At 36.2% G+C, this 288,358-nt stretch overlaps 1 protein-coding gene across 3 annotated transcripts; it reads left to right on the plus strand.

Annotated features, from left to right (window-relative positions):
• The first annotated feature begins 18,713 nt into the window (after positions 1 to 18,713).
• On the plus strand, positions 18,714 to 189,769 carry Cdh7 (cadherin 7). 3 transcript variants are annotated; one of them, XM_029480694.2, is made up of 12 exons: positions 18,714 to 18,777; positions 30,258 to 30,661; positions 94,404 to 94,698; positions 98,449 to 98,568; positions 106,952 to 107,119; positions 111,705 to 111,892; positions 133,120 to 133,373; positions 146,132 to 146,268; positions 147,090 to 147,211; positions 147,884 to 148,001; positions 156,630 to 156,881; positions 182,525 to 189,769. In XM_029480694.2, exons 2-12 carry the CDS (start codon positions 30,452 to 30,454, stop codon positions 183,016 to 183,018), a joined length of 2,358 nt encoding a protein of 785 aa, XP_029336554.1. In that variant the 5' UTR covers positions 18,714 to 18,777; positions 30,258 to 30,451; the 3' UTR covers positions 183,019 to 189,769. The 3 variants fall into 3 exon arrangements, with proteins under 3 accessions (XP_029336554.1, XP_021011233.1, XP_085696292.1); XM_021155574.3 differs by lacking the exon at positions 18,714 to 18,777 and adding an exon at positions 19,008 to 19,292; XM_085840166.1 differs by lacking the exon at positions 18,714 to 18,777 and adding an exon at positions 19,323 to 20,129.
• The last annotated feature ends 98,589 nt before the right edge of the window (positions 189,770 to 288,358 follow it).

The following is a 288,358-nucleotide window of genomic DNA, read 5'->3' on the forward strand; positions in this document are numbered from 1 at the left end:
GGTAATTCGTGTGCTGAGCTGACAGGTAAGTTAACTCAGTGTCCTGATTAAAAGGACTAAAAGATTAAATTCATGTTTTAGATCCATCCTTGCTTGTCATTTTTCCAGTTTAGACTAGCTTCTAGCCTTTTAACTTTATGGCAATAGTACATCAGAGACTGTATATTCAGACTTAGTAAAATTAGTCATTTAATAGAGTCATAATGATTTTTCACTCTTCTTCAGTGTGACCAGCCATTCTAACTCAATCTTAGACTGGTCTAATATTCAGTTCAATTATTAAAGATTCCTGTATTCTAAATTACCTAGCAAAGTTAATTCAGAGCATATCCCCCAAAGTCACCAAAGGCTCATCTTGCCTTCACCTTATTTGTCCTAAACTTTTTGCAAACTGACATTAAAGGTCAGTCTGCAGCAGAACGCCGCTGGCACCCAGTTACTTCTAATTTGAGACTAGCTTTAGCTTTACAATTTGCATCTAAATAAAGTACCTTGACTTCTCCAAACAGAAAATTTACATTGCTACACTCTCATTGTTTAGAATTCTTCCTTCTCTCAAGCAGGTCAATCTACATTCTCCTGTTCTCTGCCCCGCCCCTACGAGCAAACAGGTGGTTCTGCTAATCTCCCTTCCAGGGACATCCCAGCATGTGGCTTTTCAGTCTAAGATAAGATCTAGATTTACCAGGAGAGCTAGGGAAGTAGAAATTTCATATATATTTACAAAGATTAGTTCTTATTTTGATAGATATAGGCTTAGTCCCTTAGCTGGCCTCTGGCTTTTCACCCTTGCTGTTACTGCAAGGTGTCCTTAGTTCCTCAGGCTACTGGGAATAACAGAGATGAAGAGGAAAGACTTTCAGCTCCTATTTTAACCAAAATTAATGGTGTTAATACTGACATAATTCTTGTCTAGGCCTTGCTAAATCTGAGGTTGACAAGTCTCATATAGAGACCTCGCAATAACTCAGAATTGCGCTACTGATTCATAATCATATGAATACGGTATGGGTACCGCTTGGCGCAGGAAATTACTGCGGAGGGAAGGTCCAGTTTGACCGTTTCTGAGTTCCCTGTGCGACACACCTGATTTGAAGGAGGTTGGTATCCGACTCCAGCTAAAAACCAAAAATACTTAAGGCTCTGCCTCCCCTCCCCAAAAGATACCAAGAGCCACAGATGTGAGTCGTTACAATGCTCACGGGGAGGAATCAGGCCAATGTCCACCCAAGTCAAGGTTAAAGGCCCACTCATCTACGGATGAGAAAATCATTTGATCACCTCTGTTAAGCATTGCCTATTTAAACTTAATTAATAGGGGGGAGAGAGATTGGAGACCTTGCTGTTGTAAGAGCAGGCCCTTCACTGCCTCCCACCCAAATAATAAAAAAAAGCCAATTGGCCTTGTACTAAAGAGCTGGTCTTAACCCCTTCTTACTGTTCCCCTGCCTTTTACCCAAAATTGCAGAAGATTATCAGTTCAGTGTTATTCTAAAATTGTTTAGTTAAACTCAGCCAGGGTTCCAACGCCCTACTTAAAAGGCAAACAGGTAGCTACCTATTCAGCACTAATTAGCATTATAAAGTCAGAGCCTACAGCCCAGTGCTGCTATTCAGTCAGTGCTTTTAAGACAGTCTCAGCCAGATACAGTTTACCATTAGAAAAGTTAGGGAACCCCACGGAAACAAGTTTTTTCTTTAGCCCTAGGAACTCAGGCAGAACTATTGAACATAGATAATTTTTCTGCCACAGGCCACCCCCTTTTTTATTTTTGTTTTGTTATCTAATGGGGGGAAATGTGGCCTCCCTTCCCCCCAGCCTGGAACCTGCCTGCTCAAGGGTGGAGCTACCGGCTCATTCGTCCTGCCACGCCCACTGCTGGAACCTGCCCTTGCTGCCTGGAGTCACACACGTGTTCGTCCTGCTACTGGACCCTGAGTTACTTGGCGGGAAATTGGGTTCCCTCCCCCTTCCTTTATAAACTGAGTGTCTGGAAATATTAAACTGAGTCTTGATCAGAATGTTGTCTTGACTCCATTGTTTCTTCCGCCCCGTCTAGATTCCTCTCTTTGCAGGGAACTGCCATTCTCAGTGAACCGTTCGTGTTGTGGACCGCGGGCGGGCCGCAACAGAAACTGACAGAAAAAAAAAGGTATTTTACTGATTAGTAATTAGTGAATTTAAAGAACTGTAGTTACATTTCGCATCTCCTTGCTTTTATCCTTAGTAGCTCCAGCTCCAACTCAGCTGATGAGCAGTGCAAAGAAACTGCTAATCCATCCTTCGTGCCACATTGCAGGTGTCTTTTCATACTATGTCTATAGCTTTTCTTTTTATTAAAAGGATTGATCAATGTTTATTCTCCCCCTCAATTTTTCTTTGATTTGTATAGGAGAAAATTTTGCTTATTTTCCAAGAAATTATTCAGGAATAATACCACTGACTTAAACCATCACTTAAACCCAAATAAAATAATAATATAGCATGCGTGCGTGTGTGTGTGTGTGTGTGTGTGTGTGTACGTGCGTGCTTGAGTGCATGTTAGAGAGAGAGAGAAAGAGAGAGACAGAGACAGAGACACAGAAAGAAAGGTACAAAGAGAGAGAGAGAGTTCTCCTTTAAGTTTTCCTCTCAGAAAAGAAGGAAAAGAAATCAACCACATAAACAGGTTTTAGTTGACAGTGTATATTTTCATGGACCTGCAGGTGGATATACACATACATAAAAAATTCATTCTACAGTTTGAAAATACATGCAGTATATCTAAATATATATTTAAATATATAAAGACAATGATTGATTTGCATAACTTTCCAATGTTTATATTTAGTAAACACAATAAATATATGCAATAGTATTTGTTTTTATACATGGCTCTTTAAAATGTAAATAATGAGCCCTGGCATCCACATCATTTAGTAGCTTGGTATGGGTTTAAGAATTAGTTGACTTTTATTTAAAAATGTAAGTTGTTATAAATCTACTTTTATTTCAAAATTAAATAATAATGCCTGGAACCAGTAAACATATCCCTTTTAGATCAAATGCATATTTGTTTTCTGACATTTAGTGTGATCATGATTTGATTTGTGGTTATCAAATTTTCATGTTTTTTTACTAGAAAACATATACCAAATCGTTTTGTTAAAATTTGAATAGAGAAATATAAAATCAAATATATATTATTATATATATAATATAATATAATATAATATATATAATATGTGTGTGTGTGTGTATGAATGAACATACAGACATACATGAAATAACTTTTAAGGAAATACATCTTATAACCATTCATTGATTAATATATAGAGCATTTTTTGGTACAGAGACTCGAGTTAAGATCAGGTTTTTTGTTGTTGTTTTTATAATGTGCTGATTTATGATTTGACTAGATTTCAAAAAACATTCATTGTTATATTTCTTTGAAATCAATAAATATGCCACACCAAAGACTCTGACAATGTGGCAAAGGTCATTTTAAAAGTGTTCTATAATAATGTACTTCTGCCTTAGTGGATGGAGTAAAAAAAAATTCCAGGTATGGAGTAATGATGCAGGCTTAAAATGCAGTAAATAATTCCATTCATTTCAACAATGCATAAAGCCAGGCCTGTTGGGTTAGACTTGTAAATCTAGCATTCTGTAGTTGTGGCAGAAAGAGAGCATGTAAAAGGACTTCTTTGGCTACAATGGGTACAAGCCATCCTGACAACTTTGTTTCTTAAACTAAAAGCTACAGCTGGGCTGGGGCATATTTGATAGGATGCAGTAGCTTCAACCCCAAGTGCCAAGGAAGAAATAACTGAACAAATCTGACCATTACAGACAACTGCCTGGGTCTGGAAGGAAAAGATTAAACGGCTTACAATGATTTCATGAAAACAAACTCTTAATCTTTGAAGTACCTTTACTTATATGTCATATTACCAATATCAAGAATTTGAAACTCACTTGGCTACATGGGCTGTACCTATAAATGAATGAGAGACCTGGCTTGAATGAGCTTGTGACTAGTGCATAAGGCAAGTATAGACCATCTTGAAATTCAGATTGTACAGTAAGAAAACAAAGCTAAGCAGAATTAGGTTTGAACTGAGTTTAACATTATGCAGAGTCTTCAAAGAACAACCATTCAAAAACCTTTTCAAAAAATGAGACAAAGAACAAAACAGCAACAACAGTAACCAGTGGGTGGCCTGTGGTACCTGAGGGTTGGATCTAAGGAAGGGGCTTGTTAAGTTAGCAGAAATTGGTTATTCAAATGCAAAGGCATACATATACCTTTGCCTTGCTCCATTTGGTACTCGTTTGAATCTGAAACTTCAGTTCGGATAATTTGCATGGTTAATTAATGGACTGTTTGGGAGAAATTAGTAAAGGTATAAAACTTAGTTGTCTTACTCTATAAGGAAATAATTAAATATTTAAGAGTATCTAATAAAGTTCAAACATATAATTTATAATAGTGTTTTAATCAACTACAAAGGCTTTAACTGTTTAAATTCTGGAGGAAAGTGCTTTTATATTTCCTACTGAAAGGAATATCAAGGTGGATATTCAATTATAAATCAATCTGGGGTGCTATAAAATGTCCCATGACTTATTCTTTCTTTTATTTCATAGTCTTCCAAAATATAAGCATTTTACTCTGGCTAAAATGACTAAGTTGATTTTCAATCTTCTGAGAACTGAAGATTTATATTAATGTTTAACCACAATTTTACGAAGTGACCAGAGAGTTATTTTATATAATAATTTATGAAAACATTATTTTTATAATTATAAATCTGTTCTAGGTCAAGCTAAAATAAATACAAAATTTAAAATGAGAGTAGCTACAATCAAATATTTATTCCAATTCTTTTAATAGTTAGAAAATATGAACTAATTTATTTGTATTTGGAATTTAAAGCATCAAGTAATTATTTCTGGGTATGTGGGTCTGTAGGAATACTGTTTTAATATAGACAGGATAGACCAGCCAGGCTTTCAGGACTGAGAATGAATTCTGATTTGCATACTTAAGGATTGTCCTGAGATTATGAGCCAATGCTTCCTCATTTCTGCATTTAAATTCTATCACTGATAAAATAAGAGAATATGATTATGTGTCTTCAAAGATGTCTTATATAGGTCATTTCATGCATAAGGTATTAAATCCAATTACTATTTGTGTCTGTGTGTCCCTTGTAATTTGGATGTTTAATGAAGCTAATTAACTCTTTTGAGCCCCACCCCCCACTTTAGGATCTACTACCACCCTTCAAAGGCAATAGATACATCATTATATATCACATATGTTCAAAGTAAAATGTGAAAATACCTAAAAAATATGGCATTAGTGCTTATTCATATTCAGCATTTACCCCATCACAAACATAATTTATGAAGTAACATTCTTTGTTTTGTGCATGAAATCTACTTTGTTTATGTTGTTTCCAATATATGGTATTCTGTATCCTTCATTGTGAGGCTTTCTCACTTAATTTTGGGTTCAGGGTAAGCACTTTGTCAGATGAATAGGGTATAGGCAGAGGTGTATTTTATGTTCCTTTGTGTCATTAAGATATAAAAGGAGAAAATGAAAACAATGCACAGAGATAATAGTTATTCCTTTAGGATTCATATTTGTGCATGAAGTAGTTCAAGTACACAAAAACACTACTGCTCTCTTCCACAAGTACCTTTAGAGACAGTGGTGTTTCAACCCTTTTCTTTGAGGAAAGTGTCTCATTACATATATAGTTTCCTATTTTGCCCTCCTGGATTCCTTTTGAGTAGGTGGTTAACCCTGAAGTCTCACACATGAGGGAGTTGTACTCTTGGCACTGTGCAGTTGCTGTGAGTAGGGCCATTCCTGCATGTGCATTTTATGTGTGTTCATAGAGCACTAAATAGAGTGGAATAGCACACAGAACCCATAGGAGGGACAAGCAGAGGGCAGTGAAGTTAGTGCTACTGAGAAGCCCAAAGACTATGCTGAGAGTGAGGAACTGTGTCCCTCACACAAATACAAGTAGAAAGAGCGAATGCATCCTTGGGGTGGCCCCTTTCTGTTTAACAATGTAAAAGAATGAATGATAATCTCCTGTAATCTAATTTAACTTTTATTAGTCCGTTATTTTTCTCCTTGTTTTCCAAATACTTCTCTGATCTCCCCATCTACTTTATCTCCATTATACTCATTTGTTAATGCCAACCTGAAGTATCAGGTATTTGCATGGTATTAGAACTCTCCAAATAGCATGCATATGCTTCTTCTTTGAATCCTACCTATACTTCACTACTTGCTAGTCACTTATATGCACATCTTTATTGCATTTAGGCAACTTTTCAAGTGTGAAAACTTCCCTGGGGCCTTGACCTTACTTTCCTTGTGGATCCTGCAATTTGTACTGTTAAGCCTGCTATACAAAGAACATTCAATAATTATTTTTGAACTTAGTTGTTCTAACATTGAAATCTACTTTTCCCAAAAATTTTATCATTTATCACAAAGCTATAGATACACTAATATTCAGTGGAAATTTCCATTGTTGCTTTGCTCTAAAGGTTTTAAAAGAATTCAAGAGACAGGTGGGTGTGGTGTAGGCAGAGATGTGCAGTGCATGGCTAGCTATATTATTTCTGACAATTTTGATTTGAGATACATTTTTAAAAAGTAATTTTTGTCCCAACTATACTGAATCCAGAGGTACAGTGGTGCATCACTAGTATTATGTGCTATACAATAAATAAATGTTCTCTTTTCTGTTGGTATTGGTACAGAATCAAAATCAAATGTTTATCTTTTTGAAATTGTTCCTTAGAAAGAAAGCATTGAGAAACTTGACATGTTACAGTGGAAAATTAAATTTGTACTTTTAAATGTTGACCACTGACACTCAATATCTCAGGTGTTCTCAAGTCTAGAAAGGACATGCTGACTGTATTGAGGAGATTGGAGAATCGTTTGCAGAACAAGAAGATAAGTGTATATTTTACCTCTGCTTTTCACTTTAGCTCCACTTCATTTCTGTGGGGTTTGCCTGCTAAACTCTCTGAGGGGTACATTCTTTCAAACACAGAGCTGAGGCAGCACATTTAGCATGTTCAGATCCTCAGAGAACAACCCATGGAGTTCTCTGGGATCCTTAACCCATCAATGTAGTAGAGTCAGTTTAAGCATTCTAACTAAGTACAGCCAATGTTATAAATAGGATACTAACAACAGTATATTGTGTAATTTGATTCAAGCAATCTTTAAACATATTTGCTGACTATAAACAAATGATATTCATATAACTCTGAAGTCTTAATGATAATCTGTCCCAAGATGGTTTTCCATTTCTGCCATATCATAGATATTTCCCCAACCTTCAAACAAATACAGGATTATTGCTTCTAATGGATTCCTTGTATTAAAATGCGAACATTTCCTGCTAAAAATCCTTCACAATGCGATGCTCCTATCTACCTAGAGAATCACAAATATTTTTATCTTCCTTTTCCAGACTTCTCATCATATGACCCTTTCTTGTCTTCTCATATTTGAGGCTGTGTGTCATCCTCACCATGTGCTACATGCTATTCAAAGATGTTTGTATCTGTTATTTTATAATGGACTTCAAGATCACTGTGTTACTATTCCCCAGCCTTGGAGATCATAAAATGGCAGTTCTGATTACGTTTACCAAATAGCTGAATAATAACTGTGGTAGAATCTCTTATCAAAATTGTTGCTTTTTCAATAAAATAAAATATGCCTTACTTGGCAAAATAAATATAAAATACTATGAGAAAATGATAAATTTGAAATTATATTTTATAGGCATTTATATTTATACTGAAAAAGATGGTAATCAAAAGCTCAGCCTATTGAGATCTTGTCTCAATGAACATATTTTGATTTTCTGCCCTGACTATTTCTTTTCTACTTATTGCTCTCAAGAATGTTTTGACCTGAGTTCTCAATATTATGCTTTTGCGATTCATAGCTATCTGAATTATATTTTGTATTTTATTGATTTTGTTTTTTATTCTGTTTAGGCATGCATTCATGTGTGTGTATATTTGTGTGCATGTGTGTTTATGTATATATTGCATATTTGTATGTATGTGAGTGTGAGTGTGTGTCACCTGAGGAGTATGTGGGTCAGAATAATAAGTAGGAATCAACTCTCACCTGCCACCATGTGAGTCCCAGGGATCTATCTCAGTGTGTTAGGCTTGGTGGGAGGGTATTTACCTATATTTAGCCATTTAGCAGGCCCAAACATTTGGATTTAAGGAAATATCAGGACAAAATAGGTGAGAGTTTGATGTGACTGGCAGTCTCATGAGAAACTTCCTACATGTATAAACTCTACTTCAGAGCATGAGTTAGTTTCTACACTAAAAGAAGCCATAATAGATTTATTTAATTTCTTTCCATTCATAAGTTTGTATAACTTAATCAAACTGAAAAGACAGCTTTTTTAAGTAATGCAGAAGTAGAAATTTATTGTTTATCAAATGACCTTACATACAATAAAAAAGAAATAAAACCTTTGATTGAGCAGGTCTCATTCTCTCTCTCCCTTCTCTTTCTCTATATCTGTATAAATATGTGTGTGTGTGTGTGTGTGTGTGTGTGTGTGTGTGTGTAGCAAGTTTGGCTACATATATTAATAACAATTTTATTTGAGTTACTCAGAAAACTACGTTTCTTAATAGGCAAGGAGCCATGAGCAAAGGAGAGAAGAAATAAGCCAATAAAGTATGCTTTTGTCTAACAACTACACCTTAAAAAATGAGAGCTCCTCTTTTACTGTTGGCCTTAATGTTTGTCTTCTTCCTCAGAACAGAGTATAAATCTATCTTTCAAGAAGGAGAAGGCCGGAACACAGCTTCTGCTCCAATCCAATTGGAAAAGCACCGGGGCAGCTGGGGCGCAGGGTCTGCTGACACTCACCAGCTACCCACAACACCCACCACAGGATCTTAAGACTTCTGGTGAGTGGAGCACAGCTTCTGCTCCAATCCAATTGCGCGGGACCTGAGACTGCATTAGTTAGGGAAGCAGAAACCGGCCTGAGTAGGACCACAGGCCTCATCCGGCCGGATCAGCGCCGGGGTAGCGGGAGCGCAGGGTTGCCTGACACCCTCCAGCTACCCACGACCCCCACCGCAGGATTTTGGGACTGCTGGTGAGTGGAACACAGCCTCTGTTCCAGTCCAATCACACGGGACCTGAGACTGCTCTGGTTGGGGAGAGAGAAATCCGGCCTACATAGGGCCACAACCCTCTTCCGGTCAGAAAAGCACCTGGGCAGCTAGGGCGCAGGGTCGGCTGACACTCACCAGCTACCCACAACACCCACCACAGGATCTTAAGACTTCTGGAGAGTGGAACACAGCTTCTGCTCCAATCCAATTGCACGCGGGACCAGAGACTGCATTAGTAAGGGAAGCAGAAAAACGGCCTGTGTAGGACCACAGGCCTCTTCCGGCTGGACCAGCACCGGGGTACCTTCAGCTACCCACGACCCCCTCCGCAGGATTTAGAGACTGCTGGTGAGTGGAACACAGCTTCTGCTCCAATCTTTAAACAGTGACAACGATAACAACTAACCCCAGAGATTACCAGATGGCGAAAGGTAAACATAATAATCTTACTAACAGAAACCAAGACCACTCACCATCATCAAAACCCAGCACCCCCACTTCGCCCAGTCCAGGGCACCCCAACACACCGGAAAAGCTAGACACAGATTTAAAAGCATATCTCCTGATGATGATAGAGAACTTCAAGAAGGACTTTAATAACACACTTAAAGAAATGCAGGAGAACACTGCTAAACAGGCAGAAGACAATAAAGAGAAAGCACAAAAATCCCTTAAAGCCGGGCGTGGTGGCGCACGCCTTTAATCCCAGCACTTGGGAGGCAGAGGCAGGCGGATTTCTGAGTTCGAGGCCAGCCTGGTCTACAGAGTGAGTTCCAGGACAGCCAGGGCTATACAGAGAAACCCTGTCTCGAAAAAACCAAAAAAAAAAAAAAAAAAAAAAAAAAAAAAAAAAAATCCCTTAAAGAATTGCAGGAGAACACTGCTAAAGAGTTACAAATCCTTAAAGAAAAACACGATAACATAATCAAACAGGTAGAAGTCCTTACAGAAAAACAGGAAAACACATCCAAACAGATGATGGAAATGAACAAAACCATACTAGACCTAAAAAGGGAAGTAGACACAATAAAGAAAACCCAAAATGAGGCAACACTGGAGATAGAAACCCTAGGAAAGAAATCTGGAACCATAGATACGAGCATCAGCAACAGAATACAAGAGATGGAAGAGAGAATCTCAGGTGCAGAAGATTCCATAGAGAACATCGGCACAACAATCAAGGAAAATGTAAAATGCAAAAAGATCCTAACTCAAAACATCGAAGAAATACAGGACGCAATGAGAAGACCAAACCTAAGGATAATAGGAGTGGATGAGAATGAAGATTTTCAACTCAAAGGACCAGCAAACATCTTCAACAAAATTATAGAAGAAAACTTCCCAAATCTAAAGAAAGAGATGCCCATGAACATACAAGAAGCCTACAGAACTCCAAATAGACTGGACCAGAAAAGAAATACCTCCCGACACATAATAATCAGAGCAACAAATGCTCTAAATAAAGATAGAATACTAAAAGCAGTAAGAGAAAAAGGCCAAGTAACATATAAAGGCAAGCCTATAATAATTACACCAGATTTTTCACCAGAGACTATGAAAGCCAGAAGATCCTGGACGGATGTTATACAGACACTAAAAGAACACAAATTCCAGCCCAGGCTACTATACCCAGCCAAACTCTCAATTAACATAGATGGAGAAACCAAAGTATTCCACGACAAAACCAAATTCACACATTATCTCTCCACGAATCCAGCCCTTCAAAGGATAATAACAGAAAAAAACCAATACAAGGACAGGAACCACGCCCTAGAAACAACAAGAAGGTAATCCCTCAATAAACCTAAAAGAAGACAGCCACAAGAACAAAATGCCAACTTTAACAACAAAAATAACAGGAAACAACAATTACTTTTCCTTAATATCTCTTAATATCAATGGACTCAACTCCCCGATAAAAAGACATAGACTAACAAACTGGCTACACAAACAAGACCCAACATTTTGCTGCTTACAGGAAACTCATCTCAGAGAAAAGGATAGACACTACCTCAGAATGAAAGGCTGGAAAACAATTTTCCAAGCAAATGGCATGAAGAAACAAGCTGGAGTAGCCATTCTAATATCTGATAAGATTGACTTCCAACCCAAAGTCATTAAAAAAGACAGGGAGGGACACTTCATACTCATCAAAGGTAAAATCCTCCAAGAGGAACTATCAATCCTGAATATCTATGCTCCAAATACAAAGGCAGCCACATTCATTAAAGAAACTTTAGTAAAGCTCAAAGCACACATTGCACCTCATACAATAATAGTGGGAGACTTCAACACACCACTTTCACCAATGGACAGATCATGGAAACAGAAACAAAACAGGGACACAGGGAAACTAAGAGAAATTATGAATCAAATGGATCTGGCAGATATCTACAGAACATTCTATCCTAAAACAAAAGGATATACCTTCTTCTCAGCACCTCATGGTACCTTCTCCAAAATTGACCACATAATTGGTCACAAAGCAGGCCTCAACAGATATAAAAATATTGAAATTGTCCCATGCATCCTATCAGATCACCATGGCCTAAGGCTGATCTTCAATAACAAAATAAATAATAGTAAGCCAACCTTCACGTGGAAACTGAACAACACTCTTCTCAATGATACCTTGGTCAAGGAAGGAATAAAGAAAGAAATTAAGGACTTTTTAGAGTTCAATGAAAATGAAGCCACAACATACCCAAACTTATGGGACGCAATGAAAGCATTTCTAAGAGGAAAACTCATAGCTCTGAGTGCCTACAAAAGGAAACTAGAGAGAGCACACATTAGCAGCTTGACAACACACCTAAAAGCACTAGAACAAAAGGAAGCAAATTCACCCAAGAGGAGTAGACGGCAGGAAATAATCAAACTCAGGGGTGAAATCAACCAAGTGGAAACAAGAAAAACTATTCAAAGAATCAACCAATCAAGGAGCTGGTTCTTTGAGAAAATCAACAAGATAGATAAACCCTTAGCCAGACTCACTAGAGGGCACAGGGAAAGCATCCTAATTAACAAAATCAGAAATGAAAAAGGAGACAAAACAACAGATCCTGAAGACATCCAAAACACCATCAGATCCTTCTACCAAAGGCTATACTCAACAAAACTGGAGAACCTGGATGAAAGGGAGAAGTTCCTAGACAGATACCAGGTACCAAAGTTGAATCAAGATCAGGTAATGATCTAAACAGCCCTATGTCCCCCAAAGAAATAGAAGCAGTCATTAATAGTCTCCCAACTAAAAAAAGCCCAGGACCAGATGGGTTTAGTGCAGAGTTCTATCAGACCTTCAAAGAAGATCTAATCCCAGTTCTTCACAAACTATTCCACAAAATAGAAACAGAAGGTACTCTACCCAACTCATTCTATGAAGCCACAATTACTCTGATACCTAAACCACAAAAAGACCCAACAAAGATAGAAAACTTCAGACCAATATCCCTTATGAATATTGATGCAAAAATCCTCAATAAAGTTCTTGCTAACCGAATCCAAGAACACATCAAAACAATCATCCATCCTGACCAAGTAGGTTTCATCCCAGGGATGCAGGGATGGTTCAATATATGGAAATCCATCAACGTAATCCAGTATATAAACAAACTCAAAGACAAAAACCACATGGTCATCTCGTTAGATGCGGAAAAAGCATTTGACAAGATCCAACACCCATTCATGATAAAAGTCTTGGAAAGATCAGGAATTCAAGGCCCATACCTAAACATGATAAAAGCAATCTACAGCAAACCAGTAGCCAACATCAAAGTAAATGGTGAGAAGCTTGAAGCAATCCCTCTAAAATCAGGGACTAGACAAGGCTGTCCACTCTCTCCCTACCTATTCAACATTGTACTTGAAGTCCTAGCCAGAGCAATTCGACAACAAAAGGAGATCAAAGGGATACAAATTGGAAAAGATGAAGTCAAAATATCACTTTTTGCAGATGATATGATAGTATATATAAGTGACCCTAAAAATTCCACCAGAGAACTCCTAAGCCTGATAAACAGCCCCGGTGAAGTAGCTGGATATAAAATTAACTCAAACAAATCAATGGCCTTTCTCTACACAAAGAATAAACAGGCTGAGAAAGAAATTAGGGAAACAACACCCTTCTCAATAGTCACAAATAATATAAAATATCTTGGCGTGACTCTAACTAAGGAAGTGAAAGATCTGTATAATAAAAACTTCAAGTCTCTGAAGAAAGAAATTATAGAAGATCTCAGAAGATGGAAAGATCTCCCATGCTCATGGATTGGCAGGATCAACATTGTAAAAATGGCTATCTTGCCAAAAGCAATCTACAGATTCAATGCAATCCCCATCAAAATTCCAAATCCATTCTTCAACGAATTAGAAAGTGCAATCTGCAAATTCATCTGGAATAACAAAAAACCTAGGATAGCAAAAACTCTTCTCAAGGATAAAAGAACCTCTGGTGGAATCACCATGCCGGACCTAAAGCTCTACTACAGAACAATTGTGATAAAAACTGCATGGTACTGGTATAGTGACAGACAAATAGACCAATGGAATAGAATTGAAGACCCAGAAATGAACCCACACACCTATGGTCACTTGATCTTCGACAAGGGAGCTAAAAACATCCAGTGGAAGAAAGACAGCATTTTCAACAAATGGTGCTGGCACAACTGGTTGTTAACATGTAGAAGAATGCGAATCGATCCATTCCTATCTCCTTGTACTAAGGTCAAGTCTAAGTGGATCAAGGAACTTCACATAAAACCAGAGACACTGAAAGTTATAGAGGAGAAAGTGGGGAAAAGCCTTGAAGATATGGGCACAGGGGAAAAATTCCTGAATAGAACAGTAATGGCTTGTGCTGTAAGATCTAGAATTGACAAGTGGGACCTCATGAAACTACAAAGCTTCTGCAAGGCTAAAGACACCATCAATAAGACAAAAAAACCACCAACAGATTGGGAAAGGATCTTCACCTATCCTAAATCAGATAAGGGACTAATATCCAATATATATAAAGAACTCAAGAAGGTGGACTCCAGAAAGTCAAATAACCCCATTAAAAAATGGGGCTCAGAACTGAACAAAGAATTCTCACCTGAGGAATACCGAATGGCAGAGAAGCACCTGAAAAAATGTTCAACATCCTTAATCATCAGGGAAATGCAAATCAAAACAACCCTGAGATTCCACCTCACACCAGTCAGAATGGCTAAGATCAAAAATTCAGGTGACAGCAGATGCTGGCGAGGATGTGGAGAAAGAGGAACACTCCTCCATTGTTGGTGGGATTGCAAGCTTGTACAACCACTCTGGAAATCAGTCTGGCGGTTCCTCAGAAAATTGGACATAGTACTACCGGAGGATCCAGCAATACCTCTCCTGGGCATATATCCAGAAGATGTCCCAACCGGTAAAAAGGACACATGCTCCACTATGTTCATAGCAGCCCTATTTATAATAGCCAGAAGCTGGAAAGAACCCAGATGTCCCTCAACAGAGGAATGGATACAGAAATTATGGTACATTTACACAATGGAGTACTACTCAGCTATTAAAAAGAATGAATTTATGAAATTCCTAGCCAAATGGATGGACCTGGAGGGCATCATCTTGAGTGAAGTAACACAATCATAAAAGAACTCACACAATATGTATTCATTGATAAGTGGATATTAGCCCAAAACTTAGGATACCCAAGATATAAGATACAATTTGATAAACGCATGAAACTCAAGAAGAATGAAGACCAAAGTGTGGACACTGTGCACCTTCTTAGAATTTGGAACAAAACACCCAGGGAAGGAGTTACAGAGACAAAGTTCGTAGCTGTGATGAAAGGATGGACCATTTAGAGACTGCTGTATCCAGGGATCTGTCCCATAATCAGCTTCTAAACGCTGACACCATTGCATACACTAGCAAGATATTGCTGAAAGGACCCAAATATAGCTGTCTCTTGTGAGACGATGCCGGGGCCTAGCAAACACAGGAGTGGATGTTCACAGTCAGCTATTGGATGTATCACAGGGCTCCCAATGGAGAAGCTAGAGAAAGTACCCAAGGAGCTAAAGGGATCTGCAACCCTATTGTTGGAACAACATGATGTACTAACCAGAACCCTGGAGCTCTTGTCTCTAGCTGCATATGTATCGAAAGATGGCCTAGTCGGCCATCAATGGAAAGAGAGGCCCATTGGACTTGCAAACTTTATATGCCCCAATCTAGGGGAATGCCAGGGCCAAAAGAATGGGAATGGGTGGGTAGGGAAGTGGGGGGCGCTATGGGGGACTTTTGGGATAGTATTGGAAATGTAATTGAGGAAAATATGTAATAAAAATATAAAAAAAAAAAAGATACAGCTATATCATCCTTGGGTACATATCCAAAGGTCATTTATCTCAACACAAGGACACTTCCTGGACCATGTTCATTGATGCTCTAAAAAAAAAAAAGAAGGAGAAGGCCCTCTGAGACCTAGAACATAACAGTTATTACAGGGGCCATGTCTGCAGTATGTTATGGTCCTATGTATATCCACCCCTTTCATTCTGCTTTCTTCCCTCTTGTTTTCTCTGAACAAATCATTTTTCCTCAGATCTTCTCCAACCCTATCATTTGTTTCATCCTTCTTCAGCTTAAATTGTATTTGCTCAGAGATGGCCTGGCATTTAAACTTGTCGACCTGATTTAGAAATATCAAGGACATTGAAGTATACTTCTGAGTCTATTTTTGAGGGTGTTTTCAGAGATAGTTATGATCACCAGGCCTCTGTCATAATTCACTTTGCATTTTGTTGATGTGTTAAAGTTTTCAACAAAATTGGGAGGCAATGAGCAGGTTTAAAATGGGAAGCTGGCTGGAGAAAATGAGTAACTTAGAACAGAGAACATGAAATGTGCCTTTTCAACCATGAGCTCCATTTTCTTCCACCATGCAGTCAGGTATTTTGTCACCACAGAAAAACCATTTGACTATTACAGGGACCATTCTTTACCTCATCAGATGGAAGTTCATTTCAGCTTCTGCTTTATCATTCCCATCTCCGTTCTTTCCTCTCTAGACTGAACCTTTGGGTCCAAATGAACTTATACCTTCCTCTGGAATAGGAAGCTGGGAGCTGGGTGAACAGCTTCTGGAGAACACAACAGCCAAGACCTATACTCTGGTTGACCTAACACATTATAACCCTTTCACTATTGTTATAAAGGTTTGGTTTCACAGTTCTTTCTTTCTTTCTTTCTTTCTTTCTTTCTTTCTTTCTTTCTTTCTTTCTTTCTTTCTTTCTTTCTTTCTTTCTTCCTTCCTTCCTTCCTTCCTTCCTTCCTTCCTTCCTTCCTTTCTTTCTTTCTTTCTTTCTTTCTTTCTTTTGTTTCTTCTTCTTCTTCTTCTTCTTCTTCTTCTTCTTCTTCTTCTTCTTCTTCTTCTTCTTCTTCTTCTTCTTCTTCTTCTTCATCTTCTTCTTCCTCCTCCTCCACCTTTTTCCTGTAAGGAATCCATATAAAATGAAAATATCTGGTTTAGGATGACAACCCAAATTTACAATCAATCTTTATGTAGAAGATCAAGGAAGGGGGGAAAAGGTGGAAAGCCAAAAGTCTCACTAAAATAATGTATTTAATTTTTTATAAACATTTTCATATGTAATGTTCTTTGCTTTAAAAAGAGGATCTGGAGCTCACTGTTAGCCTTGCTTATATGGAAAGTTTGAATTTTGAAGCTAGACTCGACCTAGATCTTTTCTCCCTGAAAAGTAAATAGAAAAGATAGTACTGTGACTGACTGCAACGATTGCCAATCAGTGTCACCTTTCCCATTTGGATGACCCAGGAAGGCAGAGAGCAATGCACAATTAGTTTAGTGTGCTCAGAATTAAATGCCTGAACAAATACAGACATTTCCTTGTTTGTTACAAAACATTTGTTACAAGGTCCAAGCAGCCTTTATATTTTCTTCAGTGAATCCTGGTCTGGTCTTCCTTCCCCCCCCCAGCGCCCCCCCCCCCGTTTTTGTTTTTTGTTTTTTGTTGTAGTTTTCAGTCCATAAGGGCTATAAGAAGAGTTATTGTCCTGGAATGCAGTTCATTATGCAAAGTAAGTATATGCAAGTTTGGGCGGGGGTGGGGGAAGGGTGGGGGGAGGGTTGATGGGGGTTGGGGGAGAAAGGATTCAGCATTGCAGATTACATGCTAGGAGCAAGGAAAACTCAGGATTTGAGCTTTTCAAAGAGCCACAACCCTATGCCAGTGTGTTTAAGGTCTAAATATCTGGACAATGAAGTATTCCTGGGCCCAGAGAAGCATAGTCTTGAGGAAATCAACAAAAAAACAAAGAAAAAACAAGGATATTTTCCAAAGCCTTTTTAGTTTTGGTAATGTACTAGAAAACAAAAAGGTAACAGATTTACCTGGAGTTCAAAGATACTGGATTGGTAGCATAAAATTTAAGATTTTACCTTATGTATTTATTGTTTATATTTATTTTAAGACAAGGTGTTTCTGTGTAGACCAGCTAACTTTGATTTCAAGATCCTCCTGCCTTAGTCATTTGAGTGCAGTCCATTTTAAATACTGGGCAGAGGGGGAGGGAGGTGGAAGTTAAAAGTTCAGAACAGATTAAATTGGGCGAAGGGCAAGAAGGATCCACTGAATCGACTGAATGAGAAATCAAGGATCAGAGTCTGAGGGTGAGTCTGTTCTCTGATTGTGGAGTGCGTTGAGTGGGCAGAAGGAGGGTGTGAAAAATGAAAAGCAAAGAAATGCACACTGATCTGTTCACCTTTCATCTCCCTGAGTAAACACCAAGTCACCAGGTTCAATCAAGCACCCCACAGAGGCAAAAAACCGAGTACCATACAGATGGCTGCGTGTATTGTGAATAAAAACCCAGCTACTCTCTCTTTCCCCTCTTGCTGACCTCCAGAAACTCCTAGATTCCATCGTGCGTGGAAATCACACCCATCAGAAGTTTTGCGTTGAAGAGTACAGCAAGGGAGTACATGTGCTGCAAGTAAAGAAAGAAAAAGTAGGGCAGTCCGAGGAGAATGAAAGGGCAAAACTATCAAGCAATAAAATTGTAAGTTCTGGTTAGTTTTATGACTTCCTTGGTGCCTCAAGAGCTTAATTGGTAAAGGTTTCTTAGACAGGCTGACGGGAGAGGGGAAGGCTTGAAAATAATTCCTTAAAACTCCCCTACTTTCTTGCTTTAAGATGCAAATACTTTGGTGGTGGGAGGAATGAGGGGGAGGCTTGAGCCCCTCCCACTTTCAACCTTCTTTATTTCTCTGCAAAGGAATCCATCTGCACTGATCAGTCATCCAGGAGCTGGAGGAGGATGCGCGCGCTCGCATGTGTGTGTGTGTGTGCGTGCGTGTGTGTGTGTGTGTGTGTGTGTGTAGGTGTGTGTGTGTGTGTGTGTGTAGGTGTGTGTGTGTGTGTGTGTGTGTGTGTGTGTGTGTGTGTTTGCGCGCGCGTGTGTGTACGCGCGAGCGCGCATGCCGGCTAAGCGGCTCCCTCTTGGTAATCTTAGCCAGCAGCGCTTTCCGTTTCTCCAGGAGGTCCTGAAGTCTCTGTAGCCTCTCAGACAAGGTGCTGTCAGTGGTAACCCGCGGCGATCTGCATCTCCCTCTAAAGCGCACTCCCAAGTCGGCCCCCGCGCGCCCTCTCGAAGTCACCCGCGCTCGCCCTCCCGCCCTCTCCGGGGACGCGCGCTCTGGTTGGCTCCGGACTTGGTACCCTAGACTGTTGTGCAGAGGATTAGCGTGTGTGGGGGATGGGGGTGGAGGGTGGGGGTGGGAAGGGAGGAGTAATGATGGCCCTTTTCGTCTCTGTCAAGAGCGGGACCCTAGCATTCAATGACCCCCAGGGTCCTTGTGCCCTGCGGAGTGCGTTGTGATTGGAAGATGAGTAGGCTGCTGCGGGGCTGAGCAGGTGCCGGTCCGCTGCTTCTGTGTCTGCCCGGCTCTCATAGCTGGGAGCACAGCGTCCCTGAGCGCCCGTGGAACCCCCACCCCCTCCACCCCCTTGCCAAGTGCGCATTCTTTTAAATGCAAACGCCATGGTTTCAGGTGCCTGATGCTGCTGGCAGGGTAGAGAGGCCCCAGGTGAGTGTACGTGTGCCTCGTTTGGGGCTGGGGAGGTTGCCCTCGCAGAAGCGCGCCCTCGCTGCGCACCGCAGGGAGCCGGACAGATAAGTGAGCAAAGAGCGGGAGTAGGGGGGAGGGTATCCGTGCGGAGTTTCCAGTGGCGTTCCCAAGTTACTGCGTGTTGTGTTGAGACGTGCTTCTGCCTGGCAGGACAGGCGTGAGGACTGAGTTTTCCTGAGCTCGGCCAGGAAAGCAGTGTTGACAGACACCAGGTGCAACGCGAGGGAAGTAGTCAGGGTGAGAGTGAATCCCAATCCCAGCCCACTCCAGATGCAGAGGTAAACACTCGCCGTCTCCACCGCTGTCCTCTAAGAGGTACCCAGCGGATCTTTCCATGGACCTTGGACTGATGCTGGCATAACTCGGAGCAGATTGTGCCACCGCTTTCTGCAGAGATCTGAGGCTGGAAGGAGGTGTGTGCCTTGTGTAAGCAGGAGCAGGATTCCTTTGAACCATCTGCCCTAGACCTCTTTGGCCTTATGTGAATGTGGAACTCTAGTATGGTTGCTCTTTTTCCACCCCTAGTAATTAGTATTCCGTTGGTCAGGTGCATCTTCAGGGTTTGCCTCCACTTCGCCTCTTTGTACCTTTGGTGTGAGCTGGGAAAAGGGTACCCTGCTTCTCTGGAATTCATTCTGGACTTGGACATCTTCGTGGGTTCACTTGGCACAAGGCTAGTTGCTGGTATTCAGCCTTCCAGCCTCCCATGTGGATTAATACAAAAGGACCTTAGCTTTGAATGGCTTCACGGTTTAGATCATTAACCCTTCGGATTTCTTAGATGTCATAGTTCAGGTAAGTAAAGATTACCAAAATGAATTAACCCTGAACTGGGGAAATCATAAGCTGTTAGGGGAAAAAATTACAGATTTAGAATCTCTAGACTGTGAAAATTTGCATAATAATCCATTAATATTTGTAAACCACCTTTTACTTTGCAAGAGATATATTTAGGTCATGTTTTAAATTCAATATTTATAAAAATAAGACTTACCGTCCACAATATCAGTGCCCAGCAGGTGTTTTTTTTACAGAGGTGGATTAACACAACTTTAATCTCTCTTTACAGATAGTAAAATTTATTGTCATCATATTGAAATTGCAAATTGACAATATTTGCTGTTAAAGGTAGATTGCCAGTGCAAAAAACAAAACAAAAATGTATTTTTAGAGTTCTGTTGTAGTAGGAACCATTATTAAAGGGAAGTTTGTGCAGATGCACGGTCAGCAAAATCTAAGTAGTTTTGAGTCTTTATGAAGTGTTGTTACGGGGAAGGAAGAGCTAAGAGTAATTCCAACTGCACCTTCCAGACCCACTCAAACAGTTCGGTTTCTAAAGAACTGGTCAGACATCATGTTGAGCCAAATGCTTGTTATTCTATGTGAAAGAGAAATGCATTCAAATGATTTTCTTTATTTTTACGGGCTATTTTGAAAAGCATGGAGTAACTGCAAAAGTATATATAGGTTGCTGGCCAGCAACTTCATGGTAATCTTCCTTGTGTACTCCTGTTTAATTGTCAGTGGCTAAGTGGAAGCTGTGAAGCAGCATCCAGTTTTAATAGTTTTATCTGAGTAAGCTTGCTGAGATTTTGTGTGTGGAAAGAGAAATAAAGCAAGAGGCACAGCCTATCACCCTCCTAGAAGCTATTCTAGTTTGTAGTGTTACTAACAGGGCATTGTGCACTCTCAGTGTGAGGTATTTCTGTAATTAAAGACTGCGATAGGTCATTAGAATTGCATTAACTATCAGTTGACAGATGCACAACTCTTCCTAAGTCTACTTTTATTGATTTAGTGTCATAGAGTTGTTCTCTTTCTTATGAAAGGCTACTACAAGGCATCTATATTAGTGAAACTTACCGGTGAATTGACTCTTGGTTTTTAGCATCCAATAGGGAGAGAGGGTGGAGAACATATTTGTTGGCTACTGTTCAGTCTTCTTTGGTTTGAAAAATAAAACCACTGTCTCTTTTCAGGCATCATTTTCTTGCCAGCATTGCTATTATTCAGTATTTTGATTTCTAAGTGGTATCAGGGGTCTAAACTTCTCAGACTGTATATAGATATCAAAGAAAAGAAAAAGAAAATGAATACATCTATGTGTCAAGTTAAATACTTTTTCAAATCTTTCAGAAAGGTGCTATATACTAAATCCTTAACTTGTTTTCTTTTGTACATATTATTGTTGAGGGATTCCAACCATCCTGAATTTTATAAGGATTTATATTTATTGCTTCAACAGCTTGCATTACATCACAGTGCTCTTTCTTGGAAGGAAAAGGAAATGTTTTTTACTTCATTAGAAGGCTTCAAAACCATATCTTAAATCGAGAATTTTAGAAACTTCTAGAATAGCCAGCATGCACGAGTTAATTCCAAAGGGACAGAAATGCAAGTGTTTCTGCAGTGAATAAAAGAGTCTGACTTTCCTTGCTATGGTGGTAAAGGGGAGCTGAGGACAAACCATGTGACAGAGTCCTGTGTGACCATCTCCCTAGCCTCTAACAAGCAGAGGAGATCTAACTCTGACCAACAGTACAACAGTGCCTCCTCTGGGAATTTGCTGGTTCTGCAGAGAAGCCCCCTTGATCACTGCCCACTTCCCCACCTTGTCTTGCAAGACTCCCTACTGACAGAATATCCAGGGTCACTTAATATGCAGATGTCTACCCATACATTCATTTCTTATTACAGAAAAGATTTTTCATTCTTGAAATTTTTATTTCAAGTTATTTTTGTAAAGTATTTATTGGAACATAAAGCCTTTCATGGAAGTTGTGTAAATCACACCTGGCAGAAAGGTGTAATACAAGGGCAAATTAAAAACTAAAACTAGAAAAACAAGATTTTTTTTTTATAATAATAAAATGTAAAGAGGTATCCCTGAAAGTACAATACATCCATTTAGTTATTACATAAATAATTCAGGAGGGCTGTGGTTTGTTACTTTGTTTACTTTTTAATTTGTACAGGCTTCAATATAAACCATGTGATTTTCCCCTTTTTATTTCTTTCTCCCAAGAGAGAAGTTGTTTCTATTTCAGTGCAATTATCTATATAATCCACTTAGGGAAGTTTTTTTCCTCATGGTTGATAGCCAGATGCACACTAAAGGCCATGTGATTAGTTTCTAGGGCCCCTGACTCTATACTGAAGCTTGCTACTATTAGGAGATTGTGGTCCATGGTTTTAATGTTGTGTAGCCTAGGGAGTTAATGGATTTCATCATGGTCTCATTATGTGAGAAATCTCAAATAACAGAAATTCCCAAGGCTCACTAATTGAAATGAAATTATATAATACAAATATACATAGGAATACAAATACATATATATGTATGAGTGACATCAATATTACATATGATTAGTATTAAATTGACAGAATGTCATGTTAAATAACATACAAATTCAGCCTAATGCATAACAGTAGTGTTTTACCATGCTAGAGACTGTAGATGGTAAGATTATATCTAGAATGATAATAATAGCACACATCTTTAAATATTAGGCTTTATATAACAACCCATAAGGTAAAACTGGCATGCTAGTTATTTTCATGAACAAAATCTTCCTATTTATTAATTTTGTATTCTGAAATATTGTTCTAAATTGATGCCCTATTTCTAAAATTTCCAGTGGAAGGTTTTTCAGGTTTGTTTTCAGTAGAAATGGTTGACTTCTTAGTGTTCTATCGTACTTTTGATAATCAAGGAATTTCAGTAGTGAAAAGGCAATCTTATTTTTGGATACTGCTCACTGTCTATTTTTTTTAAATATAGTCAAAGTTTCTAGAAAAAAGTTTCCTTAACCCTTTACTTTCATTCTCAACTTCACGTTTTTCTGAGAAGCTATCAAAATGTTTTCTTACGTTAAAAATTCCAAGTTAAGGTTAAAAGGAACTTTGAATATTATATAATTCTTGCTTATGGAAAAGATTGGAAATTCTGAGAATTATACATAAAAAAGATTTATTAACTTAACCAAATAATTCTTAGCAAACATTAAAAAATACTTCCTGAATTGGTTTGTCCCAAATACCAAAAGAATAGATCTTTGTGACCTTCAACATTTAATAAGAATTCTGTAGAATTCATTTTTGTGGCTTATGCTACTCATCTGTGGCTTTACCAATATTTTCCAATATCAAGAACATTAAGTTTGTGAGTTCTTCATGGTTTTCTCTAGCATGAACTCTCAGGAAATCCAGAGTGTTTTATTCTTAGTGTCGAAGTGACATTCTCTTAGACTGTTTCATGGATATTGCCCTTACTAGCTTGGCATCTAAAGACACAACTGGAATTGAAATGTGACTGATTCTATGACAGTCTTCTTGTCTCAGTCATCTTTCAAATGCAGAATTCTGACACTTGATCATCCACGCACTGAAAAATATTAGAATGTATATTGTTATTTTTAAATGTATTAAATGTTTTTCCATTATGAATTTTTTAAAAAGCAATAATGAGGATGTAATATCCCTTATGCAAAGCCAACTATATATTCCTCAATGCAAATTCTTCCTTGAGCTTAAACTACACCACTTTCTTCTAAGGATTATCTGGAAAAGAACTCTGCCTTCCTCCCAGACTTAGCCAAAGAATCAGCAGTGAAAGATTGCTCTAAGGCTTTGTGATTTTGCACAGTGGCTTCTAACTACTTCTCTTGTTGCATTTCTGCTTTTTAGCAAGTGTGTTGGTTTTCTTTCATAAGAATTGATTTAGAATGTGCTGCTTGTTAAAGTGTACTGAAGCTTTACAGTAATCTCAAACATGACAATTTCTTCCCAGTATATCAACAACACAATGACTCTTCACTTGATATTATTGTTACAACCATAATTTTGTATACTGTCATGTATTAATGATAAGACAACGAAACACTCAAAAGATTAGTAGTTAGATTCTGGGGTGTTTATCAGGCAACTTGTATGCATCATGGTTCTCATGGTCCACTCTCATTGCATTAACATCCTTCAATATCACGTCCTACTACTACTTTTCTTTAAAAAAAAAAAAAAAAGAAAAAGAAAAAAGGAACTATTATGCATTATACTGATTTTTACTGTACCACACTCTCTTTCTTTAAATCTATACTAACTTGTAATTAAGTTGTGAGCTGGTATGAGATCCAGTAAATATATCTTAAAGCATCTTCAGAACTATGGTTGATGCAGACTCCAAAGATCAGCCGTTCTTCCTTGCCTATGGTTTAGTGAAACTATGACACTGAATTGCAATAAAATGCTGCTTACTTATAGTAAACTTCAATAAATATATACTAATAACTATTTAATCTAATCATGTAATTTTTTTCATATTATTGACAGGCATACATCACATCTACTCCTGTAGAACATTTAGCACAATGTGCTGTTCTAAAAATATAATACTGCTTATCTATATTTCCAGTTAGATGATCTTTTAGTTGCTGCTTGTATTTATTTTTCTGCCAATGTCTCTGTATATAAGCTAGGATAACCTTGAAGGATCCTGCCTCAGCCTCCCAGGTACTGGGATCACAATGAGCATCAAAAACTATTAAAGTTCTCTGTTATTGTGCAGGATCCAAATAGGAACTACTGTACACTGCCTATCATGTTCATAGTGTGATAAATTTAATTCGGATGGTGCAGACTACAGGCAATTTGCACTTTTGACGATTGGTAATTGATATGCTGAAGCATAAATACTTTTACAACTTTTGAGGTTAAGGAGAGATCTGAAATCATTGCTTCTAAATATAAATAAAACATTTGGTTAAGAACATGAAAAGCACTTGTTTATTTTTTAAAAGTGATTTTACATAAATTTCAAGAAAGAAACAAAGTTACGAAAAGCTATAACAATGAACTCATCTTGATAAAATAGAATTATCTAATAAATTAAATTTCTAATAAATAAACTCCTCTTTAATCATTCTTTGCAACCAATGTGAAACTAATGATTGAAACCAAAGAGTTGCTGCTGAGGTTGCTTTAGTTCAGACAACTGATGCTGACTGACTGATGCTCACCATTTTCCTTTTTCTCTTTACTTCATTACATTTTATACTTCATTTCCAAGGCTCTGATGACCCTGATTGCTTAGTAAATACATTATCCTTATCATAGTACTACTCATAGACATATTTCATATAAAAAACTTCAGAAAAAGTAAAAATTATTATAAATAAAATATACATCTTTACTGTAAACTATTGTAGCAAACAAAGATATTTTAAAAATCTTTCAATACTTTTTTTTTCCTCAGATTCACAGCTACTCATGTCTTATTTCATGTCCCTTTGTAAACATTTTCCTCCTGAGCTCCTGCTTACTTCTCTTCTTAGATGTAAGAAGTTAATTTATTTCCTATTACAATGCTCCAAATCTGAAATTATCCCAAACATGACCACAGTCTGTAGAAATTACAACCATCTTAAAACAAAAAGGTTGTGTATACTTTTACTGAGCTATCAGTGGAAAAGAATTCAGTTGTTCAAATTTCCAAAGAGTTGACATATTCAGTTAGTTATCCTACAAGGGCAGGAAGTTCAGCTTAGAACATGGCCACTTCAGCCTTTGCTTATCTCTGACATATGCACATTTGCTGACATGTGTTTGTGAAACTCAGATATGAGAGTAGGCCATAGGGAAAATGACGAATTATAAAGAAGCTAAGGCTAAATGTAGCATTCTTGGTTTGAGACACAGATTTATGGGATGATATTGGGCTTATTATGAAATGCTGACATATATAATTTGTTCTCTGCTTTAAATCAGTCACATGCATAAATTGTTCTGTGTCACTATTATATATTTTCCATGAATACAGAAAAAACTGGAGAAGTTACACAATGCATGATGAAATTTCAAGTTCTTGCTATTTATTTTCAATATCGATATGCAGAAATAACTGAGGGGTTGCTGTCATTATATATATATATATATATATATATATATATATATATAGAGAGAGAGAGAGAGAGAGAGAGAGACAGAGAGAGAGACAGAGAGAGACAGAGACAGAGAGAGAGACAGAGAGAGAGACAGAGAGAGAGACAGAGAGAGACAGAGAGAGAGGGAGATATATATATATATATATATATATATATATATATATATATAGTAATAAAAGTTAAGTCACATCTTTTTCTTCTCCTCCTCCTCCTTTTTTATGACAAACCACCTCAGGTCACAATTGTGGAACTGCTTTAAAGTCATCTTTTCCTTGAGAATTACATTTGTTTACACAGAAAGCAAGGTTTTAGAGAAGGTTGGCTATGAAAGGATAAAAGCAAGTTGCATACCCAGCTTCACTCTTACTGTGTAGGGTGTATGTTTTCAGCAGAGTCAGCTACCACCAAAAATATTGGTTAACATACCATGAATACACCAAGTTCAGATCACAATTATGTGGATAAAATTTTCTCATTTTCAAGTAATATTTGAAAAGGAATTACAGATCCAATTATTTGCATCACACAACAGAATTCCATTAGTCAATCTTGTACAAAAAGCCAATTGAAGTATCCTGGTGTAAAATTGCAGGAAACAAAGAAAAATGAAGATAATTGGGTTAAGAGTCTTAACAAATAATTCAAATGATACAAAAAAGATGATTAGAATTTATTACAAGATAAGATTCATTAATATGTTAGAGATGCCAAATAATTCACAAATTCTCTTTTTATGTGGCTAATATTCCATACTAGATATGAAATATGTTAGAATGCAGACATTCTCTAAAGACTTTCCTGGATTCCTAGCATGATCTCGGCTCCACACCCACAAAGTGCATGCACCTATGCATGAAGGTTAGCTCTTAAGCCAGCTACTGTTAAACCCTCTCTTTAAGTAAGAGAGCCCACAATTCTTAGGTATATTTCCCTTTGTTGATATTTTCTCAAGAGTCATAATGTGTTCAGCAATTTCCCTCTTCTCTATGTTTTAGTTGCTTTGATCAATCTACAATGTTTTTATATAGACAAGAAAGAATCTTCAAGAGGCAATAAGAGTAAATTGAACAGGGCTTGTTACAGAGCTCACTGTACTTCACAAGCAGGCTAAGAGCTTCCTTTGCAATCTGATTTCTTTTTAAACTTCTCAAATTCTTCATCTTTAATTATTAGCAATAGGAGTTTCATCACAGGCTTACAATAAACCTGGCAGTACAATTCTTATGAAATTCTTAAGAGCCTAAAAGAATTTGGAAAAATATCCCAGGCTATCTTATGATATTTGTTTCAGCCTTTTCATTTTGTACATAGAAAGAGTAAAATCCAAAAGGGATCCAAAGTTGTATAACAACACTACAACGATCTTGTCCCCATTAGTATTATGGCCTCCGTCCCCATCATCAGGTGATAGCCTCATACCATTAAGAGATACGAACGGAAATAACCTTCAATTTCAAACCAGTATTTGGTTTACCAGAGGTGTCTCTTGAAAATAGTTACAATTTTCCCCCAGAGAGTACTGTAGAGCCTAATATCCATGTGACAGTTTTCGATTTATGAATATACAGTTCCTGGGTATTGAATCTGCCTACTTAGAATGTTTTCTTTTAGGGTAAAAGAGATCCCAATAGTTTTACTATTTCTAACCTTGGAATAAAAAAAATGATATCAGTTCACTAACCATATTTAATTTCCAGATAATGTTTCAAACACACACACACACACACACACACACACACACACACACAATAACTGTAATGGCTATATTGAATCACCTTTATACATGCCAATATCCATTCTTAGCTTCTTATAACTTGAAGTGTTAACCTTGCCAGGGAGGACAGTATTGCTACTGTAATTGTCACTGTGATAGGCTAAGGGCTTTGACTCTCTATTTAGGAGATTTCTTAGTTTCCTGTAACTGTTCTTATTCAAGTTAATGGAGTTTAGAATCACAATCTCACTTATGCATATTTATTTAAATGGAAACATGCATATGCTTTGCCAGTATTTATTTGGACTAACCCCCCTCCCATTCTTTTAATATAAAAATAATTTGCTGTTTATTTCCTTTAAAAATTGAATATATTTTCACACTAAAACAATGTCGCAAAGTTGCTCATGTATGACATAATCTATGTAATCCAGTTCTAGTTTTATCTATCTTTTATATTTCTTTAAAGAAAGCAGAGCAGAGAAACTAGAACTCTTCCTTGTTATATTTTTATCTGATTACTTTGTCCAAAACATCCCTCCTGGTTCCCAGAAATGCAGTTAGATGCTTGGTGCAGGAAAGGCAGGCCTTGCTTTATTTTTGCTTAGCCACTTTTTCTGCACCCATGAGTTTGCTAGACTCTCAGGTCTAATCCACTATTTTCGAACACACATTGGATCACAGAGTAGTTTTAATCTACTCAGCTGCAGATTAGCCTTCCTATCTGCGGTTTAGTACCTTAATTCACCTGCCTCTCTGTCCTGTTCTGATCTTCATTTCACTTTGCCATTGGTCACTGTATTTGGTTATCTTTAATTCACAGAAGGCTATAGGTACTAAAGTTTATTAGATTTATCTCATTCTCATGGGTAGTGGCGTACATTATTTAATAAATAGTGAATCACTCTGAAATTCAGTCTGGAATATCCAAACTTTATAGAGATGTGTTTTAAAGGTATATGATAATTTTCACAGGACTAAAGGCTACTTGGATTTGTTTCTTCTTTCACTAAGTGAACTGATTTACATTCTCAAGAAATTTAGATAGTTCTATGTTCATACTTCTTCATTGTATGCTATTTTTCTGAAAATATTAACTGTTTAAAGTATTATCTGTTGATTAGTAGGTTTTTTTTAACAGAGTACATTGTTACAAAATGAAAAATAAAATAACTTGTAAGGATAATTCTGTTTCTGCTTTAATATTAAGAAAACTTTTGACTTTATCTTATTGATATTTTTTCTACTCTACACACACAGAGAGGAGAGAGAGAGAGAGATTCATCCTATTAATGATTACTTATAGAACATAAAATTAATTCACAAATTACAACTTAGTGATTTAAGTGAGAATCTTGTCATAAATTCGTATCCCTCTGTGCTTTGGGGCTGTATAAGGAGACTGTTATAACTGATCTTCTATCCCTTGCATAATCAGAATGCTGTACCTGCAGTAAAGAGAGACCCGAATAAGGACTTTTCCCGTGCTCTCCCTGAAGCATCACCTAGTTGCAAGCTGAAAAATCAATGAGATTCTCAAATAAAGTATTCTTTGCCTATCTATTGAGCATTATTAGTCTGCTTTTTAACTACATATGGAGTAAGGCCCTACTATGTAGAAGTTCTATTGCAAAGCATTTAATAAAGATTTATGGAATAGATTTTTGGTATATTGCACCAACCTCCATGCTACAGTGCAAATGACAGTAAATTTGAATAATAGGAAATGGAAATCACTGAGCTTTACAGATAATCACAATCATACCTGAACACATCAAAGTAACTGTTGGTCTGTGTGCCTCAGTATCAATCAATCAGTTTGCTGTGAATCACCTCATACTTTATTTCCCTTCACAGTTTCACTGGAGCGATTTAAAATAGCACATATCCATCTGCTAACCACCCTGGTTTGAAATGTTTGGTTTTCACATCCTAATACTAATGAATACAGCTAACTTAAGATTTATAAAAAGACTAACTTTAAAATAATGTTTTACAATGATGTTATACATTAATGTAGAAGAAATCATCTGATGCAATGTTCCTAGAAGAAGATCAAAATTGTACTGTGGAAGGAAGATAATTCTTTGAATGGCTGTAATTATGTAATTTATAAATGTGGCCACTATTATTATAATTTCATATATGTCAATATTAATATTTTAATGCTTTCCCAAATACTCTCCCTGGAAATTTGGTATTTTTAGTAACTAAAATCTTTGCAAGATTACATGGTCTGATTTCTGACATGAACTCTCGTCTCTGTTCTAGGAACCTATTACGCCATTCCTTGGCAACGGCTACTCAGCACTGGTGACCTCTTCCAGTCCAACACTCTACAAATTATTATCTCTGGACTCCCAGCTGACACACTGCCGGAGGCAAGAGCTACGAAGCCAACTAGAACTGTGCCTTTTCTTTTGTCAAGGTTTTTTTCTTACACAGGAAAACGGAAGAAAAAAAAGATGAAGCTGGGCAAAGTGGAGTTGTGCCATTTTCTACAGCTTATAGCTCTCTTCCTTTGCTTCTCTGGAATGAGTCAAGCTGAGCTGCCAAGGTCCAGATCCAAGCCATACTTCCAGTCAGGAAGGTCCCGGACCAAGCGCAGCTGGGTTTGGAATCAGTTCTTCGTGCTGGAAGAATACATGGGTTCAGATCCCCTCTATGTAGGGAAGGTAGGGCATTTGGCCTTTTAAAGTTACAAATGGGTACTGTAAATGTCTGTAGTTCACGGAGAGCTGCTAACTTTTCCTTTGATGACAGAAGAACAAAATTTTCCTCTCTGAAAGGATTTATAGTGCTTCTGTCATTAACTACTGTGTTAGGTGGAACAGTGAAGGCATAAGTTAAGGAGTGCTGTTCATTTTAAAAGGATCTTAGTGGCCTGGTAATCACTATTGAAACATGCTGCTAAGTCCTTTTACCACAATTAGAACAAGATGAGGCATTATGAATGAAGTGATATGGTTATTCTACCAGTTGATATTGAATGATTTTGTCTGTGTATAATAATTGGACATGATGTGTTTCATTATAAAAATTTCATGCATGTATATTACGAATTTTGACTATATTTAAAGCCACACGTAATACCCTCAGGAAATCCCCTCCTCCTTTTTCCCACGGATACACTAATCTGCCATTTGATCTCTTAAATTTGGGTTACTTTGGTTTGTTTATTCTTTTAATGTTTCAGTAAGTTTCATCTGCGTTTCTTATAAGAAACTGTATGAGATGTGGTAGAGCTACTTAGAGGAATATTCTGAACTTGCCAGTGTCTGTGCCGTGGATGACAACATCTGCTCCTCTAGCAGCAAACTTTAGAGTTGACTCCCTAGTGGCTAGTTTCGTGATACTGTGTAAACATATCCAAATTATGTATACTTCATTATGCTTAACATTACAAATTGCAACATGAAACTTTTAGACCTCATGGCTTCAGTTATAAGCAGTCTAAATCCAGTTCCTTTTTTTAAATACAACTTGTTTTATTCTTTCTTTTGTTTTGTTTTAGATTTTTTTGTTTCATTTTTTTCTTTTTTTCTTTTGAAAATACCCTTTTGTAAAATAGGAGTATGAATAAAATTCAATTGGAGATGCTATTAGGCAAATGATGATCAGCTCATGGTGTATGTATCTAGTGGTATGGGGCAGGCGACAGAGGGTTTTTTTGTTTTTTTTTTCTTGTGTAATACTTGCATAGAAAATGTTGCCTTGATGCCTCACTAAAATAAAGGCTAGGTCAAGAGAAAAGGACTGATGCTCACTGTCCTCTGACCTTATTCCCAGGACATAGTCTTTTCAAAGTGCTGTGATGTCCCAAATTCCTTAGTTTAGTACTGAACAACTGGAAAAAGAGCAGTAAGTAAATTATACAGCAGTTTGTTTTCCTTTTCTTTCTCCAGTTTAAAGTGTCAAGTCCTCATAAAATATAGCAGAGTTTCTGGAAACATTTGCATAGAAACCAGGATTATATTTTATTTCAAAGATAAAAAAAAGGAAATTGAATATTTTATATTGTTGGTTTTCCACATGAATAGGTAAAAAAAATTGAAAAATTTTTATAGATAGCAAACATTATTCAAGGTAATATTTTAGTATTTATTATTAGTTTCTTGTAATATTTAGGATACAAAGTGATCCTGTGTGGGCAAAGAAAAATATAAACTAGTTAATATGTTCAACAACCAGGGACCTGCATTTTCCTAAAGTAAAGTAACACATGTAAATATTAAGAAATATAACATATATATTATTTATTTTACATTCATTATTTTACCTTCATTATTTTACATTCATACAACTACTAAAATCGTTTATATGTTTTGTGCCAAAGTCTCACTCATTTCATCTTAATATATTTCTTTGTAGAAAAATAATGGAGGTAAAGTCACTTGCCACAAAGCACTAATGTGAATTTGATCCCCAAGACTAACATAGTAGAAAAAGGAACTAAACACTGAAAGTTGTCTTTAACTACTGCCCATGCATGCATCATAGAATGAGCCCCAAATTAATGAATATACATTAAAGGTTTATTAAATATGAATATATTAATTACAATTCAAAGTTTTGACTAAGAATGTAATTTTGTTATTTAACATATGAATTAAGCTTTCTTTAGTCTTTCCTTGATCATGAAACTCAAGGAATTCACAAACAGTATGCATTGCACATAAGTATATTTTGTGATCATGTGCACAGTGTTTCAGAAAAAGTAAAAAGGTTTCTATTAACTTGATAAAAATTGAGTTTGTTATGAACAAGTTGCAATTTTGAAATTCAACAAAATCATGAAATATTAAAAATATTACTCTTAATTTTCTGTCTCAAAATCACTCAGGAAAGAAGTAACTCTAAACATTAATTTAAAATTACAAAGATGTATGCCTTAAGTTACTTACTCTAAAATATATATTAGGTTGCTGAGCAATATTATGTTCACTTCCTAAGGCAAATAGTATAATTTCTAGACATTGCTGGGCATGTCTTTAACCCCAGTTTGGAAGTAGAATGGGAGAATCTTAAGTTCAAGAATTGAAGGGCTACTTCTTACCCTGTATCACAGAAAATGTATATGTGTGGTTTGTGTGTGTGTGTGTGTGTGTGTGTGTGTGTGTATTGCAGAGTCAGAAGTGAAGACACATATTAATGGACATTTAAGTAAGTCTGTATTTTTCTTGCATGATATATATCAGAAGGTGCCCATGGAAGTGTCCCAATGAAGATAGAAAATGAGTTCAAGAAATGTGCCCCTGACCACAATACGAGAAGTAAATTTAAAATCTAATAGCTTGATCCCTTGATTGAGTGAGTGATTTATGTTCTAGGGCAAAAATAAATTGGGCCTCGTAGAAGTCATTTCTTTTTTTTTTTTGTACAGAAGCAATACAGAACATCGATGCCATATATTCTGTACAGATGAGCAAAAATTTGAACCTTTCTGGGGTTTAGTGATCTGATATAGCAAAACAAAAACAAAAACAAACAAACAAACAAATAACTTTAACCTCATTATACTCCCTAGGTTCTATAAAAATTAATTTATCTCTTTTTGTTTGCTTAGTTAAAGTATGTAACGACAATGGTCAGATGTTCTTGTAGGACAGAGAACTAAATATTGCAGAGATTTGGAGGATAAGTAGGCTGGTGATTATAAAGGAAGACAAAGGAACCTAACAAATACTTTTCAAAGACATAGGTCAATCTCTTTATCATGGTAGAGAGTTACACACTTTATCAACAAGGAATATAAACATTATCTAGGTTTGTAGATATTTTAGAAGAAATTTAGGTGACTTTGATAAACAGCTTGGCTTTAATAGGTCACATAATCTAGGTACAGAGTATATCAGATTGACAAGTTTTGCTGCTCATTCTCCCAGTAAATGTGGGTTGTGTTATTTGAGGTAAATTGCCTGGTGTCCTTAAATTTTTGTTTCCATGCTTCTAAAATAGAAATACTGACATCTACTGTTTACTTTTACTACTTAGCAAATGATATAAAATATTAGGCGAGCTACTCAGTCGTCTCAGAGGTTAACCACATACTTTTCCTGCATTCAAGTAGGGCCATTTAAAAATTTCTGGAGCCATGGCACTACATTCATGTATACAAACCTCCACAAATACATACACATACATGTAAGTTAAATTATTTTTAAATAACTTTATTTTAATCTGGGTACTCAATGTAATAACTTGATATTTTGACGTTATCACATAATATATAATAATAGTTACTGATACTTTGTGTCAAATGTTTTATTAGTGATTACCTACATGATCATAGCTACAATTTATATACTGAAAGCATTTGTACTCATTTTGAATGTTCAGAATAATGATCTGCTTAAACTGAGCTTAGGAATGGAAAAATAGTTTCTATAATTTCTTTCAGAATTTCAAATTCTATGGCTATGATAATACCATAGGACTCCAAAAATTAACTTAAGAACTGTATGGAAAATAAGTTTGTCATTAAGATTCCCCGATTTGCTTAGACTGACTGAACAGCAAAGCATAAGGATGCTTATGTTTATGGCTCTGCAGCTCTGGAATGGGAATTTGAATTCAGATCCTAGTGGGCAAGGCAAGCACTTTACTCTGCAGTTCCCAGAACTGGACTGGATTCAGATAAAATAAAATTACCTTAATAGATACCTTTCTCTGCTTTTTATGATGGAAATTGATAAATTAGTGATTCTAAATGCACATATAATTAAAGAAAAAGTATTTTTTAGTGACTGAGTTCTGTTTAGTGTATGATTTCTTATTAGAAGAAATGAAGTGAGGGCTTTGTTATTGTTGTCGTTGTTGTCATTGTTGTTCTTGCTGGGCTGCATATCAGAGTGGATTGCATGATTACATTGCTGTAGGTTTACAGCTCAGTCTTTTCCTCACCTTGGTATTTCTCATTTAATGTGCCCTAACCGTCTGACAAAATAAAAGTTGTCTACAAAAGCACCAAGACTCTGTTCCAGGTATTAAGTGGTTTTCATCTTTCCTAAGTGTAATGGGCTGCCAGCCGATGGCTGCGCCTGAGGCCATTACTTTCCTAGAAATATGTGCTTCCTGCATCTCCCACAGTCTTCTTCCCTCATTGTTAACATCACTCTAGCCTTTTATGCTACTCCCTTCCCTCCATACTCATTTGGGGAGAATTTATACCTATTACCCAATAGAAATTAAATATGTAGAAGTGTTCCTGACTCACATTCCTTTTAATTGAAAGTGTTGGTGAAAATTCCCTGCACACTTCCTTCATTACACACCAGCACATCCTTTGCCTAAAGCTTCTGTACTTCCCAGCACTGTGGCTGTGTTCATTGCTGCAGAAATATTTTCATGAAAATAAATTACATTAATGGGATGAATTCCAAATTATATTCCTTTGGGATTTTGTTAGACACACAAAAGGAGGATAACAAATTCAAAGCAAAGTATTAATTACTTGGGTAAAGCATATCTTTATAATTGAATATATATTACATTGATTCTAGCCTACAAGGTATAAATCAAAAAGAGAACTGTCATTTAAACTTGTATGTTCCCTATAGTCAGATTGAAACGTAAGAGGAAAAACTGCTCTTTTGCTGTTATTTTTGTTGATTTTGTTGCTATTGTAGGAATAAATAGAATAAATTATAAATAGAATATAATTATAAATTATAAAATTATATAACCATTTAGTTGGTTAGAAGGGTATTTTCTTAAATTCTTAACTTTCGGCTAGGAGCCTGGAATTCTTGGTGGTTTTAAAAGAATTTGGACATGGATCAGCTCTTTGGGATGCAAATGAGTTTATGTTTGTAATAAATACTTCCAAGCAGTTAGTTTTTCCTTGTAATAATCAATTATCATAAGGAACTAAGTGAATTTTTCCATATAGAATCAATAATTGAAATTTTGTTTGGTATATTTTTTCACAATATGGAAAATAGAATATATTATAATGTGATGATAAAATGGAGAAACTTGCAATTATTCAAGTGCATTTTCCCATCTTCCCTGTTTTATGAATTATAAATGAAAATGACCATCCTAAAAGGTTTTATTGGAGTGCTATAAAATTAAAATTTGGAGGACTTGGGGAACGTTCAATGGTGGATTGGGTTGCAGACAACCCCATAGATATGGATGCAAATTTCCTGTTCAATCTATGCTGCTCAAAATGAAGTAATGAACGTTCTTAGTTTCATGTCTGTTTGTGCTTACTGACAAAACAACAAAATTGACAAGAAGCAGCAAAAAAAAAAAATAATAAATGAAGAATATAATATGGTCTTCTTTTGCTGTTTATAATCCTGTTTTTATATTGAAACTTTAAGAATAGGAGATAAGATCAAGATGTTAACTAAAAATGACTAGGTCCCTATATAAAGTCAACTGTCATTGTCTTCATGTGTTCTCTTTGATTGCCCTACTGACATGGAGCCATTGAGCTCACTGCATTTAAGACAATTACAGTATTAAATAATAATAAAGCAGACACAAGTTTTTTTAATTAAGCATATAGAGAAATGACTAGTAATAACAACTTTTGTCTCAAACATTTTCACAAATAACCATGTTATTTTAAGCCTTAATTTTATTGCCTGAAACACGATTTTCACAAACATGTTTAACATTGTATCCTACTGAATCTCTTTCAGGAGTTGGTAAGCATAACATTTGTTCTTTTTTCCTCCTCTTTCTATTCTTTCTTCCTCAAATAAGTATGACAGGTCTACTTTGAAGAGTTACTGTGCTCCTGTGCTTGGCTGAGCAGCTTAGACTAAAGATTTTTTAAGAGAATGTACCAGGGAATTTATAAGAAAAACTGGTGACTGAAAGACAACACAGAAAAGTGAAATTTAAGGTTAAACTTTAGCTGTGGAGAAGGGCAAAACCAGAAGTGCTAACTCAGGGATCTGTGAACAAAATATTGCATGAGCATCCATACCTTGTAGATTGTTGTATATTTTATATAGATTCTTCAAACCAAGGCAAAATGGGATAAACAACTTATCTCCCTTGGAAATAGAGCAAAGTACTCTAAAACTCTACTGAGAATCTTTATTAAGCAAGATGATAAAGCTGTGGTTTTCTTGTTATTTTGAGCATGTCATTGCAACAATTAGATTTTATTTATTTATCTGCCAGATGAAGATACATATTATAACCATTTTGAATATACTTTAAGCATAAAAATAAATTGCGTTAATTGAGTTTCTCCAAAAGTTAGTATCCTAAGTGAGTATTATAAATACGCGAAGTAGACACATTTACTAGTTGTGTCTAGTTGTGTTCAAAATTTGTCTTAATAAAATGTTTTCTTGGTGAGGATCAATGAAGTATCAATCTTTTTTTCTTTTGCCCTATGCCCTAAATCTTTTTCAACTAGGGTTAATTTGTAGCTTAATGGCATTTTGAGTTTTATTTATTTTTAGTTTTGTAGTGGTAGTGGTAGCGGTAGCGGTAGTGGTAGCGGCAGCGGCAGCAGCAGCAGCAGCAGCTGCACACAGAAACCAAAGGTATATTTCTACATTGTCTTCATTTCAGTTTTTAAGAAAGGTTTTATCTATCCATGAACCTGTGACTCTCAGGCTTAGTCTTGCTGACTAATGAGCTTCTGGGATCCTCTTGTTTCTCCCTGCCTCTTTTGTGCTGGAATTAGATGTTTGAGACACCATAAATGGATTTTCTATGGGTCTTTTGGACTCAAACTCAGGCCATTGTGGTTCTATAGCTAACATTTTACAGGCTGAGTCATCTTCATAGCTCTTCTTTTAATTCATATATACATGTATATTTTTTAAACATTTTTATATAATATATTGTGATCACAGGTTTTCCTCTTTCTCCTAGATCCTCCCCACATCCCATCCCACTGAACTCCATTCTTTTGTACCCTCCATCTTCAGAAAATAAGCAAGCAAAGAAAATAAACAAATCAGAAAAAAAATTGAAAAAGCACAAGAAATCCACACTTATAAACATACATAATGGGCTGTGAGAAAGAACGAGAAGAAGGTGAATAGAGGGAAGAGAGAAAGAGAGATCCAAAACCCAGAAAAGTACAAAATTCTAAAGCACTGTATACTTTATACTGTATACAAGCAAGAGATTAAAGAATTTTTAAAAGCCCCAAATAAGATATAAATCAACCAAAATTACCATAGAGCCATATATTTCATTTTGGTGTTAGCTCTCCATTTTGGGGGCATGGAGCCTACCCATGGGCCTGTGGCTAATATACCTGGGAAGAATCTATTAGAGAAAAGTAATTTTTCGTTTGCAAGCCAATGTCAAGGAATAGCTTCTTGGTTAGGAATGGATGCTCATGTCCACTTTACTGCCTTAGTAGTGCTAGAAAAATTACTAGCTTGAACATTGTTGTATTCATTACCAATGATGTGTGAGAATATCTCACAATGCAGATCACTATCTTGTCTCTTTATACTGAATAAAAGAGTGGGTATATAATTGTCAATTTTACCAATTATCAAATCAGGAGGTTTACATGGCTAGCTGACTCATTGACTTGACTTCTTGGTTAAAGTAGTATATAATTGTTTCCTTTATTGGAAAACAATATAAAAGCATATCTATTAAAATTTCAAACTCTTAAAAATGTTTTAAAAATTTATAAACCAATGTAACTCTCTTATATCATATACAGATAGAATAAACACTGCAGTTGTAATAAAAACACAAATGTTATTTATTGCAATTTTGTTGCCCATTATTAGGGTACACAGTTTGTTCATCTGAATTGTGGGACAAATGTAGATTCACAATACTGTTAACAAAGTCACTAATTTTGTAGTAATAATTTTATATCAGGAACAGAATTTATGATATCTGGGTTGAAATAAAGTCTGAGAAATCATATTCTTTTTATTATTATTTCTTTATTTTTCTTTATTTCTTTTTACACTCTAGATTTTATTTCCCTCCTGGTCCATCCTCTGACTGTTCTACATCCCATACCTTCTTCCTGCCCTCCTGTCTCCATGAAGATATCCCCACCATCCACCCCACCAGACCTCTAAATTCCCTGAGGCCTCCAGTCTCTTGAGGATTAGGTGCATCTTGTCTTACAGCGGTCCTCCGCTGTATATGTGTTGGGGGCCTCATATCAGATGGTGTATGCTGCCAGGTTGGTGATCCAGTATGTGAGAGATCTCGGGGGTCCAGGTTAATTGAGACTGCTGATAGCCCTACAGGATCCTCCTCCTCCTCCTCCTCAGCTTCTTCCAGCATTTCCCTAATTCAACCACAGGTGTCAGCAGCTTCTGTCTATTAATTGGGTGCAAATATCTGCATCTGACTCTTTCAGCTGCTTGTTGACTCTTTCAGCTGCTTGTTGAGTCTTTCACAAGGCAGTCATACTAGGTCCCTTCTTATGAGCCCTCCATAGCCTCAGTAATAGTGTTAGGCCTTGGGGCCTCCCCTTGAGCTGTATCCCACTTTGGGGCTGTAGCTGGACCTTCTTGTCCTCAGTCTCTTCTCCATTTCCATCCCTGCTGTTCTCTCAGACAGCAACAATTATGGGTCAGAGTTTTGTATTCTTATAGTCTCAAACATCACAAACATCTTAGAATTATCTAAAGTTAAAACATCTCTCTCAACATTATTACATAAAGAATATAAAGAACTTTGTCATAGTAAGCTTAATTTACAAATATGTACCCATTATAATTGTACATAAAGCATTGTTTCAGACAATTAAGACAAGTAAACATTGACAAATCTCATATCTTATATTTTAATATAAAATATGTAAAATATGTATACAATTATATCAATGTTAAAAACACAAAAATTGACAATTTATTCAGTTGACTCTTTTCAGAACTATGACTGAGTTTATCGTCAATAATAAGCATACCTTCTTAATGTCTTCAGTTATGTTACATTATGTGGGAAAATAATTATGTGAGAAAATTGAAATAGGTAATAAATACACATGAATTAAAGCAAGAAGTAGAAATTACAGCTATGTTTGAGAATTAGAAGGATTACCTCATGCTTCTAAGAAATAATGTCCTTATTTTTAATTTTCAATCAATTCAAATTAACAGTCATATTTATAAATTTCAACATCATATCAGTTTCCTTAACTGGCCATAACAAAATATTAGAGCACACCATTTGAACAATAGTGATAAGTGTTTTGTGTAATCTATATAGTTCTGGAGGTTGGAAGGAAGGGCAATATACCAGCACAGACCCTGGCTGGAAAGTGCTTGTTTCCTCACCTGTAGACAGTCATCTTTTCTCTGTATCTCAGAAGGCAAAATAGAGAACTGCAGATTTTTATGAGCCTCCGCATGCTACAGGATAGTGTGTCAGTTTTATGAATGCATTCAGTCTTTACTTCTTCCTCCAACAACTCTAATGGATTATGAATATCATTTTTGCTATATATAATATGTTTATATACAATATAGTCCTTTGGTAGTACTTTAGTAAGCATAAGAATTTTTTAAATAAGTCACAAATCAAATTTTCTAAATCTAATTCATGTAAAATGGAGTTGTTATAATATTTGACAATGTTCCATTAATTTGACCCTTTATACTTACAAGTCCAACATGAACCAGATCAAGCATTGGTCATAATATATAGCTTTTATATTATAAACAATTTATCTTACAACTATTTACAAAGCAGGTAAATTACATTAGTAATCATAATAATCTAGAGAAGGCTTAGACTATATTGAGAATATTTGTAAGTTAAATGAAAATATGGAGGACATAAGCATCTATGGACTTTGGAATCTATGGAGAAATCTGTGAAATTCTATTAAAATATTATTTCATTAAAATACAATTATTTTACATACCATGGGGCCAGCAACATAGTTTGTCTTTGGCTGTGGTAAACTGGAATTTCTCAGAGCACTTTTGAAATGTATTGTAAAATTGTTTCATGGGGTGGTTTAAATTCATCAGATTTGTTTCAGTGAGAACAGGTGTCTAGCCAAGAGCTAGAGACACATCTTTCTGACCTGTTGCCAAACAGACAAAATGCAGAATCAAAATTTCTGTGTGATGAAACAGTGTGGTGAGGCAAGCTACATTTCTAGTTCAACTGGATTTCTTGTCTTCCCAAAAATGAATGCTGAAGAGTAATTTTTCAAGATGTGGCTGTTTTACTGGAATTGTAATTAAAGCAACGTAATTAACATCATCTCAGCAAGTTTTGTATACAAACACTACAATTATCTGATAAGAATGCCTCCCTTCAAATGTTTGCTTATGTCCTTAGTTAAAATGCTGACATGTTTTTAAGGTACTTAGCCAAAACCACAGAAACAAAATTTGGCCAACACATACATAATGCTCAACAGATGTGTGTGTCTGAAAGATTCGTGATGATCATTGGCTGAATTAGTCAAACCGTGCTCAAATTAGATTTTTCTGATTTGTGACTCATTTAAGTGTCCACATTAAAGCCAAATATGTAGGGAAAGATTACAAATTCTGCAGTTGGTTCTCTAGAATGAAGTATAAATAACATGAAAACTGCCATTTTCTTTCCCATAACATATTCAAGAATCTCAGTTCTGAGTTGCGCAACTTTCTTATTCCTCGCATAGTTTATATAATTTTTGGAACTGAATCATAATGGAGCTGCTTCATCTTGCTTATTCAAGAAAAATAGAGCTCCAGACACTGAGATTCAATTTACATATATACCAGAACACGAATCCTACGAAGAGCTACAATTCTTATTAATCAAATAGGAATTTTAAACACATGATAAATGACTGCATTATGACATTGGCTAGTGTAGGATCGCTTTCAACGTGAAACCATATGTAGAGTCTCTGAGGAAATATTTATATGAAAGTAATAAAAATGTTTGCATAGACAAACTTTAAAGTGTGCTTGTTCTAAGGATAAATGTTGGTATATGTGTTAAGGTTTGTTGATAGTAAACCTTAAGGTTTATTACCAAGGATAATTTGCATTACGCTTGACCATTGTAACACCCGAGAGTAGATACTAACCTGTGATGGAAGAGCTATGATCAGTAAATTTGGTAGATGAGTTTATGGTATAATGATGTGAGACAAGACTATTGTCTCACTGATGAGATCATTTGTGGTAAACATGAGTAAATATACATAATAGAAATTGTAAGCCAGAAAGGGCTACAGGATTTTGTAAGAGAAGTGTTCACTATTCCTCAAACAAAAATAATATTTTACAATGTATCAGATCAAAATTTGTGTGAGAAGAATTCATATCATATACATATAGTGTATATTAATATATATTAACATATACACTAATTTCAGAGTTATGTGATCTGTGGGTGTTAATTTGTTCTGCCACTTCCAAGTGCGATTTCAAGTGAATACCCTGGTTCCCTTTTTTTGTCATTTATAAAATAAATACAGTAATGCTCACCTCATTATTATTATTCATTATATCATTACTATTATTCCCATTAAGTTAAACAATGAACAAGCCAAAACAGAAACAGTTTTTCTAAAAATTACCAAGGTTCTTAAAGAAAGAGATTGTGTGTTTCACTTCTCTATGTTTCATTCATCCTCTTCAACTAGACTGCATTGCACCAGGAACACACAAAACCCTGAAATTCTATGTATATTGCTGGGAGGGAAGACTTAGCTTTATACAAACTATAGTTTCAATTTAAAAATTGAATTAAAATGTTGAAAGGCAATGATTTGATACTAATCCAATTTAAGTATTTGTGAAAATTAATTCTTGTTCTCAAGCATTTTATATGTGATTTAATTTTGAGAACTGTCTTCAAACATAGTTGTGATTGTTTCTTGATCCCTGAAACTAAGTTCCATATTCTTTTATATTCTGTACGCAGTTCAAATCTGTGTATCAAGATTTTTTACTAGGGTTGAAATTTGATGTGAATTTTCTCTCTCTCTCTCTCTCTCTCTCTCTCTCTCTCTCAAATTGGATATTTTCTTTATTTACATTTCAAATGTTATCCCCTTTCCTGGTTTCTTCCCCTCCTAGGAAACATTCTATCACATCCTCCATTCCCCTGTTTCTATGAGGGTGTTGCTCCACCCATCCACTCACTCCCACCTCCCTGCCCTCAATTTCCCTACACTGGGGCATCTATCAAGCCATCATAGGACCAAGGACCTCTCCTCCCATTGATGAATGACAAGGCAATCCTCTGCTACATATCCAGCTGGAGCCATTTGCAATCCTTCTTGATGGCATAGTCCTTGGGCATTCTGAGGGATCTGGCTTGTTGATATTTTTGTTCTTCCTATGGGGTTGCAAATCCTTCAACTCCTTCAGTTCTTTCTCTAACACACCCATGGGGAACACCATGCTCACTCCAATGTTTGGTTGAGAATATCTACCACAGTTAGGGCCTCCCAGGAAACAGCCATATCAGGCTCCTTTCAGCATGCACTTCATGACATCCACAATAGTGTCTGGGTTTCATAACTATATATGGGATGGATCCCCAGGTGGGACAGTCTCTGTGTGGCCTTTCCTTCAGTCTCTGCTCAGCACTTTATCTCCAAATTTACTCCTGTAAGTATTTTGTCCTCCTTCTAAGAAGGACCGAAGGACCCACACTTTAGTCTTCCTTGTTATTGAGCTTCATATGGTCAGTAAATGGTATCCTGGTTATTTTGTGCTGTTGTACTAATATCCACTTATCAGTGAATGCATACTATGTGTGTTCTTTTGTGATTGGGTTACCTCATTTGGGATATTTTCCAGTTCTATCCATTTGCCTAAGAATTTCATGAAGTCATCATTTTTAATAACTGTGTAGTACACCATTGGGTAACTGTACCACATTTTCTGTATCCATTCTTCTGTTGAGGGACATCTGGGTTCTTTCCAGCTACTGGCTATTATAAATAGGCTGCTATGAATATAATGGAGCATGTGCTGTTATTATATGTTGGAGCATCTTCTGGGTATATGCACAGGAGTGATATAGCTGGTTCCACAGGTAGTACTATGTCCCATTTTCTGAGGAACCATCAAACAGATTTCCAGAGTGGTTGTACCAGCTTGCAATCTCACCAGCAATGGAGGAGTGTTTCTCTTTCCCCACATCCTCACCAGCATCTGCTGTCAACTGAGTTTTTGATTTTATCCATTCTGACTGGTGTGAGGTTGAATCTCAAGGTTGTTTTGCTTTGCATTTCCCTGATGTCTAACGATGTTGAACATTTCTTTAGGTGCTTCTCAGTCATTCAATATTCCTCAGTTGAAAATTCTTTGTTTACCTCTGCACCTCATTTTAAAATAGGGTTATTTGGTTCTCTGTAGTCTAACTTCTTGAGTTCAGTGTATATATTGGATATTAGCCCTCTATCAGATGTAGGACTGGTAAAGCTCTTTCCCCAATCTGTTGGTTGCCTTTTTGTCCTATTGACAGTGTCTTTTGCCTTACAGAAGCTTTGCAATTTTATGAGGTCCCATTTGTCGATTCTTAATCTTACAGCACAAGCCATTGGTGTTCTAGTCAAGAAAATTTCCCCTGTGTCCATGTGTTTGAGGTTCTTGAGCTATGATTATCTTAGTTATTTTACACTTAATTTTACTATAACAATCCTTTCATATGAACAATAACACAAATAATAACTAATTATGGTATTTGTTTACGGAAAACACATCCAAGGAATGTTCTAGTATGAATCTATACAAAAGTCACATTCTACCTATGAAAGCTAAACTGAATCTCTTCAAAATCTTTCCTTATAAATATCATTCATTTTCATAGTACTTTAGTGTCTCCTCAGCCATTATTGTCTCTGAAAACTCCACATAGGATTCTGCTGGCTTAACTCCACAATTCTGTCAGGTCTTTCAGCCTTCTTTGTCTCTTTAAAATAACCTTTCTTATTAGAACACAGGCTCTCTGCTCCAGGCAGATAAATGACCTCTTATGTTGGAAATATGTTGCATAATATCAGAGTTAGGACTGCTTTTCCAGTGTTGGAGAATATGATGCAAGTAGAAAGATGACCTCATGTTTGGGATTGCAGTATTTAAAGAACTCCTCTGACCCTGATGGTTTTATGGCCTACAGATTCAAATACCAGTTCAGTTAAAGTTTCAGTTCAATTGTAATATGTGTATCCCAGGATATGTGAGATCGGAACTTTATTCATGGCAATATCATGTAAGCATGGATGATCAACTTATTTTACATAATTTCTAAGAGAGTCCTACCTCTGTTATAAAAATATTTGTATATCCAACAGAATGAAGTAAAGTGAGAATAGGGAACAAAGGAAATATCTTGATGAATCTGTAGTGGTATGAATAGTTTCTTCCTTATTCATCCTTCTGCCTCACCGAGGAACACAGAAAAGTTACTCCAGACCAGAGTGGCAGAGAACAGAACGTGTGAACTAAAGAACTTTGAGCTTTAGAGAAACTGAGAGCTCTGTTTATTTATTGTTTTCCAAATGGAATTGGACAATCTACATATTGTATAACCACCATTGAATATGTTAACTAACTAATAGGTTATACATAGCAACAAGTTCATAGATTAATCCAGAACATTGAGAAATATAGCTTACTTTAGTTCTTCATAAAAGAAAAATATGATTGACATATATTTTATTTCATTTTTTCTTTTTATTTCTCTTCCTTCATCTCTCCTCCCCAACCTGATCCCACCTTTTCTTACCCCTACCTGCCCTAAATCCACCTGAAGAATCTATTCTATTTTCCATTCTTAGGGTGATCCATGCTTCCTCCATAGCCCTTATTTTTACCTAACTTCTGTCAGTCTGTGGTTTGTAAATTGATTACCATTTACTTAATAGCTAAAATCCACTCATAAGTGAATACATACCATATTTGTCTTTCTGGATCTGGATTGTCTCATTCAAGATGAATTTTTCCTACTTACATCCATTTGCCTGCAAATTTCATAATGACATTTTTTTAATTACAGAGTAATACTACATCATATAGAGTTACCACATTTTCTTTTCTTTTTTTCTTTTTTGTTTCTTTCCTTTCTTTCTTTTTCTTTTTTTTCTCTTTGAGACAGGGTTTCTCTGTGTTTCCCTTGCTGTCCTGGAACTCACTCAATAGACCAGGCTGGCCTTGAACTCAGAAATCTGCCTGCCTCTGCCTCCTGAGTGCTGGGATTAAAGGCATGAACCACCAACGCCTGGCACCACATTTTCTTTATCCATTTCAGTTGAGGAACAGCTAGTGCACATATAGCCAAAGGACTCAGCATCCTAGTTGCTTGAGTATGTTCATTGTGCCTTTATGCCGAATAGCCAGGAACTAGAACAACCTAGATCAACATATATTAAATATTGTAACCACTTGATATTTTAAAATACATTTATCTATTATCCTGGACTCAAGAATTGTCTGTTCTGAGTTTACAATAAGTGAGTGAGAATCCTGTGATTCATTTCTTAGTGAGTACAGGAGTTGTGAAATAGTCATTTCAGAGTGCACTCAGGTTCAGAAGCAATGAGATCTGAGAACAAATGTACCCATGCTCCGTTTCAATCAGCTACTTCTATGTCAAAGGGGTTTTATAGTAGATAGCATGTAATGCACTTCTTGTGTATATTAATTAATGTGCTATATGCAAAACTCTTCATGTTTGGTATGTCTATAATATGTGTTGTTATGAATCATAATGTGAAACAATGTTTTGCTCCACATTTGCTGCTTTCTATACTTGAGTCGATTAAAGTATTTACTTTTTAAAGTATATTTTAAGCATGATTCAAATATGAAGGTAAAACAAGGATGGGTGTGTGCAAACCTCACCAGAATGGCACATTTCCTAACCATAGACAAGATATCTAAATTATTTTTTTCTCTTCTGTCCTCTTTCACACTGAGATAGTAATGCCATATCCCCCTCCTCAATACAAATCAAACTAAATCAAATCAAATCAAACTTTGATTTAATGTCCTCTGTAAGAAGAAGCTCACTGTACAAATTACTAAGTGTTAAATGAAAGGCATAAATGTGTAAACAGTGTAAACTGTGTACACTATTAAAATGTTAGGATAAGAATGGTGTTTCTGGCACCAATATTTTTAGAAAATAATCATGAATGATACTTGGACATGATGTTTTGATAATTATGACAAGTATTATATACATAATAACTTAAGACAAGTCTTTCATTTAAAAAATTTACTTCTAGTGTTAAGCCAGATTCTAAATTACTTATAACAGTTTTGAAACAATAAATGTATAATATGACTAACATTATACTTACTGAACAGACTTTATTTTGGAAAAATATATATACATGCACTAACAGGGCAAAATGATGCCAGGAACCTGAAGGAGAGTTAAAAGGGAAATATGGGGATGTTTGGATGGAGAAAAAGGAAAAATATTTTTTAATTCCATATAATTAAAAAAAATTTTAAAGTTTTGGATATCATATACTCACATACGTAAGAAAGTTTCCCCTTCAAATAATATTATGCTTGGAAGAAAATTAACTCTTGGAAAGTTTTCTAGGAGGCACGGGATTCAACAACCTTTGAGATGTTAGTATGGTGCTTTTTCGAACCAGATAAAGGGACGGGCTGGAGAATCTTTTTGTTCTTAAAACCATGCCTTAGGTCAGAGATTTAATTATTATGATATTTATATCAGACATATTGGTAGGGATTATAGATACCATACCTCATTAAATTCTGAATTCTGAAACTGATTTTTACTACATTAGAAGCCAGTTGGGTAATGGGTAGCATTAAACATTTCCACTGCAAGTACTAAGAATTAATTTTATTGCACCATATTTCTGGACCCATGATATTATTAAACTTTAGGAATAATGAAGTTTTAAACATCTCTGTTTAAGTAATTACATAAATAAGATTTTTTCCTGTATGGTTTAAAAAAGCTAAATGATGAATAGAATCTGCTGTTCCATTGTGGTGTCCTTACCAACATAAAGAAATAGTGCAAAATGTAAGAGGGAATGCTGCAGGGGCACCGAGAAAGACAGTAGTTTAGGTAGGTGGCTATTTCACCATATAATTAATCAAACACAGGGAAAAATGAAACATATTATTTTCTCTTGTTTCATAATTCATGTAACATGAAAATTGTGAAGCTGAAATAAATCATCCAGAGAACATGTTTGTTACAGAAGGGGCAGGGGCTGCTGGAGACACCCACACAGGAAAGTTCTGGTTCGCTTTTCAGTTGCTGTGATAAACATCATGACCAAAACAACATGGACAAGAACGGGTTCATTTCATCCTGTGGGTTATGCTGCATCACTGAGGAGAGCTAAGGCAGGAACCCGAGGAAGAACTTTGAGAACAGGAGCTGTTAAGGAATGATACTGAATGACTTGTTCCCCCTTACCTGCTCAGCTTACCTTTGTTATATAGCCCAAGACAATCTACTGATATCACCTCCCACAGAATCAGTTACTTTTTAAGGAAATGCCTCAAAACATGCCCAAGGATACATCTGATCCATAAAATTCTCATGTTGTTCCTGCTTCCATGTGACTCTGGGTTTGTGCCAACTTGACAGGGGAACTGACGACAAGGATGAAGACAAAAATGATGCTACAATGGTTTTCATTCAGAGACAGTATACAGTTGACTATCTGTAAGCTGTAAAATACATGAGTGTTAGGGCATTGCTAAAACCAATGAATATTAACCCATAAAAAAACCTCCCAGTATACTTAGTATACTTTTACAATTGATTAGCCAATATAAAGAAGGCAATAATACAGTTCTGTAATAAGAGTATCCATGGAAGTGGATAAAATGATGGATTATCCACTCAAATAGAAGCATGTGAGTAGAGAATGAACCTCCCAGGACTGCAGTCTGTTCACATGGTTACTTGGATTGATGTTCTTTCTCCATTACTCACTGTCACTCATAAACTAAAATTGTCTTGTAAGAATGAAAGCCCCTCCTATATGTCCTACATGAATTTACCTAGCTAAGCATGACTTAAGAACCATCTGCAGTTTGTAATAACTGAAGGCATCAGCTTCGTCAGCCTTGAATCAGTATCTGTTTAGAAAAACTACCTTTTGGATTTACTTGTTTCAGCCTTCATCATACCTCATCCAGAGAAGCCATCAGCCATCGAATCATTACAAAATAGTTAAACCAGAGCAACTTAGAGGTGAAAAACTAACAATGTTTATTTCCATTTTATATCACCAAGGTAAAGCAAAGCAGGAACACAAACAGGGTTTTGAAGTAGAATGTAGGAAAAATGGCTGTTTGCTGGTTTACTCACAAGTTCATGTTAGCTATTCTTTTTCTTTATTTTCCTCTATTCTTAATATTGTTTCTTTTCATTTATTTATTTTACTCTACATCCTGATCACAGTTGCCCCTCCTTCCTCCCCTCCAAGTCCAACCCTCAGAAACCCCTCCCACATTATTACCTCACCTTCTCAGAGAAATGGAATCCTCCAACATCAATTCCAATCCAACCAGGCACATCATATCCTAAGCATATCCTCTCCACTGGAGGCAAGATAAGATTAGGAAAGGATATCTTCACCAACCCTACATCAGACAGAGTATAAATATTCAAAACTTATAAAGAACTCAATGGACTTTAGGCAATAAAAAAATCAAATAATGCAATTAAAAATGGGGAACATAACTAAAGATAATTCTCAACAGAGACTGAGAAGCACTTAAAGAAATGTTCAACATCATTAGTCATTAGAGTAATGCAAATAAAAATGACTTGGAGATGCCATCTTACATCTGTCAAAATGACTATGATCAAAAACTCAAATACAGCACATACTGGTTAAGTTGTGGAGCAAAAGAGAACAACCATCCATTTCTGGTGGGAATGCAAAGTTGTTTAGCCAGTTTGGAGGTCAGTTTGGCTGTTTCTTAAAATATTGAGAATTGCTCTACCTCAAGACCCAGCTATATCACATCTCTAACTTTTTTTTTTTGATATTTTCTTTATTACATTTCAAATGTTATCCCCTTTATTGGTCCCTCACCACCCCCCATCCCCAGAAACCCTTTATACAATTTCCCCCTCCCTCTGCTTCTATGAAGGTGCTTTCCCCACCCATCCACAATCTCCTGCCTCCCCATGCTTGAATTCACCTAGAGTGAGGTATCTAGCCTTTTTTCCCACTGGATGGTTTGTCAAATATCAAGTGACCATATATGTGTGGATTCATTTAAAATATGTTAATGCATGTGTGTCTGTGTTGGGGATATGGACATATATGTGCAATTTCCCATAAAGACTTTATTTATTTATTTATTTATTTTTAATATTTTTATTACATATTTTCCTCAATTACGTTTCCAATGCTATCCCAAAAGTCCCCCATAGCGCCCCCCCACTTCCCTATCCACCCATTCCCATTCTTTTGGCCCTGGCATTCCCCTATATTGGGGCATATAAAGTTTGCAAGTCCAATGGGCCTCCCTTTCCATTGATGGCTGACTAGGCCATCTTTCGATACATATGCAGCTAGAGACAAGAGCTCCGGGGTTCTAGTTAGTACATCATGTTGTTCCAACAATAGGGTTGCAGATCCCTTTAGCTCCTTGGGTACTTACTCTAGCTTCTCCATTGGGAGCCCTGTGATACATCCAATAGCTGACTGTGAACATCCACTCCTGTGTTTGCTAGGCCCCAGCATCGTCTCACAAGAGACAGCTATATTTGGGTCCTTTCAGCAAAATCTTGCTAGTGTATGCAATGGTGTCAGCGTTTAGAAGTTGATTATGGGATGGATCCCTGGGTACGGCAGTCTCTAAATGGTCCATCCTTTCATCACCGCTACGAACTTTGTCTCTGTAACTCCTTCCCTGGGTGTTTTGTTCCCAATTCTGAGAAGGTGCACAGTGTCCACACTTTGGTCTTCATTCTTCTTGAGTTTCATGCGTTTAGCAAATTGTATCTTAAATCTTGGGTATCCTAAGTTTTGGGCTAATATCCACTTATCAGTGAATACATATTGTGTGAGTTCTTTTGTGATTGTGTTACTTCACTCAAGATGATGCCCTCCAGGTCCATCCATTTGGCTAGGAATTTCATAAATTCATTCTTTTTAATAGCTGAGTAGTACTCCATTGTGTAAATGTACCATAATTTCTGTATCCATTCCTCTGTTGAGGGACATCTGGGTTCTTTCCAGCTTCTGGCTATTATAAATAGGGCTGCTATGAACATAGTGGAACATGTGTCCTTTTTACCGGTTGGGACATCTTCTGGATATATGCCCAGGAGAGGTATTGCTGGATCCTCCAGTAGTACTATGTCCAGTTTTCTGAGGAACCGCCAGACTGATTTCCAGAGTGGTTGTACAAGCTTGCAATCCCACCAACAATGGAGGAGTGTTCCTCTTTCTCCACATCCTCGCCAGCAACTGCTGTCACCTGAATTTTTGATCTTAGCCATTCTGACTGGTGTGAGGTGGAATCTCAGGGTTGTTTTGATTTGCATTTCCCTGATGATTAAGGATGTTGAACATTTTTTCAGGTGTTTCTCTGCCATTCGGTATTCCTCAGGCGAGAATTCTTTGTTCAGTTCTGAGCCCCATTTTTTAATGGGGTTATTTGACTTTCTGGAGTCCACCTTCTTGAGTTCTTTATATATATTGGATATTAGTCCCTTATCTGATTTAGGATAGGTGAAGATCCTTTCCCAATCTGTTGGTGGTTTTTTTGTCTTATTGATGGTGTCTTTAGCCTTGCAGAAGCTTTGTAGTTTCATGAGGTCCCACTTGTCAATTCTCGATCTTACAGCACAAGCCATTACTGTTCTATTCAGGAATTTTTCCCCTGTGCCCATATCTTCAAGGCTTTTCCCCACTTTCTCCTCTATAAGTTTCAGTGTCTCTGGTTTTATGTGAAGTTCCTTGATCCACTTAGACTTGACCTTAGTACAAGGAGATAGGAATGGATCGATTCGCATTCTTCTACATGTTAACAACCAGTTGTGCCAGCACCATTTGTTGAAAATGCTGTCTTTCTTCCACTGGATGTTTTTAGCTCCCTTGTCGAAGATCAAGTGACCGTAGGTGTGTGGGTTCATTTCTGGGTCTTCAATTCTATTTTATTGGTCTATTTGTCTGTCACTATACCAGTACCATGCAGTTTTTATCACAATTGCTCTGTAGTAGAGCTTTAGGTCCGGCATGGTGATTCCACCAGAGGTTCTTTTATCCTTGAGAAGAGTTTTTGCTATCCTAGGTTTTATGTTATTCCAGATGAATTTGCAGATTGCACTTTCTAATTCGTTGAAGAATTGAGTTGGAATTTTGATGGGGATTGCATTGAATCTGTAGATTGCTTTTGGCAAGATAGCCATTTTTACAATGTTGATCCTGCCAATCCATGAGCATGGGAGATCTTTCCATCTTCTGAGATCTTCTATAATTTCTTTCTTCAGAGACTTGAAGTTTTTATTATACAGATCTTTCACTTCCTTAGTTAGAGTCACGCCAAGATATTTTATATTATTTGTGACTATTGAGAAGGGTGTTGTTTCCCTAATTTCTTTCTCAGCCTGTTTATTCTTTGTGTAGAGAAAGGCCATTGATTTGTTTGAGTTAATTTTATATCCAGCTACTTCACCGAAGCTGTTTATCAGGCTTAGGAGTTCTCTGGTGGAATTTTTAGGGTCACTTATATATACTATCATATCATCTGCAAAAAGTGATATTTTGACTTCATCTTTTCCAATTTGTATCCCTTTGATCTCCTTTTGTTGTCGAATTGCTCTGGCTAGGACTTCACGTACAATGTTGAATAGGTATGGAGAAAGTGGACAGCCTTGTCTAGTCCCTGATTTTAGAGGGATTGCTTCAAGCTTCTCACCATTTACTTTGATGTTGGCTACTGGTTTGCTGTAGATTGCTTTTATCATGTTTAGGTATGGGCCTTGAATTCCTGATCTTTCCAAGACTTTTATCATGAATGGGTGTTGGATCTTGTCAAATGCTTTTTCCGCATCTAACGAGATGACCATGTGGTTTTTGTCTTTGAGTTTGTTTATATACTGGATTACATTGATGGATTTCCGTATATTGAACCATCCTGCATCCCTGGGATGAAACCTACTTGGTCAGGATGGATGATTGTTTTGATGTGTTCTTGGATTCGGTTAGCAAGAACTTTATTGAGGATTTTTGCATCAATATTCATAAGGGATATTGGTCTGAAGTTTTCTATCTTTGTTGGGTCTTTTTGTGGTTTAGGTATCAGAGTAATTGTGGCTTCATAGAATGAGTTGGGTAGAGTACCTTCTGTTTCTATTTTGTGGAATAGTTTGTGAAGAACTGGGATTAGATCTTCTTTGAAGGTCTGATAGAACTCTGCACTAAACCCATCTGGTCCTGGGCTTTTTTTGGTTGGGAGACTATTAATGACTGCTTCTATTTCTTTGGGGGATATAGGGCTGTTTAGATCATTAACCTGATCTTGATTCAACTTTGGTACCTGGTATCTGTCTAGGAACTTCTCCATTTCATCCAGGTTCTCCAGTTTTGTTGAGTATAGCCTTTGGTAGAAGGATCTGATGGTGTTTTGGATGTCTTCAGGATCTGTTGTTATGTCTCCTTTTTCATTTCTGATTTTGTTAATTAGGATGCTTTCCCTGTGCCCTCTAGTGAGTCTGGCTAAGGGTTTATCTATCTTGTTGATTTTCTCAAAGAACCAGCTCCTTGATTGGTTGATTCTTTGAATAGTTTTTCTTGTTTCCACTTGGTTGATTTCACCCCTGAGTTTGATTATTTCCTGCCGTCTACTCCTCTTGGGTGAATTTGCTTCCTTTTGTTCTAGTGCTTTTAGGTGTGTTGTCAATCTGCTAATGTGTGCTCTTTCTAGTTTCCTTTTGGAGGCACTCATAGCTATGAGTTTTCCTCTTAGAAATGCTTTCATTGCGTCCCATAAGTTTGGGTATGTTGTGGCTTCATTTTCATTGAACTCTAAAAAGTCCTTAATTTCTTTCTTTATTCCTTCCTTGACCAAGGTATCATTGAGAAGAGTGTTGTTCAGTTTCCACGTGAAGGTTGGCTTTCTATTATTTATTTTGTTATTGAAGATCAGCCTTAGTCCATGGTGATCTGATAGGATGCATGGGACAATTTCAATGTTTTTGTATCTGTTGAGTCCTGTTTTGTGCCCAATTACGTGGTCAATTTTGGAGAAGGTACCATGAGGTGCTGAGAAGAAGGTGTATCCTTTTGTTTTAGGGTAAAATGTTCTGTAGATATCTGCCAGATCCATTTGATCCATAACTTCTGTTAGTTTCACTGTGTCCCTGTTTAGTTTCTGTTTCCATGATCTGTCCATTGGTGAAAGTGGTGTGTTGAAGTCTCCCACTATTATTGTATGAGGTGCAATGTGTGCTTTGAGATTTACTAAAGTTTCTTTAATGAATGAGGCTGCCTTTGTATTTGGATCATAGATATTCAGGATTGATAGTTCCTCTTGGAGGATTTTACCTTTGATGAGTATGAAGTGCCCCTCCCTGTCTTTTTTGATGACTTTGGGTTGGAAGTCAATCTTATCTGATATTAGAATGGCTACTCCAGCTTGTTTCTTCAGACCATTTGCTTGGAAAATTGTTTTCCAGCCTTTCATTCTGAGGTAGTGTCTATCTTTTTCTCTGAGATGAGTTTCTTGTAAGCAGCAAAATGTTGGGTCTTGTTTGTGTAGCCAGTTTTTTAGTCTATGTCTTTTTATCGGGGAGTTGAGTCCATTGATATTAAGAGATATTAAGGAAAAGTAATTGTTGTTTCCTGTTATTTTTGTTGTTAAAGTTGGCATTCTGTTCTTGTGGCTGTCTTCTTTTAGGTTTGTTGAGGGATTACCTTCTTGTTGTTTCTAGGGCGTGGTTCCTGTCCTTGTATTGGTTTTTTTCTGTTATTATCCTTTGAAGGGCTGGATTCGTGGAGAGATAATGTGTGAATTTGGCTTTGTCGTGGAATACTTTGGTTTCTCCATCTATGTTAATTGAGAGTTTGGCTGGGTATAGTAGCTTGGGCTGGAATTTGTGTTCTTTTAGTGTCTGTATAACATCTGTCCAGGATCTTCTAGCTTTCATAGTCTCTGGTGAAAAATCTGGTGTAATTCTGATAGGCTTGCCTTTATATGTTACTTGGCCTTTTTCTCTTACTGCTTTTAGTATTCTATCTTTATTTAGTGCATTTGTTGTTCTGATTATTATGTGTCGGGAGGTATTTCTTTTCTGGTCCAGCCTATTTGGAGTTCTGTAGGCTTCTTGTATGTTCATGGGCATCTCTTTCTTTAGATTTGGGAAGTTTTCTTCTATAATTTTGTTGAAGATGTTTGCTGGTCCTTTGAGTTGAAAATCTTCATTCTCATCCACTCCTATTATCCGTAGGTTTGGTCTTCTCATTGTGTCCTGTATTTCCTGGATGTTTTGAGTTAGGATCTTTTTGCATTTTCCATTTTCCTTGATTGTTGTGCCCATGTTCTCTATGGAATCTTCTGCACCTGAGATTCTCTCTTCCATCTCTTGTATTCTGTTGCTGATGCTTGCATCTATGGTTCCAGATTTCTTTCCTAGGGTTTCTATCACCAGTGTTGCCTCATTTTGGGTTTTCTTTATTGTGTCTACTTCCCTTTTTAGGTCTAGTATGGTTTTGTTCATTTCCATCATCTGATTGGATGTGTTTTCCTGTTTCTCTTTAAGGACTTCTACCAGTTTGGTTGTGTTTTCCTGTTTTTCTTTAAGGACTTGTAACTCTTTAGCCATGTTCTCCTGTAGTTCTTTAAAGTCCTTCTTGATGTCCTCTACCATCATCATGAGATATGCTTTTAAATCCAGGTCTAGTTTTTCAGGTGTGTTGGGGTGCCCTGGACTGGCGAAGTGGGAGTGCTGGGTCCTGATGATGGTGAGTGGTCTTGGTTTCTGTTAGTAAGATTCTTACGTTTACCTCTCGCCATCTGGTAATCTCTGGAGTTGTTATAGTTGTCTCTGTTCAGAGGTTGTTCTTCTGGGGATTCTGAGTATCCTCTGTCAGCAGACCTGTACAGACTAAGTTCGGCGGAGTCCCGGAGCCAAGATGGCGCTCCCTGCAGGGCAGGTCACTGTTCTCCGGCTGGGAGGGTGTCGGATGTCTGCGGCCCCAAAAGGGTGCTGCCTCAGCGGTTCTGTGGCTCCCGCCTGTCCCAGAAGCTGTCTGCCTCTGTGGTCCTCACTCTGACCTGTACAGACTAAGTTCGGCGGAGTCCCGGAGCCAAGATGGCGCTCCCTGCAGGGCAGGTCACTGTCCTCCGACTGGGAGGGTGCCGGATGTCTGCAGCCCCAAAAGGGTGCTGCCTCAGCGGCTCTGTGGCTCCCGCCTGTCTCAGAAGCTGTCTGCCTCTGTGGTCCTCACTCTAACCTGTAGACTAAGTTCGGCGGAGTCCCGGAGCCAAGATGGCGCTCTCTGCAGGGCAGGTCTCTGTCCTCCGGCTGGGAGGGTGCCGGAAGTCTGCGGCCCCAAAAGGGTGCTGCCTCAGCGGCTTTGTGGCTCCTGCCTGTCCCAGAAGCCGTCTGCCCCCGTGGTCCCCACTCTGACCTGTAGAGACTAAGCTCGGCGGAGTCCCGGAGCCAAGATGGCGCTCCCTGCAGGGCAGGTCACTGTCCTCCGACTGGGAGGGTGCCGGATGTCTGCGGCCCCAAAAGGGTGCTGCCTCAGCGGCTCTGTGGCTCCCGCCTGTCCCAGAAGCTGTCTGCCTCTGTGGTCCTCACTCTAACCTGTAGACTAAGTTCGGCGGAGTCCCGGAGCCAAGATGGCGCTCCCTGCAGGGCAGGTCACTGTCCTCCGACTGGGAGGGTGCCGGATGTCTGCGGCCCCTAAAGGGTGCTGCCTCAGCAGCTCTGTGGCTCCCGCCTGTCCCAGAAGCCGTCTGCCCCCGTGGTCCCCACTCTGACCTGTAGAGACTAAGCTCGGCGGAGTCCCGGAGCCAAGATGGCGCTCCCTGCAGGGCAGGTCACTGTCCTCCAACTGGGAGGGTGCCGGATGTCTGCGGCCCCAAAAGGGTGCTGCCTCAGAGGCTCTGTGGCTCCCGCCTGTCCCAGAAGCTGTCTGCCTCTGTGGTCCTCACTCTAACCTGTAGACTAAGTTCGGCGGAGTCCCGGAGCCAAGATGGCACTCTCTGCAGGGCAGGTCTCTCCATAAAGACTTTAAGAGGATGTTTGATCCCCTAGATCTGGATATTCAGGTATCTGAGAACCCCCTGATATGGGTGCTAAGACTCGAACTTGGCTTTTCTGTAAGCAATATTTGCTTTCTAAACAGCTGAGTCACATCCCTCATCATGCTTAGGTTTTTATGCAGCCTAGTTACAATTTCTTGAGAATGGTGCTATGTATAGTAGGGTGGCACTTCTATATGCATTTACAACAAGGCAATCTGCCACAGATATACTCACAAACAAAACCTATTTGGGCAGTATCTCGCTTGAGACTACCTTCATGGGTAAATTTCAGCAGAGTAAACTTGATTGTTAAAACTAAGACACATGTCACCTATCATTTTCTTTCTTTTTTAAATATCAGAATTGATGTAAATCTTAGAATAACTCCCTGATTAGATTTTATGGTATAGGAGACTCAATATATAGAAAGGCCTAATACATTTGTGTGTGTTGTGATATCATTTAGAAAGTAAAATTGTCATTTATCAAGTAAAACATGATGAAAAAACAAAGAAAATCACAAAATTAAGTTAAAGCTTAAATTTACATATGGAATAGCCAAGGCATAATATTAAAATAAACAAAAATATGAAAAATTTGTAAAGTTTTGTAATGTAACTATGTGTTTCCTGAGATTTTTTATACTTATCTGTAGTATCTTACTGCATATCTGTAAATATTGTACTTTAGAGAAAATAACATGTAAATCAGCATTTAAATCTTTTGAAGAGGTGGTGTCATAAGGAGGGAGGTAATACAGAGCTATTTATGCAATCAAAACTTGCTTTTTTACAACTATATATTTTTGAGATAATGAGGAATGTGCCAGAAAGCATGTGTGGAGGTCAGAGGAAATCTTGCATTAATTGATTTTCTGTTTCCAACTGTGGGTCCCAGGAATCGAACTCAAAAATTTCATGTTTGGCAGTAAAGCCTCTTTCCAGCTGAGAAACAAGGCTCCAATTTAATCATTTTATTGTGTGATAAATCAACTACTGAAGATTTCAGCACCTTGGCTAGTTCAAGCTGCAAATCCAAAAGTAAGCCCAAGTAGGCACAGAGATGTGCTTCAAAACAGCATAAAAGCTCAAATTCAACACTAACTTTATACTTTTTCTGAATATTCATAAATGACCATAGATCATTTTATTGTACTACATAAATTAATTATTAAACAAAAAACACAAAGATAGTGATGATAAAGTGCTTATATTTGACAAAGTAAGAATAAAACCCATGAGGACCACCAACACTCATTCTGTTTTTAGGAAATTAGTTCTCTTGAATAAAGCCATGAGTGACCAAACATAGTGAAGCAAATGAGGATTAAAATATCTGGAAAGCAATTGTAGCTGTGAATGAAAATTCTGAAAACATATGGTCCTCTTTTAGAATACAAAGCAGTTTTCACTCATCATTTGTGCAAAAATGTTATAGAACAATGACAAAGTGATACAGGTTTTCATGGCAACTCTTTTACTTTTAAAAGGTGAGAAAAGTATGTAATGTATAGTCATGTTTAGTTATGATTAGCTGGTCTACTCAGCAGCTTATATTGAGAATCTCTGAGCAACACAGAGGCTGCCTATGGAAAATGCAGCAAAAAATCTATATGGAAACCATGAGTCTCACCACAGGCTGAAGAAAGACTTTGAGAAATGGCCAATGTGAAGTTTTTACAAGTTCCTCATATCACTCTCCTTTATTCTAGCATTTATGATGGGGATCCTATCTATTGACTAGACAGAAAGTTGAAAATGTTAGCAGTTAGAAGGAAGTTAAATTTGGAATATTTTGTGACTTATAGAAACTAGAATTTTATAACTGGCTTTTGGAATTGTCTTAATAAATCAAAAGTAGATTATACTTTGAAATAATAACTAACATAGCAGTGTGTTTCACCTTTGACAAGATTGAACACATGTGACATCTATAGTAATTTCTCTATGAAATTAATTTTGAAATGAGTGAGTTGATGTTAAAATTAATTTATATTTTCAACTTTGCTAGATTACCAAATACTAATGATATTCCTGTGTGTGTGTGTGTGTGTGTGTGTGTGTGTGTGTGTGTGTGTGATTTTGAAGATGTTTTCAAGAAGGATTAACTCAGTTAAAAGCTTGCCCTGAATGTGGGTGTCAGTATCTCATGGGTTGAGTCAGAGAGTGAATAAAAAGCACAGTATTGGCATTTCCCCTTTTCATGTTCCTGACCAGAGTCATGCTTCAAGTGGTTTCTGCCACTGTGCCTCTCAGCCACTACAGATAGAATGTCTCAGAACATTAAAATCTAATAAACCTTCCCCATGAGCTTGACTTTGTAAGTATTTGTTGCAGCTCAGACAAATGTCAATAAAATAATTGTGAATTATATAACCATTCATGACATAGGATAATGCCATATAAAATATAATTCCAAAAATTACTCAGATAAAGGAAACAAATATAATACTATTTCTTTTGGAATACTGGTGGATATTATTGCATTCTATATACCTTTCCTTTTAGTAAAAAGTGTCTCTTAAGAAAATAGTTCAATGAAATTGTGTTCCTGTCAGTGTGAATACTATTTCCTTAAAAAAATAAATTTCTGTACACAAATATTACTTAAAAGTAGATAACATATAAACAGTGTCTCCTCATCCAAAATTCAAGAAAATTCTTCTTAATGTAGGAAAAAATAGCCTTAAGGTTCCTTGGGGAGGAAAAGTGACCAAATCAATGAAAACAAGAACAAACATAATGAGCTAATAATGTTTCATTTCCTTCATAATACTAGTATATGATCCATATGATAATTCTGCAGGGAATACTATCTATTAATAACTGTTCTATATATTATACCATTAAAAATAAAACTTACTTTTCTGACAGAACATTTCTTTTTTCATTAACTAATTTACTCACTTCATATCCAAATTGCTGTCCCTCACTCTCTCTAGTACCTCCCCTCCCACAGTTCCTGCCTTATGCCTCCTCCCCTTCTCCTCAGAGAAGGGGTAACCAAGTACTTACAGTTATAAGATTGTCATGTTATTTTATAATAACATACAGCAAAATCATTGACAGAAATTATCTTTTCCAAACAGGATATGCAATTTCTAGTCATATGAAAAGTGAAAGATTATTTTGAGCAATATATCTACCTAATACACTAAACTTCTAAAATGTTGTAGATTACAATCGATTCGATGCCTTTGCACCCAAGGGTTCTTGACATAGTCATTCAGAATCTTTGTTTACACAATTCTCCATGAGCTCTATACTGAAGCACAATAGTAGTTTTGCTGAGTTAATGATATTCATTAATATAACTGTTGGCAATTTATATTTTGAATAGAGCATTTATTACATATCATAACTCATGTTTCTAACATGAATGTACTTGGATATATTGTGGAGATCAATAGGAAAATACATTTCCATATAGTCTATTTAATATGTGCTATCAGACTCATTTCTAAACCTTAAAGTGATAACCAGGTACAAATGTGGGATTTTGGAAGCCTGAGGTTGACATTAAATAAAAATATGTAGATTCTATGGCTTCACAAATATAAAATGTATTTGCTTTTTTATTTATTAGGTATTTTCTTCATTTACATTTCCAATGCTATCCCAAAAGTCCCCAATACCCCTGGCCACTCCTCTACCCATCCTCTCCCACTTCTTGGCCCTGGCGTTCCCCTGTACTGAGGCATATAAAGTTTGCAAGACCAAGGGGCCTCTTTCCAAAGATGGCTGACTAGGCCATCTTATGATACATATGCAGCTAGAGACACGTGCTCCGGGGTAACTGGTTAGTTCATATTGTTGTTCCACCTATAGGGTTGCAGAGCCCTTTAGCTCCTTGGGTACTTTCTCTATCTCCTCCATTGGGGGCCCTGTGATCCATCCAATAGCTGACTGTGAGCATCCACTTCTGTGTTTGCCAGGCCCCGGCATAGTCTCACAAGAGACAGCTATATCATGGTCCTTTCAGCAAAATCTTGCTAATGTATGCAATGGTGTCAGCGTTTAGAGGCTAATTATGGGATGGATCCCTGGGTATGGCATTCTCTAGATGGCCCAACCTTTAGTCTAGCTCCAAACTTTGTCTCTGTAACTCCTTCCATGGGTGTTTTGTTCCCAATTCTAAAATGGGGCAAAGTGTCCACACTTTGGTCTTCGTTCTTCTTGAGTTTCATGTGTTTTGCACATTGTTTCTTGAGTATTGTAAGTTTCTGGGCTAATATCCACTTCTCAGTGTGTACATATCATGTGAGTTCTTTTGTGATTGTGTTACCTCACTCAGGATGATGCCCTCCAGGTCCATCCATTTGCCTAGGAATTTCATAAATTCATTCTTTTTAATAGCTGAGTAGTACTCCATTGTGTAAATGTACCACATTTTCTGTGTCCATTCCTCTGTTGAGGGACATCTGGATACTTTCCAGCTTCTGGCTATTATAAATAATGCTGCTATGAACATAGTGGGGCATGTGTCCTTCTTACCAGTTGGAACATCTTCTAGATATATGCCCAGGAGAGGTATTGTGGGGTCCTCTGGTAGTACTATATCCAATTTTCTGAGGAACTGCCAGACTGATTTCCAGAGTTGTACAAGCTTGCAATTCCACCAACAATGGAGGAATGTTCCTCTTTCTCCACATCCTTGCCAGCATCTGCTGTCACGTGAATTTTTGATCTTGGCCATTCTGACTGGTGTGTGGTGGAATCTCAGGCTCGTTTTGATTTGCATTTTCTTGATGATTAAGGATGCTGAACATTTTTTCAGTTGCTTTTCAGCCATTTGTTATTCCTCAGATGAGAATTCTTTGTTTAGCTCTGAGCCCCATTTTTTAATGGGATTATTTGATTTTTTGCAGTCCACCTTATTGAATTCTTTATATTGTCTAGAATTATAAATATATTGTCTTTTTTGTTTCTGCTGGGTCTTAGAAAGAAGTCATGAATCTATGAGGCTCTAGAGATCTACCTACATTATCTCCAAGATAAATATACTGTGTCTAGAAAACCATAAATCTATGCTGGATGTATTTATTTGAATACATTAATGTAATGTCTGTGATTTGATTGCATTCTTGTTCAAAATGATGTTGTAAAAGGATTACTAAAAGGTTGGTAATTCTCTGAGTCATAATTGAAAACTCTTTTTTTCTAACACAAAATTGTAACACTTTTATATATTTAAAAGTAAACAAATTAAAGATCATTATTATGAGCCACATATATTGATGCAGCAGGGTAGATGTTATATATGAAGGTCTTGCAGTCTTTTTTTAAAAATATAAATCAATATTCATTTTTAAAATTTGAACACAGTTTATATGAGTAGAATGACTTTTTATGATAACATTTTGATGGGGGTAATTATTACTTGTTTTCAATTAGTCTCTTGCTATTACTCTTGCTGCCTCAGGTGTTGCAGAAAGTAGAAGAGAAGACTGGGGCATGAGTTCTATTGAATTTAACACAATATTATTGAACATTTCTTATTGTACAAGACATGACTGAAGATTTTTTACTAGCATGAGGATAAAGAGTAATTACAAAGTGCAAGTTCTCCAATGGAAGGGTCAGAGAAAGGACTAAAGGAGCTGAAGGGGTTTGCAACCCCATAGGAAGAACAACAAGAGCAACCAACCAGAGCTCCCAGGGTCTAAACTACCAACTAAGAAGTACACATGGAGGCACCCATGGTTCCAGCAGTGTATGTAACAGAGAACATCAATGGGAGAAGAGGCCCTTGGTCCTGTGAAGGCTCAATGCCCCAGTGTAGGGGAAAGTGAGGGCAGGGAGGCAGAAGTGGGTGGGTGGGGGTACACCCTCATATAAGCAGTAGGAGGGTTAATGGAATAGGGGGTTTCTGTGGAGGAAATCAGGAAAGGAGATATCATTTGAAGTGTAAATAAGTAAAATATCTAATAGAAAAAGAGAAAAAAGAAAGAAAGAAAGAAAGAAAGAAAGAAAGAAAGAAAGAAAGAAAGAAAAAGAAAGAAAGAAAAAGGAAGGAAGGAAGGATGGAAGAAAGCAAGGAAGAAAGGAAGGAAGGAAGGAAGGAAGGAAGGAAGGGAGGGAGGGAGGAGGGAGGGAGGGAGGGAGGGAGGGAGGGAGGGAGGGAGGGAGGAAGGAAGGAAGGAAGGAAGGAAGGAAGGAAGGAAGGAAGGAAGGAAGGAAGGAAAGGAAGGAAGGAAAAAAAGGAAGGGAGGGAGGGAGGAAGGAAGGGTCTAGATCTCCAAAGGTTTAGATGGGGTAGTCAGAAAAGACACAGAATATGAAGGGAAGCAGAGCTTCTTCATGCAGAGTTCCCTGCATGAAGGGAGGGTTGAAAATTCAGATACATCAATGGAGCCATGGCAGTGAATGAAGGAAGAGTTGTAATTATTTAATGAATTTGTACTTTTTTGAGTGAGGGAAGATTCATTCTTAAATATTACATCCTCAATAACTAGCAAATGACCTAATTATTTTTAATATAGATATCATGGACATGAAGCTAGCTTCTAAGCAGAGATAGACTAATTGTGCTATACATTTACTAGATGTACTAGTAATATATTTTCTGGGAAGATTGGTGAAATGTAAGACAGAACAGGGAGCTAGTTGCTGTGAAAAATAGAAGAGCACAATTGCCTATCTTTCAGCAGATGTCACCTTAATAAAAGAAAGCTATAAAACCTTTTTTAATATATTAGAGGAGTAAAAAACATTTATCCATAAAGACTACTAATTCTTTCAATGTATTTATTGCCCTTTGACTTTCAATAGAACATTCTCTGAAAACCAGCATGTGCAATCATAAATTTAACTATGTTCACTGTGTGAATAATTTATTAAGATTTAACTGGTCACAGGGCTCATTATGTATTAACATGAGCTTCCCTTAAAGTCCCGAGTAGATATAGCAACATACTGTATTCTCAAATATTTTTGAACCTAGTTAATGTTCTTAGTTAATTTCCACCTAGACTTTGAATCAAATTCTATATTATCTTCTGAAATAGCCAATGACATTTAAAACAGATAAAAACCAGAAATGTCCTTGTAACCCCATTTCTAAGATAATTTAGGCTTAACAATCTAATCTGCTCATCCTGAATCACAAGCAAAGCACTGAAATATGAAAAAGAAAGAAGATAGATGAAGAAAGCAGAAAAGAGACAAAGGAGAATGAAATGGCATAGGAAAGAAGGAAACTATTTTGTCATATAATATGTACTATTTTATGGCAAGATTTTATCTTGAAGTGTACATGTGTATGTTCATGGATGATCACTTCCCAGGACCATCTGTTAACTTGCTCAATTATCATGAGATGTTGGCTCTCCAGTGGCTTACAGCCTTTGGATGTCATCAACTTTCTAACCAGACAGCCATTTTGATGATGCCATTTGCCAGATACCTGCTCAAGTAAGAAAAGTTAAAGGGTGACAAAAGGGGGGTTAGATGAATCAGTATTAGTAAGAAAGTGGAGCAGTCATGAGGAGCTTCACAATTAGCTTCAGTTGAGGATTCAGGAGGAATCTTGAAGTCTTTGCAGTCTCTTACTCATAGATAGGTTCACAATAAGTACATTTCACAAGTATGTCCAATCTACAAATGATGGGCCACATGCAGCAAAGGAAAATGACTATGAATGTGGCCTAACACAAATTGTAACATACTCTAAGGTCATGAGATTTCAAAATGTAATTTTCTTTTTAATTCAATTTTTTTAAGTTGGACCTTCCTTGATAACAGTATTGGCTTCCATTGTCTGTAGTTTTGAGATTCTTGGAAGTTAATGTTAACTCCTGAATATTAAATTTCATGTTTCTAGCTCCAAAATAAAAAATACCAAAATAAGATATTACTTCATCATATTGAATGAAATCATTTGGAGGGTATCATTAGAAATACTCTCTTATTTCTATCTATAAGCTTAGCTAGAACGCCATTGATTCCACTTACTTGGAGGTAAAGAAATTGATATTTAGTACCTTTGATCTAGAATTTTGTTTTTAAGATATTAACTTGGTAATAAAGGGTATGAAAATATACTATGCAATACACTGTGTTTGGTTTTTTCACTCTCTAAATCTTCATTTTCCTTATTTTATAACTGAAATAATATTTCCATTTTATAGTCTTTTGGGTCTTTCTCAAACACATTGGTAAGTATTATGAAATATAAGGCATTGGATTAGCTTTAAATAACCCAATAGTATGTGACACATATATTGCCAGTCACTGCTCATATAATAATATAAATTATTTATATATCACCTAAAAACAATTTATTATGAAATTTATTTTAAAACTATGAAAAATAGAGGTTTCATTAATAACTTTTGTGAAATAACATTGAACTAATTTAATACAAAATACTGCTAATATTCTTATAAACATTTTTTCTATACAGGATTTTTTTTAAAAGACACCAACTAGATCCTTAAGAATGGCACTCTTCCATTTCATACTGCTTATCATTTTTTTAATTATCCAAGTGTTTATATACAAATGTATATGCAAATGTGGGTTTAAATAGTTCAAATATAATCAGTCATACCTATGAATGTACTCATATTCACAAAGTAGTGAGTACCTGGATCTGCAAGTTGTTCTTTCTTTGAGTATAATGAAAATAGACCTTTTGTAGTGAGCTGAGTTTTATAGTCAGGTCTACTTAACAGTTCCACACTGGAATCTCACAATGAGTCTTTGAAGTTGGTCTTGCATTAGGATTAGGTGTTGTTTATATAGTTGAGAAGGTATAAAACTGAAAGTAATTTAAATATTTTAGCAAGAATCAGCGAAAACAAACCTTAGAGCAGCCACTTTGATTGTAAAACATGTTATTTGTGGTGGCAATAGATACTTATTAATTTGCCAAACATTTCATTGTCACTGTGAGAATGAGTTCAGGGGTGTTTATGTTAGCAGGTTATTTGGAAAGTTAGATTCCATTGTTTAGATGTGAGGACACTATGATAAAGAATTCATTAGAGCTACAGTACATCATACAATATTTGTAATAATTTAATGATCACTCTGTCATTACAAACGCCACTAGGACTGTAATAATGATAGTACAAGACCGAATGACTTGAAAATGACACGACTGTGTTTGCCGTAGAGGTTATATTTGTTTTCTGTTCTTTCTAATCCTTTGTCCTTTTCTCTTGCAACATTGTTTTAAATTTCTGACATTGGCTTTATTTAAATTGCATTGACTAAGTACATTTTCTCACTCTAGTATGCTTATTTGTCCATAGTGTTTTCAGATATTAAGTTTTGAAGACAACATTTTCTACCTATTTGGTAATAGCCTGCTAGATATTTCTCCTTAAGGGCTCCTGGGATTCTGTGATTTTGAAATCTTCTTAAGGCTTTGTCATTGTACCCCACTGGAGCCCCAGAAATCCTCTTGCGGGGAGTGCTTTTTCAAAGAGGCAAACAGGAAAAATCCATTAGGGAATTTTGAGGATAAGAAAAGGGATGGGGAGAGCTTTATGCTTTGCACACTGTATAAGAGGGAATTGTGAATACACTAAAGCAAAATACATCAACTGTGTCCTGAGGCCATCCACCTCAAATCAAGCCAGTCATCGGATAAGCACATACTCTTTAGCTCCATTTCAGGTAGATCTGGCATATACTTTAAATTTTCACCATACATTAAAACAACCAAAGCAGACAATGCGGAAGGAAGGATATGTGTATGAGCTCTCTAAGGCAGGTTTTGTAAGGATAACTAACTCTGTGCCTAGGATGTTTTATCTCTTTTCCCCATGGATTCAGTATGGTGTTTTGAGACTTATCTCTATTTTCCCCAGCACTAGGCAGGCCATGTTCTCCTCATTCTCTGCAGTTTTGCCTTTATCCAATGTTGTCTCATCTGTGCAGCCTGGTTCTCTTCCTTATGCATTAAACTGAAACTCTTGCTTAAAAGCCATAAAACTTCCCATTAAAATACACATTTTTCAATATTTAAGGAATCATTCTTTTTAAATTTTATTTGTAATTCATTTTTTACACTCCATAATCCATTCTCCACCCCTGCCCATTCTCCCTCTGACTACTCCACATCCCACACCTCTTCCCCACCCCACCCCATCTCCATGTGAATGCTCCCAACCCCCATACCACCTGACCTCTAAACTCCCTCAGGCTTCCAGTCTCTTGAGGGTTAGGGGCTTCATCTCTGAATGAACACTGTCCAGAAGTCCTCTACTATATGTAATTAGGGGCCTCATATCAGCTGGTGTGTGCTGTCTGTTTGGTTGATCCAATGAATCATTTTTAAATATAAGTGAGTTATAGTTGTTCTCTAAGCAAGTTGTTATCTGATGTTTTTGTCCATAGCTCTTCTACTACTGGTGCCTTGCCTTGAAGGTTTTGGTTCATTGCACCAGCTTCCTCTCTAAGGCTGTCAGTATTAGAGAGCACATTAACATTTTGCTTTCTCAACTCACATTCCCTCTCCTTGCCCTCCATGTTCCTTCTCCTTTTCTTCACTTATTCCTAAAACTTTGGACACTATCCCTTCTAAGTTCAGCATTTTGTTTAGGGTGTTAGAGTCCTGCTCTCCTTCCTGAAAATCTTGAGATATTTTCTCTAAAGAGTAATAAATATGAATAATTTCAGGGAACATATCTAAAGCTCTTTTGATAGTAAGTGGAATTTCATTAAAAGTAGATAATATGTTATCAAATTTCAGTCTGTAGATAAGTTTCAGAGATTAGGTAAGATATTTTGCCAAGGGTGGTAACATTAAATGTTTTAAGACATGTCACTCAGCATAATTACATTGGAAACAATTTTGTAAAAAAAATAAAAATAAGATAATCTTTTGTGAAAAAATGTAAGCAGTAGCAACACTCAACAAAATGTTAGCATTAATCAAAACTGTTACTTTGAGAAACGTGTAATGATCACTGCTTCATGCTATTTGCCCTATCTTGAGTTTTACTTTAGGTAAATGTAAAGCATGGATAATTGCAGTATGGAATCTGACTGACTTATTTACAAGAAAACCTAGGCATTGTAATATAAGTTTCTGAAGGCAAGGCATAGGGGAAACTATAGAAAAACCGAAAAAAAAATCCAGTTAGGAAGTGAGATACAGGAATCAAAAAGTACAGCATAATGCATTAATTTACACACATTTTACTTTCCATAAAAGTAGTAATTATTATAACAATTGTTGTGGTAAAATGTTTTTTTATGGTATATTTCCCCTTTAACTTTAGTTGCAAGCTATCTTGCATATTAATGTCAGAGAAATCACAGAGCTAACATACTACCAATCTAAACTTTGGTATGCAAATTTAAGAAAATGTGTGAAGGCTATAAATAGTCTGTTTTAGAAGGAGGCATAGGAAATCATGTAGAAATATATGGCACAGGCATTACATTATGAGAGACCAGGTAAAGAATGTTAAATTCTCTAATTTTTTTCTGCCTCATATATAAAATGAGAATACAATGCCTAGCCTACAGTAGTACTTTGTCAGAAAAAATAAATACCTCCTTTCCAGAGTTTTTACACAAGATTACCCTCCTCTATTAATTTGAATGAAATATACATGAAACCACATATAAGCAGACCGGATGAAGGCTGAATTTATGAGGAAAGTTTGAAGTCATAGCAATAATAGAAGAATTGCTTTTGCAGAAGGGATGCGTTTCCAAATGAGATTTGGTCAATTGTTCAGGACATTTTTCCATTATAAATTGGTTATATTTTCTGAAGAAAAATAGAGGAAGCATAGATCTGTGGTAAATGAAGATAGGAAAGAGTAAAGGGAGGGGCCACTGCTGTATAGGTATATTGAAAACAAAACCAACAAAACATACAAACCACAGCAGGATCAAAACAAAGACAACCCCACTTTTTGAGTAAGGAAGCCCAGTGTCCACTAGTTCAGTGTTTACTGGTAGTTTATATTTGGCAAATGCACATATAAGTCATGGAGATATAGTTTCTCTCTCATTATTTTGAATCATCTGCAATTATATATAAAACTCATTTCAAACTTGCTTTTTTCCATAGTAGAAGATATTTTAATAAATGGAAACAGCATTTACAATAATAATGTAAACATCTGTCCCAAATCATCACCTCTAGAGACAATCCTGTGTAATAGTGTTTCTCAATAGTAGGTCAGTGCCAAGACTAGTTATCCCCACACTGCTACAAGAATTCTGGATAGCTTAAGTTGGCATAGTTTGAAAGTGATGTCGGTTATAATATCTGCATTTGAATACTTGATCCCCAGTTGGTGATACTGTTTGAGGTGGCTAAGGATATTTGGCCTTGTTGGAGGAGGTAGTTGCCCCTTGAGAGTTTAAAGATACATTCCAGTTTGAGAATGTGATCTCTGCTTTAATCTTGTGGATTTAAAATGTGTGCCTTCAGCGTCCTGCTTCAGGCATTATACCTCTGCTTTGACATCATGAACTTTTATTCCTCTGAAACTATAACCCTAATAAATCCTTCTTTTACTAGTTGCTTTTGTCATAGTGTTTTCTTGCTGCAATAGGGAAATAACTAAGACAACAGCTGAAGCTTGTAGCCATAATGTGACTGGATGAAGTGCAGAGAAAATATATATATTGTACATCTGAGAAGATGAAAGTGTAAATGGATTTTCTTAGACATTTAAGGGATCCTTAATGGAATTGTGTATTAGATCTTATATAAATTATAAGTTCTCCTCATAATGCACCATTGTTAATACATGTTCTTGCTCCAAGAGTTGTCTTTGTAGGTCACATATTGTATGGTCATGCCCTTTAAAGGTATTTTATGTGTGTTCTTGACATAGACTTTTAAATCAAAAGCTATTTCTTCTGTGGAATTATCTTGAACAAATTGCAATCTGGTATACATAAGCACACATTAGTCATCAATCCAAGTGATCAGAAATTAAGGCCTTTACCCTCTTTATTTTTTTCCATCTAACTGCTAAATAAGCATTGTAGGGTGAAATTTTACAAAAGTGTAGGATGAAATCTTACATAAATATATCTATGACAATTTTTTAAAGATAGAAGATTTAGAGTATGTTCTTGAAAATCCCAATTTTACTGGTGGAAGAGCTATATAGTCCTACATTTTTAACTAAGCAAAAATGGTGCACCTAAAAGTTATTCCTGGTCTTTTCAGTGTCTGTAATCAACAGTGCTCATGGGGTGGTAATTACATACTCACTGACTACACACATGACCTGAGATTATGTCTTAGGCTTTTCTAATTTTAGGTAACATTAGGACACTAGGTATTCGGCCACATATCACTTTTTATATTGTTGTATAATACAATTATAAATTGATTTAAGCTATTCTGTATCTTTGGAGTGATTGTTGCCATGTTCCTGAAATGTTTGATTTAGTCCTCTTGAATCCAATTCTATTAAATTGTGATTAATATAATCAAGTTCTTATGGGTGATACACATGGGGAAAGAAAGAACAAATTATCCTGTAGTGAAATATATATGGCTGGGAAAAACCATCACATAGCATACAGCATTTTTTAAAATCAAACATTCTATAAGTTGGAAAGCTAAATAAAATTTTGTGAAGCTCAGCATTAATCCCCCAACAGCATTATTGATCCTCACTCATCCAGTTCTCCTCTCCTCGAATTTACACTGAGATACAGCTTGCATCCTATACCCACCCTCTGCTTCTAACTGTTACTAGAGGTATTCTCCTGCTGATATCAGAATAGCCTAACTATGGAAAGACAGAAAAGCAATAACTCTTCAAGGAAACTCAGATAACTTCATAAAGATCTTTCAACATGCCTTATCCTAATTACCGACTTTATCTTCTGGTGATTTCTAAGTGTCTGATTCTATTCTGTTTTCCTTCTCTTTGTTTCTATTTCTTTAGTAAGTTTATCACAATGGCTTGTGAAAAAGTTTATCCTTAGGGCATTAAACGGATAATCAAAGTGGTAGAGATTCAGGCAATGAAGATCACTATAACTGCAGACATGAGAAGGGAGCAGAACATTCAGAAAAGATTTCGTCATCATTTTGCTTTGTCTGATGTTGCTTATAGGATAAACCATCTTTCATGCCTTTTGCACCCAAGATGGACTATAATCATATTAATCCTCATACTCACTATATTTTGAATGAGACAATTACCACTCTCACAGAAGACTCTGTTCTTAGTACTTGGCTTATTTTTCATTTAGGAAGTTTTAGAGCTTATTAAAGCTACTCCAGAGATTATTTTTGAAGCATTCTTTAATTCTTTTTACAGTATTAGCACATTATAACCAAAATTCTGTATACATATTTATTTTTTTTTTGACATCTAGGGACCTATTTCTTCTCTGTCTTACTTTGTTTGTTTGTTTGTTTGTTTTGTTTTTTTTTCGAGACAGGGTTTCTCTGTGTAGCCTTGACTGTCCTGGAACTCACTCTGTAGACCAGGCTGGCCTCGAACTCAGAGATCCGCCTGCCTCTGCCTCCCAAGTGCTGGGATTAAAGGTGTGTGCCACCATTCCCGGCTTAGATCATTAATACAATAGAAAATTATTTTTCTCAGACAACCTTTTATTTCTTTCTTTCTTTTAGATGTGTGGTTCATATCTTGGGTATAGAATACCTTGATTCAGACAAATAAGAAAGTCTTGTCCATGGACAAACATTCTGGTTGTGTTATTGTTTAGTGGCTTCACCTTGGAACTTTGTTACTGATGAAGAAATTAGAGAGGCTGTCAAACCTATGTAACTTTGCTTTATTTATTTATTGAATAAAAACACCAAAATGAGATCTCATCACTGATATTTGATAAAAAAAAATTGTGAGCATGTGTAAAGCAGGAGCGTCCAATGAGACCTACCATGGGGTACAGTTTCTATCAACTTGGCTATTCTGCAGCACCTACTTCCTCTATTTCTACTTTGATCTACACTTTCCTTATAAATTTGAGCCACTGGAGTTCAACAGTTGTTGTCAGAAAGACAAATGACATATGTGAGGACCTGTGTACAGAATAGGTGATTTTTGTCAGTCACTGAAAGAATCAGTGTACAGACTAGCTTGGCAGGCTCAGCAGAAGATAGACTTTGAAACAGGGAGCTACTTGTGGATGGAATGCATGCTTGGAATAAGTTTATGTGAATGGAAAAGACTAGAGTGGGATTTAGCATTGGAAGTAGTTGAACAATCTGACCAGGATTGGATTATTTTATGGTGGCTGATTGCTGTAAATAGTTGTGGAAGAGTGAAGACTTTTCAAAATCATTTACTAAACTCTAATTAATAAGCTTGATTACTGAACATGTCCAATGACTGCATTTCTCTTGAACTTTCTCCATTTCTTTCTATCTTCTATATTTGAATTCAATGTTATTCATAACAAAGAAGTCATAGTTGTCTTTTTAAAACTACTGACAATATTAGTTCATGTTGCACACAGGTTAATCCTCCCATTTAAAGGGAAATAATTCAAATATTTTTCTGTTTACATTATGAAAGTGCTTCCATCATATTCTAAAACTATATTTCAATTCTATCATCTATTAATGTTTCAATTATTCATCCTTAAGGGAAGACAGCACAATTCAGAACTTTTCAGGAAATGTAATTCAGGACCATTATGGCAATGTGTGTGAGTGTTTTTTCAAAAATGCAAGGTGATCATCTGATGGTTGACCTCTTTTTGCCCTCTTTCTTTGTCATGCTAAATGCTCTAGAAGAAGTTAGGGCATTTATAATAGTAACGCCAGATTGTTATTGACTTGAAACATTAAAAAGATTTTTCAAGTAGAATCCTGCTCACTGGCCCATATATGCTATGATCTGTGAGGAAGGGCCAATTTTAATATAGATGATAGAATTTGTTGCTCTCCTTTTTGTTTCTTAATAACACAGAATACATGGATTCTTAATAATACAGATGACTTCATAATAACTTGAAAGATGCTATAAGATGAATTACTTACATTAAAAATCAATGTCTTTGTTTTGTTTTTCTTATTTTTGTGTAATAGACTTTATGACACATAGTACTATAACAGTTACTAAGATAATTCTCTCCATTTCTTCCTTACCTTAGGTAGGAATCTCTTAGGTTGAGAGATCCAGGCTTCAGACAATTCATGTTTAACTCAATTTCTAAACTACACCAAGTTTAAAAGCAAAAAAGAAAAGCTTTCCCTGAGATAAAACAGGTCAGATCTCTCAAAATTTTGCTTTAATTGTTTCTGGCTTATTCTTGGAGCTGGTAATTCACTGATCAAGGTGCTGTCTTCCCAGGGAACTCAGAACCAGATAATGTCAAGTTTGTGTTTGTGTTACATGAGGGTGATTTTTCTGCTCCAGTTTTCATCAGGAAAAAATAGACTCTGGGAAGATTTATCTAGTTATGTAAATGTTTTAGATTTGGATAGGAAACAGTAAGAGATACAGTAAGATTTTGAAGTTTTCATTGGGGAATTAATGCGACTGTGTGAGGCAGGATACTTTCTGAGTTGCCATCTTCTTTCCTCATGAAAAAGCTATAGATATGACTACAGCTCCGTGTAAACACACTATAGGCCCCGATGTACATATTAGTCTAACAAAAGCAGGATCATTTTCTCTAAGGAACAAAGAAAAATTTATTGTTTCTTTGTAGAATATTTATAAACATGGAAAGGTAGATTTGCTTTGAAGTACTACGTCAACAGGCATGTACTCTGTGTTCTCAAGAAACAAAAAGACATTTTATTTTATCTGTTTTTCAATTTTGAAGTCTGAGTGATCATTTATAACATGTATCTACAATTTAAAGAAGCTGAAAATTAAGGATCATGAATATAAAACAATAAAGGTCAAACTGGATTCAAGAACCAAACCTGTGGTGCCTTGAAGTAGCACCATTCCCTTAAGTAAATGAACAAAGATCTGTTGGAACATAGATCACAAGTGGATTACTGAGAGCTCATTCAGATTGTCTATACATGATGAGTAACTTTACATTTTTATTTATTTATTTATTTTTTGTTGAAAAATGAAGTGAGGATATCTTGTCAGTTTTGTCATTGCCCATGTGCTTCCTAAATCATGTTGCCGCTCTGTGGTTCACTATGCGTAGTAATTAATAACTCAAGTTTTTATACCACACATGTTAATCAAAGATGCTTCAAAAGTAAATTGTGTTCTGTTATCCTCGACCACATGATAATTATAAATTAGGAGTACTTCAGTCAGAAAGAAATGACTCACACACTTGTTTCCTTTTTCAATATTTCTTCAACAGCTCAATAATTACAAGGTGTCTTCTGACAAATGGAAAACATTTATTAAAAGTCATAATGAGAAAAGAAAAAAATGGATGTAATAAGTACATCTCAGCCACTTCCTTTCTGTCAACTACTGTTTAAATCTATCTAGAAGATGCTAACATTTTAAAAATGTAATAAAAGTACCTATCTTGAATGCCTTGGAACAATCAGAAATGCACTATTTTAAATACTAAAGCTAGTAATCTATAAGCATAAATCAATGAATTAACATTATTTTTATGTGGGATTGTTAATATTTAATGTAAATCACTCAAGACTGTAGAAGTATATATACTTTCTTTGTGATGAAGGCTTCACTGTAGCTCCCATGTTAATCTGCATCATCTATAATTTTCTGAGTGTTGCCCTTTGAGGTGTTTGCAATCACCTTCAGATGAACAGAGTTTCTTTAGTCCCAACATTACTATTCCATTTTCTTATGCACAAACTCAATAGACTTATAAGATTTTATTTAGTAGTTTTTCTTTTTTTTTTTTTTTTTTTTTTTTCTTATTGGGCAACTTCCAAGAAAAAAAAAAAAAACACTCATGTAGTTTTATAGTATTTGCTGCTACTCTTGTAGCAGCATGGAGAGATGAGTCTATAATTTCATGTATCAAAATTGTCATCAAATATACCAATTCCTCCATAGTTTTACTATGTTTAGATTTGTATTTTAAATTATATAAAATATAGTATGAATATATTAAGAGGCACCATCCTAATGGTAAACTAATTTACCTTTATATTCATGATATTTGAAATAGTATTTATTTTTATTTTTGTTTTTATTTATTTTTTATTAGATATTTTCTTTATTTACATTTCAAATGTTATCCCGTTTCCTGGTTTCCGCTCTGAAAACCCTCTATCCCCTCCCCTCTTCCCCTGCTCCCCAACCCATCCACTCTCCTGCTTCCTGGCCCTAGCATTACCCTACACTGGAGCATAGAGCCTTCACAGGCCCAAGGGCTTCTCCTCCCATTGGTGACTGACTAGGCCATCCTCTGCTACTTATGCAGCTGGAGCCATGAGTCCCACTATGTGTATTTTTTGGTTGGTGGTTTAGTCCCTGGAAGCTCTGGGGGTATGGGTTAGTTATAACTGCTCAGTGAAAAACAGTTATATGCCTCTTATTTTTAACATAATATTTTTATTGATTGTGCATAATACAATCAAATACCACCCAATTCCAAGTATTTATTAGTCCCCCTCAACATTGTAAGCCCCTCAAAAAAAATAGAGAAAAAGAAAGAGAACAAACCAAACCGAATAAAAACAAACAAACAAACACAAATCCTAAATTATGTTTCTCATATACTCAGTGAGCATAATAAAATTCACAGTGGCCAGACCCTTAAATAAAACCACATCCTTCCCAGCTCAACCACAGACATTTCTCGGATGTTAAAATCTAGGCTAACAACTAAATATACAAGTTCATACCTGTTTATCTCAGCTTTTCACAGGCTGAGGTGAAGAATTATCAATAAAGACATGCTTCTTAAAGTAAAATCACAAGTGCTCAGATTAAAAGATTATGAAAGAATGCAAAGATGACCAATATATTAACATCGCTTCAATTTCAGTTTTCTTTGAGAAGTGTTTATCATTTACAATTGATATTTTAACGAAACCAATTAACATGGACTTGTAATGTTTATCAGGCTTGTCACATTATAAAAATAGTGTTAGATCAGGTTCATAATTCTTTTTTTTTAATTTTTAATATTTTTTATTACATATTTTCCTCAATTACATTTCCAATGCTATCCCAAAAGTCCCCCATAGCGCCCCCCACTTCCCTACCCACCCATTCCCATTCTTTTGGCCCTGGCATTCCCCTATATTGGGGCATATAAAGTTTGCAAGTCCAATGGGCCTTTCTTTCTAGTGATGGCCGAATAGGCCATCTTTCCATACATATGCAGCTAAAGACAAGAGCTCCAGGGTACTGGTTAGTTCATCATGTTGTTCCAACTATAGGGTTGCAGATCCCTTTAGCTCCTTGGGTACTTTCTCTAGCTTCTCGATTGGGAGCCCTGTGATACATCCAATAGCTGACTGTGAGCATCCACTCCTGTGTTTGCTAGGCCCCTGCATAGTCTCACAAGAGACAGCTATCTTTGGGTCCTTTCAGCAAAATCTTGCTAGTGTATGCAATGGTGTCAGCATTTAGAAGCTGATTATGGGATGGATCCCTGGATACGGCAGTCTCTAGATGGTCCATCCTTTCATCACAGCTTCAAGCTTTGTCTCTGTAACTCCTTCCATGGGTGTTTTGTTCCCAATTCTAAGAAGGGGCACAGTGTCCACATTTTGGTCTTCATTCTTCTTGAGTTTCATGCGTTTAGCAAATTGTATCTTATATCTTGGATATCCTAAGTTTTGGGCTAATATCCACTTATCAGTGAATACATATTGTGTGAGTTCCTTTGTGATTGTGTTACCTCACTCAAGATGATACCCTCCAGGTCCATCCATTTGGCTAGGAATTTCATAAATTCATTCTTTTTAATAGCTGAGTAGTACTCCATTGTGTAGATGTACCATAATTTCTGTATCCATTCCTCTGTTGAGGGACATCTGGGTTCTTTCCAGCTTCTGGCTATTATAAATAGGGCTGCTATGAACATAGTGGAGCATGTGTCCTTCTTACCGGTTGGAACATCTTCTGGATATATGCCCAGGAGAGGTATTGCTGGATCCTCCAGTAGTACTATGTCCAATTTTCTGAGGCACCGCCAGACTGATTTCCAGAGTGGTTGTACAAGCTTGCAATCCCACCAACAATGGAGGAGTGTTCCTCTTTCTCCACATCCTCACCAGCATCTGCTGTCACCTGAATTTTTGATCTTAGCCATTCTGACTGGTGTGAGGTGGAATCTCAGGGTTGTTTTGATTTGCATTTCCCTGATGATTAAGGATGTTGAACATTTTTTCAGGTGCTTCTCTGCCATTTGGTATTCTTCAGGTGAGAATTCTTTGTTCAGTTCTGAGCCCCTTTTTTTAATGGGGTTATTTGACTTTCTGGAGTCCACCTTCTTGAGTTCCTTATATATATTGGATATTAGACCCTTATCTGATTTAGGATAGGTAAAGATCCTTTCCCAATCTATTGGTTATTTTTTTGTCTTATTGATGGTGTCTTTTGCCTTGCAGAAGCTTTGCAGTTTCATGAGGTCCCACTTGTCAATTCTCGATCTTACAGCACAAGCCATTGCTGTTCTATTCAAGAATTTTTCCCATGTGCCCATATCTTCAAGGCTTTTCCCCACTTTCTCCTCTATAAGTTTCAGTGTCTCTGGTTTTATGTGAAGTTCCTTGATCCACTTAGACTTGACCTTAGTACAAGGAGATAGGAATGGATCGATTCGCATTCTTCTACATGTTAACAACCAGTTGTGCCAGCACCATTTGTTGAAAATGCTGTCTTTCTTCCACTGGATGGTTTTAGCTCCCTTGTCGAAGATCATGTGACCGTAGGTGTGTGGGTTCATATCTGGGTCTTCAATTCTATTCCATTGGTCTATTTGTCTGTCACTATACCAGTACCACGCCGTTTTTATCACAATTGCTCTGTAGTAAAGCTTTAGGTCCGGCATGGTGATTCCACCAGAGGTTCTTTTATCCTTGAGAAGAGTTTTTGCTATCCTAGGTTTTATGTTATTCCAGATGAATTTGCAGATTGCACTTTCTAATTCGTTGAAGAATTGAGTTGGAATTTTGATGGGGATTGCATTGAATCTGTAGATTGCTTTTGGCAAGATAGCCATTTTTAAAATGTTGATCCTGCCAATCCATGAGCATGGGAGATCTTTCCATCTTCTGAGATCTTCTAGAATTTCTTACTTCAGAGACTTGAAGTTTTTATTATACAGATCTTTCACTTCTTTAGTTAGAGTCACGCCAAGATATCTTATATTATTTGTGACTATTGAGAAGGGTGTTGTTTCCCTAATTTCTTTCTCAGCCTGTTTATTCTTTGTGTAGAGAAAGGCCATTGATTTGTTTGAGTTAATTTTATATCCAGCTACTTCACCGAAGCTGTTTATCAGGTTTAGGAGTTCTCTGGTAGAATTTTTAGGGTCACTTATATATACTATCATATCATCTGCAAAAAGTGATATTTTGACTTCATCTTTTCCAATTTGTATCCCTTTGATCTCCTTTTGTTGTCGAATTGCTCTGGCTAGGACTTCAAGTACAATGTTGAATAGGAATGGAGAAAGTGGACAGCCTTGTCTAGTCCCTGATTTTAGAGGGATTGCTTCAAGCTTCTCACCATTTACTTTGATGTTGGCTACTGGTTTGCTGTAGATGGCTTTTATCATGTTTAGGTATGGGCCTTGAATTCCTGATCTTTCCAAGACTTTTATCATGAATGGGTGTTGGATCTTGTCAAATGCTTTTTCCCCATCTAACGAGATGACCATGTGGTTTTTGTCTTTGAGTTTGTTTATATACAGGATTACGTTGATGGATTTCCGTATATTGAACCATCCCTGCATCCCTGGGATGAAACCTACTTGGTCAGGATGGATGATTGTTTTGATGTGTTCTTGGATTCGATTAGCAAGAACTTTATTGCGGATTTTTGCATCAATATTCATAAGGGATATTGGTCTGAAGTTTTCTATCTTTGTTGGGTCTCTTTGTGGTTTAGGTATCAGAGTAATTGTGGCTTCATAGAATGAGTTGGGTAGAGTACCTTCTGTTTCTATTTTGTGGAATAGTTTGTGAAGAACTGGGATTAGATCTTCTTTGAAGGTCTGATAGAACTCTGCACTAAACCCATCTGGTCCTGGGCTTTTTTTGGTTGGGAGACTATTAATGACTGCTTCTATTTCTTTGGGGGATATAGGGCTGTTTAGATCATTAACCTGATCTTGTTTCAACTTTGGTACCTGGTATCTGTCTAGGAACTTCTCCATTTCATCCAGGTTCTCCAGTTTTGTTGAGTATAGCCTTTGGTAGAAGGATCTGATGGTGTTTTGGATGTCTTCAGGATCTGTTGTTATGTCTCCTTTTTCATTTCTGATTTTGTTATTTAGAATGCTTTCCCTGTGCCCTCTAGTGAGTCTGGCTAAGGGTTTATCTATCTTGTTGATTTTCTCAAAGAACCAGCTCCTTGATTGGTTGATTCTTTGAATAGTTCTTCTTGTTTCCACTTGATTGATTTTGCCCCTGAGTTTGATTATTTCCTGCTGTCTATTCCTTTTGGGTGAATTTGCTTCCTTTTGTTCTAGTGCTTTTAGGTGTGTTGTCAAGCTGCTAATGTGTGCTCTTTCTAGTTTCTTTTTGGAGGCACTCAGAGCTATGAGTTTTCCTCGTAGAAATGCTTTCATTGTGTCCCATAAGTTTGGATATGTTGTGGCTTCATTTTCATTGAACTCTAAAAAGTCCTTAATTTCTTTTTTATTCCTTCCTTGACCAAGGTATCATTGAGAAGAGTGTTGTTCAGTTTCCACGTGAAGGTTGGCTTTCTATTATTTATTTTGTTATTGAAGATCAGCCTTAGTCCATGTTGATCTGATAGGATGCATGGGACAATTTCAATATTTTTTTATCTGTTGAGGCCTGTTTTGTGACCAATTACGTGGTCAATTTTGGAGAAGGTACCATGAGGTGCTGAGAAGAAGGTGTATCCTTTTGTTTTAGGGTAAAATGTTCTGTAGATATCTGCCAGATCCATTTGATCCATAACTTCTGTTAGTTTCACTGTGTCCCTGTTTAGTTTCTGTTTCCATGATCTGTCCATTGGTGAAAGTGGTGTGTTGAAGTCTCCCACTATTATTGTATGAGGTGCAATGTGTGCTTTGAGATTTACTAAAGTTTCTTTAATGAATGAGGCTGCCTTTGTATTTGGAGCATAGATATTCAGGATTGATAGTTCCTCTTGGAGGATTTTACCTTTGATGAGTATGAAGTGCCCCTCCCTGTCTTTTTTGATGACTTTGGGTTGGAAGTCAATCTTATCTGATATTAGAATGGCTACTCCAGCTTGTTTCTTCAGAACATTTGCTTGGAAAATTGTTTTCCAGCCTTTCATTCTGAGGTAGTGTCTATCTTTTTCTCTGAGATGAGTTTCTTGTAAGCAGCAAAATGTTGGGTCTTGTTTGTGTAGCCAGTTTGTTAGTCTATGTCTTTTTATCGGGGAGTTGAGTCCATTGATATTAAGAGATATTAAGGAAAAGTAATTGTTGTTTCCTGTTATTTTTGTTGTTAAAGTTGGCATTCTGTTCTTGTGGCTGTCTTCTTTTAGGTTTGTTGAGGGATTACCTTCTTGTTGTTTCTAGGGCGTGGTTCCCGTCTTTGTATTGGTTTTTTCCTGTTATTATCCTTTGAAGGGCTGGATTCGTGGAGAGATAATGTGTGAATTTGGTTTTGTTGTGGAATACTTTGTTTTCTCCATCTATGTTAATTGAGAGTTTGGCTGGGTATAGTAGCCTGGGCTGGAATTTTTGTTCTTTTAGTGTCTGTATAACATCTGTCCAGGATCTTCTGGCTTTCATAGTCTCTGGTGAAATATCTGGTGTAATTCTGATAGGCTTGCCTTTATATGTTACTTGGCCTTTTTCTCTTACTGCTTTTAGTATTCTATCTTTATTTAGTGCATTTGTTGTTCTGATTATTATGTGTCGGGAGGTATTTCTTTTCTGGTCCAGCCTATTTGGAGTTCTGTAGGCTTCTTGTATGTTCATGGGCATCTCTTTCTTTAGATTTGGGAAATTTTCTTCTATAATTTTGTTGAAGATGTTTACTGGTCCTTTGAGTTGAAAATCTTCATTCTCATCCACTCCTATTATCCTTAGGTTTGGTCTTCTCATTGTGTCCTGTATTTCCTGGATGTTTTGAGTTAGGATCTTTTTGCATTTTCCATTTTCCTTGATTGTTGTGCCGATGTTCTCTATGGAATCTTCTGCACCCGAGATTCTCTCTTCCATCTCTTGTATTCTGTTGCTGATGCTGGCATCTATGGTCCCAGATTTCTTTCCTAGGGTTTCTATCTCCAGAGTTGCCTCATTTTGGGTTTTCTTTATTGTTTCTACTTCCCTTTTTAGGTCTAGTATGGTTTTGTTCATTTCCATCATCTGATTGGATGTGTTTTCCTGTTTCTCTTTAAGGACTTCTACCAGTTTGGTTGTGTTTTCCTGTTTTTCTTTAAGGACTTGTAACTCTTTAGCCATGTTCTCCTGTAGTTCTTTAAAGTCCTTCTTGATGTCCTCTATCATCATCATGAGATATGCTTTTAAATCCAGGTCTAGCTTTTCAGGTGTGTTGGGGTGCCCTGGACTGGGCGAAGTGGGAGTGCTGGGTCCTGATGATGGTGAGTGGTCTTGGTTTCTGTTAGTAAGATTCTTACGTTTACCTCTCGCCATCTGGTAATCTCTGGAGTTGTTATAGTTGTCTCTGTTCAGAGGTTGTTCTTCTGGTGATTCTGAGTATCGTCTGTCAGCAGACCTGGGAGACAGGCTCTCTCTTCTGAGTTTCAGTGGTTAGAGCACTCCCTGCTGACAAGCTTTCCTCTTAAAGGGAAGGTGTACAGATATCTGGCATTTAGACCTCCTCCTGGCTGAAGAAGAAGGCAGAAAACAGGACCTTTCCCAGATGCTGTGTTGCTTTGGCAGGTCACAGAAGCTGTCAGCTTCTGTGGTGCACACTCTCAGCTGTGCAGACTACGTTCCTAAGTTCAGAGGAGTCCTGGATCCAAGATGTGCTCCCTGCTCCTGAGGCAGATGGCTCCTGTGCAGGGCAGAATACAGTCTTCCAGCTGGGAGGGTGCCGGATGTCTGCAGCCCCAAAAGGGTGCTGCCTCAGCGGCTCTGTGGCTCCCGCCTGTCTCAGAAGCTGTCTGCCTCTGTGGTCCTCACTCTCACCTCTGTAGACTAAGTTCGGTGGAGTCCTGGAGCCAAGATGGCACTCCCTGCAGGGCAGATCACTGTCCTCCGGCTGGGAGGGTGCTGGATGTCTGTGGCCCCAAAAGGGTGCTGCCTCAGCGGCTCTGTGGCTCCCGCCTGTCCCAGAAGCTGTCTGCCTCTGTGGTCCTCACTCTCACCTCTGCAGACTAAGTTAGGCGGAGCCCCGGAGCCAAACCAGGTTCGTAATTCTACCTTACAAAATAAATGGCAAATCAAAAATGGATTAATTACATAAAGAATATATTATCCAAAGACATACAAAATATTAAAAATTTTTTTGAACTCCATTTCATTTGTTTGCATTTCCTATTGTCATTAAGCCTTAATATAACAAGGAATTAAACATACTGACATTTTGAAAAATAGATTATGAAGTTATTAAATTTTGTGTTAACATGTTATTAAAAATACAGTCAGGAGGTCATAGTGCACGTCTTTAGTCCCAGTACTTGGGAGGCAGAAGTAGGCGGTTTTCTGAGTTCGAGGCCAGCCTGGTCTACCAAAGTGTGTTCCAGGGAAATCAAGGTTATACAGAGAAACCCTGTGTAAAAAAAAAAAAAAAAAAAAAAAAAGAAAAGAAAAGAAAAGAAAAGAAAGAAAGAAAGAAAGAAATAGAGTATTTTGAAAAAAGAACTTAGTTAATATAAAAATTTTACAGTAGCAGAATTATGGAGCTTAAGTAAAAATGGGCCATCAAGCAACAAACTAGTCATGAGTTAGTTACAGTGAATTGAAGGTCATGCTCTAAATTGATGGGCAATGCTAGTTCATGCAACAGATGCTGTTTCAAAAAACTTTTGTGAAAGAATGCACCTTTGTAAAGTGAGTGAAAGGTAAGGCTAGGAGATAGTGAAGAAAGAAACTGAGCTCCCTGTCAGGGAAATGTGGAAACACATTGGTGTTGAGAAATAACCATATTTAATGAACATTTTTTCTGTTTTCTTCATTGAATAATTTCTTTATTTTCATTTCAAATGTTAAGTCCTTTTCCAGTTTCCCAACCAGAATCCCCCATCCTACCTGTCTCCCATAGCTTCTATGAGGTGTTCCCCCACTACCATTTCCAGATCCCCACCCTAGCATTCCCATACACTGTGACATCAAGCCTTCAGAGGACTAAAGGCCTCTCCTCACATTGATGCCTGACAAGACCATCCTCTGATACTTATTATGCAGCTGGAGCCATGGGTCCCTCCATTTGTATTCTTTAGTTGGTTGTTTCGTCCCTTGGAGATCAGGGGATCTAGTTGGTTGATATTGTTGTTCTTCCTTTGGGGTTGTAAACCCCTTCAGCTCCTTCAGTCATTTCTGTAACACATCCAATGGGGACCCATGCTATGAGATTGGAGAATGTATATGGGATGGATTCTCAGATGGGGCAGTCTCTGGATGGCCTTTCCTTCAGTCTCTGCTTCACAATTTGTGTGTGTATTTCTTCCCATGAGTATTTTGTTCCCCCTTTGTACTGGCTGGTTTTGTGTGTCAACTTGACACAGCTGGAGTTATCACAGAGAAAGGAGTTTCAGTTGAGGAAATGCCTCCATGAGATCCAACTGTTTAAGGCATTTTCTCAATTCGTGATCAAGAGGGAAAGGCCCCTTGTGGGTGGGACCATCTCTGGGCTGGTAGTCTTGGTTCTATAAGAGAGCAGACTGAGCAAGCCAGGGGAAACAAGCCAGGAAAGAACATCCCTCCATGGCCTCTGCATCAGCTCCTGCTTTCTGACCTGCTTGAGTTCCAGTCCTGACTTCTTTCAGTGATGAACAGCAATGTGGAAATATAAGCTGAATAAACCCTTTCCTCCCCAACTGCTTCTTGGTCATGATGTTTGTGCAGGAATAGAAACCCTGATTAAGACACCCTTCTAAGAAGGACTGAAGCATCCACAATTTGGCCTTCCTTACTCTTGAGCTTCAAGTTCTCTGTGAATTGTATCTTGAACACTCATAGCTTTTAGACTAATGTCCATTTATCAATGATGATTTATTAAGATGGCCACATTTACTATATTAATCCTGCCAATCCATTAGCATTGGAGATATTTCTGTCTTCTTATATCTTCTTCAATTTCTTTCTTCAGAGACTTGAAGTTCTTCTCATACAGATCTTTTACTTGCTTAGGTAGAGTCACACTAATGTATTTTTTATTATTTTTGACTATTAGTAAGGGTGTTATTTTCATAATTTCTTTCTCAGCCTGATTATCCTTTGAGTAGAGCAAAGCTATTCATTTTTTCGAGTTAATTTTATATCCAACCACTTTGATGAAGTTGCTTATCAGGTTTAGGAGTTCGCTGGTCAAATTTTGGGGGTCATTTAAGTATACTATCATATCATCTGCAAATAGTGATATTTTGACTTCTACCTTTCCAACTTGTATTATTTGACCTCCTTCTATTGTCTAATTGCTCTGGCAAGGACTTCAAGTACTATATTGAATAGATAGGGAGAGAGTAGGTAGCCTTGTCTAGTGCCTGAATTTAATGGATTGCTTCAAATATATCTCCATTTAGTTTGATATTGGCTAATGGTTTGTTCTATATTGCTTTTACTCTGTTTAGGTATGGGCTTTGAATTCCTGCTCTTTCCAAGTCTTTTACCATGAAGGGTGTTGAATCTTGTCAAATGCTTTTTCAGCATCTAGTGAGGTAATCATGTCTTTTCTTTTCTTTGAATTTGTTTACATAGTTTATTACATTGATGGATTTCTTTATATTAAACCATCCCTGCATCCCTGGGATGAAGCTTACTTGATTGTGGTGAAAGATCATTTTGGTTTGTTTTTAGATTCCGTTTGCAAGAATTTTATTGAGTACCCTTGTGTCGATATTCATGAGGGATACTGGTCTTAAGTTCTCTTTTTGTGTTGGGTCTTTGTGTGATTTAGGTATAAGCATAATTGTGGCTTCATAGAAAGAATTTTGTAGTGTTACTTCTTTGCTATTTTGTGGAATAGTTTAAAGAGTATTGAAATTAGGTCTTCTTTTCAGGTCTGATAGAATTCTGCACTAAAACTATCTGGTGCTAGGCTTTTTTGATTGGGAGACTTTTAATGAGTGCTGCTTTTTTAAAAGAGATTATGAGACTGCTTACATGGTTTATCTGATTCTGATTTAACTTTGTTACCTGGTAATGTTGTGTTAGATGGGGCATGTCCCATGTCTGCTTTGGGCTAGGGTTGCTCAAGAGATGGAACACGGGAAGTTTTGACTGTGCTTACCCCAAGCAGGTGCTGGCCGTATGGTATTGGGCTATGTGAAGTTGCTGTGCACTGCCTCAGGGATGGGGGAGCTCAGTCTGAAGTCTGCGGGACTGTTGGAGGCAGATTGGTGTCCCTGGACCTGTGCAGAAGCTGGGGCATCTGGTTCTCAGGCTCCTGCGCAACCCAGTTGCCACTGGATGCTGCAGAGTATCTGAGAACAGAGTTGGGGCCTGATGGCTCGATTTAGCCCAGGTTCAAAGGGGAGAAGTGGTGAGGGCTCCAGCTGGGCCCCTCAGGGAGAAGAGTCCTTGGCTTATTTTGCAGGTGGATTAGCTTGGTGGACAGCTATAGCTGTAAGGGCTGAGAGGCCTCTTGCAGGAGACTAGATGGCTAATTCTTTAGTTGAAGACCTGCTCCATTGCTCCCCATGGCAGATCTCAAAGAAAAGAAGTGGTCCATGATTTTAAGGCACTTATTGTCATGGCTGAGGAGAGTGGAGATGAGTAAAACCATACCCCACTTTCTCAGGGATGGCCTGAGGCAAAATACCTTTTGCAAGGTAGAGTGTCTGGGAAGGGGAGCTAAGCTTCCAGACCTTTAAGTACTTCATTATAATGGACAACTATTTTGAGGCTATGTGACCTTAGGTGTTGCCCTTATGTGACTGATGTCAGAACTGTGGCCTCCTGTCAGGAGCCTGGTGTCCAGGAACATGGAAAAACACCTACCTTCCTTGTAGGATTATCTCCTGCAGGATCACTGGGGTTTCCAACCTAGTTCAACCAGAAACCAGACTGCCTTTCATGGTCTTACATGTATCTGTCTAGAAAATTGTCCATTTCATCCAGAATTTCCAGTTTTGTTGAGTATAGGTTTTTGTCCTAGCATGTGATGATATTTTGAATTTCCTCATTTTCTGTTATATCTCCCTTTTTATTTCTGATTTTGTTAATTTGGATACTGTCCTGTGCCTTATCTTTAGACTGGATAAGGGTTTATTTATGTTATTCATTTTCTCAAAGACCCAGCTTCTGGTTTTGTTGATTCTTTGTGTAGTTCTTTTTATTTCTATTTGGTTGATTTCAGCCCTGAGTTTGATTATTTCCTGCCATCTAATCCTCTTGGGTGTATTTGCTTCTTTTTGTTCTAGAGCTTTCAGGTGAGCTGTCCAGCTGCTAGTATATGCTCTCTCCAGTTTCTTTTTTGGAGGCACTCAGGGAATATGAGTTTTCCTCTTAGCACTGCTTTCATTGTGTCTCATAACTTTTGGTATGTTGTGTCTTAATTTTCATTAAACTCTAAAAAGTCTTTAATTTCTTTCTTTATTTCTTCCTTGACCACGTTATCATTGAGTAGAATGTTGTTCAGCTTCCATGTGTACGTGGACGTGTTGTTATTTTGTTGCTATTGAAGACCAGCCTTAGTTTGTAATGATCTGATAGGATGCATGGAATTATTTCAGCCTTTCATCTGTTGAGACCTGTTTTGTAACCAATTATGTGGTCAGTTTTGGAAAAAGTACCATGAGGTGCTTAGAAGAAGGTATATTCTTTTGTTTTAGGATGAAATGTTCTATACATATCAATAAATCCACTGGGTTCATAACTTCTGTTAGTTTCCCTGTGTCTCTGTTTAGTTTCTGCATCTGTGATCTGTCCATTGGTGACAGTGTGGTGTTGAAGTCTCACGCTATTACTGTATGAGATGCATTATGTGCTTTGAGCCTTAGTAAAGTTTCTCTTATGAATGTGGGTTCCCTTCCATTTGGAGCACAGATTTTCAGAATTGAGAGTTCATCTTGGTAGATTTTGCTTTTGATGAGTATAAAGTGTATTAGATATTAGAATGGCTGCTCCAGCTTGTTTTGGGGGGATCATTAGAAAATTATTTTCTAGTCTTTTACTCTGAGGTCATGTTTGTCTTTGTCACTCAGGTGGGTTTCCTGTGTGCAGCAAAATGTTGAGTTCTGTTTAGGTGTCCAGTATGTTAGTCTATGTCTTTTTTATTGGGGAATTGAGTCCATTGATGTTACGAGAGTAAGGAAAAGTGATTATTGCTTTCTGTTATTTTTGTTCTTATAGGTAGAATTATGTTTATGTGGCCATCTTCTTTTGGGTTTTTTTTGAAAGATTTATTTCTTTTTTTTTTTCCTAAGGTGTTGTTTCCCTCCTTGTGTTGGAGTTTTTCAGTTAATATCCTTTGTAGGGCTGGCTTTGTGGAAAGATATTGTGTAAATTTCTTTTCCACATGGAATATCTTTGTTTCTTCATGTAAGGTTCTTGAGAGATGTGCTGGTTATAGTAGTCTGGGCTGGCATATGTGTTCTCTTTAGAGTCTGTATGACATCTGTCCAGGATATTCTAGTTTTTATAGTCTCTAGTGAGAAGTCTCCTGTCATTCTTTTAGGCATGTCTTTATATGTTACTTGATCTTTTCCCCTTACTGCTTTTAATAGTCTTTTTTGTTTTTGTTTTTGTTTTTGTTTTTGTTTTTGTTTTGTTTTGTGTATTTGATGTTTTGACTATTATGTGATGGGGGGAATTCTTTTCTGGTCCAGTCTATTTGGAGTTCTGTAGACTTCTTGTATCATGGGCATCTCTTTCTTTAGATTAGGGACCTTTTCTTTTATACATTTGTTGAAGATATTTACTGGACCTTTGATATGGGAATCTTCATTTGCTTCTATACCTGTTATCCTTGGGTTTGTTCTTCTCATGGTATCCTGAATTTCCTGGATGTTTCAGTTTATGAACTTTTTGCATTTTGCATTTTCTTTGCCTGTTGTGTCAATGTTTTCTATGGTATCTTCTGCCCCTGAGATTCTTCTATCTCTTGTATTCTGTTGATGATGCTTGCATCTATGAGCCCTGATCCCTTTCGTAGGTTTCTTATCTTCAGGGTTGCCTCCATTTGTATTTCTTTATTGTTACTATTTCCACTATTAGATCCTGGATGGTTTTATTCAATTCCTTCACCTGTTTGATTGTGTTTTCCTGTAAATCTGTAAGGGATTTGTTTTGTTTCTTCTTTAATGGCTTCTACTTGTTTGCCTGTGTTCTCCTGAATTTCTCTTTGGAGTTAATTATATCCTTCTTAAAGTCCTCTAACATCATCATGAGAAAAGGTTTTTAATCTGAATCTTGCTTTTCCTGGTGTGATGGGGTATCCAGGACTTGCTGTGGTGGGAGAACTGGGTTCTGATGATTCCAAGTAGCATTGGTTTTTGTTGCCTATGCTCTTGCACTTGCCTCTTATCATCTGGTTATCTCTTGTGCTACCTGCCCTTGCTGTCTCTGATCCTGTCCTTCCTGTGATTCTAGTTGTGTCAGTTCTCTTCAGAGTCCAGGCCTCTCTGTGATCCAGTGGTTTTGGGATCCTGTGATCCTGAGATCCTGGGTATCTCAGAATTCCTGGGAGTCAAGCTGTCTCTGGAATCCTGAAATCATGATGTGACCAACCTCCTGAGATTCTGTTGTGTTAGCACTCCTGGCAGTGAAGCTTCATCTTGTTGTTATGGCACTGTGATCCTGGGTGTGTTAATTTCACCTGGGAAGTGAGCTTCCTCTGGGTTTTGTGGGACTGTGTGTGGTACCAGTGTACAAAGTCTGCTTAGGGCATAGGCTCAGACAGGAGAGAACCTGTGCAACTGGCTGGGGTGAGGTTCCTGTGGCCCTGAAACCTGGGTGATCCCAGTTACCCGTGGTGTTGTTGCAGATTTTGTGACCTCCTCTCCATTGATCCTGGACATGTTAGAGCACCTGGGAGTTGAGCTTCTGCTGGGTGTTGAGGGTGGGAAGCTATCTCCCAACATCTACTCTAACCAGAGACTCAGACTGGAAGGCTAATGAACATTTTTTGAAAATTCAAAATGGAGATGAAGATAATCAATGCAATAAATGTTATATTCAGTTTAAATTGATCCATCAAAAAATGGTTTCTCAGAAGGACTGTCTTCCTAAAAACAATGAATAGAATATAAAGAGCTCAATTGACACTCTATCAATAAGTCAGCCAAGAGCAGAGGGACAGTAGACAACCTCTTCTAGATGATGGCTTATCATGGAAATCTGTCACAATGAATCTTTTGATCAAGGGTGAGGAGAGACCCTATATCATCAATAAGTTTTGGTCCTCATCACTTCTCAATCTCGTCATAATTAAACATGCATTTAACAAAAGAATTTATATAACTATTATTTATCCAAGAAAATTCATATTTGACAATTAATTATAACAGCATAGAAAGGGATATAATATATAAATATGTGGCAGAATTAGATCAAGGGAAGAATGAGTGTATTCATAGTAATTTAAGTAAAATGTTAAAATATTGAAACTTAAAAATATTTACTTGTCACTACATGTAACATTATATACAGCCTGATAAGGAAGAGTAATTCTCTTTAAGAGATAATGGGTCTACAGTGTATTGTTAAAATATACATTTTAGAACATGTTCCTTTATAATATCTACCCACTATCACTTCCCTCCAACTCTCCTCCATCAACCTTTAAACTCCATGTCTCATATTGTTTTTCGCTATTAATAAACTCTAAGTCCAATTAATGTTAATTTGTTCCCAATTTTAAGAAGGGGCAAAGTGTCCACACTTTGGTCTTCATTCTTCTTGAGTTTCATGTGTTTTGCAAATTGTAGCTTATATCTTGGGTATTCTACGTTTCTGGGCTAATATCCACTTATCAGTGAGTACATATCATTTGAGTTCTTTTGTGATTGGGTTACCTCACTTAGGATAATGCCCTCCAGGTCCAACCATTTGCCTAGGAATTTCATAAATTCGTTCTTTTTTAACAGCTGAGTAGTACTCCATTGTGTAAATGTACCACATTTCTTGTATCCATTCCTCTGTTGAGGGGCATCTGGGTTCTTTCCAGCTTCTGGCTATTATAAATAAGGCTGCTATGAACATAGTGGAGCATGTTTCTTTCTTACTAGTTGGAACATCTTCTGGATATATGCCCAGGAGTGGTATTGCGGGATCCATGTCCAATTTTCTGAGAAACCGCCAGACTGATTTCCAGAGTGGTTGTACAAGTTTGCAATCCCACCAACAGTGTAAGGGTGTTCCTCTTTCTCCACAACCTTGCCAGCATCTGCTGTCACCTGAATTTTTGATATTAGCCATTTTGACTGGTGTGAGATGGAATCTCAGGGTTGTTTTGATTTGTATTTCCGTGATGATAAGGATGCTGAACATTTTTTCAGGTGTTTCTCAGCCATTCGGTATTCCTCAGGTGAGAATTCTTTGTTTAGCTTTGAGCCCCATTTTTTAATGGGGTTTTTTGATTTTCTGGAGTCCGCCTTCTTGAGTAGCTGTCTCTAGTAAGACTAGGCTGGGGCCTAGCAAACACATAATTGGATGCTCACAGTCAGCTATTGGATGGATCACAGGGCCCACAATGGAGGAGCTAGAGAAAATACCCAGGGAGCTAAAAGGATCTACAACCCTATAAGTGGAACAACATTATGAACTAACCAGTACCCCGGAGCTCTTGACTCTAGCTGCATATGTATCAAAAGATGGCCTAGTCGGCCATCACTGGAAAGAGAGGCCCATTGGACTTACAAACTTTATATGCCCCAGTACAGGGGAACGCCAGGGCCAAAAAGTGGGAGTGGGTGAGTAGGGGATGTGGGGGAGGGGATGGGGGACTTTTGGGATAGCATTGGAAATGTAAATGAGGAAAATACCTAATAAAAATTAATGTTTATTATATGCACATAGATTTTAAATGTACAAAACTTTAAAATATATATAAAAATTTAAATTATAATAGCTGTTCACAGAGAAATACACATGGACAAAAATACACAAACACAAAAATAAACCAATGTGTGTGTGTGTGTGTGTGTGTGTGTGTGTGTGTGTGTGTGACTATACGGGTATTTGTCAAATTAAGTATGGCAGAATGACATAGGCTGACGTGGGTTTGGTTAACAGTTAAGGGCACATGCTGTTCTTACCGAGGTCTCATATTTGGTTCCATGCTTCAATATAAAGTGGTACATAAATTATTTTATATAGAGCACCTGGATATCCTGAGCATGCTTCTATCTTCCTCATCCACTTGCACTTAAATAAAGATTTACACATGACAAACACACATACACATACATACACACACACACTCAGACATACATAGACAAACACATTAAAAATTTAAAAAAAAGAATGCAATTTGCTATTTATAATGCAATCTTTTTATCCTACGCTAATGATTCTTTTTCTTAAAGGAGAATAACAAAACAAAATTTTCTACCTCTTAAGATTATGATAGTGCATGATTCCAGGAGCCGTGTGGGTGCCTATGTTCCTCAACAAAAGGTGTGACGGCTCTGACTTTCAGGACAGACCTTAAGGCTGTGAAAAAGAACTCCAAAAACATGAGTTCAAAACTATATAATTTCTAGATGAAGAAAAATATAGGGATGCAATATGAATTTTATGAGGGACTTCACAGACCTAAACTAGCAAAGCAGCTGTAAAAATAAGGCAACTTCTCAGAAAGATATGAAGGTAGGAAGATTATTGAGCTAAATGTCAGCCTAGAACAGAGTAAGTTTAGGCCCAGGTCTGGTCAAAATGGTCATTTCAGGATAGGATCCCACCCAGCTAGTTAACTGTCTGTGCTTATAAAGGAATTAAATTGCTATGTTTAGAAACATTCTTGCTTCCCTTTTTAAGATTCAGAGAACTACGGTAATAATATGCTAATTTTTGGGATAATCAAAATGGAATCCAGGGTGAATATTTGAACTTATATGCAAATAAAGACTGTGATTTGGTCTGCAAGAGAAAACTGTCTTAAGCAGAACACAAGGCTGTCACCTTCTACCCATGACTGGCTTTCATTTTTTAGGCCCTCCCCTCTAAAAGAATTATTTATAAATCTTAGATAATATAAACAGCAATTAGATTTATGTAAGGGAAAAATTCTGTTTTGTGTATGTAGGTAATGTGATTATGGTTATTTAGTGCCATGACAGATATCTGCAGTCTTGAAGACAACTTTGTGGTATCTACTTTGGAAGTCTTTATATGTTAATCAATATTAGGTTGCCAGCTTTGCACACCACAGGCAGTTCCAAAAGACCCATGTCATTGATACTCAAATATGATTAGTTGAAACATATTTTTATGAGTCAGAAAATGAATTCAGGAGAGCAACACTGAAGCCCTGAACTTCAGCTATTCAGAATATTCAGGACGTAGTCAGATATACCTCGTTTTCCCAAAATGTTCTTTGTGGTAATTCTGCATGTCCTCCTGCATAAGGTCACAGTTCCTATCCAAGAGGAAGCATCGCTGTCTAAATATTGTAGACTTAATAGTCACACAAACCAGTAAGTTTTCACTATTCTCTTGCTTTAGAAAGCAATTTTTGTCTTGACAGACAATGTACTCAGTCTTTGCCTGCAATAGTTTCTTCATCTGTTGATAGGATTAGTAAAAATTTATAAACATTAAATGAGATACTGAGTTGATATTAAAAAGGTGATACTTTAGGGTTATTTGATTCAATTATAACAATTCATATATATATACATCACTACATATACTTATTACATATACATAATATACTTATTTGCATATCAGTAATTTCTGTATTTTTGAGATAATTAGGAGATTCATTTTCCTTATAGATTGATAATACACATGATTCACCAATATGTCTCATTGACACACACATACCAAAAATAAAATAATATACCACACTCACATACATATATAACTCATGTCAGAATGTCTTTTTGTGCTATTTATTCAGAAAACAAAGGATAAATTAGGTATTTAAAACCCTGAAGCACAGCTGTAAAAAGTATCACTTGCAAAATTATAAACAGCAGAACCTGAACCCTCCACATCACGAATAGATGAAAATGCTTTGCCGACAACATCTTAAGTGCTTTCCAAAGTTTACTATGTTTAACAAGTTCTTTGAAAAATGCAAATGTAGCAGTGTAGGACAATGGAAAATTTATTTTATAAATTGACTTTTTGTGTTATTAACCAAAGTCTTAGAAGACAATAGTTCTGAGCGATGAGCAGTTGGTAAATGATGGATTAGATTGCATGTTTTTCAGGTTCTGGAAATTACATGATTATTTCTGTTTATTTTTCAAGGTTCCTCTGTTCAACATTATGCCCTAACAAACAGCATGGGCAGTTTCAGATATGAAATACAAATCAGAAAGTCCTACCCTAATGCTGACGCTAGGGTTAATCATGCAAATCTATTGAATTCTTTGTATTTCAGGAACTGTTGAGTTGAATCTCACACACTTATTGATTTAAAAATCCTTACTTTCCTGAGCAATAGTTTTTCAGGTTCAAAATTTAAAATATTGAACAATTAAAAGATTGGATTTTCGTCTTTGCTGATTTATCAAAGAGAGGACTGTGAATGGGGACAGGCTGGGGAGGTAGGAGAGAGAGTTTCTAAGAGAGTGAAGCATATATATATATATATATATATATGCAAATTAATTACTATCTCAGAACTAAATTTACAAATGTTCTGAAGAAAAACCTCATAGCATGAAAGTCAAATCAACTATATGCATGCATATGTATTTAATATATATATATGTAAATTTAGGAATGGCATGAAGATATGTTTAGAAATGAGACCATGTGCAAAAAGAAATAAAATCTACTTTTTCTCAGAGCTGGATTTCACATTGTATATTCTGGCTTCTTAGCACAATCAGCACTTAGCTCATCTTTCCAAAAACAATGAAATTTCCTACAGCTGTGACATGAGAGTGATTTTTACATAACTTTATATTGCTGACTCTCTTGTAAGTTAATCTCATCTCACATGAATTTTTCACCAGCTCCACTCTGATGTTGATAAAGGAGATGGTTCCATCAAGTACATCTTGTCAGGCGAAGGGGCAAGTTCAATTTTCATTATTGATGAGAACACTGGTGATATCCATGCTACCAAGAGACTGGATCGGGAGGAGCAGGCCTATTATACACTGAGAGCCCAAGCTCTGGACAGACTCACCAACAAGCCTGTGGAGCCTGAATCAGAGTTTGTTATCAAGATTCAGGATATCAATGACAATGAACCCAAATTTCTAGATGGTCCATACACAGCAGGAGTTCCTGAGATGTCTCCTGTAGGTAAGTAAGGAGCATGCTGGATTTGCAATAAATATCTTAATACTGTTCTATGTGTCGGGGTGGTCAGAAAGGAAGAAAACCGATGACATACTAGCTTCTTTCAATCTTCATTTACCCTTTGAAAAAGGCTTTATTTTGGTCATTTTATATTTTTAAATTTTATACTGATTTATACAGTTCTCATAGTCTTTAATAAATGGCTTGTGTATTTTCCTTCTAACAATATTCATTTCTTTAAAATTATGATTACAATAATCTCTAACAAGTTACTATTTTGTTTAAAAAAATGTACTTCACTGTAAATTCTTCCAGCTCTCCCTCCATCCCCTCTCTCCCTATTTATCTCTCAGCTTGAACTGCATAAAACAAACAAACAAACAATAAACTCTACTTTGACTATAGTTAATGCCCCATGATTTCCACTTTTGTTACCAGAAGGCTGCTAGAAGCTGTGTAACTCAGCACAGGGCTGCTGAGTTACACAGCTTCTGAGTATCCAAAGCCACCACTACCAATCCTTTTGTAACCTTTTCACATGTAAATCACAGCCCAAGTTGTTTTCATAGAAGTAAATCAATAGAGAAATAGGAAAACAATAGAAAGTCTCCTCCTGTAAAGTCTTTCATCATCTCTTCATTACAGAACAAAATGTAAAATCTTCATTTACCTTTATGCCAAACATTATAAAATTTGTATAGTATTTCTTCAACACTACTTTCCTTAGCCAGTATGTAATCCATGTGTATAAATAAAAATTTTAAAATGACACTGTAAGATAGGACAATGTATCTATAAAAGTTATCCTTGTTAGTTTTATTATTGAAGGTTGAAGCTAAGATAATACATACGTACAACAGGTTCCCTTTTGTCCCCTCCTCGGACCCACCCAACAAGATCCGCTGCTCTCCAATTCCCCTTCAAAAAAGAGCAGACCATCCAGTGATATCAACCAAATTTTGACATAATGAAAGGTAATGGCTAGGTAGATACCCACATATCAAGGCTGGACATGGCAACCCAGTATGGAGAAAACTGTCTTATGAGAAGTCAAAAAGTTAGAGACACCAAACTTTCACTCTTTGAAGTCCAATAATAATTCCAAGCTAAAGAAACACACCCTATATGCAGAAAGCCTGATGCAGATCTATGCAGAACTTATACCATACAGACATTTTAACCAATATGTTTTGTCTTGGTTTATTCATTCAATCATTTTATGGGTGCTTTTACACTGGGGGTAGGATGTACAGGTAAATATTTTTTATGTGTTATATTTACAGCATCACAATTTAGACCCTAATCATTTTGGGACATGTGGCTTCAGGTTTTAAATAAATTCAAACTGAAAACAAGAGTATTGTTGGTACTTGTAGTTTGTAAATGCCAGTACATTGATGTGCATGTTTGTAACATAGCAGGTGTATTCTGTTCCATGACTTCAAAGTGCTTTATGCCAAGAATAACAACAACAATAGTGAAGTTTGTGGGCAGGGGGCTGTTTATGAGAAGTTGACATGTTTCCTCTTCCAATTAATGGTGTTTACTAAAACAGGTTTTAGGTGTTTGACATAGTGTGATACTTCTATCTAATGTGTAATCTATCATTAGATATGCTAATTGGGTATATGCAAATTGGTTATTTTTTGAGACTACATAATGTATCTACTGTTTTGCTGTGGATGATTTCTACTCTAGTATCAAGAAACATGAATATTATGCACACATGCAAATTATTTTACTGAAATTGATTGATTTCAATGAGATAAAATATTTCATTTAATTAACACTAAGAGTTGTTTTATAAATGATAATAAAATCATAGAAAAATTTTCATATTGCCACAGAGCATAGATAACCATCAAAATTTTGCATTTAGAGATTAGACAAAAAAACAGAAAGAAAGAAAAAGAAAAAAAAAAAGAAAAAGGTTCCATTAGTAAATTGCTTGCCATAGAATCAGGAGGATCTGAGTTCAATTCTAGGATTCATGGGAAAAAACTGGCAGTACACACTTGTAATTCCAGCTCTGGGAGGCTCACAGAAAGATTTCTGGGTTTGATGGGTATTCAGCTTGATCTATTCAGTAAGGCCCAGGTCAGGGAGAGATCCTGTTTCAAAGACCAAGCTCGATGGATTATTAGTAATGATGCTCAGGGATGATTTCTCTCTAGCACCCACACAAGTGCCCCCACCGACCCACATGCTACCTCAAAGTTTATGAACAAGTTTATAAGCACATATTAGCAAATATGTTTGTAAATGCATTTATTAAATAATTTAAATATGTTGATAAACTAAACATTTATAAAATTTATCATATTTACAAACACTTAAAATGCAACTTTTTGATTCATTTATCAGAATACATTATTGACCACACTGGTTCTATGAGGTATAACTGGTGAAGTTTAGCAAAGAGGAAATGAAACATAAATAATATTTGTGACTATAACTTAATAATTTCTACTCAAATATAAGGGAGATAGCATTAATTAGTAAGATATATTATAATATGAACATTGTGTGGAATTTTCAAAATATATATTAGTGACAAAACACATTAACAAATATATGTCAAGCATTTGTAAATATGATAGTAGATTTCAAACTCTGTATTTAGGAAATTTGTGTAACTAAAATAATATTCAAATAATGTATAAAATGGTAACATTGCCTTATACATCAGGCAGAAGATAAATTGATGATGACATAGGCATAAATGTATGAAGTAATTATGCCGATTTAAAGTTTATAATTCTAGGTGTAGGGGAAAACCAGAGATTGGAATCAATGCTCTCCCTCTGTTTTTCCTTTCACTTAAAAAAGATTTTTTTCTTCTGACATGATATATCCTGATTTCTCCCAGTGCTTCTCCCAGCTCCACCCATTGGATCCATCTGGATCCACCCATTTTGTGTGTTTCATTAGAAAACAAATGGTTTTGCCTGCTTTTGTGTCCCAATCCTCCTACTGGGTTGCCTCATCATGACAATATGAAGGGAGGTGCCTAATATTGCAATTGGATAGTGCCATAATTGGTTGAGATCCCTAGGAGTCCTGTTCTTTACTGAAGGGAAAATGAAGAGGAGTGAATGTTGCATGTAATACCCAAACTACAGAATGATGTTTTACCTTGCCATTCTTCTCAACTTTGTAGAGGTTCGGTTAACATTTTTAACTCCCCCCTTTTTTTTTAAAATGAAGAAGTGAAAACAAATAAAAACAAAACACCTATCAAGGAGATAGTGTAAGCACTCAATATAAAGTTAAATGGACAAAATATCCACTATACATTTCCAGATTTCTGTTTCACTTTCAGTCTTGATCATGCATGATATTAGATGAACACCAGCTTGTTCTAAGCTCTCACTCTGCCTTTTGGACACTCCTTGAATCTTGAGACAATGCTCTGAATGAAAACTTGTCACCTGAGCATGATGGAAAGACACCTAACATTTTAACCTCATTTCGCTCTGAGCTGATTTGAATCTAAAATTCATCATTTATTATATTTAGGTAGTATTTTAACCTAAATATATTCATACTACCTATTTCAAGAATTGATATTAACTTTTATTTCTTTGGTTTGATTTAAACAACAAAATATACTAGGTTTAAATTTCATGTGCCTTGGTGAAGACAAATTAAACATAAGAACTAAGTGTAATCTAGAATTTCTGATCGTTTGTGGGTTCTTTAGTGCCCTTGTACTTGGGAATTTAATCCAAAGCCAATTTGAATGTCACCTAGGAACTTCAGTGGTACAAGTGACAGCAACAGATGCCGATGATCCTACCTATGGCAACAGTGCTCGAGTGGTCTATAGTATTCTTCAAGGACAGCCATATTTCTCAGTGGAACCAAAAACAGGTACGAAATAATATTTGCACTTATGGTAGCTGTCATTTATGTCTTGGACTATACTTAATGTTTACTTTCTATTACTATAATACTAATAGCTCATTTTACATTCTGCTCTTCTCAGTATGTCAAAATCACTAAATTCCATTATTAAGGAGTTATCGTCTATTCTATTCCATTTAACTAGATTCATAAAAACAGTAAGTAAAATGACATTCACAACTATATCACATGTAATTCCTGACTTTATTAGGACATTTTCATAATTTGCTTGCACAATTTTTTTGTTTTCTGTATTAATTTCATGTAAAATATTGGATAATTTATAATTTGAAACAATCAAAAATATTTTTATGTAACATAAAATAGGAAGTACATATAAGCTAAACTTAAAAATGTTAGTTCACAGAAAAATTAGACAAAACAGTGAAATACTAAATTAAAAATATTTTTTCAGTTTTTATTAAATTTGTAGAATATTTATATAGTTGTATTTATTGTAGTTTAGTTTTATGCAAAAATATTAGAAATTAAGTGATATATTGTGAAGATTTATTTTCATTTCAAAATGTTGCTTTTCTCTCTTTCTCTTCTTGTGGGGAGGCTTGTTTGTCTCAATATTTTAAATTTTCCTCATTGAATATTTTGTCACCAAAAAAGATGACACCTGAAGGATTATTCTAGCTAAATATTTTTTAAATTAGGTATTTTCCTCATTTACATTTCCAATGCTATCCCAAAAGTCCCCCATACCCTCCCACCCTCACCCCCTTACCCACCCACTTCCACTTTTTGGCCCTGTCATTACCCATTTTAAAGGAAATGGTTCTGTTTATCATACTTCCCAAAGTTGAAATATTACTCATTATCAAATAAAAGCAAGGGCAAATATATTGAATGTGTTTGTGAACAATAATTATAATGTACATGAGAAGTAAATACAATTTACTTCATACAATACATCATTAAATTTTCAATACATTTGTAATGCATGATTTGGCCAAAGTATATCAAACAAATCATAAAGTTTGGAAAATATCTGAAAATTTTAATAGAATATAAATGATTATAATTAGTCTAGTGTTGAAGAGGAATAAGTGAAAGCATTTGGTTTTGCTATGAGCCATGTAAATGTAGAAAGTGTGTGTTGAACTGAATGTCAGATTGCAGATACAAAGTTCAGACACCGACCATGCTCTTGATTTATGTAACCTGTTCCAAATGGCCTGGACTTTTAGTCTTGCCGCAGACTGTAGAATTTTTGTCTGACTTATAGAGCTGAAACCTCACTAATTAGTCCAGTGTGTATGCTATGGAATTACATTATTCACGGTGACCAAAGAAAATTCAATTTTACTTTCAAAAATATAATAGATTCTATTTTAAAGATGGTGAGAAACATATTTTTAATACTGTACTCATGACCACTATTCGAATAACTCTTCCTACAACCATTCATACAGATATTTTTTGTGAGTCTTGGTTCATTAAACTACTTATACTATTCAGATATGATGTTTTAATAAATAGTTACATATTTTTGTGGTAAAATAGAAACTACCAATCCTCTGTGTCTAGAGAGCAAAAAACAAACTTTAGTCTTGTTTACAGATGTTAGTATGTTGTTAATTTACAAGAGGAATAACATTTTTCCATTTCTTCAAATTTTAGAATTTTATAGAAGATAGTGGAATTCTGACAGAAAAAAATGCGAAATATGATAGGCTCAGGCAATCACTCTTAGCTGTGCTGCATAAAGTTTCATATGTGATAAGAAAGTAGTTATGTTAATACCTCAAGGTGCTTGTCCCATTAATGCAGTGTTTATGCACTATATACATGCCAAGAGGTTAGTCATATTTTCTACCATAGTTTCTCCTTCCAAAATATCATTTTGTATGTAGTAGGATAAAATTAATATTGACAACTTGCTTAAAGACGTAATCCATATATGAATATGATTGATATATGACAGGAATAGTTAAATAATTTCCAGTCCAAAACAAAAGTAACCCATTTTAAGGTTGTATTGAATTGTTACAGAATTCGGCAGAAATTTAAACCAACTAAGCAGTCAATGTCACTTACAATCTCAAAGCCAGTACAATTCCTTTAGACAGGGACAATTCTAGGTTAAAACTTTTGAGAGGGACAAAATTGTCCAGAGACTGAAGGAAAGGCTATCTCGACAACACCCCACCATGCTATCTATTCCATCTGCAGACACCAAACCCTGATATTACTGTTGATGCCAAGATGTGCTTAAAGGCAGAAACCTGATATAGCTATCCTCTGAGAGGCTCTTCCTGCATCTGACTAAGGCAGATGCAGATACTCACAGCCAACCATTGGACTGAGCCTGGGGACCACAATGGAAGTGTTAGAGGAAGGACTAGAGGAGCTGAAGGGGATTGCAACTCCATAGGAAGAACAATAGTATCAACTAACTGGACCCCTCAGTACTCCCAGGGTCTATCTAAATCACCAACCAAAGAATACATGGACAGGCCTATGGCTCCTGATACATATGGAGCAGAGGACTGCCTTGTCTGTCTTTAGTACGAAGGGAAGCCTTTGGTCCTATGGAGGCTTGATATCCCAGAGAAGGAGTATGCTAGAGGGGAGAGGTGAGAATGTGTGGGTGGGTGAGGATGTACCCTCTTAGAGGCAAAGAGGAATGGGATGGGGTGGGGGGTGTGAGAGGAGACCTGTAAAAGGGGGGTAATATTTGAAATGTGAATAAATAAAATGATTAATAAATTAGATAATCTCAAAGCCAAGACGCCAGCTCAGAAAAAAAAAGAATTCAATCCCAATGCTCATTTGCCACTTGATAGTTGTTTGGCTTTAGTTTAAATGTGTATGAAGCATTTCTCTCCAGCATGTCTGTGAACTACATGGCCATATGATGCACTGGAAATGAATGTATAGATGAGTGTTATCAATCATGCAGGTATAAGGAGTAACTTATGAACCATTTCTCCAGCTCCCACTGAGGAGTTTTTTCCTTGAATATACTACTTATGTTCACAATTATATTCACCTGCTATATGTTATATGAGAACTTGTTTTAACTATATTTTATGTTAATAGCTCATAAGATCTGAAACCTCTACCCATATGCCTTCCATCATTCTCCATTCTCTGATGTCGTTTATACAATGGTTTAGACACAAGATTTTTCTCCCATTCACCTAGACATCCTCACATCAGGTATGCTGGCTGGCCCAGTAATCCCATGGATTTGCCTGTCTTCTCATCTTCAGTGCTCAGTATAATGTCTGGTTGTTGTGTATGGAATCCTGGAATCAAGCCTAGGCTGATACTTACTGGTCCACCAGACAAGAACCAAGTGTTTAGGCAAAAGAGCCTTTAGTGCACATTTTACATTTAAATAATCACTTCCAAAATTTGAAGCTCCGGTTAAAATTTAAGGAGAAACACAGACTTCAGGAAGAGATTAATCTTTTCTATGTCAGCTATATAGCAATTATATTTCATATTTAGTTTTGGATTCTTTTATTTTCCCAAGAAAAATTTCAGGTAAAAGCATAGCATTTTCATAGTATACTTATGCTTTTATGTAATCATTGATATCTGAAGAGAGTGCCAATTTATCAGTGGAAAATGTACAGATTTGAGCTTATGGTCTCTTTGCGGAATTAAATCCTAATTACCATTCTATTACCGTTTACTCTAGGAGATATTTGCTTAAGGCAACAAGATTTAAGTTCTATGGTATTTTGGTTTCTAAGTTCCTTTGAAATATAAGTTTCAAGATCCAGTCTTATGTACTTATCCGAAATAATTGAAGACTGCTTTTTCAAAGACCTATTTCATCATGTCCCTATTTTAGAATTGTGCAAATCCTGCTGGTTTGCTCTAGTTTTCTCTATTCCTGAGGCTCTATGGATATATTACTGAATAATTCACAACATTTGCATCTCATAGTTCCCATTGTATTATCTGATCTATTTATCTTCCCAAGGCAGTTTAAGCCTCACAGTACATATTCCTAAGTATTCCTCTTTTGTTCTCTTGGTTTGACTTTGAATTATAATTCCTAATTACATGCTGCTCAATATAGTTCAGATTTTTCATTTTTAAATTCATTTTGATTTTATCAGTTTCTATTTTTCTATTCAAAATTAGTTTCTGGGGGTTATTATGCTTAGAGAGGGGTATCTTTTAAGAAAAAGTGATATTTGCAGAGACCAACATTGCTACCCAGTTTAAGTACTCATGGAGGACTGTTGTCTTCTCACCTGTAATTTGACAGTTCATCATATTGTGTTAAAATATGCAATAAATGTTGGATATTTTTCCTAGGTGTGTACTGTTTCTAAACATTATGTATCTTAACAGCCATCTGTATAAAATGAAAGAGGTAGTAATTAATTCTAATTCTAAGTAACTAATTCTAAGATTTATATGGTATATTGACAGAAATTGAATGCATAGTAGGTAAATATTAGTAGGTAAATATATTTAATTCATATTCACATACACTATTGTTACTCATATGTTTATATTTACATAAAATTGTTTTTCAAGAAAGTCCCAAGAGAACTGATATGAAAAAACAATTCAAAACAAAGGAAAGAGGCAGATGGTGTGATTATACGATATACTATATTTGCAGATAAAGTCATTGCTAATACCAGTACCTTTCTTTTAAGGATGGGGTATTCCTGTTAGACAATCGTTTCATCAAGTGAATTTGTTATCTTCACCTCTTACATGTATTATTAACTACAGAAATAACAAAGAAGCTGATATGCCCAATTTTTAATTTTATATTGATGGAGTAGTCAGAATAACAATATAAAATAAAAGCAGTCATAATGGTTAGAGGTGCAAAATTAGTTGTTGTCAAAGGAAGTGAACATAGAATTTTGGTCCTTACAGGAAGGTAGATTTCATTAAAAGTTGAGAAAACTAGTGTGTCAAACTGATATTCAAATTTAATATTAATAATCTCAGATTATGGTTTTCAATGTAATTTAGTTGTAGTGAAGCCAATTAATTGACCATTTATAAGTTAAATATCTCTGACCTGTGATCCCTTTGACCATGTGTTATTTGAAACAATTTAAATAAAGTGTGCAGAAAGATTGCAATCTTTAAGCTGTCACCTCACTGTGATTGATTGCAGATTAAAAAGATTCTTATGGGTTAAATATGATCATACTGAGAAATTATAAACACACAGTAACTTAATAAGCCATCATAGTTTGTGGAATATTAGAAAATCATGAGAATGTTTTCTCTCAGACTACAGAAGAGACACTTGTTGAACAAAAGCAAATATATATCCATGCCTTCTATTCTGTGTTTGTCTATTAGGATAATTTCTGAAAGTGAGTTATGAGTAAATCAAAGTTTCTTCGATATGGAAAAATTTGGCAAGCATAAAGTTCAGATTTTATGTATTAGTTTGACATAAAACATGGAAAACCGAAAAGAAATCAAAATATTTTCCTGAAGTGCTAATGAAAGATTTATTTTTTACTAAATATGACTTAATAATTATTGATTACTGAATATTTTTAGTTTCCTAATGTTACTATAGAATATAGGAATCCAGTTTTATCAGACTAATAGTTTATATCCTATTATAAATTACTTACTGTGTACCTGTGTGAGTGTGTCACTACATAAATATTGACAAAATAAAAATATAGTATAATATCTAAGGATACTTTCCCAAACTTCAAGCTAACAAAATTTAAATAACTAGAAATGAAGTATTGCTAGTTATGAGTATCTAAACTCAAGTGATGCTTGTTATTTCATCTTTGTGTAGTAGCTCAGGAATTTGAAATTTGCCTCTCTCACCTGTATTCAGTTACTTCTAAGCTTTGTGATTATTTTAGCATTGGGAGAGTGCTGTTAATAAGATCTTTTATAATGAGGCAATTAGAGGTGTGAAAAATAAGCAGCTAACTTTGATAGCCAGATTCTATCGTAATGTTGTTGTAATTGCTTCAAAAATAATAGCTCTAAGTAAACCTCAAATGTCAAAAGCATCGGAATTACTTTCAGTTGTAGTTGTGGGTGTGTGTATGTGTGTGTGTGTGTTATGCATTTTTGACTGTGTATGAGCCCACATGTATGTGAAAGTGTATATACTTGTATTTAGAGACACATGTGGAGGCACCAGTTTCACAGTGTCTTCTCCCTCAAACTCTACTTTTTTTAATAAAGAAGGTCTCTGAGTGACCATGGAACATGTCAGCCATTTCTATTATTCTAGCTTGACAGCTTGACCCAACCAACATTCCTGGTTTCTGTTTCAGAGCTAGGATTAATGATGGCTGCCACACCTGCTGGACCTCACTGTAAGTTCTGTGTATCCAAACTTGTCTTCACTTTTGCAAAACAAGCCTTTTATTCACCAAACAACCTCATCTACATCTCCAATTTTTTTCTGATCATGTGAAATAATTGTGGACTTGTTTGTTCCACAGTGTTTTGCAAAGGTGGCAAGAGATACACATTAATATTGAAAGAAAATAAAGGAGAGATGAACAGAAATAAATCTTTGAAACCATGAATAGATTTTTTTGTAAAATAATTCACTTTACTATTAAAATGAATTATGTTGAGTCAAATTCTCAAGATTACCAGTTTTTAATTAAAAAGTTATTCAAAACTTATTTATAAATAAAAGCAAGAACAAAAGATGTAAACACATAAGTTTTAGAATTCAAAGAATAAGAAAGTATTTTCGGAGATATTCATGCTGAGTGAGGCCCATGCTTACTTTACTATGGATTTTGAAATAAGGAAAACATGAAATATTCATAAAATCATTGCAGTTCATAAAGGGTACTTTTGATTAGATACTTCACACATGATGCTGTTGAGCAAACAATATTGTTTTCACTTTATTTCAAAAGTAAATAATCAGTATGCAGACAGCAGATAAGCCACTGAGGAGTTAATTTGTGATGCTCTTCATGTACCTCTTTTTCACCGTTATACATAGTGTGCACAGGAAAGGTGTTTGACATTAAGAAATAAAATTTGGCCTATGGGAATAGGAGTTATTTAAACATGAAAATGTAGAAGTACTGCAGATGTGAAGCATACACATACAGGTGTGTTTGTAAGTGTGACTATGTTTAACAGACAGAATTAGATATAACATATTTATTGTTATATAAATTATAAATGCCGTTCATCCTGCAGTCATGGTACTTGAAAATAAATTATTATATGTATTTGGAGCAGGAAAAAAGAAAGGACAAATTAATTATCATATCCTTTTTTATGTTCTCATTATTAGAAATAAGACAGACACTGTATTTGTAAATTGTTATTCATTTTCTGATCTTTGCTTGAAAGTTTTAGTTGTTTTTGCCCCCATATGGTCTTTTTACCGCATGGCATTTTGGAACCAAAACTAAGACAGAAAATACACTGAGAAGCAGAAAAGACTCTTGGATGTTGTTGTTGCTGTTGTTGTTGTTGATGATGATGATGATGATGATGGTGGTGGTGGTGGTGGTGGTGGTGGTAATGATGATTTCTGACACAGAGTGTTCTAGGATGTTCTGCAACTCACTGCCATTAAGGATTAGTGGCCCTGAGAACTGATCGTCTGTTCTCCATCTCAGGCATGCTGAGATTATAAATTTCTTTCACCTGGCTATGTGGTTCTGATTTTTAGAGCCAAGCTGTTCTGGAACTCACTATTGCCTAAGAATAGTCAAGGTGGGAGGCTAAACAGACCAATCAGCTTCTCAAACTTTTTGAGGTGGAGAGGTTACAAATAGAGAACAGAAGTGAGAAGGGATAGGTTCACAAATGGAAGGAATGTTTACATCTTTCCTATGAGTCATGAGGGTTTTCTAAAAATTCTAAGTGCCATCTATTTTTTTTGTGTGGTTTCCTCCAGTTATCACTATGGCAACTGCCAGCTACTCAAATACTTGAAGTGTACAATTTAGCATACAGGTGAAGTTATAATGAAGTTTGCCGTTCTTTTCACTCTCTTTGACACCTATGATTGATACAGCCAGTTAAGTCACCAGAAGTAGAAATTCAGGTCTACATCTATCAGAGATTAGGAGGATCATGGCTGAGTAGATGTTTCGCCAGTTAAGATAGGCATGACTCAGAGTAACAAAACCTAAAAACAAAAGTTTCAAAGCAATACTAAGAAGAATGCATGTTACTATTTTCTTTGCATTTTAGTAGGGTGTGCAAACATAATTTGAACAATGTGAAAGTGTACATTTGAACTATATGTCTCTTTTGTCTTTAAAGTGAACTAATATAACAAAGCAAGCTAAAAATCTGGAGAGACATACTACATTATCGATGTTCGTTGCTACTGTAATGCAATGGATCCTGGTGTGCTTTACTGAGATTTAAAATCTTACAGGAGTCATCAAGACTGCCCTTCCAAACATGGATAGAGAGGCTAAAGACCAGTATTTGCTTGTCATTCAGGCAAAGGATATGGTTGGTCAAAATGGCGGACTGTCTGGAACCACCTCAGTTACCGTGACCCTGACTGATGTCAATGATAACCCACCTCGCTTTCCACGAAGTAAGTCATTCAATGCAAAGAATAATATGAAAGAAAATATTTATAACAATTGTTTTCAAATGCTTTTATACAAGTCATTCTTAAGACTTTCTCCTAATTTTGCATTTCATCAAGAGCCTAATTTAATCACACACTATGGAATAGCAAGTCTAATACAGAGATGCTTTCACAACTTCATACTTCTCTCTAAATAAAATAAAATATCTCTTGAATTTATGCTTTAAATATTGGATAAGTTTTCTTTGTAATTCGGTATTTATGTTTATCAAAGATTTTAGTTTTTGCTTGTAAGAGTTTAAAATTGTAATCATTTATTTTTAAAGTAATTTTTATTATAATTATTAACATTTTCATTCCACAAATGAAATTTATGAGATTCATGTCATTATAATCGTATGCCCATTCTATGCTTTTAGCCAGGTCATGTACAACTCACATTCCTTTTACAATTATATCACCTCTCTCTCATAAAAACTATAAACATCTTAAAAATAACACAATCCAACCCATCAGAAATCCACACTCAGATGATCTTCTGCACAAATTGTCCTTTGAGAGATCCAGAAATAAAAAAAAAATAAATAAACAAATAAAAATACAAATTTGTGTCCTATTTGTAAAATTCTTTTGTACTACACTTTTGTGTTTATAGCATGTAGGATTTCTTTAGAATGTTAAAAATTGTTTTCTTTCTTTCTTTCTTTCTTTCTTTCTTTCTTTCTTTCTTTCTTTCTTTCTTTCTTTCTTCCTTCCTTCCTTCCTTCCTTCCTTCCTTCCTTCCTTCCTTTCTTTCTTGCTTTCTTTCTTTGACAATTGTGTCACATATATAAACATATATAATAATATTGTCCATCATCACCTGCTCTCATTCCTTCCTCCTTCCTCAGAAGCCCCTTTTTCCAGAGTCTCCTCATCTTTTTTTTTTTTTTTTTGTGGCCAACTGCATTGCATTGTCTTAAGGAACCTTTGTAAATGGGCAGATAATTACTACTACGAGGTCATTTTTGCCAATCGCTACTTTAAGGAAGAGGACTCTTTTCTCCCCAGCAACCCCTATGTTTAGCTTAAAACTTACAGGCTAGGGGGAGCTGTTCAATGTCTCTAAAATGGTTGTCTAGTAAAAATATGGAACCCAATTCACTACTAACAAACAATATTGATCACCGAATTTGGCTAATATGCAAACTCCTATTCTTCTTTCATTCCAATAATAAATGTTTTGATTTTATATGTATATGTATATATACATATTTCCAAAAGCATAGTAAAAAGCCCCATGGTTTTTATTAAAAGCAGACCTTTATGTCTTTGAAGGAAACACGGTTTAAAAAAGAAACACAATGACTGCTTTTTTTCTAAAGCTTGAGAAGTGACGATATTAAAACATTTAATTTCGATGTTTTCCATGCCATTCTTATATGGAGCACAGCTTTTGCAGTGTTTCCTTGCCTTCCCTAGATTATGAAGTAAAGAAACCAAAATATATGTATTTTCCTGTTTTTCATTTTATCCAGCTTTTCTCCATAAATTAGTTACTATTATATCTTTGAAATCTTTGAATTTTACTAAGGACACCTATATGTGTGCAAGTAATCCATTAAAAATGTTACACATATATTGTGATCATTTTAAAGATTTCAGTATTCAATCTTTCAAAATTGTAGGTCAAAATGGCAATGCCCCTTTCTTTTCAATGTCCCTCTAAAAGACATTCTGTTCCCTATATATGGCACACTGCAAATGCAGCATAAATTTATAACCAGTAGAGTATTAAGTAAAGTTCAAGGGCAAGAAAAATAAATGATTAGAAGAAAAGTTCAAGGAACATATTTGTGGGTGCTGTTCCTAATTTTTCCACATCTGCCTCTCAAAATACATTTTTATATGAAAAATGGGTGAAAAGGATTATTAAGGGTATGGAATTTGTTTCTGTATGTGATTCCTCTTTTTATTTCTTTCTTCTCCTTTAAAATAAGTCTACTTATTCTTTTGTAATATTATGTCTGAAATCATGGTTACAGAGACCAGCGATTCAAGTCTTTTATCTCTAAAAGATATCAATGAACAAAGACTTATATTTCCTTTCCCACGGTCTCTTGCAAAGTATTGGAGAAGTTTCTTCGTAAGTAATACCAAATATGAGAAAATTAACAAGCTAGACAAACCCTTAGCCAAATTAAAGGGCACAGAAACAGTATCCAAATTAACAAAATCAGAAATGAAATGGGAGACAGAAACTGAGAAAATTCAAAATGTAATTAGATCCTACTACAAAAAGTCTATATTCAACAAAATTGGAAAATCTAGATGAAATGGATGATTTTCTAGACAGATACCAGGTATCAAAGTTAAATCAGGATCAAATAAACCATCTAAATAGTCCCATAACCCCAAGGAAATAGAAGCAGTCATTAGAAGCCTCTGAACCAAAAAAAGCTCAGGGCCAGGTGGTTTTAGTGCAGAATTGTATCAGACTTTCAAAGAAGACCTAATACTAATACTTCCAAACTATTCCATAAAATAGAAATAGAAGGAAGACTATCCAACTCTTTCAATGAAGCCACAGTTACACTTATACCTAAACCACAGAAATACCAACAAAGAAAGAGAACTTCAGACCAATTTCCCTTATGAATATTAATGCAAAAACACTAAAAAATTATCATAAACTGAATTCAAGAACACATCAACATGGTCATTCACCATGATTAAGTAGGTTTCATCCCAGGAATCCATGGATATTTCAATATATGGAAACCCATCAATGTAATCTACTATATAAACAAACTCAAAGATAAAAAAACAAAAAAAAAAAAAAAAAACATGTGATCATCTCATTAGATACTGAAAAAACTTTTGACTAAATGCAATGCCCATTCATGTTAAAAGTATTGGAGAGATCAGGAATTCAAGACTCGAACTAAAATATAATATAAGCAATATACAGGAAACCAATACCAATATCAAATTAAATGAAGAGTAAATCAAAGCAATTCCATTAAAATTAGAGGACAAGCCTACCCACTCCTTCCTATATGTTCAATAATTAATCAAAGTTCTAGCCAGAGCAAATAGAGAATAAAAGGAGATCAAGGGGTACAAATTGGCAAGGAGGGAGTCAAGATACCACTCTTTTCAGATACTGTGATAGTATACATAAGCATCCCAAAAAATTCTACCATAGAGTTTCTACAGCTAATAAACAACTTCAGCAAAGTGACTGGTTATAAAATTAACTCAAATAAATCAGTATACTTTTTCTATTCAAAGGATAAATGGGCAGAGAAAGGAATTAATGAAAGAGCACTCTTCACAGTAGTAAAAAATAACATAAAATATCTTGGTGTGACTCTAGCCAAGAAAATGAAAGATCTGCATGACTAGAATTTCAAATCCCTGAGAAGTTTGTAAAGAGGTAATCAGGAAATGGGACATCATTTGAGGTATAAACGAATTGAATTATTAATTTTAAAAAGTCACCATAAATAAGTAACCCAAGATGTTCCTTGACAAAACCAAATTAAAACAATAACTTTCCACTCACCCATCTCTAAAGAGGACAGAAGAAAACTCCAGCTCAATGAGGCTACCTATACTCAAGAAATCACAAGAAATATATAATGTTACATAAGTAAAACAAGAATCTCTCTGTCTGTCTGTCTGTCTGTCTGTCTGTCTCTCTCTCTGCTCCTCTCCCTCTCCCCCTCCTCCTTTCCTCCCTCCCTCCTTCTCCACCCCCACTAACATCAAAATAACAGGAAGTAAGAATCGTCAATGATTACTATCTCTCAATATCAATGTACTGAAATCCCCAGTAAAAAGATATGATCTAACAGAATAGATAAATAACCAAAATCCACCATTCTGCTTTACACAAGAAACACATCACAGCAACAAAAATAGACACTACCTCAGAATAAAGGCTGTGAAAAAAAATTTCCTAACAATTGGAATCAAGAAACAAGCTGGAGTAGCTATTCTAATATTGTTTAAAAATAGACTTTCAACAAAACGTAATAAAAAGTGATGAGCAAAGACACTTCATACTCATCAAAGGAGAAAAAAGAAAAGCATCCAGAGGAGATCTCAATTCTGAACATAAAAAGAAGAAGAAATACAAATTAAATTCCAATGTTAAGTTATCAGCAATAACAGCAATAATAGGCATGCATTTGGACTATTGTATCAGGAATTGTTTTTTTTTGTTATTGTTGTTATTTTTTAGTACAATTAAGGTGATTATTGTATCTAAATAATGACATACTTAGGAACTGTACTTCAATTATTAGTTTATCTTCATTAATAAAAGAAACATATATCTTACATATAGATATACAGCAATGGGGATTCTAACCTGTCTTTGGGAAACTTGTTTCTGTCACTTGTTACTGTTGCATCATCAACCTCAATTTTCTTGAAATTGCATGAAAATTGTCATTTGTTTTAGCTTTTCTTTAACTGAATATATATATATATATATATATATATATTTATATATATATATATATATATAATGAAAAAAATAATAGTTCCTAACAGAAGGAAGTTAGAAGATTCTGTTCATTTTTATTTTGAAATTTTATAGGATCTTATCAGTATAATGTTCCAGAATCGTTGCCGGTGGCATCAGTTGTGGCCAGAATTAAAGCTGCAGATGCAGATATAGGAGTCAATGCAGAAATGGAATACAAAATAGTGGATGGTGATGGACTGGGGATTTTCAAGATATCTGCTGACAAAGACACACAAGAAGGAATCATTACAATACAAAAGGTGCTGTTTCCGGTTTTATTTTTATTCTACCAGTACAAGGTCACAAACTATCGTGCTACCAGAATAGCTGTCATGGAAGAATGTGCCAGACACATTGAATTTCATACATAACCATTCGCATTTTAATTTCTTATATGATAAGCTATGAATTTATATTTCGATCTCAACATCTAGTGTAAATTTGAATGGCATTTTCAATAGTACCTGTCAATTCTATTCTCTGAATAAAAGCTATGGTTATCTATAGTGCTGTGCCAATTAGACCTAAAATTTTGATATTTAAATACTCAGAAATAGAGATAATTGCTACATTCTAGAGTATTACACTAATAGGCAATAAATTTTACCCAAAATCTTTTTTGCAAGAAAAATTAAATTATGCAACATATATGAAAATAATATATATATATATCATATATATATGTATATATATACATATATGATTCATATATATATATATATATATATATGATTAGGAGAATCATATATATATGTATATATGATTAGGAGAAACAAAGTGAGGGAGTCTTGTTGCATCATCAACTGCTTTTTTAAAAAATATGAAACAGTTACGAATGGAGGAATTTGTAGTAGTAAAACAGCACGGCAAGCTTTGAAATCTGTTATAGTCTATCATTTACATAAAAATATAGATGAAATAGCAGTATAAAAGGAAATCATATATCCTTGCTTTGGCATACTCAAATTTGCTCCAACCCATCTCTAAGTAAGTGCAGGTTATATTAGCTTTATTCTCTTTTCAGTGTTGCATATGAAGTTTGGCAAACTGTAGTAAGGAAAAAATTAACAGAATTGTTTGCAAAGTAGTACAACATCAAATACTTGAAATATTAAAATTTTTGACACTTACAACTTTTCCTAAATTGGCATATTTGTTTGGCTTAAAACCCAGGTGCATAACTCTGTAATTAACAGCCACTGATAATTAACAAACCGATAATGAAAGTTTATAGTTTAATTGTTTTATTGAGACATATGTTTGATTTCAAGCCAATAGGCAAAATATTTCTACTTTGTATTTCCAGTGGACAGATGCTGTTTTAGTTCATACTGCAATGATCCTTGTGCAAAAGTTTTAATAAGTAGGATAGACCAACTGCTTGCAAAATATTTTCTTTTGCGGTCTAAACAAAAGGAATGAAATAAGGTATACTCCTGCTTAAAGATTTTTAAAAGACATTATAAAATCAATATGGTAATATTCAAGAATTTGAAAACATACTGAAGATTTTTTAATTGAACATATTAATGTATATCATATATCTTAATTGACATGTTGGAAATAATTGAAATTATAACTGGCATGAGATATTAACTCAGTAATAGAGAATTAAAATGTATCTTTAATTTTTATTTTAAATTAAACTTTTTATTTAATATTTAATTTATTTACATATCAAATTTATCCCCTTTCCAGGTTTCCAATCACACCTCCCCCTGATTCTATGAGGGTGCTCCCCCACCCACCTATCCACTCCTCCCTCACCTCCCTAGCATTCTCCTACACTGGAGCATAGAGCCTCAACAGGACCAAAGGATTCCCCTTCCACTGATGCTAGATATGGCCATCCTTTGCTACATATGTAACTGGAGCCATAGTTCCCTAAGTGTGTACTCTTTTATTAATGATTTAGGATCTGGGAACTCTGGGGTTGGGGGCCTGGTTGGTTGATATTGTTATTCTTCCTATGGGGTTTCAAACCCCTTCAGTTACTTCAGTCCTTCTCCTAACTGTTCCATTGGAGTCCGTGATCTCAGTCCATGGTTGGCTGTGAGCATCATCATCTGCATTTTTCAGGCTCTGGCAGAGCCTCTCAGGAGACAGCTAGATCAGGCTCCTGTCAGCAAACACTTCCTGGCATCAGCAATAGTGTCTAGGTTTGGTGTTTGCATCTGATATGTGTGTGGGCCCATGTGTGCTGGCATAAGTGGGACCATTTGTGCTGGCATATGTGTGTGGGTCTTCCGTGATATATATGGCAACTTTCAAAATTAATTTTCTCTTGCCATTATGTGGATTCAGATTCTGGTCCTCAGTTTGGGCAAGAAGATCCTAAAGCCTCTGAATAAAATTTCTAGTCCCAAAGCTAAATTTATAAATTTTAAAATAATTTCTGTATATTTTTAAAATATTAAAAAGTGAACGAGAACCAGAACTTTCTCAGGTTAAAGCATTAGGTCACTGCAGTGAACTTAAAGGGAAACACACTTTAACAAAGATATATGTAAACAATTCAACAAGGAAACTTTCACTATAAGTGGCTGTTAATTTCTGTCGATATCAATTTAAAGTTACCTAGTCATATTTCATTTCTGGATGGTTGCTCAGTATTATAAAGGTATTATTTATTCCAGAAAATATGAGAAAATTATTAACTGTTTCACAATGGAAGACGAGGTAAATTACTCGAAAAGAGAATTTCAAATAAATGGCATGCTGCTCTTTACCCTATTAGCAGTTTAGAAATCATTAATAAAAAAAATAAAAATAAATGTATGCCTATGTTTTTCCAAACCCCGTTTTAATTTTATAACAATCACATTTATAGAGAATAAAATATTATGAAATAATTGTCAAAGAATTAATGAATACTATGCATTTTGAGTACAGTAGGAGAAGTTCTGTAATTTATAAATGCACTTTGTAGTCAACTCTGTTGCTTAGGGAAGGAACTCATAAATACAGAAATACTTTCCCAAGAAGTTCCTTTTTGTTGAGCAGAGTCCCCTTTTGGAAATCTCAGTGTAGACTCACCACATTGAAAGGAACTTGCATTTTTACAAATTGGAATCTTAGATAAAAGAATTCTTGCCTTTTGGACAACTTTCCTCTAACCTTTGGTACTTTCCTACTACTGGATGTCTGTCTTTATTTTTTTTTGGGGGGGGGGAAGGGTTTATTCAGCTTACATTTCCACATTGCTCTTCATCACCAAAGGAAGTCAGGACAGAAACTCACACAGGGCAGGAACGTGGAGGCAGGAGTTGATTCAGAGGCCATGGAAGGGTGCTGCTTACTGGCTTGCTTCCCCTGGCTTGCTCAGCTTGCTTTCTTATAGAACCCAGGACTACCACCCCAGGGATGGCACCACCCACAATATGCTAGGCCCTCTTACCCTTGATCACCAATTGAGAAAATACCTTACAGCTGGGTCTCATGGAGGCATTTTCTCAAGGGAGAGCTCCTTTCTCTGTGACACACAGAACCAGCCAATATAATGACTACATAAAGATGTTCAAAGTTGACCTCTGGCTTCTATAGGGACACACACACACACACACACACACACACACACACACACCAGCATCTGCATATACATAAATATACATAATTGTATACACAAAGAGAGGAGAGAGAGCAAGAAGGAGAAAGAGAAGGAAGGGGGGGCGGGAGGAAGCCAACTGTTCCTGACCTTCAGTTGACATCCCATTCAGTGGATGTCTACATGGTGAAACCCCAGGTGGTTTCTGGAGTACATGGGACATATGGAGAGCTAGAGGTAAGGATCCGGGGATGCCAATTGCATGTGAGTCTGAATGATTGATGTAGGAAGCCAACCATGTGCTTGCTGTAGCCACAGGTGAGTCCTGGCTGCCTCAGTCTTGCTGAAACTGTACTTGGAGTGATAAAAACTGCGTGGTACTGGTATAGTGACAGACAAATAGACCAATGGAATAGAATTGAAGACCCAGAAATGAACCCACACACCTACGGTCACTTGATCTTCGACAAGGGAGCTAACACCATCCAGTGGAAGAAAGACAGCATTTTCAACAAATGGTGCTGGCACAACTGGTTGTTATCATGTAGAAGAATGCGAATCGATCCATTCCTATCTCCTTGTACTAAGGTAAAGTCTAAGTGGATCAAGGAACTTCACATAAAACCAGAGACACTGAAACTTATAGAGGAGAAAGTGGGGAAAAGCCTTGAAGATATGGGCACAGGGGAAAAATTCTTGAATAGAACAGCAATGGCTTGTGCTGTAAGATCGAGAATTGACAAGTGGGACCTCATGAAACTACAAAGCTTCTGCACGGCAAAAGACACCATCAATAAGACAAAAATACCAACAACAGATTGGGAAAGGATCTTTACCTATCCTAAATCAGATAAGGGACTAATATCCAATATATATAAGGAACTCAAGAAGGTGGACTCCAGAAAGTCAAATAACCCCATTAAAAAATGGGGCTCAGAACTGAACAAAGAATTCTCACCTGAAGAATACCGAATGGCAGAGAAGCACCTGAAAAAATGTTCAACATCCTAAATCATCAGGGAAATGCAAATCAAAACAACCCTGAGATTCCACCTCACACCAGTCAGAATGGCTAAGATCAAAAATTCAGGTGACAGCAGATGCTGGCGAGGATGTGGAGAAAGAGGAACACTCCTCCATTGTTGGTGGGATTGCAAGCTTGTACAACCACTCTGGAAATCAGTCTGGCGGTTCCTTAGAAAATTGGACATAGTATTACTATGGAAGGATCCAGCAATACCTCTCCTGGGCATATATCCAGAAGATGTCCCAACCGGTAAGAAGGACACATGCTCCACTATGTTCATAGCAGCCTTATTCATAATAGCCAGAAGCTGGAAAGAACCCAGATGTCCCTCAACAGAAGAATGGATACAGAAATTATGGTACATTTACACAATGGAGTACTACTCAGCTATTAAAAATAATGAATTTATGAAATTCCTAGCCAAATGGATGGACCTGGAGGGCATCATCTTGAGTGAGGTAACACAATCACAAAGGAACTCACACAATATGTATTCACTGATAAGTGGATATTAGCCCAAAACTTAGGATACCCAAGATATAAGATACAATTTGCTAAACGCATGAAACTCAAGAAGAATGAAGACCAAAATGTGGACACTGTGCCCCTTCTTAGAACTGGGAACAAAACACCCATGGAAGGAGTTACAGAGACAAAGTTTGGAGCTGTGATGAAAGGATGGACCATCTAGAGACTGCCGTATCCAGGGATCCATCCCATAAACAGCTTCTAAACGCGGACACCATTGCATACACTAGCAAGATTTTGCTGAAAGGACCCAAATATAGCTGTCTCTTGTGAGACTATGCAGGGGCCTAGCAAACACAGGAGTGGATGCTCACAGTCAGCTATTGGATGGATCACAGGGCTCCCAATGGAGAAGCTAGAGAAAGTACCCAAGGAGCTAAAGGGATCTGCAACCCTATAGTTGGAACAACATGATGAACTAACCAGTACCCCGGAGCTCTTGTCTCTAGCTGCATATGTATCGAAAGATGGCCTAGTCGGCCATCACTGGAAAGAGAGGCCCATTGGACTTGCAAACTTTATATGCCCCAATATAGGGGAATGCCAGGGCCAAAAGAATGGGAATGGGTGGGTAGGGAAGGGGCGGCGCTATGGGGGAATTTTGGGATAGCATTGGAAATGTAATTGAGGAAAATATGTAATAAAAAATATTAAAAATTAAAAAAAAAACCTGAAGAATCTAGAAACCCTTTTATTTGCGATAACCAAAACTCATAAACAGGCTATGAAAGACTTGAGCAGCAAATATGGCCCTAGTGGGACCAGCAGGGTAGACTGACTCTGGAAACAATGACCTAAGTCAGAATTAGTGGTGGCAGAAAGGAGAGGGTTCTCAGCCCCAACGTGCTTGCAGAAGCTCATGTACTCTGGATGTCTGTCTTTAAATATTACAAATTTTTTTTATGGTAAGTATCTTGGCTGAAACCTGAAAGCTGCTTTGGTGTTTGTTGGGTTTTGTGTGTTTTTTTATTGTTTTGCTTTTCTAAGAAACTCAACATGATTTTTGTTTTGTTCCATTTGCATGATTTGTGTGTGTGTGTGTGTGTGTGTGTTGTCATTGTTGTTGTTGCTATTGCTGTTTAGCCCTCTTCTCTTGCTCTTTTCCCCTGTAGAACATGGTAAGTGTGGTGAGTAATAACAGTGACAGAAAATGAATGCTTTCCTAACTGACTTTATATTTTCTCTGTCAAACATTATTCTGTTACTTTTAAATTTAACCACATTGAAGTTTGCAAGACAAAGTCATAAAGCATCTAAATCCTTTATCAGATTTTAATCTTAATAGTTTGTAACCCCTTTTCCCTCTAGACTCTTTTCCTCTTAAAAACCAAACAGCAAACATATCTCTTTATCTTTTTTTTTTCTAAATCCGATTAAAATGGCCCATTAAGTTCTGTTTGCAGCATTTTATGGCATTTCTTGCTCCGATATCTTAACTCTTCATCTCCAACTTAGTGGCAGGAGCCTGGTGTACCAATTATTACCCTCCTTGCTGATAGAAAGAAAGCAACATCAACAAATCAAGAGTGAAGGCTGCTTTTCAATTCCTAAAGCCATCCTTTCAAAATTATTGCTGTCCCAAAAGTAAACACAAGTTGCTTCTACAATTTTGACTAGTTTGAAATCTACTTTATAGTAATAAAACATTCATAAAAATTAATTTAATAGAAATAGTGAAATGTCTATTAGGATGAAGTCTAGAAATCAGATATTTTTAAATATTTTTTATCCTTTTAAAACATTTGTTCATCTACTAGTATCTGTACATATTAATGACACTTTCCTTAATGACAGCTACAAAAGTACACTAATGTCAAAAGCCCTACTATATTTACAGTATTGGAACATTGGTATAAGCTTCTTACCATCATTCTGACCTGAAAGCTGCAAATTTGTCTGAATTATAAGTAGACTCTCGATTTCCAGCTCATCCTAAACTCTCAAACAAAGTGCTATATTGTCTGTGGACCTTTGAGAACTGAAACTGCACTTATACCCAGATGTGCTAAGCCAATGAAATCTATGTTTTCAATTTCAGAAGTGACTTTTTGTTTATGCTTTGTAACTGAATTTGTACTGGAGAATCCTCAGCATTCAAACTTTCTATTCTTTTGATTATACAATCTTGGCTAACACCTAGTTGTGCAGTTAAAGTGATGTTTTTCATTTTTATTTATGTTCATACCAATGCATCAGTGAACCAACGCCCATGTTACATCTCCCAAAACATTTCCAGAGACAATGCAAAACCTATGGAATTATCATAGCAGTGAATGACTCATCTATTTCCTATGATCTCTTTTAAGAGAGCTCATGGCGTTGTCTGTAAAATCTGAAAAAGTCTGTTTCTTGCCTATATTCCGAATATAACCAAGAAATTCTGAAATAAAAATATTAACTTGCCTTTATTGTTCCTGTGACTACTTAAAAATATTTCCAAGGTAATCAGTGAAACATTATGGGTAGATCCCCAAAATAATCCACTTGTGAACAGCTTTTCCAGTTCTTCCCAGATTTAGGAAAACATTTACTACCAGATAAGCAATATGCTGCACGATTTCAGATAAAGACATAAATATATTTCTCCTGTTCATTACAAATATGCAAATATTATGCCACATTATAGTAGCAGGGTTTTAGTTTCCATTTATTTATTACAGTTTGATTATAAGTCTTATTTGGAGTACATTCCTGATAATTTGAATTCCTGCTTCTCTGATTCATAGGATAATTGTACTTCACCTCATATATTTGCCAAAAGCTATGTAACATTACATAGGAAACATTATTTCAGCTTGAACATTGCTTTATCACATGTTTTAAGCATCAGTATATTCTATCGTTAACATGAAATGAACTTAGAAACAAGGAGAAATAGGAAAGACTACCTTTAATTATGCAATTATTGCATGAATGTCTACATAAGATGCTTAATGGGTCTGCAGTGCAACATCTATAAGACTCAATGTCTGTTTAAGTCCTTATGCTATTTACATAGTTTAATCACAGCTTCTGTGCTTTATGAATAGCATGATTGCACAGTAAAAATATTTTTTAAAACCTTGGTGATAACATAATAGTGTTCCACTGAGCAATGCATATTCTAGTCTGAGGCCATTATTGAATAGTTTTGTGATTCTGTTTATAACAAGTCTGATAGAGATTTAGAATTTACAGTATAAACATTAAGATTATCATAGGGTGTGGGGGGGTACAGGGTACTTTCTGTATAGCATTTGAAATGTAAATGAAGGAAATATCTAATAAAAAAGAAATCTCAACAAAATAAAATAATTAAAAAAAGATTATCCCACTTGAGTGAAAACTGAGTTTTTCACTCCACCTAGAGTACATATCTATACTATAATTTACTACTTAGGTCCTTCAGTCTTTTATATTTTTTTCTTTGAGGTACAGCAATCTTTTCTTTATTGTACTTCAATTTTCTTTTTAAAATTATTATTATTTTATTAGTTATTTTCTTCATTTACATTTCCATTGCTATCCCAAAAGTCCCCCATACCTCCCCCCCTCACTCCCCTACCTACCCACTCCCACTTCCCAGCTGGAATTAAATATGAAATTTTGAGTTTATAAAATGTATTATTACTAGGCTATAGTAGATTGGAAAAATGTGCATTTTCAAATTCCATTTCCTATAAAAGATAAGTAGCTCCAGTCTCTGCTCCATAAATGGCTTCTTGTTTATAGTTCACACTGTCACATTGTCCAGAAAATATACTCACGCTCCGTTAGTATTATTATGCTCTGCAATCTCCACAATCTTGTTATCTCTGTACCTAAAAAGGGGCTGAAGAAAGTACAAAGTGTAGAGCATATTTGTAGAATTTTTGGTACTTATGCCTTCCTCTCTCTGCTGAGAGGAAGAACTAGATAGCACCGTTTTTTGTTTTGTTTTGTTTTGTTTGTTTTTAATTTTTATGAGATATTTTCTTTATTTACATTTCAAATGTTATTCCCTTTCCTCATTTTCCCTGCGAAAACACCCTATCCCATCCCCTTCCTCTGCTCACCAACCCTCCCACTCTCACTTCTGTGTCCTGGCATTCACCTACACTGGAATATCAAGCCTTCATAGGATCAAAGGCCTCTCCTCCCATTGATGCCCAACAAAGCCATCCTGTGGTGCATATGTGGTTGAAGCCGTGGGTTTCTCCATATATACTCCTTGGTTGGTGGTTTAGTCCCTGAGAGATCTGGGCTACTGTTTGGTTCATATTGTTGTTCTTCCTATGGGTCTGCAATGCCTTTCAGCTCCTTGGGTGTTTTCTCTAGTTCCTTCATTGGGGATAGTGCACTAAATCCAATAAGTGGCTGAGAGCATCCACCTCTGTATTTGTCAGGTACTGGCAAAATGTCTCAGGAGACAGCTATATCAGGCTTCTGTCAGCATGTACTTCTTGGCATCCTCAATAGTGTCTGGGTTTGGTAACTCTATATGGGATGGATCTCCACATGGGACAGTCTCTGGATGGCCTTTCTTTCAGTCTCTGCTTCACCCTTTGTCTCTGTATCTCCTCTCATTGGTATTTTGTTTCCCCTTCTAAGAAGGACTGAATTATCCACGCTTTAGTCTTTCTTCTTCTTGAGTTTCATGTGGTTTATGACTTGTATCTTGGGTAATCTAAGCTTCTGGGCTTCCACTTATTAGTGAGTACATACCATGTGTGTTCTTCTGTGAGTGAGTTAACTCAGATAGCACTTGTTCCTTCAACCTTCAGCTCCTCTGCACAAAACTGTTATCTCTAGAGTTAGTTCCCTGTGTGGAAATGTCTGTTGCAAATTACATGAAGTAAATTCATTATTTACTATATTATTTCTTAGATGATGACTGAGGTTATATGTAAAACACATGCAAATTCAGGCTAATTTTTCCTCTCATTAATTTTTTTCCTTCATGGATTTTATTCAATTAGTTCACTGAAGAACTGAAGAACTGTTCTCATGTTATATTAAAAATGTTTCTCTCTCTCTCTTTCTCTCTCTCTTTCACTCCTCTCTCTCTCTTTCTCCAAGATATGATTAAAATATAATGCAAGCACTCTAATTGTCTATATAAATGTATTTCAAACAATGTAAGTGACTTCACAAATATACGTGCAGTTGTAACAAAACCCCCATCAATATATGCTTGTGAACATATTCATATAAGCTGCTTATCACAGTATCAACTTATTAAATGTTGATTAATCATATTAGAGATAGGTTTTAGGTATTATAAAAAATAAGAAATCAACAGTCTTTGGTAAAAGTTGATAGTGATCTGATGCTAGGACCGTCGTGGGAACAAAACACAGAGATGCTTCACTTAAATCTGCTTTCTTCCTTGATTTTAATCATTACCAACAGCATGATTTCAGAGTGTGGACTGGCTGGTTTTATGTGTCAACTTGACACAGGCTGGAGTGATCACAGAGAAAAGAGCTTCAGCTGTGGAAGTGCCCCCATGAGATCAAGCTGTATGGCATTTTCTCAATTAGTGATCAAGTGGGAGGGCCCCTTGTGGGTGGGGCCATCTCTGGGCTGGTAGTCTTGGGTTGTATAAGAGAGCATACTGAGCAAGCCAAGGCAAGCCAGTAAAGAACATCTTTCCATGCAGCTCCTGCTTTCTGACCTGCTTGAATTCTAGTCCTGACTTCCTTTTGGTGATAAACAAGTGTAAGATGAATAAACCCTTTCCTCCCTAATTTGTTTCTTGGTCATGATGTTTTGTCCAGGAATAGAAACCCTGACTAAAACAGAGTGTTTGTGACTGGTTTGTATGTTTGTGTTTGTGTGTGTGTGTGTGTGTGTGTGTGTGTTGTGTCTGTGTTTCTGTGTGTGTGTCTATGTGTGCATATGTGTGTGTGTGTGTGTATAGGAAACAGAGACAAAGAGATATAGAAAAAGACAGAGAGAGATAGACAGAGACAGAAAGACTGAGATAGAAAAAGAGCAATAGGGGAAAGAGAGAAATAGAGACAAAATAGAGAAACATACACAATTTCTAGGGAGGAAGTCATAAAATGTATATGGCTAAATAAGTCATAAAAATGTAAAAATTTCCTTTTTATTTTGATTTTTGACATGACATGTTATTTTCTAAGTTCCTTTGAATTGCCAATTTTAATAAAGTTATTTTAGTCATAGATTCCACAGTATTTAGTCATTATGTGCAAAAAGACGAAAGGGAACATTTAAAAGCAACACTTCTGGTTCATGTCTGGATATTTGTTTTTTTTTTTTTCTGTTGAAATTGTGACATACCATCCATCCATACACTTAGAACATGACTTATTTGACACACTTTTTATATACAGGTAAACATTTCTAGGTCATGAGTAAGGTTTATGTTCAAGAGCATAAAGCAAAATACACGTTTGAAGGGATGAATTGTATCTGCATAAATGCAATACACTTACTATGTGATTTAGAACACGAACAAAATGTGTATGTATGCTGAGAATACAAAGACTTTGACATTGATTGGTAAAACTTCAAACAAACAAACAAACATGGTTCACAGTTCAGACAAATACTCAGAAAAGGCAAATTGTTTTATTCTTACAGAATGAAAAACTTCTTCATTGTCTTGGGTGAGCAAAGAGATGCATCAGCAGCCACTTACTGGGAAGTGTGTGAGTTTTGCTTCTATGTTGCAGACTAGTGCCTAGACATAATACAAAAGAGACTGGGCATATGCATCCATTAGATAGCCATTTTCCTTGACTTGTGCCAGGGAACCTAAAAACAGATATTATAAGGTCTCTTGACATTTGTGACCTAAGAGAAAATACTGCTTCACCCCCAACTCATTATTCTGCTCATAACTGAAAGGTCCAGATTCCTTAAATATATCTTGGCTTTGATGTAATTACTTTCTTTCCTGCCCTGCTTTCTTTTTCCTCATAGTCCCTCTATCCACCCCACCCCACCCCAGTTGTTACTCTGCATTTTTCTTGGACCTCATTGTGGGTTTTACCAGAGGCCAACAGCAATTAAATGTAGTGACCAAGCAGTAATATTTCTGAAATCATGGGAAATTAAATCTTTCCTACTTAGATTTGTTTCTAGAGTATTTTTTTACAGTAACATAAAACTTACTCATACACTGTTTTATCTTTTGTTTGGCTGGTGTTTGTTTTTGTTTGTTTGTTTTATTGAAAACAGATTTTTATCATCCAACCTATCTATTTATGGTTCCCCATCTCCAGCTCCTCTTTAATCTCTGGAAATTTAACTTTCTCTTCTGGAACCTCTAGAAAGGAATGAAACATAGCCCTGACATCAAAACTACTTCATGACAGTTTTATTTTTTAATGACATGAAGTTTCTTGATATTTATTGTCATATCTTTAAGAGATTAATGAAAAAGACAAAGTGGGACATTTCTCTGAGTGAAAACCAACCTAGATGACAAAAATATAAAGGAGAAGGAAAAACATTCACTAAAATCTTTTTAGGCTGAGCCAAGTACTTTATACTCAGATTAAATTAACATATATCATAAATAGACACAGGTGAAAGGAGGTATCATTTTGTCTCTCTTAGGTCATCAGAGACTGTTTCTATTTCAATTTTATAGCCTAATTTCTACCTCTTTTCTTTCTTTTTCTATCATATGAGGCTCTCTCTCTCTCTCTCTCTCCTTCTCCCTCTCCCTCTCCCTCTCCCTCTCTCCCCTCCCTGTGTGTGTGTGTGTGTGTGTGTGTGTGTGTGTGTGTGTGTGTAGGGTTCTTGGTTGTTGTTCTGCCACTGGGCATGGCCCTTTGGGGAGGTAGAATGGTGTGTGTGTGTGTGTGTGTGTGTGTGTGTGTGTGTGTGTGTGTAGGGCTTGACTACTCTTATTCCATGCCAAGGCCTGGGTGGGTGCTAGGCTCTAGGGAAGCATCAATACAGCATTCCAGGGGTGGGAAAGCACAGTCTTAAGTGTGGAGTTCTCAGGATCTTGGACATTCAAGTGCTGCTGGGAGTCAAGAAAGAGCAGATAACAGAGTTTGTGCACGATAACTGGGGACAGCATCTAGCTTATAGTTAAGGATCAAGTGGAGTTCTGTCTTGTCCTGGCTAGGAATTGTCCTTTGCTTGATGGTGGCAGGCTTGGTGGCTGGTGGTTGTGTCTAGGAACACAAAGAGGGCTTCTATGGAAGATTAGACTACTCCTCTGCCGGTGAAGGACTTGATGGAAAGAGACATTCCATGGTTCCAAACAAATTACCTTCATCATGGAAAATGGATGTGTAAATCATATCCCACTTCTTAGAGTGGGCCTGAACTTAAATAGCTTTTGTAGGGGGAAATATCTGAGAAGGGAAGAGAATTGGCCAAGCCTTCTGGAGCTCTATGTACCTCATTAGCATGGAGAAGTCTGCTTTGGGCCTACATGACTATAGGTCACCTCTCTTTTATATGATAATAATGGTATGTTTTCCAATTCAAGAGTCTGGCAGGGAGCTGTGAGTCACCTAAGCCTCAGGTATGTGCCCATTGAGTCTCAGCAGCTCAACCTCCTCTACTTTACCACAGTTCCTAGCATGTTTTTGTGTTCCACAACTCCTTACTTTTTCTTTTTCATGTGACTGTATCACTTGTAACAAAAAGTTTGTGGTGGGGTGGAGTTATCAAAATAAAACACAAAACAGTCTGGATGATTAGCATATTATAAGTCAGAGAGGTAATGAAGGGTGGGTGCTAGAAGACAAGAGATTATTGAACCAATTGTTTGATGTGTTGTACAGTTTGTTAGGGCATTAACACCAGTTTTAAACATTTGATTAATAATTATAGACATCATGTTTTCCTTATTATCGTGTACATTTCCCTAAGTTTGTTAGTCATGTGACCTTGGTTAGAGATTTCTCTCTCTCTCTCTCTTCTTGTGTGTGTGTGTGTGTTATGTGTAGGGTTGTTGTTCTGCCACTGGGCATGGCCCTTTGGGGAGCTGGAAGGTACCAAGTCTGTTCTCTGTGGGTCTCAGATGTCATCTGTGAATCTCACTGTGTTTGTCTTAGGAGTCTTCAGTCAAATAAGGCAGCTTCATTTTCCTAGGTAGGTCCTAGGTGATTTTGGTCAGTCTCCTTTGAATCTGTGGCAGCCACACTGTCCTTTTCTTTTGTAGAGACAAATCTGTTGGGTAATCACAACAGAGGAGCAAAACCCCAGCAGTGGGATTTTCTGCATGGGATGGGTAGTATGTAGTAAGCCTGTAATAGGTTGCTTGGGAGCACATAAAGGACTATAAAATTCATTCAGACACCCAGTGTGATTTTGGTTTTGTTGTTGTTGTTTGATTTTGTTCATTTATTTTATTAATTATTTTTTTTAATTATTTAAATCCTGGTTGTGCTCCCTCTCCTCTGGTCCCAGCCTTACCTTCACAAATCCTTAGCCACTTGGCTCAGTCTTTGCCTCTTCAATTTTATTTTGATATACTTCACATAAGTCATTATAAAATATCAAAATAATACCATAATCTCTTCTCTATACATCATTGTCATTATCTTCAACAAATAAATAACTTCTAATTCTTAACCTGGCATAGATTTAATGATTTTAAAAAATCTCAAGACAAACCCTCATTTTTCTAAAATTTGTTATAGTTGTCACCAAAAAAAAAAAAAAACAAAAACAAAAACAAACAAACAAAAAAAAACACTGTACAAATTTACCAGACAAAGTAGACTTCAATTCCAGGACCATTGTTGTAAGAGAGAGAAAAATATCATACTTTATTCAACTGCAGTCTGAATTCAGGTTTAGTAATGCAAACAGATTTTTTTTGTGTGTGTGTGTAACTGAATTTTAAAATGAGGCACCATGGCTCATTAGACTTTGCCAATTGTCTTTCCTGTGTTTTTATGGCAACAGAGATATTAAACTGAGTATAAGACCCTTGAAAACTAGTCACTAACTCCTCCATTGACTGAAGGGAGAGGTCCTCTCATTTCTTTGGTTGCATTTCATTGTGTTGAATTGGGTGTTAAAAAGATATAATCTTGTGTTTTAAGTAATGAACAGAAGTTTTCAAAGGTTTTTAAATTTCCAAGGAACAGAGAAACAATTTACATGGTAAGTTATCTAAAGAAAATGATTTTAGGAAAATGAAGCCAAAAGAAGACTGTCTAAATTTACCACAGCTGAAGAGAACATTAAGACCTTCTTGGTCACAACCCAGGGACAAAACAAAATGACAGCACTGCATGCAGTTCTGCATAATGAATAGGTTGTGTGTGGCTTGTAGAAGCTACTGGGAAAAGAGCTTAATCAGTACATAAAATGTACAGAATTTTTTTGCAGTCCTGTGTTCTCTGTGGTGGTAGATTAATTGAAGATTCTGAACAGTCAATTTATTTGGAGTAAGATTATCTTTAAAGCAGAGTTGTAGTACAGGCTATTTTGTCTGTTAATATTGTCTTTTTTATAGTCATTTACTTACAAGAAATACGTTTAATAAGCATAGCAAGAAAAAAGAATGTTGGAAAATATATATTATATTTGATATAAAACATAGATCAAGTCAAAATGGAATGTGTTTTATAATTTATTTTATATTTATGTGTCTATTTGTGCCCTGTGCAGTATCTGCCAGAAGAAAATGTCAGATTCCTTGGAATCAGAGTTATGGGTGTTTATAAACTGCCTGATTGGATATTTTTTAATACAAAAGAGATGTATAAAGAAATCCTGTGTGATATAACAGAAAAATAATCGGTGGCGACCCCACTTAGCCACAAGTTCATAGAAATGTTGTCTCTTAAATATGAATATCTGTAACTTTCTTTAGAACTCTAAACTATATAGTATTCGCATCTCTTCAAAGTAGTGCATATTCCCTATTAAACTGCTAGAGCTAGAGAAAGTATCCAAGGAGGTAAAGAGATCTGCAACCCTGTAGGTGCAATAACATTATGAACTAACCAGTACCCCGGAGCTCTTGACTCTAGCTGCATTTGTATCAAAAGATGGTCTAGTCGGCCATCACTGGAAAGAGAGGCCCATTGGACACGCAAACTTTATATGCCCCAGTACAGGGGAATGCCAGGGCCAAAAAGTGGGAATGGATGGGTAGGGGAGTCGGGGGGAGGGTATGGGGGACTTTTGGGATAGCATTGGAAATGTAATTGAGGAAAATACGTAATAAAAATATTTAAAAAAAGAAACAAAACAACAACAACAAAAAAAAAAAAACAAAACAAAAAATAACACAGTTTAAACAATTAAAAAATCTACTCATTTTGCAATTGACACCTGGCCAGTCCTATGTCAAGGCAAAATCAATCCCTGTAGAAAGCTTTCTTCCTAACACTGAGAAGGGTCTTCTCAGTGCACCTTCACCTTTCAGGTAGAGCAAGAAGACTATGGAGACTCTTTCTTAGAGGCAGTTTGAGTATCGACTGTCCTCTCAGGACCCCATCAAAGCCCATTGTTCAGTGTTACAGGGATGGTTAAAATATTGACAGCATGAAGGAGCACAGATAATTAACCCTTAATGCTATTAATCTGCCATTTACTTAAATGCCTTTTAAAAATTATTTTTATTTATTTATTATTTTTTACAGTTCAGCCATTGCCCCCTCCAAGTCACCCCTCTCACAGTTCCTCAAAATGGAATCTTGAACATGACTGAGGTTCAAAGCATATATTGTTGTTGCTGGTTCAATTCCTAGTAAGCTTGTTGGACTGCTCACACCTACCTGTAATTTCAGCCTCAGAGAATATGATGTTCTCTTCTAACCTCCTTAGATAGCTGCATTAAAGTGCACATACCCTCACTCTCATACACATGCATTCACATAATTTCAAAAGTACTAAAATGCATTTTAAAGAATTAAATGAAGAAAATTACTTGGCCATAAATGTTTCTTGATATAAAGGTTTATTATTTTTTTATGCAAGGAGGTTACAGTAGTATCCATAAAGAAGACCATGATACAATTCACAGAACACATGAAGCTCAAAAAGAAGGAAGACCAAAGTGTGGGTGTTTCAGTCCTTCCTAGAAGGGGGAACAAAATACTCACAGAAGGAGATATGGAGACAAATTGTAAAGCAGAGACTGAAGGAAAGGCCATTCAGAGACTGCCCCACATGGAGATCCATTCAGTATAAGGTTACCAAACCCAGACACTATTGTGAATGCCAAGAATTGCATACTGACAGGAGCCTGATATAGCTGCCTCCTGAGAGGCTGTTCCATAGCATGACCAATACAGATGAGGATGCTCTCAGCCAGCCATTGGACTGAGCATGGGGTTCCCAATGGAGGAGTTAGGGAAAGAACTGAAGGAGCTGAAGGGGTATGCAACCCCATAGAAAGAACAACAATATGAACCACCCATAACCTCCTGAGCTCTCAGGGACTAAACCACCAACCAAGGAGTACACATGGAAGGACTCTTGGCACCAGCCACATATGTAGCCTTGTTGGACATCAATGGGAGGAGAGGCCCTTGGTACTGTGAAGGCTTGATACCCCAGTGCCCAGTGTAAGGGAATGCAACAGAGGGGATATGGGAGTGGATATAACATTTGAAATATAAATACATAAATTATCCAAAAAAAGATTAAAAGTAAGAAGATAACAGTCTCTAAAAGACTTCCCATGAATCTAAAAAATATGAAGTTACAGGAGAAAGGGAAAACAACAGGTACATGTGCACTCTCCATGGAAAATAGTTCATCTTAATTGCAGTGAAAGGTGTTGAAAGAAGAGTGAGAAGTTGATCTAAAAAGATGATATGTCTGGCCTTTGTGGACTGCCTTGATTTTTTTTTTTTTATTCAGTGGAATTTTTAATTATTATATGTGTGTTTCATAAAATTCATGGGCTACCATATTTTCTGATTTTAAGTTAATGGAAAATGTGGATTCCCAGGGATACAAAGAAATGGCTCAGAATTACATGTTCATCTGTGTAGAATCACCGATGCACGACTATGCCCCCTTCCTTCACATATGGCAGAGAACATGCGGCTTATAATGTCTGATGTTTACCATCTGGCTAGTTGCAGGAAACTGACTGGCCTTAGATATAATCATCCATGCTAATAGTAAATTTAAAAAGTCTTTTTTGCAGCCAGTGAGCCAATTTTAGTAAACCAGCTGTTTTTGCCTCTGCTTATGACTCTGACATCAGAATCCTTGACACGTGACTAATCAGCACCTATAATTCCCAGGGTAACTTTATGGCTTTACTAATTTTGTTCTTTATAATACAGAGACTTGCATGCCTCATTAGTCTTACTTATTATTATATATTCAAAGTATCAGTGTGATGCTGATTTGTTGTGCAACTTCCAGTCTTATGAGATTTGAGATTCATGCTCCACACTTGTTCTTTTCTTTCTTATTCTGGGCTGTCTTAACATTATCATTAGCATTGTGTAAAGGATTACTCTGGTAAAAAAATTTAACACTTTAAAAATGCATTTCATGTATCTCAATAATGAGGAAGAAAAAAGTGAATTAAATGAATTAAATGTCAGTTTTAAAATGTGTTCAAATAGTGAATACAAGGCAGACAGACAAGCTCTGCAACTATTTTTTTAATGTAGCATGTCATCAAATGCTGGTTTATAATATAAATTTTTTGATTATTCTATTTTCATCATGCTCTATAAAGATTATTTCTTGAGTATTACTGTTTTTATATGAATTTATAACACCCAGATTCTGTATCTCATGTGCTGCCTTCCAAACATATTTAAACTATAAGTAATATAAAATAATTATATTTACATTTGTAGTAAATTTTAAATTATTATTTGTAGGTGAGACAAAACAATGTGAACAGTACCTTTTGGTACTGTGGAATGTGTTTGACTAAATATCTTAAAGGTAGATTGTAGTTTGCATTGGCTTACAAAGAGATACCAAATAGAATCTTAACCTGCTCTGTTTAATATAGTCATAATGTTTGATGAAAGCTTTCAATTAATGTTTTGACATTTATATAAGTAACATGAGACTAAAACAAGGTTTTATACAAAGATTTTATAGTCTTTCAAGGTCTGTAAATACTTTCTGGTGAATACAGATTATCTACTTGTTCTCAGCACTCCCACTAACAAGCATTGAATTGTAGGTTCAGGCCCAGTAAAATTTCACAACCACTGTGGAAATTCTAAGTGAGGAATTGTGTCAAAATTACCTGAAAGACCTCTTAAAAATATGCATACCTCCACATATTCATCATTAAGTTGATGCCTCATCAAATAAGCTGGACAGTTTGGAGTCTTAGACTCTACATCCTCTTAGATTATAGACAGACAAGCAACCCAAGGAACTTACTCAGTAGGTAAGAATGCATCCAGTGTAGGCATGGGGTCCTGAGTTGATTCTCACAGTTAACTTAAAGGTAGAAGGAAACAACTAAATCCATAGGATTGTCCCCTCATCTCCACATGTACACTCTCGTGTTTGAAACAACACGTATTCTGTATACAAAATACAATAATAATAAAAATATAAACACAAATTTTTCTCATTAAAGGACTATAGAATTTCTAACTAGATGATGTCTGTGTCACTGCTTTTCATGAGTCTCAGCGTTTTTTAGAGAACCTCAGATATAATTTACACTTTTAATTCTCCTTCTGGAGCTATTTACAAAGTTTGTTTTGTTTGTGATCAAGAAGTATACATCAAAAGTATATATCATTTCTTTCACTGTTTCCCACTTTGGCTATCTGCATTATCTGTGTCAAAGGTATAGGTAAATTTTAGGTTGTTTGTGCTGAAGATTAGTGCTTTAATTTTGTAGTTTTGCTAAAATTCAGTTAAAATTTACATTCAAAACTCAAAGAGAAATGAGTGTTGGAGAATAAAAGCATGGACCTAATTGATTGTAACAAACTAGTGCATAACACATATCTTGTATAAGAGTGTTGCTAAGATTTGTCTAGTTTAGGTATTGAAACCAATTTTGTGTATCAATTTTCCTTTCTATTAACCAAAATAGAGCAGCATAATCTAATTATATAATAAATATTGCATGCATATATATCTGTATATATCATATATATATTATATATATATATTTGTTTACAAGTGCTGGTACATTTATCTTAAGTATAATATATACTGCATGTACTATATAGTATTGTATATATCACATATACTACATAAATTTTAGATATTGTATATGATATATAGAATATAGTATTTTATATATACAACATATGTCAATATATTTTGTACTATATAAATTGTTTTAAATACATTTTACTTGATTCCATACCCTTTTGGAGATGGCTTGGAATATCTGCAAACCCACATTGATGCCCACATATGCCTGTAGGCACAGTACATAAATTTATATTCCAACTGCCAGTATTTTCAATGTATTTCTTGTTAAATGTTTATACTAAGTAAAATATTCCTTGGAATTAGACATATACCTGCCATGTTCTTTATTACTTTATAATCTTTTTGTTTTGAATCATTAAATGTAGAAAATTTGGGGACCTTTTTCAGTGATGCAATTGAGAACAGAATCTCTGAGTAGCTGTCTCTCTCCACATGTTATTGTTCCAAGCATCTACATACTACATACTATACACACACACACACACACACACACACACACACACACACACACACACACACACACACATATATATATATATATATATATATATATATGGCACAGATGGTGTTTTTAGTGCAATATTTATTTTTTATAATCTTTTCAAGCTTCCAGTGACTGCCTTTGAACAGATTTTTAACATCATTAGTCCTCTTAGAAAATCACAAACAAATTTAATAGTCTGAAATACAAGTATCAGTCACCTAATTAGAGAGCATTTAGGTTTAGCAATAGACTGTCAAGGAAAGCATAAACTGTGCGTGCCTTATAGTAAAGAATAAGCTGTTGTATGAGTCTGAGCACCATAAACATATTTCTACTGACTACATCTACATTTTGAGCACCTGGGAACTCAGAACATGAGCATAGACTCCTAAACCATTGATCTTTAATCAATGAGAGCCTGAGTGAACAAAGGAGTTGTCTTCCCATATAATGTATATTACAGAGTAGATACATTATATGATTCAAGAATATTATACTGATGCCCTGTTGGATAATACTTTTAAATCATAGCATTCTTTCAGATAAACTTGTAAAGACTGTCTGTCTGAACAATGTATAACAGTAGAATGGACTATATTAACTCAAAAGCATTTAACCAGTGTCTGAGCTGGAAAATGAGCAAGGACTCTGATTGACATAAATGCTTATTGTTTTTGAATGCTGATTGTGCAGTTTCATGACAGAGTCTCCTCTATGGTTATTCATTATGGTTTTCACTTATGAATATAAGTGAAAAGGCTGTGCTTTGCTGACTATCTAATTGGTAATTTAATTTCCTTAATAACTTTCTTTACAGGAACTCGATTTTGAAGCCAAAACAAGTTATACACTGCGCATAGAAGCTGCAAATCGAGATGCTGATCCCCGGTTTCTGAGCTTGGGTCCATTCAGTGACACAACAACGGTTAAGATAATTGTGGAAGACGTGGATGAGCCCCCTGTTTTTTCTTCACCCTTGTATCCCATGGAGGTGTCAGAAGCGACACAGGTGGGGCATATCATTGGCACTGTAGCAGCTCATGACCCAGATTCTTCCAACAGCCCTGTGAGGTAACAGTTTGTTGTTCCCCCTTCCTATGATTCTCATCAGTATTTTTGTTTTCACAGTCATCATTCTGTATAATGGCGTTCTATGATTTACAACAAATCAAGTGCTTCTTTCTTCCTTTGCAAAGCCTCAGTCCAAGACTTTCAAGAGGAACATTGCCACACAGCATCATTACAAATTCAGTTTAGGGATAATTAATTAAATTAAGAATGAATGTAATAAATAATCTTTCAAATCAATCTCTGTGAACAGCATGTGCTTATTAACTTCACTGGTTGTAGTAGTAAATATGAAATAATACCTTATCTATGTTTGCAGACAATTTAAATTACCATTCTTTCAACAAAACTAGACTCATTTTTTATTAAATAATCTCCTTTGATATAATACATTTTTGATATGTGAGCATTTCAAACTACCTACACTAGCCTATCTGATATCAGCTGTTATATTTGTAGGAATGCAATGAATAATTCAAGTAGTTTTGGAAGAGCAGAGTAGGTAAAATATATTTGATAAAGTATTTGTGTTCTCTAATTTGAATTTGTAATACATTGCCTCATATGATAGTTAGCCTATTCTATTTATTGATTGATTGATTGATTGATTGATTGATTGATTGATTGCTAAAACATCTTTACAACAATCATCCTAAAGAGAAGGGGTTCATTTTAGCTCACAGTTCTATGCTACAGCCCATCATTAGAGTGGATACAAAAGGTAGCTGGCCATGTCATATTGATGGTGAAACATAGAAAGAGAATTAATGCATATGAATACATAAATATAACCTGTTGAGTTTATTTAGCATTTTTTATATGTACACTAATTTGGGTTGACTATATGTAAGTAGAAAGTCTGTCAGGTGGCTTATCCTTGGGTAAGACTGGCTTTCTCTTTTAGTAGCCAGTAAGTGCCTACAGATCTTCATCTAGGAGTGTAACCTTATGAAATTTCTTCAAGTTGGCTAAGAAAAGTTTTTCCATTCTTACATAGCTCAGGAGCTTGTATTATACAAATACATACCTTCACCAGTAATATTCACAGTAAGCAGAAACCAGTTACTGATTATAATGTTGCTTCTACTTAAATTATTTAATTCAATAAGAGGTGCCATAATTTTTTCCAGTATGTGGAAGTATAGAAAGGGATAAAAGCATACCATTATTTACGGTATCAATGAAAAGAAGCATTCAAAGACATATACAGAGACCATTGGTATTTGTTATATTATTTTATTTCATTTTATTCATTCATTTGTATATAATATTGTTCATGCTTTCCTTAGTAACAATTTCATTTTTAATAATACTGTACATGAAAAGAGACATTGAAAATTCTATATGCTATAATTTAAGGAAAAGGAAGGACAAATAGGGTGAATTATATAATCACTCATATTAGGGAAATTAAAGTATGAACTTCAGATCTCAGAAAGAAATAACCAGGCCAAAGGCTGAATTCCAAGCTATGTAGTCAAGATATCATGACTTTTACTAGTGCAAAATCATGTGTACTGTTTGTTGTCCACCTTGTTTTTCTTTCCTGAAAAGCAAAGAAAATGAATTGGAAGCTAAGGAAAAGATTCCATTATTTTCTCACAGTGAGATAGGCTTGTCTCAAGTAATTTAAAATGATTAATTTCTCTTTGTATGTATCATATTACCTGCTTGATTTGAGTCTAATACTGTTATGTTTGAAACATTTCATTATTTTAAATTATTTTATTAATATTAGCACTAACATTTGTGGCACATATTTTTTCCTTTCTAATTTTATATATTCCTCTTCCCAATCCATTTATGATGCTCTTTTAATGTTCCATAGTTTGTCTTGTTGTCTGTATTTACTCTCATGCAATCTATAAAAACTGGGTCTCTTCCTAGCAGTGTTTGTTGAATGGTCTACATTATGTCATGTGACTTCTTATATTGCTCTGTAAACCAGTAATGGGGAACAAATGATATGATATGCTCTTTAGTTTGTGTTTTCCTTTTGTTAATGATAAATAGAAATGACCAATAATAACAAATGTTATCATTATGTATTATCTTTGTTATGTTTTCATAACAATTTAATGTCAGAAAAGTCAGTTAAAATTCATATTTCATAAGCAATCACATTGACTATTTTTAAAGATTTGTGTGTGTGTGTGTATGTGTGTGTCTGAATATGTGTATATATGAAGATGTTTGTGGAATGTGGAAGAGAGTGTGAAACTTGAATTACAGACAATTGCAATGGACTTAACATAAATGCTTGGAACCAAATGTGGTTTCTCAGAAGGAGAGTGTATGTTGGTAACTACTAAGCCAGCTCTCCTCCTGCCATGTTGGCTATTTATCATAAAGCTTATTTTGAACATATATATATATATATATATATATATATATATATATATATATATATATCCCCGTAAATGGCAAGCATTTTACGATGGCTTCGTAGAAGTCAGCATCTATTTTCATTAAGAGATCATTAAACTCTCATATTTCAAATCCTCTCTCAACATGGACCTACACATGGTAAACAACAGTGTTCTGAGGAAGCAGAAAACAAGAATTTTCAGATGGTAGTAGAATATGATGAGTCTCTATAATTGTGCTCTTGCTTCTATGACATCATAGATGTGTTCATTTTGTTTCACATTGATTTAATGTGTGTTTGTTTGTGAATATGTATGTATTTGTGAATATATATGTGCTTTTACATTTGTGCATGTGTAGCTATACAGTATGTTGAGGAAAGATGACATCTTGTGAGCCTTATTGTCCCTCCTCATCATATGGTTTCAGATCTCCAACACCTACTGTTCTTGAGATATAAATAAACAGTGCTTTATTATAATAACTTAAAGGGAAAAGAATATTGTTAAAGGTGTTAAACAGTTCAGAAATTGAATCATCAGTTCTGAATTTGTTCACTATTTTTATGCTAACACATTAAAATATGATATTGCATAGTATGGATTCTCAGTAGAAATACAGTGCCAGCAAGGCAAAATCAAGACCCTCTCCCAATGTGTTCCAGCCCATACATATGCAAAAGGAAATAGCACTTTGCTAATGCGTCAAACACAGTGACTTTCCTTTATGCAACTGCCCTCTGCTGAGAAAAAATAAATTGCTTGTTTGCATCACTGTCATAACATTGTCATTTTGACTGTTACAGAGGTAATAGGTGCAAATGGCAAGGTTCTATGAGCCCAGACCTCTGTGATTGTTTGCAATATAACACCATTAGGAAATGTTAGGTCTCTCTGTGGCTTTCCTTTCATCTAGATATCTTATTGGAACAGTCTCATATTTCATTACTTTTGCTTTCCACTTTCTACATGTGAACTGTGAAGTACAGAGGTGGGAATTAGGTGATGGTTAAAATTACTCAGGAAAAGAAAGTGTGATATTTTAAATTTTTCTTTAAGCAATAAGAGATAACAGAGTTTACACCTTTCTACAGTTTGTTTTAAAGTGTTTGTATAATATTTTATTTCACTTTGAACAGTAAATACTAACATCTACTGAACAAGGAAGGGCAGACTGCAGACAATTGTATCTCATCATCTTTTAAGACAGTATCAACTTCACTTTAAAGTACTTATCCAAGGTTGTAAGGACCATAAAGGAAACCAGAGAGCAAAAACTCAAACTCATTCTTCATGTCAGCACTGGCAGACTGATCAATGGCTCAACATACATTTATTAAGAAACTCTTCTGTGCAAGGTTCTGGGGAACATGCTAGATAATAAGAATAAAACAAAGAATAGAACATTTCTTCAACATCTAGGAACTTACCATCTAGATAAAGTAGCAAAAAAAAAGTCTTTGTAGTAACATGTCTAATTGTGAGACAAATCACAACTCAGCTCATTTGAAGGAAATGATAGTATCAATATTGCTTTGCATATGGCAGTCTTTGGATAAACTGAACAAATCTAATGTAGAGGATGACTATGTTTCTTTTAGGTATATCTGAATAGTATGGTCCTAAATTATGAAGTTACACCATTTTTTACAAATGGGCAGAGAACACAGGGCATAGATACAAAAGGGCAAAGTGAACCCAGATCTCTGTGCTTATCTGCAATATAACAACACTAAGAAATGTTAGGTCTCTCTATGGTTTTCCTTAAATCTAGATAGCTTATTTGAACATTCCCATATTTTGTTTCATTTGTTTTCCATTATCCATATGTGAACTGTGAAATACAAACACAGAATGATCAAAGCATCTATGTGTTGAAGTATGACATTATTAAAATAAGAATAGTTGTAATGATGGATGTATAAAAATTATTAAGCAACATTTTCAGGATTTCTCACCATTTCAGTCTAAAATTATATAAGCAAATTACAGTATGCTTGGATAATATTTACCACAGACACTGCTAACATTCTTTTTGTGGCATGTTCTCCAATACAAGACATAAAATGGTTTCAGAAATAGCCTGATATAGTGTGGCTAGTGTGAACACATTTGGTGTGTTTCAATAATTTAGTGTGCATTTTTAAGTAGCCTGTATATATACATATAGTTGTGTATATTATTCTACATAATTTATAACTTTTTCCAGTTTATAATACACAAAGGGAACTAGTGCCATGCAAAAAAATAGAGTTAGCAGTGCAGATGGTTAATCTGAAAAGTAGCAGGAACCAGTTCTGTGAGGAAACTAGGAGTTGTGTTCCATTTCAAACTATTGCTTATTTCAACATAATTGCTACTAAACATGTAGAGATAAAATATACATATGTATATGAGAGAATCTAGAAAAATAGTGTTTTGTTAGACTAGTGTGCTTACTATGGAATGATCATTTTAAAATTGTGTTAAGCAGGAAATGACTAGTTTATTGGAGTCAATTTCTTTAATTTGGTGAGAAATTAGAATTGTATATATTTACTAGGCTCATATTTTGAACACATCACTTTACTCAAATGCCTGTGGCCATGAACACCAACACCTAAATAATTACAAAGAATCTAGAAATTTGTACATTTTTTATGCATATAGGACTTCCTTGAATAAAAGCTAATTGAAATTAAGAATACCTTAGATAAATAGGATCTAGATGTCCAAATAGACATCTGTCCTACACTTGATATAATCTTTATTGAAAAATTGGGGGAAATGATAGCTTATGTTTTAAATATTCAATCTATTCTGAAATGAGTAGTAGGAAAGATGGTATTTGTTATTGATTTTTTTTAGAGGGGAAATAGCTGATGGATCTTCTCCATGATGCAGTGAATATGAATAGTAAAGGCTTATACATCATTATGTAAAATCTCAGAAATAAGAATGAGCTTAGATATTTAAATGAGCTTAGATATTTAAAAATATTTTAAAAGATATTTGCAGATAGATGCCTATCTGCAAAATGACAGGGCAGATTAAGTATCATTCTACAATTATATAAGTTGTCTCTGAAAAGTCACTCTAACAAGTACTAATGGGAAGTCAAGTATTTATTTGAGAGAAGCTAGAAGATCTATTTTGAGTTTGAATATTACTGGGATCAGAAACTATACTGATTGGTGACTACTGGTTGTGATAGCAGCTCTCCTCCCACTTCGCATTCTGCCTCAAATTAATCTATCAGGTGCCTTCCTCAGTCCATGCACCACTGATTTTTAGAAATGCCAAGTTTGGTTCTCTGTTGCTGTGACAAAGCATTAGACGAATTCACCTTGAGGAAAGAACGGGTTCATTTGGCTTGAAGGATTAATTACAACATTACAGAAAGCTAGGCCAGGAACTTAAGGCAAGAACCCAGAGACAAAACAAAACCAATGCTGTTTGTTTTCTGTTGTGCTTCCTCTGCCTTGCTCAGCTACTTTTTCTACAGCTCAGGTACACCAGCCAACAGATGTCACCTCTTATAATGGGGCTGGGTCCTTACATAACCATTAATAAAAATACCCCTTAGTCATATCCAAAAGCCAGTTTGACAGTGGCAGTTTCTCCATTGAAGTTACCTCTTCCCAGAGGACTCTAATCATGTTGGGTTGACAATAATTTACCAGAACACTTGAGGACAATGTGTCTCTGCAAATCTTTCTAATGTCTGAGACGCAAAGTTCCTGCTTAAGTTTAGGTTCACTCTACTTTCGCAGACTATTCTACTTCCAATAGTAATGATGGCAATGATGATGATGATGACAACAACAACAACAACAACAATAATAATAATAATAATAATAATAATAATAATAAATCTAACTTTCTTTACTTCTTTTATTTAGGGGGTTATATTTTATCTAATATCTTTATAAATTAATGGGTGATTTTAGTCAAACTTTACTTATAATTTGTTGGCATGCCCATCAAGCTGTGTCTACTAAGTAGATACAGAGCAATACTTTTAATATTTTGTTATAACAAGACTGTCATTTAGGAACATGATAAGCACATAGCTCCCTGGATAAGTTATCTGTTTGCTAGTGTTCATTATCAAAGCCTTCCATCTTTTCTTAACTTAATATGTAGTTCTTTCTCCATACCTTAAGTTTCCGTGTTTAATACAACAATTCAACTTGTTATATTTCTCCTATACATTTATAATATATGCTAGAACTCCCTTATATATGATCTACAGAAAAGGGGAATGATTTGAATGAGATTATATAATTACTCTGAATCTGTAAATGATAACAGGAAGGAATTACGAAATTATAACCACTTATCACATTACCAACACACATATATAGCAACATTATGGATAGATGTAAAGATCACAGCTGTTTAGATAAATATTGCATTAAATCAGTAGAGTTCATAATTGAGTAATGATAACTCCTTGAGTGATAGAGAATTTAGTTTCCTATGAACTTATGATTATTTCTACATACTTAGTTATGTTTAAATCTGAATGAGATAAAAAGAACACAAAACACCATAAGAAATGAATACTCACCTTTTATGAAGTTTAGTCCAATTTGGGAATAAAAAATAGAGTAAAATATAGTTATTAGCTTCACCCTAATGAGAAATTAAATGAATATATATCAACTATGAGCCATTCAGCCAGAGTTCAGAATGCACTTAGAGAAAAACTTGTCTTTATGAAACCCATAACTATGAGTAATGTAATTTTCCAAAAGCTTCTAGAATAAACTGAACAAAATTTCAAGCCAACCAGAATTCTAGCTAAGCTGGTCCAGTTCGTTCACAAAAAAAAAAAAAAAAAGGTGAAATATACAAGGGAAAAGGGCAGAGAGCCTACTAAAAATGAAATTGGATAATGTGCATGGTGCTCATCTCCAGTACAGGCTAAGTCTTACTCTTATCAGCCATTAGGTGATTGTAATTATTTTTCTAGTGTGGAACTTTATGAACCTTTACCCTTTCATCTTTGGCATGTCTACTGATATTGTTATATTTCAAGACTTGAGCCTTGAAATCATATGCACACAAATAATATTGACTAAGAACATTGGATTTTATATTTTCTCTTGTGAGTTTGTGTATAGGTCTAATAATGATAAGCAAGGATGCTATCAATGGAAACTACTGGGAATGAGAGGAATTGAAGAGTCGAAAGGAAAGGTGTAATTATATTTTATTTAAAATGTATATAAATATGTTAACTTGTACTTATCATGAGAGACAAACATGTTCAGTAAGACATGAAAAAGTAAGAAAGCTCACAGACACTAATGAAGGAAAAGCATGCCTGCTGGTATTTGTGGGCAATTACAATAGTAACATAACAAACCCCTAGTCAATGATCTCTCCTAGAATAATAAACTATTTAATCTTCATCAAGAATATTGACTTTATAAGCAAATTTTGCATTTATACTTTAGCTTTGCATCAACCAAAGACATAAAGAAGCAAGAAGTTTACAATAATTCTAAAACATAAATACATATTTCTGTCTAGGCGAACTTGTATAGAACTGATAGATGGGTGTAAAGACAAATCACTGATGGAAAATATAACAGAAACAGCCAATTATAAACCTAGTATTCATCATTTGAATGGCTCTATTTACTAAGAAGTGAAATTGTCAGTTATTTGTAAGTTAATTCATTGGATCAATGAAATTCGCAGCAGACATTACTTATAGATGTGGATAAGGTTAATATAACATTTGAAAAAAATATACAGGATTTCGAATTTCTAAGAAAATCTGAAAAGAATCATTAAAGATTTGAAATCAAATTTCAGGACTTAGGGGTGTTATAATTAAAATGATATATTGTGATACCCAAATACCACCGGGAGAGAACTCTTCTCCCAGGAGTATAGACACACCTGTGAGCACAGTGAAGACCACCACTTCTGCTCAGATGGACCTGGCCAGAGCCCTCAGGACACAGGATCTAAGGAGCAGCCTAAGATAGAATCCTTCTGGTTTCTATCTGTGCTTGGAGCTGATCCTGTGCCACAGCACTCCATACCCAAATACTGTCAGGAGAGAGCTGGTTACCCAGGAGTGCCTACACACCTCTGACCAAGGGTAAGACCACCACTTCTGCTCAAATTACTGAGCCAAGAGAGACCCGCCCAGAGCTATCAAGACATAGGAACCAAGGAACTGTCAGAGACAGGATTCTTCTGTTTTCCATCTCCACCTCAGAGGTAATCCTGTGCCATAGCTCTCCATACCCAAATTCATCGAGGAGAGAACTGGTCTCCAAGGAGTACTGACACACAGGCCTGCAAGAGGGAAAAGCCACAGTCAGAGACAGAAAGACCAGTTAACACCAGAGATAAACAGATGGCAAGAGGCAAGGGAAAGAACATAAGCAAAAGAAATCAAGAAATCAGAACTCATTTATCTCCCCAGAGTGAGCCCTGGATACCCCAACACAGAAAATTAAGACTTTAATTTAAAATCACATTTCATGATGATGATGATAGAGGACTTTAAGAAGGACATAAATAACTTCCTTAAAGAAATACAGGAGAACACAGGTAAACAGTCAAAAGCCCTTAAAGTGGAAACACAGAAATCTCTTAAAGAATTGCAGGCAAACATAATCAAACAGGTGAAAAAATTGAACAAAACTGTACGGGAGCTAAAAACAGAAATGAAAATAGAAACAACAAAGAAATCACAAATGGAGACAACCCTGAATATAGAAAACCTAGGGAAGAGATCAGGAACCATAGATACAAGCATCACCAACAAAATAAAAGAGAGAGAAGTGAGAATCTCAGGCGCAAAAGATACCATAGGAAACATTGATACAACAGTCAAAGAAAATGCAAAATGCAAAAAGCTCCTAACCCAAAACATCCAGGAAACTGAGGACACAATAAGGAGACCAAACCTAAGGATGACAGTTATAGAAGAGAGTGAAGAGGGTTAAAGAGCCAGAAAATATCTTCAACAAAATTATAAAAGAAAACTTCCTGAACCTAAAGAAAGAGATGCATCTGAACATACTAGAAACCTATAGGACTCCAATTAGATTGGACTAGAGAAGAAATTCCTCCCATCACATAATAGTCAAAACACCAAATGTACAAAGCAAAGAAGGAATATTAAAAGCAATAAGGAAAAAATGTTATGTAATGTTACTTATAAGGGCAGACCTATCAGAATTACACGAGACTTCACACCAGAGAAAATGAAAGACAAAGAAGATCCTTGGCAGATGGTATACAGACCCTAAGAGAACAAAAATGGCACCCCAGGCTACTATACATAGCAAAACTCTCATTACTATAGATGGAGAAACAAAGATATTGCATAAAAAACAAATTTGTACAATATCTTTTTAACAAATTCAACTCTGAAAATTGAGGTTGGACCCAAACAAAAAAAACATGGTACAGAAAATTATGGAAAGTGATCCATAAATGTGTGATCAAGATATATTCTTTGTTTTGCAGGGCAGCAAAATGGAAGAGGATGGTTGTAGGTGTTTGTTTTGTTTTGTTTTTGCATAAAATTGAAGCTCCTCATTGGATCCCCATTTGTTGAATCTGTATGTGCAAAATTTCAAAGGATTGTCTAGTTGGATTAAGTGTGTTACTGGGAGTAGGATTTCAGATTTTTTTTTAATTTTTTAATTTTTATTTATTTATTTTTATTTTTGCCATTGTGGGCTCTCAGTTTTGTCACATGCCGTCATGAACTCTAATGATCTGAAATTTCAAGTGCCCATAATACTCTGTATAAGTCACCTTGGTCTTTCTTTCTTATCACAGCTATAGAAATGTATCTCATATCATAGGCTTTCCAAGGTGTAGTGAATTATTTAGGAATGCATATAGCATTAGTTAGTTTTCTGGTTACTGTGATAAAATGCATAATAAAATAATCTTATAATTCATATTGGCACATGGTTTAAGGACCTCTATTCCTATATCATAGAGTGGAAAACATAAAACTATGGAAATGATGCAGACAGTCACAAAGGAGTCACAATCAGCAATTATTGGAGATTGTTGGTGTTCCTCATTTTAATATGAGGTAATATGGAGATAATAATATTCTATTCATATTCAGGGCTCATCTTTATTTCCACAGTTAAATCTCTCCTGAAACACCAGTGGAGTTTTTCTTAGTTGGAATCAACTCACTCAATTTGACAATGAAAATTAGCCATTAAATGAACCAAAATTTATTATATTTAACCATAATATTTCAACCTTGGTCCACAAACTCTATGGCCACCTCATGCTGCAAAAAGAGTTTAATATATCTGTAAGTCATTTATATTTGAATAAACCAAATACATCTGTAAGAGTTACTCATATAGTTCTAATATTTTTGAAAATTTCAAAGTTCAGTATTCTCTCAGAAACATTTGACTTATACCAAATTCAAGGAAAAGTACAGAAAAACACATGGGAGGAGATAGAGGGAAGCAATTGAAGCAGGAAATGATTTGACTATATTTTAAGAAATATTATTATAAAAATTGTTAGATCCTTACAATATGCAATATTATAGGGTGATTCTTTCCATTTCAAAAGAGAGAAGGGGTCATAGTGAAAAAACGATTGGGGCACATGGAGGCTGAAACACAGAAAGGCAAAGACTAGTTCTACAAAGCTTCATGTCTTTGCATCTGGGCAGATGACATCATTTGAATTATAACAGGATTAAGGAGCTCTATCTTCCAGTTCCATCCCATGTGATACCTGTACCTTCTCTCTAACACACCAGTTCCATTCTGTTTCTATAGCTGACAATCCACGGTGCTCTAACTCTTAAATCACTGGCCCGTTGAGTCTTTAGACCTGAACCTGATTGCATACACTCCCATGATAGTGAATTGAATTTCAACAGCATTCTCTATTCTCTTTTCAAAGGTGTTTACGTATGTTACAGTTGAACTCTTCCATGGGTGGAAACTTGCCCTCAGGGTGCATTTTTCAATTGTTTGATGAGTATAAGATTTCTGTGATTTCTCTTTAATATTTACATATGCCTGGATATCTTTAACTTTTTTCTGAGAACCCATTCTCCTTCCGTGAGAACACCCATTAAAAAAAAAAAAAACATAAACTTCCAATATCCTAGTCATACCATTCATATGATATTCATATGGAAATTAGACACTTTAGAAAAGATCTTAAAATATGCCATCTCAAATGACCCTATACTCAGCCAATACTGGTCTGCAACCACATGAGGAATTAAGAGCTGAAAAACTGCCTCAAAATTATCTTCCCAAATTCCAATTCAGAAATATAAAATATGCTAAAGGACTACCTGTGTTTTAATCTATTGATATTACATGTAGTAGCCAGTTCACAGCAGTGAAATAAATAAGGTCTGTGCTACATCAATTGGTAAGAAAGAATGGAGGCAATAGAAAATAGCAAACTTATTTTGCAATATACTGACAGCATTAGTATATTCTGTTCACTATGAATAAAAATTACTGAGATGGTGAATAAAGGACAGAAGAACATGATTAAATAGAGTTTCATTGGTACTATATATGTGCTGTGAAAGCTAATATGTTTATAAGGATTGATGACAGAGTTAAGGCAGAGGAACAGATTATGTGAGGCAAAGTGATAAAAAATATCTTGAAGGTTTAGCATGCATATAATTGAGTCACTCATTTAATGGTTGTGCCTAAAATGAATGCACTTATTAAGTTTTTCTTTGTTCCTTTTGTGCTGAATTATTTGTTATGAAATTAGAACCACTGTCCAAATCAATTATGAAGACTACAGCAGGATGTAAAGATGATAATTGTGATAAAATAATAACATGGCCTGAGAATATAAATGTACCACGACTGTTCACAAATGTTTATATTATAAATATCCTGTGGAGGCAAAGGATGGAAATTTACAGCCTTAGTTGTTCAACTTCAGCAGTAGGTGTACAACTTTCTTTCATGTCTTTGGAAAGCAAGTTAATACTTCAAAGTGATGTTTCTAGTCGAAAGACATGTTAATATTGAGTTGATGTAATCAAAACAAAATGTAATATGTCCAGAAGATCAAAAGATAACTAGATATGTTTGATTTTACAGGGAACCATATTCAGGATTGGTGCTAATGTCAATTGTAAATAATAATAGCAATGCTTGAAGAAGTATAATGGAATATTCAAAGCCATGTTGAAGAATAAATGTATTCTATGATGCTCATTTCAAAACATTTTACAGATGAAGAAATAGATTACCAATGCACACGCTACACAGAAAAAGGTCCAAAGATGACATATGCTACTGTAATTAGAAAGATTTGATGGTTACTTTAAAAAATTAATGAAAAAAGTTAAAAAGATTCTAAATTAACATGAATGTGAAATATTTTCTCTAAATTTTCAACTAGATATTCAATTGACAGAAACACAGACTTGGAGAGATATTTCAATATTGATGCCAACAGTGGAGTTATTACTACTGCCAAATCATTGGATCGAGAGACAAATGCTGTTCATAACATTACAGTCCTTGCAATGGAGAGCCGTAAGTCAAAAGGTTTAAAATGAATTTTGGATGGAGCAAGGTGAGAGTAGAGAATGGGTAGTTATTAGGTGAGGTCAGTTTAAGCCTGTCTAAACTGAAAAAAAACCCTAGAATGTCCCAAATTGGTAAGATGTAAAATACATACAGATTTATTGTTTCTATGTGCAGAAACTTACATAGAAAATGCAAAAGAAAAAGTGTAAACACTGAAGGGTGTGACTTACCTTCTGAAGCCTTTTGTCTGATTACATCATAGATATTGTCTTTATCTTAATAGAAGATTACTGAATTGGTGTCTACCAATACACACATATATATGGATGTTGTGGTATAGAACTAATTTTAGTCTGTGAATAAAATAACTGAAGAGAAAATATAACCATATACTATTAAAAATGTAGTCAAAGTAAATGAGTGTATATGATATGCTTATACTAATATAAATATGGGCTATGGCACTATTAAAATAAATTGCATAGTTCTCTATTCCTCATTCAGCACTTTTATCAGGGACTATCCACATATGTAAATAAACATATTCATGTGAAACATATGTAAATAAAATAAAATGTATATTTGAATATATACACATAAATGTATGTTTGAATATATATACATAAATTAATGAGCTTATATAGGTGAAATTATTTGCAGTTTTGTTTATATAGTATGGTGTTATGAATCTAGTTTTATTTGATATTATACTTTAGAAAAGGAAAATTATAAATTTTTGCTTGTTTTTTTCTATTCTTTGAATAAAATAGCAATGCATGATGAGTAGTTTATCAGAATTAATTAGTCAATATTTTCTTATTTATCAGAGAATCCATCCCAGGTGGGGAGAGGCTATGTGGCCATCACTATACTGGATATTAATGACAACGCACCTGAGTTCGCTATGGACTATGAAACCACTGTCTGTGAAAACGCTCAGCCAGGACAGGTGAGATGCTTTGCATCAGCTACCTTCTTGCAGTTTCTTTAAAAGCAAAAGCTTCCTGCAAATATGCCTTTGAAACTCCCACTTTTAAGATAACTCACAATCCGCATGCTTCAGCAAAATTATCACTTTGATGTGTAGCCCATGCTAATATTAAAGGAACTTTCAGATTCTTGTTTAATTGGGCTATGATATTCCTCAGGAAGAGAAGGTAAACATTGTAAAAAAAAAAATCCCTGATATGTACGGAAAGGCCTAGATTCCTTTAAGGAGGAATAAAATGCATTAAGGAAGAATTAGGTTTCATTGGACTCTTTCCTATAGTATACAAAGGAGTTTACATACATCGAGTTTCTGAGAATTCAGTGCATTTCACAGTGGCTTTGGCTTGTGCATCTCTGTTTTTTAGAGTCTTAAGATGTTTACAGGGATGTCTAATCAATTGTTACAGCTTGACTTTGAGGTTCACAAATATAACTTCAAACGTGCTTTGAAAAGGACATTTATTTTCCGAAGCCCATTTTAGAATAATTCAAATTGGTACACCTGATCTATTCCCTGGATTCATTCAAAAAGATGGCATTTGTGATAAGGTGTAAAATTACTGTGTCCTGCTGTAGAAATCTCAGCAGAGTACACTAGTATAATTTCCTTGTTTTCATTCTCTCTACCAAGGTTATCCAGAAAATCAGTGCAGTAGATAAAGATGAGCCATCCAATGGACACCAGTTTTACTTCAGCTTAACAACAGACATGACAAATAACCACAACTTTTCATTGAAAGATAACAAAGGTAAGGCTAGTTTCAGCATTGCAAGCATTAGATCCTAAGAAAGTCCACTATTTCATTTTGAAATGCTTTTTATAGGAGAAAAAAACCCAGGAAGTACATTAATTAAAAGGTAGTAATTTTTATCCATAGAGGAGAAGCTGCTATTTAAATCATTTTAGCACAGAGCCAAATTAGAAGTGTTAGGTCTATATCTCTTGGCTGTCTCCTAGGTATTTAACTCCTCCTTTATATACCATGCTGATTATCCAAATGATATGCTTTGAAGGTCAGCTACATTCCTTAATAGTACAATGTGGACACATTACTTGAGAGCTCAGAAAATATTTGGATTATATACATTTTGGTTTTGACAGGGGGAGTTTTGAGACAGGGTTTCTCTGTATAGCCCTAGCTGTCCTGGACCTCACTCTGTAGACCAGGCTGGCCTCGAACTCAGAAATCCACCTGCCTCTGCCTCCCAAGTACTGGGATTATTCATACATGGGAATATTCTGGATATTGAACACATTTGATCTTTACTGCAGTAATGGTTCATTACAACACATATAAATTAATCGCCACCCTGTCCAGAAACAATGAAAACTCCTTGATTTGCATAAGTAAACAATGGGTGACACAGTCACATCTTTATCTTCAGAGAAGTTGATGGACAGCATTTAAGTGGCTATGCTCCCCATGCCGTCTGAAATGGAAATGCTCATTTGGCTTCTTTCATATTGTCATTAAACCATCTCATACAATCTTGTAAATCAATGAACAAAGGCCAAATAATAAATAATAAATGTACTTCCATGTTAAACTTAGTTTCCTTGCTTTACAGTTAGCTGTGCGTACCATGGATATGTGTTATTATAGTGACACTATAAGTACCAATAGGTAGATTGCTGTTCTGCTTAAAACGAATTCATAATTATCAGACATTCATAAAGAAGCATTAGAATTTACTCATATTTTATAAAGGTTTTCTTGTGAATCAGGTTTCGATTTAAATTAGAGTCCAGGTAGCTTACCAGAACAGACTTGCTTTCAGAAAGAATTTAGGAAATCTTTTGCCTGAGGATACAACTTTAGTGCAAAAACTGATTTTAGCCTAGAAAATTCAATCTGAAAGTAATAATTTTTTTTTCCTGATCCGATTCTCTACCTAATGAGAGCACTCCGTTGTCCCTTTAGTAATATAAAGGAGAGAGCATTCTCTTGGTGAGTAATCCCAAACTCTCTGACTTAATCATTGTTGCAAAAGTTCACTCTCTGTCTTTGAAGTCATCCAGCACAGATGCAGACAGGGGAATATATGACCTTCACAAGAAGATGGTGAATATATCCCTCAAGTGCCACAGTCCAATAGCAGCAATATTGCTGTATAACATTTACAAGAAATTCTCTGGATTTATGGGGCATCCATACTGCCACACATCTGAAATCTCCCCATGTCATTTACAGCAAGCCCAAAGTTTCCTAGAATGTACCTTGAAGGGCATCAGTAGAGTAATTAAAGATTATTAGTCTTGTCTTCCACATTAGGCAAGAAAATACAGAGTATTTTACAAGCTCTTTCTTTTTTTTCCTGTTAGAAACAATTTAATAATGTATGTTAAATTACCACATATAGGATTTGAAAACATAACTGCATTTCTTTATTAATATCAAATTATTACACTTATATTAAAAAATTTTATAGTAAAAATATTTTGTATAACTAAGCTAAATAAAAAAAAAATGCAAGCTGTGTTCCTCCAAAAATTATGATCTCTAATTTGAGTTTTTCTTTTCTTTTTTAATTGGTTATTTTATTTATTTACATTTCAAATGTTACACCCTTTCCCGATTTTCCCCACCAAAAAATTCCCTATTACATGCCCTCTCTTCCTGCTTCTATGAGGGTATACCCTTACCACTTACTCTCACTTCCCTGCCCTCAAATTACCCTACACTGGGGCATCGAGCCTTTACAGGACCAAGGGCCACTTCTGCCATTATGCCCAACAAGGCCAACCTCTGCTACAATATAAGGCTGGAGCCATGGGTCCCTCCATGGGTACTCATTGGTTGGTGGTTTAGACCCTGGGAGCTCTGGTTAGTTGATATTGTTTTTCTTCCTATGGGGTTGCAGACCCCTTAAGCTCCTTCAGTCCTTTTTCTAATTCCTCCATTGAAAATGCTGTCTTGATTCAAGCTGGAGGTTTTAGCTCCTTTTTCAAAGATCAAGTGACCTTTGGTGTGGGTTCATTTTTGAGTCTTCAATTCTATTCCATTGATCTTCCAGCCTGTCTCTGAATCAATATCATGCAGTTTAATCACTATTGCTCTGTAGTACAGCTTGAGGCCAGGGATGATTGATTCCTTCAAAAGTTCTTTTATTGTTGGGTATAGTTTTTGATATCTTGGGTTTTTTGTTATTCCAAATGAATTTGCAAACTGCTCTAACTCTATGAAGAATTTAGTTAGAATTTTGATGGGGATTGCATTGAATCTGTAGATTTCTTTAGGCAAGATGGCCATTTTTACTCTATTAATCTTGCCAACCCATGAGCATAGTAGATCTTTCCATCTTCTGAGATCTTTGATTTCTTTCTCCACAGACTTGAAGTTCTTGCCATACAGATCTTTCACTTGCTTGTTTAAAGTCACACCAAGGTATTTTATATAATTTGTGACTACTGTGAAAGGTGTTGTTTCCCTTATTCTTTCTCAAACTGTTTATCTTTTGAATACAGGAAGGCGAATGACTTGAGTTAATTTTATATCCAGCCACTTTAATGAGGTGTTATCAGGTTTAGAAGTTCTCTGGTTGAATTTTTTGGTCACTTAAGGATAGTATCATATCATCTACAAATAGTGATATTTTGACTTCTTCCTTTCCAATTTGTATCCCTTGACCTCCTATTGTTTCATTGCTCTGCCTAGGAATTCGTGTACTACATTGAGTAGGTAGAGAGAGAATAAGAGGGGGCAGCCTTGCCTAGTCCCTGATTTTAGTGGGCATGCTTCAAGTTTCTCTACATTTAGTTTAATGTTGACTACTGGTGTGCTCAATATTGCTTTTACTATGTTTAGGCATAAGTCTTGAATTCCTGGTCTTTTCAAGGCTTTTACCATGAAGGGATGTTGAATTTTGTCAAATGCTTTCTCAGCATCTAATGAGATGATCATGTGTTTTTTTTCTTTAAATTAGTTTTTATAGTGGATTATGTTGGTGACTTTTCCTTTTATTAAACCATCCCTGCATCTCTGGCATGAAGCCTACTTGATCATGAAGGATGATTGTTTTGATGCATTCTTGGCTTTAATTTGCAAGAATTTTATTGAGCATTGTTACATTGATATTTATAAGGTTAATTGTTTTGAAATCTCTTTCTTTGTTGGGTCTTTGTATAGTTTAGGTATAAATATAATTATGTCTTCATAGAATGGATTGGATACTGTTCCTTCCATTTCTATTTTGTGGAGTAATTTGAAGAGAATTGGTATTAGGTCTTCTTTTAAGGTCTGATTGAATCTGCACTAAAACCATCTGGTCCTAGGTTTTTTTTTGTTCATTTGTTTGTTTCCTTGCTTGCTTGTGTTTGTTTGTTTTGGTTGGGAGAATTTTAAGGACATTGCTAGTTCTTTAGGGGTTATGGGATAGTTGACAGGGTATATCTCATACTGATTTAAAATCAGTACCTAGTATCTATCTAGAAAATTGTCCAAGTTTTGTTGAGTGTTGTCTTTTGTATTAGGATCTGAGGGTTTTTTTTTTTTTTTCAGTTTCTGTTGTTATCTCTTCCTTTTCAGTTCAGATTTTGTTAATTTGGATACTGGTTAGTCCAGCTAAAGGTTTATCTATCTTGTTGATTTCCTCAAAGAACCAGCTCCTGGTTTTGTTGATACTTTTTATAGTTCTTTTTGTTTCCACTTGGTTGATTTCAGCCCTGAGTTTGATTATTTCTTGTCAACTACTCGTCTAGGATGAATTAGGTTCCTTTTGTTCTAGAGCTTACAGGTATGCTGTCAAACAGGTAGTGTATGCTATCTCTAGCTTCTTTTTTTTTTAATTACGTATTTTCCTCAATTACATTTCCAATGCTATCCCAAAAGTCCCCCATACCCCCCCCCACTTCCCTACCCACCCATTCCCATTCTTTTGGCCCTGGCATTCCCCTGTATTGGGGCATATAAAGTTTGCAAGTCCAATGGGCCTCTCTTTCCAGTGATGGCCGACTACGCCATCTTTTGATACATATGCAGCTAGAGACAAGATCTCCGGGATACTGGTTAGTCCATCATGTTGTTCCAACTATATGGTTGCAGATCCCTTTAGCTCCTTGGGTACTTTCTCTAGCTTCTCCATTGGGATCCCTGTGATCCATCCAATAGCTGACAGTGAGCATCCACTTCTGTGTTTGCCAGGCCCCGGCATAGTTTCACAAGACAGAGCTATATCTGGTTCCTTTCAGCAAAAACTTGCTAGTGTATGCAATGGTGTCAGCGTTTGGGAGCTGATTATGGGATGGATTGCTGGATATGGCAGTCTCTAGATGGTCCATCCTTTCATCACAGCTCCAAAGTTTGTCTCTGTAACTCCTTCCATGGGTTTTTTGTTCCCACTTCTAAGAAGGGGCACAGTGTTTTTATAGGCACTTGGAGCTATGAGTTTTCCTCTTATCATTGTTCTCATTGTGTCCCATAAGTTTGGTTATGATGTATTTTCATTTTCATTAAATTCTTAAAAGTCTATAATTATTTCTACATTTCTTCCTTGATCAAGTTATCACTGAAGAGAGCCTTGTTCAGTTTCAACATGTATATGGGCTTACCATTGTTTTTGTTGTTACTGAAGACCAGTCTTAGTCCTTGGTGGTCTGATAGAATTTATGAGATTATTTCAATTTTCTTGTATATGTTGAGGCCTGTTTTGTTAACAATAATATGGTCAGTTTTGGATAAGGTACCATGAGGTGATGATAAGAAGGTATATTCTTTTGTTTTAGGATGAAATATTCTATAGATATCGGTTAAGTCCCTTTGGATCATAACTTCTGTTTGTTTCATTGTGTCTCTGTTTAGTTTGTGTTTCCATGAACTGTCCATTGCTGAGAGTGGGGTTTGTAGTCTCCCTTCTCTTGTGTGTGGTGCAATATGTGCTTTGAGCTTTAGTGAAAATTCTTTTGTGGATGTGGGTGCCCTTTCATTAGGAGCACAGACATTCTGAATTGTGGTATTATATTGGTGAATTTTTCCTTTTTTTGAATATGAAGTGACCTTCCTGCTCTTTTTTTATAACTTTTGGTTGAAAGATGATTTTATGCAATATTTGAATGGCTACTCCAGCTAGATTCTTGGGACGATTTGGTTGAAGCTTTTTTTCTTTTTTTTCCCCCCATTCTTTCACTCTCACATAGTGTCTGTCTTTGTCATTAAAGTGCATCTCCTGAATGCAGCAAAACGCTGGGTCATGTTTAAGTATCCAGTCTGTTAGTCTATGTCTTTTTACTAGGGAATTGAGTCCATTGATGTTAATAGATATTAAAGAAAAGGGATTGTTGCTTCCTATTATTTTTGATATTAGAAGTGGAATTATGTTTGTGTGGCTATCTTCTTTTGTGTTTGTTGGAAGATTACTTTCTTGCTTTTCTAGGGTGTTGTTTCCCTCATTGTGTTAGAGTTTTCCATCCATTATCCTTTGTAGGGCTGGATTTGTAAAAAAAATATTATGTAAATTTGGTTTTGTCATGGAATATCTTGATTTCGCCATCTATGGTAATTGAGAGTTTTGTTGTGTATAGTAGTCTGGGCTGGCATTTGTGTTCTTTTAGGGTCTCTATGACATCTGTCCGGGATCTTCTGGCTTTTATAGCTTCTGATGAGAAGTCTGGTGTAATTCTGATAGGTCTGCCTTTATATTACTTGACCTTTCTCCCTTACAGCATTTAATATTCTTTCTTTGTTTTGTGCATTTGGTGTTTTAATTATTATGTGATGGGAGGAATTTCTTTTCTGGTCCTATCTATTTGGAGTTCTGTAGGCTTCTTGTATGTTCATGGGCATCTCTTTCTTTAGAGAAGTTTTCTTCTATAAATACTGGCCCTTTAAGTTGGGAATCTTCACTCACTTCTATATATACTATCCTTTGGTTTGAACTTCTCATTGTGTCCTGGATTTCCTGGATGTTTTAGATTAATACCTTTTTGCATTTTGCATTTTCTTTGACTGTTGTTTCAATGTTTTCTATGGTATCTGCCATACATGAGATTCTCTTTCTAATCTTCTATTTGTTTGATGATATTTGCATCTATGACTCATGATCTCTTTCCTAGGTTTTCTATCTCCAGGGTAGACCCTGCTTTTGATTTTTTTTTTCTGTTTGTAGTTCCATTTTTAGATCCTTGATGGTTCTGTTCAATTCCTTCACTTTTTTGGTTGGGTTTTCCTGTAATTCCTTTAAGGGATTTTTGTGTTTCCTTTTTAAGGACTTCTACCTGTTTGCCTATATTTTCCTGTATTTCTTTAAAGGAGTTATTCATGTCCTTCTTAAAGTCCTCTATCATCATCATGAGAAGTGATTTTAAATCTGCATTTTGAGTTTCCAGTTGATTGTGTATCCAATACTTGGTATGTTGGGAGAACTGGGTTCTGATGATGCCAAATAACCTGGGTTTTTGTTGCTTATGTTCTTGAGCTTGCCTCCTGTCATCTGGTTATCTCTATGGCTTCTTTCACTCACAGTTTCTGATTGAAGCCTGGCCTCCTGTTATCTTGGTTATGTTAAAACTCCTCAGAGTCCAGCTGTCTCTGTGATCCTGTGATCCTGAGATCTTGAGATCCTGGTTGTAAGACCTCTTGGAGTCAAGCTGCCTCTGGAATCCTGAAATCCTGTGGTCCTTTGATCCTAAGATCCTGGGCATGTTCGACTACCTGAGCTTCAAGCTTCCTCTGAGGGTTGTGGAATTGGGTGCAGAGCTATCCCCCAAGGTCTGCTCAAGGCACTGGCTCTGACCACTACAATCTCTTTCTTGATCATAGGGTTCTTATTCCACATGCTGAACCTTTAGACCATGCTTTTCAATGCTGTGTATATGTGTTTGTGTGTGTGTCCATGTATATGCTTCTATGCCTATCTATAAATAATTTTTATGTGAGCAATGTTAGACTATCAATATACAATTTTGTGAAACATTTTTATTAATTCATAGAGATAGTATTAACATTTTAGAAAAACAAACCACTAACTTGTATATTATTAAGTATACATTCACATGAAGGATAACCCTAAACAACTTCATTCTTAATTAGTCAGCTAATGCCTTTTACAATTTCAAATTTATACCTTACAATTAAATATTTTTAAAGCATTATAATTTTGAAAAACAGTTCAAAATTGCATATATGAAAATATACTAGATACAAACTAATAATGGAATATTTTTATTTTGTCTAATCAATATTTTTAATTGATCTTGTATATTAGCTTATTGCTTTGGGATGCTAATGCAGTTATATCAGCTTGGTTTCTTTAAAATATTATTGAATTCTTCATGATAATATTAAATAAGCAATTTTCAACTATTTGTAAATGATTATCAAATAAAAGTACATTTGCCTATAGGATAACAGTATGACCCTGATTTTTTATGTGTTTCTATTTTACTATTTAATATACATTTTATGAATGCTACTAATTCATAACAGTTAATTGAGAGAAATGACACAAAGAAATACCTCAAAATTAAATTTATTTCTGTAATATATATTGCAGTTATATGTATGAATCAATTACTTTCAAATGTTCCTAGTCATTATACCTTTTTAGAAAGTAAATAGAATAATGGATGTAAATTAATATCTATGCTATTAATAAAATACTTATAAGGATGCTTCATGAGAAAGTGTGAATAACTGAAATGTAAAATTATTTCAATACTCACACTTGTGAGTATCTGTGTTTAACAGTTCACAGTTCCCTTCTCTTTTTTTCAAACATTAATAGACCATGTCTATGATGGAAGACTTATAAGATTATATCACCTAACTAAATCATAAGTATCTTAGTTTATGTCAGTAAATCATCATATGAACATAAGAAGTAGCTTGTGTCAGTTCTCAGAATGTATGCTCTAGTTTAGTGATACATAATTACATATCAATTTAAATAGATACTATGTTATTTTATGGTATATTGCTTTATTGATTTAGAAGCTTTTCAAGCAAGTCATACATTTGAAGTTATACTAAAAAGGAATATCCATTAATATAAAACTTTGTCAAGGTTTTATATAAATATATAATTTGAAATTTTAGATATGTGAAACAACAATGGAAATTATGTACACAGATTCCATTTAATAAAACATTTAGTTTTACATTATAATGGTGGTTTTGTTTTGTTTGTTTTATTGGCTATCTGTTGAGGAACAGAAATACCTTAATAATTACCATGAATTACATAAGAAATTTGTCTTTATGTCCAAAGAAATTTATTGAAGGTGTTTCAAAAACAAAAAACAAAAATAAAAACAAAATAAAAAAATAAAAAACGTATAGCACAGTTGTTTTGCCATTTAGGAGAAATGTAAAAAGTGTGACTTTACATTTGTAAATTTAAAGCTCTTGAAAAGCTTTGTTATACATTTCTTTTCTTTATCCTAGACAATACAGCCTCAATACTCACAAGAAGAAATGGCTTCCGCAGACAGGAACAATCAGTTTATTATCTGCCCATTTTCATTGTGGACAGTGGATCTCCTTCACTAAGCAGTACCAACACACTTACCATCCGTGTATGTGACTGTGATGCTGATGGCATAGCTCAGACCTGCAATGCAGAGGCCTATGTTCTACCTGCTGGCCTCAGCACTGGGGCCTTGATAGCAATACTGGCCTGTGTCCTGACACTACTGGGTAGGTACTGGTTTCTGTTATTGCTTTGTAGGAAAAATTACCAAAACAACCAAACACCATAAGTTTTCTTGTCTCATTTTTTTATTTCCTTTGAGAACCTTTTCAAGGATATGTAAATAATTTACCAGATGTTAAACTATGACACACTACTCACCTTTCAATCAAGCAGTGTGCTTAAAAAGTACAACATATAATAAAAGAATATGAGCTTCACTTTCAAAACAGCAGCCCAAGATATATTATCTGAACTTACTGTGAATATTTTCCAATAATTTAGTTTTAAAATAAACCTTTTTCTATGCCAGGGGAACGCCAGGGCCAAGAAGTGGGAGTAGGTGGGTAGGGGAGCAGGCCGGGGTGGGAGTGGGGGATATAGGGAATTTTCATGATAGCATTTGAAATGTAAATAAAGAAAATATCTAATAAAAAAAGAAAAAATAATCCTTTTTCTTTATTTTTTGAAGTTTTTATAATTTTTAAATTTTGTATTATATATTTTATTTATTTAAATTTCAGATCTTATCCCTTTCCCAGTATCTCCTACTGAAATGCCCTATCCCATCCCACAACCTCTGCTTTTATGAGGGCACACCTACACACACCCAAACACATCTACCTAACTGCCCTGGAATTCTCCTACACTGGGGCATCCAGACCTCACACGACCGAGTGCATCTCCTTTAATTGATGCCTCACAAGGTCATCCTCTTCTAGATATGCAGCTGGACCCATGGGTACCTCCATATGTACTCTTTGGTTGGTGGTTTAGTTCCTAGGAGCTCTCGGGGGTCTCGTTGGTTAATGATATTGTTGTTCTTTCTATGGGGTTTCAAACCCCTTCAGCTCCTTCAGTCCTTTCTCTAACTCCTCCATTAGGGAACCAATACTCAGTCTAATAGATGGCTGTGAACATCCACCTCTGTATTTGTCAACTCTGGAAGAGCCTCTCAGGAGACAACTATATCAAGCTCCTGTCAGAAAGCACTTTTTGGCATCCCCAGTAGTGTCTGGGTTTGGTGTCTATATATGAGATGGATCTTCAGGTGGGGCAGTATCTGAATGGCCTTTCCATCAGTCTCTGCTCCACACTTTGTCTCTGTATTTTTCCCTTGAATATTGTGTTCCCATTTCCAAGAAAGACTGAAGCACCCACACTTTGGTCTTCCTTCTTCATGAGCTTCATGTAGTCTGTGAATTGCATCTTGGAATTCCGAGCTAATATCCACTTATCAGTGAGTGCATATCATATGTGTTCTTTTGTGACTGGGTTACCTCATTGAGGATGATATTTTCTAGTTCCATCCATTTGCCTAAGTATTTCATAAAGTCATAGTATTTAAGTGGAAAGTTTCAATTGTGTAAATGTACCACATTTTTTGCATCCATTCCTCTGTTGAGGGGCATCTGGGTTCTTTCCAACTTTTGGTTATTGTAAATAATGCATCTATGAATATAGTTGAGCATGTATCCTTGTTATATGTTGGAGCATCTTTTGAGTATATGCCCAGGAGTCCTATAGTTGTGTCCTCAAGTAGTACTATGTACAATTTTATGAGGAACCCCCAGAGTGGTTTTACCAGCTGGCAATCCCACCAGCAATGGAAGAGTGTGCCTCTTTCTCCACATTCTTACCATCATCTGATATCACCTCCGAATTTGATCTTAGCCATTCTGACTAGTATGAGGTAGAATCTCAAGGTTGTTTTGATTTTCATTTCTCTGATGACTAAGGAATGTTCTTTAGGTACTTCTTCACCATTCTATATTCCCCACTTGGGAATTAGTTATTTAGTTGTGTTTCATAATTTTAATAGGGATAATTGTTTCTCTGGAGTCTAGCTTCTTGAGTTATATATATATTGGATATTAGCCCTCTTTCAGATGTAAGATTTGTAAGGATCTTTTCCCAATCTGTTGGTTGCTGTTTAGTCCTATTGACAGTGTCCTTTGCCTGATAGAAGGTTTACAATTTTATGAGGCCCCGTGTGTCTATTGTTGAAATTACAGCATAAGCCATTGGTGTTCAGGAACTTATGCCCTGTGCCCATGTATTCCAGGGTCTTGCCAACTTTCTCTTGAATTAGTTTTAGCATATTTGGTTTTATGTGGAGGTCCTTGATCCATTTGGACTTGAGCTATGAACAAGGAAATAAGTATGGATCAATTTTCATTCTTCTACATGCTGACCACAAGTTGAACCAGCACCATTTTTTGAAATTGCTGTCTTGATTCAAGTGACCATAGTTGTGTGGGTTCATTTCCGGGTCAGCAATTCTCTTCCATCGATCTACCTGCTTGTCTCTGTACCAATTCCAGGCAGTTATTATTGCTATTGCTCAGTAAATACAGCTTGAGGTCAGGGATGGTGATTCCCTCAGAAATTCTTTTTTGTTGAGAAGAGTTTTCAGTATTCTGGTTGTTTTATATTAGTCCAAATAAACTTCGAAATTGTTCTTTTTAACTCTATGAAGAATTGAGTTGGAATTTTGATGGGGATTACATTGAATCTGTAGATTGATTTAGGCAAAATGGCCAGTTTTACTCTATTAATCCTGCCAATCCATGAGCATGGGTGATCTTTCCATCTTCTGAAATCTTCTTTGTTTACTTTCTCCAGTCTTGATGTTCTTGTCAAACAGATCTTTCACTTGCTTTGTTAGAATCACACCAAGGTATTTTATATTATTTGTGACTAGATGAAAGGTGTCATTTCCATAATTCTTTCCTCAGCCTGTTTATCATTTCAGTAGAGGAAGGTTACTTTTTTGTTTGAGATACTCTTATATCCAGCTTCTTTGATGAGGTTGTTTATCAAGTCTAGAAGTTCTCTTGTGGAATCTTTTTGGGTCACTTAAGGATACTATCATACAATCTACAAATAGTGATATTTTGACTTCTTCCTTTCCAAATTGATCCCTTTGATCTCCTTTTATTGTTTAATTTCTCTGGCTAAGATTTTGAGTACTAAATTGAATAGGTAGGGAGAGAGTGGACAGCTTTTCCTAGCCCCTGATTTTAGTGTGTGCACTGGCTGGTTTTGTGTCAACTTGACACAGCTGGAGTTATCACAGAGAAAGGATCTTCAGTTGAGGAAATACCTCCATGAGATCCAACTGTAAGGCATTTTCTCAATTAGTGATCAAGGGGGAAAGACCCTTTGTGGGTGGGACCATCTCTGGGCTGGTAGTCTTGGGTTCTATAAGAGAGCAGGCTGAGTAAGCCAGGGGAGGCAAGCCTGTAAAGAACATCCCTCCATGACCTCTGCATCAGCTCCTGCTTTCTGACTTGCTTGAGTTCCAGTCCTGACTTCCTTTGGTGATGAACAGCAGTATGGAAGTGTAAGCCCTTTCCTTCCCAATTTGCTTCTTGGTCATGATGTTTGTGCAGGAATAGAAACCCTGACTAAGACAATGGTGATGCTTTAAGTTTCTCTCCATTTAGCTTGATGTTGGCTATTGGTGTGTTCTATATTGCTTTTATTATGTTTAGATATGGGTCTTGAAATCCTGATCTTTCCAAGATTTTTATCATGAATGAGTGTTGGATTTTGTCAAATGCTTTCTCAGCATCTAAGGTGATGATCATGTGTTTTTTTTGTTTTGGGGTTTGTTTATATAGTGGATTACGACAATGGATTTTCATATATTAAACCATCCCTGCATCCCTGATATGAAGTGAACTTGATCATGATGGATGAATTTTTGATGTGTTCTTGGATTTGGTTTGCAAGAGTTTTATTTAGTATTTTTCCATTGATATTCATAAGAGAATGTGGTCTGAAATTCTCTTTCTTTGTTAGGTCTTTGTGTGGTTTAGGAATAAGCATAACTGTGGCTTCATAAAATGAATTGGGTAGGTCTGGTTCTATTTTGTGGAATAGTTTGAAGAGTATTGGTATTAGGTCTTCTTTGAAGGTTTGATAGTATTCTGCATCAAACCCATCTGCTCTTGGACTTTTTTGGGGTTGTAAGATTTTTAATCACTGCTTCTATTTCTTTAGGTGTTATGGAACCTGTGGGTGTAGATGGTTTATCTGATCCTGATTTAACTTTGGTACCTTTTATCTGTGTAGAAAATTGTCTATTTCATGCAGATTTTCCAGTTTTGTTGAATATAGGCTTTTGTATTTGGTTCTGATGATTTTTTTGTATTTCCTCAGTTTCTGTTGTTATATTGCCCTTTTCATTTCTGATTTTGTTAATTTGGATACAGTCTCTGTACTCTCTTTTTAGCCTGGCTAAGGGTTTATCTATCTTGTAGATATTCTCAAAGAACCAAATCCTGGTTTTGCTGAAGTTTGTATAGTTATATTTGTTTCTACTTGTTTGATTTCAGCCCTGAGTTTGATTATTTGCTGCTGTCTACTTCTCTTGAATGCATTTGCTTCTTTTTGTTCTAGAGTTTTCAGATGGACTGTCAAGATACAACTGTATGTTCTCTCCAGTTTCCTTTTGGAGACACTCAGAGCTATGAATTTGCCTCTTAGCACTGCTTTTATTGTGTCCCATAAGTTTATGTACATTGTAACTTATTATCATTAAATTCTAAAAAGTCTTTTATTTTATTCTTTATTTCTTTATTGACCAAGTTATCATAGAGTAGGGTTTTGTTCAGTTTCTATGTGTATGTGGACTTTCTGTTGTTTTGTTGTTATTGAAGACCAACCTTAGTCCATGGTGATCTGATAGGATGCTTAGAATTATTTCAATATTCTTGCATCTTTTGATATATGGTGAGTTTCTGAGAATGTACTGTGAGGTTCTGGAAAGAACTATATATATATATATATATATATGTTTTAGGGTGAAATGTTCTATAGATATCTATTAAATCCATCTGGTTCATAACTTCTGGCAGTTTTATTGCATCTCTGATTAGATTCTGATCCATGATCTGTCCATGGCTGAGAGTGGGGTTTTGAAGTCTCCTGCTATTATTGTGTGTAGTGCAATATGTGCTTTGAGCTTTAGTAAAGTTTCTTTTATGAATATGGGTGCCTTTTCATTAGGAGGATAGACATTCAGAATTTTGGTCTCATCTTTGCACATTTTTCCTTTGTTGAATATGAGTGTCCTTCCTGATTTTTCTGATAACTTTTGGTTGAAAGATGATTTTATTCGATATTAGAATAGCTACTCAAGCTTGTTTCTTGGGACCATTTGGTTGGAATTTTTTTTCCATCCTTCCACTTTCCCATAGTGTCTGTCTTGGTCACTGAAGTGTATTTCCTGTATGCAGAAAATGCTGAGTCCTGTTTAAGTATCCAGTCTGCTAGTCTATGTCTTATTATTGGGTAATTGAGTCCATTGATGTGAATAAATATTAACAAAAAGTGATTTTTGCTCCCTCTTATGTTTGTTATTAGAATTGGCATTATGTTCGTGTGCCTATCTTCTTTTGGGTTTCTTTAAAGATGATTAATTTCTTGCTTTTTCTAGGGAATAGTTTGCCACATATTAGAGTAGGAGGAATATTTTTCATGGTTTTTTGATAGTATGTTTATTTGATAAATTATTTCACAATGGAAAATTTTTTCATGAATTATGTGCAGTAGATTTCTTAAATTATGTTGTTTTTTTAAGAAACTGAAATTGTGGTAATACAAATATAATTTATTATGAATTATTTTCATATCTAATTTTACTTTCCTACGTCTAATTTATTATGTAAGTGAACTAAATTTAGAGATCATAATAGAATCACAATTGTATAAGTGATGACACAGCATCCTTTTTAATATTGGGAGCCATCCAACATGGCCATTGGATAATGAATGTGTTCATTCGATGTTAATATTCTCCTTCATATTCTAAATACCTACAAGGATTACAAGCACATAACTTTGCACTTGTGGCTCTACCCTGTGTTTTTTTGAATTTTAAAGGAGTTAGTAAGTCCTTTTCCAATACATATTTATAAAATTAGCGTTTGAGATGGAAATCAACCTGGCATGCAGTTTGTGATAGATTTGTGGACCTGTGTCCTATTCTTTGCCTATGTTGTGCTTTAGTTCCTCACAAGGAGGACACTAGTTTTTCTGCAAAATATCTTGATAGTCTCAAATGTAAACTCATATTACTAGTCTGAGATTACTAGAGATGAGAATTATATTAAATAATTTATCTACAGAACTGTATACCTACTACATAAAGAGCATTCCATTTTCTTTTAGGTGTTGTTGATGTAAGAAAAGGCATCACTGTATTAACCAAGCTAAGTCTTAAGTCTTAACACAATGTAAACAGTTTCATAAAATAGAAGTTATTGTCTTTAATAATGAATTATACGAGTAAACCTTGAAAAAAATAATTAAATAATTTTTTCTAAAAAACTTCAAACAGGTATGAGAAACTTCCCAAAATTTATTATCAATGATATGTAATCCACAGTTAAAATATTAGAATATGATGACTAAAAGTAAATATTTAAAAATGGAAATATTGTATGTAAGTGTTTATTGATCTACTTGCATTCTAAAACATAAAAATAAACAGGAAAATTGTACATTTACTTTATAAAAAAACAGAAGAAACCATGTAGAATATAAAGCTTCTACATCTGGAAAGACAATGAACATTTAGAAACAACAGGTTTATAGAAAAGGGAGAGGAAAGATAGACAAATGATTAGCTTTTACGTATTGACAATTTATCACACACACATATATGCACACATATATGTGCACACATACCTAAACACATAATCCATTATACCACACTTTCAGAAACAATGTACAACTAAATGTACTCTATCAAATTTGGTTATCACAGCTAGTTATTTAACTTTAATATTTTAAAAGACTGTCCAAATAAAGCCTGTTTCACCTCTAATTTATAATAATGTGTTGTGTGAATGTTACCTTTTTGTAATCAAAATTGTTTGACTCTTTTATAGATTATAATCATCAAACTGTTATTGAAAGTAAAACAGTTTTTATATGCACCATTCTTGGTTGTATCTAGTATCTCTCTCTCTCTCTCAAATATCTCTGTCTATCAAATATCCATCCTTTTCTCTTTCCCTGTATTATACTGTGTTGTGCTGTGTGAAATGTGTGTAGGTGGGGTGTGTCTGTGTGTGTCTGTGTGTGTGTGTCTGTATGTGTTGTTTTTGTGAATTATGGACATCCATATGTATGTATGAGTATTTGTGTGGTTTGTGTATGTGTGCAGGTATGGTATGTTTTTGTGTTTGTCATGTGTGGTGTATGTATATATGCTATTCAGAGGATGTTTGTTAGTGGTATGTGCTGTGTGTATGTTGCATGTTTATGGGTGTGGTCTATGTATGGTTTGTGTGTATATGTGTTGACTCAGGAGATTATTAATGGATACATCTTTCTGTTAATGGTTAATTTCAGACATGTCACCTGAGACTTAGAAAAGCCACTTCTCTTTATACAGACCAAAGTTTTCTGCATTGAATTTTATTTATTTATTTTTCTAGTTTTCTAAAGTTATAACAAACGATTAGTCAAAACATAACATTGTCACACTGAAAGAAAAATTTGAAACAAGTGCAATAACTTTAAGCTTCATGTATGTAGTGAAACTATAAAGTAGCCAAAATCTTCTAGCACCAGATATTCAGGATTAAATTATGATCTTCAAATTTTATTTTTCAATTTAATGGTAGCAAATAATTAAAATTTTTGTATTCTTTTCCTTCTGATTACACTATTATAAAATTCGACATGATATGGCCAGTTTTGAAAGAAATAACATGCATGTTTTACAGGTGTTTAAATGGAATACAAATCCTGGAAAGTGCCTGATTTAAAATATGCAACTAGCTTATTCTTATAACTTATAAAATAATGTTGTAAATCTTGCCTCTAGATGTTATTTGCCAGGGTTTTTTCACCTTTCCAATTAATGAAAATAAGGTAAGTGATTCCTCTTGGTAAGGGAGAACTTGGGATTCATGTTCATTTAGGAGAAAATTGTAGATGCCTTTGGGCTTTGAATTCCTAAAAAGGAAAATACTTAGTGTTGACATGCTAAAGAGTCTGTTCTGCCCAGAGATGACTATTTCTTCTCCCTGAAGGTTCTGCAACAATTTTGGAATTAGTTTCTATTTGTTTCCCTACTTGGACCATGATCCCAAGTGATTGAAGTAGTGTTGTCCCCCTTTTTGCTCTTTGCTTTTTTCACTCAAAGTGTCACAGCTCTATAAGCCTTGGCTTAATAAGGTTTTTATATAAACTCATTATTTGTCACAGAGAATTCTAACTCCTCCACTATGTCTAAAGAGGAAGCTTGGCTTTCAACCTTCATAGATCTTTTAATTTTGCATCTGTGACCTTCCAAATCTCAACAAGCTTTAGGCTCCTTTGCTGAGGCTGTTTGTGATTTTTTTTTTGTTTGTTTTGAAAAGGTTTTCTTAGTTTTATAAGCAGAGAAAAAAATTAACTTATGTACAAAACTGTGTACCAAGTAACTTAGAATAATGATAACACCAGAAAAGGCATGTAAAAAACACAATATTCCTCATAATCTATCACAATGTACTAGCCTTCACATGTTGTCTTTGAGATAATGGGCAGTGTTTCAGTTGTTCATTCATGAAAGCAAATATGTTTCTACATAAAGGAAACATAAAAGAGAATGAAGGAGAAACATTACTTTCATAGGCTAATGCAATGAGCTTGGCTATCTTTCAGCATTATGCAAGTAAATTTCTATAAACTGTCTCCTAGGCAACTATTATTGCTGTATGTCTCTTTTCTCATAGCAAACAAAAGATTAGGGAAGTAGATGCAAAGCCATAGGGCCACTGGCAGTCACATTCAGAAATCAAATAAAAGCAGCAGAAAGAAGAAAAGAGGTGTCTTATAAATTGTCTTGAAAATCTATTTTTCCAAATGTGTTTTCCAGTATTAAATACCAAGATGTCACTGAGAAGTGGCTTAATACTTCTAAGTGTCTCAAGCCTGGAAGCTAATACAATAAGAGCTGAAGGGCCTACTGTGCTTCATGCAATGCGTTTCTAAATGTTTAATTAATTCAGGGAGTCTAACTCATGGTTTACACTAGTTAATTTTCACCTTTGAAAACACACTTTCAACTATACATATGAATTTATTTTGGTACAGAATATAGCACATATATTGTACTTGTATATAAAATATTCATTATACTTTGAACACTTTTGCTCTGTCTTAACTGAGGTTCAAATTAAATCATTATAATGATCACATTAAATGAGAGGTGTCCCTGGACACTCATTTTCAGTAAAGAAGGATTTAATTTCAGTTATAATTAAATGTTTCTATGTCTTGAGACATGGTAATCAGTATCTAATTTTTGCATGTCATTTGCAAATCTCTAGTTGGCATAATTTTACATCAGGTCTCACTATGTATGTTCCTTGTTCCATTGAATAGCTGAAATCTTGAACTCTATTCCTAAATCCTGCCTCTTCTCTTGATTTACAGTCAAATTTTATTGTTTTCCATGTCAGCCTTCTCTATCTTCCATCTCCCAATCTTATGTAATCTTTATTTATCCATTCTTTTGTTTATTAATTTATTTTCTCGATGCTGAAGCTGATTTTGTATATATGGCTTTTTGTAGGCTTGTTTTTCTTGTCTTGTATGTGCTAACTTGCCTAGAGTACTGCTCTCCAGAATATAGAAGATCTTTTTATTTTGCATTTTGGATACTAACTGTTGGCTTCTGAACCTAATTTATGTACTTTCACCATGGATCCTTTAACACCGGGGATATAGTAGTCTCAGAGCATCCATTGTATCAGAGAAACATCTATCTACCACAAATGCTTAAATTTATTATTTTACTTTCCTGTTTCTCTTCTAATGAACTCCTGCACTCAAAGGCAAGCAGTAAACATTATATTGCCATTATATGAAATACCTCATGAATAGATTATCTAAAAGACAGAAGGAATTCCATATGCTCATGCTGAATAATCTAAGTAAATAGAATGTACCCAGTTATGATAAACCATTGTATTGCATAAGTAATACATATCTTGGAATATAATTTTCATCTTTTTCCTAATGTTTAGGATTTTGAAGATATTTTTAAGATCAATTTATCTCAGTTAAAAAATAGATATGGTATAGGTGAAATGTAATAATATCTTCAGGATAATAGTTGTGTGATGTGTGTGTGTGTGTGTGTGTGTGTTAAAGAAAAAAATCAGAATTTTATGACTACCTCATGAAGAAAATGTCCCAGTAGAGATGACCAATACTTGTCATCAGTTCAAAATATTGCAGTTGCTTTATACTTATCTCAATGATTCACTTGGGCTATATATCAACTATAATTAATTCATTTAAAATGATGTGCCAAGAAGGCTTAAAATACAAGTTAAATTGTTGCCCTTTTCTTTCTGAGAATATGTGTATATTTGTAATTTTATAACCCATAGAACAAAAGTGAAAGCCTTGTTTTTTATTGTCCTTCCTAGGGTCCCTTAAGTCAGGCCTGAGATGACACTCTTTCTGATCACCAGAATTATCCCTGTGCTTGTCTGAGTATTTAATTTTAAATCATGTCATATATATTCTTTTGAAAAATACTTATTAGGAACAAATATGCTTAAAGAATATTAAAATGTTTCTTATAGTTCTTAAAGCAAGACAAATTCTTTCACAAGCTCACTATTAGAAAGGTACCACCTGTGTGATTTTTCTTCATCATGTAGCAATTGCTGTTGGAACCTGTGTTTCCACTGTTTTCAAAATTAGAACCATTTTCCTGAAAAACATTACCTACATTGTTTCAGGTTTACATAATATATTTTGCTATATATTTGTGCTTTTTCTTCTAAGAACATGTTATCAAAACTGCAAGTAATCAAGCAAACTTCACATTTACTGTTTATTGTCCTCTATACCACAATATCTACTTAAGCCTTTCCATTATTTATTTACTTCTGTCAGGTACCATGTATAAATTATATATATATATGTGTGTGTGTGTGTGTGTGTGTGTGTGTGTGTGTGTGTGTGTGTGTAATTTGCTGAAGCATAAAAGCCTCTTGAAAGTAGCTAGATCACTCCTCATTTATTCCCATTCCTCTCTCCGTCTCTACATTAATGTTTACTCACATACACGTTTTCCTTTATGTAGTAGTATATTATTAAAACGTACCATAAAGCACATAGGAGACAAAATGCATTTTAATGAATCCACAAATAATATTTAAAAGTATGTGGATTTGATAAGCATTGCTACATATTTAACACACTCAAGAAATCCTTAGTAAACAATTATTCATCATTCAGAATACTTCACAATTAATATCAGCTCCATTAAGTATGTTTTGGGTGATCATTCTAATCATTTTACTCATGTGGATGTAAGTAGAATCTATACTTATTTTTTGATGTAACTTGCATACTTTGGATACTTCAAACTTGGATACCATGTTTGGAGAAATAGAAACTGAACGTTTAAGGCTTTACAGTGTGAGTTAGTCATGTATGAATTAATATTTAATAAAGGAGGTATTGTTTATTATACACTTACTTCATAAATACAAATTTATCCAATCTTTATAAATTTCTATAAATTAGTGCATATGTAATAAAAGGACTATTATCTGTATTTTTGTATTTGAGAAAATGGAGGTTGATAGAAGTAAACTATATCTAGTACTACCTGTCTTTTCAATGCAAAATCCAAAGCAGATGAGACCTAGCAGATGAGGTCACTGGGCTTAGTGGAGGGATGTGAGGTATATTCACAAGAACTATAATATAGTTCAGGAGGCATATGGCTGAATAAAGTAAAAGATATACATGTGTTGAAGAGAAGGAAGAAATTGGTAAAGTAGAATCAAACATGAACTGGACATTTCTAGTCTAAGCATTTTTCCATTTTAGAAAAATAACAGGATATGACATGAAGTGTGATGATAATAAATCCAAAGTTAGTGAATATCATAAGTGAAAGTAAGGCGGACACAAACCGTAGAAAAAGAGGTCATGAAAAATAATAAAAAATAATTGCTAACAATTCTAGGTATTTTATTATGTTTTGTGTTGTTTATGATTTCATTTCAATGAACTTGTTAGCAATCATATTACAATATGGTCACCATCAGTGTGGTGAAGCTTTATTATGACCATCACACAAGGCTAGTCTTCAAGACTAGCAGAATATCATTAACAGTGTTGGGGTGGGCTCCTATCATGGTATACAAAAGCTGGACAAGTCATTGGTTGGCCATTCTCTCAATTTTTGCTCCATCTTTCCTCTTGTATATCTTGTTGGCAGGACAAATTGTAGGTTGAAGATTTTGTGTCTGGGTTGTTGTCCCGTTCTGCCCATTAGAAATCTTGTCTGACTACAGAAGATGGCCATTTCAGGTTCCAAACCCCCCATTGCTAGGGTTCTTAGCTAGGATTACCCTCATAGTTTTCTGGGAGTTTCCATTGTCCTATGTTTCTAGCTCATCCCAGGCATGTTCCCCCTTCCCATTCCAGTTAACTCTGTAAGTACTCTCTCCTTCAGAACTCCCCACATCTGATCTGTCCTATTCACATCCCCAGTTCCTTCTTCCATCCAACCAAGATTCTATATCCCCTTATTGGTGAAATTCAATCATCTCCTTTGGGGTCCTCATTGTTACTTAGCTTTTTTGTGTGTCTGTATAATGTCTCATTATTACCTTTACTTTATGGTTAATATTCATTTATACGTGATTGAATACATATCACATTTGTCCTTCTAGATTTGGGTTACCATAGAATGATCTTTTCTAGTTCCATCCATTTCCCTTTAAATTTTATGATGTTATTATTTTCAATAGCTGAGTAATACTCCATTATGTAGATTTTCTTTATTAATTCTTCAGTTGAGAAACATCTAGGTTGTTTCCAGTTTCTGGACCTTGGCATAAAGCTTCTATGAACATAGCTGATCAAATGTCCATCTAGTAGAGTAGAGCATATTTGGGAATATGCTCAGGAGTTGTAAAGCTGGGTCTTGAGGTAGACCTATTCCTAATTTTTAAACCACCAAATTGATTTCAAAAGTGGCTGTACAAGTTTGCATTTGCACCAGCAATGGATGCTTTACATACTTCCCTGAATGAGCTGTTACTTGAGTTTCTGATCTTATTTTTTCTTAAGAGTAGCAACAAATCAAGATAGAGGAGAGATACTTAAATAACAACCTTTAGCCATTTTCACTTCACCATTGTCTTCCTCCTCTTTTCCTTCTCTTACACTCTTTAAACTTGCAACAAAGAGCCTCACCAAATCCCCTTCCAAGGGTACATGTAGTTGATCCATGTTGAGTTTTAGTGGCTGAAACTGTGTCATGAATATATATGCACCATGTATAAAAAGGTTAAAAGTCCCATAGTAGTTTTAGAAAGAAGAAATCTATTCATTGATAACCCTTGTTTCTAAAAAGTAACACATTTTTTTCTCTAATTTAAGAGCAGTCAAGATCTCAAAGATAGACCTCTGGATTCATCTATTATTATCAAAAAAGAAAAGCTAATGTTATTGAATATACATATAGTAGATGAATTTTTGTTTAGAAAATGACAACAAAGTTTTTTTCCAATTAGTTTTCTCAATCATTTAAGATGAGCAAGTGGTACTATGTTGTAGAAGAAATGTAGCCATAGTGTAGACCCTTGAAGACTAATGCACAGTGAAGTAAGAACAGGGTGTTTCTTTATTGTGGCTACTTATGATCTGATACCCACGAAATTCAGATTAATATCAGTAGTAACAGAAAAATTGTCAAAATATAATTAATATACAACAGACACAATTCCACAAAATTTCCATAAGTTATGTATAAATAAAAGAAACAATAAAATACTATAATTAAAATACCAAAATATATTAAAAAGGATTAGTTGTGCATCAATATTAAGCATTCTAAGAAATCCTTCAACTAATATATAGTTGTATATTAATAATATATAAGTATTTGTATATAAGTGATAGACATGTTTAATTTTATTAACTCAAATATCAATGTTTGGGTTATAGGAATAGTTATAACAATATTTTCATTTTTAATACTTAAATTAGAAATGAAAATTAAGAAAATTATAATTATGGACTATTGAAATCTAGATTTTTCAAGCATTTCTGAATCATTTTTAGAGGCATTGATACGTGCTACAGAAATTATTTTAAAAAGTTCAACCATTTGCCTAGGAATTTCATAAATTCATTCTTTTTAATAGCTGAGTAGTACTCCATTGTGTAAATGTACCACATTTTTTGTATCCATTCCTATGTTGAGGGGCATCTGGTAACACAATCACAAAAGAACTCACACGATATGTACTCACTTATAAGTGGATATTAGCCCAGAAACTTAGTATACCCGAGATATAAGATACAATTTGCAAAACACATGAAACTGAAGAAGAACGAAGACCAAACTGTGGACACTTTGCCACTTCTTAGAATTGGGAACAAAACACCCATGGAAGGAGTTACAGAGACAAAGTTTGGAGCTGAGACAAAAGGATGGACCATCAAGAGACTGCCATATCCAGGGATCCATCCCATAATCAGCCGCCAAACGATGACACCATTGCATATACTAGCAAGAGTTTGCTGAAAGGACCCGGATATAGCTGTCTCTTATGAGACTATGCCCGGGCCTAGCAAACACAGAAGTCAGCTATTGGATGGATCACAGGGCCCCCAACGGAGGAGCTAGAGAAAGTATCCAAGGAGCTAAAAGGATCTGCAACCCTATAGGTGCAACAACATTATGAACTAACCAGTACCCCGGAGCTCTTGACTCTAGGTGCATAGGTATCAAAAGATGGCCTAGTCGGCAATCACTGGGAAGAGAGGCCCACTAGACATGCAAACTTTATATGCCCCAGTACAGGGGAACACCAGGGCCAAAATATGGGAGTGGGTGGGTAGGGGAGTGGCGGGGAGGGTATGGGGGACTTTTGGACTAGCATTGGAAATGTAATTGAGGAAAATACCTAATAAAATACCTAATAAAATATATATTAAAAAAAGTTCAAGTAGCTTGCTTAGCAAATTAAAATAAAAACAAGTAAAATAGATACTAAGAATAAATTATATTCTTATAAAAATATATAAAGTATTATCATTTAATATTCTAAATAGTACTAATTCAGTAATTAATTGCTAGAAATTTAAATAAACAATAAATTTATAAATAATACAATTAAAATATAAGATAAAATTAAGAAATAAAATAAATTTCTAGCTGACAAGGAAGTGTTTGTTTCCATGAAACAGAGGAAAAAGCTTTTATGGAATCTAACAAGATCAAGTCTCAGATCCCAGGTTACTCCTACATGCTAATTGCTTGAATATTTTCAGAAAAAAATTTCTTATAAAGTATTCACAGTATGTTTTGTATTATGATGTAATACATCCTTACTCATCATTTAAGAGTCTTGAATCTTCATTTGTTAAAGATTCTTTTATTTTTTAGTATGTATGTAGGTTTTTCCTTCATGTATGTATGTGTACCACATGCATATATAATATTCATGGAGTCAGAAGAGGGAGTTCAATGTCCTGTTCCCAAGAGTTCAAGGAAATTCTCTACTTTCTGTTCTATTTGATTTAGTGTGTCCTATTTTATGTTGAGGTCTTTGATCCATTTGAACTTGTGTTTTATGCAGGGTGATAAATATAGATCTAATTGTATTCTTACATGAGCAAATATCCAGTTAGACCAGCACCATTTGTTAAAGATGCTCTCCATTTTCCATTGTATAGTTTTGATTTGTTTGTCAAAAATCAAGTGTCCATGGGTATGTGGGTTTATTTCTGGACCTTTAATTTGATTGCCTTGATCAACCAGTCTGTTTTTATATCAATACCATGTAAATTTTATTAATGTTGTCCTATAGTAAAGCTTGAAGTCGGGGATAGGGATACATCCAGATGTTTTTTTATTACCCAGGTTTGTTTGGCTTAGGTTTCTTGTTTTTTTCCAATGAAGTTGAAAATTGTTCTTTCAAGATCTGTAAATAAATATGTTGTAAGTTTTATGAGGATTGCATTGAATATTTGATAAAGATTACATTCGGTAGTTTGGTTGTTTTTACAGTGTTAATTCTATGGATCCATGTGCATAGATGGTTTTTTCATCTTCTCATCTCTTCATCAATTTCTTTCTTCAGAGACTTGTAGTTCTTTTCATGCAGTGTTTCACTTGATTGGAGATATAACAGCCTCTTTTATATTAGTAGTGGCTTTTATGATGTGCATTGTATACTTAACTTGTTTTTCAGCCTTATTGTTTTTATAGAGGAACACTGCTGATTTCTTAGAATTAGTTTTGTATCCAACCACTTTGCTGTATTTATCAGCTATTGAAGTTCTCTGATTGAATTTTTGAGGTCTCTTATATATGCTATCATATCATCTATGAATAGTGATACTTTGTTTTCTCCCTTTCCAGTTTGTATCTCCTTGAATTGATATATTGATCTAGCTAGTACTTCAAGAACTATATTGAAGAGACATAGAGAAAATGAAAAGCCTTTTCTTTTCCCTGATTTTAGCATAATTGGCTTACATTTCTCTCCATTTAATTTTATGTTGGCTATTTGCTGGCTGTATATTGTCTTTATTGCATTTACGTGTCTTTTTTGTATTCCTGATATCTCCCAGTCTTAGCATGAAATTTGTTGTTTAGATTTAGCTTTTCCAACTTTGTTGTGTAAAGCCCTTTGAAGTAAGACCTAATAATTTTTTGAATTTCCTCACTGTGCTTTGTTATGGTTCTCATTTCATTTCTGATTTTGTTAATTTGGGTAGTCTCTTTCTGTCTTTTTGTCAGTTTGGTTAAGCGTTTATCTATCTTGTTGATTTTCTGAAAGAACCAGCACTTGGTTTCATTGATTCTTTGTTCATTCTCTTTATTTCTCATTAATTTATTTCAGCTCTGAGTTTGATTATTTCCTCTCATACACTCCTCTTGGGTGTTTGCTTCTTTGTAGGGTCTTTAGGTGTATTTTTAAATTCTTAGTGTGAGCACTCTCAAATTTCTCCATGAAGGCACTTAGTGCTATGAACTTTCCTTTTACCTTTCATAGTATCCCATAAGTTTGTGTATGTTGTGCTCTCATTTTCATTCACTTCTAGAAAATCTTTTATTTCTTTTGTCATTCTTCCTGACCCAGTTGTCATTGAGTAAATCATTGTTCCATTTCCATAAGTATGTAGGCTTTCTTCTATTTCTGTTTTGGGTGAAGTCAAGCTTTAATCCATGCTGGTCTGATAAGATACAAGGGGTGATTTTAATCTTCTTGTATCTGTTGAAGCTTGTTCTGTGACTGATTCTATGTTCAATTTTAAAGAAAGTTCCCTGAGTTGCTGAGAAGAAGGTATATTATTATGTTTGGGTGAAATGTTCTATAGATATTATTTAGATCCATTTGAATTATAACCTCTGCTAGTTTTGTTTTCTGTTTAGTTTCTGGCCTGATTCCTTGTTCATTGATGAAAGTGGGGTGTTGAAGTCCCCCGCAATTAATATTTACAATTTGATGTGTGATTTAAGCTTTAGTAAAGCTTCTTTTATGAATGTGGGTGCCCTTGCGTTTGGAGCATAAATGTCTAGAGTTGACATGGCTTCTTGGTGGATTTTTTTTCTTTGATGAGTATGAAGCATCTTCTCCTGTGTCTTTTGATTACTTTTGGCTTACAGTCTGTTTTTTTAAGATATTAGAATTGCTACTCCAGCTTGTTTCTTAGGCCCATTTGTTTGGAAAACCTATTTTCAGTCCTTTATTCTGAGGTAATGTTTACCTTTGTTGCTGAGGTGTTTGTCTTGTATTGAGCAGGATGATGGATCCTAATAAAAGCCTATGCCTTTTTATTAAGAAATTGAGGTCATTGGTGTTGAAAGGTATTAATGAACAATAAGTGTAACCTCCTGTTATTTTAATGTTGATAGTAATAAATTAAGCATCTGTATGTTTCTATTCTATTGCTTTTAATAGTGTAAAATTATTTAATATTCTGTGTTTTCTTGAGTGTTGTTAGCCTCATTGGGTTTTAACTTTTTCTAGTAACCTCTATAAGGCTGAGTTAGTGAAAAGCTATTGCTTAATTTTTTTTCATGAAATATCAGGTTTTTTGGTTCCCCCTCACCCCCATGGTGATTGAAAGTTTTGCTGAGTACAGTAGTCTAGATTGACATCTGTGGTCTCTAGGCATCTGTAAGATATCTTCTCAGGCCCTTCTGGCTTTTAGAGTCTGAGTTGAGAAAGCAGGTGTAATTCTGATAGGTCTTATATGTTACTTGGCCTTTTTCCGCTGCTACTTTTAAAAGTATTTATTTGTTCTGTATATGTAGTGTTTTTATTATTATGTGCTTGGAAGATTATCATCTGACTCAATTTGTTTGATGTGCTAATTTAAGCTTCTTGTATCTTTATAGGCATGTCTTTGCTTAGGTTAGGGAAATATTCTATGATTTTGTTGAAGATGTGTTTTGGGTGTTTGAGCTGGGTATCTTTTCTTTGTTCTATTCCTATTCTTGGATTTAGTTTTTTTCATGGTGTCCTGCATTTTCTGAATGTTTTGTGTCATGATCTTTTACATTTTGCATTTTCTTTGACCAATATATTGATTTATTTATTTTTTTTACAATATCTTCTACACCTGAGACTCTCATCCGTTTCCTGTACTCTGTTGGTGATGCTTATATATCTAGTTTCTGTTCTCTTTGCAGACTTTTCTTTTTGCTTCTATTTCCATTTTTAGGTCTTGGACAGTTTTATTCATTCCCTTTACCAGATTGATTGTATTTTTCTGTAATTTTATTTACTTCCTTTTTTAATGATCTAACTATTTGAATGTATTTTCCTGTATTTCTTTAAGGGATTTATTAATTTCCTCTTTAAATTCCTTTAACCTCCTTATAAGATTGGATTAATAATATCTTCTTGTGCTTCATTTCATTATGATATCCAGGTTTTGCTTAGCAGTATATCTGGTCTCTGATCATGCCATATTACCCTAGTACTTATTGGTTGTACTCTTGCCTGGTGCTTTAGTCATCTGATTTTCCTTGGTATTGGTTAGGTAATCCTGATCATTGGAGGGAGTACAGGGACCAGACAAATGTCATGTTACCTGTCTCTGTTGCCTATGCCTCAGTTGGGGCACACTGGCAAGTGATTGGGGGAACAACGTTTGAAGCTGGTGGTTCTTAAGATTCTTCGGACATGAAAAGCCTCTTTATTCTTCCCCATGAGTCCGAAAAGCAAGCCCAGATCTAGACGATGGATTTCTTGGGCTAAATTTAACTTTTATATGTGTTCAAATAGCTTGAGTTTTTTTTTTTTCTCATTCATTGAAGTTTAAACTGAACAACCTCCTAAAACAATTAGTAATTTTTCTTAGCTGCAAGTAAGACTAGAAGACTCCATATTTATATTATACTGTTCCAAACATAGCTGTTCTAAAGGTTGATTAAGTTCAATCTGTTTTTATATAGAATATATATACTAAAAAAAAATCGAGTCTGTAAAACATCCTTACTCTGATTGAGTCTTTTCAGATACACTTGTGCTATGCAGCAGTGGCTCTGTGTGTAAATGCTATCCATTGAGGATACACAAATATGATGTGTACAAGGATAATGCCTCATAACAAGCAGATGTCCATTTGTTACTGTGTTTGTTAACAACCCTTTATCTCTTAGTGTTATAAACTTCACTTAAAACAGATTAAAGTCTCATTCTTGTCAAGAAAGAAAGAAAGAAAAAAGAGAGAGAGAGAGAGAGAGAGAAAGAGAGAGAAAGAAAGAAAGAAAGAAAGAAAGAAAGAAAGAAAGAAAGAAAGAAAGAAAGGAAGGAAGGAAGGAAGAAAGAAAGGAAGGAAGAAAGCAAGCAAGCTTGAATGACAACAGGGTTAATAAAATGCATTTTCTACCTGGTATAAAAACTTATTTTGGAAAATATATGAGTATGACTCATAAAATATGATATCAGTTGTATAATAGAATGATAAATTTGAAATGTTTTTTTTTTTTCTATTCAGGCATTGACTTCACTTTAAAGAGCATTCTACTGTTACAAAGCACTTGCCTTCTTTACTGTCACATACTTAATCTCTAAAAGTGGAAATTCTTATAGTCAATAGCTCTAAACTTGACTTTTCTGCCTATTATCTCCTGACTTGTCTGTCTGTAACCTCTTCCGTCTCATAGTAACTTCTCCAATAGGAACAACATCTTTGATTTTCTTTGTTGAAATCTCATTAGGCTTTTTGTTATCATTGTTGTTGCTGTTATTCTGAAGAGATGGTAAAAAACTCCAGAACCAGTTTTTCAAATTTCTTATAGGAACTCTGGATCTTCCTGTCATGCTGTTAGCTTCTCTCTTATTTTCCCAAATTTATAGCATCTTTTATTATTAGTCTTACACATGCATGCCTATATTTGAACACAAATTAAACCTACTGAGTCCCTTGAGAATTACTTATATGTGCATGAGCCCAGGACAGACCTCTTGGGGTTAGACAACCTATGTGGGACTGCCTCCCTGAGACAATGATTCTCCCTCTTACAGGAGCCACTGCCTATCTGTAGTCCTTCATTTAAGGTGGAACCATGTAGAACTTCCTTTGTCATAACAACAAGAATGATCAGTATGCTTGTCATATTTAGGCAGCCATATGGTTGATAGTTTGGCAATGCGTTTTCTCTGATTTTTTCTAAGTAACACACTCTGTCAACAGGTGTCCTAGGTCTTTGGGTCTTACCATCTTTCCATTCCTTTTTACATGATTTCCCTGAACCTTAGATTTAGGGATTGTGCTATAGATGTATCATTTGGGATATGACTCTCCACAGTCAACTTGATCTCTGCATTATTGACCACTTAAAAATATGGTGAGAATAATATAACCCAAATGATAACATAGTTAGCTTGTATATTCAGGTTTCTAAAACTTTCAAAAAATTAAGCCTATGCAGTGAAATTTCTTGAAACTCATTTTGGTTTTGGCATATAATTGATGATAATTCACCATGTTTTGAGATATAAGGATGATTCAGTCATTAAAAGCACTGGCTGCTCTTTCCAGAGGATCTGGGCTTGATTTCCAGTACCCATATGCAAGGCAGTAAACAATAATCTGTAACTCCAATTCTCGGGGATCTCATGTCCTCTACTAGTCTTCACGGGCAACCATCACATACATGGAAAACAGGCATGTATGTGAAAAAAATCTGTATGGTTGGGTAGGGGAGCAGGGCAAGGGGAGGGTATAGGGGACTTTGGGGATAGCATTTGAAATATAAATGAAGAAAATATCTAATAAAAAAGTTTAAAAAATCTGTAGACTCAAAATATTTTTATTTTTAAAAAAGGTATTTTATACTTTTGTTTTAAATACTTTTCAAATCCACAAATTCAATAAGAGTCATTTCTTTGAATTATCTTCTTTTAATTTTATGAGGTATTTTATTTATTGACATTTCAAATATTATTCTATTTCCAGGTTTCTCATCCGGAAAACCTCCTATCCCATCCTAACTCCCTCTGCTTTTATAAGGGTGTTCACCTCTCTCACCCACTCACTCATGCCTCCCCACCCTGGCATTCCCCTACACTGTGGCATCAAGCCTTCCCAGGACCAAAGGTTTCTCCTCCCATTGATGTCCAACAGGGCTATTCTCTTTTTGTCTGGAGCCATGTGTCCCTCCCTGTGTACTCTTTGGTTGGTGTTTTAATTCCTGGTAGTCCTTGAGGGTGGGGGGATGGGTCTGGCTGGTTAATATTATTGTTCTTCCTATGAGTTGCAAACCTCTTCAACTCTATCAGTCCTTTCTCTAACTTCTTCATTGGAGAACTTAGGCTCAGTCCAATGGTTGAATGCTAGTATCCTACTCTGTATTTGTCAGGCTCTGGCAGAGCCTCTCAAGAGACAGCTATATCAGGTTCCTGTCATCAAACACTTCTTAGCATCCACAATAATTTCTGTGTTTGGTGTCTGTATAAGGGATGGATCCCCAGGTGGGTCAGTCTCTGGCTGGCCTTTCCTTCAGTCTCAGCTCCATACTTTGTCTCCTATTGGCTCCAGTGAGTATTTTGTTTCACCTTCTAAGAAATACTCAAGCACTCACACTTTGGTCTTCCTTCTTGAGCTTCATGTGGTATGTGAATTCTATCTTGGATATTCCAAGCTTTTAGGCTAATATCCACTTTTCAATGAATGCATACCATGTGTGTTCTTTTGTGATTGGGTTATCAACTCAGGTCACTGGACCTCCTTTCCCCCAGACTCTTCTCCATTACTGTCTCTGCAGCTCTCTTAGGAACAATTCTGGATTAGAGGTTTTGAGTTTGGGTATCTCCCCACTTGATACCTGTCTTTCTACTAGAAGTGGACTCTACAAGCTTCCTCTCCCCACTGTTGAGCATTTCATCTAAGGTCTCTCTCTTTGAGTCCTGAGAGTCTCTCACCTCTCAGGTCTCTGGTACATTCTAGAGGGTCCCCACCACCTCCCAGCCCCCGTGGATGCATATTTTTATTGACTCAGCCAGCCTTCAAGGCTTTTTCCCTTTTGTTTTCCTACTTACTGACTGCCAATTAGAGCAGCATCTTTTATCGAAGATTTTTTTTTTTTTTGCCATTGTATATTTTTGGGTTCTTTGATCAAGTGTCCATAAATATGTGCTTTTATTTCTGGGTCTTCAGACCATCCTGTCTGTCTCTGTATGTTCCAATGCCATTCAGGTTTTTTGGTTTGTTTGTTTGTTTGGTTGGTTGGTTTATCACTATTGCTCTGTAGTATAGCTGGAGGTCAGAGATGGTGATTTTATTATAAAGAATTGTTTTTGCTATTCTGTGTTTTTTGCTTTTTCATATTAAATTGAGAACTGCTCTTTCCATGTCTTTGAATTATTATATTGAAATTTTGATAGGGATTGCAATGAATCTGCAGGTTGCTTTTGGTAGGATAGCCATTTTTACGATCTTATTCCTACAACCCACAAGCATGAGGTATATCTCCATTTAATTAGGTCTTCAAATTCTTTCTTGAGAGACTTGAAGTTTTTCATATAAATTTTTCACTTGATTGTTTAGAGTTACTCCAAGATATTTTATATTATTTTAAGGGTGTTATTTTTGTATTTTCTTTCTCAGTCCTTTTATCATTTGTATAAAAGAAGGCTACTAATGTGTTTGAGTTAATTTTATATTGAGTCACTTTACTGAAGTTGTTTCTCAGCTGTAGAAATTCTGTGGTAGAACTTTTGAAGTTGCTTATGTATATTATCATACCATCTGCAACTCATGATATCTCCACTTCTTCTTTGCCATTTTCTATACACTCGATCTCCTTTTGTTGTCTTATTGCTCTAGCTAGAACTTCGAGTATTATATTGTATAGATAGGGTGAGACTAGGCAGCCTTGTCTTGTCTCTGTGTTCAGTGGGATTTAATTTGATATTGGCTATTGTTTTTCTGTATATTACTTTCATTATGTTTAGGTATGGCCCATGATCTCTCCAGTATTTTTGACATGAGGGAGTTTTATATTTTGTCAATTGCTTTTTTATTTTCTAATGAGATGATCATGTGATTTTTTCTTTTTGTTTCATTATGTAGTGTATTGCATTAATTGATTTTCATATTTTGAACCAAACTTCCATTCCTGGGATGAAGCCTACTTAATTGTGGTGAATGATGGTTTTGGTGTGCTCTTGAAATCTGTTTGCTAGAATTTTATTGACTATTTTTCTTTGATATGCATAAATGAAATAATCTCTCTCTCTCCCTCTCATTGAGTCTTTGTGTGATTTAGGTATCAGAGTAATTGTGGCTTCACAAAATGAATTATGTAATATTCTTTCTGTTTTTATTTTGTGGAATAGCTTGATGAATGTTGGTATTAGCACTTCTTTGAAGGTCTGGTAGAACTCTACACCAAAGCTATCTGGCCCTGGCCCTGGCCCTGGCCCTGGGAATTTTTTTTTTTTTTTGGCGGGGGGGGGGGTTGGTTAATGATTTGTTTTTCCTTAGGAGATATGGGCTTGGTTAGAGAGTTTACCTGCTCTTGATTTAATTTTGGTACCTGGTATCTGTCTGGAAAATCATCCATTTCATCTAGAATTTCCATAATTTTTTTGAAAATAGAATCTGATGATTTTCTTTTTAATTATCTCAGTTTCTGTTGTTACAGCTCCCCTTTCATTTCTTATTTTCTTTATTTGGTTATCATCTCTATACCCTTTAGATAGTTTATTTATGGGTTTATCTGTCTTGTTGACTTTCTCAAAAAACTATCTTTTGGTTTTGTTGATTCTTTTTATCCTTCTCTTTGTTTTTATTTGGATGATTTCACCACTGACTTTGACAATTTCCTGCTGTCTATTCCTCTTGGACCAGTTTGCTTCCTTTTGTTCTAGGGCTTTCAGGTGCACTTTTAAGTGTAAGATATCTCCAATTCCTTTATGAAGGCACTTAGAACTATGAATTTTCCTCTAAGCACTGGTTTCATTTTGTGCCATAAGTTTGGGCATGTTGTGTCATCATTTTCATTGTATTCCAGTAAGTCTTTAATTTCTTTATGTCTTCCCTGACCAAGTTATCATTGAGTAGAGAGTTGTTCAGTTTCCACGGGTATGTTGATTTTCTGTTGGTTTTGTTTTTACTGAAATCTAGCCTTAGTCTGTGGTAACCTGATAGGATGCATGGGATTATTTCAATCTTCTTGTATCCACTGCGGCTTGTTTTGTGACTGATTATATGGTCAATTTTGGAGAAGGTACCATGAGGTGCTGAAAAGAAGTACCTCTTTTGTTTTATGGTGAAGTGAAGAACAGCCATTTTATTTACTCTATCTACTTTAAATCTGGAAGCCATGACTGGTAATGTATTTTCAGTCTTAGGAGTCACTTGTGAGTAGTGAAGTTTCCCCATAAGTTTGTTTGTATTAAAATAAGGATGTGTATAATCTGTATAACTGTTATCTTGTTGTTCTCTTTCCAGAGAAACTGCACATTTCAGCATTTAATAGTTATGTTTTATAAGAGGAAAAAAATCCCAATGTTAAAATAACTTGTTTCTTAAGTATATAACCTCTGCTAAAAGTCTACAGAGTCTATGTTCAGTATTGCACACTTTAAAATAGGACTCATTTTATCAAAAAGCTTTTAATCTTTATATGTGGCATGATGTCCTGGGATTTATTAAACAGCTGGATTTCACAACAAGGACCAGACATTTATTTCTTCAAAGACCCTGATCAAATTCTGTAATCTATTTCCATCTTACATTGTACTTGTTAAATTATATGCAAAACATTTATAAATGGCATTTTGCCTTCCCAGCAATTAAGGAGTTCAAAGGCTCCCTTTGTTATATATTGCTTTGAAATTATATTTATTTGGAACTGCCCCTAGAATGTGTTTTATCAAATATTTTTGTGGTTAGAATAAGACATCAATCATGAGCAGGTGTAGAAAAGAATTCTTTAATGTATAAATGCATCCATTTTACACACATCTATCATTTGTGGTTTTAACAAATCTGATGCTATGAATTCCTGTGAAACAGGGGTGCCAACCTTTTTGCTTACTAGGGGAATGAAATATATGAGTCTTATCACATATTGGAGTCCTTCCTATGCAATCTGACATTTTCTTTCTGCTGTCTTCCATTTCAGTGCTGATCCTCCTCATTGTCACTATGAGAAGACGAAAAAAAGAGCCTCTCATTTTTGATGAGGAGAGGGATATCAGAGAAAACATAGTCAGATATGATGATGAAGGCGGAGGAGAAGAAGACACAGAAGCCTTTGACATGGCTGCGCTGAGAAACCTCAATGCCATAAGAGACAGCAAAACTCGGAGAGATGTGACTCCTGAAATTCAGTTCTTGAGTCGACCGACTTTTAAAAACATCCCAGATAATGTCATTTTTAGAGAATTTATTTGGGAAAGACTGAAAGAAGCTGATGTGGATCCAGGGGCTCCACCATATGACTCTCTTCAGACTTATGCATTTGAAGGAAATGGCTCAGTAGCTGAATCTCTCAGTTCGTTAGATTCCATCAGCTCAAACTCTGATCAGAATTATGACTACCTTAGTGACTGGGGTCCCCGTTTTAAACGACTGGCTGAAATGTATGGAAATGGCCAAGAGAGTTTGTACTCATAGCCTTGGACCATTACTTTGGAATGCACTGCATAGAAAGGCAGCAGGAAAAAATTCAAAAGGAAAGAAAAGTGGAAAATACTACATATAGTAAACAGAAATTCCACTTCTGGGACAAAAGGAGGTTGTAAATATGTCTCCATTTTTAACTGTTAAGGCTTCTGCCCTTGTGAAACATTCATTAGGTTATCCAAGGGATTTCGCTGACCACAGACTAAACATTTGTAGTTGTGTTTTTTGTTTGTTTGCTTGTTTTGTTTTTTCTGTTTGTGGTTTCATATAAAAGAAATGCTTAGTGGTTTGTGAATAGATAGCAACTTTCATATACCTGCAAAGGCACCTAACCTGTCTGATAAAGTAATGTCCTGTGTAGTCAGGGAGCCAAAGGCACCTGGCTCTAACTTTCATGGTACCCTCTGTAAGAATAATAGTGCCTGGTACACCATTCAAAAAATCTGAGACCTTCTTGCCTATCAAAACTTGGAAGAATTTTATCTCTACTGAAGCTTTTAAGATTGCTATAAAAGGTAGAGTTCAACAGAATTTTATCACTGTTGGTGCACATAAATATTTTATTTTATTTATCAATATATACATCCTTGTAATAACTTCCCTAAGTGAAAAATGGAATAAAAACCAATAATTTAACAAAACATAAGTCACTGTTTTGACAATAAATTATATGCAGTGTTCCAAGTAAGAAAAATGATAAATAATTCTCCAAGTTTGAAGTAGTTTTGAAACTCTCATGTATGTAAGATTTAAACCAGTAGTTGCTGTCTATTTGTTAATTTTTATTATCTCTTCTGATTTGTACAGGAGAATATATTTTTATTTAAAACATAGTGTTGTGTTTATTTTGGAGCTCTAGCCTCCACTCAGTTCAGGTTGATCTTACTGCCTCATGGTATTAAGCTCATATGCACGTGCTGGCTTTTCTCAGCATGAACTACATGAAGGACATGAAGCATAGAAAATGGAGTGACACAGCACAGTGGTAGAGCGTCATTGCTACACACATCTCAAAGAAACGCATGGCTCTAAGGATACACACACACACACACACACACACACACACACACACACACACACATATATTGTCCTTCTGAGCCGCAAGAGTGTACAAAACTGTGGGAACAAAGTATTTGAATTTCAGTAAGACTTGGGGAACATTGAGGTTTCTCTTAGATTAAGAAATAATTTTCCAAAATCAAGTGTTCTATATTCTCCAAAGACTTTCAAGGACCTGTTACTCAGCCTTCTTTGCTGTAAACACAGTGAGTGAAAGACTGAAATTTAAGTATATTTTACAAAGTATGATGTTGTACATTTCAATCCATTGTGTCATGCCAGCATTAAATGATGTGTAAGTTCTCTAGCTGTTAAGATGTGCAAAAGTGAAGAGAGCAATTTCAAGTAGTCATATGTGTTCAATGTTGAGATGAATGTCTCAGAATCTGATGACTTTTTAAAACAAAATGGTATTTCTACTTATTTTTCCTAGATTAATACTAGTTTATTGTGCACATAATCAAATAAGAATGAATTTATTTGCCTTACTTTCTTGTTTCAAAATTAATTAACTGCTAAGTTCTGAGTAAACATATACATTGTGAGTACTGTGTATGAATTGTATTCTAAAAGTCCTCCTTTGGAGAAGAAATCAGAACTAAAGTTCTCTGTTGGTTAAGTGAGAAGAAGCTATATAGGATGCTGTAACTTGCAGTCTACAATTAAAAATGGGGTATGAGAAAGTGGCCTTCAGCTGCATAATATCAATAATTCAATAAATTTGTTACTCTATACAGTCCTTAAATAGAAAAAGTTATTTAGATATTGTTCTATGACTAGATAGCTGCTATATTTCTTGCTCTATTCAGAGTATTATGTATAACATTTTACAACAGAGTAAAGTATCCTGTTCATAATTCTTAGAAAGACAAATTCTTCTGATTAAACCAAACATCATATCTTTCAAGTTTAATAAAATGAGATTGTGGTACAGGAATTATATAGATGCTGAATCTGCAAAATGCTAACAAAATAGTTTGTAACAAGCCCCTGATATCTAGAAGAAAATGAAATATTTACTACTGCAATGATAGTGGCATAAAACTGCTTATATATACATATATATATACATATATATATACATATATATATATATATACATATATACATACAAAATGATGATGTAGTTGATTTTTGCTAAAGGAACCTCTCGTGACACAGATTTTATCACTTTGAAATGTGAATGGAATTTACCTTTTGCTAGTGGTAACTCAAGAAAAGAATGCATTACTTCAACTACTGGTTTGAAATTCTTTGCATCTATCACAATATTGGTTAAGTTCTATTGTAGTTTATGAAATTGCTAAAAATCGATGGACAAACGTCATTACTATCAGTAGAATTTATAGGACAAACTCAAATTTAACAAGAATGGGGGTAATATAGTTACTATTTATTATTTTAGCTTGCTTTCATGTTCTTAAATCTAATGGTATGTCTGGCATTATAATATATTAGACCTAAAAGATTACATCAGTTGACTAAAGAGGTGAATTATTATACAAATTTAGGGATATTTTCAAAGATTATTTAAATACATATATTTATTATTTAGTGATTTAAATTTATCATTGTACTTTAAACAGTCAGAAGAATCTCAAGAACCAGTATGGACCTTATTCTTGAAATTTACTTGCATTAGTATAATTTTCCTGAGTTTAATATGAATATAATATGAAAACTTAGACAATTTAGATAATGGCATATTGTCTGATAAAAATATTGTATTAGCTGTCTACTGATTTTTTTCTCTGTTTCTTTTTATTTTTGATACCTGGTCCTATCTGTATCCCAGAGTTGCCTCATACTGATGGTACTTCTCTTCTCTCAATCTCTCTTCTACCTGAATTAAAGTTTTACATGAACAAACTTGACATGCATACCCCAAACTAATTCATCACACCATAACTCATGACTATAGATAAATTTTTGAATAATATCAAATAGTGATTTTTTAAAAGATGTGATAAATTCTATCCTTAATCACAGATGCATCATTAGAAGTAATGGCGGTATAAAGGGGCTGAATACTTCATTGTAAGAATAGATATCTTTACAACTTGTAGTACAAAAGACTAGGGCGGTAGCCCATGTGTTTAAACATTGATCATTTATACATCACAGCAATTCATTGACTTCAAATTAATATTTTGAACTGTCTGATTTCTTTAAAATGTAATTCAAGTTCATTTATTACTATATATGTTGAAAAATATACCAAATATCTTTTCTGAATTATACATTTTGGGTAATTTAAAATTATGATAAAATTATAAACCAAACCAGACAATAAACCATTATCAGCTACAAAACAAAATCAAGTACAAGTTCACACACACAGAGAAAAAATGACCAGTGGAGGCAATGAATAGTTCAGTGTACCAGTAGACAATGCACTCAATGGAACAAGATTCCCATTTCTTTACTATAAGCAGCTACTGGGACAAATTAAAGTTTGGACTGGATGCAAGAATGGGAAAGGTCCACAAGCATTATTTGACGGTATGAATCTGATGGCTCACCATCCATAAACATTCTCAATTACCCTAACTCTAAGCATGTTTAATCTACACGTTCCTTGGTAAAGAGAAGGCATAGACAGGTGTTCTTCACAAAATGGAAAGTGGTACAGGTACAGGCAACATCTGTCACACGATCCATGGGCAGAAATAGAAATGCCAATGCATTGTTCAAATGTTCACCTGGAAGAAACTGAAAATAAGCTGTTCAAGGAAGAGGAAAACTAGTTTTGTTTCAACATTTTAAACTTTCTAAGCACTAGCAAGAAATATTAGTCATGTTTATAGTTTTAGCCTGTCATCTGTTGACTTACACAAGATTTTAATTGCTTCAATTATATGTCACTATTTATATGCTTATTTACTGTTAATCTAATATAATTATAGTTGATTAAATCTTCATCTTAACTCTTTCAGGTCAGATATAGGTAAAGACAAGTAAAAGACATGATAATTAACATGAGTTCATCTACTTTGTGTTAGTCTACATGTACAGTGATCTTAACAAACAGTCTAAATTATTCACAATAAATAATGGGCATATATACAAAGGTATATAAAATGTTGGTATGGGAATTAATACAGTCTTGTGTGGTAAGTAAATATAATTGATCAAAATTGATAGTCAAATCCCAGTGCCTTGTATATAATAAAGATTAAGAAAGAATTTATATCCTATATATTTTAAGTTTAGCTGGATTATTTTGCAGAGAACATGAGCAGTATCTAAGTCTGTGATTAGGAAACAAGAAGAAAATTTCCAGTATAAAACTCTAGCAAAAATCAATGTGTGTGATAGTCCTATACATTTAAATTGCAATGCTGATTTCTATTGACTTGGTTTACCTGAAATGTATACATGTGTAATAGTGGAAGCATAAGGAGGTTTGTCTGAAGCAACTGCAAACAAAGTAATAGACAGGCAGTTGGCTAAGGAAGTACATTATTTATTTTGTCAAACATAATTATACATTTTAAAAGTTCAATTTATATTGGGAGAAAGAGCTTGGCTGCTAAAGAAGGAACACTTAGATGAAAAAATGTATAATTGTCATGTCTTGCTGTATAGACGTGATCTCATTTTTATCATAGGATCTGGAAAATGAATTAATTTTTGTGAAATGCTATCAGCCTTCTTGAATATCTGTCATCCAAGGTCAATGAACAGGACACTCAAAATAAGCATACAAGTCTAAAACATAGACAAAAGGCTGATTCGTTATACTTTTATATCTTGATTATTAAAACAGAGTCATGAGCCATATCTATTTTAAAAGCTCATGAGACTAAACATAACAGGGATAAATGTCCTAAATAGAACCCCATTTTGTTCTGGGGCTCAGACTCTAAGATCGCATCAATTGATAAATAGGATTCAGGAAACCAAAAAGCTTCTGTATGGCAAAAGATACAGTTGATCAGACAAATCAGCAAGCCACAAATTGAGAAAAAATCCTCACAAACTCCACATCCAAAAGAGAGGTAATATCCAAAATATATAAAGAACTCAAGGAGCTATCCTTGAAAAAAAAAACAAATAAAACAAATAACCTAATTTTAAAAATGGGTACAAACTAAACAGAGCATTCTCAACTGAGGAATCCCAAATAGCCAAGAAGCACTTAAAGAAATGTTCAAAGTCCTTTAGTCTTCAGGGAAATGCAAATCAATAAGACCCAAAGAGTTTACTACATTTAATTTTACACATTGAATTCAGAAACTTTCTGAATGCTAAAGCAGGTCCTTGGCATAATTAATAAAGTAGACTCAAAATTCACAAAAATGTTTTTCAAGCATCTGATTGCAATAATTTACAAAAGTTAAAATATCATTTTTTGCAAGTGATAACCAGTCAGGAACAATTTTTCGGCACTCCTGACTAGGTGGATTGAGGCTTTTCAATGTTTCCCAATATCACTACAGAACAAAAACATGGCAAAATATAAAGGAAACAATAATACTGAGAAGTCAGTTTGTCTGTATGTACCCACAGCAGCAGAAAAAAAAAATTCTTAAAAATTCAGTAATTTTGTCATATATATACACACAAAACAGACTCAAAACATGTATACACACACACATTACAGTGTATAAACACACAAACACTCATATATGCACATGTATGAACACATATAGACTCAAATGCCTTCAAATTTGCATATACATATATACATATATATATACAATTTAAAATTTTATGAAACACATACATGACTTAAATTTTTGAGTTTATAAAGACACATTGTTATATATATGGAGAATACACACATATTCAAGAAGTTTGGGATAACAGGTACTTTTAAAAGTATTTTTTTTATATTCATTTCCATTTTTAAATTAATTATATGCACCAGATCCAATATCTAGAATGTTATGTGAAGACATTTGAAAATGACCCCACTTTTTGAAGCTCTTCACTGCTTCAGAATTCTGAAAAACAGAATTCTGAAAATGTAGAGAAATGAGCTCTTCATCTAGGTAGTATATTATAGCATATCTTTCATTAAAATTATTACTGCATATTAATATGATACTAGTGTAATTTTATTTAAAGTAATTGAAAGTACTTGAGAGTCATTTATCTAAAAATGATATAGTACAGAAATTTTTAATCCACTGATTATAGACTTAATTTTGAACATCCACTTATATTTGTCCTTGTGAGACTGTAATACAAATTTGAATATGTGGCAGAGCCTCAAAGGATCCTTTGTGATCAGGTAAATACTACCTTGCAGTGAAATAAATGTGGGCTATTTCAAGTGTAGATGCAGGCACTAATTTACAGTTACCACACAAAAGTGGTACAAAATGGGCTTAAAGTGTACAGTGAATACTTGAGTCATGAGTAAAATAGTATGTGGAGTGCTGTAGGAACTGAGATTGTACAAAGCTTAGTTTTTGTTTTTCTTTCCATGTGTGATTTGTTGCATTAGAAAACAACAGAAAATATATACAGGTATGGTGGTATACACTTATGACCATAATAATGTGGATACTGTGATGAGATGATTGAAATTTTGAGCCCTTCCTGGACTATCGCAAAACCATGACTCAAAAAAGGGAAAAAAGTAAGCAGAAAAAATAGACAGAAAAAAAATACTGTAGAAATAAATATTTCCGCAATTCCTAATAACAACTTCCTACCATATACTATAATTTACTCTGTCTCACTTGTTATAATGGGTATTATTGTTACTTAATTCTGATGTTTCTTCATAAGCAATTGATTTTGTATGAAATTATAATAAATTTTTTATGTACATGCAATTTTAAGTTCCAGAAAAATCATCATGACTTTGTGAAATCATTTTCTTACACACAGAATAGCCAGAGTCATAAACTATTTCTTCAGGACAGGCAGCCCTCCTTTAATAAAGAAAACTCCAAACTCAAGATTCATAGTAATTTATCTAGAAAACACAGGAAGCAGAGATAGAAAAGAAGTCATCATCATTTATCCATCAACTTTTCTATCATCATTAAATTTCAAAAAATGGTATTCTGCTTAGGTAGATAAGAAAGGACTTGAAATTTATTTTTAAATTATACCTTGTAATTTAACTAAGCTTCAGTTATTTCCAAATCTATTTGATTTTTATTTTTTTCTAAAACATCTTAATCATAAAAATTATGATAAATTTAATTTCAAAGTAATGAGAAAATAGAATTAAGTTATTGCAAAAAACTATCACATTATTGTTATGTTGAGTTGATTTTGTAAAGGAACACAATGTCACCATAGGAAAGAGACTTCTCTGTGGGTTCATGCAATCTGAGTCCATGTTTCAGAAGATATATCAAAACAAAATCTACAACAAACAATCCAACAAACAAAACCAAAAATAAAGCAAATCAATTCCAGAGAAGATATTAGGAAGGGTCAATCTAGGAAGCTAAACTGTAAACAAACAAGACCTATAGGTGTCTGGGTACCAGGTTCCAACCTATAATTGGAATTTTGTGAGAAGTCACAATGCCAGCAATTAGAAGCGAAAGCCAGGGAGATACTAGATTCAGGAGGTGCTAAAGTTAGGAAATTATAGTTAAGCCTCTAGTCACACATTTTTTTCATATTTGAAATTATTTTTATTTTTACTTTTTATTAGATATTTGCTTTATATACATTTCAAATGCTATCCTGAAAGTTCTCTATACCCTCCCTCCTCTGAATTATCCTAAAAAGGTCAACAAACAGACAAGATAAATTACCATGAAAAAGATGGTATCAAGAATTTCTCAGAACTGAAGTTATAATTATTCTCTGGAACATAAAATATAGGAAGTTAAATATTTAAAAATGAAAAGTAGTTTGAAGTGTGAAGAAAGATGACCATCTTTAGTAATGGGTTATCTTCAGCAAAGAAGCAAGTAGTATAACCTGAAATGATTAACATTTATAACTGTGTATTGGAAGTAGATCCTATGAGATTTGAAAGTAGTGAGGATAGGGTGTAAAAGTAAAACCTTACTGGATAAGAAAGAAATAAGGTAGAGACAAGGATGATTGCCCAAAGTACACAAAAAGACATTGTAACAGCTGAGCCTGCTGGTTCACACTCTCATATAATACAAAGACACTGTAACAGCAGACCTTGCTGGCTCAAGGTCATACATAAAGACAGTATAACATTAGGCCTTGTGGCTCTGGAGATAGAGGCAGATGTTTTCTGTATATTCAACCTGGCATATATAATGGATTTCTTGGAAGCCCAGGGTATATGATGAGATAGCCCTGACTTAGAGAAAATCATAAGAAGACATTTAATTGGCTGGTAGTTTAATTAGATAAAAAGTACAATGAAAATAATATTTAGCTCAATAGACTACTGCAAGAAAGACAATTTAGCTTAAAAGAGGTTGGAAGAAATTATTATTTTTAGTACCCTATACAAAGAAAATCATGATCTACAAGAACATGTGTAACAAGAATAAAATGGGCTCTTCTAGCAAGGCCTTATCCACTTTTTAATATTTTTGACTTCCATTTGTAGACACTTTAACTTGTTCTGAGCTCTCCTAAGTATCTAATTTTATACAAATTGTATGCATAATACAACAGGGTTTGACTTAGTATTAACATCTCATTCAGCAAATACTATTATATAAGAAGCTTCAATTTTAGCTAAAATAAATTGTATACATTTATCAAAACTTGTTTCATTCCATAATTTCAATTTTGACTGAGCAAATATAGTTGAGCAAATTAATGTGACATGAGTTTTATGTTTAAAAATAACTTAAGAAAAATTTTTTAATAATTCTATTTCAAGCAATGATTAATATTTGAGCATGTTTTTCTCCATTTTTAAAAAATTTTTTTATTACGTATTTTCCTCGATTACATTTACAATGCTATCCCAAAAGTTCCCCATACCCTCCCCCCCCACTTCCCTACCCACCCATTCCCACTTTTTGGCCCTGGCGTTCTCCTCTACTGGGGCATATAAAGTTTGCATGTCCAATGGGCCTCTCTTTCCAGTGATGGCCTAGTAGGCCATCTTTTGATACATATGCAGCTAGAGTCAAGAGCTCCGGGTTACTGGTTAGTTCATAATGTTGTTGCACCTACAGGGTTGCAGATCTCTATAGCTCCTTGGATACTTTCTCTAGCTCCTCCATTTGGGGCCCTGTGATCCATCCAATAGCTGACTGTGAGCATCCACTTCTGTGTTTGCTAGGCCCCGGCCTAGTCTCACAAGAGACAGCTATATCAGGGTCCTTTCAGCAAAATCTTGCTAGTGTATGCAATGATGTCATCGTTTGGAGGCTAATTATGGGATGGATCCCTGGATATGGTAGTCTCTAGATGTTCCATCCTTTTGTCTCAGTTCCAAACTTTGTCTCTGTAACTCCTTCCATGTGTGATTGTTACCAATTCTAAAAAGGGGCAAAGTGTCCACACTTTGGTCTTCAGTCTTCTTCAGTTTCACATGTGTTTCACAAATTGTCTCTTATATCTCGGGTATACTAAGTTTCTGAGCTAATATCCACTTATTAGTGAGTACATATCATTTGAGTTCTTTTGTAATTGTGTTACCTCACTCAGGATGATGCCCTCCAGGTCCAACCATTTGCCTAGGAATTTCATAAATTCATTCTTTTTAATAGCTGAGTAGTACTCCATTGTGTAAATGTACCACATTTTTTTGTTTCCACTCCTCTATTGCGGGGCATCTGGGTTCTTTCCAGCTTCTGGCTCTTATAAATAAGGCTGCTATGAACATAGTGGAGCATGTGTTCTTCTTACCGGTTGGGACATCTTCTGGATATAGGCCCAGGAGATGGTATTGCAGGATCCTCTGGTAGTACTATGTCCAATTTTCTGAGGAACCGCCAGACTGATTTCCAGAGTGGTTGTACAAGCTTGCAATCCCACCAACAATGGAGGAGTGTTCCTCTTTCTCCACATCTTGCCAGCATCTGCTGTCACCTGAATTTTAGATCTTAGCCATTCTGACTGGTGTGAGATGGAATCTCAGGTTTGTTTTGATTTGCATTTCTCTGATGATTAAGGATGTTTAACATTTTTTCAGGTGTTTCTCAGCCATTTGGTATTCCTCAGGTGAGAATTCTTTGTTTAGCTCTGAGCCCCATTTTTAATGGGGTTATTTGATTTTCTGGAGTACACCTTCTTGAGTTCTTTATATATATTGGATATTAGTCCCCTATCCGATTTAAGATAGGTAAAGATCCTTTCCCAATCTGTTGGTGGCCTTTTTGTCTTATTGACGGTGTCTTTTGCCTTGCAAAAGCTTTGCAGTTTCATAAGGTCAATCCTTGATCTTACAGCACAAGCCATTGCTGTTCTATTCAGGAATTTTTCCCCTGTGCCCATATCTTCCAGGCTTTTCCCCACTTTCTCATCCAAAAGTTTCAGTGTCTCTGGTTTTATGTGAAGTTCCTTGATCCACTTAGATTTGACTTTAGTACAAGGAGATAGGAATGGATCGATTCACATTCTTCTACATGATAACAAACATTTGTGCCAGCACCATTTGTTGAAAATGCTCTCTTTCTTCCACTGGATGGTTTTAGCTCCCTTGTCGAAGATCAAGTGACCATAGGTGTGTGTGTTCATTTCTGGGTCTTCAATTCTATTCCATTGGTCTACTTGTCTGTCACTATACCAGTACCATGCAGTTTTTATCACAATTGCTCTGTAGTAAAGCTTTAGGTCAGGCATGGTGATTCCACAAGAGGTTCTTTTATCCTTGAGAAGAATTTTTGCTATCCTAGGTTTTTTATTATTCCAGATGAATTTGCAGATTACTCTTTCTAATTCGTTGAAGAATTGAGTTGGAATTTTGATGGGGACTGCATTGAATCTGTAGATTGCTTTTGTCAAGATAGCCATTTTTACAATGTTGATCCTGCCCATCCATGAGCATGGGAGATCTTTTCATCTTCTGAGATCTTCTTTAATTTCTTTCTTCAGAGACTTGAAGTTTTTATTATACAGATTAGGTTTTGGCCTTGAGTTCCTGATCTTTCCAAGACTTTTATCATGAATGGGTGTTGGATCTTGTCGAATGATTTTTCTGCATCTAATGAGATGAGCATATGATTTTTGTCTTTGATTTTGTTTATATAATGGATTACATTGATGGATTTCCATATATTAAACCATCCCTGCATCCCTGGAATAAAACCTACTTGGTCAAGATGGATGATTGCTTTAATGTGTTCTTGGATTCGGTTAGCGAGAATTTTATTGAGTATTTTTGCATCAATATTCATAAGGGAAATTGGTCTGAAGTTCTGTATCTTTGTTTGATCTTTCTCTGGTTTAGGTATCAGAGTAATTGTGGCTTCATAAAATGAGTTGGGTAGAGTTCCTTCTATTTCTATTTTGTGGAATAGTTTGTGCAGAACTGGAATTAGATCTTCTTTGAGTTCTGGTAGAACTCTGCACTAAACCCATCTGGTCGTGGGGGTTTTTTGGCTAGGAGACTATTAATGATTGCTTCTATTTCTTTAGGGGATATGGGACTGTTTTGCTAGTTAACTCAATCCTGATTGAACTTTGGTACCTGGTATCTGTCCAGAAATTTGTCCGTTTCGTCCAGGTTTTCAAGTTTTGTTGAGTATAGCCTTTTGTAGAAGGATCTGATGGTGTTTTGGATTTCTTCAGGATCTGTTGTTATGTCTCCCTTTTCATTTCTGATTTTGTTAATTAGGATGTTATCCCTGTGCCCTCTAGTGAGTCTAGCTAAGGGTTTATCTAACTTGTTGATTTTCTCAAAGAACCAACTCCGAGTTTGATTTATTTTTGGAATATTTCTTCTTGTTTCCACTTGGTTGATTTCACCCCTGAGTTTGAATATTTCCTGCAGTCTACTCCTCTTGGGTGATTTTTTTTTCCTTTTTTTCTAGAGCTTTTAGATGTGTTGTCAAGCTGCTAGTATGTGCTCTCTCTAGTTTCTTTTTGGAGGCACTCAGTGCTATGAGTTTCCCTCTTAGAAATGCTTTCATTGTGTCCCATAGGTTGTGGCTTCATTTTCATTAAACTGCAAAAAGTCTTTAATTTCTTTCTTTATTCCATCCTTGACCAAGGTATCATTGAGAAGAGTGTTGTTCAGTTTCCACGTGAATGTTGGCTTTCCATTATTTATGTTGTTATTGAAGATCAGCCTTAGTCCATGGTGGTCTGATAGGATGCATGGGACAATTTCAATATTTTTGTATGTGTTGAGGCCTGTTTTGTGACCAATTATATGGTCAGTTTTGGAGAAGGTCCCGTGAGGTGCTGATAAGAAGTTATATGCTTTTGTTTTAGGATAAAATGTTCTGTAGATATCTGTTAGGTCCATTTGTTTCATAACTTCTGTTAGTTTCACTGTGTCCCTGTTTAGTTTCTGTTTCCATGATCTGTCCATTGATGAAAGTGGTGTGTTGAAGTCTCCCACTATTATTGTGTGAGGTGTAATGTGTGCTTTGAGCTTTACTAAAGTGTCTTTAATGAATGTGGCTGCCCTTGCATTTGGGACATAGATATTCAGAATTGAGAGTTCCTCTTGGAGGATTTTATCTTTGATGAGTATGAAGTGTCCCTCCTTGTCTTTTTTGATAACTTCGGGTTGGAAGTCGATTTTATTCGATATCAGGATGGCTACTCCAGCTTATTTCTTCAGACCATTTGCTTGGAAAATTGTTTTCCAGCCTTTCACTCTGAGGTAGTGTCTGTCTTTTTCCCTGAGATGGGTTTCCTGTAAGCAGCAGAATGTTGGGTCCTGTTTGTGTAGCCAGTATGTTAGTCTATGTCTTTTTATTGGGGAATTGAGTTCATTGATATTAAGAGATATTAAGGAAAAGTAATTGTTGCTTCCTTTTATTTTTGTTGTTAGAGTTGGCATTCTGTTCTTGTGGCAGTCTTCTTTTAGGTTCATAGAGGGATTACTTTCTTGCTTTTTCTAGGGCGTGATTTCCATAATTGTATTGCTTTTTATGAGCATGTTTTTCTCCTAATAACACCAGAAGCTACACCCATAAAGTCTCATCAACATTACTGCATAAACAGGCACTCCATTGTTGTACTATACTTGCATTTGAAAGATTTATTGTGATACTCAGTGAGTAAAATATTCTGAATTCTACATAGTGTCTTATTCAGATGAGTAATGTTTGCTTGGATCTTTTTCAGGTAATTTAACATAAATACCTCGAAATATTTTTTTTGGGCACCTTTATTCTGAGTTGTACAATGACTCCATGTGTTCTCCATTTTCATAATTAACAGTTACATCTAAATTGATGAACTAAAAAACACTATCAATGTGGTCTCTGAATATGGGCATTGATGATATTCCCTTTGCAGAGTGATAGTGAGATGAGAAGTTGGAGCAAGAGTGGACTTCCAAGGAGGGAGATAAGTGTAGCATTCTTGTAAAGAATAAGCTGTTGGAATTTCAATTCGAATTACCAACAATTTAACTGATAATTGATTTACTCAATGTATACTCAATTTGATTTTAAGGGTAAAATATGTACTTGTCTACTTAAGATCATTACTCCAATTAGAGAGGAAAAGGGAGAGAAAGAGAAGAGGGGGAGGGGCCTTGCATTACAATTTTCTATACTACTATTTTTCAAACCAAATAACTTATTTTAAATTTCCCCTTAACTGGACCTAATAGCATGTGGACCTAATAGATACTTGAGGCTGACTCCAGCACTGTAAAAAGCAACTATTCAGAACTAGAAAGTTTCTACAACACCTGGAATCCTCACAAAGAGGCTTCTCACATGCTGCTGAGCTCCTGAATGGAAAAGGGAAGCTCGGTGGCAACAGGACAGGGAGTTTCAGTGCACACATGTCTATCTTGTCCCTTTGAAGATTTGTCTGACACAAAGCATTGAGGATTAATGATGGAATTCCAATAACATTCTACACATATTTGTGCATTTCTTTGATTATGTCTGCATATATCTTAGATATGAATCATCAATAGAGAAATATTAAACCTTTGAAATTCATACAAAATTATCATATTTATTAATTGCCCATCATTTGAAAGCAATAAAAAGCACATTTTTTTCAAGTTACTATATCTGTTACTTAAGTCTTGAATGTATAGTGTTAATAGGTCAAGAAAATGCTATGGTTTTTAGTCAATTTCCTTAGTTAATTTATGCACTGATAACCTGGAATTATTAAACTTAATGCATAACTGCATAAGCAAATCAGAAAATTAAAGACAAGAACAATGTATCAATAATTTGGAGAAAAATAATATGTTATGTCCACCTTGATTGTTCATGTTTTAGAATAGAAAGTGTGATTTAAATTTTATGCTTGAATATTTCAATCCTACAGTTGAGTTCTGAAAATTGCTGAACAAACCATTCAGACACCTATCTCAGTCAAAGAGGGCTAGTTTATTGAACACAACCCCCAAGACTGATCAATCAGAGATATAGTATAGACTTGTGAGCTGAACTGTGATACCCAGCTAGAATCCTATAAAGCTTTTATGCCTGAAATCCACAAACATCTGCCAAGTTATTTTACTAATCAGGACTTAGGGATAAAGGACTTCCTTAGGAACATGTCTTTGTTGTATATTTATCCTCTTCCCATTGGTTAGGTTATTCAATTGTGAAAGGAAACTTGCTTTGCCTAACATTCATGTCATACCATGCCAACTAGGATATCAGTTACTCATGTGCATGTCTCTTTCTGTCACATAGAATGTCAGTTTCCAGGGAGGTCTTGGGAACTTAAAAGTTTTTTGACCCCTACTCGAAATGAAAGTCTTATTCCAAATGGCTTTTATATTGGTGCAGGTGTCTCCCTTAAGTTGGGGTCTAACCCAGTAGCTTAACTTACACAGGTACAGATGTGCTGATTGGTGATTAGTTTGTGTTCAAGCTTATTGTGGCTAACTCTACAAAAGAGTTCTAACTGGCATCAATTGTGATTGGGTTCCAAGAACACCAAAGCAAAGAACAAAGCAGAGTAAAGAGTTAACTTGGGCATGAGAAGGTTTCCTAGTAACAATCATTACTATAAAAGAGAATTACTATATACTAAATTTTCCTTGTAACAATAGTAACAGCATGAAATGGCTGGTTAGACAGGCATCAGTTTTCCGGGTCTTAACACCTACATCATCATTTCATAAAAAGATGAAGACATAGTATGTGCACTGAGTAGTTCTTTCTTCTCTTATCAAGGTAATTTGAAGAGACAAGAAATGCACCAATATTAAATATAAAATCAGGAAATTCTATGCTAGACAAGACAATCATTCCAAGTAAGAAAACATCTATATACAGCAAGTATCAGGAAGTCAAAGAAAATTGGTAAAAAAAATGGTATTTATAAAGATAAATTTTCAATTCAGTGACCTAGAAATAGATGGTTAATCTGTGTTTCCCATGGAAGAAATGACAACCTTATTCTACTTTAAAGTATGTATTTATATTTTCCAAGATTCAAGACAACTTTATCAAAACTCTCACTAGAATATTGCACTTACATGTTTCAATTTAAACTGCTTCATTTTAAATAAGAGAAAGATAGTTCATTCATTGTGAAATTTTTTTCTTCTTAAGCCACATAGCCAAAAATCATATAGTGCCATTTCACATTTAACTATCATTTGAAAAAAAAAAAACAAATGAATTTAAAGGCTACTGATATAACTAAATAGAGTACTTGCCTATCACTTAGGAAGCCCCAGTTTTCATCCATAGCACAACTTAAAATTGGGTGTGATGGCCCACAGCTGTTACTTGGGAAGTAGTAGGAGTAGAAGTTAATATGAGTAGAAGGCACCCAAGACTACCTGGGCTATGTGTGACCTTTCTCCAAACAGATTAACAAAACAAATGTAGAAGTCAAAGGATTAAGTTCCTTCATGAAAAAAGTAGTAATTCTTTAAGAAAGCTTAGAAAAAACGTTGTATATTCATCAGAAATTTAGCATATATGAAATAAAATAGAAGTATGTAGTGAACAAAAGTCACACTCAATAACACATGGAAGTCTTAACACTAAAATATAAACAGTAATAAAAATTAACCTCCCTAAATGGGACCACTAGAAAATTTATATACAATAAATGAAAAAAAGTGAGCATGTTTTTAATTTCATATCCAATGTTCTTTGAAACTAGTAGTATGTTATTTTCTTAAATAAAAGCCAGTGTGTTTCAAAGTTGTGAAAATTTATAGAATATACTATCCATTAATAGTAAAGTAGCTAGGACAAAAGAGAACACATTAAACATTTAAATAATATAAAATATATTAGAATGTTAAAAAAATCACATTTTAAATTAATATTCTAAGGTGGGACATAGTAAATGAAAGGAATCTATCTTGGGTTTAGAACAGAATCTAGAGAAAAATTGCCAGCTTAGATAGTAATAGTTATTGTTTATATTAGTCAAGGCTCTCCAGGGGAAAATAGCCAATAGAATAAAGATATTTCAAAGGGGGACTTATTGTGTTGGTTTATACAATTTGTTATGGATCGTCCAACTATGTCTGCCTTTATTCTAAATAGACTGAGAACTCTATAGTTGCTCAATCCAGGAGGTTGCAAGCCTTGGCATTGCTCAACTGTTGTAAGGCCTGTTGGATTTCTGCAGAGTCACTGTTCTTCAACCCACAGTGAAAAGTTGAAAAAGCTTTGTTCTAATTTCAGGGAAGGATGTGTAACATTCATCACAGCAGCAGAGAATGGATGAACTGTCTAGTGAGACATGAAAGCAAACAGATTTCAATTACCTTGTAAAAGGCAGTACTGTTTTCTTGCCACTTGTTTCATTTGGATTGCCACTGGTGGGTACGCTACATCTACTATGTAGTTTCCCATGTTAATTAAACCAATGGAGAGCATGATTCAGAGTTGTTTCAGCCTTCTTGACTCTTAGCTGACTGTAAATCTAAAAATAGTGTAGCCAACACACTGTGGAGTTTTTGTCCCATTGACAATGACTCCTTCAGGAAACCCATAATGGACTGAAGGACCTCGAGGGGTTTGCAACCCCATAGAAAGAACAACAATATCAACCAACCACACACCCCAGTGCTTCCAGGGACTAAACCACCAGCCAAAGAGTACACATGGAGCAACCCATGGCTCCAGGCGCATATGTAGCAGAGGATGGCTTTGTTGGACATGAATGAAAGGAGAGGCCCTTGGACCTGGGAAGGCTCAATGCTCCAGTGTAGGGGAATGCCAGGATGGGGAGACAGGAGAGGGTAGGTGGATGGGGAGTACCCTCATAGAAGCAGGAGAGAGGGGATGGCATAAGGAGTTTCTAGGGAGGGGAGAACTGGGAAAGGGGATAACATTTGAATTGTAAATAAAGAAAATATCCAATAAAAGAAAAGAAAAAATAAATTAGTTTACGGTTAAAATATTTTAATACGTAAAATATACCCACACATAATCTTTTCTCATCTGTTTTAGTTTATTCAACACAGCCTTGTCAATGTTGATTCATCTGTAAATGTTGATGAATCAATAGTTTCTTTTTTTTATAAGAACTACTATTCTGCATTCTTACACATGAATATTTATTTGACCATTCATGTCTTGAGGGGCATTGGACTCATTTTCAGTTTTTGATTGTTCTGTATGAGACATTTGTCATGATCTGTATACAACAATGTATGTGAGTCATTGTCTTTAATTCTCTCTTCTGAGAGAATGACATGTATTCTAATTAAGCAAGCATAATACCTATGCATCAAAACAACTCTAGGCACACCAAACACATGGCAGAGCATGTTGCTGTAACTTGAGGTCTGATATACATAGTTGTGCAAATGATCCATGCCTTTGTTTATCCTTTCTATAACTATTTTGATTCTTACTCCAAAGTTTATATATTACCATGTAGTCTTAACGAATGGCTTGTAACTAGATAATAAAAATGGGATTATCACTTGTGTGAATTTTAGCTAGAGATTTGAGTTGTCAGAATGTCCATCTGTTTCTGCAGTGCATTGTACTGCAGCTGCTAATTTTATTTTATAGTATCCATCTTTGAGAGAATACTTCCAAAATAATGCTGACCTGTTCCCCTTAACCTAAGTGATATATGAAATGAAGTCTATGTTTTCCCCCAAACTCCTCACAGAATGCTCACTACAGCTTGAATATGACCCTATAAAAGCACTGTTTTTCCTGTAGAAGCAGGAAATGTAGCTGGGAATGGATATAATACTAGGTGACTTAATAGATTATTATCTAGCAAATTTAAGTTTTATAGGACTAATAAGGAGAGAGTCAGGCAGCAATTATTTTTTTTATATTCTTTGTCAAGCAAAGTTACATTTGGGTGGCAATCCTGACAAAGAACTTCCAATTTCACTTACAAGTTGTCCAGATATTGGATTTTATCATACACATAGAGACATACTCAATTAAAAATAAAAATCAATAATAATAATAACAATAGGAAGAAGAAGGAGAAGGAGAAGGAGAAGGAGAAGGAGAAGGAGAAGGAGAAGGAGAAGGAGAAGGAGAAGGAGAAGGAGAAGGAGAAGGAGAAGGAGAAGGAGAAGAAGAAGAAGAAGAAGAAGAAGAAGAAGAAGAAGAAGAAGAAGAAGAGCAGGAGGAGGAGGAGAAGGAAGAGGAAGATGAGGAGGAAAGAGGAGAGGAGGAGGAGGAAGGAGAAGAGGAAGAAGAAACAAACAAATTAGTCAAAAAAGATTGGTGTTAACTGTGGAAAAAAATACCATAAATAAGAGCTATCTTTTCTTCCTGATACCCATAAAGATAAAATTCTTGTATTGAATTATGTTGTATTGTAATTATAATTATAATTAATGCATTGATACATTTAAACTACTAATAACTCACCATTTCTTGATCAACCACTCTGTGTAGCTGTTAGGCTGCTTTTGGTGTTTTTCTTTTACTCTAAAATTTGCCCTTCCAATCTATACCTAGTGCAATCCATGCTTCCAAGCATGTGCTCTTGGCTCAAAAGAAAAAAAACAAAAAACAAAAAACAAAAAACAAAAACCCAAAAAAAACAATTGAAACAGCTATTATGAACCAGTATATTGAACTACATTGTGCTTACTAGGGTATATCAACATGTAAGGGATGCCAAAGGACACAGAGTTACAGATATGTCTATAGTTCTTAATCTCAAACCAAAATCTAAGTTTTAAATTTTTTGTTCACAGGTTATACAATATTATACTAAGAAAGAAATATAGTTGTACATTTAAGAATTTAGTAATTCAAAATATGACTCCACTGTGGTAGAAACAAACTCAGTAATGTTAACATGGTTCCAAACAGAAATAGGCTGCTATTAATTTATTATTAATTTTTAAAGAAAGATTCTGATTCAAAATATTTAAAAAACAAAACTTTAATTTCATGGTTTCAACTCTAAATATCTTTTGTCTTTTTGAGTTTCTAAATATACCCTTAGTAGAATATTTTCAAAATTGAGAACTTGAATATTACAGGGAGAAAGGAAAATGTCATTTTAGCATTTAAATTGTGAGCTGACTCTAAGCATAGAATTCATCAGACTGAGAATATTTGTACACTGACATGGTTTCTCTGTGGCCACATGGCATTTTCTTGCTATGGTTAGCTATTCCTAGGGGAAAAAGACTATATTGAAAGGGTCATTTTATTTTAAGCTATTTTATAAGTATCAAGAGAAAAGTTACTTACAAAAATATGTATGGAGGTACATATTTATAAGTGGTAAGGCTGGCAGTTCTATACATTTATTTTCATTTTTAATTTTTATAATGGACTTAACTATACACCATCTGCTCATTTATGTAACGTGTCCATCAATTGCAAACATATATATGCCACTCTCTTTTATATTTCCATAAACAAATTCAGATCTAAAAATCACCATCATTACAGTGTGAAATGTAAAGAATTTTAGCTATAATAAAAAATGAGTTACAGTTCTTCGAAATTCTACTTAAAATATTTAGTTATTTATCGGTATAAAGCTATAACTTTATCAAAACTGGTTAAAAGTTATAGATTCTCCTTTAAAAAATTCTGGCTATAGGTAGTAGGTAGGATGTAATTTGTTAGTTTTATATATTTAAAATTTTATCCTGCAATAACTATAAATTCCTAAGGAGAAAGCAATCTATGTGTTATAATTCTCTTCTGTTAAATTTATAAAAAGCATTGTTTACTGTACCATTTTGAGTAGAAACACTAGCTTTCCTTTATTCACCGTCTGATGACACAGAATGATGTTTGAATTTTTTATTGTATTTTGCAAGGATAATATCTGTTTTTTTTTTCATTCAGTGAATTTATCTAAGGGTTGTAAAAGCAAGATCTCAGAACTTCAATGATCAAAAGTTGACATAAATATTACTCATTGGGATAGTACTTGGGATTTCAAATATTTTTCTTCTTTTGTCCACACTACCTTCTCATATTATAGATGGACCCAGATGAAAAAATGGATGGCTTATTTTACAAAGAAAGTTGGCAAGGTAGCTAAATTTACCCACATGTGCTTGGGGCTAAGCCAGATAACTGGAGAAAGATTAAAAAAAAAAAAATCTGTGTGGTGAAGGGAAAGAAATAATTCCCAAGGCTATCCTTTTATGTCTCTGTGTGCTCATCTTGGCATATGTGTGCCTATTCCAATACACATACAGACACATACAATAAGCAAATGGTGTTTTTAAAGTAATAGTAGTAATAGTATATGAGAAAGCAAGAAGGGGTATTATAAAACTAAGGTGATCTATAGTATTAAACATAATCTTGTTGTCTAAATTACCAGCTACTTATATCATCAAAATTTTAAGCTCTATTGATATGACACTGGCCTTTAGAAAATAAAACAAAACAAGATAAATCAAATACCAAGCAAAGTATGTCCTAGAAATACCAGAGAAGGACAAACTATTATTCATGAATCATTAGAGGTTACACATAGCTTCATCCATCCATCAGTACATATATTTTTGATGAATTAATTATGACTGTTCTTTATCTTTCATGGCTTCACTTTCATGTTATTTTGTTCTCTGTCTCCATCTAAATATAGTAAAGATTCTGTCTGAAAAGAGTTAATTGAGAAAAGTAATTGAAACAGTAAAATATCAAAACTCACATGAATGCTACAGAGATGAATTAGTATTTAAGAATTCATATTTGCTATGCAATGGACTCAGTTGGTCCTTCAATCCGTGGGGAACCGGTACAGGTGAGCAAGGAGTTGGCAGATGACAAAACAGACATGGACACCAGAGAGAGAGTGCTGTATCTGATTGTAATTTCTTAAAGTGAGCACCAGACTGATAATACAGAAGAAAAATAAGAAAGCTAGGTAATATATCAGCAAAGGTACATTGAGATGTATAATAGTTCTTAACACAAAACAGAGAAAATGCATATGTAAAAAGCTGAGAGGAGCCAGGCAGTATTTACAACTGAGATAGGAACAGCCCTATCTAAAATCAGCTATTCACAGGAGCCAGGTGAAAGGTCTGATACAATGTTAGTCTATTGTTAAACCCACCACCAGGTGCCCCTTTGTAAATACCTAATTATGCTATTCCTCTGGGCCTAGTGAAAAAAAAAAATGCACCAGGGGAGCTCCATTCTACTAACCCCTTCATGAATAATACAATGCTATATTTCATCCTAAAACTAAAACCCACCATCTTTCTACTATTATGTGATGTAGGCTGCCATTCATGTCTGTAATGAGAATTCTAACTTTACTGTTTTTTTGTTTTGTTTTAAATATTTTTATTACGTATTTCCTCAATTACATTTCCAATGCTATCCCACAAGTCCCCCATACCCTCCCCCCCCCACTTCCCTACCCACCCATTCCCATATTTTTGGCCCTGCCGTTCCCCTGTACTGGGGCATATAAAGTTTGCATGTCCAATGGGCCTCTCTTTCCAGTGATGGCCAACTAGGCTATCTTTTGATACATATGCAGCTAGAGTCAAGAGCTCCGGGGTACTGGTTAGTTCATAATGTTGTTCCACCTATAGGGTTGCAGATCCCTTTAGCTCCTTGGGTACTTTCTCTAGCTTCTCCATTGGGGGCCCTATGATCCATCCAATAGCTGACTGTGAGCATCCACTTCTGTGTTTGCTAAGCCCCCGGCATAGTCTCACAAGAGACAGCTACATCTGGGTCCTTTCAGCAAAATCTTGCTAGTGTATGTAATGGTGTCATCATTTGGAAGCTGTTTTGATCTAGCCCTGAGATTACTAGCTCCTATCCTGCAAACTGGGAGATGCCTGATTACTGTCAACACTGGGGCATTTCATCTGAATGAATAACATTCTTACAAAATTCTAAACCCAGGGTCAGCTCAAGGACTGCCTAGGACATTGCTGAAGGCCAGGCAGTAGAGTTCAACCTGATTTAGGTCTTAGTAAAATCATTTCTTAGAGGCGCCTATAATAAAACAATACTGAAATGCTTGACACAGGAAGTAGCAATTATTAGATGTGACCCTGTTAGAGTAGATGTGGCCTTGTTGGAGTAGGTGTGTTACTTTAGGTTTGGGTTTTAAGACCCTCAAACTAGTTGCCTGGAAACAAGTCTTCTACTAGATGCCTTCAGATGAAGATATTGGACTCTCAGCTCTGCCTATACCATGTCTGCCTGGATGCTGCCATGTTACCACTTTGGTGATAATGGGCTGAATCTCTAAACTTGTAAGCCAGGTCCAATTAAATGTTGTTCTTATAGGATTTGCCTTGATCATGGTGTCTGTTCACAGCAGTAAAACCCTAACTAAGACAGAAGTTGGTAATAAGGGACTGGGGTATTGCTGTGATAAGCCTGACCATGTTTGTTTGAAGGAATGTGGATTTGGGAACTTTGGAAAACCCTGGAATGTTTTAAGTTGGGCTTAATAGGCTATACTAGTAGGAATATGGAAAACTTTGTTGCTGAGTATTATTTGAACTGTACAGACCTAGCTCAAGAACTTTCAGTGGAGAACTTCAGAATGTGGTCTAGAGACTGTTTTGTGGTATTTTGGTGAAGAATGTGGCTGCTTTTTACCATTGTCAGAGGAGTCTATCTGAGCCTAAGGTAAAGGAATTTATATTTAATTGCATTGACAAAGGAAGTCTCAACAAAGCCCAACAAATACTTTGTTCTCTGGTTAAGTCTCATGAAAAGCATTTTGAACAAGCATACCAAGCACAGAAAGGAAAAATATAAGATAAGAGGTTCAAGATTAAAGGGACACCAGAAAATGAAATGGAACTGAATTCTATGTTCTAGGAGACAACAGATTAAGGGATTTGGGGGCAAGATCCTAGCCAGCTAAATTTAGATCAAGATAAACTGATACATACCTTTAATCCCAGACAAAGCCAAATGGATATCTGAGTTCAAGGCCAGCCTGGGACAAAACAGGTCCTAGGTTTGTTTGTTTGTTTGTTTAAACAACAGCTTAAATCCAGGCATGGTGGTACATGCCTTTAATCCCAGCATTACAGGGGAGAGAGCCAAGCAGATCTTTGAGATCAAGGTCATTCTACAAAGCAAGTTCCAGAAGAGCCAATCAAAGGCAGGGAAAGTGTTGGAAAAGAGAAAGCTGGAAATAGAATACAGGGGCTGGGGTGGAGGGCATGTTCCACCAGTAGCAAAACAGCAGAATGGGCCATTTTAGCCCTGAGGCTCTGGCTTTAGAGTGAAAAATAGAAAGTACTATTAGGAAAATTGATGCTGGTTAGCTTGAGCTAAGAAATGGACAGTGATTAAAAAGAGACCAGCATCACTGAGGTGATAGCTTCTGAGAAGTGTTTTCTAAGAGCACAAAGAAGCTGTGTTCCAGAGATAACCAACATTGTACCTCATGCTGAAGCTATACTTGGTAATGTGTAAGAGTTGCCCAGGTGGTACTGTGTTTGAAGGCATGAAGAGTCATGAAGAACAGTTGAGGCCTGTCATTGTGAGAGGATATAGAAAGCCATGGTGAAGGTTCAGCCCCACCTGCAGTTGATAGCCCAGTACTGAAGGGGTCATGCAAAGGATTTGAGGCTTGCACCATGAAGAGAGCCTATGAGAGGCTTTTGGTGAAGCCTAGTTGTAGTGGAAGAACCCAGTGTATTGGGGATTCCAGTACCATGGAATGACTATCAAGAACAGCAACAGCAGTGGAGTGTATCAACCCGAGCTTTGAGTGCTACAGAGGGCAGAGCTGGAGAAGTAATGTCAGCCCTCTGGAGGAACCCAGAAGATCATATTTCAATGCCAAACATTTGAAACAAGAAGTTATAACATAGCCGGTCGTGGTGGCGAATGCCTTTAATTCCAGCACTTGGGAGGCAGAGGCAGGCAAATATCTGATTTTGAGGCCAGCCTGGTCTACAGAGTGAGTTCCAGGACAGCCAGGCCTATACAGAGAAACCCTGTCTCGAAAAACCAACCAACCAACCAACCAACCAAACAAACAAACAAACAAAAAACAACAACAAAAAAAGAAGATATAACATGACAGTTACTTTGGAGACCCCCAGATGTTTGAGATGCCAGAGCCATAGGATATCTGCTGAGGAAAGCTCTTAACAGGCAGTGGAAACAGTCCAGGTGAAAGAAGTTTGTTGCAGTCAATAAAGATGAATTAGGACTTGAGGATCTGAAAACTGCTTTGACATTAGGTATGTAGATGCAGAGTTTGGAGGCTGACTAAATGGTTACCTGTCTTGCCTTAGGAATTGCAGTTAAGTAATTGGATGAATCTCAGAAGAGACATTGAACTATGGACTTTGAACATTGTTCAGACTGCTATAGACTACAAAGACCTTAGAAATTGGATTAAGTGTACTTTGCATTTATTTTTAGGTATAGCCCTATAGACTCATGTTTGGACAAGCCTATCATGGCCAGGGAGTGGCATGTAATTGTCTGTATATGCTTGACACAGGAAGTAGCATGTTTAGAAGATATGGCCCTGTTAGAGTAGGTGTGATCTTGTTGGAGTAGGTGTGTCACTGTGGGTGTGGGCTTTAAGACCCTCATTCTAGCTACCTGGAAGCAGCCTCCCATTAGAAGCCTTCAGATGAAGATTAGAAACACTCAGTTCTGCCTGTACAATGCCTGCCTGGATGCTGCCATGTTCCCACTTTGGTGATAATAGACTGACCTCTGAAACTGTAAGCCAGTCCAAATTAAATGTTGTCTTTATAAGAGTTGTCTTGCTCATGGTGTCTATTCAAAGTAATAAGACCCTAACTAAGACAGTCTCAGACCTAACAATAACATGTTATTGCACCAGCCATTTTTCCTGAATTCTAAACTCAGTATGTTACAAATTACATCATCATTTTAGTTTTAAGTAGAAAATTATCTCTTAAATATGTTAAACATCTGTGATTTTTGTTAATATTGAATGCCTCTGTAAAAGTAACTTGTTTCCCTGGTATAATTGCCATTTCTGAGGATTATTGCAGAATAAGCACACCCTTTCTAGATCTTTCTAAAGTCCAGCTACCTGATTCAACTTAGTTATTTGGCTCCCAACTCCTCTCCAAGCTGACTGTTTCAAACCAGATCCTCTTGGATACTTAGTAAATTTCTCTACTTGGCCTCATATTAATTTTGGCAAATGGTTCTAATCTTCTGGCTTCTAGTACTCTGGCTCATTTTATCTTCACCTGTGTCTAGTTTGTTCATTCTACAACCTGTCTCTATAAAACTGACCCAATAATACTGCCTGTAAACTCTAGGCAATGAACTTCCACCAAATGGACAGCCCTACTAAACTCCACTGTGCTAACTTTCAACTGACTCTTGAGTGCTGAGCTTAAAGTGGTGTGCTACCATCCACATACCTAAGGTTTTCTGTACTTGGAACTTGCTTTGTCCAAGGCTGTTTGAACTCAAAGACCTGATTGCCTCTGTCTCCTGGAACTATAGGCACATCTGTATTCAACCAAGAGTAGCAATGTTGATATATTTGGATTCCTCTCCATGCCTATAATTAGCTTTGTAGCTTATGAGCCTCACAGACACATTTCAAGTAAGAGTTTAAAAGCTAAAATAAAATACCAAATAGTAATTTTCTATTTTTCTCCATAATTCAGGACTAAAGTATTGTCCCTAAGAATAAGGATGTGTTATTTTACAAATCTTTCACAGAATGATGGTCTAGAGCTCCCAATCTGATATGACAAGTCCAGCTCATAGTGACTCAGTGTTGAATAGTAATGGTCACTCGTAATTTCAGCAATTACACAGACAATAACATAATGCGAAGTGGACAACAAAAATAGATACTGGTAAGATTTTCAGTTGAACATTGCAATTTCCAGACATATGTTGTTTCTTTATATACCATTGAGCTACAAAACCTGCCATATCAAACAACCAAAAGAAAACTCATGATTCTATTTTCCCTCATTAATGTTTGGTTGCTGCTAATTCTTCTGATGCCTTCAACTGTGCCATATGATTTATTTTTGAGTGCCTGATTCTACATTTTTCATCACAAATTCAAGATTTAATGTTATTTTTTTTCAAGGCAGAGTAAATCAATGGTTACCAGGTTCCTTTTTTATTTGTTTGTTTTTGGTTTTTATTAGATATTTTCTTTATGTATATTCCAAATGTTATCCCTTTTTCCAAGTATTTCCTCCAAAACTCTCTATCTCATGTCACTTCCCTCTGTTATATGATGGTGTTCTCCCACCCACCTACCCACTCCCTCCTCTTCACCCTGGCATTCCCCTACAATGATGCATCCAGCCTTCACAGGACCAAGGGCCTCTTCTCCAATTGATGCCTGACAAGGCCATCCTCTGCTACGTCTGTGGCTGGAGCCATGGGTCACTCCATGTGTACTCTTTGCTTGGTGGTTTAGACCCTGGGGGCTCTGGGGGTGGGTCTGTTTGGTTGATAATGTTGTTCTTCCTATGGGGTTGATTGCCATTCGTATTTTCTGTGAAATGGTTGTGATGTTGTGAATCCCCACGTACTCCCATGCCAAACACCACACTATAGTTGATTTTTAGAAATTGAAGTAGATGGTTATCCAGAAGATCTTAGGTGTAGGTTTGTTTCCTTATGTTTAACAGTATAATTTTGATAGAATTCTATTTTATGCATACCATTATCTTATACAGTTACATGTTTTATAAATATATCATAATTGTTAATGGTTTTCTGTATGCTTCTGGAATTTTTCATGAATGTACCATCTATAAAAAAACAGCAACCTATATGCTGACACTATGTATTTCTTTATATTTCTGAAAATATATATGGAAGTATTCATGTATGATATGCCCTTTATTATCAAACTCATTTAATGTAGCATTCTTGTACATAGTTTCCTCTTAGAATTTCTGAACCTTGCTTCATTGTACAGTTATTCCATTTTTGTAGGTAGATATCTGATATTCATTTAGTTTTTGTCTGTTTCAAATTAAAGGTACTATAACCATCTTTATGAAACTTCTTTTGATCTGTATGCCAATTTTCTAGAGTATGTTGTGGTGAATGTGCCTTTAAGTTTGTAAGACTATTCCAACAATTGTATACATAGTACAGTTCTATGTGGAAATTACTGAATTTCAGTGAGTCAACTAAAAGCCAATCTTTTAAAAATTCATACTATTGCAACAGTGCTTAAAGGTGAAAGATTTAAAAGGAGACTAGACCATGAGAACTCTGCCTCTCATGATTCCTGAAATAATCAAATGCTTCAACATAGAAATGTCCTTGTGAAGATATGAACCTGGTCATTCTGATGCCTCTCTTTATTTTTTATGGTTATGTGATGTATTAATGCAACAGGAAAGTTTCTATTCCTTCTGAAATAAAAGATTTGTGATACAGCTTTAGAAGCAGATTAAAATAATTGCCACTAGAACACTGCAGGAACTACAAATTTTAACTCGAACTTCATAGACCTGTTTTTGTAGTTTCAGAAGTTTTAACAGATATAGGATGGTATTTATTTATCATTTAAATTGCAGTTATCTGAGCTGTAAGCTTTCAGCATTTCCCACAAGTGAAACTGATGTTCATGAGTATTGCGTGTCAGTTTTCTCTGCATTCCAACATTATCCCTTGTAGGGTGTGAGAGGGGGCATGAACTCTTCAAACTCATAAAATCTTTTTGAAAATTTACTTAAGCAGATTCTGAATGAGTAAATTACAGCTGTAGAGCAGTATATTCTTCAGTAATAATAGCTGCCTGAACACTGAATACAAACATCTTGAGTCATTTTCAATGCTGGCTTCTTCACTTAGCTGTACGGTTTTGGGTAAAACCCTTCCTCAGGCTTTAATAAGTAAACCTAACCAATTCAATGTCTCACTAAGCTGCATGTGGTGAAATTATTCCTGTTTTTTTTGTTGTTGTTATCTTCTGTTCATGGACTAGATGGAAAATGAATTCCGGTAAAAGCAACACAGCTAAGATCTTAGGTAGCATTCAATGGATTATTTCTAGTCTTTCAGTCTCCTGGAAACATCCCTTATTGCTTGAAAGGAGTTGATGTGGTTTATTTATGACTTTGTCTGTCATTTGAAGGGTTGTTTGGTTGTTTGATTTTGGTTGTGGTTGTTATAGTTTTGCTTTGTTTTTTAAGGCTGGTGTTACCCATCCTCTCTGAGATGCTAATCAGAAAATTGTATCAGAACTTGTCACAGTTGTGAATTGAGTTCCTGTGTCCATTATCCTGCACCTGTTCAGAAAGTGTGGTTTTGACCTAGCAATCTTTTTATGTATCACTTTTAAGTGATTCCAACCATCCAAAAGTTGGAGAAGCACAGACTTAAATGATCTTACCTTGTTAACTAAATTGCCTCAAGTTGTCACAGCAGGAATCCCTTGAGGGAACTTGTATTCTAATATTAATCCTGGAACTTGGTTTAAAATTTCTTGATACAAGTAAATTTATTGATGTGTTTGAAAAACATATTTATGCATATGCAACTATAGGAATTTTAATTTATGTAGGTGCCTCAAGACAGTAAACTATCTCTTTTGGATTGTAAGATTATTTTTTCTGAAATATTTACAGATTTGAACGAGCTATTTAAAAAGTAAGCTACAAAATATTCTTGACGTAAACTGTTCAAGGCTTCCCATATATACTTAGATTCAAAGCTAAAAATAACCTTTATAGTGAAAACTGTTGCATTTAAAATGTGCTTTGTGAACTTCAAGTCATGTTAGCAGATAAAAGACAGTTACTTGGTGATGATAACATTACTAAATTACTCTAATTTTTTTCTTACTTTAGATATTTTTTATATCAAATTCATTATGACAAGTCATTGATCTTTTCTTTCCTGTTTTTCTTTTAACCCTGTCATATGCAATTAGTACTGATTCCTTTTGTGGTTTGAAAAAGAAGTACTTGAAAGTGTCTGCTAAATATACAAAAACCAAATGGTAGCATCAGTAAGACCTTCTTATAACATCTTCAATTGTCAATATACTGAGAAGCAAGCACTGTGAAAGTTAGAAACACAAATTTTCCATCAGAGAATGTCCATTAATGATCGGGGTTGAGTTATATTTGAGGAACTTTGGCAATTAACAGATGTGAATTAGTTATGGAAATTGATTAGTCATTTTCAAAGAATCTTGAATTATTTTCAGTTACAATCTCCAGGTGTTTCTATACCTGTCTATGTAAATATAATACACAAGAAAAAAAATCATTCTGCTCTTTCTCAGAAACACTTTCAATGTACAGGGACTCTTCTTAGCCTTCTATTCCACTAACCCAGCAACTTTAGGTAACAATGTGGTTGAAGTTCATAGTACAGGAATTTGTCTTTTTTACCAAAGTCTTTGGGGATGAAGCTCTTAAAATAGAGCCTATGTTCAGACATTGGTCATGTATGTGCTGAGGTGCTAGAGCCAATGCAATTTAAAAATAAAAAGATGAAGACTTCTTAAAACAAGTTGATCTGATAAAACAAAAATGCCTTTAACTTGTAAGATTCCCTAGTTCAAGGACAGATAATTTCCTAGAGGCCTGGCCACTGTTGTTAATGTAAAATTAAAACAAAACAAACAAACAAAAAAACCCAAAAAACCAAAACCAAAACCAAAACCAAAAACAAAAACAAAAACCCGTGTTTTCACTTTTGTAGGCAAGGTTGATTGCCCCAACTGTGTAGGGTGTGATTGATCATACATAGGTTGTAGGTGTGAATATAAGAAATATATCATCATTGATACTTGCACACAATTGGAAAAGGTAGGAAACACATAGCTTTGTGCTGCATAGGCACCTGGCTAATATTATTTTCAGTCATTCTCCGAGAATCCTGGGTATAGACCTGGCCACCATCCATTGTCATGGTTAATATTTGAATTTGGCTAAACAATTTGGTAGTGATCTTATCCTTGCCCATTATCCTTGTGGCATTAATAAGTTCCAAGAAAACGATCTCTGCATTATCTTTAATAATTGTTTTACTTGATAAAAGGATTTTAATTTCATATATTCTTATTTTGCTTTTCCTAAAATTATCAGTTTTAATACATTTTGTGGTGTTCTCAAATGCTCTCATCATACATGAGAATTTTAAATTCATATATCCCTTTGGTGTTACATATTTAATATGGTTTATATACTAACTTATTTAGGGTACATTAAATATCCTAGTGTAAATATCTTAGTGTAAATCATAGATGGGTAGACAGACCTCTGCCAGGTATCAAAGGAACAAAAAATTAATTAAATCCACTAAAAGCTGCATGGAAAATTTCATGTGATAGGAAAGCCAAATAATATTTTTTCATTTATTTTTCTAGAGTGAGGAAGATTTTCTCCTAAATACTGATTAGTGATCATAAAGTGCACTGAAAATATGTAAGTTCCCTATGCAATCCTTAAAATGGCAGGGCTTTTATGACTCTTTCAAATTATATGATCATTTGGAAACCCTTTATGCTAATTGCCTCTTCTAGACATTTGATTTGCAGTGTGACTGCTCCCATTCCAAAAGAAAAATATGCTTATCTTCTGAATGCTCATTCTGCTGCTAGTGCATGTTTTTTTTTTCTTTTTTCTTTTTTCTTATTTTTTTTTTGATATTTGATATTTGTCTTTCGTTCGAATATTAATTTACCTACAAAACTATAGGTAAAATCTTCAATTTGCAAAACCAAAATATCAGTAGAAGAGTTTTTTTTTTTCTAATTTCTTTTTTTTCCCTCTTGCTTTTAACATCAATATTTCCAGGGCTTAGGAGATGAATTGGTGGGTAAGTTTATTTTTTAAAAAATATTTATTTATGTTTAATTTAAAAATTTTTTATTAGATATGTTCTTCATTTACATTTCAAATGCTATCCCAACCCCCCCCCATACCCTCCCCCTGCCCTGCTCCCCTGCCCAGTTGCTCCCACTTCTTGGCCCTGGCTTTTCCCTGTACTGGGGCATATAAAGTTTGCTAGACCAAGGGGCCTCTCTTCCCAATGATGGCTAACTAGGCCATCTTCTGCTACATATGCAGCTAGAGACACGAGCTCTGGGTGTACTGATTAGTTCATATTGTTTTTCCATATAGGCTTGCAGACCCCTTCAGCTCCTTGGTACTTTTTCTAGCTCCTCCATTGGGGGCCCTTTGTTACATCCTATAGATGACTGTGAGCATCCATTTCTGCATTTGCCAGGCAGTGGCAAAGCCTCACAGAAGACAGATATATCAGGGCCCTTTCAGCAAAATCTTGCTGACATATGCAATACTGTCTGCTTTTGGTGGCAGATTATGGAATGGACCCCCTGGGTGGCGCAGTCTCTAGATGGTCCATCCTTTCTTCTTACCTCCAAACTTCATCTCTGCAACTCCTTCCATGGATATTTTATTCCCTATTCTAGGGAGGAATGAAGTATCCACGCATTGGTCTTCCTTCTTGATTTTCTTGTGTTTTAGAAGTTGTATATTGGGTATTCTAAGTTTCTGGGCTAATATCCACTTATCAGTGAGTCCATATCAAGAGACTTCTTTGTGATTGGGTTACTGTGATGGTTTGTATATCCTTGGACCAGGGAGTGGCACCATCTGAAGGTGTGGCCTTGTTAGAATAGGTGTGACCTGGTTGGAATGGGTGTGTCACTGTGGGTGTGGGTATAAGATCCTCACCCTAGTTGCCTGGAAGTCAGTCTTCCACTAGCACCCTTTGGATGAAGACATAGAACTCTCAGCTCCTCCTGCGCCATGCCTGCCTGGATACTGCCATGCTCCCACCTTGATGATAATGGACTGAACCTCTGAACCTGTAAGCCAGCCCCAATTAAATGTTGTTTTTTTTATAAGACTTGCCTTGGTCATAGTGTCTGTTCACAGCAGTAAAACCCTAACTAATACAGAAGTTGGTACCAGAAGTGGGGTATTGCTGTGATAGGCCTGACCATGCTTTTATTTGAAAGAATGTGGATTTTGGGATTTTGGATTTGGAAAGCAGTGGAATGCTTTAAATGGGGCTTAATGGGTCATCCTAGTAGGAATATGGAAGATTTTGTTGCTGGGAGTAATTTGAACTGTGTTGACCTGGCCCAAGAGATTTCAAAGGAGAAGAATTTTAGAATGTGGCATAAAGACTGGTTTTGTGGTATTTTGGTGAAGAATGTGGCTACTTTTTGCCCTTGTCTGAAAAGTTTGCCTGAGGCTAAGGTGAAGAGACTTGGATTAATTGCATTGATAAAAGAAGTTTCAAAAAAGCCCAGTAGAGACTTTGTTCTCTGGTTAAGTCTTATGAAGAGAAGTTTGAACAAGCATAGCAAGCTTAGAAAGGAAAAATATAAAATATATGGTTTGAGTATTAAAGGAGTACCAGGAAGTGAAATGGAGCAAAATCTTGTGTTCTAGGAGATAAAGATTAAGGGAGTGGGACCTTGGGGCAAGATCCTACCCAGCTAAATTAGATCCAGGCATGGTGGTACACACCTTTAATCCCATGAGACAAGCATGCTGATCTCTACATTCAGGGTCAATCTACAGAGCAAGAACCAGGATAGCCAAGCTTAGGCAATGAAGGATTTAGAAAACATAAAGCTAGTGATAATGTAATAATACAAGGGGATCATATTCTAGTTCCTGTAAGCAGCAGAACTTGGCAGCTTCAGCCATTGTGCCTCTGGCTCTAGAGTTAAGAATGGAAGGAACTACTGGGAAAATTGATGCTGGTTAGCTGGAGCTAAGGAATTAGCAGTGATTAAGAAGAGACCAGCATCGTTGAGGTGAAATCTTCTGGAAACTGTTTTCTGGGAGCACAAAGAAGCTGTGTTCCAGAGATACCCAAGGTTGTGCCTCATGCTGCAGCTGGACTTGGTAATGTGTAAGAGTCACTCAGGTGGTACTGCTTGTGAAGGAATGAAGGGATCATGGAGGGAAGCTGAGGCTTAGCACTGTGAGAGGACAGGGAAGCCCATTGGAGAAGATGAAGCCTCAGCTGTAGTTGATGGTCCAGGATTGAAGGGGTCATGCAAAGGATTTGAGGCTTGGCACCCTGAAGAGAGCCTATGAGAGGCTATTGGTGAAGCCTAGTTGGAGTGGAACACCCCAGTGTATTGGAGATGTCAGTACCATGGGATGATCACCAAGAACAGCAGCCGTAATGGAGTGGATCAACCTGAGCATAGAGTGCTACAGAGGACAGAGATGGAGAAGTGATGCCAGCCCTTAGGAGGAGTCCAAAAGATCAAGTGGAATCCCAGACACTGAAAGAAGAAGCTGTAACATTGAACTTGCCTTGGAGACTCAAAGATGTTAAAGATGCCAGAGCCATGGGACACATGCTGAGGAAAGCTGCTAACAGGGAGTGGAACCAGCCCAGGAGGAAGCAGTTTGTTGCAGTCAAAAAAGATGAAAAAGGAGTGGAGATCTGAAGACCACTTTGACGTCAGCCTTGGAGATGCAGAGTTTGGAGTTTGCCCAGCTGGTTTCCTGCCTTGCTTTGGGGATTACAGTTAATTAAGTTGAATGAATCTCAGAAGAGACCTTGAACTTTGGACTTTTAACATTATTGCAACTGCTATAGACTATGAGGACTTTGAACGTTGCACTAAATGCATTTTGTATTATGCTATGTTTAAGTATGGTCCCCATAGACTCATGTTTTTGAACAAGTTTATGGGGACCAGGGAGTGGAATGTGATGGTTTGTATATCCTTGGACCAGGGAGTGGCACCATCTGAAGGTGTGGCCTTGTTAGAATAGGTGTGACCTGGTTGGAATGGGTGTGTCACTGTGGGTGTGGGTATAAGATCCTCACCCTAGTTGCCTGGAAGTCAGTCTTCCACTAGCACCCTTTGGATGAAGACATAGAACTCTCAGCTCCTCCTGCGCCATGCCTGCCTGGATACTGCCATGCTCCCACCTTGATGATAATGGACTGAACCTCTGAACCTGTAAGCCAGCCCCAATTAAATGTTGTTTTTTTTATAAGACTTGCCTTGGTCATAGTGTCTGTTCACAGCAGTAAAACCCTAACTAATACAGTTACTCACGCTGAATTATATCCTCTAGATCCATCCATTTTCCCAAGGATTTCATAAATTCATTGTGGTTAATAGCTGAGTCAATTTACCACATTTTCTGTATCCATTCCTCTGTTGAGGGACATCTGGATTATTTCAAGCTATTAGCTGTTATAAATAGGACTGCAATGAGCGTAGTGGAGCATGTGTCCTTATTACCAGTTAGAACATCTTCTGCGTATATGCCCAGAGAGGTATAGATGGGTCTACCAATAGTACTATGTCCAGTTTTCTGAGGAACCGCCAGACTGATTTCCAGAGTGGTTGTATAAGCTTGCAATCCCACCAGCAATGGAGGAGTGATCTTCTTTCTCCACATCCTCACCAGCATCTGCTGTCACCTGAATTTTTGATCCTAGCCATTCTGACTGGTGTGAGGTGGAATCTCATGGTTGTTTTGATTTGCATTTCCCTGATGATTAAGGATGTTGAACATTTTTTCAAGTGCTTCTCAGCCCTTCATTATTCCTTAGTTTGAGAATTCTTTGTTTAACTCTGTACCACATTTTTTAATAGGGTTATTTGAATTTCTGGAATTCAGCTTCTTGAGCTCTTTGTATATATTGGATATTAGTCCCCTATCAGATTTAGGTTTGGTAAAAATTCTTTCCCAATCTGTTGGTGACCTTTTTGTCATATTGACAGTATCTTTTGCCCTACAGAAGCTTTGCAATTTTATGAGGTCCTATTTGTTGATTCTTGATCTTATAGCACAGGCGATTGCTGTTCTGTTTAGGAATTTTTGCCATGTGCCCATACCTTTTTCCTCTGTAAATGTCAGTGTCTCTGCTTTTATATGGAGTTCTTTGATCTACTTAGACTTGAGCTTTCTATAAGAAGAAAAGAATGGATCAATTCTCATTCTTCTACATGATCACCACCAGTTGTGCCAGCACCAGTTTTTGAAAATGCTGTCTTTTTTTTCCACTGGATGGTTTTAGCTCCCTTGTCAAAGATCAAGTAACCATAGGTGTGTGGGTACATTTCTGGGTCTTCAATTCTATTCCATTTATCTCCCTGTCTGTTGCTGTACTAGTATCATGCAGTTTTTATCACAATTGCTCTATAGTACAGCTTGAGGACAGGCATAGTGATTCTCCCACAGGTTCTTTTATTTTTGAGAATAGTTTTTGCTATCCTGGGTTTTTTCTTATTCCAGATGAGTTTGCAAATTGCCCTTCCTAACTCAGTGAAGAATTGAGTTGGAATTTTAATAGGGATTGCGTTGAATCTGAGGATTGGTTTCTGCAGGATACCCATTTTTACTATATTACTCCTGCCAATCCATGAGCATGGGAAATCTTTCCATAGTCTGAGATCTTCCTCAATTTCTTTCTTCAGAGACGTTTGGTTCTTGTCATACAGATCTTTCACTTCCTTAGTTAGAGTCACACCAAAGTATTCTATATTTTTTATGGCTATTATGACTACTGTTCTTTCCCTAATTTCTTTCTCATCCTATTTATCTTTGTGTAGAGAAAGGCCACTGATTTGTTTGTGCTAATTTTATATCCAGCTACTGTGCTGAAGCTGTTAATCAAGTTTAGGATTTCTCAGGTAGAATTTATAGGGTCACTTATATATACTGTCATAAAATCTGCAAATAGTGATATTTTGACTTCTTCCTTTCCAATTTGTATCTCCTTGATCTCCTTTTGTTGTAGAATTGTTCTGGCTAGGACTTCAAGTACTACATTGAATAGGTAGGGAGAAAGTGGGCAGCCTTGTCTAGTCCCTGATTTTAGTGGGATTGTTTCCAACTTTTCTGCATTTACATTGATGTTGGCTACTGGTTTCCTGTATATTGCTTTTATTATGTTTAGGTATGCGCTTTGAATTCCTAATCTTTCAATGACTTTTATCATGAAGGGGCATTGGATTTTGTCAAATGTTTCTCAGTACCTAATGAGATGATCATGTGATTTTTGACTTTGAATTTGTTTATATAGTGGATTGCATTGATGGATTTCTGTATATTAAACCATCCCTGCATCCCTGGGATGAAGCCTACTTGGTCATGATCGATGATCGTTTTGGTGTGTTCTTGGATTCAGTTTGCAAGGATTTTATTGAGTATTTTTACATCGATATTCATAAGGGAATTTGGTCTGAAGTTCTCTTTCTTTGTTGGATCTTTGTGTGGTTTAGTTATTAGAGTAATTGTGGCTTCATAGACTGAATTGGGTAATGTACCTTCAGTTTCTTTTTTGTGAAATTGTTTGAGGAGAATTGGAATTATGTCTTCTTTGAAGGTCTAATATAACTCTGCACTAAACCCATCTGGTCCTGGGCTTTTTTTGGTTGGGAGACTATTAATGACTGCTTCTATTTCTTTAGGGGAAATGGGACTGTTATGATCGTTAATCTGATCCTGATTTAACTTTGGTACCTGGTATCTGTCTAGGAAGTTGTCCATTTCATCCAGGTTTTCCAGTTTTGTTGAGTATAGTCTTTTGTAGTAGGATCTGATGATGTTTTGGATTTCCTCAGGATCTGTTGTTATTTCTCCTTTTTCATTTCTGATTTTGTTAATTAGGATACTGTCCCTGTGCCCTCTAGTTAGTCTGGCTAAGGGTTATCTATCTTGTTGATTTTCTCAAAGAACCAGCTCCTGGTTTGGTTGATTCTTTGGATAGTTCTTTTTGTTTCCACTTGGTTGATTTCAGCCCTAAGTTTGATTATTTCTTGCCATCTACTCCTCTTGGGTGAATTTGCTTCCTTTCATTCTAGAGCTTCTAGGTGTGCTGTCAGATTGCTAGTGTATGCTCTTTCTAGTTTGTTTTTGGAGGCACTCAGGGATTTGAGTTTTCCTCTTAGGACTGCTTTCATTGTGTCCCATAACTTTGGGTATGTTGTGGCTTCATTCTCATTAAACTCTAAAAAGACTTTAATTTCTTTTTTTTTATTTCTTCCTTGTCCAAGGTATCATTGAGTAGAGTGTTGTTCAGTCTCCAAGTTAATGTTGGCTTTCTATGATTCATGCTGCTATTGAAAATCAGCCATAGTTCGTGGTGATCTGATAGGATGCATGGGATAATTTCAATATTTTTGTATCTGTTGAAGCCTGTTTTGTGAACAATTATATGGTCAGTTTTGGAGGAGGTACATGAAGTGCTGAGAAGAAGGTATAACCTTTTATTTTAGGATAAAATGTTCGCTTGATATCTGTTAAGTCGATTTGTTTCATAGCTTCTGTTAATATCCATGTGTATCTGTTTAATTTCTGTTTCCAGGATTTGTCCATTGGTGAGAATGGGGTGTTTAATTATCCCACTATTATTGTGTGAGGTGCAATGTGTGCTTGGAGCTTTACTAACGTTTCTTTAATGAATGTGGCTGCCCTTGTATTTGGAGCATAGATATTTAAAATTGAGAGTTTTACCTTTGATGAGTATGAAGTGTCCCTCCTTGTCTTTTTTGATAACTTTTGGTTAGAAGTCAATTTTATTCAATATTAGAATGGCTACTCCAGCTTGTTTCTTCGGACTTTTTGCTTGGAAAATTGTTTTCCAGCCTTTTACTCTGAGGTAGTGTCTGTCTTTATCCCTGAGGTGGGTTTCCTATAAGCAGCAAAATGTTGGGTCCTGTTTGTGTAGTCCGTTTATTAGTCTATGTCTTTTTACTTGGGAATTGAGTCCATTGATGTTAAGAGAAATCAAAGAAAAGTAATTGTTGCTTCCTGTCATTTTTGATGTTAAAGTTGGGATTCTGCTCTGATGGTTTTCTTCTTTCAGGTTTGTTGAAGGATTACTTTCTTGCTTTTTCTAGTGTGCAGTTTTTGTCTTTGTGTTGGTGATTTCCCCTTATTGTCCTTTGAAGGGCTGGATTTGTGGAAATATGTTGTGTGAATTTGGTTTTGTCATGGAATACTTTGTTTTCTTCATCTATGGTAATTGAGAGTTTGGCTGGGTATATTAGCCTGGGCTGGCATTTGTGTTCTCTTAGTGTCTGTATAAGGTCTATCCAGGATCTTCTGGCTTTCATAGTCTCTGGTGAGAAGTCTGGGGTAATTCTAATAGGCCTGCCTTCATATGTTATTTGACCTTTTTCCCTTACTGCTTTTAATATTCTGTCAATATGTAGTGCATTTGTTCTTATTATTATGTGTTGGGAGGAATTTCTTTTCTGGTCCAATCTATTTGGTGTTCTGTAGGCTTCTTGTGTGTTCAAGGGCATCTCTTTCTTTAGGTAAGGGACGTTTACTTCTAGAATTTTGTTGAAGCTATTTGCTGGCCCTTTAAGTTGAAAATCTTCATTCTCATCTACTCCTATCATCCATAGGTTTGGTTTTCTCATTATGTCCTGGATATCCTGGTTGTTTTGTGTTAGGATCTTTTTGCATTTTGCATTTTCTTTGGTTGTTGAGTCCATGTTCCCTATGGAATCTTCTGTACCTAAAATTTTCTCTTCCATCTTTTGTATTCTGCTGCTGATTCTCACATCTATGGTTCCTGATTTCTTTCCCAGGGTTTCTATCTCCAGAGTTGTCTCTCTTTGGGTTTTCTTGGCTGTTTTTAACTTCCAATTTTAGATCTTGGATGGTTTTGTTCAATTCCATCACCTGTTTCGTTGTGTTTTCTTCTAATTCTTTAATGGATTTTTGTGTTTCTTCTACCTTTTTAGCAGTGTTTACCTGTAGTTCTTTAAGGACTTCTACCTGTTTATCAGTGTTCTCCTGTAATTCCTTGAGGGATATTGTGCTTCCTCTTTAAGGGCTTCTACCTGTTTAGCAGTGTTCTCCTATATTTCTTTAAGTGAGTTATTAATGCCCTTCCTAAAATCTTCTACCACTATTATGAGATATGGTTTTAAATCTGAGACTTGCTTTTTGGGTGTGTTGGTGTATCCAGGACTCGTTATGGGCATACTGGGTTCTGATGATACCCAGTGTTCTTGGTTTCTGTTAGTAAGATTCTTATGTTTGCCTTTCAGCATCTGGTGTTAATGTTCAAGCTGTCTCTGGCTGGAGCTTGATCCTGTGATTCTGTTAGCCTCTGTCAGCACTCCTGGGAGTCTACCTCTCACCTGAGTTTCAGTGGTCAGAGCACTCTCTGCAGGCAAGCTCTCCTCTTGAAGGGCAGGTGTCCAGCAATCTGGAGCTCTGATCCACCTCCTGAGTCCTGGGATCAGAGCCCTCTCTGTTGGCTGACTCTCCTATAGCAAGGAAGGTGCCCAAGGGTCTGAGTCTCAGCTCTGCCTCCTGGCTGTGGATGAAGACCCAACGGGACTCTGACCAAGAAGCTCTGTTGCTTGTATAGCCCAAGTGCTCTCAGGTGATCGGGAGGTCCTGGGTGTGCCAGTGGTCCTGTGGAATGGAGAGTCCTCTGATGTCCTAGACACCCTTGGCTGGATTCACGCAGAAGATGGCTGGGCTGGCCCTGATCTGAATGGATCCTAGCCTCTGGTCAGGAGGGGTTTCTCCGTCCCTATTTTTGCTGCCACAAGATCCTCCGCGATTCTTTGAAGCTGATATTGCGTTCCACTCACCTGTGATCCTGAGGAGATCCCGAGGTCCTGGGGCATGGAGAGGACTCTGGAGCCCTTAGTGGCCTCCACTGGGCTCAGAAGGAAGATGGCTAGTGTGGCCCCGACCTGAATGGATCCCTATGTTTCATTTTTAAATTAATCATTTTATTCATTTACATTTCAAATAATAACCCCCTTTCTTTTTGCCTCTATGAGGGTGCTTCTCCAGCCACGCACCAACTCCCACCTCACTATTCCATAATCCTTCTCCAGTGGGGCATCAAGCCTCCACAGGACCTAGGGACTCCCTTCCATTGATGCCAGATAAGGTCATTCTCTGCTACATATGTAGCTGGAGCCATGAATTCCTCCATGGATACTCTTTGGTTGGTGGTTTAGTCCCTGGGAGCTCTGGGTGGCCCTGTTTGTTGATTTTGTTCTTCCTATGAGGTTGCAATCCCTTTACCTCCATCAGTCCTTTCCCTAGCACTTCCATTGGCTAGGCTCATTACAATTGATGGCTGTTAATATCTTCATCTGTATTAGTCAGGCACTGGCAAAACTTCTCAGGGGACAGCCAAACCAGGCTCCTGTCAGAGAGCACTTCTTGACATTATTAATAGTGTTGGGGTTTGGTGTCTGTAGATGAGATGGATCCCTAAGTTGGGCAATCTCTGAATGGCCTTTTCCTCACACTCTGCTTCATTTTCCCCCAGAATTTTCTTTAGATCGAAAAATTCTGGGTTAAAAGTTATGATATTGGTTGGTAGCCCCATCCCTCAACTGGGGGCTGTTCCTATCTACTGGAGATAGTTTCTATAGGCTCTCTCTCTCCTAAAATCATTCCAATTTTGTCTTGGGAGCCTCTCACATCCCTGGTGTCTGGAACTTTCTAGAGCTTCTCCCATTCCCACACCCTGCCTCTGCTATATATTTCTATTCATTCTCCTGACCTTCTCTACTTCTCTCCTGTCTCTTCCCATACCTGAATCTGCATCTCCTTTTCCCCTTCCCTTCCCCGTCCCCACTCAGGTCATTCCTCCCTCTGCCTCCTAGATTCTTTTGTTCCCCTGTCTTAAGTGTGATTGAAGCATCCACACTTTTGCCTTCCTTCTTCGTAAGCTTCATATGATCTATGAGTTGTACAATGGGTATTCTGAAGTTTGGGGCTAATATCCATCAATGAATATATACCATGTATATAGCCTTTTGAGTCTTGGTTACCTCACTAAGGACGATATTTTCTAGTTCCATCCATTTGCCTGCAAAATTTGTGAAGTCATCATTTATAATAGCTAAGTAGTATTCCATTGTGTAAATGTACTACATTATCCGTATCCATTCTTTTGTTGAAGAACATCTGGGTTGTTTCCAGCTTCTGGATATTATAAATAAGGGTGCTATGAAAATGTGGAACATATGTCCTTTCTATATATGGTAGCTTCTTTTGGATATATTTTCAGTAGTGGCATAGCTGGTTCTTCATAGAGAGCAATTTCCAATTTTCAGAGAAACCTTTTTTATAAGCCTGAGGCACTGAGTTTGTATATCTAGGACCTATCTAAAAAGTCTGGCATGACAATGCATACCTGTAATTTCAGTTTTGTGGCATACACAGTTGGATTTCAAACACAGAGCTGGATATTATTTGTATGTGCAACAGAAAGGTCCAGGGTTCATGAGTGCCTAACTTTAAAATTAAGATAGAGAGATGCCTGGGAAGACATCCATTGCTAACCACTCCTTTTTTGCAGGCAGCACAAATTTATGCACACTTAAAATACAGAAGAAAAATATAATATTTACAAAAGTTTTGTTGAATGCTTAGGTATGTGGTACACGTTTGTAATTTCTATAATAATTAAGCACAAACACATCCTCTTTAGATCAATTGACACATTTCCTTCCTCCTCCTACTCTAAAGACACAAGTTCATTTCTCTTATAGAATTCCTTGGCAGCACATTTTGTGTTGAGCAGCACTTGGAATTCTGCCACAGTAATAAGTAGTATTCATATATATATATATATATATATATATATATATAGAGAGAGAGAGAGAGAGAGAGAGAGCGATAGAGAGAGAGAGAGAAAGAGAGAGTGTGTATGTGTGTGTATTCAATGATTTAATGTTTGGGAAAAATAAAACTTAAGGCTTTCTTTACGTCTAGTATTTAGCCAAATTTATTATTACTTTATCACCTTGGCATAATATGAAATTACCAATTTCTCTCTTTTATTTTTCCCTTCTGTAGCTACCTATCTTAGGGGCTATTATTGATAGTCATTTTTTCTCATCACTATGTAAGATATGATCTTCTGGGGCTCAGTTCTGTGCCTGAACTGAACAGCAATCAATTTTTAACTGAGCAAAAAAAAAAAAAAAAAAAATGGAGAAAGGCAAGGAATATGTTAAAAGTCTCCTGTTACATAGGTTTACTTCCTTTGAATCTAAGCTATAAATCTGTAGTCCACCAAACAGAACAATGATTTATAACCATTAGTAATATACATTTGTCAGTCATATGTCACTCATGTGATCTAAATTATTTGCTAGTAGTTTATGCACTTATGACCTCAAAATTATCATATCTTCACTTAATGTATTTATCACTGTAACACCAATTTATTAAAGGTAAATATCAATCATGTTATGCTTGCTTTTAAAGTGAGTCAACATTGCAATCTGTTTTTCATGAATTTATTTTTATAGTCTCATACAATTCTCTAATTTAACACGTAAAATTAACATCTCTAGATGTTCTATGAATCATATGTCAAAACAAACATGAATTTTACATTTTGAAAGAATATTAAAATAACACTCAGCATAGTGTGAATGTTTTACCTCAGTTTTGATGATCTTACGATTAAAATTAGAAAGTTTAACAATTCGTGAGCCATGTTGCTACAGTTCTACGATGGACTCCAAACTTCTTAGGTAAGTTTCCTTGTGAGAAGACATCCTTTTCTCTTGGTTACTTTACAATTATATACCATTAATATCCTTTTATTGTATTATTGCTCTAGCTATAAATTTTAAATAATATATTGAATTGATAGGAAGAGTGTGATTAGCATTGTCTTGTCCCTCATTTTAGTCAGACTGCATCAAGTTTCTATCCATTTATTCTGATGTTGTCTACTGATTTGATGTATACCACTTTAGGTATGTGCAAGTATCTCTCCATTTATTTTGTTGTTACCTAATGACTTGTATATCGCTTTAGGTATGTGCCTCAAATTCCTGATCTCTTCAAGACGTAAAAGGGGGATGGATTTTATCAAAGACTTTTTAAACATCTAATAAGATGAACATGTGTTTTTTTTTTTCAATTTGTTTGCATAGTGGACTATGTTGATGTATTTTTAGTATATTAAATCATCCCTGTGTCTTTTTACTGAGTTCTTGTGTAATTTAAGTACCAGTGTGACTTTGGCCTCATAGAATGAATTAGAAAGTGTTGCTTCTGTTTCAGAGAGCCTCCACAAGATTAGAACCAGCTGGCCAGGCACTGGTGCCCTGATGGTGTAGTATGGGTTACTTTTTTAATATTTTATGCAGCATTGTAAATTGATACAAAATTTAAAATTAATTTTTTATTCTTAGATAGGCATTGTGCCTGCCCAATTCATTTAAGTATACAAGCTTAGAACCTGTCCTTTCAGTAGCTGCTATTACAAACTGTTTAGAATAATTAAGTAATACAAGATGTCAAACTCATGGTAATATTAGATTCTAATTTAGTTAGTTACAATAAAATGTTTTCACGATTATTCATACAGCAAAATTCTAAAATTAATGTTTATCAATTCAGATGATATATATATATATATATTCGTCAAAGGCTTCAGAGATATATAGAATATGGCATTTGGCACTTAATGTCATTTCATTACTTAAAGATCTTTTGACTATGAGACATGTCTGCTCTCTGAAAGTACCCCCATGTTGGGAGCGACCCTGTTTGAATGTTAACTGCCTTGTCAGCCATAAGTACTATAGCTATAGAACAAATAGCTATATATCTTGTGGACAGGTACCTAGCAACCCATTCTGTTCTGTTTCTTCTGCTGAACTTTTTACCTAGCCAATATCCTGCTTTTGGGAACAGGTGCGTTCTCCCAGAAACAAAGTGATTTTGCTTCATCCCCCTCCCCATACCCTGCTTCTGTGGGCATAAAAACTGCCTGGGAATAATAAAAATTTGACAGCTTGATCAATAAGACTTGCTGTTTTCTCGTTCTTGTGTTTCTTGCCCTTCATTCTCTCCATAGGTGGTTCCTCAGACCCTGTTCAACTGTCCTGCAGCCCAGGACACTCCCATTTGACTTCAGGGTAGTGATATTCATCAATACTTCTATGTGCAGTTGCATCAACTGTGGCTAGCTAGCCACTAGGAAAGAAATGCCCTAATTTTATCTGCAAACAGAATGCTGTTCTAAGAAGACAATTGGATGCAGGATAGTAAACTACTAAGCTCTGGCAGTCTGTCAGATGTTCTGGGCCAGAAGGCTAAAGATACACCCTGCAACTTTATAAGGAATGTTGGGGACTCTACGGGCAGTCACATGACTCTCTCATTTTTATAGTTTGGCAAACTTGTCCTTGTACTTCCTGCTTTCTTGTAATATATAATCCCTTCTCAAATCTCTGACAGAGTTGAAGACAACATAGAGTCTCATGGTTAAACATAAGTTGTTTAGCATTGAAGATGTTATAGATTTAAAAAATGGTTTTTGGTGGTAATATACATTAAAATAGAAGATGATTTAGGTATGGAATTATAATCTCATTGAGATAGGATAAATGGTTAAGCACCTCATCTAAGTTACAAAATACAGACTGAACTTTTAAAGTAATTCATAATTAATAATTTTCATAATTGTTTCAAAATAGTTCCTATGATATATTGTTTGATACTATAAGAGAAGGAGACAAAAAGAGGAAAATGTAGTGGTTTTGCCTAATGCTGCTTATATTCTAATGCTAAGAGTGAGCACCCAAGACTTGGAGTCTGCACACCGCCTCCGTGACCCTGACCCAAGTTATTTCTGATTGGTAAACAAAGATGCCAACAACCTGGGCATTTGAGATGGGAAGAAGCAGTGGAGTTTAGGATTACTTAGCTTGGGGTCAGGGGATAAGAGGAGAAGAAGAGCAGAGGAGGAAGAGGTAGAAGATGCCATCTGTTAGGTGAACCCTAAGAACATGACCCAGAGGGCTGGTCAGTTGGACTTAAGAGCAGCCCAGATGAAACATAGTAAATAGTAAATAATAACTTGTGATAATCGATAGGAAAATAGATTCTAACCTCAAGGAGGGTAGGCGACTGCCCAGCTCTTATGCTACTTAAGATATATTAAAAAATATAAAGGTTGTATACATTTTTACCCAAGAACTTAATAACCAAATGTGGGATAAAAACCTTGGCCCAGGATTACAGTAATTTCTACAACAGTGGAGCAGAACTCATGACTGCTGAACTTGCTGGTGTCCCAGGAAGCAGGAGTAGTTGGGGGATGGGGAGGTCTCAACTATGTGTACCAGGTTGGAGCATGCCTCCCTTGAGGCAGGCAGAATCACAGGGTGGAAAGTGGTGGCCAATCCATGATTGTAGGTGGAGATGAAGATGCAAGAATGCTGACCTGTTAATATTTTATTTATTTATTTATTTATTTATTTATTTATTCTCCATATTTCATTACCCCCAACCTTGTCCACCCTCCAACTGTTCCATATCCCATACCTTCTCCCCAATACCCTGTATACACATGGATGTCCAAAATCCCTACCCCCACCTTACCTCTAAACTCTGTGAAACCTCCAGACTCTTGAGAGTTAGGTACCTCATCTCTGAATGAACATAGACCCAGCAGTCCTCTACTGTATGTGTGTTCAGGCCTCATACCAGATGGAGTATGCAGCCTGGTTGGTGGTCCTGGTTGGTTGAATGATCTCAGGGTCGAGATCAAATGAGACTTCTGGTCCTCCTAAGGGATTGTCTTTCTCTTCAGCTTCTTTCAGCCTTCCCTAATTCAACAACAGGGGTTCGCTGCTTCTGTACATTGGTTGGGTGCAAATATAGGCATCTTATTCTTTCAGCTGCTTGTTGGGTCTTCTGGAGGGCAGCCATGCTAGGTCTCTTTTTGTGAGCATTCATAGCCTCAGTAAGAGTGTCAGGGCTTCGAATCTCCCCTTGAGCTGGATCTCACTTTGTGCCTGTCAATGGACTTTCTTTTCCTCAGGCTCTTCTCCATTTCCAACCCTGTAATTCTTTCAGAGAAGAACAATTACCGGTCAGTGTTGTGACTATTGGATGGTAATCTCCTCCCAAATTTAACTCCCCTTCTTTCTGTTGGAGGTGGGCTCTATAAATTCCCCCTCCTTACTCTCAGGCATTGCATGTAAGGTCCCTGCCTTTGAGTCCTGAGATTCTGTCACCCCCCAGGTGTCTGGAGCATTCTGGAAGTTGCCCCTAACCTCCTATACCCTGATATTGCCTGTTTCCATTCTTTCTGCTTGCCCTCAGGGCTTCAGTCATTTTTCTCTCACCCAATGAAAGATCAGGTTTCCCTCTCCCCTCCCCTTTCTCCCCCCCATCCACTTTCCCTCCCACATTCCTCCCTCCCTCTCCACTTGGGATTGCTTTCTTCTCCCTCTCAAGTGGAACTGAGGCATCCTTACTTGGACACTTCAGCTTGTTGACCTTTTTGAGTTCTATGTACTATATCTTGGGTATTCTGTACATTTTTGCTGCTGGTGGTGGTGGTGGTAGGGAACATCCACTTATTAGTGAGTACATACCATGTATGTCCTTTTGGGTCTGAGTTATCTCACTCAGAATGATATTTTCTAGTTCCATCAATTTGCCTGCAAAACTCAGGATGTCCTCATTCTTAATAGCTGATTAGTATTCCATTGAATAAATGAACCCCATTTTTTTAATCCATTCTTCTGTCTTGAGACATCTAGGTTAATTCCAGCTTCTTGCTATCACAAATAAGGCCTCTATGAACATACTGGAACATGTGATTCTGTGGCATGGTGGGGCATCTTTTGAGTATATTCCCAAGAGTGGAATAGCTAGTTCTTCAGGTTGATGTATTTCCAGTTCTCTGAAGAAATTCCAGATTGATTTCCACAGTGGTTGTACCAGTTTGCAATCCCATCAACAAAGGAGGAGTGTTCCTAATTCTTCACATCCCCTCCAACATGTGTTGCCACCTGAGGTTTTAATCTTAGCCATTCTGATTGGTGTAAGATGGAATCTCAGGGTCATTTTGATTTACATTTCTCTGATTACTAAGTACTTTGAACATTTCTTTAGGTGCTTCTCAGCCATTCTAAATTCCTCAGTTGTGAATTCTTGGTTTAGTTCTATACCCCATTTTTTGATTGAGTTGTATGGATTTTTTGGTGATTAACTTATTGAGTTCTTTATATATTTTCGATATTAGCCCTCTATTGGATACGGGGTTAGTGAAGATTTTCCCCCAATCTGTAGCTTGCTGGTTTGTCTTATTGACTATGTCCTTTGCCTTACAGAAGATTTTCAGTTTCATGAGGTACCATTTATCGTTGATCTTAGAGCATGAGCCATTGGAGGTCGGTTTAGGAAATTTTCCCCTTTACCAATGAATTCAAGATTCTTTCCCACTTTTTCTCTATTAGATTCAGGGTATCTGGTTTTATGTTGAGGTCCTTAATCCACTTGGACTTGATCTTTGTGCAGGGTGACAAAAAGGGGTCTATTTTCATTCTACATACAGAAAGCCAGTTAGACCAGCACCATTTATTGAAGATTCTTTTATTTTTCCCATTGTATATTTTTACCTACTTTGTTAAAGGCCAACTGTCTGTACGTATGTGACTTTATTTCTGGTTCTTCAATTATATTCTATTGATTAACAAGTCTGTCTCTATACCAATACCCTGCAGTATATATCACTATTGCTCTGTAGTAAAGTTTGAGGTCAGGAATGGTGATTCCCCCAGCTCTTCTTTTATTGTTAAGAATTGTTTTCACAGAGCTTGTGTCTCTAGCTGCATATGTAGCAAAAGATGGCCTAGTCTGGCCATCATTGGGAAGAGAGGCCCCTTGGTCTTGTAAACTTTATATGCCCCAGTACAGGGGAATGTCAGGGCCAAGAAGAGGGAGTGGGTGGGTTGGGTGGTAAAGGGGACTTTCGGGATAGCATTTGAAATGTAAAGGAAGAAAATATCTAATAAAAAATTGTTTAAAAAAAAGAAAAAAAAAGAATTGTTTTCACTATTCTGTTTTTTTTTTTGCCTTTCCAGAAGAATTTGAGAAGCTCTGTCCATGTCTTTGAAGAATTGTGTTGGGATTTTGATGGGGATTTCATTGAATCTATTGACTGCCTTTGGTAGTATGGCCATTTTTACTATGTTAATTCTGCCAATCCATGAGTGTGAGAGGTCTCCCCATTTTCTGAGCTCTTCTTGCATTTCTTTCTTTCGAGAGTTGAAGTTATTGTCATACCAGTCTTTCACTTGTTTGGTTGGAGTTACCTCAAGATATTTCATACAGTTTGTGGCTATAGTGAAGGGGATTGTTTCTTTAATTTCATTCTCAGCCAGTTTATCCTTTGTATAAAGGATGGCTACTGATTCATTTGAGTTAATTTTATATCTGGTCAATTTGTTGAAGTTGTTTATCAGCTGGAGAAGTTCTATGGTAGAATTTTTGGGATCTCTTAAGTATACGATCATATCATCTGCAAATAGTGATACTTTTATTTCTTCTTTACCAATTTGCATCCCCTTAATCTTGTTTTGTTTTCTTATTGTTCTAGCTAATACTTCAAGTACTATATTGAATAGATATGGGGAGAATGGACATCCTTGCCTTGTCCCTGATTTCAGTGTGATTGCTTCAAGTATGTTTCCATTTAATTTGATCTTGGCTGTTGGTTTGCAGTAAATTCCTTTTATTATGTTTAGGTACGGGCCTTGAATTCTTAATCTTTCCAATGCTTTTAACTTGAAGTGTTGTTATATTTTGTCAAATAATTTTTCTTCAGCTAAAGAGATGATCATGTGATTTTTTCATTTGAGTTTGTTTATATAGTGGATTACATTAATGGATTTTTGTATATTAAACCAACCTTGTATCCCTGGGATGAAGCCTACTTGATTGTGGTGAATGATGGTTTTGATGTATTCTTCGATTCAGTTTGCAAGAATTTAATTGAGTATTTTTGCATCAATATCCATAAGCAAGATTGTTCTGAAGTTCCCTGTTTTGGTTTGGTCCTTGTGTGGTTTAGGTATCAGAATAATTGTGCTTTCATAGAACAAATTAGGTAGTGTTCCTTTTGTTTTGATTTTATAGAATAATTTGAGGAAAATTGGTATAAGGTCTTTATTGAAGATCTGCGAGAATTCAGCACCAAATCCCTCTGGCCCTGGCTGTGTTTAGGTTGATAGGTTTTTAATGATTTCTTCTATTTCTTTGTGTTGTATAGGTGTGTTTAGATAGCTTATTTGCTCTTGATTTAACTTTGGTATGTGGCATATGTCTAGAAAATCATCCATGCCATTTAGATTTTCTAGTTTTGTTGACTATAGACTTTTATAGTAGGATCTGATAAGTTTTTGAATTTCCTCTGTTTCTGCTGTTATGTTTCCCTTCTTTTTTTCTGATTTTATTAATTTGGATACTGCTTCTTGGTCCTTTAGTTAGTTTGGCTAGGAGTTTATCTATCTTGTTGATTCTTTCAAAGAACCTGTTTTTGGTTTTTCTGATTCTTTGTATTGTTTTCTTTGTTCCTATTTGGTTGATTTCTGTCCTGAGTTTGACTATTTCCTGCCTTCTACTTGCCTTGGGTAAGTTTCCTTCATTTTGTTCTAGAGCTCTCAGGTGTGCTGATAAGTTGCTAGTGTAAGATCTCTCCAGATTCTTTACCAGGGCACTTAGTGCTATGAACTTTCCTTTTAGCACTGCTTTCATTGTGTCCCATAAGTTTGGCTGTGATATATCAACATTTTCATTAAATTCCAGGAAGTCTTTAATTTCTTCCCTGACCAAGTTATCATTGAGGAAAGAGTTGTTCAGCTTCCATGTGTATGTGGGATTTATGTAGTTTTTACTGTTATTGAAGACCAGCCTTATGCCATGGTGATTTGATATGATGCATGATATTATTTCAATCTTCTTGTATCAGTTATGGGTTGTTTTGTGACCAATTATATGGTCAATTTTGGAGAAGGTACCATGAAGTGCTGAGAAGAAGGTGTATTCTTTTGTTTTAAGGTGAAATGTTCTGTAGATATCTATTAAATCCATTTGGTTCATAACCTCTCTTAATTTTACCATGTCTCTTTTTTTAATGACCTGTAGAGAGTGGGGTGCTGAAATCTCCCACTATTATTGTGTGGGGCTCAATGTGTGTTTTGAGTTTTAGTAAAGTTTCTTTTATGAATTTGCGTGATCTTGTATTTGGGCACAGATGTTCAAAAATGAGACTTTTTCTTGGGGGATTTTCTCTTTAATGAATATGAAGTGTCTTTCTTCATCATGCTTGATAACTTTTGGTTGAAAATCTATTTTATTTGATATTACAATGGCAACTCCTGCTTGTTTCCTTGGACCATTTAATTGCAAGTCCTTTTTCCATCCTTTTACTATGAGATAGTGCCTGTCTTTGTTGTTAGATTTGTTTCATGTATGCAGCAAAAATGATGGATCCTGTTTGCATATCCAATCTGTTAGCTTATGTCTTTTTATAGGTGATTTGAGTCCATTAATATTGAGAAACATTAAAAAGAGATGACTGTTCCTGATATGTTTGTTTTTGTAGGTGACTTTGTGTGCTTGTGGCTCCCTGCTTTTGACTTTGTTGTGAGATGCTTAATATCTTATCTTTTCTTTGGTGCAGGTATTCTTCTTGTGTTGGCATTTTCCTTTCAGGATCCATGTTGGTAGATAGATATTGTTTGAATTTGGTTTTGTCCTGGAATATTGTGGTTTTGCTGTTTATGTTCATTGAGAGTTTTGCTTGGTATTGTAGCCTGTCTGACATTTGTGTTCCCTTAGAGCTTGCATGACCTCTGACTAGGCTCTTCTTGCTTTCATAGTCTCTGTTGAGAAGTCTGGTGTAATTCTGGTGTAATAGGTCTACCTTCGTATGTTATTTGACCTTTTTCTCTTGCAGCTTTTAATATTCTTTCTTTGCTCTGTTCATTTAGTCTTTTGATAATTATATGATTAGAAGATTTTCTTCTCTGGCCCCATTTATTTGGTGTTCTATAGGCTTCTTGTACATTTATGTCCATCTCTTCCTTTAGGTTTGGAATGTTTTCTTCTATGATTTTGTTGAAAACATTTCCAGGTGCTTTGAGCTGGGAATCTTCATTCTCTTTTATTCCAATTATCCTTAGATTTTCTCATTTCATTGTGTCCTGATTTTTCTGGATGATTTTGGTTAGGAGTTTTTTATGTTTTGAATTTTCCTTGACACTTGTGTCAATCTCTTTTACCATATATATCTTCTACACCTAAGATTCTCTCTTCTATCTCTTGTATTCTGTTGGTAATACTTACATCTGTAATTCCTGACCTCTTCCCTAGGTTTTCCATTTCCAGGTTTGCCTCCATTTGTGTTTTCTTTATTGTTTCTACTTCCACTTTTAGGTCTTGGATTGTTTTATTCAATTTCTTCACTTGTTTAGGTATGTTTGCCTGTATTTCTTTCAGTGCGTTATTGATATCCTCATTAAGGAACTATATTATATTCATGAGATATGATTTTAGGACAGATTCTTGATTTTCAGGGGGGTTGGTGTATTCAGGGCTTTCTGTGGTGGTAAAACTGTCTTCTGATGATGCCCATGCTTCTGTTGCTTATGATCTGGTGCTTGCCCTTCACTATCTTTATATCCCTGTTGTTTGTTGATCTGGGTGACTGTTTGTACTCTGACTCTTTTGTCCCTGGATTGCTTCAGGTCTCCTGGTAGACTTGAAGCCCTGGCTGTATCAGACCACCTGTGGGGGCCTTCCAACTAGGAGCTCTTCACAGGGGCAGAAAAGCTGCTGATTTGTTACCCTGGCTGTAGTAGATATCCTGGGAGGTCTTCAGACTATTGGGGCTTCAGTGGAGTAGTCAAGCTGTTGTCGAATTTTGCTGAGTGTAGCCAATCTGAAACTGCTCTGAGAGCAGTGGATCCTCAACCACTCTGAGGGTAGAGGGTTCTTAACTGCTTAACTGCCTTGAGTGCAGGGGGTCCAACTGCTCTGAGTGCAGTGGTTCCTCTAGGATGTATCAGGATATGGAGTCTTCACAGGAGCAGACCAACTAGGGGTCTGCTCCAGCAGCAAGAACCATGTGGAAGGGGTAGAATAGATGTGGGGAGAGCCGTGCCACAAGCAATCACCATTATAAGATGGTGCTGGCTTCCGCTGTGCCTAACTAGTAAACAAGCCTTGTGGGCAAGTGCGAGAGTGAACTCACGCCTACACTGCCTATCTCGGGGCGTAGTAATGAGGTGATGGGCGAGCAACAAATGAGGAGCTGACACACCACATCAGGTGCTGAAACGTCATGCTGAGGGCTATATAAGTAGCACCATTTTCCTGGGTCGGGGTCTTCCCTCCTTAAGAAGCAATAAAGTTTGCCGTTTGTCTGAGTGTGTTCTTGCCAGCGAGAACGATAGCTCTGGACATAGACGGAAGGAAGGGAAGTGCTATTCGGGAGGGCAGGGGTTTTGGTGGTTAATGTGTCCATAGTCCACTAGGCTTCCAGCAGCAGCTCTGGGATTCAGAGGGGTGTTGAAGGGGGTGGGGGTGGGGTTCTTACCAACTGCCATGATGCCTCTAGGATGTAGTAAGATATGGAGTCTTCATGGGAGCAGACCAACTAGGAGTCTGCCCCAGCAGCAAGGGCCTTTTCTTTTCTTTTTTTAAAATCCTTTTCTCATACAATATATCTCCTAGACAGTTTCATCTCCCTTCAAACTTCTAGTCCTCTGCACCACCTCTCTTCTATCCCAGGGCCATTCTTCTTTCATTTCCCATCAGAAAAGAGCAGAGTTCCCATTTTTAAGATGTGAATCATTATATAAAAATTTAATAAAATTTCTAGGTGATTGTGGTGTTCATGATGGTAAACATAGCTACAGCCATATAAGATAATAAGTTTCATTAAATATTGTTATGCACCAGATCCTCTGACAAATGCACAAGTTGACATTGACAAATGACAAGTTCTTTATTTCACATAAGTTACTTTATTATGAAAACAATCTTGTGTTTATTAAATGATGATTTCTGTAAAAAATTTGTATAAAAATAGTGAATGGGTAAATCATAAGTTGGAAATCTCAGTTAATGAATCTTATGTTACTAAATCCAACATTAGTGTGTTCAATGATTGTCATTAATTAGTAAAGAAAATCTCCAGTTTTCCGATATAATGAAGGCTAATGTAATTGAAAATACAAATATTGGAATTTTACAGGGTATAGAGAAATAAATGAATGAAAATAAAGAAGTCAGAAAAATCCAGGAAGTTTGCTTATAAACTGTATTTTAAAAATAGTAATGTTAAGTAATGAAAATGAAGCTCACTTGCAGCTGAGGCAAATGAGTCTATTCTTTGTGTAATGATCTCCTTTATTTTATTCTGAACTCCTCACTTTTAAGGCACTTCTTGGCATAGTTCTAGTATCTTTGTTTCTAAAGACAACAGTCATTTCCATACACACCAAATACTTTCAAAACATTGCTTTTGTGCTTAAAACTAGTGTTTTGTTTCACATTTGGCGATATTCTACTCACCTGAAAAAGTGAAATACCATTCACATAGTGAGGTTTGCTCTGACCAGACTTAAACAACCTTATTAACAATATTCATTGTATTACCCTCCTTCCTTGTGAATTCATTGATTCACTATTAGAGAATGAATCATTGAAACAAAGATTCAGGCAAGCATGTGGTATAGGTTCAAAAGTTATCTTAAGAATAAACAAAAGAATAAGCTCAATTTAAAAATTTGCAATTTAAAGTATATAAATTCAATTCATGTTTCTATCAGAAGACAGATAGTTTTGAAAATACAACTTTATAAAAATGTTATGACAAAGTGATTCCTAAATCAAAAGAAAAAGAATGAGCATCAATATTCATAAGGGATATTGGTCTGAAGTTTTCTATCTTTGTTGGGTCTTTTTGTGGTTTAGGTATCAGAGTAATTGTGGCTTCATAGAATGAGTTGGGTAGAGTACCTTCTGTTTCTATTTTGTGGAATAGTTTGTGAAGAACTGGGATTAGATCTTCTTTGAAGGTCTGATAGAACTCTGCACTAAACCCATCTGGTCCTGGGCTTTTTTTGGTTGGGAGACTATTAATGACTGCTTCTATTTCTTTGGGGGATATAGGGCTGTTTAGATCATTAACCTGATCTTGATTCAACTTTGGTACCTGGTATCTGTCTAGGAACTTCTCCATTTCATCCAGGTTCTCCAGTTTTGTTGAGTATAGCCTTTGGTAGAAGGATCTGATGGTGTTTTGGATGTCTTCAGGATCTGTTGTTATGTCTCCTTTTTCATTTCTGATTTTGTTAATTAGGATGCTTTCCCTGTGCCCTCTAGTGAGTCTGGCTAAGGGTTTATCTATCTTGTTGATTTTCTCAAAGAACCAGCTCCTTGATTGGTTGATTCTTTGAATAGTTTTTCTTGTTTCCACTTGGTTGATTTCACCCCTGAGTTTGATTATTTCCTGCCGTCTACTCCTCTTGGGTGAATTTGCTTCCTTTTGTTCTAGTGCTTTTAGGTGTGTTGTCATGCTGCTAATGTGTGCTCTCTCTAGTTTCCTTTTGGAGGCACTCAGAGCTATGAGTTTTCCTCTTAAAAATGCTTTCATTGCGTCCCATAAGTTTGGGTATGTTGTGGCTTCATTTTCATTGAACTCTAAAAAGTCCTTAATTTCTTTCTTTATTCCTTCCTTGACCAAGGTATCATTGAGAAGAGTGTTGTTCAGTTTCCACGTGAAGGTTGGCTTTCTATTATTTATTTTGTTACCGGAGGATCCAGCAATACCTCTCCTGGGCATATATCCAGAAGATGTCCCAACCGGTAAAAAGGACACATGCTCCACTATGTTCATAGCAGCCCTATTTATAATAGCCAGAAGCTGGAAAGAACCCAGATGTCCCTCAACAGAGGAATGGATACAGAAATTATGGTACATTTACACAATGGAGTACTACTCAGCTATTAAAAAGAATGAATTTATGAAATTCCTAACCAAATGGATGGACCTGGAGGGCATCATCTTGAGTGAAGTAACACAATCACAAAAGAACTCACACAATATGTATTCATTGATAAGTGGATATTAGCCCAAAACTTAGGATACCCAAGATATAAGATACAATTTGATAAACGCATGAAACTCAAGAAGAATGAAGACCAAAGTGTGGACACTGTGCACCTTCTTAGAATTGGGAACAAAACACCCAGGGAAGGAGTTACAGAGACAAAGTTCGTAGCTGTGATGAAAGAATGGACCATTTAGAGACTGCTGTATCCAGGGATCCATCCCATAATCAGCTTCTAAACGCTGACACCATTGCATACACTAGCAAGATCTTGCTGAAAGGACCCAAATATAGTTGTCTCTTGTGAGACGATGCTGGGGCCTAGCAAACACAGGAGTGGATGTTCACAGTCAGCTATTGGATGTATCACAGGGCTCCCAATGGAGAAGCTAGAGAAAGTACCCAAGGAGCTAAAGGGATCTGCAACCCTATTGTTGGAACAACATGATGTACTAAACAGAACCCTGGAGCTCTTGTCTCTAGCTGCATATGTATCGAAAGATGGCCTAGTCGGCCATCAATGGAAAGAGAGGCCCATTGGACTTGCAAACTTTATATGCCCCAATATAGGGGAATGCCAGGGCCAAAAGAATGGGAATGGGTGGGTAGGGAAGTGGGGGGCGCTATGGGGGACTTTTGGGATAGTATTGGAAATGTAATTGAGGAAAATATGTAATAAAAATATTAAAAAAAAAAAGAAAAAGAATGAGCTATGGAGTGTGCTGAGAAAACTGATTTGTTTAAAGGGAAAAATGAATCATATGCTCTCCTTTTGACACCAGATGGATTAAAAGTCTAATTGTTTAAAATATTACTATAACTTCAGTATTACCTGTAGAATATCATTGTATTTTATGTGGTATAAGATTGCTAAACAGGATTCAAAAACAAACTAACAAGTGCAACATCCCTCATGGAGGACCTGGGTCAGTGACACCATCACTATATTTATTATGCAGTGTAGTGTTTGCTTGTGGCTTATTCACAATATCTTAAAAATGTAAAACCTTTCTAGACAGTGTAAGGCCTTCTAATTTTCTTCCCATTTCTATGAAAAACATTTTATTTTAAACTATGATTTTTTAAAAATGATAAATGATTGGGTCAATTTTGCATAAATTTACAGGTAGTTCTTCACTGAGGCAAATCAGGGAAGTGATTCAAACAGAGACTGACTCAGATTTCCTAGAAGAATGTTACTGAGCATCTTGTTCCTAGGCTTTAAGTACAGGCCAACCTGCCCAGGGATGGTACCACTTCCGTTGAGTTGGGATATCATACATCAGATATAAATCAAGAAAATTCTTTATAGACATGCTCATAAACCAATCCCTGTGGAATTATATATAGTTTGTGTCAAATTGACAACAAAAACTACATGATGTGTTTTACAAATAGTTGTTATAGAGTAGTTTTGAGACAGTATGGTCAAATGAAGTCTGTGAATATTTAGTACTATGAGAAATATCTAAATATGTATAAAGTATTATTTTAAAATATGCTTTTCTCTTACTTGGATGAGCATAAGATATAGAACCATGGAGACAGAGGGCTCATTGTTATATAAAATTAAAGTATTCTCCTTAGTAAGACAGTATAGAAATGATTAGCATCCAGCAGCAATTTGAAAAGAGATTTGTACATGACAAAGAAAAATGTTTTTATATTTACAATAAAATCAAAATCAATAAATTATGAAGATGGAGAAGCTAAGTGGCTATATCAGCAAGAGAGATGATTGAAAAGACTATGAAGGGTACTCTAAATAATTTTGAGACTTTAAAATTTACTGTTTAAAAATTTCATATATATGTGTGTGTGTGTGTATATATATATATATATATATATATATATATATATATATATATAATTTAGAATTTATATAAAGTCCATCTCCTACTTTCTGGTCTTCAAATCCTGCCATACTCTTCCATTCCACCTTTTACTCCCAACATTATTCATTCTTTCTTTTGTACTGAGAATCTTTGTGTCCTGTGTGGAAACATCACCTGTCAATAAAAAGCTTATGGCAATAAGCTGAGGCAGGAATGAAAGATGTGACTTCCTGGCTTAGGATTCTGGGAAATAGGCAGGAATAAAAAAATTGCTATGAATTCTGGAAAAGAAGGGTACATGAAATTGAAGGAGAGGTAACATGCCATGTGGCATGACTCAGAGTAATTCAAATGGGATAATTGTGTTATGAGTTAGTGGACTTTGTCCAAATGAGCCTAGACATTTATTCACATATTGGGCATGGATGGAAAGCTTACAATTATATATATTTTAATCTTTGAAGTCCATGCTTTGTTCTGAATCTATACATTCTTGGAATGACCATACCATTATACATTTGAAGTCACAGTAGCTATGACTGCAAGCACAAAACCTACTATGAGCAGGCAAGTGATCCTCATTTATATCAGAAATGAGGATGGGCTCATGTAGTTCTGCTTCTAGATGAATAGCTATTGATGATTGATTTCAAATGTCTTTTAATCAACAAAAGCTTGTTGTTGAACATTTCCTTAGGTGCTTCTCTGCCACTCAAGTTTCCTCAGTTGAGAATTCCCTGTTTAGCTCTGTTCCCCATTTTAAAATAGGGTTATTTGTTTCTCTGGAGTGCAACTTCTAGAATTCTTTGTAAATACTGGATGTTAGCTCTCTATTTGATGGAGGATTAATAAAGAATATTTACCAAGCTGTTGGTTGCCATTTTGTCTTATTGACAATGTCCTTTGCTTTACAGACACTTTGAAATTTTATGAGGTCCCACTTGTTGATTCTTGATCTTAGAGCACAAGGCATTGGTCTTCTGTTCAGGAAAATTTCCCTTGTGTCCATGTGTTTGAAGCTCTTTCCCACTTTATTTTCTACAAGATTCAGTGTATCTGGTTTTATATAGAGATCCTTGATCCACTTGAACTTGAGCGTTGTACAGGGAGATAATGGATTGGGGAAACCCTGTGCCCATATCTTCGAGGCTATTCCTCACTTTCTCCTTTATAAGATTCACTGTCTCTGGTTTTATGTGGAGTTCCTTGATCCACTTAGACTTAACCTTTGTATAAGAAGATAAGAATGGATCAATTTGCATTCTTCTATATGCTAATAACCACCAGTTGAGCCAGCACCATTTGTTGAAAATGCTGTGTTTTTCCACTGGATGGTTTTAGCTCCCTTGTCAAAGAACAAGTGACAATAGGTATATGGGTTCATTTCTGGGTCTTCAATTCTATTCCGTTGATCTACCTATCTGCAATGTACCAGTACCAGACAGTTTTTATCAGAATTGCTCTGTAGTATTCCTTGAAGTCAGGGATGATTCCACCAGAGGTTCTTTTCTTGTTGAGAATAGATTTCATGAACAGATCACAAATGGATTGTGTGTAAGATCAAGAATTGACAAATGGGACTTCATGAATTGCAAAGCTTCTGTAAGACAAAAGACAATGTCAATAATACTAAAAGACAACCAACTGATTGGGAAAATATGTTTACCAATCCTAAATCCAATAGAGGGCTAATATCCAATATATACAAAGAACTCAAGAGGTTGGACTGCAGAAAAACCAAATAACCCTATTAAAAATGGGGTACAGAGCTAAACAAAGAATTCTCAACTGAGGAATACCTAATGGTTGAGAAGCATATAAAAAAGGTTCAACATCCTTAATCATAAGGTAAATGCAAATCAAAACAAACCTGAGATTCGACATCACACCAGTCTGAAAGGCTAAGATCAAAAACTCAGGTGACTGAAGATGCTGGAAAGAATGTGGAGAAAGAGAAAGACTCCTTCATTGTTGGTGGGATTGCAAGCTGGTACAACCACTCTGTATATCAGTTTGGTGGTTCCTCAGAAAATTGGATATAGTACTAGCAGAAGATCCATCAATACCACTCTTGGGTATATAACCAGAAGATGCTCCAACTTGTAATTAGGACAAGTGTTCCGCTCTGTTCATAGCAGCCTTATTTATAATAGCTAGAAGCTGGAAAGGGCCCAGATGTCCCTCAGCTGAGAAACAGATACAGAAAATGTGGTACATTTACACAGTGGAGTACTGTGCAGCTATTAAAACCAATGAATTTATGAAATTCTTAGGCAAATGTATCTGGATGGTATCATCTTAAGTGAGGTAACCCAATCACAAAAGAGCACACATGATATGCACTCACTAATCAGTGGATAATAGCCCAGATGCTCAGAATACCCAAGATACAATTTGCAAAACACATGACACTCAAGAAGAAGGAAGACCAAAGTGTGGATACTTTGATCCTTTTTAGAAGGGTGAAGAAAATACCCATGGAGGGAGTTACAGAGTAAAAATTCAGAGTAGAAACTGATGGAATGACCATCCAGAGACTGGCCCACCTGGGGATCCAGCTCATATACAATCAGCAAACCCAAACTCTATTGTGGATGCCAATAAGTGCTTATTGACAGGAGCCTGATAGGCTCTCCTGAGAGGCTCTACCAGTGCCTGAAAAATTCGGGAGTGGATGATAACAGTCATCCATTGGACTGAGCACGGGGTCCCAATGAAGGAGCTAGAGAAAGTACCCAAGGAGCTGAAGTGCTTTGCAGCCCTATAGGAAGAACAACAATATGAACTAACCGGCACCCCCCAGAACTCCCTGGGACTAAACCACCAATCAAAGAAAACACATGGTAGGTCTCATGGCTCTAGTTGCATACATAGCAGAGGATGGCCTAGTCAGTCATCATTGTGAGTAGAGGCCTTTGGTCCTGTGAAGGTTCTATGCCACAGTAAATGGGAATGCCAGGGTCAGGAAGCAGGAGTGGGTGTTTTGGGGAGCAGGGGGAATGGGGGAGAGGATAGGGGACTTTTGGAGGGGAAACTAGGAAAGAGGATAACATTTGAAATGTAAATAAAGAAAATATCTAATGATAATAATAAAAAGAATGGATTGATTTGCATTCTTCTACAAAGCCCTGCAGTAAAGCTTGAGATCAGGGATGGTGATTTCTCAAGATATTCTTTTATTATTGAGAATAATTTTTGCTATCTTGGGTTTTGGTTATTCCAAATGAATTTGAGAATTGCTCTTTCTATCTCTATGGTGTATTGTTTTAGAATTTTGATTAAGATTGCATTGAATCTGTAGATTGCTTTCAGCATGATGGCTATTCTTACTATATTGATACTGCCAATCCATAAGCATGGGAGATCTTTCCATCTTCTGAGGTCTTCTTCGATTTCTTTCTTCAGAGACTTGAAGTTTTTGTCATAAAAGTATTTCACTTATTTGGTTAGAGTCACACTCTATAAACAATATAAAAATATTTTATATTGTTTGTGACTATTATGAAGGGTGTCCTCTCCCTAATTTCTTTCCCTGTTCCAGTTTTGCCCCTGCATTTACTTTAGGCAAGAACAGTTCTGGGTTAAAATGTTTGAAGATGGGTGAATTACACCCTGCCTCAACTGGGAGCCATGTCTATTTGTAGATAATCTCCTCTGGTTCCATCTCCCCACTTTTGGATATTTTTGGGTAATGTCTTCTCCATTGAGGCATGGTAGCCTCTCACATCCCAGGTCTCTGGGATGTTCTCGAAATTCTCCCTGTCCCCTAACACCAACTGCTACATATTTAAATTCATTCTCTTGGTCCCCTGTGCTTACTTCCCTTTTCTCTCTATACCTGATCCTGCCCATTTTCTCCTCCCTGCTCCCCTCTCCCACCCAGTTTCCTCTCTTACTCTTCCTCCCTGAATTATTTTGTTCCCCTTCTAAGTGGGTTTCAGGTATCCACACTTGGGCATCCCTTCTTGTTAAATTTCCTGTGGTCTCTGAGTTGTATCATGCATATTCTGAACGTTTGGCCAATATCCCCATATCAATATACCTTTAACATACAATGCATGTTCTTTTGGGTCTGGATTACCTCAATTTGGATGATATTTTCTTATTCCATCCATTTGCCTGAAAAATTCACGATTGTGGGCTAAATAGTAGGGTCCAGTGTCTGCTCAGGGCTTGGGCTGCTCGGTGAGGAGGGATGTGATATTTTGACTGTGTACACTCCACGCCAGTGCCAGGAGGGCATGACGCTTTGAGAAGCGGCTGGACCCTGCTCTGGGGTGGGAAAGAGCAATCTGAGTTTCCTGGGGAACTGGAAGAAATGGCCCAGGAGTCTCAGTCCTGCACAGAGGCCAAGGACTTCAGGTTCTCAGACTCTTGGGCATCACAGATTCCACTGAATGCCATGGAAGAACTGAGAATGGAGTGGGGGCCTATGGGCTAGATCTAGCCTGTGGCTGAAGGAGAAATTCGGGAGGAGAGCTCTGGCTGGGTCTCTGGCTGGGATTAGAGTCTTTGGCTTGCTTGGTGGAGTCCACGGCTGGGAGCACAAAGATGCCTCCTGTGGGAGATAAGATGCAACTTTTTAGAGGAAGACCTGCTCCATTGTTCCCCAAGGCAGAAAAGAGACAGTCCATAGTTTTAAGGGAAGTTGATGAGTAAAACCATACACCCCCCCCCCCCTTCCAAGGGTAGGTCTGAGGTTAAACACCTTTTGGAGAGAGGAGTGTCTGGGAAGTAGAGCTTAATTGGCTAAGCCCTTCAGACCTTTAAGTGCCTCATTAAAATGGAGATCTGTCTTGAGGCTATGTGATCTGTGTTCACCTCCTTTACCTGAAGAGGGGCTTGGGACATTGCCCTTACATGATTGATGGCCACAGACCTACGAAATATAGAGCTGCAGTCTAGTGTCAGGAGCCTGGTGTCTAGGAGAGTGACAAAATGCCATCTCTTGCAGGCTAAGATCACCTGCTGGGTCACAAGGGTTTTAAACCAAGCTCAACCAGAAACCAGGCTTCCTCTCATAGTCTTACACATGATGTGTTTGTTTATAAGATAAATACAATTCCATTCTGTAAATGAACTATATTTTCTGTATCCATTCTTTAGTTGAGGGAGTCTTGGTTGATTCCAGTTTCTGGATATTACAAATAAGGCTATTATGAACATAGTGGTGCATGTGTCCTTGTGGAACGGTGGTAGGGCATCTTTAGGGTATTTGCCTAGCAGTAGTATAGTTTGTCTTCAGGTAGAGCTATTTCAAATTTTAGGAGAAATCCCCACACTGATTTCTAGAGTGGTTGTACCAAGTCTTTACTAAGGATGTAGTAGTACCATGCCCTCTAAATTAAGAAATATTTTATTTGATATTACTAAAGAGTATTACATTGTCATCCTGGAAACATCTACAGAAGAATCAAATTGTTTCAGCTATTTTCACTTATTTCTCTATTTGTGTTTAACTAATATACTCTACTTGTAACCTCATTTAATTTCTGTGCATGGCTAAAACTTGGTTTAAAGTTTTAAGCCATATCTTTTGGAAAAACCTGCAAATTATATTGATATTCTGATTATTTTCACCTTGTCTCTTTTTTATTTGTGATTTTAAGCTGGTGAAAACAAGATCTTTATCAAATCCACAAACATACAAACAAATTATTTGCTGTATATATGTCCTAAAGATAGTTGCAGTTCATGGAGTGTAACACATGAGATCCCAATAAGGGACAAACTCAGGAATGAAAGGGAACACATCCCAGTAAGGGACAAACACAGGAATGAAAGCCAACACAACTCAACATTTCCTCTAATGGTATGAAAGTTTTAAATCATCTGTATAACAAGATAATTTTTCAAATTCCTAGATTCAATGTATAACTCTATCCTATACTATCTGATACAACACACACACACACACACACACACACACACACACACACACACACACACATATATATATATATATATATATATATATATATATATATATATATATATATATATATATATATATAATAGTATTTATATGTATTTATGTTATCTGACCTTTTTTCCTGGATTTACACTTGGAATGAGAAGCTCCCAGAAAGAACAGCATACATATGATGGCTATATACTGCTTTCTTTTCTCTTCTTTCTTTCTTTCTTTTTTTTTTTTTATTCTCTTGGATAATAGTTTAGCATATTCTTCTGTCTCTTCATTTATTTTCTTAGTTCTGTGTTTCTTCAGAGCAATACCTTAGCATTTGCATTGTAGGACAAACACTGAATCATGGATGCTTTAATCCCAGGCATCATACCTTCTTCTGGAAGACCTTTTTGATAACTTGATGTGCATTCTCCTTTTCAAAATGATAGAATTTTTTTTTTATTCTGTTGGCTATTTTTACCTCTACCTACAGAAGCAAAGAGGTATCTCTCAGTCTAAGAATATCCTCTCCTTTTTTAAAAAAAGAGCAACCAAGTTGATAAACATAGGTTGGTATCTACAATATGTCTGGAAACAGGCCTGTGGTTCATTTCTCCAGTTCTCCTGGTCTATAACAAGACTATCTTTACTCAACAGAGCAGGCATATTCTGTCATGAGTCTAAAAACGGTACTTTATAAGAAAATGCTGTCCTTACAAACCACATAATCTTTCAACTCCTCATACAGAATATTACCACTTAATTCTGTAGTCACTAACATCTCATGTAAAGTATAAAACATGCATTCATTGTTAATTTTAAGAGTTTCTGAAAGTCAATGGTTAGGAATGAGATATTCTGATTCTTCTTGACATAGCTCACTATTTAGAAGGTACTATAAAAAAAGAAATAAATTTCAGGGCAGAAAGATATAGTTTCCTTGTTCCCTCACAAACAAGTCTAGCTCATTCTTTACTTTATATGCCTTCTATATTTCATTTTGATGTAGTAAAATAACCACAGAAGATCATCCATATCATATAAAAGAACAAGGAAAATTTGAGAGCTAAAAAATCAGTTTAATAAATCTCACATCATTACTTTTGTGTGATAAAGCACCATCTGCTCTCAGCCAAGGAACTCTCACACTCTCACAATTTCAGAAAATACACACAAATTATGAACACTTTTTCAAACCACAAAAGTACATGTAATTCAGAAACATCATATGAAAGACAGTTTTCAGAAAATGTAACTTACTTTTTCTGTTAGTTGAATATATATATATATATATATATATATATATATATGCACTTTTTGTAAAATAAATGTTGCAGATTATATTGGATAGGCTTGTGTCAACTTGACAAAAGATCGAGTCATTTTAGAGAACAGAATATCAACTAAGAAAATATGTCTATAAATTGTTTTGTGGGAAAGACTTAATAAATTTTCTTTATTAATAATTTATATGGAAAGGCTGAGCTTACTGTGGGTTATTCCACCAGTGGGATGATGGTCTTCAGTACTATAAGAAGAACCATGCTCAGTAACCCAGTAATCTACATTTCTTTAGAACTTCTGGATAACTTTATGACTCTAGATTATTGCTTTCAATTTCTGTCCTGCTTTCCTAGGTAGGTGGACATCAAGCTACATACTAAAATAAAACATTTCTCCCCATTTTTGAGAGACAAGAAAACAAAAAACAACCAAAACCAAACAAAATACACCCCCCAAAACAAAAATACTAACTAGCATATCTATCATTATAAAAGAGGAAGAGTGTCTTCCTCAAATGTTTGATGGTTTAATTGTTGTAAATTATGAACATGTCACCAGTCTATTCAAAAAGAAATTTTCATATAAAATTACAGTTGTTGACTTGAAAAGATATTTTTTTCTGGGTTGTCTAGATCTTTATAAAGTTACTTTTTAATTAAAGTCAGAGTTTGCCCTCATTCAGTGATATGACAGGTGATGGAATCAGAAAGATTTGAAGCATATGAAAAGCTCACCATCATCTCTTTTAGGGATCTATACAGGAGCTATGACTATAGACAGCAGTCTCCAGAAGCAAAGTCAGGGTGGCAGCTATGACCTATGAACCTATAGTCTACGAAATGATTAATGAACCCAGCCAACAGATGAATGCACTGGGTAGGACTTTTCCTTCTAATATCTATTGAAGGAGCATAGTCTTCCCCGTACCTTGACTTCAGCGTGGTTAGATTCTAACTCCCCATGAGTTCTACTGCATAGAAGTTGTGAAAACTTTTGATGTATTATTTGCAGTTAGCATGAATTGTTTGCAATGAAAACAGAAGATAAAACTGTTTCAGTAGGACAAAGACCACAAGCCCCAGCTCTGTGCCTGATTGTTTATATTAGTGCCAGGAGTGCCAGAAGGAAGTTTATTTCCTGTTCCTTTGTGATTGCTTAATTAAAAACATCATCTTAGAACTGTGTTTCTATGTTATAATGTAAGACTCTCACAAACTTTAACTTGCCAGAGACCCCTGAGTGAACAAAGTGGAGACAGGAATCGATGAAAAAGCAAGAGGAATTCTATTTAATCCAGCATTCTGGGAGAGAGTGACCATGTGCATCCTATCCAGTGAGCCTTTATATAGTTCTCAGGGCTTCCACTATTAGGCACAATATGACTGGCAGAACAGTGTGACTTTTAAACGGATTGTTCTATAGGGAATGAGGTGGGTGGCCAATGGTCTCTGAATGTGTCTATGAGCTCCTGTGGTCCGTCCTTCCATGCTGTGGTCTGAGGAATGTAATTAACCCCTCCCTTCCAGAGGCGAAGTGTTCCATGACTGTTCCAAAATTCCTGAGCTGACCATTTCAACAGAAACTGAGAGGCGGGACTATGACTCCTGGTTAGGCCCATAGGACTGATCTACTTATTATTATGTCTTTACCTCATCTCTCACCACATTTGCTGCCATAGTGTTTTAAATGTTCTAAGACTTCCAACTAAATGACGTTTTCTGAGACCCCTTCTGCAATACCAGAACTATGAGTGTTCCTAGATCTCTCCCTTTCTATTCTCTCCCCATCCCTCCCTCCCTCTTTCCTCCTTCTCCCTCCCTCCCTCCCTCCCTCCCTCCCTCCCTCCCTCCCTCCCTTCATTTCTCACCCTCTTATCTTTCTATAACCTTTCACCTCCAGCTATTGCACTCTCTATATAGTCGTGGCTCTTGGACAAAAGTTTCCCTTGCAAGCTTAGTTTCAGAACTGCTTTTCTTTACAAAAGACTCCATTGTTTACAGCACCTTGCAATATTCCCCTATAAATTCTGTTACAACAGAGAAGGAGGAGGAAGAGGAGTAGAACTTAGGAGACTGAGAAAGAAGAATGAGGCCACAGGGGTATGTGTGTGTGGGAGAGAGAGAGAGAGAAAGAAAGAGAGAGAGAGAGAGAAAGAGAGAGAGAAAGAGAGAGAGAGAGAGAGAGAGAGAGAGAGAGAGAGAGAGAGAGAGAGAGAGAGAGAGAGAGAGAGAGAGATCAGCATCAGCACAAGGCCACCAGGGTGCATTGTAGCAACTGGTGGGTGGTGTGGATCAGATGTCAGAGCTGGGCTGACAGCCAGGAGACCTAGATAAAGGACACAGATTATTAGAATAGTTACTTTCCTTTTTCAAATAAATGCATTGCTTGTGAATCTCTCCTGACATTACAGCAACTACAAAACTAAAAATAAAATAAATTCGAAAGTTTTAGTTTGGTATGGAAGAGTGCCCTGTGTTTTTGATTCATCTATCATATTACTTACTACACCACCTGGCTCAGCCTGAACCTGAGCTGTGAAGTGTAACTTTAATATTCTCAATTTTCTGTGGCCATGAAATGTGTTAGAAGAGATGTTGAAAAATCATTTTTTTTTTTCTTTAATCTTTTTTAATTTTTTTTTTATATTTTTACAGTTCAGACTTTATCCCTTTTCCAACCAACCCTCTGACTGGTCCAGACCCTATCACATCCCACAGGTCCTTCCTACTTCTCCAAAAGGATTCTCCACCCCCCACCTCCCTATTCACCATACCTCTCTACTTCCTGGGGCCCCAAGACTCTTGAGGGTTTGGTGCATTTCTCTGACTGTGTCCAAACCTGCAGTCCTCTGCTGTATGTTTTGGGGGCCTCATATCAGCTGGTGTATGCTACCTGGTTGCTGCCAGTTTCTGACAATTTCCATTCCAACTCAGATCTCACCACGGAGCTGCTCTCTTAGCAGGGCTTCTTGTCAGATTTTACATGATTTGATTTTCAATAGAGTAAATCTCTACATTTTAGATTATTGTGTTTCTTGTCAAATATCTGTAAATTGCTACTATACATTTGAGGATTTTAGTACTTTTTCTAAAGATTAAATTCAAATGTATTTGACCATTTCTGAGAAATACATTTCCAGGCTTCCTTATTTCGGCTATAATAGTTTTCTCTAAGTTTTTCATATCTCTTTGCCTGTACCCTTGCCCAATTAAATATAACTCACTAAAATGAAAGTCACCTGTCCTTGCCATTAAATGGTACCCTGTCCTACAAATTTAAAGACCTCCTAGAAGAACATGGGAAAGGTTAATGGCAAATGAACTGGTGCATTTTGGTATTACTGTGGATGTCATTAAAATTTAGTATTCATTATTAGTATTTTCAAAGATTATGAGCTCCACTGAAATACTTGATTCTGTCCATTCAGTTTCATTAATAATTCAAAAACATTGTTTTAAACATCCCTTGTCAGTATCTTTTAGTATCTTTTTGATGGCTATCACTAGCAAACTTCAATGGAGACTGCTGGCATAGGGGAAATCTGTCTATCAGTACAAATATCTCATTTCAAAACAACTTCATGATTTCACAAAGTCTGTTTCTTCTTTCTTGAAGGAAAGGAAATTTCCAATAAGAAGTAGTAACTGTTACCAGTGATTTTTCTATATGACATATATTTATTGTGTTTTGATATATTAAAAATTAAAAATGGAAATTCAGAAACCAATTTTGTATTTCTGTTAACTAGTAACAATCTGACTTCCTCATGTATTATTATCTCAGTAACTATGTAATATTGAGTATATAGATTTTTCTTTTTTATAACTGTATTTTGTGTATTTTTCTTCTTATTAAAGTCTCAGGAAAATCAGAAATTGTAAAGATGATTATAGAGCGGTAACACAAATTATTCAAGTGTTTTCTCTTATTCAATCCTAATTATTGAAGATATACCATCACTATAAAATCAAACTAGAAATGTCCAAGATCTGTGTGGATGGAAGGCATGTGTTCTAAGCATGGTTTTGGAAGCCATTCCAAGATATTCTTGCTGGGAGCATCTCTTCATTCATAAGTTTACAGATTTCTAGGAGCTTGTCTTGAATTCTAGTGAACAGAGTATTTTCAGTTTCATTAACCATAAAATGAAGTTCAGCAAAACATTGTTAGATTTGAAGAATTTGTAATTTTTTCATAGGAACAGATCATATAATTTCATAGTTGCTGCAGATTTCTCAATACAACATTTATGGTTGTCTATAACTTAATGCTCATTGATTAGAGAATGAGTGTGATTCTAAGAGAAGGAATAATGCTTTCTATTCAGTAGACTCCCAAGTTTTATTGTTTATATTCTTATTTAGCAGGGCATTCATTACCTCACAGTCATTTTAAGGATTTACAGACTTGAGCCGGGCTTGGCGGTGCATGCTTTTAATCCCAGCACTTGGGAGGCAGAGGCATGTGGATTTCTGAGTTGGAGGCCAGCCTGGTCTACAAAGTGAGTTCCAAGACAGTCAGGGCTATACAGAGAAACCCTGTCTCGAAAAAACAAAATCAAAACAAAACAAAAAAACAAAAACAAATAAACAAACAAAAAAAGGATTAATACACTTAACATTATTAGTAGGAGAATGAACTTTCGGCTCTGCTTGGCAACAAACAATAGTGGTCAGTCCAATTTGAGATGATCTTCTACAAGGTTTTGAAAGGAGGTTTGATTGACACAGCCAGATGAAGGTCCATACATTGATTCTATTTCATTATTTGCAAGTGTAATGAGGAAATGCCAAAATTAATAAACTAGAAAGGTTATTATGTTTAAGATAATGTTATTAAACTTATTTAATATGAGAGAATAAGATCCTAAGTTGAATAAGAGAAAGAGTGGGAAAGATGTAATACAAGTCAAGAGGTTTTTGTTGTTGTTGTGTTTAAATTTATAGCTTTTTTTGTTTTACTTGTGTGTGTGTGTGTGTGTGTGTGTGTGTTGTTTCTGTTTGTATAGGCCAGCAGAGAACATCAAAGTCCTATAATTAGTGTTGCAGGCATTCAAAACTGCCTGATACAGAGAATTAAATACTTTTTACTTCTGAGCCATCTATAAATCCATATATGTCAGGTCTTTTGATACACACCTGTGGTTCTTAGAAGACAGAGGCAAGAGAAATGTGAATTTGAGTCTAACACAAGCTATAAAGTGAACTCTGAACCCATCTATGTTTCATAGGTAAACTTTGTTTCAACTATCCCCTGTCTCCTCACAAGAGAAAGAGACGGGGAGAGAGAGAGAGAGAGAGAGAGAGAGAGAGAGAGAGAGAGAGAGAGAGAGAGAGAGAGAGAGAGAGAGAGAGAGAGAGAGAGAGAGAGAATATAAGCTGATTTAAAGCTTGGTATTTACTAATGTTAGAAATTGTCAAAACATTGGTTTGAAAGGGGAATTTTGGAAAGAAAACAACACAATGTAGCTACCTTTTGAAGTGTGTCTGAGTTTTAATTAGCTGAGTACCCCATCAAAGTTACTTGCACATAAACTATCAAAATATGTTGATTTAAATGAACTAACATACAAAAAAGTGGCTGTTTCTTAGATGTTATATCAATGGAAAAAAAAAAGACATTTCATTCTTCAGGAGTAGTAGTAGCAAATCGAAGAATAGGAAGAGATAGAGAAAATACCAGCAAATTATATATAAGATATGGGATAAAGAATACTCACCACTTAATAAGCTATTAAACATAATTTTTTCATTAGATATTCTTAAAAAATGCTTGGCAGGTCTGTTTCCTTTGTTTTTTGTTTGTTTCTTTGTTTTGAGAATTTGGGAATATGGGGACTGGATATATAGCTTAGCAGTTAAGAGCACTGGATGCTGATGCAGTGGGTGTGGTTTTATGCCCAAACCTAAGTAACTCTAGTTACAAAGAATCTGCTGCTCTTTTCTTGTCCCCATGGGCACCAGGCTCATGTATGGTATGTAGACAAACACGGGCAAAACAGGTATACACATTAAATGCAAATAATTAGTTTTCATAAATTTCTGTAGTGCATTTTAGTCAATTTAAGACTCCCTTCCCCTCTTCTCTCTTCCTTTCATACTGAAACCTTCTTTTCTTTTCGTTTTTTATTAGATAATTTCTTCATTTACATTTCAAATACTATCCCTAAAGCCTCATATGCCCTCCCCATGCCCTGCTCCCCAACCCACCCACTCCTGCTTCCTGACCCTGGCATTCCCCTGTACTGGGGCATATGATCTTCACAATACCAAGGGCCTCTCCTCCCATTGATGGCTGACTAGGCCATCCTCTGCTAAATATTCAACTAGAGACACTGCTCTGGGCTTACTGAAACCTTCTTTCCTAACTTTTGGTGTGTGACTCACTGAGTTTATTTAGATATTTTGCCTAAATGTGGGTGGAAAGTTATTTTCTGTAGTAAGGGTAATATCTCGGTGACTGCATCAAGGAAGAAAACGGCTTTCAATTAAACAATTATTGATTGCTTATTATCCTTCAGGGAAAGGTGTGATTTCATTATCCTTTTCCACCCATTCTATGATAAAATGGGTATGGGTCAAATCTCATGCAAGTATTGTGCAGAAAATAACATCTGAGTAGACTGTCAGTGACTCTCCTATGCTGTACATCTTCCCATACTCTGACTCTTTCTTTTTTCTTCCATTCCTGTGGTGTTCCCTGAGTCTTAGTGGAGCTGTATGACCCATTGCTTATTCTCAACACTTTATCCAGCTATAGTTTTCTGCACTCATCAGTAGCCTCTGCAGTAAGAAGCTTCTCTCATGAAAGCTAGATGATCTGATGAACATTAATTTATGAATATAAATATAACTATTTAGAGCAGTTTGATAACAAGACCATTTAGCCAAACAGTAGTAGGGTGATCTCTTATTAAGCAAGTCAAAAGACTTGTCCAGATAAGAGCTTTTCACCTGACTTAAAAGACAGTGAAGAGTTTTTACCAATAGAGCCTCTGCCCTCAAATCTAATGTGGTAACAGTTTGATAAAATGTTACACACACAGTTACTAAACTTTTGGACATTTCCATTACTAAGTATGTACTAAAAAGAAATGAGAACAAATATACACACAAACAATTGTTTATAAATATTTATGACAAGTTGGTACATAGTAATCAAAAGCAAAAGAAAGGTCCATTAACTCATGAATAGATGAGCAAATTTTAACATAGTTATGCAGTAGAGCTTTATTTTAAAATGAAAAGAATCAAATACTAATAGAAGTTCAAATTTGCTTTAAAAATATATCTTCATATCATAAAGACCACCCATGCTCAGATTCTATTAATGAGACATATTTTGGAGACTAAAGCAATAGAAAAGAAAATAGTTGTTGATTAGGCTGACTGTGGAAATACGGAGTAACTGCAATTGAATGTGAGAGTATTTGGGTGGTATAGAAACACCAAATCTAAAATTAAGTTGTGTTTTTTTTCATTATAAATTTACTAAAGGGCATTGAATTAAATATTTAAATAAAGACATTTTTATTGTATCCAATCTATATCACAGGAGGATTAGGAAGAGAAAAATAATTACCTTAATAGGAATCCAGTTTAGGAATTGATATCAAAACATGTAGCTTTTTTCATATAATACCATATTTTACACTCCAAGGAAGAGTGCAAAAAAAGTGAAAAATCAACACTTTTAATTTCAAACAACGAGAATCTCATAGCGTTTAAAGGTAAAGTGAGTGAATTCTCATTTAGGACAAGTGACATAATGTGCACCTGGCTCTGAGAGTGATCAAAATTATAGAGCAAACTGATCCTCCAGGAGGTTGTAATGGGTTAACAAAATTTAAAGTGTATGTTAATGCCTGACAAAGGGTAGGTTATAATTAATCACTCCATAATATAGATGGTGTATTAGTTACCATTTCTTTCTTGAAGCAGAATATTTGACAAAAAGCAATGATAGAGAAGAATTTGGAGAATATAATCAATCCAAGCAAGAAAAGCATACGTACTGGATTTGCTTTGTCCTTACTATCAACCAGGAAGCAGGTAACACAATGTCTCTGCTCAAAACACTTTTATATTTTGCTTCTTATATTCAATCTACTCTGTATTACATACGATAGCTTTATCCACATTTAAGGTAGGTTGACCTGCCTCAAGCTTCTTTGAAAATACCCTCATAGGCATGAAAGATTTTAAGGACCGTCATGGTGAAAATTGACAATAAGTAATGTTCCTTATAAGTTTATTACCTAATTAAACCATTTTAAATCATAGGGTGCTGAAATATTACATTGTTCTTAAAGTGTAATGCATATCTCTTCCCTTTAGCTTACTGTGGTGGATATTTCAAAGTCCTAGATCTCTAATATTTTAGGACTCCACTGCAACTCAGGCTTCACCTTCATACAAAAAGGTAACATTGTAGAGAATCCATCCCTGTCATATATTTGAAGGAAGGCTCATTAAAATTTTCAGAAGCTGACAACATTGCCACAGTTTTTGGTAGACTGCTATATAATTGGTCTCTAGACCAGTTCTTGACAGTATTTGTTCCCCTCTTAAACATCCTGAGCACAATCTTCACTGTTGGTATTTCTTTCAACACGTTTGCCTTCTAATCTCATATCAGAAAGACCTATCAAGCTCTGCTTTTCCGTTCTTTCTTTTCTTTTTCCCTACCTGGAAACTCAGTATTCAGCCACATTCCTCTAGAAAACATCTCAAAAGTATTTGGGAGCTACACGGTCACCTTTAGCTCAGCAAATACCCTACTTTATTTTTTTAGTTTTCTGTTTTAGTTTTATTAGTTATTTTCTCTTTGATGTAATTGGATTTCTGAAAGAAAACAAATCAAAAAAAAAAAAAAAAGAAAAAGAAAAGAAAAAAGAAAAGAAAAGAAAGTACCCTACCATAGTAGGCAGAGCATGGTGATAGGAACAGCTTGGACAATGGCATCCACAAAGAATCAGAAAGAAAAAAAAAAGGAAACTGAGTATTCCATTAGTTCATTTTGTATTTTTACTTTGTGTTTATTCTAGGACATTGTGTCCAGGGGAAAATGGCACTCATATTCAAGTTGGGTCTTCTTCAATTACACCTCTACAGAAACATCAGCACAATTGTATCCAGGGGTAGGTCTTTCCTGAAATTCTAAATTGAATCAAGTTGACAATGAAGACTAGTCATCAAAATTAATAGATAAGCTTAAAACACCATTTCTAAATTCTGTGGATATAAATTATGTAGAAGGCAGATATTGTATTTTTACTATAATTCTACCATATCTGATTCTAGAAATCTAGCAGTTCTTTTCTAGTATTCTTAGGTAGAGTTTGTATGCAGGACGTTCTGGGATTCTGTAAGTGATAGGGAATTTACTAACCTCCTGTAGTACATCAACTGTGTCTAAGTAACACAGCTTACTTTGTTCTTGGACATTGCAGTTGCCTTGTACCATTGGTAGCCAAGGGAAAGAGACTAAATAGCAGACAGTTGTTAGAAAGACATAAAACACACCCTCATTTAATTTACTAAATTGTCAGGTACCTTCCTGCTATAGATTAATGTGTTTAGTTTTGTAATTTTCAGTAATTAGTGTGAGGAGTATGTCCTTAGTGGAAAAAAGTGATTTATGATGAAAACAAGTGTAGTAATTAATATGCATATATCATGTAAATAAATATCTGAAGCATCTTGCTTTCTCACTCAAGCTTAAGGAAATAAGCAATAATAGCCTTTTAATCAGCATTGTCTAAAACTATGCATATTACTAAATAATACATTGTAAGTAAAATACCAAATAATTTGCCTTAGAGCTTAGAAAATGTTTGATCTAAGTGTTTCTAAATAATTAAAGAAGATGGTTTACTATTTTCCAGTTTGTCCTATTTCTCATTGTGGGAGAGTTAATTGAAAGAAGGGAGCTAGCTATTCTACTACATTCTCTCAAAGAAAATTATTAGATGAAACACAGAAATTTCTGTAAACTCAAACACTGAGGTCAGCAACTTCAAACCTTTTATGAGCCATGCTATTGACCACATTGTCAAATTTTGAAAAGGGGGAAGAACACATGGTCGCCAAGTGATTTCATATTTTGATGTTACATTTAAATAAATTTAAACTGTTTCATGTAGGTAAGAATGGTTACTGTGATGAACTTTCTACATACTTTAGTATGGCTACACAGTAAATACATTGTTATTTATTTATTTTTAATTTTTAATATTTTTTATTACATATTTTCCTCAATTACATTTCCAATGCTATCCCAAAAGTCCCCCATAGCGCCTCCCACTTCCCTACCCACCCATTCCCATTCTTTTGGCCCTGGCATTCCCCTATATTGGGGCATATAAAGTTTGCAAGTCCAATGGGCCTCTCTTTCCAGTGATGGCCGAATAGGCCATCTTTCGATACATATGCAGCTAGAGACAAGAGCTCCGGGGTACTGGTTAGTTCATAATGTTGTTCCAACTATAGGGTTGCAGATCCCTTTAGCTCCTTGGGTACTTTCTCTAGCTTCTCTATTGGGAGCCCTGTGATACATCCAATAGCTGACTGTGAGCATCCACTCCTGTGTTTGCTAGGCCCCTGCATAGTCTCACAAGAGACAGCTATCTTTGGGTCCTTTCAGCAAAATCTTGCTAGTGTATGCAATGGTGTCAGCGTTTAGAAGCTGATTATGGGATGGATCCCTGGATACGGCAGTCTCTAGATGGTCCATCCTTTCATCACAGCTCCAAGCTTTGTCTCTGTAACTCCTTCCATGGGTGTTTTGTTCCCAATTCGAAGAAGGGGCACAGTGTCCACATTTTGGTCTTCATTCTTCTTGAGTTTCATGCGTTTAGCAAATTGTATCTTATATCTTGGATATCCTAAGATTTGGGCTAATATCCACTTAACAGTGAATACATATTGTGTGAGTTCCTCTGTGATTGTGTTACCTCACTCAAGATGATGCCCTCCAGGTCCATCCATTTGGCTAGGAATTTCATAAATTCATTCTTTTTAATAGCTGAGTAGTACTCCATTGTGTAGATGTACCATAATTTCTGTATCCATTCCTCTGTTGAGGGACATCTGGGTTCTTTCCAGCTTCTGCCTATTATAAATAGGGCTTCTATGAACATAGTGGAGCATGTGTCCTTCTTACCGGTTGGGACATCTTCTGGATATATGCCCAGGAGAGGTATTGCTGGATCTTCCTGTAGTACAATGTCCAATTTTCTGAGGAACCACCAGACTGATTTCCAGAGTGGTTGTACAAGCTTGCAATCCCACCAACAATGGAGGAGTGTTCCTCTTTCTCCACATCCTCGCCAGCATCTGCTGTCACCTGAATTTTTGATATTAGACATTATGACTGGTGTGAGGTGGAATCTCAGTGTTGTTTTGATTTGCATTTCCCTGATGATTAAGGATGTTTAACATTTTTTCAGGTGCTTCTCTGCCATTTGTTCTTCAGGTGAGAATTCTTTGTTCAGTTCTGAGCCCCATTTTTAATGGGGTTATTTGACTTTCTGGAGTCCACCTTCTTGAGTTCCTTATATATATTGGATATTAGATCCTTATCTGATTTAGGATAGGTAAAGGTCCTTTCCCAATCTGTTGGTGGTTTTTTTGTCTTATTGATGGTGTTTTTTGCCTTGCAGAGCTTTGCAATTTCATGAGGTCCCACTTGTCAATTCTCCATCTTACAGCACAAGCCATTGCTGTTCTATTCAAGAATTTTTCCCCTGTGCCCATATCTTCAAGGCTTTTCCCCACTTTCTCCTCTATAAGTTTCAGTGTCTCTGGTTTTATGTGAAGTTCCTTGATCCACTTAGACTTGACCTTAGTACAAGGAGATAGGAATGGATCGATTCGCATTCTTTTACATGAAAACAACCAGTTGTGCCAGCACCATTTGTTGAAAATGCTGTCTTTCTTCCACTGGATGGTTTTAGCTCACTTGTTGAAGATCAAGTGACCGTAGGTGTGTGGGTTAATATCTGGGTCTTCAATTCTATTCCATTGGTCTATTTGTCTGTCACTATACCAGTACCACAATTGCTCTGTAGTAAAGCTTTAGGTCCGGCATGGTGATTCCACCAGAGGTTCTTTTATCCTTGAGAAGAGTTTTTGCTATCCTAGGTTTTTTGTTATTCCAGATGAATTTGCAGATTGCATTTTCTAATTCGTTGAAGAATTGAGTTGGAATTTTGATAGGGATTTCATTGAATCTGTAGATTGCTTTTGGCAACATAGCCATTTTTAAAATGTTGATCCTGCCAATCCATGAGCATGGGAGATCTTTCCATCTTCTGAGATCTTCTAGAATTTCTTTCTTCAGAGACTTGAAGTTTTTATTATACAGATCTTTCACTTCTTTAGTTAGAGTCACACCAAGATATTTTATATTATTTGTGACTATTGAGAAGGGTGTTGTTTCCCTAATTTCTTTCTCAGCATGTTTATTCTTTGTGTAGAGAAAGGCCATTGATTTGTTTGAGTTAATTTTATATCCAGCTACTTCACCGAAGCTATTTATCAGGCTTAGGAGTTCTCTAGTGGAATTTTTAGGATCACTTATATATACTATCATATCATCTGCAAAAAGTGATATTTTGACTTCATCTTTTCCTATTTGTATCCCTTTGATCTCCTTTTGTTGTCGAATTGCTCTGGATAGGACTTCAAGTACTATGTTGAATAGGTATGGAGAAAGTGGACAGCCTTGTCTAGTCCCTAATTTTAGAGGGATTGCTTCAAGCTTCTCACCATTTACTTTGATGTTGGCTACTGGTTTGCTGTAGATTGCTTTTATCATGTTTAGGTATGGGCCTTGAATTCCTGATCTTTCCAAGACTTTTATCATGAATGGGTGTTGGATCTTGTCAAATGCTTTTTCCGCATCTAACGAGATGACCATGTGGTTTTTGTCTTTGAGTTTGTTTATATACTGGATTACGTTGATGGATTTCCATATATTGAACCATCCCTGCATCCCTGGGATGAAACCAACTTGGTCAGGATGGATGATTGTTTTGATGTGTTCTTGGATTCGGTTAGCAAGAACTTTATTGAGGATTTTTGCATCAATATTCATAAGGGATATTGGTCTGAAGTTTTCTATCTTTGTTGGGTCTTTTTGTGGTTTAGGTATCAGAGTAATTGTGGCTTTATAGAATGAGTTGGGTAGAGTACCTTCTGTTTCTATTTTGTGGAATAGTTTGTGAAGAACTGGGATTAGATCTTCTTTGAAGGTCTGATAGAACTCTGCACTAAACCCATCTGGTCCTGGGCTTTTTTTTGGTTGGGAGATTATTAATGACTGCTTCTATTTCTTTGGGGGATATAGGGCTGTTTAGATCATTAACCTGATCTTGGTTCAACTTTGGTACCTGGTATCTGTCTAGGAAATTCTCCATTTCATCCAGGTTCTCCAGTTTTGTTGAGTATAGCCTTTGGTAGAAGGATCTGATGGTGTTTTGGATGTCTTCAGGATCTGTTGTTATGTCTCCTTTTTCATTTCTGATTTTGTTAATTAGAATGCTTTCCCTGTGCCCTCTAGTGAGTCTGGCTAAGGGTTTATCTATCTTGTTGATTTTCTCAAAGAACCAGCTCCTTGATTGGTTGATTCTTTGAATAGTTCTTCTTGTTTCCACTTGATTGATTTCGCCACTGAGTTTGATTATTTCCTGCCTTCTACTCCTCTTGGGTGAATTTGCTTCCTTTTGTTCTAGTGCTTTTAGGTGTGTTGTCAAGCTGCTAATGTGTGCTCTTTCTAGTTTCTTTTTGGAGGCACTCAGAGCTATGAGTTTTCCTCTTAGAAATGCTTTCATTGCGTCCCATAAGTTTGGGTATGTTGTGGCTTCATTTTCATTGAACTCTAAAAAGTCCTTAATATCTTTCTTTATTCCTTCCTTGACCAAGGTATCATTGAGAAGCGTGTTGTTCAGTTTCCACGTGAAGGTTGGCTTTCTATTATTTATTTTGTTATTGAAGATCAGCCTTAGTCCATGGTGATCTGATAGGATGCATGGGACAAGTTCAATATTTTTTTATCTGTTGAGGCCTGTTTTGTGAGCAATTACGTGGTCAATTTTGGAGAAGGTACCATGAGGTGCTGAGAAGAAGGTATATCCTTTTGTTTTAGGGTAAAATGTTCTGTAGATATCTGCCAGATCCATTTGATCCATAACTTCTGTTAGTTTCACTGTGTCCCTGTTTAGTTTCTGTTTCCATGATCTGTTCATTGGTGAAAGTGGTGTGTTGAAGTCTCCCACTATTAATGTATGAGGTGCAATGTGTGCTTTGAGATTTACTAAAGTTTCTTTAATGAATGAGGCTACCTTTGTATTTGGAGCATAGATATTCAGGATTGATAGTTCCTCTTGGAGGATTTTACCTTTGATGAGTATGAAGTGCCCCTCCCTGTCTTTTTTGATGACTTTGGGTTGGAAGTCAATCTTATCAGATATTAGAATGGCTACTCCAGCTTGTTTCTTCATACCATTTGCTTGGAAAATTGTTTTCCAGCCTTTCATTCTGAGGTAGTGTCTATCTTTTTCTCTGAGATGAGTTTCCTGTAAGCAGCAAAATGTTGGGTCTTGTTTGTGTAGCCAGTTTGTTAGTCTATGTCTTTTTATCGGGGAGTTGAGTCCATTGATATTAAGAGATATTAAGGAAAAGTAATTGTTGTTTCCTGTTATTTTTGTTGTTAAAGTTGGCATTCTGTTCTTGTGGCTGTCTTCTTTTAGGTTTGTTGAGGGATTACCTTCTTGTTGTTTCTAGGGCGTGTTTCCCGTTCTTGTATTGGTTTTTTCCTCTTATTATCCTTTGAATGGCTGGATTCGTGGAGAGATAATGTGTGAATTTGGTTTTGTCGTGGAATACTTTGGTTTCTCCATCTATGTTAATTGAGAATTTGGCTGGGTATAGTAGCCTGGGCTGGAATTTGTGTTCTTTTAGTGTCTGTATAACATCTGTCCAGGATCTTCTGGCTTTCATAGTCTTTGGTGAAAAATCTGGTGTAATTCTAATAGGCTTGCCTTTATATGTTTCTTGGCCTTTTTCTCTTACTGCTTTTAGTATTCTATCTTTATTTAGTGCATTTGTTGTTCTGATTATTATGTGTCGGGAGGTATTTCTTTTCTGGTCCAGCTTATTTGGAGTTCTGTAGGCTTCTTGTATGTTCATGGGCATCTCTTTCTTTAGATTTGGGAAATTTTCTTCTATAATTTTGTTGAAGATGTTTACTGGTCCTTTGAGTTGAAAATCTTCATTCTCATCCACTCCTATTATCCTTAGGTTTGGTCTTCTCATTGTGTCCTGTATTTCCTGGATGTTTTGAGTTAGGATCTTTTTGCATTTTCCATTTTCCTTGATTGTTGTGCTGATGTTCTCTATGGAATCTTGTGCACCTGAGATTCTCTTCCATCTCTTGTATTCTGTTGCTGATGCTCGCATCTATGGTCCCAGATTTCTTTCTTAGGGTTTCTATCTCCAGTGTTGCCTCATTTTGGGTTTTCTTTATTGTGTCTACTTCCCTTTTTGGTCTAGTATGGTTTTGTTCATTTCCATCATCTGATTGGATGTGTTTTCCTGTTTCTCTTTAAGGACTTCTACCAGTTTGGTTGTGTTTTCCTGTTTTTCTTTAAGGACTTGTAACTCTTTAGCCATGTTCTCCTGTAGTTTTTTAAAGTCCTTCTTGATGTCCTCTATCATCATCATGAGATATGCTTTTAAATCCAGGTCTAGCTTTTCAGGTGTGTTGGGGTGCCCTGGACTGGGTGAAGTGGGAGTGCTGGGTCCTGATGATGGTGAGTGGTCTTGGTTTCTGTTAGTAAGATTCTTACATTTACCTCTCGCCATCTGGTAATCTCTGGAGTTGTTATAGTTGTCTCTGTTCAGAGGTTGTTCTTCTGGTGATTCTGAGTATCGTCTGTCAGCAGATCTGGGAGACAGGCTCTCTCCTCTGAGTTTCAGTGGTTAGAGCACTCCCTGCTGACAAGCTTTCCTCTTAAAGGGAAGGTGTACAGATATCTGGCGTTTGGACCTCCTCCTGGCCGAAGAAGAAGGCCGAAAACAGGACCTTTCCCAGATGCTGTGTTGCTTTGGCAGGTCACAGAAGCTGTCAGCTTCTGTGGTGCACACTCTCAGCTGTGCAGACTACGTTCCTAAGTTCAGAGGAGTCCTGGATCCAAGATGTGCTCCCTGCTCCTGAGGCAGAGGGCTCCTGTGCAGGGCAGAATACAGTCTTCCAGCTGGGAGGGTGCCGGATGTCTGCAGCCCCAAAAGGGTGCTGCCTCAGCGGCTCTGTGGCTCCCGCCTGTCCCAGAAGCTGTCTGCCTCTGTGGTCCTCACTCTCACCTCTGCAGACTAAGTTCGGCGGAGTCCTGGAGCCAAGATGGTGCTCCCTGCAGGGCAGATCACTGTCCTCCGGCTGGGAGGGTGCTGGATGTCTTCGGCCCCAAAAGGGTGCTGCCTCAGCGGCTCTGTGGCTCCCGCCTGTCCCAGAAGCTGTCTGCCTCTGTGGTCCTCACTCTCACCTCTCATACATTGTTATTTTAACACTGTTAAAACTTCCCAATTTTTGTCAACAATATTTTCTTTTTTTTTTAATTCTTTGATAGTTTCATATACATATACAATGAATCTTGATTGTGTCTATCCATCCTGTTTGACTAATCTCCTCATGGACACTGTCCTCCCAACATCTCTCTCTCATTAATATATAACATATTTTCAGAATATTTTCATCTAATATTTTTAACCCACTAGGTCCATGAGTGTGGGGTATAATCAATATGTCAGCATACACGTCAAAGAGTTTCTCTTCACCAGCAGGTATCAATGGCCAATAGTTCGTCAACTAATGAAATATCAAGAGACCCCAGTCCCTTATATGCTGGAATTTTAAGTAGACTAATTATGTTCAGATAACAAAAGCACCTATCATATCACATCTGAAAAAGTCGCATCATGCCAGGAAGCAGCATTTTGCAGCTTTCCTCTTTATCCAGCTAGTTCATTCTTTTCATTTCATCCATTCTCTGAGTAGTGTGTGGCACATAGACATAAATATCTATTGATTAGCAAACATAGTCACTTACTTTCAGTACTTTATACAGTAGTCTCTGTATTGGCCACTATCTCCTTCAATGAGAAGTGTCTCAGTTTGTAGCCTTGGAGTTTTTAATAAAGGTCCTTATATACTTCTGTCCCCCTTCTAGCCCACTATCAAATCTAGAACAGAAAGGATGGTAAATAGGACAAGGGCATGTGGACCTATTTAAAAGTAGTCTTTTGGGGCAATTACAATTTCCATTTCTCAGGATACAAGCAGCTCATTTAAATACTGTCAGAATACCCTCAGGTTCAGCAGCAGTGGAACAATCCAGGCTTCCACTGAATTGGTACAAGCCAATAGGATCAAACAAAACCAGCCAGAACACCAGGAAGATGTCTCTGCCATGCCTTTCTCAAGGAAGTGAAGATCAGTGAATATTTAAGACCAATGAACCTTTACAAGGTTACCTGTGCAAGTGCCCTGTCACTCTTAGTTGAGTCGTATTTATACTCTTTCCAAATATCATTTCTCCTTGCACAGGACTTGTATCAGCAAAACACCCTGGAATCTGCCTCAGTCAAACACCACATGAGTCTGCCTCAACACAACACCACATGATTGAGTCTGCTTTACAATGACATAATCTGAATCTACCACTGCATCAGATCAAGAAGATTTTAGGAGTCAGAGGAGATAGAGCACACTGGGTGAGTATGGTCTGTTTTAGGCTCTCTGCATATAAATTAATGATGTTAGTTTGATGACTTTGTAGGACTCCTAACAGAGGGAGCAGGACTCTTGGTTGCTCTTGCAACTCCTTTCCTGCTATTGGGTTAGCTTGTCCAGACTTGATATGAGGACTTTTGCCTTCTCTTTATGTGCCCTGTTTTGTCTGGTTTACTTGTGTTCTCTTACATGCCTGCCTACCCTTTTCTAAAAGGGAAAGGGAAGATAAGTGGATCTGAAGGGAGCAGAGCTGCAGGAGAGTTGGGGAGTATTGAAGGAAATAAAACTGTAGTCAGGATGTATTGTATGAGAGAAGATTTTCTCTTCAATAAGAAGGAAAAGCAAGTGAACAAATTGAAATGTAAATCAATACTTTTAATAAAGTTCATATTACTTGATTAATATGACCAGTACGTAAAGGAAGAAAACAATCATTTCTGCTTCCAAAAGAAACTTCTTTGTTCCTATGTTACTTAACAGAGATGGTTTATCTGACTTCTTGCTTCTGAATATCACATTAGTACATTCCCACACATAAGCATTGATTCTTGTGTTTGTAGTATGGCTTTTGTTACTTCATATTTGCTTTATGAAATCTAAACATGTAGTTTATAAAGGTAGTCACATCTTTAATAGGCATCTCCATTGATTCAATACAATATGATATTTCTTTATGTGAATGTGCTGCACCTTATTCATTAGTTTGTAGGCATTTAAAATTTCCCCTAATTTGGACTAATTTGAAATAGTGCTTAAAAATATAAATGTAAATTATCTTAGTGAGCATATCCATGTACTTTTTGGAAATTCACTTATTTCAAGGAAGTTTATCGATAATAACATTTCCAACTAACAGTTTGTGGAATTTCTGGTTAAGTTGTCTCTATCTTTATCCTATGGTAGTATTGCATCATATTTTCATTATCATATTTTCATTATACTTGCATCCATGAAATTGAACATTTTTAATGTATGATTTAATTATTAGATATCTTATATCAGAAAAATCTATGTAATGTGATGGTTAATTATTTTATGTTTTTGTTTATTTTCTTCTCACCTTTGAGAGCTTTATATCTTCAGTTAAGTCATTGAATTTGTTTTAAAATGCAACATATATACATTGGCTTACAATTTAACTCAGTGCTTAGTTTATGAATAATTTTATTTGTTTCATTTATTCAAAGCCTATCTTCACATAATATTTAGTATACTTAATTCTTTTATATACTTGTAAACGGCGATATAGTATGTTGGTAAATTAACACAGAATAGCATAATTCCCTTAATATGACTTTAATTTTTATTCATATGTACAGTGTTCTTCATTTATGAAAAATACTACTTTATACTGCATTGCAAACTCTTGTGTAAAAATAATGTTTTGGGGAGATTACAATCCTTTCCACACCATTGACTTTGGTATTTTACAAGTCTGTAGTTTAAAAATTCACAAATTCTGGACTAGATACTGATCAGGAATATATATATATATATATATATATATATATATATATATATTAAAAGAATTACTAGACCTATAAATTAGTACTCAAACGTTTTCTCTCCATATATGTTTTTAATAACAATAGAGAATTCCAAGAGGAAATAAATCTTTAACTTGTTTCAATATTGAACTTCTGTAGGCATGTTAAGAAATGCAGTGTTTCATGTAAACTGTATATCTGTTAAGTGATGTTGACAAATATTGGTAGTTCCCTGAACGTTATAATCAATTGAATTAATCATTGTTCACACTTTTATTTATTTATTTAATAATTATCTTTTATCTTTTTTTACACTCCAATCTTTATTCCTATGCCTGTCAGTCCTCTAACCCATTCTTCCTTCCCTGCTTTGAGAGGATGTTCCCCACCCAACAATTCCAACTGATCTTCCCACCCTACTTTGCCAAGCCTCCCAATTACCTGGGGCCTCGAGATTAAATGCTTCTTCTGTCATTGAGGCAAGACCAGGCAGTCTGTGTCATGGGCCTCAGTCAAGCTAGTGTATGCTGCCTTGTTTGTGCGCATCACTTCCTTTAGGTTAGGGAAGTTTTCTTCTATAATTTTGTCGAATATATTTACTGGTCCTTTGAGTTGGGAATCTTTGCTCTCTTCTATACCTTTTATCATTAAATTTGGTCTTCACACTGTGTCCTGGATATCCTGAATGTTTTGGGTTAGGAGCTTTTTGTATTTTGCATTTTCTTTGACTGATTTGACAATGTTTTCTATGATATCTTCCACAGCTGAGATTATTCTATTTCTTGTATTCTGTTGGTGATGCTTGCACAAGGCCTGTGTCTCCTGATCTCTTTCCTAGGTTTTCTATCTCCAGGGTTGTCTCTCTTTGTTATTTCTTTATTGGTTTTATTTGCATTTATAGATAATGGATGGATTTGTTCAATTCCTTCACCTGTTTGGATGTGTTTTCCTGTATTTCTTTAAGGGATTTATGCATTTCTTCTTTAAGAGCTTCTATCTGTTTACCTTTGTTTTCCTGTATTTCTTTAAGGGAGTTATTTTTGTCCATCTTAATGCCCTCTATCATCATCATCATCATCACCACCACCACCACCACCACCACCACCACTACCACCATTATCAATGATTTTAAGTCAGAATCTTACTTTTCCATTGTTTTGGAGTATCCATCCTTTGCTGCTGCTGTGATAGGAGAACATGTTTTTTTTTGTTGTTTGTTTGTTTTGTTTTGTTTTTAAACAAGATATTGTCTTTATTTACATTTGAAAGGGTATCCTCTTTCCTGGTTATCACTTTGAAAACCCCCATCCCCTCTGTCCCCTTGCTGCTCACCAACCCACCACCTCCTGCTTGCTGGCCCTGGCATTTCACTACACTGGAACATAGAGCCTTCCCAGGATGAAGGGCTTCTCCTTCAATTGATGATTGACAAGTCCCTCCATGGTTGTTTGTTTAGTCACTGGGAGCTCTGGGGGTACTGGTCTGTTCATATTGTTGTTCCTCCTATGGGGCTGCAAACCCATTCAGCTCCTTGGGTCCTTTCTCTAGCTCCTCCATTGGGACCCTGTGCTCAGGACAATAGTTGGCTGAGAGCATTCACCACTCAATTTGTCAGGCACTTATAGAGCCTCTTAAGAGACATCAATATCAGGCTCTGTCAGCAATCACTTGTTGGCATCCACAATAGTGTCTGGGTTTGGTGAGTGTATATGGGATGGATCCCTAGGTGAATTAGTCTCTGGATGGCCTTTCCTTCAGTCTCTGCTTCACACTTTGTCTCTGTAATTCCTCTCATGGGTATTTTGTTCCCCCTTCTAAGAAGGACCGAAGTATCCACACATTTGTCTTCCTCTTGAATTCCATGTGGTCTGTGATTTGTATCTTGGGTATTCTGAGCTTCTGAGCTAATATCCACTTATCAGTGAGTGCATACCATATGTGTTCTTTTTGTGATTGTGTTACTTCTCTCAGGATGGTATTTTCTAGTTCCATCCATTTGCCAAACAATTTCATGAAGTTATTTTTTTTTTAATAACTGAGTAGTACTCCTTTGGGTAAATTTACCACATTTTCTGTATCCATTCCTCTGTTGAGTGATATTTGGTTTATTTCCAGCTTCTGGCTATTATAAATAAGGCTGCTATGAACAGAGTGAAGCATGTATCCTTATTACATGTTGGAGCATCCTCTGGGTATATGCCCAGGAATGGTATTGTTGGGTCCTCAGGTAGCACTATATCCGATTTTCATAGAAACTGCCAAACTGATTTCAAGAGTGGTTGTGCCAGCTTGCAATCCCACCAGCAATGCAGGGTGTTCCTCCCTTTCCACATTCTTGCCAGGATCTGCTATCACCTGAGTTTTAGATCTTAGCCATTTTGACTGGTGTCAAATGAAATTTCAGGGTTGTTTTGATTTGCATTTCTCTGATGATTAAGGATGTTGAACATTTCTTTAGGTGATTTTCAGCCATTCTGTATTCCTTACTTTAGAATTCTTTGGTTAGCTCTGTATCCCATATTTTTAATAGGGTTATTTGGTTCTTTGGAGTCTAACTTCAATTCTTTGTATATATTTGATTTTAGTTCTAATACAAATACTCCTCAAACTATTCCACAAAATAGAAACAGAACATACTTTACCCAATTCATTCTATGAACCCACAATTACTCTGATACCTAAACCACACAAAGACCCAACAGAGAAAGAGAAATTCAGAACAATTTCCCTTATGAATATTGATGAAGAAATACTCAATAAAATTCTAACAAACCGAATCCAAGAACACATCAAAGTGATCATCCATCATGATCAAGTAGGATTCATCTCAGGGATTCAGGGATGGTTCAATATTCGGAAATCCATCAACATAATCTGTTCTTTAAACAAACTCAAAGAAAACAAACATATGGTCATTTCATTAGCTGCCGAGAAAGCATTTGACCAAATCCAGCATCCCTTCATGATAAAAGTCGTGGAAAGATCAGGAACTCAAGGCCCATACCTTAACATAGTAAAAGCAATATACAGCAAACCAGTAGCCAATATCAAACTAAATAAAGAGAAATTTGAAGTAATTCCACTAAAACCAATGACTAGACATAGCTGCCCACACTCTCCCAACCTATTCAACATAGTATTTGAAGTCCTAGCCAGAGCAATTAAACAACAAAAGTAGATCAAGGGGATACAAATTGAAAAGGAAAAAGTTAAAATATCACTATTTGCAGATAATATGATTGTATACTTAAGCAACCCCAAAAATTCTACCAGAAAACTCCTAAACCTGATAAACAACTTCAACAAAGTAGCTAAATATAAAATTAACTCAAACAAATCAGTGAGTGTCTTCTATGCAAAGGATAAACAGGCTGAGAAAGAAGTTAGTGAAATAACACCCTTTACAATAGTCACAAATAATATAAAATACCTTGGTATGACTCTAAGCATGTGAAAGCTCTGTATGACAAGGACTTCAAGTCTCTGAAGAAAGAAATGGAAGAAGATCTCAGAAAGTAGAAAGATCTCCCATGCTCATGGATTGGCAGTATCAATATAATTAAAATAGCCATCTTGTCAAAAGCAATCTACAGATTTAGTGCAATCCCCATCAAAATTCCAACTCAATTCTTCATAGAATTAGAAAGAGCAATGTGATGTATATTCTTCCACCAGAGAGTGGCACCATTTGGAGTTGTGGCCTTGTTGGAATAGGTGTGACATGGTTGGAGTAGATGTGTCACTGTGGGTATGTGCTTAATACTCTCACCCTAAATGCCTGGAAGTCAGTCTTCCACTAGCAGCCTTTGGATGAAAACTTAGAACTCTTATCTCTGCCTGTGTAATGTCTGCCTAGATCATGTCATGCTCCCACCTTGATGATAGTGAACTGAAACTCTGAACCTGTAAGCCAGCCCAATTAATTGTTTTTTATAAGACTTGCCTTGGTCATGGTGTCTATTCACAGCACTAAAACCCTAACTAATACAAGCAATTTGCAAATTCATCTGAGATAACAAAAAACCTAGGAGAGTGGAAACTATTCTCAACAATAAAAGAACCTCTGGTGGAATCACTATCCCTGACCTCAAGTTGTTCTACATAGCAATTGTGATAAAAACCGCATGGTATTGATACAGTGATAGGCAGGTAGATCAGTGGAACAGAATTGAAGACCAGAAATGAACTCACACACCTATATTCACTTGATCTTTGACAAAGGATCTAAAGCCATCCAGTGGAAATAAGACAGCATTCTCAACATATGGTGCTGTTTCAATTGGTCGTAAGCATGTAGAAGAATGCAAATAGATCCATTCTTATCTCCTTGTACGAAGTTCAAGTTTAAGTGGATCAAGGAATTCCACATAAAACCAGATACGTTAAAACTAATAGAAAAGAAAGTGGGGGAAAGACTTGAGCATATGGGTACACTGGAAAATTTCCAGAACTGAACACCAATACCTTATACTCTAACATCAAGAATTGACAAGTGGGACCTCATAAAACTGCAAAGCTTTTGTAAGGCAAAGGACACTGTTAATGTGACAAAACAGCAACCTACAGATTGAGAGAATAGTTTTCTGATGTTGCTAAGTAGTATTGGTTTCTGTTAATTAGGCTTTTGTGCTCACCTCTTACCATCTTATTATCTTTGTTGTTAGGTGGTCTTACTGTCTTTGACTATAGCTTGTCTCTTCTGTGAGCCTTTGATCCTGTGATCTTAGGTATGTCATCACTCCTGGGACACCAGCTCTCTCTGGTGTGCATTTGGGTACATAAAACTGTGATACAGGTTTAACTCTTGGGCGCACATGGAAACCAGAAAACCTTCATCATTATTTTCATTGCATTCCAGGATGTCTTTTATTTCTTTATTTATTTCTTTCCTGACCAAGTTATCATTGAATAGGGAGTTTTTCAGTTTCCAAGATTACGTGGTTTTCCGTTGTTTTGTTGCTATTTAAGTCTATCCTTATTCTGTGGTAATCTGATAGGATGCTGTAGCTGTCCAGCAGCCACAGAGAACTGGGTACACCAGAAAGGGAGGATGAGAATGAAAAAGCATGGGTGGTAGAATGAAGCCATGGCAAAGATTTCTGATCAAGGCTGAAAGTGTAATTTTCAGTCCTGCATTTGTGTAGGCAAAACCTACAGACCCATAGTTTGGTTCAGCTAGATTGAGTTGCAAAGCAAGATCCTCAGGTGCTCAACTCCTCAAGGCTCTGGAAGGGGAATACCAATGAGGTGAGACTAGTCACCTACTATAGCCATCATCAGAAGTTTGTTCAGCCTATTCAAGGCTGGAGTGAAAGGCAGACTCCCCCTCCCCCCTTTTTTAAAGATAAGCTGGACAGGGGTACAAGAATTACTTGTTTTCCATGATCCTGTCTAGGGTATAGAGTGGCTAGGTGTCTGTTTCTGTCTTAGGTCCAGATCTATATTGCTCCTTCTTACTCATCTTGGAGTGGACTACATACATAGCCTTTTTTTTTTTTTTTTTTTTTTTTTGGTTTTTCGAGACAGGGTTTCTCTGTATAGCCCTGGCTGTCCGGGAACTTACTTTGTAGACCAGGCTGGCCTCGAACTCAGAAATCCACCTGCGTCTGCTTCACGATTGCTGGGATTAAAGGCGTGCACCGAAGGTAGCTAGAGCTCAGGGTCGGCTGACACCCGCCAGCTACCCACGACCCCCGCCACAGGATTTTGAGACTGCTGGTGAGTGGAACACAGCTTCTGCTCCAGTCCAATCACGCGGGACCTGAGACTGCTTTGGTTGGGGAGGCAGAAATCCGGCCTCAGTAGGGCCACAAGCCTCTCCGGTCAGAAAAGCACCTGGGTAGCTAGGGCACAGGGTCAGCTGAAACTCGCCAGCTACCCACAACACCCACCACAGGATCTTAAGACTTCTGGTGAGTGGAACACAGCTTCTGCTCCAATCCAATTGCGCGGGACCTGAGACTGCATTAGTTAGGGAAGCAGAAAAAACGGCCTGAGTAGGACCACAGGCCACTTCCTGCCAGACCAGCAGCAGGGTAGCTAGAGCGTAGGGTCGGCTGACAACCTCCAGCTACCCAGGACCCCCACCACAGAATTTTGAGACTGCTGGTGAGTGGAACACAGCTTCTGCTCCAATCCTTAAACAGTGACAACGACAACAACTAACCCCAGAGATTACCAGATGGCGAAAGGTAAACATAATAATCTTACTAACAGAAACCAAGACCACTCACCATCATCAGAACCCAGCACTCCCACTTCGCCCAGTCCAGGGCACCCCAACACACCAGAAAAGCTAGACACGGATCTAAAAGCATATCTCATGATGATGATAGAGGACTTCAAGAAGGACTTTAATAACACACTTAAAGAAATACAAAGGAACACTGGTAAACAGGTAAAAGACATTAAAGAGGAAGCACAAAAATCCCTTAAAGAATTGCAGGAGAACACTGCTAAAGAGTTACAAATCCTTAAAGAAAAACAGGATAACATAATCAAACGGGTAGAAGTCCTTACAGAAAAACAGGAAAACACATCCAAACAGATGATGGAATTGAACAAAACCATAGTAGACCTAAAAAGGGAAGTAGACACAATAAAGAAAATCCAAAATGAGGCAACACTGGAGATAGAAACCCTAGGAAAGAAATCTGGAAGCATAGATATGAGCATCAGCAACAGAATACAAGAGATGGAAGAGAGAATCTCAGGTGCAGAAGATTCCATAGAGAACATCGGCACAACAATCAAGGAAAATGGAAAATGCAAAAAGATCCTAACTCAAAATATCCAAGAAATACAGGACACAATGAGAAGACCAAACCTACGGATAATAGGAGTGGATGAGAATGAAGATTTTCAACTCAAAGGACCAGCAAACATCTTCAAAAAAATTATAGAAGAAAACTTCCCAAACCTAAAGAAAGAGATGCCCATGAACATACAAGAAGCCTACAGAACTCCAAATAGACTGGACCAGAAAAGAAATACCTCCCGACACATAATAATCAGAACAACAAATGCTCTAAATAAAGACAGAATACTAAAAGCAGTAAGAGAAAAAGGCCAAGTAACATATAAAGGCAAGCCTATCAGAATTACACCAGATTTCTCACCAGAGACTATGAAAGCCAGAAGATCCTGGACGGATGTTATACAGACACTAAAAGAACACAAACTCCAGCCCAGGCTACTATACCCAGCCAAACTCTCAATTAACATAGATGGAGAAACCAAAGTATTCCACAACAAAACCAAATTCACACATTATCTCTCTACAAATTCAGCCCTTCAAAGGATAATAACAGAAAAAAACCAATACAAGGACAGGAACCATGCCCTAGAAACAACAAGAAGGTAATCCCTCAACAAACCTAAAAGAAGACAGCCACAAGAACAGAATGCCAACTTTAACAACAAAAATAACAGGAAACAACAATTACTTTTCCTTAATATCTCTTAATATCAATGGACTCAACTCCCCGATAAAAAGACATAGACTAACAAACTGGCTACACAAACAAGACCCAACATATTGCTGCTTACAGGAAACTCATCTCAGAGAAAAAGATAGACACTACCTCAGAATGAAAGGCTGGAAAACAATTTTCCAAGCAAATGGTATGAAGAAACAAGCTGGAGTAGCCATTCTAATATCTGATAAGATTGACTTCCAACCCAAAGTCATTAAAAAAGATAGGGAGGGACACGTCATACTCATCAAAGGTAAAATCCTCCAAGAGGAACTATCAATCCTGAATATCTATGCTCCAAATACAAAGGCAGCCACATTCATTAAAGAAACTTTAGTAAATCTCAAAGCACACATTGCACCTCATACAATAATAGTGGGAGACTTCAACACACCACTTTCACCAATGAACAGATCATGGAAACAGAAACTAAACAGGGACACAGTGAAACTAACAGAAATTATGAATCAAATGGATCTGGCAGATATCTACAGAACATTCTATCCTAAAACAAAATGATATACCTTCTTTCAGCACCTCATGGTACCTTCTCCAAAATTGACCACATAATTGGTCACAAAACAGGCCTCAACAGATAAAAAAATATTGAATTTGTCCCATGCATCCTATCAGATCACCATGGACTAAGGCTGATCTTCAATAACAAAATAAATAACAGAAAGCCAACCTTCACGTGGAAACTGAACAACACTCTTCTCAATGATACCTTGGTCAAGGAAGGAATGAAGAAAGAAATTAAGGACTTTTTAGAGTTCAATGAAAATGAAGCCACAACATACCCAAACTTATGGGACGCAATGAAAGCATTTCTAAGAGGAAAACTCATAGCTCTGAGTGCCTCCAAAAGGAAACTAGAGAGAGCACACATTAGCAGCTTGACAACACACCTAAAAGCACTAGAACAAAAGGAAGCAAATTCACCCAAGAGGAGTAGACGGCAGGAAATAATCAAACTCAGGGGCGAAATCAACCAAGTGGAAACAAGAAGAACTATTCAAAGAATCAACCAATCATGGAGCTGGTTCTTTGAGAAAATCAACAAGATAGATAAACCCTTAGCCAGACTCACTAGAAGGCACAGGGAAAGCATCCTAATTAACAAAATCAGAAATGAAAAAGGAGACATAACAACAGATCCTGAAGACATCCAAAACACCATCAGATCCTTCTACCAAAGGCTATACTCAACAAAACTGGAGAACCTGGATGAAATGGAGAAGTTCCTAGACAGATACCAGGTACCAAAGTTGAATCAAGATCAGGTTAATGATCTAAACAGCCCTATATCCCCCAAAGAAATAGAAGCAGTCATTGATAGTCTCCCAACTAAAAAAAGCCCAGGACCAGATGGGTTTAGTGCAGAGTTCTATCAGACCTTCAAAGAAGATCTAATCCCAGTTCTTCACAAACTATTCCACAAAATAGAAACAGAAGGTACTCTACCCAACTCATTCTATGAAGCCACAATTACTCTGATACCTAAACCACAAAAAGACCCAACAAAGATAGAAAACTTCAGACCAATATCCCTTATGAATATTGATGCAAAAATCCTCAATAAAGTTCCTGCTAACCAAATCCAAGAACACATCAAAACAATCATTCATCCTGACCAAGTAGGTTTCATCCCAGGGATGCAGGGATGGTTCAATATACGGAAATCCATCAACGTAATCCAGTATATAAACAAACTCAAAGACAAAAACCACATGGTCATCTCGTTAGATGTGGAAAAAGCATTTGACAAGATCCAACACCCATTCATGATAAAAGTCTTGGGAAGATCAGGAATTCAAGGCCCATACCTAAACATGATAAAAGCAATCTACAGCAAACCAGTAGCCAACATCAAAGTAAATGGTGAGAAGCTTGATGCAATCCCTCTAAACTCAGGGACTAGACAAGGCTGTCCACTTTCTCCATACCTATTCAACATTGTACTTGAAGTCCTAGCCAGAGCAATTCGACAACAAAAGGAGATCAAAGGGATATAAATAGGAAAAGATGAAGTCAAAATATCACTTTTTGCAGATGATATGATAGTATATATTAGTGACCCTAAAAATTCCACCAGAGAACTCCTAAGCCTGATAAACAGCTTCGGTGAAGTAGCTGGATATAAAATTAACTCAAACAAATCAATGGCCTTTCTCTACACAAAGAATAAACAGGCTGAGAAAGAAATTAGGGAAACAACACCCTTCTCAATAGTCACAAATAATATAAAATATCTTGGCGTGACTCTAACTAAGGAAGTGAAATATCTGTATAATAAAAACTTCAAGTCTCTGAAGGAAGAAATTATAGAAGATCTCAGAAGAATGAAAGATCTCCCATGCTCATGGATTGGCAGGATCAACATTGTAAAAATGGCTATCTTGCCAAAAGCAATCTACAGATTTAATGCAATCCACATCAAAATTTCAACTCAATTCTTCAACGAATTAGAAAGTGCAATCTGCAAATTCATCTGGAATAACAAAAAACCTAGGATAGCAAAAACTCTTCTCAAGGATAAAAGAACCTCTGGTGGAATCACCATGCCGGACCTAAAGCTTTACTACAGAGCAATTGTGATAAAAACTGCATGGTAAAGGTATAGTGACAGACAAATAGACCAATGGAATAGAATTGAATATCCAGAAATGAACCCACACACCTACGGTCACTTGATCTTCGACAAGGGAGCTAAAAACATCCAGTGGAAGACAGCATTTTCAACAAATGGTGCTGGCACAACTGGTTGTTTTCATGTAAAAGAATGCAAATTGATCCATTCCTATCTCCTTGTACTAAGGTCAAGTCTAAGTGGATCAAGGAACTTCACATAAAACCAGAGACACTGAAACTTATAGAGGAGAAAGTGGGGAAAAGCCTTGAAGATATGGGCACAGGGCAAAAATTCTTGAATAGAACAGTAATGGCTTGTACTATAAGATGGAGAATTGACAAGTGTGACCTCATGAAACTGCAAAGCTTCTGCTAGGCTAAAGACACCATCAATAAGACAAAAAAAACACCAACAGATTGGGAAAGGATCTTCACCTATCCTAAATCAGATAAGGGACTAATATCCAATATATATAAAGAACTCAAGAAGGTGGACTCCAGAAAGTCAAATAACCCCATTAAAAAATGGGGCTCAGAACTGAACAAAGAATTCTCACCTGAGGAATACAGAATGGCAGAGAAGCACCTGAAAAAATGTTCAACATCCTTAATCATCAGGGAAATGCAAATCAAAACAACCCTGAGATTCCACCTCACACCAGTCAGAATGGCTAAGATCAAAAATTCAGGTGACAGCAGATGCTGGCGAGGATGTGGAGAAAGAGGAACACTCCTCCATTGTTGGTGGGATTGCAAGCTTGTACAACCACTCTGGAAATCAGTCTGGCGGTTCCTCAGAAAATTGGACATAGTACTACCGGAGGATCCAGCAATACCTCTCCTGGGCATATATCCAGAAGATGTCCCAACCGGTAAAAAGGACACATGCTCCACTATGTTCATAGCAGCCCTATTTATAATAGGCAGAAGCTGGAAAGAACCCAGATGTCCCTCAACAGAGGAATGGATACAGAAATTATGGTACATTTACACAATGGAGTACTACTCAGCTATTAAAAAGAATGAATTTATGAAATTCCTAGCCAAATGGATGGACCTGGAGGGCATCATCTTGAGTGAAATAACACAATCACAAAAGAACTCACACAATATGTATTCACTGATAAGTGGATATTAGCCCAAAACTTAGGATACCCAAGATATAAGATACAATTTACTAAACGCATGAAACTCAAGAAGAATGAAGACCAAAGTGTGGACACTGTGCCCCTTCTTAGAATTGGGAACAAAACACCCAGGGAAGGAGTTACAGAGACAAAGTTCGTAGCTGTGATGAAAGGATGGACCATTTAGAGACTGCCGTATCCAGGGATCCTTCCCATAAGCAGCTTGTAAACGCTGACACCATTGCATACACTAGCAAGATTTTGCTGAAAGGACCCAAATATGGCTGTCTCTTGTGAGATGATGCCGGGGCCTAGCAAACACAGGAGTGGATGTTCACAGTCAGCTATTGGATGTATCACAGGGCTCCCAATGGAGAAGCTAGAGAAAGTACCCAAGGAGCTAAAGGGATCTGCAACCCTATTGTTGGAACAACATGATGTACTAACCAGAACCCTAGAGCTCTTGTCTCTAGCTGCATATGTATTGAAAGATGGCCTAGTCGGCCATCAATGGAAAGAGAGGCCCATTGGACTTGCAAAGTTTATATGCCCCAATATAGGGGAATGCCAGGGCCAAAAGAATGGGAATGGGTGGGTAGGGAAGTGGGGGGCGCTATGGGGGACTTTTGGGATAGCATTGGAAATGTAACTGAGGAAAATATGTAATAAAAATATTAAAAATTAAAAAAAAAAAAGGCGTGCGCCACCATGTGCGACATACACAGATTTTGATGTATGTGTCTGGCTTAGCTCGATAGGAGCTCAAGAATGATTGCCCATCTCTGACCACCAGCCTTTAAAAAGCACACTCTTTCCCATTCAAACCAAAGCCATGAAAGCCAGGACATGTGAATAGGCACTCAAGGCATTTCTTGATAGTGAAAAATGACTGCCATGGTGAATAGCTGAGCTCACTGAATGCAACCTATATGCTCAAGATACAAAGTAAAAAGTTAAAAGCAACAAGATTAAAGTTGCCTGAGGGAATATCCCAGGTATTAAATTCAGCTGCTAATTAACAAACATCAAGCAAAAGGTCTGGCATCCGGGTGTATGAGGGCAGCTTGGGCTTTGAGGATTGATAGAAAGCACTCTCCAGTAATGTTACAACTTTTTAATGCCCAATAACTTATAAGTCAATACTTTATAGCCAAAACATGCAGAACATATTTATACTTTTAAAACAAGTCAGAAACAAAATGAAGTGGCTATACAAATCTTATATATTTAGACCAAACCAAATTTTTATTTTTCTAGCTATAATTTTAAGAAAGGAGCACCTTGGGACCTTTTGAACCCAATAATCACAATTGCAGAGATTTTTTTCTAGGAAAAAACAATCATCAGTTTATTTGTCATAGAACTTGAGAAGCTGCTAGCATTTTAAAAGCAGCCTTTCAGTTTTTTGCATGGTTTTTCATGCTGTGTTTGATGCCTACCTAAGGGTACAGGGCAACTTATCAGCTTCTGCTGTGCAAATTGAGATATAAACTAAATCAAGAGATGGATAGACAGGAGATAAAGTTTTAACCATTTTATCTTTTGAACATGAAACATAGAACAACAATCATTCAAACAACTAAATAAAAACAGATACGTGGACAGATTGGTACACCAAGGACAGGCAATACCCAGAGAGGGAAGAGAACATGCTGTAACCAGAACTAAGGATATCTACAGTAGGAGCCAGAGAGGAAGCAGGATATCTCCTGATTTCCTCCTGTCCCTAGGAGAGCTCTGAAATCCATTTTCCTTCTCTTTTGCTAACTTGTGCCAGACAGGGGACAACTGCTTTTCTGAACCACCCCCTCCCGTCTCTATCTCTCTTGTCATATATATATTTACCATTCCTACTTATGAGAACCATGCACAGCATAAATATGCTTGAGCTAAGAATTTTTCTAATATCTTTTTGTTTTGGTTGTTTGGTATTTTTATATCTCTCTATGTCTCTGTCTCTCTGTCTCTCTGTCTCTGTCTTTGTGTTTCTGTCTCTCTCTCCTGCTCCTCTTGCCGGTAGCAGCTCTTGGCTGTGGACAAATGCCTATATAGAATTCCCCTGTCCCACACTCCTAGGTAAATTTGGCATTGGGTCGATACCAACTAAGTCTAGTCTATATCCTTTTTTGTACCTCCTACAACAACAGCCTTCAAAAGATGAAACTTATGGCTAGCACTATTATTAATGCTGTTGCTTACAACCATGCAGGATACCACAATTTCTTTTGTTTTCTGTGGATCCACCAAGACAGTTCCTCAATTGATCCTCCCATGTTTAGTCCCCACATTTGGGTGCCACTGTAGCTGTCCAGCAGCCATGGAGAGCTGGGTACACCTGAAATGGAGACTGGGGATGAAAAAGGATGAGTGGGTGACAGAAGAATGAAGCCAAGACAAAGATTTCTGATCAAGACTGAAAGTTTAATTTTCAGCTCTGCATTTATATAGGCAAAACCTGCAGACCCACCCTTTGTTTCAGCTGGATTGAGTTGCAAAGCAAGCTCCTCAGGTGATCAACTACTCAAGGCTCTGGTAGGGAAATGCAAATATGGCAAGGGTAGGCCAGGCACTGACTCCAGCCAGGTTGTAAAAACATCTGATGTTTGTTTAACCTATTCAAGACTGGGAAAAGGGCACAGGATGCATGTCATTGTTTCAATCTTCTTGTATCTGATTAGACTTTTTTTCATAACTGATAATATGGTCAACTTTGAGAAGCTACCATAAGATACTGAGTAAAATGTTCTGTAGATTTTAGTTTCATTGTGTCTTGGTTAAGTTTCTGTTTCAGTGACCTTTCTATTGCTAATTGTGGCATGTTGAAGGCTTCCACAGTTATTGTATGGGTTTCAATGTGTATTTTGAACTTAAGTAAAGTTTTTTGTTGTTGCTGTTTTGTTTTTCTTTTTGTTTACTTTTGTTTTGTTTTTAATGAATATGGGTACTCTTGAATTTGTTTTGTGGCAGAGATGCTCACAGTTGAGACTTTCTATTAGTAGTTTTTTCCTTTGAATATAAAGTGTCATTCCCTACTTTACATGATAATGTTTAGTGGGAAGTCTATTTTATTGGATATTAGGATGGCAATTCCTGCATGTTTCTTGGGACCATTTGCTTGGAAGATTTTTTTTTTTTAGACATATTCTGAGGAAGTTTCTGTCCTTGTTATTGAGGTATGTTTCTTGTATACAGTGAAATACTGGACCCTACTAAGGTATCCAGTCTATTAGCTTGTACCTTTTTATTTGGGGACTTTATTCAGGTGATACTGAGAGGCATTAAAGACAGATTAATTAGTTAACAGTTAGTTCCTGTTAGGTATGTTCTTTTAGGTGGCATTATGTGCCTGTGATTCTCTCTTTTTGGTTTTGTTATGAGATGGCTAATATTTTGGTTTTTCTTTGGTATGGATATCCTCCTTGTGTTGAAGTTTACCTTCTGTGAATTAGTAGATATATATCATTTAAATTTGGTTTTGTCCTGAAATATTTTGGTTTCTCCATCTGAGATGATTGAGAGTTTTGCTGAGTATTTTAAGTAGACTGGGTTGGCATGTGTGTCCTCTTAGTGTCCTGGTGACCTCTGTCCAGGATCTTTTGGCTTTTAGGTTCTCTGTGGAGAAATCTGGTATAATTCTACTAAGTCTGCCTTCATATATTACTTGGCCTTTTCTCTTGCAGCTTTTAATATTCTTTCTTTGTTCTTTGCATTTAGTGATTTGATTATTATGTGATGAGAAGATTTTCCTTTCTGGCTCAATCTGTTTGGTTTTCTATAGGTTTCTTGTACATTTATGGCCATTTCTTTCTTTAGGTTAGAAAACACTTCTATGATTTTGTTGAAGACATTTTTAGGTTTTTGGAGCTTGGAAGATTTGCTCTTTTCCTATTATTCTTAGATTTGGTATTTTCATATTTTTCTGGACTTTTCAGATGTTTCCTTTTAGGAGTTTTTTATGTTTTGAATTTTCTTTGACCATTCTGGTAATATCTTCTAAGGTATCTTCTATGCTTATGATTCTCTCTTCTATTTCTTGTATTCTGTTGTTGATGCTTGCATCTGTTGTTCCTGTCCTCTTTCCTAGGTTTTCCATTTCCATACTTGCCTCCATTTGTGTTTTCTTTATTGTTTCTACTTCCACTTTTAGGTCTTGGACTGCTTTATTCAATTCCTTTACCTGTTTGATTGTATTTTCCTATACTTCTCTAAGGGATAAATTTGTTTCATCTTTCAGTACATCTACTTGTTTTCCTGTTGGGCTCTATTATGTTCATTAGATAGGGTTTTAGGTCAGCATTTTGGTTTTCAAGTGTGTTGGTGTACCTGGGACTCACTATGGTGAGAGAACTGTGTTCTGATGATTTCAAAGTATATTGATATTTCTTACTTATGGTCTTATGCCATCTGGTTATCTCTGGTGTGAGTTGGTCTGGGTGTCTCTGTCTGGAGCCTGCCTCCTGTGTCCCTGTGTTGCTGTAGATATGCTGGGAGACCTGTGGCCCTGGCTGTAGCACAACTTCTGAGAGGCCTGTGGACTGTGGGGTCTTCAGAGTGGCCTGCACTCTGGTATTCTCTTGCTTTTGCTACACTTTTCCTTTATACTCCTGGAAGACCTTCAAAGTTTGGGGTCCAGGGAAGAACTCACAAGTTGATGATCTGCTGTCAGAAACTAAAAAACGGGGACCCAGGGGAAAGGGGGAGGGGAAATGACCCACGCCCCACCAGAGTTTTCCCTTTTCTCTGGTCAGTCAGGCATGGGAGGGCTGCTACTACTTCCACTCATCTCTATCCTACTCTTCAGGGGGTGGCCAGGGGCAGCCCTACCTGGGGACCCTGGAGCTACTTTGCTAAAGCCACCAGGATTATAGGAGAGAGGGATGAAGGAAGAGGTTCCCAACACTGAACAGGGTGTGTGCAGCAGATCTTGATGAGTAGAGACTATGGTTTAAGAGCTTTATTATAGAAATGCAAAGGGAAGGAGAGGAGAGAGAGAGAGAGAGAGGAGAGGAGAGGAGAGGAGAGGAGAGGAGAGGAGAGGAGAGGAGAGGAGAGGAGAGGAGAGGAGAGGAGAGGAGAGGAGAGGAGAGGAGAGGAGAGGAGAGGAGAGGAGAAGAGAGGACATAGAGAAAGGAGAGAGGAGAAAAGACAAAGAGAAGGGAGAGAGGGTTAGAGTGAGGGGTAAGAGGGAAACAAGTAAGAGATCGAGCAGTCCATCCTTTCTTCACAGCTCCAAACTTTGTCTCTGTAACTCCTTCCATGGGTGTTTTGTTCCCAATTCTAAGAAGGGGCATATTGTCCACACTTTGGTCTTCATTCTTCTTGAGTTTCATGCGTTTAGCAAATTGTATTTTATATCTTGGGTATCCTAAGTTTTGGAAAAAAAAAAAAAAGAGAGAGAGATCAAGCAGTAAGAGATCGAGGTGGGACTGAACAGCCCTTTTTATGGTCTTTATTGTTGCTAGGTAAATGGGGAGGAGTTTAGCCTGAAGGTGGGAAGCTTGGGCCATTGCCTACATGACTACTGACGGTGCTTCTCTTGTGGGGGATGTGGGGGGCAGTATCATAGGCAGGGGCCAGTGTTCCAGGAGCATAAGGGAACGCCTACCATGTCACAAAGGTGAATTATGACTTCGGGGTTCAGACCTCAGGTCAACTAGAGACCAGCCTGCAATTCCCCATAATCTGCCCTGGTGGAAAGTGCTGACCAGAAAGGCAGTGGAATTCAAGTGAGGGTAGGGTAGGAATGGGTCTCCAGTCTGCTGGATTCCTCTGGGTTCCCAGTTGCTATGGTTGTTCCGGAAGTCTCCTTACATGTTGTTTAGCAGATCCCATGAGAGACCTTCAGACTGTGGGATCTTCAGAGGAGCAGACAAGCTAATGATTTGCTCTAGTGGTAAGCACAGGCAGTAAATGTGTGGAGTTCAAAAATGTGCCAATTTTAGCTCCTATTATTCTGTTTCCTTTAGAATCTGTGTTTCCATCTGTGCAGTTGAATCCTGACACTTGCTCTGCTGTAGTTGTTCTGCAATTGTGTACATTTTTACTTTATTGCTCCTGAGAACCAAGATAAATTAATGCTAATTTGACAAAATCTTATATTTGTACTACTTACCCAGAAGACTTAAATATTCTTTTCATTTTGTATTACCCACTGGATCAGAATTCAAAATTTATCATTGCCTCGATCATCTTAATGTCCAAGTCTTTTGCTATCGTTAGAATTTGCAAATGCTTGGCCCAGGGAGTTGCTCTATTTGGAGATTTGGCCTTTTTGGAGTAGGTTTGGCCTTGTTTGAGTAGTTGTGCCACTGTGGGAGTGGGCTTTAACACTCTAGTCCTAGCTGCCTGGAAGCCAGTATTTTGGTAGCAGCATTCAGATGAAGATGTAGACCTCCCAGCTCCTCCTGTACAGTGCCTGCTTGCATGCTGTCATGTTCCTACCTTGATGATAATGAATTAAACTTCTGAATCTGTGAGATAGCCCCAATTAAATGTCCTTATAAGAGTTACCTTGGTCATCTTGTTTTTACATAGCAGTAAAACCATAACTAAGACAACTATATCATAAATCAGTATTGCTTGTAGCTATTTGAGGTCCCTTGCCCAATATCCTTGAATATGATATTAACACATCAGCAGCAGCAAGATATGCAACTCTGCCAAACCAGATATATTTGTTGCTTGTCAATTTTCTAAGACTGTGTGAGCAGATTTGTCACATTGGCATTGTGTTGGTCAACCAAAGCCTGTTGCCACTTGGTTTTACACAAGGTTCTCCCTTCCTGAACTCATTGAGTAATGGAGGCAATGGATGAAAGAAAATAGAATAAAAGAGATTAAAATATCTCTTTTATTAAATAGGAACTGTTTATTCTGGGTTTTAGCTGTTCTGCCATATCAGCAGTTCTCAGCTCTTCTATGATTCCCACTGGCTCCTGGATGTCCAAGAGCCTGAGAATACCATGGCCCTGGCCTCTGTGAAGGTCCAGGGAAGACTGAACCATCTGTGGTTTTCCCTTTAATCAGACTCCTCTACTTTACCACCCTTAGAGTGGTACCTCAGGTCTTCCCTGCAGCCTAACACTCAACTCTGCAGCAGCATGGGATAAGCACAGTCATACTTCCCATGTTCCACCTCCCCAAACTGCTGTACCCTGTTGGCGGAGAATACATGTGACCAAAAATCCAATGCTTGGGGTTTGCAGATTTTTGGTTGTTAGATTTCTCTTTAACATCACTTTGCATATAATTTAAATAACCTATATGCTAAAATGTTTACAATTATTTCAATCTTTTTCATTGATGTCTATTTAGTAATGATTTTGTTTACTAAGATTAGGTAATTAACAGAATTCATTGCTCTGATCATTAATATTTTATTTATTTATCTAATATTACAAGTATTTTACTAATACTATTAATCTTCAGGTACTTTCAGGTAATGTTAATTACTAGGTATGTTGGTAGGATGGTTCTATTTGAATTACTGTAGCCTATTGAGTGTAGAGAGAATATCTTGTGTGTTTTATGGACAGGTTATTTGTCAATGAAAAAGTCTATGGCCTATGGCTTAGCCAGGATATAGAAGGTGGGATAGATACCAGGGAGGAGAAAAGTATTCTTATAGAGTGAGTCATGGGGATTTGCCTGGAAGATGTGACAAGTTGGACACAAGATACCTGTGTGCAAGTAACCAGTCACACAGGAGAATGTGGAATAAAATAAATGGGTTATCTTTAGTTATGATTCTATTCAGAGAAGAGCTATCTATATGGCCACTGTGTTTGTGTGTGTATATATATATATATATATATATATATATATATATATATATATATATATATAAAGTTTAACAAAAACTTTGAATTAAAATATAACTTTATTCATAGTCATAGAAAATTATTTATCTCCTCCCATGGGTGTTTTGTTCCCCCTTCTTTTTTTTTTAATTAGGTATTTTCCTCATTTACATTTCCAATGCTATCCCAAAAGTCCCCCCATACCCTCCCTCCCAACTCCCCTACCCACCCACTCCTACTTTTTGGCCCTGGCGTTAGCCTGTACTGGGACATATAAAGTTTTCAAGTCCAATGGGCCTCTCTTTCCAGTGATGGCCAACTAGGCCATCTTTTGATACATATGCAGCTAGAGTCAAAAGTTCCAGGATACTGGTTAGTTCATAATGTTGTTCCACCTATAGGGTTGCAGATCCCTTTAGCTCCTTGGGTACTTTCTCTAGCTCCTCCATTGGGGGCCCTGTGATCCATCCAATAGCTGGCTGTGAGCATCCACTTCTGTGTTTGCTAGTCTCACAAGAGACAGCTACAGTCTTATTTCTGGGACCATGGGGATGGGGAGACAAACCAGGGCATAACTTCAATAATTGGGTGTTTCCTTCAGTTATTTTTCTTTTATGTTAGCCTGGCTATAAGAATTGACTGAGTGTCAGATCATAGTAGTTTCTACTTATACCATATTCCAAACACATTCTGATGTCTGGTTGACTTAGCTAGACAGTGACAAAATGCAGGGGGATAGTATGATCATCTGGTTTTAGTATATACTAGCTCACAGATACTCACCTCTGAAATTATAAGCTTATTTCAATTATGAATTTATAAATGTCTTCATTTTTTCTCACCATTCTAGTACACTTCAAACTCTGTTTCTTACAGATATCATCAGGTTTGCCTTACTGCACTGTTAATTTCAGAATTTAGAAAATACATAGCAAAGACAACACATGCTATCTTTGAAACACATCAAGTTTCTGCTACTATCACAACTTCTTTGTCTCCAGATTCTCATGGTCATGAATACTCTTCTGATTTCCTTTGGGCATCACAGCCACTTACTTCAATGTCAAAAATCATAGTTTCTTTTCCTATGTCCAGTGTCATTATCTAGACACCAAAAGCTTCCTCCAGAATTTATTTCGCCCTTTGCCCCTGTGCAGATATTCCAAACTTTGTCTTCTTTGTTTCAATATCCATAATATAAATAGATAATTTGTATAGCACATAGAGGTTGGTGGGTTCCATGGTGCCCTTGATCATTATTCAATTAGATGTAATCCATTCTTTGGTGTCCAGATATCCAGCTATACCTCAGTCTCCACTGTTATTGGGAGATTCCATTATGACCACCTTCATCTATGTATCCATTTTATGAATCTTTGACTGTATTAGGTTTCATGTAATTCTTCAAATGGCCCTTAGTTCTAGTTGTCCCTTCTTATATTACTTTCCTCATCCCCTACTCCCCAATTCCCCATTTTTATCTTTCCGTTCCAACCTCACTGCAACCATCTTTATCTATCTATTATATTTCCTCTTCCTAGGCTGATCCACTCCTTTAATATATCCTTAACTTCTGTGGTTATAAAGATTACTGTGTGCCTATCAAACATATAGCAGTTATAAGGTATTATGTTATCTCCATATAAACCTTGTCCACACTATTTTTGTTTATTCAGGTCTGGGTTACTTTACTTAGGGTAATACTTTCTTGTTCCATGCATTTTACCTGAAAATTTCATTACTTCATTATCAAGTGCTAGGTAAATCTTCACCATATAAATATACTGCATTTTTATTTTTATCTATTCTTCTCTTGACAGATATTGAATCTGTTTCCATTTTCTGGCTATTATGAATAGTCCAGTAAGTAATATGTTTGAGTAATTGTCTCTATAGGATGATATAAAATCCTTTGGGTATATGCCCATGAATGATTTTGATGGATCTTGAGTGAGACTGACTTCTAGATTTCTGAGTAACTGGCACACTGATTTCCATATTGGCTGTAAAAGTTTGTGTTCCACCTAATAGTGGATGAGATATCCTTTTATTTCCCACCCTTACCAGCAATAATCAAACTTATTTTCTTGAGCTTTATTCATGCAAAAATTATAGTCTGAGATTTTCTTAATGATAGGGTAAATAAAATAAAATATATGAAAATGAAATGAATACTGACAAATTAGAATTGGATAAATAAAACAAAAGTAAAAGAGTTCAAGTGGAGGTAGAAGAAACAAGGTTGTGTGGACACTCAGGAAATTGAAAAAAAACAAAACAAAACAAAACAACCAAAACACAGAATTGGAGACCATAGAATATACACAGAGCACCTTGTGCAGACCAAGTAGATCTTGTACATGTGGTTTCAGTCACTGTGTATTCATGATCATATAGATTTAGAGAACCATTTTTCTTCATATTTTCCATCATCACTGACTCTTACTCTTTTTCTCCTATTCTTCTTCAAATTTCCCTGTGCCATATGAAGAGGGACTTAACGGAGATATCCCATTAGGATTAAGGATTCCAAAGTCGTTCATCCCAATTATTTGAGTATATTATGTTTTCATTTTCTTTAAATCTTAAAAACTTATTTTTTTTTCTTGATCTATGTTTTAGTAAGTAGTAGGTTATTTGCTTTT

Source organism: Mus caroli, unplaced genomic scaffold (genome assembly GCF_978045245.1).
Source record: "Mus caroli unplaced genomic scaffold, Mus_caroli_1 scaffold_1, whole genome shotgun sequence".
Taxonomy (NCBI): Eukaryota; Metazoa; Chordata; class Mammalia; order Rodentia; family Muridae; genus Mus; species Mus caroli.

Coding starts and splice junctions, on each gene's coding strand:
- Cdh7 (XM_029480694.2), top strand. CDS start 30,452: ATGAAGCTGGGCAAAGTGGAGTTGTGCCATTTTCTACAGCTTATAGCT. Junction 107,120..111,704: donor CCCACCTCGCTTTCCACGAA/GTAAGTCATTCA, acceptor GAAATTTTATAG/GATCTTATCAGTATAATGTT. Junction 156,882..182,524: donor CTGTGTCCTGACACTACTGG/GTAGGTACTGGT, acceptor CTTCCATTTCAG/TGCTGATCCTCCTCATTGTC.